Source organism: Vombatus ursinus, unplaced genomic scaffold (assembly GCF_900497805.2).
Source record: "Vombatus ursinus unplaced genomic scaffold, bare-nosed wombat genome assembly UNPS02001287.1, whole genome shotgun sequence".
NCBI lineage: Eukaryota > Metazoa > Chordata > Mammalia > Diprotodontia > Vombatidae > Vombatus > Vombatus ursinus.
In genome coordinates this window covers 186,107-474,464 of record NW_020941065.1, presented here as the reverse complement: position 1 = coordinate 474,464, position 288,358 = coordinate 186,107, and the positions used below count along the sequence as shown (strand labels likewise).

The following is a 288,358-nucleotide window of genomic DNA, read 5'->3' as shown; positions in this document are numbered from 1 at the left end:
AGAAGTCCTGTAAGGTCTTTTTCCAGATCTAAGTCTATGGTCCTATGGTCACAGTTTCAATTGTTCTCCTGGTTATCTTAACGTTGTTCTGCATGTGGTCATCCAAGCCGCCTCAAAATTCTTTGAACATTTTCCTGAATTCCAATGCTCGAGGTAGTGGGGGGGGGGGTTTGATTGGTTGACAGAAAAGGAAACTACATTTCCCATGATGCGCGGAAACCGGAAAGGACGTGCTCTCAGCGCCTCCCGCCCCTGCTTATAGACCGGAAGTCCGGATCTTAATTCTCTTTCCCTTCTCTCAAGGTAGGAATGGCTGGCGGGGGCTGGGCACTGTTCATTTTCACGTTTCGAATCCACTGCCATCCGGGCTCTTACGGCCGCGAGCCGGCATCGGCATCAGTCGCACGTTCTCGGGGCCTCTCCCGGGGCTCCCCGGGCACCGACGCTTCTCCAGCATTGGGAGCCGCCGGCCGGCTCGGCGGCGTTGGAGGCGCGGGCCGCTGAGAAGGCCCTGCCGCCGGGCCCGGAGCGGACACGTCGGCGCGGGGCGGGAGGGAGCCTTGCGGGCACCCGTAGCGCGTGTGGCTGGGAGCTTTCTGCGGGGTGGGGGCTGCGACGGCGACTCAGCGGGAGGTGTCGGCGAGACCAGGGACCAGGGGCCAACACCCTCCGAGGGTCGCGCGCCCCGGGAAGGGAAAGGGTACCGATCTGCACTGGAAACGGGGTTGAGGAAGGGCAGCGGCTTCCACCGTGGGAATTGTCCACGACCCCGAAGCCATAGGCCCCCACCCTTCTCACCCTCCCTCGTCCTTTTCCCCGGCCTCAAAACACTCCAAAGCAGAGGAGGAAGACCCGAGTTCCAATCCAGCCTCCAGACACCCAACCGCCTGAGTGACTCTGGACAAGTCAGCTTAACTTCCCTCCCCCTCAGTTTCCTCATCTGTAAAATGGGAATACTAAAAGCACCGACATCCTTCCTGAATTGTTGCAAAGATGAAATGAGATATTTGGAAACCCCTTTGCAAACTACATACAGCGGCCCTTAAGCACAGTTTATTGATTGATAAGTAATTGTTATATATAAAGAACAGCCTCTGCCTAAAATGAGCTTAGGGCCTGCTGAGTGGAACGGGTTCTGCATGTACCCAGGTAAGTTAATGCAGTGACTTAGGGAAAGGGCTAGAGCACTAAAAACTAGTGAATCAGAAAGGGCCTGCTAGGAAGAATCAGTTGAGATGAGCCATAAAGGAAGCCAGGGATCTCTGGAGGCAGCTTTTTAAAAAATTCCTTAAAGGCAGGGCTTTTTTAGGGGAGCTTTTTAACCCAACCCACCCCCCCCCCCAGTTACATTAAACATTCATAATGGGTGCTTAATAAATGATTGAATTGAAATAATTTTGTGAGTAGTCAGTAGCTGACTCTTGAAGCTGACTGAGGAGGTCTAGAGACTCCCCTGGCTTAAGCTTTAACACCAAATATTCCCACCCTGTGTGTTAGTGATGGAGCTCAGCTTTCAGTCTCTTTTACACCATTGGCTATTAGATTGTTAATGACAATAGCCAGCATTTATTTAGGACTTTAAGGCTTACAAAGTGCTTTGTTGTTTTGAATTGTTAAATGCCTACTCTGTAAGATACAGGGTTCAAAAATGGGAATGTTCACTCCTTTTTGATTCTTGGTTGCCCATCTTGGGGTTTCCCTTGGCAAAGATACTGGAGTGGTTTGCCATTTCCCTCTCCAGCTCATTTTTACAGTTGAGGAACTGAGGCGAACAGGGTTAAATGACTTGCCTAGGGTTACCCACTTACTAAATGTCTGAGGCCAGATTTGAACTTAATGAAGAAGAGTCTTCCTGATTCCAAGCCAACTGCTGTATCCACTGCCCCCAAACTGGGAATATAAAGGTGAAAAGGACCTTTGAAATGCTTGTCGGGCGGGCAGGCGGGGCACCGCTAATATGTATGACTGCAATGGATACCAGTCCTGATGGGGTAAAGAGGAAGCCTTCCGTAGGCTGAACCTTGAGGAGAAAGCCCAGTAAACTGGTTGTGTTCTGGGTGAATTTGTGTGTATGAGAAACAATGATGGGGAGGTTTATTGTAGTCAGATTCTGAAGACCTGTTTATGTGGCTGAGGGTTTGTGTTTTCTTCTATAAGCATTTGGAAGCCATGGGAGGTTTTCAAACAGAGAATGAACAAGTCACATCAGGGTATTTTGAATATGTATATAACATAAGGATATATGTGTGGAGGGGAAAGAGACTGCAGCCTAAGAAACCAGTTAGGTGGCTTTTGTACTAATCAAGACGAAAGCTGGTGAGAGCATGCTTGTCATTTGACTGATTGAATTAGGATGTTATTACAATTCATTTAACCAGTGTTTCTTTATTGACAGATGGCGGACAAAAAACCCCCAAAGGAACCAAAGGAAAAGAAGGTCCGAAAGGAAAAAAAGGAGAAAAATAAGAAGGAAGATGTGGCTGAAAAGGTGGTGAAAAAGCCCCGAAAGCACTGCAGTCGGAATCCAGTCCTGGCCCGAGGGATCGGTCGATACTCTCGGTCAGCAATGTATTCCAGGAGAGCCATGTACAAGCGGAAATACGCTGCGCCAAAAACCCGGATTGAAAGGAAAAAGAAAGAGAAGGTGCCTGCCACTATCTCAAAGCCAGTTGGTGGCGATAAGAATGGAGGAACTCGTGTGGTAAAGATTCGCAAGATGGTAAGATTTGGAGATGGTGAAAAACCAGTCAAGTGTCTTCTGATACAGTTCAGGAAAGGGGGTGGGGTTTATACTTGGAAAGCCTTCCTTGGCCTAAATGAGGGCCAGGGAGAAGTGGGAGCCCTGTTTGGATTTCAGGAAAGGCAAGCACCCCGCATTTACAGCAAAGTTTAAGACTACCCCAAGCTCAAAAAAATGGCCCACTCATTTTACAGGTCATTCTGAATCTGCTGTGGTACTTAATGCCTAAAAGAGATAGATGGATGCATGCATGCCTTTAAGTAGCTTTCATTATAGTTGGGAAACAAGACAGGTGTGTGAGAAGTTAATAACAGTTTGAAAGGGTTATAAAGCAGCATGGAGGGTCCAGCAAATAAGTTTGTCTAATTATCGTACTTGGCTCGGCAGCAGAGTTCCCTGGTTGCCTTTAGAGAGCTCTGAAGGGCCTTCTGCTTTTGTAACTTTCTGGTGTGTGTGTGGTTCTACTAGCCAAGGTATTACCCTACTGAGGATGTGCCTAGAAAGCTGCTAAGTCATGGCAAAAAGCCCTTCAGCCAGCACGTGAGGAGACTCCGATCTAGCATCACCCCGGGCACAGTTCTGATCATGCTCACTGGCCGCCACAGGGGCAAGGTAAGCTTACCAATTTTGTGTATGTTACTTAGTGGATTGAAAGCCCAGCCTCTGTTGGCTGCCCTGGTAAGCTGTGCTTGTAAGTTATTTTGCTTGTTTTTGGCTCCATTCCTGGGTAATTGTATTTCTTTATACACCCCTGTTTTAGTTACAGATCTGTTTTCTAGTAAAATAAAGATAATCCTAGGTACAAAAGCTTGATGGGTAACTTTTGTAAAACATTAAGATTTGACATTTCTGCTTCCTTTGCAGCGAGTGGTTTTCCTGAAGCAGCTGGCTAGTGGCTTGCTACTGGTGACTGGTAAGGAAACTTTACCCACTTTGAAATACCATTTCTATGTCTGTTTCTCTCACTGAAATAAACCGCATGTTTAAGACTCAGCCCTTCTGGTTTGTGCACAGTGGCCAGTTGATAGACACCTAGTAGATAGGAATAGTGCTGGCGTTCTTGAGTAAGAGCTTGAAAATCCTTTTCCAACTTTGCCAAGTGTTTAGCGGCATAGCTTCTGGGCATTGTAAAGTAATGGGGAAAGGGATGCTCCAAGGCTCTCTTTCTCTTACTTTAGACAGAATCTCCTTGGTTAGGCAAGCTTCTACTACACTAAGGGAATCCATGACTTTAAATGTAGAGACCTCAAGTAAGATTACAGATTTTTCTCAAGGTCACTTGCCTTCGATTAACCACCTTAAGTCTTCATATGGGACTCAGTGTTGCCTTTTACTAAAAAGTCTCTAGCTCTAATGCTTTTATACTAGTCTAGTAATGAACCCTGGGTTTGCTAGAAGGCCCTGTCATTAGCATACCTGTACTACTGATTGCCTTCTCTTTGATCCATCCTCCATATTGGCTGCAAATTGATATTCCCAAAACACAAGGCCCACCATGCAACCCTGCTGCTCAGAAAGCTTCAGGTTTATTGTCTCTAGGATAAAATGCAAAACCCTCTGTTGGCATTTAAATCCTTTCACCTATCCTTCCTTCATTGTTGTTGTTGCTTTTTGTTTTGTTTTTGGTGAGGCAGTTGGGGTTAAGTGACTTGCCCAGAGTCACACAACTAGTAAGTGTTACGTGTCTTAAGACCAGATTTGAACTCGAGTCATCCTGACTCTTAAGGTGATGCTCTATCCCACTACGCCATCTGACTGCCCCTCAGCTACCTTTCAAAACTGATTTCATTTTGCTCTTCCCCGTAGATTCCATTTCATATACTGATAATGGATGGAGTGAGAAAGCTTTCCCCATTATTATCGTACCCCCAGCAGCCAGCTCGGCACATTTTAGGGTCTTAATAAATCCCTATGACACTGAAAGGAGCACATCAGAGCTCAAAAGATTGTGAGTACAATCTTGGCAACATTTTCTGAGGACCAACCTAGCTAAGTGTCAGGAGGAATATAACCAGAAATTCGAGGACCCCTACCCCCAAATGAAATTTTCTGGACAATACAACTCTAATGACATTTTATATTTTAATTAGATCAAAAACCTCATGAACTGTTGCTCATTTTTCTAACCAGGACCTCTAACCATCAACCGTGTTCCTCTGAGAAGGACCCATCAGAAGTTTGTCATCGCCACCTCTACCAGGGTTAACCTTTCAAGTGTAAAAATTCCAAATCATCTTACTGATGCTTACTTCAAAAAGAAGAGGCTCCGTAAACCTAGACACCAAGAAGGAGAGATTTTTGACACAGAAAAGGAGGTGAGATTTCTGGCTTGTTTTTTTCCCAACATATTTCTGTAGCCCTTAAAATGGTCTTAAGGGTTGGGGGGGTGCTTTGGTAAGGGGACATGTCAGGATTCATTAGTTAAATTGGAATGCTGTTATGACCTACAGTTAACTCTAATCTCCAAGCAACTGGCTGTACTATGTGGCGACATAAATCTTGTTATATCGAATACCGATTTTCAAGGCCTTTAATAGGCAGTGCTTCTTACAGAGACACCATTTGCTGAACTGATTTGATGGTAGCTGTTGACCATGTTTTAGCCTCTGGCTGAATTTGTATACATTCTCTTCTCTTTAGAAATACGAGATTACAGAGCAGCGCAAGGCTGATCAGAAAACCGTGGACTCTCAGATCCTGCCCCAAATCAAGAAAATTCCTCAGCTCCGTGGCTACCTGCGCTCTGTGTTCTCTCTCTCCAACGGAGTTTATCCTCACAAACTGGTGTTTTAAATGCCTTGCACAGAACTCTGATTAAAATATTTGGAATAACTATGTCTTGTGCCATTTTTGTGTGTTCTAAAGGTCATTCATTCTCTGGGTCACCATGACTGTTTGCTGTGTCTTCACTCCCAAATCCTAATCATGCCAAACTGAAGCATTGAATCTCTTTGAATGCTTTGTTCTGGTGTAGTAATGAACCCGGACGTTTGGACTGTTGTTGGTAAAGCCTGCAGTCTTCTCATTTCTTCCCAGTGTTAGTACTTATAAATACTGCCTTGTCGTTATTTGGGTGACCCAGTCTCTCAGGGGCACTCCCCGGAAAAGGTTCCCTTTCCTGCCTTTCTCAGCAAGGCATCATCCTGCCTCTGGAAGCAGCCTTTTCCTTTTGAATACAGCTTTAATGGTTAAGCTTCCTAACAGTGGAGCTTCCACTTCTAACTGTTGCTCCCTTTTCTGCCTCCTGGGCCAAGCAGAGCATCTGATCCCTTCTGTGTGACAGCCTCAATCCTTGCAGGTAGTTGCCCTCCCCAAGTCTTCTCTAACTTAACATTCCCATTTGTTCAAATAATCCTCATAGGGCAAGATCGTGAAGCCCTAAATTCTTGATTCTTGTCATTTGAATGTTCTGTAACTTAAAAAATATCCTTCCTAAAATGTGTCCCAAACTGAACACTTCACTCCAAATATTTAAGGCAGGGGTCAGTGATGTTCATTCCCTAGATACTATGCTGTTAGTGCAAACCAGGAAGTATTAAGTAAGAATAGCCAGGAATGGGCATGTGTGGTGAATGGAGCACAAGGCCTGGAATCGGGAAGATTCAAGTTCAAATTGACTTTAGATAGTAGCTGTGAGATTGTGGGCCAGTCACTTCACGCTGTTTACCTCAGTTTGCTCATCTGTAAAATAAGTGGCAAACCATTCTGCCATGAAAACTCCAAATGAGGTCACAGTTGAAAACAGCTAAACGAAAGTGCCAGGAACCATGCAGGAAAAGCCTTAGCGCTTTTGTCTGCTATATCTTAAACATGGGTGATAATTCATGATTAGTTAAATGCTTGAGGCTAGACCAATAGCACTGTCAGCAATAAAACTAAATTTAGGCTGCAACCCTTAAGAAATAGCAACTTAGCCATGCACCGTCAGGCCTAGGTGTCTCAACTTCAATTGACATAATGATTATTGGCATTGATGTAATGATAAAAGCTGGTGTGCCACTAGGTGGGCAAGAGTGAACTAGAAGGCCCACTCCTTGGTCCAACAGGAGTCATTTTAGAGACATCCAGAGGGAGCACTAAAAATAAATGATATTAAATAAGTACATGTATGTGTGTGTGTTTATCAACCTCAAAGTTCTCTGCAAATGTCAGCTTCCATTATCATCTGGTGCTGGCATTTTCTGACACAGTGAACTTGTCACATTTTTTTAGTCTTTTAAGAGAGTCAAGTAGAGTTTGGAGATCTGGATTCCAAACTAAGAAGGGTTGGTTTCAGGTCTCACCTACGAACATATACTGGTTACATATGACTTTGCACAAGTGATAACTTCTCAGGGCTTTCATAAAACTTTCAGGAAAAGTGGGTGGTAATCTGCCTTGGTTGAAAGAATTCCTCATCTGAGAGTTTCCAATATTAATCAAATTATAGGGCCAGTCCCCCTTTTTTTTTGCCAAATAGGAAGTTTATCACTTTCTTCTTTCATGCATCCATAATACATTGGAAAGAGATCTAAATTGAGCTTTGAAAGACGACGTGGGTTTTAGTTCAAAAACTGCCCCTGAAACAAGCTATGAGATTGTGGGCAAATCTTTTGACCCCACTCTGGGCCTCATTAACTAGATGGTCTCCAACCTCCTTTTATTTTGAAGAGTCCTTAAGACTCACCAAATCAGAGGATCAGAAATTTAGAGCAGGCAGGGACCTTAGTGGCCAACCCCTCATTTGATTTGAGGAAGCTGGACTTCAGATATGTCTAGGGCAGAATTCGAACCTTAGTCTTTTCTGGTTGCAAGTCCAGTATTACAACATATAGTCTCAATTATAAATTGCGGTTACCAAAAACTTGCCTAGCTTCTAATAGTTTGACTAGAATACTAGATGGTGTTTCTAGAACAGAGAAATGTTGCATATCATAAAATTCTTTAATGTTTGATAGGGTCCAGTTCTGTGATTTTTTTATCCCTGTAGGAGATAGGGAACTTATATCATTCCTATATATAATCATGAATTTGATATTAGACTATATTAATATTGGACATATGGATATCATATATTCCTATGTATAATAAAAATTGTATGTATATATACATACATACATATATATATATATAATCATCTTTTCTGGTCTTCTGGAAGACCAGAAATTGTCTACTGGTGAAGACTGGCACCCTTGTCTATAATATGTAACCTTAGAGAATTCCTGGGGCACTGGAAGAGATTAATCATGACTAGTAAGTGCTAGCGGGGAGGACATGAACCTAGGTTTTTTTCTTGCTTATAAGACCTCTCTACTAGGCTTTACTGCCTCTCAAGAAAATGCATAAGGTAACTTTAAAAAGATATTTGGTAATTTTTCAAAAATTTTTGGAAAAGTTAAGTTGAAGGTCTGTTATTAGTGTGAACCTATTCAGAAAGTCGACACATGCTAAAATTCCTTTATTTTTCCATGTTTCTATAGTTTCAGAGCCTAAATCCGATGAGAGTTTGGCTATAATGAGTAGCTAATCACAGATTTTCCATCCTTTTCCAGAAAAAAGAGAAAACTCAGCCAGCCACCTCAACAGAGGTGTTAAAGATATTATATTCTTAAAATTCTTAAAAACAAATCCTTGGTCTTCATTAATGTCAAATATGCTCTCAGGCTCCATCTTCCTAAATTGATCAGGGCAATGCTCAGAGAGCAGGGTCCAGAGAGCCGACCCCATCATTCAACAGGTAAGAATGTTGACTCAAGAGTTAAGATTCCAGAATCCCATTTCTATTACTGATTTAATGCAGAAGATCAAATAAATAGTACCCCACATTTGCCTCATACTTTATCCTTTCCTTTTAGCGGTGACCATAAGCATCTCTAACAAATAGGCCATCTTTTTGTTTGTTTGTTTTTCAGACCTTGGCTAATGTGGAAATTTGTTTTGCATGACTTATTTGTAATGGGTTTTGTATTTCTTGCCTTCTCAGTGGGTGAGGGAGAGAGAGAATTTGGAATTGAAAATAAAATTGAATTTTAAAAAACATGCTATTGCTACAGAGAAGATTAGAAGAGACGATTATATATGAAATTGAACTGTTAATGTACAGTTTGTTTTTTATTGGATTGCTTGCCATCTGAAGGAGGGGAGAGGGGAGGGAGGGATAGAATTTGGAACTTAAAGCTCTAAAAAAAAGCTTAAAAAATTTTTTTGACATGTAATTGGGCAAAAATATATGAAATTTTTTAAAAAGAAAAAAGGGATAGAGAAGGAACTAGCTTTTTTTTTTAATAGGCAATGGGGTTAAGTGAGTTGCCCAGGGTCACACAGCTAGTAAGTGTTATGTGTCTGAGGTTGTGAACTAGCATTTTTTAAAAATATATTTTATTCCCCCCCCAACATTATACATGAAACATTTTTCAAATTTTGAGCTCCAAATTTTATCCCTCAATCCCTCTCTCTCCTTCCCCCTCCCTGAGATCGTAAGCAATCAGATATAGGTTATGCATGTGCAATCATGTAAAACATTTCCATATTAATAATTTTATACAAGAAGACTCAAATAAAAGAAAAAGAATGAAAGAAAGTGGAAAATAGCATGCTTCAGCCTGTATTCAAACAATTTCAGTTCTTCTGGAGGCGGATAATCATTAGTCCTTTGGGATTGTCTTGGATCGTTGTATTGCTGAGAATAACTGTCATTCACAGTGGTTCATCAAACAATATTTCTGTTACTGTGTACAACATTCTCATGGCTCTGTTCACTTCACTATGCATCAGTTCATGTAAGTCTTTCCAGGTTTTTCTGAAAACATCCTCTTGTCATTTCTTATAGCACAATAATATTCTATCACAATCATATACCACAGCTGGCTTAGCCATTCCCCAGTGGATGGGCATCCATTCAATTTCCAATTCTTAGCCACCACAAAAGGAGCTGCTATAAATATTTTTGCTATAAATATTTAAGTTCTTTAATTTTTTTTTTTATGTCTTTGGGATATAGGCCTAGCAGTGGTATTGCTGGATCAAAGGGTATGCACAGTTTTATAACCCTTTGGGCATGGTACTCCATTTATAAAGCACCTATTCTCCACCAGGCACTGTGCTAAACATTGTACAAATATTATCTCATATCAAATGACAACCCTGTGAGATAAGGTGCTATCATTATCTCCATTTTTTCAACAGTTGAGGAAATGGAGGCAAACAAAGGTGAAGTGATTTGCCCAGGGTCATATAATTAGTAAGTATCTGAGGCAGGATTTGAACTCAGGTCTTTCTAGCTTCAGGCTCTATTCACTGTGCCAGCTGCCTCTAATATAGGATAAGGACTTGACCCGTGATTTAACTGGAATAGAATTAGGGTTAGACATGGAATTAGAGTACTCCCTGCGTGGGAAACTCTCTGCACCAATGTAAGATGGTGCCATATCTGTAATTTACGCTATCGGAGAGTTCATACAACCTGCATGTCAGAGACAGGTCTTAAATCCAGGTCTTCTGGGTTCCAAGACCTCCTTTTTATCCACTTCATGATCTCTCTTGTTTGTAAGAAACACTTTGCATTTTCAATGCATTTTCACACTAAGTGACACGACTCAAGAACAACCCTATTTACCTAAGTCCTCATCCTTTCAGGCCCTCCTTTAGGTCCCACCTTACATATCTCTCAGATTTGGAAGGAATCTCAGAGGCTACTCAGTCCAACCCAGACCTGAACCAGTTTCTTTTCCTTTCTTCCTCCTCTCTGAACACCTCTTCTACAATCTCCTTACCAACAATCTCTGGGCTTACTCCAGACACCATGTCACCCAAGAGACCATTTCTTTGAAAAACTCCTGCTCTGGGTCTTTGATCTCCTAATTGGTGAGAACATCTCTGGGGACACTCTTTCAGGAAGCCCTGTTGAGGCCTCATTCCTCTCTTCCACACCACCTCTTCCACAGCCTTCTCACTAACCGCCTTCCTTTCCTCCCAAGTTCTGGACCTGAGAACTATGATCAAATCAACCGTGCCTGGAGCCAGGAACCATTGTTCAATCAACTATGATTCCATGGAGTATATTGACCTCCTTCCAATGGCCCCACTCACCATCCCTGTAAAGTGCCCCGTCCCTGGCCACCACTCCCCCTATGTATATTGTCTCCCCCATTAAAATGCAAACTACTGGAAGACAGGGTCTATCTTTTGCCTGTTTTCTACTCCTTTGAACAAGATGCCACTCTTAGGATAAGCTCATCACTTCCAAACTCACCACTCAAGCCTTGATTGACACCACTTCCCTCAGCCCCCTCTGGTTAGAGTGTTGGAGGGTGGGTACTAAGACATTCCCAATGCCTTCCTTTATAGAGGGCAGACACTGTACTCTCAGATACTTTTCATCTGCTGCCCCCACTTCAGGTCTTCCTTGGTCCGCCTTTTCCTGGCTCCTTTTGTGTGCCATCTCCTCTTATAAATTGTAAGCTCCCTGAGGATAGGGGCTGTTTCTTTTTATGGATTGTATCCCCAGCACTTAGCACAGTCCCTAGTATATTGTAAGTGTTTAATAAATATTTATTAGATATTGGATTGGATCCCTGGTTCTTAGGACAGTGCTTAATGAATGTCTATTCATTCGTTTGTTCATTGAGTATCCCTTTTAAGTGGTCATTTAGCCTCAGTTGAAAGACCTCCAGTGAGTGGAAACTCAACCTTCTGGAATCCATTTATTTCACTTTTGAATAGTTCCCTGACAGCAAACCTAAACTTGTCTCTGGGCAACTTCAAAAACACCACACAGGTTTGATGCTTGTTCAGTTCTCTAAATTCTTTCTGGTATGATACATCAACTTCTAGCATTTGTTAGCTTTGTTCATATTTATCTTTGGGGAGCATGGCCAGACTACCTGACTAGATTAAAACCTCCAGGGACAAAGACTGAACTGTGTCCCACTAGCACAACATAATCAGTAAACAATTCAAATCAACAAACATTAACTGCCACCTGTTTCCATACCCAGAGTTGGTATATATACGAGAAATACCTGGATATATGGAGACAAAAATGGAGACCCTGACCTCAAGAAATTTACTTTCTAATGCTGAGATGATATTCTCATATAAGAATACTAGGGAGAGACTTAGAGGCAGGCCATATAGTCCAACTCATGGGCAGCGAGGTGGCACAATGAGTAGAGCACTGTACTGGGAATTAGGAAGACTCATCTTCATAAGTTCAAATCCAACCTGGATACTTTCCCAGCTGTGTGACCCTGGGCAAGTCACTTAACCTTTGCCTCAGTTTCCTCTTCTGGAGAAGGAAGTGGCAAACCACTCCAGTATCTTTGCCAAGAAAACCCCATGGAGTCAGAAGGAATCAGACATGACTGAAACAACCCAACCACAACATAAGTCCAAGTCTTCCATTTTAAAGGTCTAAAGCAGGGTAATGACTTACCCAAGGTAGAGCAGAACTGGGACTCCAACCCAGGTCTTGTGACCCCCCAATCTATCATTCCTTCTGATGTGTTTTACACTCAGCTATAACCTAACCTCAGACACAGGTCACATAAATTCTTTTGGGGACACAGGAGTGTGGGAAGAGCAGACAGCCATGGATGGGTTGGAATCTATATTGCAGATACCACTACATTATATTTTCCCCCAAACCTCACCCTTTTTCTCATCTTTTCTCTTTCTTTCTGGGGCACCACCATCTTTCAAATTCCTCTAGGTTTTACCTTCCTCTTTCATTATCCTTGACTCTTCACTGAACTGAAACTACTCTTTCCAGTTACCAGTGACCTCAACTGCCAGTCTGAGCATAGTCTGTTCCTCATCTTCACCCTCCTTGACCTTGAACTCTGTTGACCACCCTCTTCTCCCAGATCCTTACTTCCTCCTTTTGGGGTTGCTGAAAATGAAATATGAAAAATTCTCCTATTAGCACACTTCAGAAACATAAAAAGAGAATTTTCTATCCTGTTCTAAAAATCTTCTCAATGAAGAATCTGTATGGGTTTTGACCTCCTTGTTAAAAATATAAAAACACAACAATCTTCTGATCATTCTTCAAGAGCAACTGTTTAGCATCGGGAACATGGACATTTATTAGGCGAATTTCAACAAAAACTTTTACTTAACCAATGAATGGGATTGAAGAAATGATAGCTGACATTTATACTACCCTTCTAGATTAGCAAAGTACTTTGTATGGGTAAACTTGTCTGAAAAATGAATATCCTGTTTTATGGAGTGAAGCCAGCAATACACTTTTTCCATTTGGCTCCATATACCTTTGTCAAGTATCTTTGACAGCTCTGACAGCCAAATATGGCAACCACATATTGAAATAAACTGAAGTTAGAACCAGATCTTTGGCTCACTGTATCACAAAGTGTTAAAATAAGATTTTTAAAAATGACATTCAATCACATTGCTCTCACTAAAAATATCATGGTTGATATTTTCAGTGAGAGCAAAAAGGTTGTTTGTCCTGTCAAATAAAATATTGCTTTCAAGATATTTCATCTTTATCACAGCCATTTTAAATGTCCACTTTCATGTATTTCAAAATGTACGTATTCATTAGAATAATAGTATATGTTTATAATTTATATATAAGTAAATGTATTGATGTACTCAAAAAGAATGGGAAGCTAGGTGGTGAAGTGGGTAGACTGCTGGGCCTGGAGCCAGAAAGACTCATCTTCTTGGGTTCAAATATGGCCTCAGAAACTAGCTAAGTGACCCTGAGAAAGTCATTAAACCCTGTTTACTTCAGTCTCCTCATCTGTAAAATGAGCTGGAGAAGGAAATGGCAAACCACTCCAGTACCTTTGCAAAAAAAAAACCCCAAATGGGGTCATGGAGAGTTAGACATGACTGAACAACACTAAAAAAGATTTTATAAAACTAGGAATATGTTTTTTAAAAGATTTACAGCAGGGGTGGGGAACCTGCCTTTGAGGCCACATGTAGCCCTCTAGGTCCTCAAGTATGGCCCTTTGACTGAATCCAAACTTCACAGAACAAACTTCACAGCCCCTGGACAGCGCAGAGTAATTTTTCCTTTTTTTAAAGGGAGGTAAGCCAAAAAAGTTTGAGAACTTGGGGCAGCTAGGTGGAGCTCTCTATCTCTCTCTGTCCGTCTCCCTCTGTCTTTCTCTCTGTCTCTGTCTCTCTCTGTCTGTCTGTCTGTCTCTGTCTCTGTCTGTCTGTCTCTCTCCCTTTCCCTCCCTCTCTCTCTCCCCTCTCTCCCTCCCTCCTCTCTCTCTGCCTCTCTGTCTTTGTCTCTCTGCCTCTCTGTCTTTGTCTCTCTCTGTCATTCCCTCCCTCTGTCTCTGTCTCTCTGTCTTCCCCCTCCTCCTTCCCTCTCTTCTCTCTCCCTCTCCCCCCCTTTTCTTTCTCTTCCCTCTCCCTTTTCCTTTCCCTCTCCTTCTCTCTCTCCCTCTCCCCCTCTTCACACACACACACACACACACACACACACGGAGACAGTTTCCTTTTCTTCTTGGAGTGCCCCGATACTATCCCCCCTCCCCGGCTCATACTAGACTCCCGAGGAGTGCTTGCTGAGCAGTGCTTGCGATTTGCTCGGGGGTCCGCAGCAACCTCAGCCCTGGCAGCAGCGTGCTCTGAGTCCGCCTCTCTGTGCCCGGGAGAGCGGCTAGTCTTGTTCTTATTCTGACCAGAAGACGACTCTACTCTTCGGGCTCTGGGCATTGCCCCTGCCAGCCTGGAGGTGGAGTTGGCATCCCGAGCTAAGAACGGAACCTAGGCTCTACCAGCGTCCGATGGCGCGGGCTGTCTGAAACCTCCCAAGTCTGTACAAATTAAAGGGGATTTTGTGTAGTCTGCCTGTGGAGATGCCAGCCAAAGAGTCACAGGACCCGAGTTCAAATGTCACCTCTCCCACTGCATGACCTTGAGCAAGCAATTTAACTAACTCCCTAGGCCTCGGTTTCCTCATTTATAAAATTAGAGAGTTCCGCTAGTCTTTAAGACCCCTTTTAAGTTCCAAATCTATGATCACACTACTTTAAATAGAGTCAGTACTGACATTTCAGGGCTCCGGTTATCCTAACCTTCTTTCAGTTCTGTTCTTGCCCTTTTGCAAGAAAACAAACAAACAAACAAACAAAAAAAAAAAAAACACAACCTCAAGAAAAATAAAGTAAAAAAAAAAAGTATGCTTCAATCTGCATTCAGAAAGTTCTTTGTCTGGGGGTGGAGAGCATTTTTCATCATCAGTCCTTCAGAGCTGTCTTGGATAGTTTTATTACTGAGAATAGCTAAGTCATTCACAGCTGATCATCCTACAGTATTGCTATTACTTTGTACACAGTACATTTCACTTTGCATCAGCTCATAAAAGTCTTTCCAGGTTTCTCTGAGAGTATCCTACTTATCATTTCCTATAGTACAATAGTATTCCATCATAATCACACACCACAATTTGTTCAGCATTCCCCAACTGATGGGCATCCCCTCAATTTCTAATTTTTTGCCCCCAGAAAAGAGGTGTTACAAATATTTTTGTACATATAGGTCCCTTTCCTTTTTTTTTTTTTTTTTTTGTAAATGTCTTTTGGGATACGGACAGTGGTATTGCTAGGTCAAAAGGTTTTATGATTTTATAGCCCTTTGGGCTATAAATTGCTCTACAGAAAGGTTGAATCAGTTCACAACTCTCCCAACAGTTCATTAATATCTCCTTTTCCCCACATCCTCTCCAATATTTGTTATTTACCTTTGCCGTCCTATTAGCCAGTCAAATAGGTATGAGGGAAGCTGTTTAATTTGCATTTGTTTTTAATTTGTATTTCTCTCATCAATAGTGAGTAAAATTTTTTTCATATGGCTATAGATAACTTTAATAATTTCATCTGAAAACTGATCATATCTTTTGATCATTTATCAATCAGGGAATGGCTCTCATTTTTACAAATTTGACTCAGTTCTCTATAAGTTTGAGAAATGAGGCCTTTATCAGAGAAACTTGCTTCAAAGTTTTTTTCACAGTTACTATTGCTGACTGTATTTTCCTCTACTCTATCCCCCCCCACTCTCTCCTTTCACCCTGTCCCTCTTCAAAAGTGTTTTGCTTCTGACTACCCCCTCCCCTAATCTGCCCTCCCTTTTATCATTCCCCCATTCTCTTATGTTGGACATTTTTAGTCTGGAGAAGATAAGACTCAGGAGGGGCTGAGAACTGGGTTCAAGTATTTGAAGGGTTGTCCTATGGATAGCCCTTTTGGTCCCAAAAGGCAGAACCAGGAACAGTGGAGAGGAAGATAGAAGGAGGCAAAATTCATCTTGATGGCAGGAAACCCTTGCAGAAAATGAGAGCCAACCCAAAATGGAATGGGCTGCCCTGAGAGGTCCTGGGACCATAGTATTGTCTATCTGGGGCTGGAAAGGTCATCGAGTCACCAGACCACGATACTAGCCCTTTGACTGCAGGCTTTTTCTCTCATTCCACTGCACCCTGCCAACTAGCTTGCAGGTGGCCCTCTCCAGATCTATTTTGTCTTTATATAATGATAACTCTGACAATCTCTTCTCAATAGAGCCTGCTGTTTGAATTGGTTTCCTCATCTTGGTAATGGGTTTACTGTCATTCCTTCATTTCTTTCTTGGCTCCCAGGAGACCAAGGGCTCACATCTTTGACATAGGTGGGGGTGGAAATGGTTCGAGTGAGCAAAAATGAAGTCTGTGTCCATGACATTGAAAGCAATCACTTAATCCTCCTAAGACTGGACCTCTGACCTTACTGAACCTAGGAATGTCAACAGCTCTGTGCTCTAACCCTATGAGGAGCGCTAGGCTCAGAGTTCAGCTTGCAGAGTAGATTATCCAGATCAAAGGGGCATTGCCAAATGAAGATATGTTCAAGTAAATGGGGATGATTAGCCTGGGGAACAGAAGACTTAGAGGGGATGTAAGACCAGTATTCTCCCCATTTCCCCAAGAGCTGCTCCTGGGGCCTGATTCCTCCCTGCCTCCCTTGATGCAGTTTCTTGGGCAGAGGGATGCCAGATCCATAGAAGGTAATTGCCACTGTGTCCTTGTTGCACATCTTTGCTATTTTGTGGCTAAGTAAACCTTTTGTCAACTATTCAATGACTTAGGAGTGCCTCATTTCATTCCACTATCAAACCTGAACTCACCCCATCCCAGTGTCAGGCTTGCCCCCAACATTTGGGATAGGTAATGATTAGGATGAGTTGAGATGGCCTTGAGGCTCACATTGTGACTGAGTAAGGGGAGAGGGCACTGCAAATATGGGGGAGGGGTTCGATGGCTGGACACCACATAGTGGTATCTGAAAACAAGAGCTCTTCTGGAAGTGAACAGGGAGTCCTCTCAATGGGACGGGAAGCAAGCTCCTGCTGATGACGGGCCATTAGTTCAGTGGGTGATGGAGGAGGCTGAATGGGAGGGCAAAGAAAGTGCCAAGTCCAGCATTCCCTGGTTATTGTTGACTATCCTGCAGAAGTTGAACCGCTGGCATAATCAGATTGAAAGTGAGCTGGTGCAATATATTCACCAACTGGAGACAGAGATCTTAGCTTCTGGGGACTGAGCAATGAAACAAGAGTGGCTAATGGACCTAGTGGCAGGGCAAGTAAAGGGATCTCGCCGGTTTTTAAAATTAGCTATTTTTAGCATTAAAATTTTAAAATATTTGGTTCCAGATATTTTCCTCCCCTTAGCCCCTTCCCCACCCATTGAGAAGGCAAACAGTGTGATCCTTGTTATATATGTGAAGCACATTTCCACATTAACTATATTGCAAAAGAAAGAAAGAAAGAAAGAAAGAAAGAAAGGAAGAAAAATAAAAAGAAAGAGAGAGAAAGCAAAAAATAAAAAGAATGTGAAAAAAGTATGCTTCAATCTACACTCAGAGTTCATCAGTTCTCTCTTTGGATAGCATTTTTCATCAAGAGTCCTTTGGAATTGTCTTGGATCATTGTATTAATCAGAATAGGTAAGTCTTACAGTTGATTGTTGTTACAATATTGCTGTTACTGTGTTCAGTGTCCTCCTAGTTCTACTTATTTTGTATCAGTTCATATAAATCTTCCCAGGTTTTTCTGAAACCATTCCCTTCATCATTTCTTATAACACAATAGTGTTCCATCACAGTCATATAAAAGGGATCTCTTCTGATGGGGGAGAAGGGAGGGTGAATGGGGATTGTCAGGCCAAAGCCAGGAACCTGTGGTATTCTCTCTGATCCAGAGAATCCACTTTCACTGTATCCCACTGAGATGAAAGCTGTGACACAGGAAAATCAGACTGGAAGTAAGAATTTGAATTAGGAATCCCCACCAGAGGTGAGCCTGCTACCAGTGGCCTACTATACCCTATGATGAGTCTGCCTTGGGGTCAATAAGGTCCTAGTTTCTGAGTGAAGTCCCACCAGATTTGCTTCAGACTTAAGCTATGAATCTCCCCCACCGTACAACTATACAGATATGGCCTGATCAACTGTCAAAATGGAGTGGAAAGCAGGGACTGCTGTGGCTTTAGCAAATACTGCCATCAGTGCAAATAGATGCTCTGGGAAAGGAAGGAGAGATCACAGTCTACTTCCCTACTAAGTAGATTAAGGGCAGTGACACCCTCTCTGGGCATGGCTTCTGAATCAGGGGGTTGACAAGAAAGCAATTGATGGCCAGCCTATGGTGGTGCTAGTAAAATCCACCTAGGTGAAATTCAGAACCCAGATGTAGGGGTCTTTCAGTTCTACCCAAACCTAAGGCATCTCCTAAAGCCCTTGTACCATTTGGATCTTTCAGAGGAAACCATGGAGGGCCCACCCCAGAGAGAAGGGGTGTAATGGACTCCTGGGAGTCAGCGTTTGTGTGTTCCCTTCCAGCAACCTCTGTGCAGCTTAGTGTGTATGGGTAGGGCCAAAATAAAATCTGTAGAATTACCCAAAGTATTCAATGTAGTGAATATCAAACAATTTTGGTGCCCTGGGCAGGGGGGAAGGTAAAAGAAATTTCTTTTCTAGTGTTGGAAAAGAAGGAAGCTGGAGTACTTCATAACGCTAGCCATCCTTGTATTGTCTTTGAGGAAGGCAGATGTCACCACACTGCTTATGGTGAACTATAGGGAGATAAGTAAAGTCATCGTGTCCATCACTGTCACTGTTCCTGACCTCATCAATGTTGCAGTACAGGGTGAGTGGTAAGGGGTTATCAACCTTGCCAATACTTTTTTTTTTCTCTATGCCTGTGGCTGAGACTAATAGAAGCAGTTTGCTTTACCCTGGAAAGGAGTACAACATACCTTCCCTGTTCTTCCCCAGTGCTACCTGAACTCTCTCCCATGCTACCACATCCTGGAGAGCAGAGACTTAAAAAAGGCTTCCCTTACTGAGAGCATTGATGAACACTAGAGTTATTAAACTCACAGCCAGCTGCTAAGTGGGGCCAAATTAGATTAAAAATATAATTGGTAAATGCTTAACAAAATAAATAAAAAACACAATATAATATAAGTACTGTTAATTGTATCAATATACTGCTGAAGGGAGGTTTCCGTTTGAGTTTGACAACGCTGATGTACACTGCATTGGTGACGTAATGTTGACAGGGCCAGATGAGACCATGGTGGCAGAGGCCTTAGATCAGGTGGTGGGCCTATGAGGGATAAGGCCTGGGAAATCAACTCTGAGAAAATTCGGGTTTCATCCCACTCACTTCAGGTTTTGTTGAATACAGTGTGTGGGGAAAACCCAGAGAATTTTAGGCACAATCTAGAATAAGCTGCTGACACTTGCTTTCCCATCAAGCAGGATGGAAGCCCAGGGACTTCAGATTTTGGAGAAACCATATTCCTCACCTGGCTATTCTGAGGGCCACCATTTACTAAGTCACCCACAAGTCTTCCTCTTTCAAGTGGGATTCAGAACAGGCTCGCAACCCTGGAAGATCGAAAGCACATGTCCAGCAGTCTCTCCCTTTGATCTCTTATGACCCTGCAAAGCCCATGTTTCTGGAAGTCTCTGTCCATAAAGACCAGGTTGAGTGGAACCTTTGGCAGGCACCAAGGAATGGCTAAAATAAGTAAGTGTTGAGTTTCTAGAGCTACAAAGTCCCCAAAGTGGCCACTCACTCTACCACTTCTGAAAAGCAATTGCTTGCCTGTTACTGGGCCTTGGTTGTTATTGAATAGATGAAACAGAGTTATAATATCATCCTTTGTTCAGAGTAGGGTGGTGCGAGATAGGTAGAATACAGGAGGCTTCTTTTGCTGGATGGAAATAGTATGTTCAAAATCACATTTGCCCAGGTCCCTCTGGTGTTGGAGCTCTTCGCAAATGTTTACTTATAGTATTGAAGGGGGAAGGGAATGAACATTTATATTGTACCTATTACGTGCCAGGCACTTTACAAATATTATATCATTTGATCCTCATGCCAATCCTGAGAGGAAATTGCTGTATTATCCCAATTTTACAGCTGAGGAAACTGAGGTGATTTGCTCAGGGCCACAGAGCTAGTAAATGTCTAGGTCACATTTGCACTCAGGTCTTCCCTGACTTCAGGTCCAGCACTCTATCCACTGCACCACCTAGCTGCCTAGGTGATTCTTCCCACAATGCCATGCAATGCAATACAATACAATACACATTTATTAAATGCCTACTATGTGCCAAGCACTGTGCTAGGGTTACAAATAAGAAGACAGTCCCTGCCCTCAAGGAACTTACAATCTAATGGAGGGAGACAATATGTAGAAGGAAGCAATGCAGTTGATGAGAAATGAAGAAGAAAAGGAGTTTCTGGATTCTCTTTAAAGGGAAGCTTTGGACAGAGTCTTATGCTCTGCTCTACAGGCCTCCAGTTACACCGATAGAGGCAACTAGGGGTGTATCTCAGTTGTCACTTTTCTTGCTTTCCTGGCTGCAGAACTCATGTCTATTTGATTCTGTCCATAGAGGGATGGGGAAGTGAGATGGGGAAGAAAGAGGCTATCTTTTCCCAAGCCTTACAGGAGTAGTGACTCCTCCCACAGAACAGCCAGAGCAAAAGCTTGGCTAGGTGAGCTGCCTCTTCTGCCATGTATTTCCTTTCCTGAGTAGAGGTGACTGAACAGTAATCCTGGAATGGAAGAATCTACTCTAGTCTTTTTTGTTTTTTAAGGCAGTTGGGGTTAAGTGACTTGCCCAGGGTCACACAGCTAGTAAGTGTCAAGTGTTCGGTCTGAGGTCAGATTTGAACTCAGGTCCTTCTGACTTAAGGGCTGGTGCTCTAGCCATTTTGCCACCTAGCTGCCCTAATATACTGTAGTCTTAAAGACAACCTTGTGAGTTCAAAATTGGGGATCCTGGAAGCAGAAGGAGTTTTTGCCTTGGAGAATATGCCACGGACAAAGAAAATGAGTCTAACTCCTGACCTGGCTGGATATGGACTTTGAGGGTACATTACAAAGCCAATGTGAAATTTATAAGTTACTGACTGTGTAAGCCTTGTCAGTGCTCACTATGAGAGCCTTTTATATTAAACATTTCTTTTGTGTATATGAAATAAATATTGGTTTACATTGCACTTTGAGTATTCTTTTACTCTCCCTTTGGGGGACCCTAAACATAAGCCAGACTGAGCTTTAAGAAAATTTCCCTCAGGGAACTGAGTGGGGGATATGAAGAGTCAGGGTTTGGGAAAGGGAGTCTTATCTTTCCTTTATTTAAAAAAAATATATAATATTTTACTTTTCCTCCAATTACATGTTAAAACAATTTTTAACATTTTTTTAAAATTGGAGTTCCAAATTCTATCCCTCCCTGAGACAGTAATTAGTTATAAGTCATACATGTGCAATTATGTAAAACATTTCCATATTAGTCATTTTGTACAAGAAGACTCAAATAAAAGAAAAAGAATGAAACAAAGAAAAAAAGTGAAAAATAGCATGTTCTGGGCTGTATTCAGACAATCGGTTCTTTCTCTGGAGGCAGATAGTATGCTTCCTCATTAGTCCTTTGGGATTGTCTTGAATTATTGTATTGCTGAGAATAGCTAAGTCATTCACAATTCATTGTACAATATTGCTGTTACTGTGTACGATTTCTCCTGGTTCTGCTCATTTCACTTTGCAATGGTTCATGTAAGTCTTTCCAGGTTTTTCTGAAATCATCCTGCTAGTCATTTCTTAGAGCACAATAATATTTCATCACAATCATATACCACAGCTTGTTTAGCCATTCCCCAACTAATAGGCATCCCTTCAATTTCTAGTTCTTAGCCAACACAAAAAAAAGAGCTGCTATGAATGTTTTTGTACTAATAGGTCCTTTCTTCCCCCTTTTTATACGTCTTTGAGATATAAATGTAGCAATGATATTGCTAGATCAAAGGGTAAGCACAGTTTTATAGACCTTTGAGCAAAGGTCCAAATTGCTCTCTAGAATGGTTGGATCAGTTCACAACTTCACCAACAATGAATCAGTGTCCCAGTTTTCCCAATCCCCTCCAACATTTATCATTTTCCTTTTTTGTCATATTAACCAATGTGATAGGTGTGAGTTGGTACCTCAGATTTGTTTTAATTAACATTTCTCTAATCAATAGTGATTTAGAGCATTTTTTCATATGACTATAGATAGCTTTGATTTCTTTTGTCCAGAACCTGCCTGTTCATATCCTTTGACCATTTATCAGTTGGGCAATGACTTGTATTTTCTTACAAATTTGACTTGGTTCTCTGCATATTTGAGAAATGAGGCCTTTATTAGAGATACTTGTTGCAAATCTTTCCCCCTAGTTTTCTGCTTTCCTTTCACTTTTGGTTGCATTGGTTTTGTTTGTGCAAAAAACTGACTTTTCCTTTAAAAAGAGTTAATTGACTAGCCTTTTCATTAGCAATGAAAATCTTAATTTGATTATGATTCTAGAGTTGGAAAGTGGCAGGTAGGGAGGGAAGGGCAGGAAAAAGAAAGTATTGTGAACACATGTGACAAGAAGGATAGAATGTGAAACATGGTTGGGGCCAGCTAAATATAGCAGGCCATGTGATACACTCATCAATCAGTATAGGCCCCCATGTTGGAATTCCAGGACTGAGAAGGTAAAATTATCCAGAGTCTGGTTTCTGGACAGGTCTGGTAGGTATAATTGCAAGGCAGATGATAAGGTCCAGCAGTTCGGAGAAAATCACAGCAAGAAGATGGATGGCAAAAAGACTCTCTGCATTAATATCTAAGGCCATTTGACTCTAAAAGAATATTAGGGCAGGAGAAGAAAAGCTCATATATATTGTATTTCTTTTTTATAATTAACTTAGCAATAACTACAAACATTTCAATATTTTTAAAAATTTAAATGATTGTAAATAAACCCACAAACTTCTGATATGTATAGTTGTGGTATTTTGCTTTTTTTTTTTAATATCAGATTGCCTTGCTTGAAAACTGGTCACATGCCCAACTCCAGAGTTATTAGGTGAAAAGAGGGTATTGATATCCCTATACTTCCATGTACTTTGGATCTCATTGATGTGGACATTCTCTTCAAATGCTATAAATCACATTTACTTTAGGTGTCTTGTCCTGTGAGACTCCTGTCTCCTTATAAACTCTCCCAACCTCTAAATGTCTCAGTATTATTACCTAGACACACATGGAACACGTGAATCTGCTCTCATTTAGCCCTTATTCTCTCTACTTAGCCACCCCACCTTTTTTTCCAGACCTACATTTCCCCAGTAACATTCTGCATGCCTCTTTTCCTGTGCAATTACTCAGTATATATTTTGACAGATTTTTATTGATTTTTAGACTCAGAATGGACTAAGAAGAAATTAGTTCTTAGTGAAAACCTGAGCCCTGATTCTGGGTTTCCCTTGCAACAGCTAACAACAGCATTAGCATTTCTAATAAAAAAGGAACCATCTGCTCTCATGTGACCAGTTTAAAGTCTGAGTTGTCTATTCAAGTACACTAAGAGTTAATCAGTGTTGGTCTCAGGTTGTGGTAAGAAAGGAAAGGAATGAGATATGCTCATCTTCAATTTCACAACCAAAATTGATCCATGGTCTTCTATGTATGGAAAAAAATCTATCTTAATAGTTGCTTTTTTTTTTTAATACTTCAACTAGTATTCTGTAAGAAATGGTGACAGGAAAGGTTTAAGAAAAACCTGGGAAGACCTGTATGAACTGATGTAAAATGAAGTGAGCAGAACCAGGAAAACAATTTACATCGTAACACCAATATTGCAAACATAATCAACTTTGAAAGACTTAGAAAATCTGATCAACACAATGACCAACCACAGTTTCAAAGAACTCTTGATAGAACATGTTATTCACTTCCACATAGCAAGGTGATGGATTCAGAGTGCAGACTGAAGCATATTTTTTTCTCTTTCTTGCTTTCTTTTTTGTGCTTTTTTTTGGTGGGGGAGGGGACAGAAATTCAGAATAATAATGGAACAATAATGCAGAAATTTGCTTTGCATGACTACACATATTTTTATAGATTTTGTTTTTCTTGCCTTCTCATTAGGTGGGGAAAGGGGTAAGCAGCAGGAAAGAATTTGGAACTAAAAAAAAAGGAATAATTCTGCCTTTAACAAACAAAACAAAACAACTCAGTCCAAATAAGGGAAGCTTGGTATAATAGAGAGCCTGCTTTGGAGTCAGGAAGACCTGCTTGTATTCAAGTCCAACCTGCTAATATATACTAGCTGCATGACCATGGGCAAAATCACTTAAACCCCTCCATGTTCCAAGCAAGTCTCTAAGAGTATAAATTAAGACAGTTTCTGATTTGCCCTGGTGGAGGGAGTTCCCACAGTAAAAGCTCACTATACAGATGAAATAATAAATCCCATTTTAAAAATTTCAATTCAATACACATTTATTAGGCACTTAATATGCATAAGACGCTGAACTGAAGTTTGGGATCTGAAAGAAAAAAAGAAGCCCAAATTGTCCTTGTCCTCAAAGAACTTGTATTCTACCAGGAAATACACTATGTACATAGGTAAGTAAGTTGTTGTCCTTCATTCTCAAAGAAGACCAAAATGACCCCACTATGTTAGAGTCAAGTTACAGTGTGTCCATGGTGGCTAATGAGACCAATATGAGCTCAGAAGGCTCTACCACAGAGTAAGCACAAATAGTCCATGTGAACATTTGGAGTGGATTCTTTAAATTTGTACATCTCCTGTTTCTTTTGAGCTACTTCAATTCTGCTTTGCTCATAAAGCACAGTGCTTTCTCTGACATGGGTACGCCATGCTGAACAGTCCTGTGCCAGCATCTCCCATGTCACACAATCAATTCCAAAGTTCTTGAGAGATCTTGAGAGTGACCTTGTATCTCTTTTTCTGACCACCATGTGAGCGCTTGCCCTGTGTGAGTTCTTCATAAAATAGTCTTTTAAAAATAGTCTTTACCAGGAAATACACTATGTACATAGGTAATTAAATACAAGATAATTTGAGGAGTGAGAGAACACTTCAAATTGGTGGAATCAGGAAAGGCTTCTCTAAGGATGTGGCACCTAAGCTGAACATTGAAGGAAAGTAAAGATGCTAAATGAGGAGAAAAGGCATTATGGACAAGGAGAACAGCCTATACAAAGGCACAGAGGTGGGAGATTGCATGATGAGTTCAGAAGACAGCAAGCAGACCAGTTTGGGAGGAACATTTTGTGTATAAAAGCAAATAATGGGAAATTAATCTGGAAAGGCAGGCTAGAGCCAGATTATGGAGGCCTTTGAATGCCATGGTGACAAATCTGAGTTTTATCTTAGAGATAATAGGGAATCACTGAAGATTTTTGAACAGAGAATTATACTGGTAAGACCTGTGGTTTAAGAAGTTATGTGGAGGATTGATTGGAGAGAGAAGAGGCTAGAGGCAGGGAGGACAGTTAGGAGACTGTTGTAATAGTCTGGATGATGAAAGAAATGATTATTTTTCTCTTGTACTAATAATTAATTATTGTATTGAGACCAAAGTTTTACCCCTTTTCTGCTTCCTCATCCAGAAATCAACCAGTATGGGAAATCTGTCTAAAAGATTTATCAAGTCAGGATGGCTGAGATCTAATCAAAGACAGTAAAAGAAATTCTAAGGTTAGGCTATTGGGTGCATTCCTACTCATTGTGTTTGCTCAGACAGGTCTGGAAAATGTGGATCCTCCCTTTTGTCAGACAGGTAATATGGAAATTGACAAGGCTCTTTGACTAAGATTTGAGTGATCCTAGTCACATATCCCAAGACCTTCATTGTAACATAGCCCACCCTATCTGTAAAATTCATTTCTTCATTAATTGTTAACCACTCAGAGTTGATTGCCACCCTCAGGAACATCTGCTCTTCCAAGAGCATATAAACTGTGAACCCACCGCCATGAGGGGTCTTTGGTCTGAGAGAGAGAGAGAGAGAGAGAGAGAGAGAGAGAGAGAGAGAATCATCCTTTTGTTAAAATGCTGGCGTTATTAATAAAATGATTAAATTACCCAGAAATTATCTCTTGAACCTTTTTAAAACACCACATTGAGAAGTGATGAATGAATGAAAAACTATTTATAAAGTACTTACATTTTTTTTCACGAACATCATGCTTCCCCTAGGATAAGCTTATCACTCAAAATCTCCGTCATGGAGATGGATTCAGCTTTGATACTCAGCTCCTCCTCCACACCCTCACTTGCCTCTCCCTCTTATTGGAGGACTGGAAGATAGAGCGATAAGTTTCTTTCAAAATCTCCCTTTACAGAAGGCTCAGAATTTTCCAGCTAACTTCATTTCCCATCAGCTGCTCTGCTTGTTTTTGACTCCATAAACATCACGTCCCCCATGTAAGGTACTCTCTGGAAACCCTGCCCCTTTTAGCTTCCTTTTGTGTTACTGTCCTCCCCTATCAGGTTGTATGTTCCTTGAAAACAGGGACTGTCTTTCTTTTCTCTATTTGTATCTCCAGCACTTAACATAGTGCCTGGCAAATAGGTGCTTAATAAATGTTTATTGACTGATCATTGACTTACTACGTGCCCAGCACTGGGCTAAGAACTAGGGATATAAATTTTAAAAGCTAAGACAGTCCCTGCTCTCAAGAAGCTCATATTCTAACATGAAAGACAACACAGATAGGAGGTTTCAGATGCAATTCTTAGAGAAAGGTCTCATAATACTTAGGGTGCAGAGGCAAAGCAAACGGTAATGCGTCTCCTTTAATGCCGTTTACAGTGACAACCATATTCATTTCTGACATTAAACTATTTTTTTTTTTGGCTAGGCAATGGGGTTAAGTGACTTGCCCAGGGTCACACAGCTAGTGCATGTTATGTGCCTGAAGCTGTATTTGAACTCAGGTCCTCCTGACTCCAGGGTCCATGCTCTATCCACTGTATCACCTAGCTGCCCCCTGACATTAAACTATTTGACAGTGCCAAGGGTCTGGGTGGTGAGAACTTTCTTTTCTGGATCTTTAGTACCTGTAGCTGATGAGGAGATGGGGCTGTGGCATCTGCCCATTGGTGGGCAGTTGATTAATAGTTGGATGGAAATGGTAGTCAAAGAGATGGTGGTGATTTGACCTGCCTGGCACATGCTACATCTTGTGATACAGGTTTGAAGGGGGTGGTGGCTGTATGGGTGTAGAGAATGAAATAGATGCAAGAAATATTGTGGGGGTTAAATTCAACATCTACTGGAAATGGAATGGATGTGAGAAATGAGTGAGAGGGGAAATGACTTGAGACTGTGAATCTGGGTAACTAGAAGGATCATTTGTCATCCCAGGCTACTTCTCAATATATTACATTGGTATTCTCTGCATTTTAAAAAGGTTAGCCATATGAACATCCCCAACTCCATATATATGACTATGCAGCATATATAAAGGACATATTTCACATCTTCTAATTTTTTTCAGTCTCTCTTCCTGAGCACATAAGAAGGTAAACCCATGTGATCAGGGCAACAACTCATGACTACAGGCCTGAATCCTATAGTCTCTTTAGGGAATGATCTGGACATCTGTCACTGGTCCTTCTTCTGAGCCTTTCCACTCTCCTGCTAGAAGAAGTTGCTTTTCTGCTACTCTCAGGCCACTAAAATTGTGTTAAGCTTTTTAAGTTAAAAGCAGCCTTATGCTCAGTGTCAGTAGAGCTTCTCAAGTATGTACTTTTCCAGTAAAAAGCAATTCCCTTTAATCCTGGGATGAACAAAGCTATTTGCATTTTGCTCTCTAAAGTGTTTGAGGAGTTGGCTCCTCTCAAGTCAAAAAAAAAAACAAAACAATGTAGATAAGTTTTTGAGGGGGTTTCCCTCTCTCAAACTATATTTAGTTCTAGAAAGAAAGGCAGCCTTTCCCTCAGACAGTTCTTCACCCACAGCAGAGGAGACTCCTTTCCTCCCATCAGCTCCTTCAAACAGCAAAGCTTTCCTCCAATCACATCGGCTCCCTGCATCAACAGTATAGCTTCTAGTCAGCTAATTTCAGCTTCTCTCAGCCTCTCAGTTCAGTAGGAGTCCGTACTTTCTGTATTCTGATGTCCTCAGTAAAGGGTATCCTCATTTCTAACTTGGGTTGAAAAACCTCAAATCTACATTTCTTCATATATGCCTCAAATAGTCATTATACAATAGATCTAAAACAGTTCTTTGATGCTGTTTCCAAGCAACAAACTCCCAAATCCCTAAAACAGTCATATTCAAGTTACTGGCTATAAAGAAAATCCCCTACAGCTATCCCTATAATTAGTCAGTACATTTACCTTTGAGGGGCATGTTTTCACTCTGGTCCTCTCAAAACTCTCTTGCTCTCTTCATGTACTTTTCTCCAAAGGGCTGTTCTCTGTGTTTCTTCAAATGGCTTTTCTCTATATTCCACACAAAATGTCCTTTTTCTGCTCTTTTCAGCAACTAAAAGGTCACCTAAGAAAGGGGCAGTAACTTACAATTGAATGAGTGAATGAATGAATTTTTAAAAAAGCACATACTAAGCACTTACTACATTCCGCCCACTGGAAATACAAATATAAAGGCAAGATGGTAATGACTCTCGATGAACTCACATTCTAACTGGGGAAAACAACACAGTGAGGAGGGTTCAGTGGCAATACTAATGGAAAGTCCTCAGTGAAGGGAAGAAAGTCAGTTTCAGTGGACCAAAGAGCGTATAGCCCAAGGCAGAAGACATTGGCACTAAGTAGCTTCATTTAATTTCCCAGCAATACTTAGAAAGGGTCCCACCAATATAGGGAGAATTGTACAGGCTCCTCTTCCATCCCCCATCCAGAATTAATCACGTGAGCAGACCAAAGATGATTTGAGCTCTTTTGAGTCCCAGGATCCAGCCTGTGTGACTGCTGCTTTCCTGGGTCTCTGTAGACCTGGTGATTTACAATTCACTCATCTTAATGACTTTGCTCTTTATTTATTCTTGGAGGTGTTGGGCCTCCCCACACCCTCCTGAGTTCCCAGCTCCTCTGGACATGAGGACACCTGTTGTCTTCCTTCAGGCCTTTCTCCCTTTGCGTGTGCTCTCTGTCCTGTAATGAAGCTGGTGATTAGGAGCAGATGCTCTGGCTGTTCTCAAATCACTGGGCTCTGAGGCATGGACATTTCAAGGAGTTACTTCTTCCTTTCCAAGACTGCTTCATAGAGGTGGGAAGAAAAAAACCTACAGTCTGCTAGGAGAGCTGGGAGCAATTATCGTTTCTATGGGGCTTTTGGGAATATAGGTAAGCTACCAAGCACCATCGATTATCAAAGAGAAAGGGCAGGAGTGAGGGGTAAAAGGAAATGAATCCACAGATCACTGAGGGAAGAGAAGCTTCAGCCTTCTAGTACTGCACCAGCAGCTCTGTGTGTGGAAGAGGGGGATAAGGGAGGGTGGAAGGTGTCATGGGAGGGGGTGGGGTCCAGAGGATTCAACCTTGACCTGGCTTTGAGTTCAGGTGCTAGCTGTGTGTCCCTGGGCCAGCCACTCAACCTTTGGCTCTTCACCTTTAACAAGGGGGTGATAAATAATCAATAAACATTTATTAAGCACCTACTGAGTACCAGTTGTTGACAGGACTAAATGAGGCATGTAAACCCCCTAGCCCTATAGAAATAACAACTTTGTGATGGCAAAATGGTAATTTCCAATTATAGAGTGATTTAGGTTACAAAGCATCTTCCTCACCATCCCATACTGCTTTGCAGAAAAGTGTGTGTGTGTGTGTGTGTGTGTGTGTGTGTGTGTGTGTGTGTGATGGTTATTACCTGTAGGATCTTGAGCAAACCACTTAAACTCCCTGGGCCTCAGTTTCCTCATCTGTAAAAATGAAAAAGTTGGACTAGATGCCTCTGAAGTTTCTTCTAGCCCTAGTCAACAGTTACAAGTAAATATGCATTTGTTAAGCACCTACTATGTACCAGGCACTGGGCTAAACACAAAAGATACAAAAACAGTCAAAAACCCAGTCTCTGCTCTCATGGAGCTCAGTCTAATGGAGGAGACAGTATGCTAACAACTGTACACAAACATGCCATATACAGGATAAATTTGACATCATTTACAAAGGGAGTTAGCATTTACCAGCATTTGGGGTTTGTTTGTTTTTTGTTTGTTTTTTGTGAGTCAATTAGGGTTAAGTGACTTGCCCAGGGTCACACAGCTACTAAGCATCAAGTGTCTGAGGCCGTATTTGAACTCAGGTCCTCCTGACTCCAAGGCTGGAGCTCTATCCACTGTGCCTGTTTTGTTTTTTGTTTTTTGTTTTTTGTTTTTTTGTTTATTTACCAGCATTTGGGAAGACTGCAAAAAGCTTTTTGCAGAAGGCGGAATTTTAGTTGAGACTTGAAGGAAATCTGGGAAGTCAGGAGGCAGAGATAAGGAGCATGATCATTCCAGGCATGGAGGAAAGCAGGAAAAAATGCCCAGGGCCTATAGATGGAGTGTCATGTTTGAGGAACAGGCTAGTATCACTGGATTATACAGTATATAGAGGGGAGTAAGGAAGGAGGAAAGGTAGGAGGGGTCCAGGTTATGAAAAGCTTTTATATTTGATACTGGAGATAATAAGGGAGCCATTGGAGTTCATTCAACTGGCATAGGGGCGGCTAAGTGATGCAGTGGATAGAGCACTGGGCCTGGAGTCAGGGAGATGTGAGTTCAAATTTAGCCTTAGGCACTTAATACCTGTGTGACCCCCAGCAAGTCACTTAACCCTATTTGCCTCAGTTTCCTCATCTATCAAAGAAGCTGGAGAAGGAATGGCAAACTACTTGAGTATCTTTGCCAAGAAAACCTCAAATGGGATCACATAGAATTGTGGTTGTATGGTTGTGATTTGTCCTTTGTTCTCGAAGAGGACCATGACATCAGGAAGGTGATGCCATGACTTGCAGGTGAATTTGATTACAGTGAAGGAGGGCTGGGCAAGGTCATCAGCCTCACTTTCTCCTCCAGAGCTATTGGTCCAGTGGCCAGGTATCAATCAAGATGACTGGAGATGGCCCAGGATGCAGTGGGAGACCTTGGCTTTTTTAAGCTAAGGTCTTTCCAAGTTCTCACTTTGACTGAGGCAACACCCATCTAGGGATTAGGGTTGTTTAAGAAATGAGCTAAGGTAGAAAAAATAATAAGATTCATTTGGAAGAACAAAAGGTCCAGAATATCAAGGGAACCAATGAAAAAAAAATGCTAAGGAAGGTGGCCTAGCTGTTTCGGATCTTAAATGGTATTGTAAAATAGCGATCATCAAAACTACTTGGTACTGGCTAAGAAATAGTGGTGGATCAGTAGGAATAGTTTAGGTAAGGAAGACACAGTAGCCAATGACTGTAATAATCTACTGATTGATAAACACAAAGACCCCAGCTTCTGGGATAAGAACTCACTATTTGACAAAAACTGCTGGGAAAATCGGAAAAGAGTATGGCAGAAACTAGGCATAGACCAAAATTTTATTCCATATACCAAAATAAAGTCAAAATGGGTTCACGATTTAGATATAAAAGCTGATATTATAAGCAAACTGGGAGAGCAAGAAATAGTTTACCTGTCAGATTTATGGAGAACAGAAGAATTTATGACTAAACAAGAGATAGACAACATTGTGAAATGCAAAATGGATAATTTTGATTACATTAAATTGAAAAGTTTTTTTTCACAAACAAAGCCAATGCAACCAAGATTAGGAGGGAAGCAGAAAACTGGGAAAGATTTTTTACAACCAATGTCTCTGATAAGGGCCTCATTTCTAAAATATATAGAGAACTAAGTCAAATTTATAAGAATACAATCATTCCACAATTGATAAATGGTCAAAGGATATGAACAGGCAGTTTTCAGATGAAGAAATTAAAGCTATCTATAGTCATATGAAAAAATGCTCTACATTACTATTGATTAGAGAAATGCAAATCAAAATGACTTTGAGGTACCACATCACACCTATCAGATTGGTCAATATGACAAAAGAGGAAAATGATAAATGTTGGAGAAGATGTGGGAAAATTGGAATACTAATACATTGTTGGTGGAGTTGTGAAATGATCCAACCATTCTGGAGAGCAATTTGGAACTATGCCCAAAAGGCTATAAAAATGTACATACCCTTTGACCCAGCAATAGCACTTCTAGGGCTGTATCCCAAAGTGATCATAAAAATGGGAAAAGGACCCACATGTACAAAAATCTTTATAGCAGTGCTTTCTGTGGTGGCAAAGAATTGGAAATTGAGAGGATGCTCATCAATTGGGGAATGGCTGAACAAGTTGTGGTATATGAATGTAATGGAATACTATTGTGCTATAAGAAATGATGAGCAGGCAGACTTCAGAAAAACCTGGAAAGACTTGTATGGGCTGATGCTGAGTGAAGTGAGCAGAACCAGGAGAACCTGGTACACAGTAACAGCCACGTCATGCGATGACTAACTTTATCAGACTTAGTTCTTCTCAGCAATGCAAGGATCTAAGACATCTCCAAAAGTCTCATGATGGAAAATGCTATCCACATCCAGAGAAAGAACTATGAAGTTTGAATGCAGATTGAAGCACACTATTTGCTTTTTTTTTCCTTCTATTTTATTTTGTTTCCTCTTTCTTGTGGTTCCTCCTATTGGTTCTAATTCCTCTTTACAACATGACTGATTTGAAAATATGTTTAATAGGAATGTATATGTAGAGCCTATAGCAGATTGCATGCTGTCTTGTGGAGGGGAAAGAAGAGGAGAGGAATGGGGAGAAAATTTAAAACTCAAAATCTTATGGAAGTGAATGTTGAAAACTAGAAATAAATTAATTAATTTAAAAAAAAAAAAACTATGTTCTTCCTTAGTAGATGATTTTTTTCCCAGGCTTCTAGAGGTCACATTCCTTAGAGTAATCCCCTCCCTTGATTCCCAATGAACATTTTGTAGAATGTCTCAATTTTTAAAAAAGTCCACCAGGGGCCAGTTAGGTGGTACAGTGGATAGAGCATCAGGCCTGGAGTAAGGAGGATCTGAGTTCAAATGTGATCTTAGACACTAGCTGTGTGACCCTGGGCAAGTCACTTAACCCCAATTGCCTCCAAAAAATAAAAAATAAAAAGACCTCCAGGACCGTGGCCAGTAAGCTTTGTCAGAAAGACAATGACTAAACTATCATCTACTTTCATCAATTTTGTAGTAGAATAGGATTAGGGATTATGATTTGTTATTTCATTTGTGCAGGGAGCTCTCAGAGGAGTAAACTCTCTACCAGTGCAGGCGGCACCTTCTTTACAGTTTAGAATCTTAGAGAGTCACGTAGAGCATTGAGAAACAAAGTGACTTGCTCCCAGTCATGTGATGAGTCTGTGTCAGAGGCTCCATTCCAGCCAATATCTCTACCTCTTCCCCACCAGAAAATTGGACGGTGCCCCTGGCACCACCCTAGGCTTTGATAAGCCTTATCTTGCCCAGACCCAGCACTTCCCACCCATGTCCATGTCCATGTTGCTGCTAACTGACGTACACCCTTTGCCTCTCCTTTATTTTTTTTTCAGCTCCCCTTTGTATATTTCATTCCTCCAATAAAATATCAGTTCCTCAATGGCAGGAATTGTCTTGCTTATGTGTATTTGTCTCTTCAGCACTTAGGAGAGTTGCTTGTCACATAGTAAGTTCTTAATAAGTGTTTTAATTATCTGTAAGTTTGTAGTGGACTGAATTAAGTCTTATTTGAAGTCCTTTACAGGTTTCATGGTTTTTTAAAATTGAAAGATAACGTTAAATTATTTTTTTAAGAGAGGAGGAAAGTAAGACAAAATTGACACACTTAAGTGCATGAAAGAAATTTGAGGGTTCTTGACAATTCAGACAAATGAGCTCCTTTAAAAAAAAACAACAAAGTTTTATTAATGCTTTTTGTCTTTGCATCATAATCATTTTCTAGGGTGAAAAAAAAGAAAAAACAAAACCCAAACCTTCCCCTCTGGACTGAACCTCTCTTATGATGAAAAATAATTGGCAATACTATCTAACACAGTGGACTCATTTGACAATATGTATAACATCCTGCCTCAGTGTACTCCTTCCTCTTTGCTATAAAGATTATAGGGTCATATTTATCATACCATATAGATAGCATACCATCTAGAGCAGGAACTGACTTTGAATTCACCTAGTCTAGGAATTCAGCACCTTTTTTGTGTCATGGACCCCTTTGCCATTGTAGTAAAGAGATCTCTATAGAACTCTTTTAAAGAAGGAATATTTTTCCCTTCCTCATAGTTTTTCCCTTTTGTTCTGATTCTTCTTTCACAATACAACTAATGTGGAAATATGTTTAATATGATTGTACATGTACAGCCTATATCAGATTGCATGCCATCTTGGGGAAGGGGGAAGGGAAGGAAGGGGGAAATTTTAGAATTTAAAATCTTATAAAATTAGATGTTGAAAACTAAAAATAAATAAATTTATTTTAAAAAGGCATTTAAAAAAAACAAGCAAATGAAACGCTAAATTTCAGTTAGAGGTTAGTGAAAATCAAAATGTCATTTTTTTTTTCTCATTCAAGTTCACAGACCACCTAAAATCTGTTTACACACCCAGAGTTTAGAATCTTTGGTTGAGTTTAATCTTTTCAATTTATAGATCAAGAATCAGAAAGGTTAAGTCATTTGCCCAGGGCCACATAATAAGTGTCTAAGATGGGATTTGAAGTCAGATCTTCCTGACTCCAAGTCCAACACTCAAATCACTATTGAAGGTATGTTTCATTACCTGTTCTCCAGACCTTTCACTAAGACCCTTCCTTTTTAAAGAATCTTGGAGCTAATTTTGCAATTGTAATTTTGCAATTCAAGAAGACTTGATTACAGTTTTCTGGACCCAGAGGGCAGCAGCTCCTTCAGTGACCAAAAGGTGGCATGGAAGCCCTTCTCTCCTTGAACTTGGGGTGCTAAATTCTTGAACAAGAAAAGTAGTAAGATGAGTGTTTTGGTAATTCTTGAGCTTTCAGACTCTGGGCAGGGCATCTTGCCGACTCTGTTATCTGCTGCTAGTTATGACTGTAGCCTAAACTTTTCCCTGTTATGCATTATCTCCTTTAAAAACTCCCCTTTCTTAAGGACCCGCCCACACAAAAATATTAACATTAATAATTACTGCAACTAATGTCAATTTATTAATTATTAATGAATAATATAAGTGGTTATTAATAACAGATCTTTTTGTAGTGGCAAAGAACCAGAAACTAAGAGGATACCTGTCAATTGAGGAATGGCTGTACAACTTGCGGTATATGAATGAATGGAATACTATTGTACCACAAGAAATGAGGAGTGGGCTGGTTTTAGGGAAACCTGGGAAGACTTGCATGAACTGATGCAAAGTAAAATGAGCAGAACCAGGAGAACAATTTATATAATTACAATACTGTAAAAATAAGCAATTTTGAAAGACTTGATCAAAGCAATGACCAGAGAATTCATGAAGAAGCATGCGAACCCACCACCTGACAGAGAGATGATAGACGGGGTGCAGAATGAGACATACATTTTTGGTCATGGCCAATGGAGGAATTTATTTTTTACTTTAATATGCCTATTTATTAAAAGTGTCCCCCCTCCACCTTTTAAAAAATGGTAGATGGTAGGAGGGAAAAATGAATTTTTATTAATTGGAAAAATAAAAGTTAATTATTCCCCTTCTTTTGGCTGCTTTTTACTATTTTCTTCTGCCTCCCTTCTCAACCTCCTCAACCAATATCAGGAATCATACGGTCATAATTTATAATTAGAATAGACATAAGAAATCAAATAGTCCAAAAATCTCATTTTACAGATGAAGAAACTGAGGCACAGAGAAATTAAGTAGTGGCAAAGCTGGTATTTGAACTCAGGTCTTTTGATTCTAAACCCAATATTCCCTCCCCCCCCCACTATATCACACTTGTCCTGGGGTTTAGAAGTCAGAAAACTTGAATTTTGAGCCCTGGCTTTGACATTTATTTATTTAAGATCACATTCAGAGTCAGGATTTTAATCCTGCTCCTCTAACAGCAATACCCAGTGCCCTTTCTCCTATCCCATATTAGTCCTACTCAGAAAGAATGATCAAAGAACACATGTGTGTGTCCACTTGTGTATATATATACATATACACATTCATATATACATATTCATACACATATATTAATATATATACATTCACACACAAATACATACACATTCATATCTATATCATATATGTATTCATGTGTATCACATGAAATCCTTAACATACATGTGTGTGTATATATAACCACATACCTATCTATACAGATATATACATATTCATATATATATATTCATGTATATACACATATACACATTCATTCACATATGCATATTCACATATACATACACACACACACATATATATCTTGAAAGAACTCCTGTGTGTGTGTGTGTGTGTGTGTGTGTGTGTGTGTGTGTGTGTGTGTGTGTGTTTAGTCCAAACCTTAGAGAGTTGCTGGGGCACTGAGAGGTGATTTGCCTAGGGTCACACAGCCATCTATGTCAGAGGAAGACTTTGAATTCAGGTCTGCATGCTCATAGGCAGAACTCTTAGTTACAATGTCTCTTCAAAGCCCATCCGGCCGCTTTGAAAGTAGAGGTTAGATGAAGTATGCATGCTTCTTCCTTAATGCTGATTATTAAGGACATAGAAATAATCTCCCTACTGGCTCTGTCATTTGGGCTATTGATCAGGTCTGGAGCTCTCCCTTCCTAGGTGTTTCAAAGGCAGTGAAATCAACACATGGTCGTCGCTGACCAGCACGGATGTCCCTGATGGCTCATCTCTTTCCCCTTATCTCTGCTTTCAGCTCCTATCTGTGGACCTCACTCAGATACCAGAACCATATTAGCCAATTAGCTCTTGCTGGGGAGCTAGAGGAAGGCAGGGAAAACATTGAGAAGCCCTGGGGGCTCAAGCCAAGCCACGTCAGCAGCTGCCATGGGCAGCTGCAGCAGCCTGGAGATGTCTCCATCAACAAGCCTGCTCTCTCTTGGGTAAAAGGCTCCCAGTGGCCACATGAACCCAAGCCACCTGTTAGATCATCTGCTTCTTCCCCTTCCTCAGGCTTCCTCTACACTCCTAGCCCTGCTCTGTTCAATTGGCTTCTTACTCTCTCACTTTCTCTTACTTATTCTCTCTTTGATCTCTTGCTCATCTTGAATAGCAAAGTCAGAGGGGAAATGACAAAGAAAATAAATTGTAAAAGCAGATAATTTTACCCTTTTCTTTGCATTAATAATTAATTCAATTCACAATTCAATTCAATTCAAAAAGCATTTATTAACTACCTACTATGTGTAAGGTATTGCACCTGGTGAAACAGTCTCTGCCCTCCAGAAGCTTACGCTTAACTTAGGGAAAACAATACATATGTAGATAAGCAAATAAAAATATACACGCCAAGTGATTTTGGGGGTGATACTAACAACTGGGGGAGATCAGGAAAGGCCTTTATTTAGAGGAGACATTTGATCTAGCTTTAAAAGGACCTAGGGATTCTAAGAAGCACATATGAAAAGGGCAAGTAGCTTAGCTTGGGTGGTAAATTTCTTTCAGGTAGGGATTTGTGTTTGGAAGTTTCTACCTTGGAAAAGCAGAGAGTGTGGTTCATAGGTGCTAACTCATTATCAGTTGTCTGAGGGTGATATTGCTCTGGTCACATTATATCATAAATAACAATTCAGCAAGCATTTCTTAAGTAGCTACTATCCCCAAGGCACTGTGTTTCATAGTCCCTGACCAACAAGGTGCTTCTATTTAATGGGAGAGACAACTCACATATATAGAAGTACATGCATGAGCTATGCACAAATGAATGTAAGGTAGTTTTAGAAGGGGACTTGCTAGTAGCACACCTATTTTGCCCTCATTTTATTCATATCTGAAATCTAATGAAATTAATTAATAGCAATAATCATTAGCATTTAAATTTTAATTAAATTTAATTAATTAAAATTAATTAAATTAAATTTTAATTTTTTACATTCACTTTTTATAAGATTATGAATTCCAAATTTTTCTCCCTCCCTCTTTCCCTCCCCCTTCACCAAAACAGTAAGTAATTTGATATAGGTTATATATGTGCAATCATGTAAAATGTATTTCCATATTAGTCATGCTGTGAAGAAAAAAACAAAACAAAAGGGAAAAAAACTATGAAAAAAATAAAGTGAAAATAGTATGCTTCAATATGCATTCAGACTCCATCAGTTCCTTCTTTGGATGTGGATAGCATTTTCCATCATAGCATTTTATTTAAAAAAATACTTTTCAAATGTTATCTCATTTAATCCTCACAGCACCCCTGGGAGATAGGTACTATTATTGTCTCCATTTTATAAATGATGAAACTGAGGTAGACAGAGGTAAGTGACTTGCACAAGGTTACACAGGGAGTAAGTATCTGAGGCTGGATTTTACCTCAGGTTCTCAAGGTCCAGGGCTCTAATCCACTTTTCCACCTAGCTATCTGCTTATACTGTGCTAGGTATTGTGTAAAGCCCTGGTCAAATAAAGAAAAGGGGGGGGGAAGTCCCTGCCCTCAAGGAGGTTACATTCTAATGCAGAGGTTCCCAAACTTATTTAGCCTACCGCTGCCTTTAAAAAAAAAAGTTACTCAGCACCCCCACCCCCCAAATCTACATTCTTTAACCCTTTAATGTTGTTTTAAATTTGTGTCATTTCAAAAATATATAAAATATATTTTTTAAAATGATGCATCTTAAATTTAATATTTTATTGTAAATTTGTGGGTTTTCTTTTTCCTGCATTGAAATTTTGATTACACAATATTGCATCATGTAATCAGATAGTATCATATTGTAAACAAGTCATTACATGCACACATTTCTGCTGATGCATGCTAGACTTCCTGACAATGCACGACATGCTTGCCTGCCAACACTTGCTTGTTAAGACCTATGTGCTGACTTGACCACTGATCTGTTATAACTTGCATTTTGTGTGTTTATTTGGAAAATAATGTAATCACTATGACTTTCACTCTGTTACACAACAGATGAAATGTATATGAATGGTTTTTCAAAGTTTTCTTATTTTCTCTTCTTTCCTTATGTTTCCACTGCCCCTTTATTTTTATTTGCCCCCCAATTACACCTGAGGCTACTACCACCCCTTCCTCCCATCATTCCAGGGCACATTATAGGGCATTATAGCCCACTTTGGAAACCTGTGTTAAATGGATGACTATTTTCCAGAATATGATATGCATTTGGGTAGACATCCCACTGAGACATATCTAAGTGCACAAATCTCTAAGGACTCTTATAGATTTCAAGACCACCATGACCACCACCACCACCAAGTCACATATCTATGACATTAGTTAGGTTTGCAAAGTCCTTTCCTCACAACACTTCTGGGTCATAGGTCACCCAAACATTTTAGTATTTTATATGTAGCACTTGGTTTCAATAATAGTTTATTTGCTGCATAGTCTCCATCTTAATCTATGCAGGGTAAGTGCAGGGATATCCAGAAGGACTGACAGCTTAGTTTTGAGTAGTCTTAGGGGATTAGTGTAAATGACATGCCTAAGGTAATTCTAATGTCTCACTATAAGGTGAACCTCTAAAAATCAAGAGAGTAACTTTGCTTTACCTAAAAGATGGAAGAGAGACTTGAGTTTATCAGGATCAAGGGTTTCAGTTTACAGTGGGAACTCAGGATATGGTCATACTTTTGGCTGTATTTGGATCTTCCTCCTTAATAAGACCCAGAAAAAGACTCTGGGAGAAGCCAGAGGAGGATACAAGAGGAGATATTGGGATGTAATTTGACTACAGACCCTCTGGTGAATAGCTCATCAAATATCCAAAGTTATGAAGGAGGTTGAATGATGATCATTACAGGTATAGCCAAACAATGGAAGATAAATGTTGTGAAGCTGTTGTGAGCTGAGACAAATTTGTAGATCTTTTGTCTTTGCCTTTGTAACCAAAAGACTTGAGTGATGATTCCCTACCAATATGATCTTTGGGTATGCCTACGAAACATGGAGAAGTCTGGATGGGGTGAACTGACATTTCAGACTTTACTAGGAACATCCTGTTGCTTGCTGTTGGAGAATTTAAAAACTGACATCAATATTGTTTCTCATGAGGGCATCCATTTAATGTGTATGAGAACCATTTTGAGATACATGAAGTTTGGAATAAGAATTAGAATCTCAATGGGGAGGGGGTCAAGGCATGAGGTAGGTGTGAGTTATATCATTCGTATCCCTAGACAGTAACTCCTGTCCCCAAACAACTATGGGGCAGGGATTGGATGTTGTCTGAGTATGCTCAGTTGGTATCAAACAAATTGGCCAAGATTGAACCTTGGGAGCTAATCATGCATGCTCATTGAAAATTAGTTGGAGTAGCTCAAACTCAAAAGGCCATCTTATGGCTTTCCCAGATTTTCTAATGCTGAGTTGATGCCCAAGTGGGCAGACTGGGAGGTGAGTTCAACAATACATTGGCAACATAAAGTCTCAATGGCACTCAAAAGTGTGTTTGCAACTCCTAAGAGGGATGCTCAGGCTTAGAAATTAAGTAATCTTAATTCATTTTTCAAAAGAGCATAAATCAGAGGGACCCACTGGTTCAAGGCTCTCAATCTGGCAGACAATCATAGTAGGAACTGCAGAATGCTTTGGGCTAGAATATGAAGTGGACCCTCACTTTAAACCTCAAGTCCACAGTTCTTAATAAAATGAAGGCATGGTATATTTTAGCCTTTAAGAAATTTGTCCTTGGTTTCACCACTGAGAAACTCGGTGGACAATCTGAGATAAGTAAACCCTACTTTTCTGGCTCTGATCCCCACATTAGAAAAAGTCAATAAACGGTGCAGCCAATGGAGCTGCTTCTGTCCTATGTAGCCAAATGGAGAACTTTTAGGTGATAATAACATAATGCCTCCAATAAGATAAAATAAAAAATCCTTTGCCTTTGTAATTAAAGCCCCATACCTTCTAACTTCAGTTACCTATCTGGTTTTATTTCACATTATTTTTTTTTTTATCCAGCACGCTCTCTATGATTCTAAATCTGTCATGGAACTATACTTATCACTGAGAGTGCTTTCTGAGAAATGGAAGATTATGTCAGATTTGGCAAAATGCATTCAGCAGCCAGTGGGTCTATGTGCATAGATGTTGTATGGTATTGTGGAAGGAATTCTGGCTCTCAGTCAGAAGACTTAGGTTCAATTCTGTCACTTAGTGCCTCAGCATTATTGATCCCTGAATTCTCAAAGGTAAAACTAAGGGAATGTAAACTCTGGCAGGTTCTATCAGGCCACAAAAGATTTGAGCATGACCCTAGCAGCAGCCTATAGCTGCATTTTATGTGCCAGTTTAGCTAAATATAGACAGGCTCATTCAGCAGATAGCTTGGCCACTTAGTTATGAATAGGTTAGCTGAGACAGTTCAGGAAACAAAGAAAAATACAAAAAGGCCCTCATTCTGTTTCTCTCATTCTGTTTTTGCAGTTATTGAGGCAGAGTGGTATAAACAGGAGCTAGTAAAGGACATTAAGGATCACAATTTTGAGACCTTCTATAAGCACTTACTTAGCTATCATTACTTTAAAGATGAGATCTTTGTCTGGTGACCAGGTATAGACATCCTACTGGATGAGCTGAATTTTATCAGTCTTGTCATCCAACTATAACTCTGATTGAAAGCAAAAGACACAAGGAAATGAAAATAAATGGGAGGGTAACTCTCATATCCTGCTAGGAGTAACATATAAAGGTGGTGGCTTTGTTCATGTAAAGGCAGCATGAGCAAATGGTGGCACCTACCAGTAGTGTCTGCTGCTGGGGAAGCTGGTAGACTGCTTGAGGTTGGGAGTTCTGCTGTGCAACAGGGCTACCATTGACTAAGTGTCTGCACTCTATCTGGCACCAATATAAATAAGAAAGGGAGGAAGGAAGGAAGGAAGGAAGGAAGGAAGGAACGAAGGAAGGAACGAAGGAAGGAAGGAAGGAAGGAAGTTGTGTCATTGTTTGGGCCCAGATTGACTCAGAATGAATGTAAATAGCATTCTGTTTTGGCAGAAACCCTGAGGGTCTTCCCCAACCAGATTGATTTTTTTTTTGACTAGGTAAAAAAGGCCATTCTCTGCCTCATTTCTTCCCTAGCCTTAATTACTGAGACCGACCAAAGACCTTAGCTTAAAAAGGCCAAGGTCTCCCACTGTATCCAAGGCCATCTCCAATCCTGATCTATATTTGTGCCACTGGACCCAGATGGCTCCAAAGGAGAGAGTGAGGCTGGTGACCCAGCACAGCCCTGCCTTGCTTAAATCCAATTCATGTTTAAGTCACGGCATCACCTCCCTGATATCATGGTCCTCTTCAAGAATGAAGGACAAACAACCATGGAACCAATTTGATGGGCACCTGGCAGTGGAGCACACCACCAGGCTACCTAAGGAGGGGCAAACTGACCAGGGTCACAGATTCAAGTTTCTGTGCCATTCGTTACTGGGATCGGGCTCAGGAGTGGCCCCTGCCCTTCCAGAATGCATGAAATAGGGAGATTCAATCTCCATAAAATAAAATTAAATAGAGGTAGTGTGAAAGATAATTTCATGGGACAACTGATCATGCAATGCTCATGATCAAAAAGACCACCATGAAAATAATTACAGCAACATCTGTTGCTGATAATTAGGTAGTATAAAGAGCTCAGTAAGAGCCTCCAAGTTAAATTGACATGTATTTCTTTTATAGGATGACTTCAAAGATGGACATAGAGGAAGACAGCTCAAAATAAATAGATGGTAGATAGATATATAAACACATTTTTTAAAGTGTTTGCTAGGCACCAGGAATTGTGTGAAGCACTGGGGATACAAAAACAAGAAAACAAGATGCTCCACATTCTGAAAAGGAGCTAACTTTTTTTTTTTACATTTTATTTTAATTTTTGTGTTTTTTTTTTACACTTAATAGTATTTTATTTTTTCCCAAATACATGTAAAGATAGTTTTCAACATTCACTTTTGTAAGATTTTGAGTTCCAGATTTTTCTCCCTCCCTCCCTTCCCTCTCCTCTCTCCAAGACACCAAGCAATCTGATCTAGGTTATACATATACAATCATATTAAACATATTTCCATATCAATCATGTTGTGAAAGAAGAATCAGAACAAAAAAGAAAAACCACAAGAAAGAAAAATAAGTGAAAATAGTATAAGGAGCTAACTTTCTAAGAGAGTAAGAAAACAGACAAAGGAGAAGTGGAAAGCAATGGGGGAAGGAGGGCAGTGAGGAGACTGAGATGGGAGGGAAGTGACAACCACGGTTGGAACCTTTGATGATATAGTGATTCCATATCATGGTGTGGGCAAGGACCACACATCTAAGAAATGTGAGAGTCTAAAGGTCAGTTCACAGTAACCTTAGATTTACATATAACAAAATGAAAATATTTTATTTAAGAACAGAGTTAGGAGGTACTGGACAGGGCAAGGACCAAATGACATCACAGAAAATGAAATAGATTATTTTTTACAGATAAGGAACAATTGGTTATCCCTGGTATAGGAGTCATTCTTTAAACAGTCGTCCATACTGTACATAGTCAGACCACTGACTTGTTGAAATAAAGATAAAGGAAAAAGGATAAAAATAAGAAGATGCAGCATATAACTGAAGTAACTCACATTTGACCTATTTAAACAAAACACCAAAAAATGGGAAATAGATAAAAGAACAGACTATTTAAAAATGTAAAAGTATTCTTAGCTGTACAAAAAGAAGTGGGAGGATCCAGATTTGTCCCTTGGGTCATAGTTTGCCAGCCCCTACTTTGGAATACTTTTATCTCATAAAGTAAGTGTCAATGAAGGAGAAAACAACTTTATAGAACACTGTGTAAGAGACTTTCTGAGTGCATTCAAGGATTATAGTAAAAAGAAAACAATACATGGATGAAAAATGGAGATCTGTAATGATTTTTATATCTCTTTTCATCATCAAGGAATAGCGAGCTACCATGTATGAACTTCATAGCTACAATTCTTGATGATTTCTACAAGGAAATGGAAATGGTACTGAAGAAGATCAACATGGAAAGGACAGCTGGACTAAAACAAGTATACACAGAGGAGATCTGTGCTTGAAGTGAAATAATTTGAGGGTGTTGAGTGAGTGATTCTCAAAATATCTGAATGAAGGGAGAATATTTAAGGCTGAGAAAAATTTTCAAACCTTATTATAAAAAAAAAAAGTAACTGAAATTACTAGTAACTAATGACCCACAGTCCTGTTTTCTCAGATATACATAATTTTTATGAGCATAATTGGCATATGCACAGAGGGCATCCTCAATAAAAGATTGAGAAGGGAAAAGGTAGATTTTCACAAATAATATTCCACAGCAGACAATATGTTTATAGTTACAAAACTGACTGAAAGGCATAGGGAATATAAGCTCCCACTATGTTTATTGTTTGTTGACTAGTTAAATTTTTTTTATTTGATAGAGCAATATGCCACATTAAGGACTCCTCCAAGAAAGATTCTCTCATGCGTATGACAAAATTATACAAGATTCTTTGAAAGATGTAACAATAGAAATGATTTTCTTCAAAGACTCTGACTATTAATAGAATAGCAAGCAAGGCCTAAAACAGGGTTTACTCTATAACAGTGTTCATCTCTATTAAGGAAGATGTCCATGGAAGAGTACAAAAAGAATAGTAATAACTAGCATTTACATAGCGCTTTAGTACTTGTAAAGCATTATACAAATATTATCTCATTTGATCTGCACAACAACTCTATGTGCTATTAATAATATGCTATAATTGTGCCTATTTTATAGATGAGGAAACTAAGGCTGAGAGAGGTTAGGGCAACTTCAAGTACAGCACTTCCTCCACTGTGCTGCCTGGCTGCCTCAGATACCAGCAATTTTCTAAAGATAATGTGACCCTCCAAATGCTGAATGATATTGTGCTAATTGCATCAAGTCCCACAAGACTGCAGAGCCTCACAAATGAGATTTGTTATCCTTTTAAAGAGTTCAATGGAATCATTCACATAGGAAAGACCAAATGGATGAAGAATGCTTATTGTTCAAGAAGTGATATGCAGATGTATGGACAGAGACAATATATCAATGCATGTATCTTGGGTAGCCCTTGAAAATAAACAATGGGCCCAGAGTTGAACAGGAGAAAGAGCAGGTTGGGTTCCTTTTGAGGACTAGCATAGGGATTTGGATTACTCTAAATGACTCCTGTTGCAAAGCCTCATCTTTTAAAAATATTAATGTTCTTCTACTGATATTGTGTGTCTTTGAGTCATGGCATTCTTTAAGAAGAGGGTAGTATGGTTACTTATCATGTATGTTCTAATTAGGATTCTGGCTGGGTATGGATTACATCAAATGGCTGCTGAGGTCTCTACCAACTCTTAAATTCAACGGTTTTTATAAAGACCAGAGTTCAAATCCATTCTCAGACACTAGCTGTGTGACCCTGGGCAAGTCACTTAACCCTGAGTGCCTCAGTTTCCTCATCTGTAAAATGAGCTGATGGAAATGGCAAACCACTCTAGTATCTTGGCCAAGAAAACCCCAAATGGGGCCAGAAAGAGTTGGACACAACCAAAACAAGACAATATTCTCGCAACAATCCTGTGAGATTGCTAGATTCTATTATTCATTCATTCATTCATTAATTCACTTACTTAATAATGCTCAACTTGTAAAAGTCAGAGTTAAGCTTCAAACCCAGATGTCCCCACTCTAAGCCTTGTGTTTTATTCCAGAATACCACTCTGCTTCTGTGGATGTATTAGGCATATTATGCTCAAGTTTAGAGGTCTCAGGATTTCCTTATACTCTTAAAAAATTATTGAGGACTTTCTAAAGACCTTTTGTTTATATTCATTAATTCATTTAAAATAGTAATAACAAACCTTCCATGTTAGCATAAATAACATATTTTTCATGGAAAAATAACTATATTTTCCAAACCAAAAAAAATCAGTGAGAAGTTTTACATTTTTTTTATTTTTGCAAATATCTTTATGTTTGGCTTAAGCTGTTGTGATGTGTTATTTTGGTTGAAATATATAAAGAAAATACAATCTCGCATAGATACGTAGCTGGAAAAGGGAAGAAAATTTTAATAGGCAAGTAATGCCTTAGTATTACTATGAAAATAACTTTAACCTCCTGGATCCCCTGAAAAGGTCTTGGAGAGCCCAGGGGTCTGCAGATCACACTCTGAGAACTGTTGTGCTGTCTTAGAACAATAAATGAATATGTGAAAATTACACACACATAATATCATGTTTGAGTCTATAGCTCAGCCACTCTTTTGTAATTTGAATTGAGAGCTAGAACAGCTACTTGGAAGCAGATTGTATTGGCTCTGGAGTCAGAGGACCACTCTAGTACTTGCTACCTATATGACCTGGAGCAAATAATTTAGCCTTGCTGGAGCTCATTTTTCCATCTGTGAAAAGAGAGGGTTGGAGTATATGGTCACTAAGCCTTTTATAGTTTAATACTGATGTGTCATAGCATTACTTAGGAATAATTGTGGTTGCCAACAAAAGTGAATTTGAGCATGATTTCAGAATAATTGGTAGTGGAAGAGCAGGAGCATTAATAAAAATAATAATAATAAGCATTTACGAATGCTTACTATGTCCTAGACACTATTGTGCTGATCATTTTACAAAATTATCTTTTTTGACCCTCACAACAATCCTGGAGGGTAAGTGGTATTGTTATTTCCATTTTACACTTGAGGAAACTGAGGCAGATAGAGGTAGTTAAAAGCCAGGAGGTAGGTGCTATCATTATTACCATTTTACAGCTGAAGTAGTTAAGGCAGACAGAGGTTAAGTGACTTGCCCAAGGTCTCACAGCTAGTAAGTGCCTGAAGTTAGATTTTAACTGGGGCCTTCCTGATTCCAGAGAGAGCACTCTATCCACCATGGTACCTTGCTGATTGGAGATGGAGTAACAGTCTGCATACATAACCCAAAAAGCAATGGAGAAATGTGTGGTGGATCAGGTACTGGGCTATATGTTTTGTGTACAAAGACAAAAGAGAAACAGTAGAGAGCTGCATATTATATAAGATGACTTGCCCCCAAGGAATGGCATAGAGAGGCAGATTTTGTTTGATGTCAGGAAAAACTCCCTACCAATTAGAGCCACCTCAAAATAGAATGGGCTGCCTCAGGAGGCTGAAGGCCTCCTTCCCCTAACCGGACATTATAAGCAATGGATATAAGCAGTGTTTTAGAGAGGACACCTGTTCAGGTCCAGGATGGACAAGATGGCATCTGATGTTCTTAATTAACTTGGAGAGTCTAAGATTCTGTGATATCATCCAGAAAAATAAAGGGGGCCAATTATGTATCCAGAAGTAGGGATAACAGATAGCCTGACTGGGGCACATGGGGAATGTTTGAAAAAAACCTCCAAGAACAGCACCTAGAACATTTGGCTAGATTCTCTATGGAGGGTTTATGGAAGAATATGAAGAGACATGGAAAAGATTGGCATGAAGGGATGCAGAGTCAGAATTTATACTATAACATCGACATTATAAAAAAACGAACCAATTTGAAGATTTGCATAAATAAATGAAGAATGAAACGAGCAGAACCAAGAGGAGAATTTTTTGCAGTAACAATATTGTAAAGGTAAACAACTCTGAAAGCTGTAAGAATTCTGATCAATGCAATGACCATCAATGATTCAGCTGGACTGATGATAAAGCAGGCTGTCCACCTCCCGACAAAGAACTGATGGGCTCAGGGTCTGGAATGAGTCACACAGTTTTTGGACATGGACAATGAGGGAATCTGTTTTGCTTGACTATGCATTTTTGTTACAAGGAATTTGTTTTCCTTTTCTTTCTTTTTCCCAATGGGGTGGGAGAGAAAATAGATTTCTGTTAGTTTAAGAATAAAATTTTAATTAAAAATGAAGGTTTAGTATAGTGCCTGGCACATAATAGATATTTAATCAATGTATTGACTGACTGATGGATTGATCAACTGGCTGTGAACAAGAATCATACAGAACAAAAAGGAATAAGTGTGTTGCTACGTGCAGTGCTGGAGGGAGTGCCCGCAAAAGATGACATCACAGATGCAGTGAGACATTGAGAGAAGGGTAATATCAACATTGGTCACTACACCTCATTTCATCAGATGCTTATTATATTCCCAGTGTGTGCAGATCACTGTGCCAAGTGCTGGGAGAAGATACAAAACTTAGAAGAAAACATGGCCCCTTCCTCATGGTGCTTCCAGGCTAGTACGGGGTTGAAACACCGACACAGTTAACAATAGTAGGAAGTGTGGTGTGATGGAAAGAATGCTAGAGAAAGAGGGTAGCAGAAAGACAGCTTTTAATGTCTTCATTTATTTAGTGGAGAGAATAATTCTTACACTACCTATCTCACAGGCTGTTGGAAAGAAAGTGCTTTTGGAACTTCTAAGGCCCCCAAACCCCTTCCTCTGCTGGACAGCTCCAAAGGGTGAAAACTTCTTCCTTAGGCTTTCCTAAGTGCTGCAGTAGAAAGCATGCTGGGAGAGGGGTTCAAATCCTACCTCAGACACCTGCTAGCTGTATGACCTTGGACAAGACACTAAACTTCTCTGAGCCTCTATTTCCTCATCTGTGAAATAGGGATAATAATAGCAACGACCTCACAAGGTTGTTGTGGGGACCAAACTAGATACCATATGTAAGCAACTGTGCTTTGCACATCTTAAAGTACTATATAAATGTTAGCCATTAGGGACTTTGACTTTTTACTGAAGTCCATAAGTCATCCACATCATATTCTTTGAGACTCTAGTCTGGAATACTTTCTCAAATTGATCAACTCAATTCGCTAGAAGCACTCTTCCTGGCCTTTTAACCATGGCTTGTCTTCTTTTCTTATACTGACCTAAAATTTGCCTTCTTGTAAATTCCATCTTAGTTCTGATGCAGAATAGAAATATAACAATGAGCATTCATACAGCATTTTAAGATTTGCAAAGCACTTTAATCTCGATTTGTTCTCATAGAAATCCTGGGAGGTTTCTCAGGAATTTCTCCACTACTATTATCCCCATTTTACAGATGAGAAAATAGAGGCAGATAGAGGTTGAGTTGCCCAGGGTCACACAGTTAGTGAGTTCTTGAAGTCAGATTTTAACTCAGGTCTTTCTGTGTGTGTGTGTGTGTACTTGAAAAGAAATTCTTTTGCACTTAGATTTACTAACCATGGAAGGCGCATCTGTGGCTTCCTAGAGCTAACAAACCAAAGCATTATTGTATTGGAAGAGACCTCAGGGAGGGAAGGCGCAGAGGGAAGCGAGATTCCAAAGGACTTCCAGACAATCCCAGCTGCCCCAGGGGAATGTGGGTTTCCTTCACGGTAATGAGCTCCCCATCGATGCGGGTTTCCAAGCAAAGGCTAGATTACCACCAGTCTGGGACGTTTCAGAGTGGAATGTCGTTCAGAGAAGGATTGGGCCAGATGGTCCTCGAGGCCCCTCCCCACTCTGAGATTCTGTGATTCTCCCTGTGCTGTCAGGCTGTCTAGTTCAGAGGTAAGAGGGATATTAATAGAACCTGCCTCACTAGGTTGTTGTGAGGCTCAAATGAGATAATGGTTTAGAGCGCTATGGAAACGTAACTCAGGAGTAAGTTGTTTCCACCCTGTGGAATGTCAATTCCCCGATGAAGGGACCTTTTTTTTCCTTCTTCTTCTTTATATCTTTAGCTCCTAGCACGGTGCTGGACACAGAATGGGCAGATTAGTAAACGCTTGTCGGCCACTGTGTTCCCCCAGTAGGTTATAAGCTCCTTGAAGGCAGGAACAATTTTTTTTTCCAAGTTGTCTTTGTATTTTCAGTGCCCAGTGCCCCACACCCAAGAGGGATGAACCTGCCATTTTATTGGTATGGGAAACTCCCTCTACCAATATCCGTGGCAATTTATAGTCTTAAAGAGTTGCTTGGGACACCGAGAGGTTAAATTCCGACCTTTCGGCGCCTCAGTTTCCTCATCTGTAAAATGAGAAAGGTTGGACTTGACGGCCTCTGGAACCCCTCCCATCGATGATCCTGAGGATTATATCATAGCGCGTTCCAGTCCGTCTGCTTTCCTCCCCCGGCAGAACCTAAGCTCCATTAGGGACAGGGGCTCTTTCATTTTTTATCTTTGCATTCCCAGGCTGTGAATCCCTTGGGAGCAGAGGCTGCCTCCTGCACAGGACGTGGCACATAGTAGGCGCTTAATACATGCTTGCTGCCTCGACTGTTTTGATTTGCCATCCCCCCTTCTGGATCCCCAGCGCTTAGCACAGAGCTCGGCACACAGCTGGTGGTTAATTAATGCTGATGGGCTGAATGACCATGCACGGTGCCTGGCCCACCACAGAGGCTTAAAGCAAGGTTCTGGGGATTGAATAGAATTATTGCTCCCTGTCGATAAAAGGGCATGGGAGGGGCGGTGATGCGGCCTGACTGACGGCTGACCAATGGTCGAGGCTGGGAGTGCAAGGCAGGTCACGTTCATGGCCACCTCCAGGAGGCCGGGAGCAGACCTTCAGGGATGCTGCCGAGGTGCGGGGGAGGAGCGGCGGGAAGGGGTGCCGGAGAGCAGGGTGGGGCCCGGGCGGGGCGGGAGGGGGCAGAGCGGCGCGGGGGGGGGCGGGAGGTGGGAAGAAGGGCGTCCGTCCCCGAACTCCCAGGCAGGGGCGGGGCCAGGCGGCGGCCGGGGGCGGGGCCCGTATTGTCCGCTCCGCGGGGCATGCCGGGAGCCTCCGCCCCCAACATGGCGTCTCACTGACAGTTGGCTGAGGAGCGGCGGAGGCGGATCGGGATCCTAAGGGCGGCGGCAGCGGCGGGAGCAGGCGCGGGAGCGGCGGCGGCGGCGGCGGCAGGGCCTCCAGGTCGGGGCTGGAGACATGGCGGCCGCGGCGGCAGCAGCGGCTCCTCGGGCTGCCTAAGGCGGCGGCGGCGGCGTGGGCGCGAGCGCGGATCCCCGGCCCCGGAGGCGGCCATGGAGCGCTAGCGGCTGCGGCTGCGGCTCCGGCTCCGGCTCCTCGTCAGGCGGCTCCGGCTCCGGCTCCGGCTCGCGGCTTCCCCAGCCCCGTTCGGGCCGCTCGGCCATGGGCTCCTCGGCGGCGGCGGCGGCGGCCGCGGCGGCGGCGGCGGCCGCAGACTCGGCGCAGTGGCTCTCGGTGAAGGAGGAGACCATCTTCCTGCACGACGGCCTCATCCGGGTCACCGACCTGGCCGAGCTACCCAGCGAGATCCTCGGTGCGGCCGAGACGGCCGACACGGACCTGGAGGTGAGCGCGGCCCCGCCCGGCCGGGCCGGCCCCGCGGCGCGGGGGAGGGGCGCGGGGGCGCGGGGTCGTGACTGCCGGAGCTCCGGCCGGGAGGTTACTCACCCCCAGTGCAGTAGGGCTGGAACGGGGGGCGGGGCCTGCGCTAGAGCATCATTGTTCTTCCTCGTCCCTGGAGGTGGCAGCCCAGCCGCGACCCTCCTCCCCCCGATCCGTGCCCCCCCATCCTTGCCCCCCCCTTTATCCGTGCTTCCTCCATCCCTGCTCCCCCCTTTATCCGTGCTGCTTCCATCCCTGCTCCCCCCTTTATCCGTGCTTCCTCTTTATCCGTGCTTCCTCCATCCCTGCTCCCCCCTTTATCCGTGCTTCCTCCATCCCTGTTCCCCCTCATTATCCCTACTCCCTCCATCCCTGTTCCCCCCCTTTGTCCCTACTCCCTCCATCCCTGTTGCCCCCCTTTATCCCTACTTCTTCCATCCCAATTCCACCATCCTTGCTCATCACACCTTTCTCCCTACTGCCCTGCACTTTTATCCCTACTCCCTCCATCCCTACTCTGCCCCCACACCTTAATCTCCACTCACCTTCATCCCTACCCCCATTCCTACTCTTCTTCACCTTTATCTCTATTTTTCCCACCTTTATACCTGTTCCTCCATCTTTTATCCTTACTCTTTCCATCCCTACCCCCTTCTCTTCCTCCTGCCCCCACCTTTATCTTTACTTTCCTCCATCCCTTCCCCCACCTTTATCCCTACTCTCTTCCATCTCTATTTCCCTGTCTTTATCTGTACTCTTCTCTATCCCTATATTCCCCCCCACCTTTATTCCTACTCTCCTTCATCTCTATGAGCCTCATCTTTATTCCTACTCCACCACCTTTATCTCTGTTCTCCTCCATCCTTCCCCCCTACTTATATTCTCTCCACTTTTATCAAAAAACCATCTCTTCTCTCCCCCACCTTTATTTCTACTCCCCTCATCCCTTTCTATCACTCTTAATCCTATTCCTTAACCCCTATTCCTGTCCTCCCTCCCTGTCCTTTCTCCCCATCATTTCATTACTTCCTTCACTCTCATCCCTAATATGTATTGCTACTTCCCCCCTTCCCCATACTAGACTCTCCCTGCCTTTATCTGTACCCCACCAGTACTCCTATCTTCAAGTCCTTATCCTCATTCTTCCATCCCTGTTTCTGACTCTAACACTCCCCTCCCCAGTCCCCACCTCTAACCCCGTTTCTGTGTGGGGTAATTTTTTTTCACCTTTAACTCTGTACCAGGTACTTTGAAGACCATATACCTCCCCTGCCCCAGCCCCAGGTTTTTTATAAGTTGAAGGAGGAGGAGGAGGAGGGTGACTCCAGATTCTGACAACTAATGTCCATAAAATTTCGGTTATCTTGCCACTTGCCTCCTCTCTGCTTCTGCCAGGGGGTGAAACTGAGCAACCTCTCCTTTCTTGATGATGGGTTTTGAAAATGACATGAGGTCTTTGTAATGGGAGCTGGCTGGTGTGAAGAAAGACAGAGAGAGACTGAGACTGGTTTAGCGTTATTACATCTATGTGTGTATTTTTAGGATACAGGCATTTTAGGATACAGAACCTTTTTATGAGCCCAGGGTTATAAATTGGGGTGTTATCAGAACTATGGCAGGTTCTTTAACCCTTGCAGTCTTGACATTATTATTATTATTTTGTCAACAGAAACTGGAATATGATTTATATGAACTTTCCCCCTACTTCTTTCTGTCAGCATTCTTTTTTAAAAAAAAAGTCAACCCATGATTCCTGTTGCCAGTACAGATATAGAAATACTTTTGTTACCAGCACATCAGGTCCCTCCTGCTGACTCTGCCTTCCAAGTTTTTCCCTTTCACTTGAGAGGTGACATTTTGGCTTGTAGGTAGCATTGGTTAGTTATCATGAAATTTTTATTCTCACTAGTAGGAAGGGCTCTGGGCAGAGCAAGGAAGAGATGTCTTCTAGCTATAAAAAGAAAGCAAGGAATCCTTTGTGTTTTATGGTTTGAATACATTGGCTTTCAGCACAAGGAACATTCAGAAATGGATTTAAAACCATGACTGGATGATTTTGGAAACTATAGTCACCTAATCTCATCTCAGACATAGATATGAGAACATTTCAGAACCAGAGACAGGATATTTCTTTCTGAAATTGGTCTCCTCAGCATTCCTTTTGTAAGCTCTTCGATTTCACATTTTACAGTTTATACACTTAAAAAAAAAAAAGCAAGTGTAACAATTGGTAGACAGTTCTTAACCTGGAACAGATCCTGTTTCATAACATCTCATTTTGGTTTATTCTCTAAAGACAGAGTCCTACATGGAAACTTAAGGTGTCTTGCTATGATAGTGAGATGCCTTTGGTTTGTTTACTGTGGCTCTGGTGGGATGTGGGTGAGTGATAATCTTGGGTATGTAGAGACTAGTCGACCTTAATAAAATAAAACAAAACAAAACAGGAGAATGAGAATTTGGATAGGGTATTTCTACTGAATACTGAATTAATGAGGCAAAGAACCTTTGTGGCTCTGTGGGAATGAAAACATTGTGGCTTCCTTCTTAGCTCTTGAGTTATAGTTTAACTTACCAGATAGCCATATGTACATTGTGAGTAAACATTTATTATGACTGGCAGTAGTGAAAAGTGTTTTCATTCCCCTCTCTCCCTGCTTATCCCGGCCCCTTCCCCCAAGCCCCCGGTTGCATAGGCCATATAGCATCAGAAATGAGTTGGTAAGAACGTGTTTTTGATCACTAGATTAAAAAAATTCACAAAGCATATATGATGTTTATATTTGTAATTACTGTTTTTTTAATAACTTGAGTGCAGATGTAATCATGAAAAAAGATGTATTTGTACCTGTTTCTAGTAACTTTTTTGTCTTACATATTTGAGAAAGATGGGCAGTTTTATGTCAGTTTTTCCTTTTACAAAAATTCCTTGAAATACTTCCACACTTATAAAGAATACTGCTACAAGGATATTTTCAAATTTAAAGGCCCTTCATCATAGGCTTTTATATATAATTGAGAATTTTGGATATACACACATATTTTGCTAAACTGACTAAAGACCTTAATGTCCTCAGAACTACCTTGGTCCCTGAAAAGACCCTTCATTATCATAGACTCAAAGAATTAGAACTGGAAGGAGCCCTTAGAGATCATCTAGTCCAAACCTTTCATTTTACAGAAAAGGAAACTGAGACCAGAAAGGTTAAAGAATTTGTCCAGGATCACGAAGGTAGTAAGTGGCAGAATCAGGCCTGGAACCTGGTTTCCTGAAGCTGAGGCTTCTCTCTTCTCTGCCTCACCATTTGATAAATGTCAAATTGAAGACATTTAGACAAATAAATCTACAGTGACATTTGAAAAAACATTACATTAAAATGAGTTGGTCATATTAAACTAGGTCACTATTTGTATAAACTGAAAACATTTCTTTCCAATAAATTCCAAATGGAAGAATAGTTTTTGTCTGGAGTTGTGTTAAATGGAAATTTTATCCTGAGACATTTTCCGGCCTTCTCAAATAATATATATTTTTAAATATTGAGAAGAGACAAGCTATTCTCAGAAAAAGAATACTTGACGGGGGAATATTTTTCTATGTTTTAAGGTAAATTAGAATTGAATGAAATAAAAATGATCATTTTTCTTATGTCCAAGATATGTCTGTGCAGTGTAGTGTAGCAGAAAGACCCTGAATTTGGAGTCAGAGGACCTACTTTCAATTTCAGGCTCACCTCTTCTCTACCTATATAGTTTTGGACAAGTCATTTACTGTCTCTTTGGCCTCAATTTTCTTATTTGTAAAATGAAGAGGTTGAATTATTTGATTGTTGAGACCTCTTTGGTGGCTAAACTTATAATCTGGTGATCTTAGTCAAAAGAATTTTTAAAAAGATTTTTGTGTATCATCTTATTTACCCTTTATTAGAAATATAATTGTTTGCAAAGGTTAAGTGATTTGACTGGAGTCATATGATTAAGGGCAGAGCTGTGACTTTATAGTTTAGATTGATTTTTAAAAAGCATTTAAACTCATGTTTCTCATTATTCATTGTTTCTATTTAAAAAAGAAAACATAGGAGATGAATAACTGTAGACCTTAACCTGGTTGGAGGGTAAAAGGGGAAGGTTCCTATGCTCATAAGTACTCATCAGTATTCCACTTTATCAGATGTTTATTAAATCCCTATTTCTTGTGTTTAGAGGAGTGCTAGGAGAGATACAAAGTTAGGGAAGACACAGGCTGTGCCCTTAGGGGCCTTACTGTCTTGGACTTAAGAAGCAAACATGGATAATGCTAATTTACATTACTTAATAAATGCTTTAGAGGGTTGCAAAACAAAGTGCCCTGTAAGATCCAAAGGCATATAGAACAGGGTTATTGGGGCTCTGTTTAATGGAAATATTCAGTGATTGGAACTGGGAGGTGGTGCTGTAGATGGGCCCTGGAGTCAGGGGGACCTGAGTTCAAATCCCACCTTACATACTTATTTGCTGTGTGACCCTGTGAAAGTCACTGAACCCTGACTGCCTCTTCTCCCCCCCCCCCCAAAAAAAGAGGAAGGAAAAAGAAAAGAAATAAGATTGTGTTGACCTGTTCAGCAGTATACCAACCTATTCTTTGTTTGGGTTTAGTCTTCTAGAAAGTTTTACTCTATGGTATATATGTTATTTGTGTTCATTTTTGGCAGCACTTGGATCTCTTTTACAATGTCAAATTGAGCTCATAGGAAGTTATTTCCCTAATTAAACACCCTTAGGGTTAGAAAATGGATTAAAGAAAATTGAACCAGAATGCCAGTGTAACCTTGTGTAAATAAATCACTACCTTTTTTTATTCTTATTTGCCTATTTGTAAAATCAAAATGTTAGCACCTCTTTTCTCCCAGATTCATGAGGTGATTGTGAGCAGCGTGAGTTAACAAGCTTTTATGAACTAAATGCACAGAGCTTCATAGAAAGTAGACCATATCTATGGCATAAGAAATTACTTCATTCATATCAGTATGTCATCTTTTTTGTAGGTAAAGATGACACGTATCCATTAACAGCTGGGTATGGAAGTTGAGTTGTTTTTTGAGAAGGGATGGATTTTTCCTCAACTCACTCTTGTTATCTCCCTTCTCAATAGCATTCGTTTGCAAAATGGCTGGCCAAGCAAGACAATAGAGAGAGTTGGAGAGAGGTGCTAAGGATTGTCACCATCTCAGCTTTCCTCCAGTTGCATGGCAGGAGCTCCTGCTGAATAGCAGTTTTGATTCATATCTGTGTTCTTGGCTTTATATTGATTGTAAAGAAATACACCCTGTTGGCCAGTGTTATCTAGTAGACTGTAAAGTATCTTATGAACTAGGAGTGGCACATATATGAAGATAATTATGAAAGATCAGTCATTTCTATTTTTAACCCCTGCATTTTTGGTAACACCTGGAAGGGCCCGTCCATTCCTTCTTTCACCTGTCCTTCCCATGACTCTGCCCATCATACAGGAGTAGTTATGGGATTCTTGATTGTTTGGTTACTTTATTTAAAGGTAAAGTTATGTATAAAATTGTTTCATAATGAAGAAAGGCTGTATAAACAACTTTATACAGTATCTTAGCACAATTTATGCTGAAGCCAGTTGTTGCCAGTCATTTGGGAGTTTTCACCTTATTTCTGTTTAATTTTGTTACACATCTCTTCTAATTTCTCCCTGCCTTCTTTTCCCCCCTCCAAAACTCCTCTTAATACGGTGTGGCATATTTAATGAATGTTACTGTATGTATTTTGAGAGTTTGGGGGAAACAAGACAATTGTAGCTGTCCATAGGTTATTGAAAACCTAAGATCCAGAATGTTTAACTTACAGAATTCTTTGTTTAAAGACATCATGTGTTTTTTATCTAGAAGATCCAAATGGGACTAATTGGGAACCTGAAAATGCACATGAGCAAAGCCTTTGTATGGCTGTAAAAGAAGCACACTGTCCTGTTATCTATAGATAGACTATAGAGAGAGGCCTTGTCACTTTGCCTCAGAGGACACTTTTTCCAAGGGGCCCATGTTTTTTTTCATGTGGTCAGTAATACATTAATTACAGAAGCAACTCCAGAAAGAGCTAGGGGAGAGCCATGGCTTGTTGCTCTATAATGGCATGGGGGTTATGCCAGAGGCCAAAGCCAGAGCTGTGTGGGGGCACAGCGAGGAGATCATGTTTGGCTTCTGGATTGTGCCCTCATGCACTGAAGTTGAAATGTAGATGCTCCAAGGTAAAATCTTGGTAATATCTCCTATCTTAAATATGCACATGAAATGAGCAATGCTAACTTTAGGAAAAAAGAAAATATTGTTAAATTTGAGCAGGTTCTAGAAACTGCTTATTTTAAAGGTAATTGCATTTGGGGGGGAAGCTTTCTTCAAATATTTCAGTGTTGGGAATGATATTTATCTGATTTTACGTTAGAAAACTGAAGCACAATGATGACTTTAGAAATTTCCAGATTTTTTTTTAATTAACCTTTTCCAGGTTTTGCATTTTCTTTTTCTTTCTTTCTTTTTTTAGTATATGGTTGAAAAGCATTTTAACAGTATGTGGTTCCTGACCTCTTCCTATCTCAACCAAGCATGTTTTTAGACTAACTGGTATAGAGAGCTATTTTATGGTGGGTCTGGAATCTATGAACCACTCTTCCTGTGGACATATTTGGAATCCTTCGTATGCTCCCTCAAACTGACAGTTGGCTGCTTTACTAGGTCATAACACAGTATGCACGAGGACAGTGGATGATAACAAGGTATATAGTGCTCACACTTCCTTGTGCCCTTATGTTGTAGTATTCTTTAAGTGTAAATAACTATTCGTGCAATAGCAAAGTTGTAGTGTGACATCCCTAAAATATGATCAGTCAACTTCTTTGTGTAAGTAATGGATCTTCTTTCAATTTATGGCAATGTGCATTGAACTTATTGTTCAAAGAGAAGAATTATGGATATCACAGGAGAATCTGTGGTTGACAGACTTTCTTCAAAACACTGGCAAATAATAGAAAAGTTGTCTACATTATTACTTGATACTTCTTTCCTGTTTTTATACTTGTACTGTACATGTCTGAAGTAACTACTAGCTTAGTCTAGAAAGAAGAAAGTTGGGGGGGGATTAGTAACATTCTATAAGCACTTATTAGGCACCTTCTTGGCCCTAGGATTGGAAGTAAATAACATTGGTAATACAGAGACAAAAATGAAATAGACGCTGCATTCTGTCGGGGAAATGACATGTATATATAAGTAAACAATACATATGTACAAAGTATAAAAATAATTTGTGGGAGATTAGGAAAGACCTCAAGTGGTGGGTGGCAGTTGAGGTGAGGTCTGAATGGAGTGAGTTATTTTAAGAGGTGGAGATGAGAAAGGAGTACTGTGCAGTCATGGGAGGTGACCTCTGCAAGGGCACCCAATAGGAGATGGAATGTTGTATGTGAGAACTTGCATAGAGACCAATTTGAACTGGAGAGTTCATGAAGAGGATAATGTGTAGTAAACCTGGGAAGATACTGTAGCTAGGTGGTGAAGAACTTTAAATATCAACGAGAAGAGTTTCTTTTGGATCCTAGGAGCAATAGAGAGCCACTGAAGCTTTTTGAGCAGTAGAATGAGGTAGTCAGCCCTGAGGTTCAGCAATATCACTTTGGTGGCTGTGGTATGGAGGATGGATTGGAGAAAACGATCATCTTCAGGTACATGGCATATGTATGTGTCTTTTTTCTATAGTTAGATTTTAAGGGCAGAATATTTGTTCCATTCAACAACTAATTCATTTCAACCAGCAATTATTAAGGGCTGAGTTTTTGGGAAGAGTGTGTAGGCTCTGAGGCCAGGTACCTGTCTTTTTCATTATTGTATCTTTCCCAGTACACATACAATATCTTGGAGGAAGTAATAATAGCTCTCAGCTCTATAATGTTTTAAGGTTTACAAAGTGTTTTATTTTCAACAACTTTGTGAGGTAAGTAATATTGTCCCCATTTTACACACAAAGAAAGTAAGGCCCAGAGCACAAATTTGGCCACAGTCACCTGATGGGTGATGGAGCTGAGTCTAGTGTTGTTTGTTATTAAGTACAGTAAGCACTTAAGGAAACATTTGCTAAATTAAATTTGTGATATGTGACTGATTATGGAGCAGTTTTTAAGAAAATTCCACCAAGTTGAAGAAAACTTCCACATCTACATGTGTAGCCCTTATCTATTTCCTGATTTCCAGTGCCTTGTCTCTTTCTGCTTGCACCCTACCTGGAAGTCCAATGGGGAACTCAGACTTAGCTGGTCCAAAGCAAAACTCATTACCTTTCCCATTAACCTCGCCTATTTCTGTTAAAGTTACCCCCATTCTTCAAGCCACTCAGCATGGCAGTCTAGGAGTTGTCTCCATCACCTGCCATTTTGAACTTGGGCATTGTCAAGTCTTCTTCATTCTCCTTCCTTAACATCTCTTGTATCTGACTTTTGAGAGAGGACAGTGTTATAGAAGAGAAGGACTGTAGAAGCCAGATTGCAGAAGACTGCTTGTGACAAAATGGAAGCTCATCTTTGTTCTTTATCGATGAAAGGAGGAATAGAATAGGGCAGTAACTTGAGGAGATGAGAGGATCAAGGGAAGGTGGTGTGTGTGTGTGTATGTGTGTGTGTGTATGTGTGTGGTGCCCCTCCTTAGAGGAAAACTGCATATTAAATTCAATTCAGTAAGCATCTATTAAGTACCCACAATATTTAGGTCCCAGACATTCCAAAGACAAAACCCAGACAATTCAAATCCTCTGGGATCCAGTGTTTTACTTTAGAGTCTGCAGAATACTTTGCATACCCTATCTCTTTTGAACTTCACAATAACTCTGAGGTAGGCATCATCTCCATTTTACAATGAGCAAATCAAGACTTAGAGAAGTTAAGTGACTTGTCCTTGGTCAATAGCTAGTAAGTATCAGAGATGGAATCCAGGTCTTCTGATGTGACATCTGCCTACTACCCCACAATACCTACCTCTAGCCTTTTTATGTATTACTCCCCTTTCTGCACCTGCAATGCAACCGTACTAGTGTGTTTACTTCCTGTCTTTGTGCCTGTGCCCTGGCTCTTCTTTGGCCCTTCAGAATTCTTCCTTCATGAGAGAGGGAATGGTCCCCCAAGTTGCTAGTGCCTTAAAGTTTACCCTGTATTTGCCTTGTATGTATTTTGTAAAAACTGTGTGTGTACATCTTGTCTTCTCTGTTAAATGCAGGCTCCATGAGGAGGGAGACTGTTTCACTTTTGTTTTTTGCACTCTTAGTACTTAGCACAGTGTCTGACACTTAGTAGGTATTATTGTCATTTTCAAAAGGTGCCATTCTTCTGAATAATTGATTCTTAGTTCCTTTGCCTGTGAAAGCCTTTTTTTTTTTAATCGAGATAATTGGGGTTAAGTGACTTACTCAGCATCACACAGTTAAGTGTCAAATGTCTGGTCTGAGACAGGATTTGAACTCAGTCCTTCTGACTCCAGGGCCGGTGCTCTATCCACTGTGCCACCTAGCTGCCCCTCCATTCTATCTAATCAAGTAGTGCTTGATAGATTGGCAAGACGTGACCACCCCTGTGGGTGGCTAAGATACAGTGGAGACAGACAGAGGAGGCCATGGGATTTGAGGTTGATGAACTGAGGGGCTGAGGTTCTCAAAGTGTTATCAGCATGAATATTGAAGTAATCAAGGATGGGGTGGGGGGAGAGTTTGGAGTGGAGAGACCCGAGGAGAGTTATGAATGTGAGAGTGGCACAGGGAGGGTTTAGAAGTTGCAGTGGGGGTTCAAGGAGGATACTGACTCCTTTTAGCTCTCTGTGTAGGGGAGAGAGGGTGGTGGTGAGGGAAGGGAGTTGTGGGCTTCAGTGGAGATGGTAGGAAAAAGGATGAATTCTGTTTAGAAGAAAATTAGATTGCAGTAATTGGTTTATTGGGCTAGATAATTCCTGAAGTCCCTTCTAGTGCCCACAGTTTATGTACCTATGAGTCTGTAAGTAGGTCAGCTGAAATTCTGGAAATAACTCCTTAATTTCTGTGTTTAGTATTAATGCACAAATGTTTTATACAGGTAGCCACCAGCAGTGATATTTGTTGTTGGGAGGGGTTTTAGTATGGGAGTCTGTCTTTGGTCAGAAATGAAATTTGCTTTCATTTTCAAAAGATATATATATATATATATATAATATATATATAAAAATTTATTTAACCTTTGTCATGTGAAAGTCCATCAATCTATCCATACCTTCTATTTATTTAAACAAATTATTGATAACTTTTGGCACCACAAACACTTACCAACAGAGCACCCAAACAAGCTCTCTACTAAGTACGCTCTCCCCTCTCTTCCCAGGCCCCATACAGTTTATTATTAAGAGAGAAGAAGGAGATAGGATATTTCCTTTACCTTTGCTACTATGACACCAATATTGACTATTGTCTTTGATTTGAATTTTGTTGTCCAAGTTAACTTAATTTATATCATTGTATACAGTTCTGTTACTGACAATAATGGACACGGAGGTCATCCATAGAAAATTTACATTCTAAGAGAATTGATCATTTTCATCCATTTTAAAATGGTTTTCTGATAATCACAATGATTATTAAGAAAGTTGGTACAGTATTATCTTATACTTGATGGTAAGGGCAGTAAGCTAGTAGGATACAGGAAAAGTAGCATTCCAGTTACCCCCAGGGAACCACATAGATTCTGGTTCTGATCCTGGCAGCATTTGAACTTTGTGAGCAGTAACTCTAAGATTGGTATCTGGGCATTTAGATCTGTTGAGGTTATGGAATTTAAAAAAAAATACCATGAATAAGGGGCAGACACCAGACACTCAGTGCAAATGGAGATGAAATATTAAATGGTCATTTTTGATGAAATGAAATGGTTGCTGTTGAAATAGAGTCCTGCAGTCACAATTACAGCTCTCATAATAAAGAGAGAAGATGCATTTTAGTTTAGACCAAGTGCGTCTCAACACTGTAGGTTTGTTAAGGTTGAAATGAGCCATGTAGAGGAGGAAAGGCCTTTAACTTTTGCTGAGAGAGTGTTGATATGCCTGTTAACAACTTGAATGAGTTGGAAGAACTTAAAATTGTTTCACATATCTCCAGTTCTTATTCTGAAATGTTGGCTATAATTTTTAAAGGTATCATGAATTTAAATGGACTTTTAGAAATTTAGACATTTTGGAACAAGGTGATAAGCTTGATCATATTTGAGTACTATTCATCCAGAGATTTCTTTAAAAAAAAAAAGCAGCTTCAAAAAGCCTATTTGTTTTTCTCTCTGTATCATCTTTTATAGAGTGTAAGTACCTTGAATATTGGAATTGTGGCTTTTGGTATTGGTATCAAGACAGTGCATTTGTGTGCTGTCTGCAACGATTGAAAATTATGCCCCATGTGTCCAGCTGTCTTCAAAGAGACTCTGAACCTCAGGGAGTATGATTTTCTGCCATGAAAAGTGTGTGTATTTGTGAAAAGTAATAGCCTTTCATTTTGCCCCTGCACATTGCCTCCTAGTTCTGCCCTCAAGTCTTGGCCCTGTTTATTGCAGTGAGTGTATTTTGGGCATTGAATAAGAATAAATGTCTCAATTTACTTGTGTGGGTGGAATCATTTTATTTAAATGAATAGAATCATTTTATTCCTGATTAAATTTGATAAGGTCAAACTTCTTAAGATTTGAAACATTGAGGAAATGTTTTTAGAAAAGGCAAAGTAAGGCTCTTCCATTTAAGAATGCAAAGTCAAATACACTGGAGTCATTTAAGTACAGTTGTCATAAATCAAAGAATGAGCGAGGCTTTGGAGCTGTGCAAATTGATAGTTTTTAGCTTTTCAGTTTGATAAGGGTAATTAAATTCACACTATCTAGTCATGTAAGAAGTTATAATACATGCATTCCTCTGTTCTTTTCAGTTAGCCTCAAGGTAGTAATTGGATGTACCTAATGGAGCTCTGCAGGGAATTTTAAAATGTGTACCCACTCAGGTCAAGATGGCCCACGTGCAATAGTCCTCATTATAGAAACTGGGGTGCATTCAGCAATGACCAGGGGATCAGGTAGGAAGGAAAGTCAAAGTGCCTACTAACTAGTATCTCTTATCATAAGCATAAGCAGATGCAAGCATCTTAATGTTCCTTGGGTCGTACTGTCTCCTGGAAATCTTTGACCACTTAATAGCTCTTATTTCTCTAGCACTTTAGTTTTGCTAAATGCTTTCCTTGCAGCAACCCTCCTGTTGTACAGCATAAGCCCCCATTACCATTTACTTAGAATATTGTGATAGCCTTCTTTCAGATCTTCTGTCCTAATAATGCAGCCTTTATATGCCTGCCAAAATAATCTTTATTTTCTTTATTAATCCTCTGTTCAAAAATCTTTTAGGATTCTTTGTTGCATAGTGAGTTCAGTTCAGTTTGCTAGACATTCAAGGTGCTCCATAATATGACACTTTCCTTCCTACCGTACCAGTTTATCTCACACTACTCTCTATGCAGTCTGTGCAGCAGGCACACTGGTTTAGTTTCTGTGTCTGAATGAGCCTTGTAATCCATTACTTTCATGCCTTTGCCAAAGCTGTTTTCTGGGTCTAGAATATGCCCTTCATCTCCACCTCAATATTTTTAACTTATTGAACTCCTGCCTCCTGCCCAATGTTTAAAATTTAATTTGTGACACCTCTTTTGGGAAGCCTTCCCTGACACTATGGGTTGGTAAAAATCTTCCTCAGATCTTATCTAGAACTTTATTTTGTGGTTCTCAAATGCACTTAACATAAAATATTATATGTTATAGCCCTCTCTGGGGTCATTTGCCATTTGACATATGGATGGGGGAACCATAAGGACAGGGATAATATTTCCTCTAAACATAGCATTTTCCAGTGCCTAGCCACAGTACTCTGCACACAGTAATGCTTAATACAGGTTTGTTACTGTTCTTGTATTATTCAGTCCATTTTGCAGATGAGGAAATTGAGGCTCAAAATTTGTTTGCTTGCCCATACTCACATGGTTGTTAAATGATGTAGTTATAGTCCAAACCCATATTTTACAACTGTGATCCAGTGGTCTATTATTTGAGTTTTTCAGGTGACTTACTGGCATTTTTAGGCATTTTCTAACCAATGCAGTTTTCTTGTCAACAAGAAGTCTTGATAATACCTCCTCACTATAGCAGGAATAATGTGTCCAAATGCACCACCTTGTTGGCTGCCAGAATTCCTGGGATTTTGTTGTATTTGGTGTCTGATTTAATGTGCAGGTCTTCCAAAGCTCTAGACTGTACCGTATAAACTAATAGATTTTTTTTTTTTTAATGCTGTTGGAAAAGGAGAGTACTAGCCATAAAACAATATTGACTCTGTCATAATTTTTATCTAGTGTATTGCTCCTCACCAAAGCATCAAGTGGACTAACAGGTTTGTTCCCTTGCACTTTAAGCCCCAAATAACTGCACTTGGAGATGAGATAGTGCTGGAGGGGTAGCATAAAAATAAGTCCTTGGGATTGTTCTGACTTCCCTCACCCTTCTTTGACCTCAGCCCCATGAGAAGTACAGCTTGAGAAGTGAGAGAAAGATCACCTAGCACTTTTTTTTTAAGTTCAAAAATCTTTTTAGAGAACTTACATCTCCTTTGTGATAACTGAAAGATTTTTAGACTTTTTTTTTTTTAAAACTCATAGTGGGCTGATATCAGTTGGAAAGGATTTACTGTTTCAGCTCATAGTGCTTTTCAGAACTGCTTGAGGGATTATACCTTAATGGACCTTGGGAGTAATCACTATTAATGGTGAAAAGTTTCCAAGCTTTCAGGACTTTTATTTTCTCAATTTAAAACCTTGACCATCTTCATTCTTCCTTTGCTAGTTCTCTCAGTGCAGCTTATTTGCAGTTGAGGGATCTTGGAGATCAACTGGCTGGTGAGAGTAGCTGGTGCCGGCCTGTAAGAGAGGCAAAGTGCCAGTGACCACTTGGTGCCTTGTAAGTGGGCCTGGCCCAGAGCCGCTCATTTTGTGGCCTTCTTGACTCTAAGGCTAGCTGGAAGACTTGATAAGTTCATGTGTAAAGTTCAATGGAATTTAGGAGTAAGCAGTTCTCAGGTGGGAAACAGAGCAAAGCAGCCTAATTCAGCTTGGAGTCCCTGTTTAGAGATAATTTTTTTTTTAGGCAGTTGGGGTTAAGTGACTTGCCCAGGGTCACACAGCTAGTAAGTGTCAAGTTTGGAGTCCATGTTTAAAGGCAAGAGAAGGATCCTGGCTGCTCTGATGAGATCTGGATCTGTGTAAAGTTTGTTTGGAATCTACTAACACTACTTTCTCGAGCTAATAGGTTGTGTTTGGCTTTCTCAGTCTAGTGGTTTGTTGATCTGGCTGCTGCTTTCAGAAAGTGACATTTTGATGTTACTTAGGTATATAATTGTAACAAGTTTTGAAACTTTAAGATGAAAAAAGTAATATTACAGAATAATAGTTACAAGTGATAAGAGTAATAGTTACAAGTGTAATTGTTGACCAAACTGCATCTTATCCCTTCACCTTTTTATACTTCTTGTGTGACTGATATTTACATTATATAAATGTTGAAGGAAAATTAAGTCAACAAGCATTTATTAAGATTCTGCTTTATGCCAGACATCATGAAGCTTTGGTATTATGTAAATTCTTTGAGGGCAGAAATCTTTACCTTTTTATTTTAGTATTCCCAGCTCCCAGTATAGTGCCTCATACATAGTAACTTACAAATCTTTGTTGATTGTCATTGAAACATCATCCATTAAGGCAAGCTTTTGATTTCTCTCAGTTTTTTTTACTTTTTTGGGGGGAGGGAGAGAATGGTGTGCATGAGAATCACATCTGTTTTTACAAAATACCTATTGGTGAATGGACATTTTCTGCCTTTTAAATTCTTTTTGACAGTATGACATCAAAATCACTGTCCCCAATCAAATATTTCAATTTTTTTATTCTTTATCTTCAGTGGTTGTTATATGGTGGAAGGTTTTCCTTGCTTGAGAATTACCAGGCTGGTTTGGTATAATTTATGTCATAAGATCATAGGATTTTAAAGTTGAAAGAGATCTTAAAATCCTCTACTCCAACCTTTTTATTTGACATTTGAGAAAACCAGGACCCAGAGAATTGTTAAGTTAGTTGCACAAGGTCACAAGGAAGTAGCAATAGTGCCAGGCCTGGAATGTGAGCCTTGTGGCTCTCATCAGTGCTCTTTCGATTGCACTTCAGTAGGGAATAAACGTGGCAGAATCTTACCAGGTTTCTAGTCACACACCTTTTATTCCTACAACACTCATCTCAATTTCCATTTCCTTCTTCAGGCATCATGAAGACAAGAAACTTTTAGTCAGTTGCCTCTCAGTGCAGGCATTGATGGCATGCACATCAATTTGCAGATACACAAAGTTGGAAGATGTAGCTAAGGTGCTGGGTAGCAGGCAGGATTCGAATAGAGAGATCTCAGTGGATTAGTCTTAAAAAGACAGACTATAGTAGGGATAAATAAAAATTCTTAGTATCGTATTCAAAAAATCACTGTCACAAGTACAAGATTCTATCTGTGTGTGATAGGCATCTTGATATATTGGCTAGAATTCTGGCTCTGGAGACAGGAAGTCCTGGGTTTGAGTCCTACCTCAGACACTCATTACCTCTGTGCTTCTAGATAAGTCACTGAAGCTTTCCTCACCTTAATTTTCTTCCCTGTAAAATCAGGATAATATCTGTTGTACATACCTCGTGAGATTATTGTGAGGATCAAATGAGGATAATAATATGATTTGCACCTTGAAAAATCTTAAAGCACTATGGAAATATCATCATCATCATCATTATTTGGCAATTTGAAAAAGATAGGAGGTTTTTTAAGTGGACTGCATGTTTAGTATTATTCATTAGTATTATATGGGAGCCAAAAGAGCAGCTGTCCTCTTAAACTGAATTAGGAGAGATCCAGGGGCCAGGTCTATAGAGGTGACAGCTCCTCTCCTCAGTTGCCTTTGTCAGACTGCACCTGGGCTGCTTTTGTGTGTGATCCATTTTAGGAAGAACATTGATAACCTTTGAACCTCAGCTTAAGAATCTCTTCTCTCATATAAAAACTTTCCCTGGCGTTGTGGTGTCTTAACATTCTAGAACATTAAGTTGGAGCAGTGCTACCTCTCATGCTGACCCCAGAGTTTGTCTTTAGTCTGTAGCATGACTTTAATGAATTTCCTGCTTTGTTCTTTCTCACAAGTGGGCAATGATATAAATGATTTCTTTTAAGTTTCTCTCTAAATAGCAATTTTCACTCTTGGATCTATAGTTCCTTCCTTGGCCCTTTATTAGCTTTACTGACATTATTTACAACTAACTCAGAGACTGGTGTCTCTGTAAGCTCTATTTACAGGTATATCAAATGAGCCTTTCTTGTGGCTATCCAATAATAACTGGAAACATTGAGATGATCTTTCTCTAGTGGTGACTTGCATTTCATTACTTCATTAATTCCCCCCGCCCCCATAACTTGGAAATGCAGTTGCTGGTCTTTTTGTGCTGTCCTTGAGTGAGGGCCTAGCCAACTTCTAAACTCTATTGTCTATACCAGTAAATCCCTAAGTTTTTAAACCTTGTGACTTATTTGATTTGATGACATTCCTTTAAATATGCTTAATGGCATGTCAGGATTGGTGTAATCAGCATTCTACCAGTGAGAAATCCAGCACTCTGGTAATAGGTGTTAATTATGAGTCTGACACACTTTAATTCCAAAGTGCTATTAAAGCCCTCAAAGAAAGATTAAAATTTAGAATTTTAGAGTTGGAGGGGACTAGATATTCCGGCCCTTATTTTACAAATGAACCTGAAGTCTGGAGAGGCCCAGTGAGTCAGCAAGCATCTATTAATCAGTTTCTTGGTGCCAGGCACATATACAAGAACTGAAGTGAAAAAGTTCCTGTCCTCACTTATCTTACCTTTTACTTGGGAGAAACAATGTGTGAGAAATATATGCCAATGCAAAATATACACCACACAATTGGGGAGGTCTAGCATTTGAAGGGGATAAACGAAGCCTTCCTATGGCGTTAGAGATACTGTTTGAATGGAAGTAGTTATTAGAGAAGGAAGAGGTGAGAAAGGAGTGCATTGAAGACATAGGAGACAGTCTCTGCAAAGGCCTTAGAGGTCTGAGGTGTATAGAGTAGAGATGTCAAACTTACCCACTATTTGCTGCAAAACTCCTTAGTGGAGTCTGAACTAGATTAAATGTAACAGGAAAATATTTAGCAAATAAAAATACAGTGCAACATAGATAATATTAATTTGTGTTTTTTTAAGTCAATATGCATACAGCAGGGATACAGTTCTTCTACTGCAAATAGTTTGGTTTGGCTAGACCACAGAGTTGGAGGTGGCATGTGGGGGCCTGCATCTGAAAAGGCAGGCTGGATCTCGAATGTGAAGGGCTATAAGTACCAAATAGGGATTTGTATGTGATCCTAGAAGCAAGAGGGGCCCACTGGAGCTTTGTGATGTGCGTGAAATGGTCATATCTGTACTTTCAAAATATCACTTTGGCGACAGGGTACCAAAGATTGGAGAGGGGGAGATCTGGGAGTGTAGAAACTAATAATAATAAGGAGGCTATTGCAATAGTCCAGGCATGAGATAATGAGTGCCTAAATTAGTGTAGTGACCACGTGAGTAGAGAGAACAGGAAATATATTAGAGGTGATGGAGATAAAATTCATAAGAGATTAGATGTGGTGGATGAGGGAAGAATGAAGAGTTAGAGGATCATTCCAAGATTGTCAGCCTGCATGACTTGCAGGAGGATGATGGTGAGCTCAACAGAAACAGGGAAGTAGAAGAAGGGTGCTCAGGGGGAAAGATAAAAGTTCTGTGTTGGCCGTGTTGAATTTGAAATGTTTACAGGCCATCCAGTAGGAAATGCCCAATAGGCAGTTGGTGATGAACACCAAGACACCAATCAGGTTAGAAGCTGAGTTGAATGAGAATGGAGTCCAGGTTTCTAGATTCTAGAACATCTAGTTTAGTGTTGTTTTTGCTTTTCCACACTATTTCTTATGAAAATTGCAGATCTGTATGATAATTCATTATTATTCTTTAGATGTTTAATTAACCTGAATGGCCCATTCTCTAACCATGTCAGATAACCATTTACTATAAAAGTGAATTATGAATGTTTTGATAATTATGTATCTATCTTTTTGCTTCTCAGAGGGCTTTAGTTGGCTTTCTTGGTCTTATATCCTTTTTTTTTCCTATCATTTCTCCTGGCTTTTGTGCTGGAAGAGTGAAGTTGACAGATATAAACAGTCAATTATAACTTTCTTTTCATTTCAGACATTTGTTAAGTTCCTGCTGCATACAAGGCTTTGTGGTAGGCATTGGGAAACACAAAATATTTATTCATTTCTCTCTTTTTTTTTTTTAAGTGACTTGCCCAGGGTCACCCAGCTAGTAAGTTGTCAAGAGTCTGAGGCCAGATTTGAACTCAGGTCCTCCTAACTTTAGGGCTGGTGCTCTATCCACTGCACCACCTAGCTGCCCCGAAACACAAAATATTTAGATAAGACATGGTTTAGTTTGTTAGAGGGATGACATATATAGATAACTATAAATTACAGTAACACATAATCATAGTAGAGAGATAGAAAACAAAGTACAATGTGGAGTGGGGGGGGAAAGGGAATCAGGGAAGGAAGGATATGATATTGGAGAGGCTTTTTAAAAAATAGTATTTGTTTCCAATTATATATAAAGACAGTTTTTAACATTCATTTTTATACGGTATTGAATTCCAAATTTTTCTCCCTTCCCTTCTCCCCTCTCCTCATCCTAAAATAGTAAGCAATTTGATATAGGATATTTATGTACAATCATGTAAAATATATATCCATATTAGTCATGTTGTGAAAGAAGAAACAGACCAAAAGAGAAAAACAAAAAGAATAAAGAAAGTGGAAAATAGTATGCTTTGATCTGCCGTTCAGAATTCTCTGGATGTGGATAGCATTTTCTACCGTGAGTCCTTTGGAATAGTCTTAGATCATTGTATTGTTGAGAAGAGCTAAGTCATTTGTAGTTAAACATCACAACATGCTGATGTTATTATGTACAATGTTCTCCTGGTTCTGCTCATTTCACTTTGTATCAGTTCGTGTAAGTCCTTACAGGTTTTTCTGAAATCTGCCTGCTCATCATTTCTTACAGCATGGTAGTATTCCATTACAATCCTGTATCACAACTTGTTCAGCCATTTCCTAATTGATGGGCGTTCCCTCAATTTCCAATTTTTTTGCCACTACAGAAGGAGCTTCTATAAATATTTTTTTGTGCATGCAGGTCCTTTTTCCTTTGGAGGGGCTTTAAAGAGTAGGTAAAAATTAAATAGTTGAAGGTGGGAAGAAGGACCTTGAATTCCAGGGAGCAGCATGAACAGATGCACAAATGTTCAAAAGGACAGAGTAAATTTGGAGGATGTAGAGTTTGTAGAGTGGTGTAGTTTTAGGTGACTGGAAATGTAGGGCCATAGGATTATAGATTTAGAGCAGGAAGGAACCTTTGTGTTCATCTTGGCCAACCCCATCTTGTACAGGGAGGAAGAAGCTGAAAGCCCAGAAATTTTATGTGACTAGCCCCAGAGTCACACAAAAGTACTAAGAGGCAGAGCTAGTATTTGATTCTAGGTGTCATAGGATTATAGGGTTATAAAGCTGTCAGGGAACCCAGCAGCCATCTGGTCCCAACCCTTCCTTTTACAGATAAAGAATCTTTGAAAGAGGGAGGTCAGGGGATTTAGTCAGGGTCACCCAGGTATAATAAGATCCCATTCAAAATCTAGGGATAGTCTACTATATCACAATGCCTCCTGATTCAGTCAACAAGCATTTATTAAGCACTGTGGAGATAAAAGGAAAAAAAAATAATCCCAGCTTTCAAGGAGCTCATAGTCTAGAGACTACATGCAAACATCTATGTGCAAATAAGGTATGTATAGAATACAGGTCAGTTTTAGTGGGGAGACAGTGAGATTAAGGAGGACTGGGAAAGGCTTCGTGCAGAAGGGAAGACTTTAGCTGAGACTTGAAGGAAGCCAAGGGAAACCAGGAAGCAGAGATGAGGAGGGAGAGAGTTCCAGGAATGGGGGGACTAGTCAGTGAAAATGCTAGTTAGGAGATGGAGTGTCCCGTGTTTGACGAACAGCGAGGAGGCCAGTGTAACTGGATCAGAGTATGTGGAGGGGAGAGTAATAAGGTGTAAAGAATACCGGAAAGGTTGGCAGGGCCTTAAAAACCAAACTGAGCATTATGTATTTAATCCTGGAGGTAATAGGGAGCCACTGGACTTTATTGAAGGAGGTGAGGGTGGGGTGACACGTACAGACCTATGCTTAAGGAAAATCAGTTTCACAGTAGGATAGAGGATAGGCTGAAGTAGGTAGAGACTTGTGATAGGCAAACCAACCAGAAGACTATTGCAATAGTATAGGCTTGAGGTCATGAGGGCCTGTATCAGGGTGGTGGCAGTGTCAGAGGAGAGAAGGGAAGGAGATGTATACAAGAGATGTTAAGGTAAAATAGACAGGCCTTGGCAATTGATTGGATATGGGGATGAGAGAGTGAGGAGTCAAAGATGACATTTAGCTTGAGAACCCTGGTGATTGGGAAGATGGTCAGTTTGGGACGTATTGAGTTTAAGACGTCTATGGGACATGCAGCTCAACATGTGTATAGGCAGTTGGAGATGCAAGACTGAAGGTCAGGAGGAAGGGTAGGGTGTACAAATAAATCCAGAACCATTTACACAGAGATGATAATTGAATTCATGGGAGCTGATGAGACCATCAAGTGAATTGTAATGGGAGAAGAGAAAAGAAGGTGGTCTAGGACAGAGCCTTGGGGGAACACCCACGGTTGGCAGGAGTGACCTGAATGAAGATCAGCCAAGGAGACTGAGGAGTGGTCAGACAGGGGAAGAGCCTAGAGAGAGTTGTGTCAGGAAAACCTACAGAGAAGAAACATCCAAGAGAAGAGGATGGTCAACAATGTCAAAGGCTACAGAGGGGTCAAGAAGCCTAAGGATTGAGAAAAGGCCATTCAGTCTGGCAATTAAGAGATCATTGGTAACTTTGGAGGGAGCCGTTCTGGTTTAATGATGAGACTGGAATCCAGACTGCAGAGAGTTAAGAAGAGAATGAAAATCAAGGAAGTGGAGGCATCTGTTTGTAAATGGCTTTCTCAACAAGTTTGGCCAGGAAAGAGAGGGGACGGGCAGACCAAGTGAGGGTCATTGGAGGATTTGTAGTCAGTAAGGAAGGAGCTAGTGGACAGGGTGAGACTGAAGATTAGTGCCACAGCAGGGATAGGAGGGGGCAGTTTGCTGGAGAAGACAGGGTGCAGTGGGATCATTTGGACGTCTAGTGGGGTTTGCCCTGGCAAGGAGAATGACTGGAGTGAAGGGGAGGAGATGGTAGTGGAAGGCATGTGAGTGAAGTGAGATGAGAACCGAGGAGAGGGGGCTCCCAGGGAGTGGCCTCGATTTTTTCAGTGAAATAGGAGGCAGTATCCTCAGCTGAGAGAGTGTAGGGCCTACACTGTAGGGAGAGGAAATCGTAGAAGGTTTGAGGAGGGATGACAAAGTTTGGAAAAGCTGTTCTGGTGAATGGTTGAACATGCTCTTGTGAATTGATTACGGAAGTGTAATGCTGCAGTCAGAGCCCATTTGACATTGGACCTTGAATGAGAGGTAGAGGAGTTTGAACTTTACTCATTGAGCAAATAGGGACCCACTAAAGGTTTTGTGGGCCAGCTAGGTGGCTCAGTGGATGGAGTGCTGGGCCTGGAGTTAGGAAGACTCGTCTTCCTGAATTCAGATCTGACTTCAGACACTTACTAGCTGTGTGACCCTGGGCAAATCACATAACCCTGTTTGCCTCAGTTCTTCATCTTTAAAATGATATGGAGAAGGAAATGGCAAACCACTGCACTATCTTTGCCAAAAAAAACCCCCAAAAAACAAAAAACCCAAATGGGGACACAAAGAGTCAGACATGACTGAAAACAACCGACCAACAGTAACAACAAAAATTTTTGAGGAGGATAACATGATCAGATTATCGTATGGTGTCTGTAAACCATGGATGACCCACCGCCCCAGTTTAGTAACCCTCATCATATTTTTTCCTAGACTATTACAATAAATTTCAGATTTGACTCTCAGCTTTCATTCTTTCCCCTCTCCAATCCATTCTCCACACAACTGCCAAAATAACCCTTGTAAAGCTCAGGTATGACCGTTATCACCCTGCTTGATCAAGAATCAATAGTTTCTCTCTACATTCTGCAGGATAAAATACAAACTTCTGAACCCAAGTTCATTTAAGGGGCTACAACCTGGCTCCAGTTTACTAGGAGTATTGATAAACTAGAGAGCTTCCAGAGTTTGACAACAAAAATGGTAATAGTCTTTGAGACTATTACACACATGAAGATTCTTTGGAAGAACTGGGTATGGTTTTCCTAGCTAAAAGAAGACATGGAAGGGAAGGGTGTGATAGTTGTTCTCCTGTATTTAAAGGCCTGTCATATGGAAAAGGGATTAGTGTTGTTTTGTTTGGACCCAGGCAACAGCTCCAGGAGCATTGAGTGAAAGCTGCAGAAACTCGGACCTAAGTAAGGAAAAATTTCTAAAAGATCTGAGTTACCCAAAATCATGATGGGGTGCCTAGGGAGGTTGTGGGTCCCCTCTTTGGAGGTTTGCCAGGTACAGTTTGAGGGAACCTTGTCCTTGTCAGGGAGGTGGCAAAGGGGATTTCTCTCCAGGGGTGGGCTAGATGCCTTTCCAATTAAACAATTCTGGGGTATTGGGATAATTTCCAACCTTACATGATGTTACTTCCTTTCAGATATTTGCTGTTACCATGTACTTGAAATGTACTCTCTCTTTACCTTTGTTCCATAGAATCCTTCATTTTCTTCAAGGCTCAGCTCCATTGCCATCTCCTATGAGAACCTTTTCCAGATCCTTCTAGTTCTTAGTCCTAGCATTCTTCTCAAGTTATCTTGCGTTTGTTTATCTTTGTTTTGGGTGGGGGAAGGTGGGAGGCAGCTATGTGGTATAGTGGGTAGAGCTCCAGATTTAAGAGTCAAGAAGACCGAAATTCAAATCCGGTCACCAGCACTTAACTACCTGTGTGACCCTGGTCAAGCCCCTTAACGTGTCTCTCAGCCTCAGTTTCCTCAACTATAAAATGGGAGTAATAATAGCACATACCTTCAAGGGTGGTTATGAGGATAAAATGAGATATTTGTAAAATGCTTTGTAAAGCTGGAAGAGCTATGTAAATGCTAGTTATTATTATTTTGTATCCCCTGGCAGAATGTCAGTTCCTTGAGAGAAAGTACTGTTTATTTGGGACTTTTTATTCCCAGTGCCCACTATGGTGTGTTGTACATAGTAGGTATTTAATGAACATGGTTGATAGGAGATTCTCTGGCAGGGACATGGTGCCTGGGAAGGAAGTAGGTAGAAAGTGGAGGTGAGATGGCATATTGGGATCCCATTCCCATTGATCAGACAGATGTTAATAGGCTTTGTACCAAGATGGATATGAGAGATGGAAGTGATAGAGCTGAAGACAATATCAGTATTTTGAACTTGGAAGATTATGTGGATGGTGGTGCCTTTAAAGAAACAATTAAGGGGCAGCTAGGTGGCGCAGTGGATAAAGCTCTGGCCTTGGAGTCAGGAGGACCCAAGTTCAAATTTGGCCTCAAACATTTGACACTCATTAGCTATGTGACCTTGGGCAAGTCACTTAACCTTGATTGCCTCACCGGAAAAGAAAAGAAACAATTCAGGCGGAGAACGGTCTTAGGGAGAAAGATCATCTTTGTTTTGGATATGTTGACTTTGAGGTGTCATTGACTTAGCTTGTTAGTGGCTTATTGACTAGAATCACTTCACACCAACAGCTCCTTGGCTGTTTTTGTCAATGCTAGTGCTCAGAGGTGTTTTTGTGTTCTTTGGGAGATGGGGCTCTCTTCTGCTTGAGGATGATGGATGTCTGAGTGATGAGGAAAGTGCTGCTATAGGTAACTGGAATGATTAAGATACTCAGTGATTTTCAAGTGAAAGGCATTGTATAATCAAAGCCCTTTTCCTTTCCTTTTTCTAACTGGAAGTGTGCTTAGGAGTTATAGACTTAGGCATGATAGACTCTCAGTATCTGTTTGTTTGGATAAATGATTGCTTTGTAATGAGGTAAACCTACATAGAACTTTTGATGCCTTATTGACCATATCCCTCCCTCCCCAGCTCAGCAAGTTTGAAGGAATATGGGTTTTTTTAAAAAGTCGATGTAAAGAATTGTAAATGTTTAAGGTTGTGACTGTCACACTTTTCAATATTATATGGCATAGTTTGGGATAAATGTTTAAAGGAAACGGGAATCGTCACTTCAGTGCTGACAATCTTTGTGAATTTTCTTACCTTATTTGCCCATTAGACTTAGTGTCTCAACGTGGGTTAGCCTTTTGGATGCCAATGTAGTGTCATCTACTGTGACTGTTTTTTGGGTTCTGCTGACTTTCACTGAAAGTATGGAAGCTTTTTCCTCTATGTTAAGTTAGTTTCTGTCAGTGATCTCTGAAAGGTTATGTAGAATTGAAGAGGCAGTGAAGGATTAGAGAAGGGTAATGTTCTAATTTTTTTTTTAAAGGAAGGAAATAGAATCTAAAATCTGTGATCCAGTAAGAGACTTTGGTAATTGAGAAAAGTCTAGAATGTGTTACTAAAGGTAGGGTTAGTGAACATTTTAATAGCAATAATCACCAAGGGTCAGTGTGGTTTCATCAACAACAGGTCATTCCAGAATAATCTTATTTCTTTTTTGGACAGGATTACTAGATTGATAGACCTGGGGCTTTGTTATAGACATAACAAAGTAAATATACTAAGATATATAAAGATACTAAGTAAACTTACTTAGTCTTAGCAAAACATTTGGTGAAGTCTCTCATTTTTCATGTGAAAAAGCAGCAGAAACATAACTACGCAAGAGTTTAATTATTTGTTTGTTTGATTTTTTTTTTTTTTTTTTTGGTGAGGCAATTGGGGTTAAGTGACTTGCCCAGAGTCACACAGCTAGTTAAGTGTTATGTGTCTGAGCCTGGATTTTAACTCAAGTTGTCCTGACTTCAGGGCCAGTGCTCTATCCACTGTGCCACCTAGCTACCCCCACAATAGTATAATTAGATGGATTAGGAACCAGTTGAAGTTGTGAACCCAAGACTAATTAATGGTTTGGTGTCATTTTGGAAGGAGAGCTTCAATGGAGTATCTCAAGTGTCTGTGCTTGCCCTGTGCTGTTCAATGTGTTTTTCATTGATTTGGAGAAAGGCTCAGGTGGCATGCTTATCAAATCTAACACACAGCTGGTAGGATTAAAGAACTGGCAGGATTAAAAGAGATCTGAACACTTTTGAGCATTTGACCAAATCTAATAAGATGAAGTTTAATAGGGGTAAATGTAAAGAGTTCTTGCTTGGGTTTAAAAAAATCAGCTTTATGAGGAGCCAGTAAGGGTAAAGGGCAGAATTTCATCTGAAAAAAGATCTTTGGGTTTTAGTGGATTACCCTGTAGTTAGGCAGTCAATAGAGTGAAAGGGGAAGCAAGAAATCTCAGGCACTCAACAGCTAATGGAGCCAGTTTAAGCTAAGAGGTGTCAATGTTGAGGACTAGCCCTAATATATTTTGCCATGGTCACACCACATCAGGAGTTTGGTACTCAGTTCTGGGGTCCACATTTTAAAGCTGGGGATTGATGAATTGGGTATAGACAGGAAGGGAAGCTTTCTAGGGAGGGAGGTGGTTGAGGGTATGATGACTTTCAGATGTTTGAATGGTTGTCATGAGGAAGAGAGATTAGATTTGCAGAGAATTAAATTTAGACTTAATTTGTATCAGAGCTGTTCAATCGTGGAATAGGCTGGCTGATTTGGGAAGAAGTTGGTTTCTCCTTAGCATAGGTCTTCAAGCCAAAGCTAGACGAACACTTGCCAAATGTAGCATAGAAGGGTTAGGTATGGGTTGGCATAGAGTGTTTTTGAGGTTCCTTTTAGTCCAGATTTTGTGGAAGCAAGTTGTTTTTTGAATTATATACTTACCTCCTCTAAGAGTCTATGATTTTGGCAGCATGGGAACTCCTCTCTACAAAGTAGTAGAAGTAATAATAATAGCTAACATTTATGTAATGCAAAACACTTTACATGTTATCTCATTTGATCCTCACAACAACCCTGGGAAGTAGGTGCTATTATAATTCCCATTTTATAGATGAGGAAACTGAGTCAGAGTGGTTAAATGACTTGCCCGGGGTCACACAGCTAGGCAGTGTCTTTTAAACTCAAGTCGTCTTGACAGTGAGTATAGCACTCTATCCACCGTACCACCCAGCTACCTCCTTGTTACTATGGTTAAACAATCCATCCCTAGTGATCAGCCTAAATGATGAGCCTCTTGAAACATCAGTAGGCTGGTTCTCAGAGGACAGATACACAGTCCATCTTTGTGATATAGTTGAAGCTTTTCTAGTTTGGTAGGATGTGTCAGGGTTTGTGGTCCTCAGAAATAGCCTTTGAGAACTCGAGAATATTGTTATTGCCATAGCATCAGACTTGGCAATCTGGTGAAGCCTATGATCCCCTTCTCAGGATACTGTTTTTTAGTACATAAAATAAAATCTATAGAATTACAAAAGAAACCAATTATATTGAAATACTCTTAAGAAAATATTTTTTAAGATCAAGTTCAGGGCTCCCAGATTAAAAATCATGACTTAAGTGGAAATTCAATGTATACAGATATCATATCGATCACTGTGAAGTGATCAAATTGTAAAGATTCTAAGCTTATCTATTTTTAAAGGTTTCTTAATTGGAATATTGTGGTAAATAATTTTAAGTGAAGTTCCATATTTTTGTTAAAGCCGTGGAAGAATGACAAGAGCCTCAATAACTGTCCTCCCTAATATATTCAGGATAATTTGTATCACAGGCTGTCCTGGTTGGTGAGGTCTATTCTCTAAAGGCCCCTATCAAACTGTAGGCCTTAGAAGACCTAGTGAAAAATCAAGAATACTTAGAAACTGGAGTAATTTTGACTAGACAGTAATACCTTTGGGCATTTAGTGATGTATCCATGGTATGTTTAATGATTTGATATTTAAGAAACATGAATTACTGTTGACATAATTTTTTTCTCACATTCATTTCTTAATGTCGTTGTACTCATTTTTCCCATATAATTGCCACATTTTTTTAATCCCATTTGGCAAATATGTAATTTTTCTGCTTAATTAGGTACATCATGAATCTTTGATCAAAAGGACATTCATTCTAAATGTTTAGCCTAATTATCATTACTTGATCTGAATTTAAGGGCAGGTAGGTTGTGAAGTGGATAGAATGCCAGGCCTGGAGTCAGGAAGACCCAAGTTCAAGTGTGGTCTCAGACACTTACTAGCTGTGTGACCTTGGGCAAGTTACTTAGCCATGTTTGCCTCAGTTTCTTCATCTGTAAAATGAGCTGGAGAAGGAAATGGCAAACCCACTCCAGCATCTCTGCCAGAAAATCTCAAATGGGGTCACAAAGAGCTGGTCACGACTGAAACAACTGCACAGTAACCCAAATTTTGAGCATTTGTGACATTTGAATTTGAAATAGGGTTGAGGTAAAAAAACCAAAAACCCCAAAAACCAAAGACCATAGGTCAGAATACAGGTTTTGTAGGAATTCACCCCCATCCCAACCCCACACACAGTAAGGCCTGAAAGCAAATTGAGTTTTAGTGGTCTTTTGTTTCATGGCTTGAATTTAGAGATTCAATACATAGCTCCTGAAGAATTCCAGATTAGTCAAGTGGAAAAAACACTATCCGTGGTGACAGGAACATAGCCTATTCTAGAAAATATCTCCTGATAATTGAAAATTACCCCTCACAGTTTACTTAAGTCATTATTATATCATTAGCAAAGAGGAAGAGACTATGGGAACCAGGAAGAAAGATACTTTTTAGCATGACTCTTTTTTAAGTTAAAAATTTGTTTTGAATTTTTATCCTGAAGCACGAGAAGGGGGTCTGGTTGTACTCACTCCTTAACTCTTTATCTCTTCCACTTGGAGTGTTGAACTGACTGCTGAGATCTTAAGTGTCATAAAATGGAGACAGTATATGTATGTGTGTGTATATGTTACATGTATTTTAAAGGAAGCTTAAAACTCTTGGCTTCCAGTGGTATTATATGATTTCTTTTAAAAAGTGGTGATTAAAACTAAGTAGCACTCAGCCATGGTGAAAACATCCTTTACTTTAGCACCTCTTCTCTCACATAATATATATTAAGATCATTTGGTCTTATTTCCAAGGGTTATTTAATTAAAATATTCAAATATTCAATTGTTTATGTTTCAAATGTCACATTATATTGCTTCAAGCTTTAGTACTTCTTGTGCTAAATTATGATCCTGGGGTATGTCTGGTAAATCTCTCAGTCAGAAAGGTAGCTTTCACAATATTCCTATTCCTATACAAAATCAATTACATAACTCTTCTCACCTATTTTTTAAAAGATATAATTTGGTTGTAGCTCAGATATAGAAGAGCCTTTCCTTCTTGCAAGTCTTTAAGGCTGTTCAGATGCCCTGGTTGGTGTAGATCAGGCAGATTTAACCAGGTGGCAGGATGTATTCTAGTCAGGTTCTCAATTCTTATAAAATCTCTCTGCTTATTGTGTCCATAGGGTTATCATCTGGGAAGAAGAGAAACCTGGCCCTTCCCTAATTCAGTTTTGGGCTGGGCCACGGCAAGGACTTAGTCCCTGTCATGGATGTCTGCTAACGTGAAAATGATGAGGCTTCCAGCCTTTTGGTGACTGTCTTGTAGGAATTCTGAAGTTTTCTTCATTACAAACAAGGCCTCCTTGAGACCCAGATACGAAGTTTCAGCTATTGAGTTTTCAAGAGTGGAATTGGATTTATGCTCTGTATATTTCAAACTAAAGCAAATTGATAGATGATTAAAAAAAACCAAAACACTACTTCTTTTTGCTTTCTTAATTTTCAAGTGTTTGATAAGTGCAGAGAGCTCTTTTATTACATATCTAGTAGTAATTCATGACTAAAATCCCCTGGGCCTTCATGTATTACGGTCCACTAGCCCGGAAATTCAGCTGTCCCTATTGAAAGATAATTGGCCCTTAGGCAGCCTTCACCCCATTCTCAAATCCTCTGCATATAGTAGGTGTTCAATAAATATTTAATTGATTTGCTGATAGCAATTAGAAAAGATTGTGTGATCCTAATTATTTTCAAAGCTGTCAAACTATTTCAACTGTCAAATTTGTTGGAGCAGCTAGGTGGTGCAGTGGATAGAGCACTTGGCTTGGAATAAGGAAGACTCATCTTCCTGAGTTCAAATCTGGCCTCAGACATTTATCAGCTGTGTGACCCTGGGCAAGTCACTTAACCCTATTTGTTTTAGTTTCCTTATATGTTAAAATGAGCTGGAGAAGGAAATAGCAAACCACTCCAGTATCTTTGGCATGAAAACCCCAAATGGGGTCATGAAGAGTCAGACATGACTGAAAAATGACTCAACAACAAATATCTAAGTTATAACTAGTTTCTTTCTTCATGCTACTTGAAAGGCCAAAAGTATTAGTAAAATAGTTAAAAAACTTTTCTGAAAATTCTTTGACTGTCCTGGTAGGGCTTTAGAGTGTGCTTTCTAGTCATTTCTAGTATAAATTCACTCACAAAGATCCACTTTATATAAAAATGAACTTTAAAAGTGAACATAAATGTTTATTATAGTTTTAGGCACATAGAACAACATATCATAGTTGTGGTTCCTAACCAGAAAGAGCTTTGTGGCTTGTGGTATTGTATTGAGCAATTTCTCACTGCCAAAAGATAAATGCAGTTTAAAAGTCTTCTGAAAAGATGAAGAAAACCAGCAGCTCAAATGATGAAACCAGTTGGATGTCATAAATAGACATATAAATCCTATTAAATGTGAGACTTTTTTTCTTTAATGCCTTAGTTTTGAAAGACCCATCATAAAAATTGGAAGTGTTCCTTTGAGCACTGGAGGGAAAGTCAAGTCCATATGATGAAAATTCTTTTAAAAAACCACCCCAAGTAAAACCCTAGAAAAGGTAGTTGAAATCAAAATGAAAGAAGAAGCAGGGTCCTCAGAGCCATGGTAAGAAATGAAGGAATACAACCTGTAGTGACCTCTTTGGGACGTTTTTTGTTTTACTATAAACTCTTAATTTTTGTCGTTGTACTCATGCATATTCTGGGTTACAAATGGGTGGGCTTATTAGAATCAACAGTTTGTGCTGTAGCAGCAAAAAATATTGAATGCCATTGCCTTAATACTCCTTTTTACTGTAGAGAGAACACTTCAAGAAGATCCTTTTTAATATTTAATTTCAATATGTTTGTGCTCTCTAAATATGTGCTTTCTATACTTTTTTGAGTTGACATTATATCATTGTTATGATTTACTTAACATCCTTACCACTTTCTCCTGAAAGTGCTATTTGGCACGATTTTGTTTTGTTTTGTTTTATTTTTGTTTGTTTTGTTTTTCATATTAAAATGACCTTAAATAAATTTTGTTTGGAGAATTTCTTTTCTTTTTTTTTTCTTTTTGGTGTGGCAGACGGGGTTAAGTGACTTTCCCAGGGTCACACAGCTAGTAAGTGCCAAGTGTCTGAGGGCAGATTTGAACTCAGGTCCTCCTGACTCCAAGGCTGGAGCTCTATCCACTGCACCAGCTAGCTGCTCCTAAGGGTAGGCATTTTTAGTATAATATACAACTTTTATTATAGATGGAGCATTATTATTCTATATAATGTCCAGAAACCAAAATTAGTCCAGATTATCCTTCCTTGTATCATTGTCACTGAAAAAAAAAGCATAATTACATACAAATTTATAAGCCTATGCTTTTCTACCTGATCCTAAATCATATAGTTCAATTTATTTAACCATAAGGAAAAGCTTTCTCGATGTTTCTGCCCTAGTTGTCCCAGGGCTTTCCTTTACCCTTGTAGGTGATAGGGAAACATCCTAGATGTCCAAGCTCAAATTGGGTACCAGTTCATTCCCCTCAGAGATAGACCTTGTTTCTGGATTTCTCCTCTCTTTCTTCATATCTTTTCAAGGCCTAGTATGCTGAATTGCTATCATAGCCATATTGTAAAATTCTGATGATTAAAATTATATTTTTTCCATCTCCAAGACCTCCTGCACCTATGTTCTGTACTCAGTTGATATTTTTTTACAGCTCTAGCCATTGTTTTAATAATTTCTTAGTGAGTTCTTGCCTGACTAATATATACTAATGTATATTATATATTAATAATATATAATATAATAATATAGACAACAAAAAATGACATGCATTTATGAATGACAGAGCCAAACTTTTCTCATTTCCACAATGCAAAGTGGACAGTAGGTTTGTTGGATACTTGATTATTTGAAACACCATGAAGTGAAAATAACACTCAAATTTCTGAGCAGAGAAACAGAAGTCAGAGTCGCTGTCTGGTCCTTTCTCTGTTAGGTTGTAGGCCATTATTGTGGTTCTGACCCCTTTTTCTTATGTGCTTATATAGCTTTTAAGTTCTTTCAAGCACATCAACAGTCACCAGGAATATGAAAAAGAAGAAATAGCCAATCATGATTCACCAGATTTTCATAGATTTATGAGGGGGGGACATCCTTTTCTTTACCCCATCCCCTGAAAAATAGATTATGAAAAGTAGTAGATTCAAAACCCGTCTACTGGGCTACTGTGAGTGATTTAGAAATGGAAGTTTCAACCATGGTCGCTTTATTGTAGCATATAGTATGAGGAGTTATGTGATCTGTTCCTCATGCCATAAATGTAGAACTTAGGTGATTTCAGTTCAGATTCTTTGTTTTACAGAAGAGGAAATGGAGGCCCAGACAAATTAAGTGCTTTGCCTAAAGTCATACAGTTAGGAGGTAGCAGAGCCAGTATTCCCACCCAGGGCCTCCGTCACCAAGTTCATTTTCTGCCCCACCAAGTGCTTTGTTATGGAGGCTCTTAACTTCAAGTCCACTGACCCCTGATAGGCCCATGGCTGGATTTCAGAGGGATCTGTGAACTTGGATGGAAAAAAAAATTATATCTTTATTTTTTACTAGCCTCTCACTGAAATTTAGCGCATCTTTTAATTATTTAAAACCATTATTCTGAGGAGTGGTCCATAGGCTTCACCAGACTCCCAAAAGCAACATGATGTACAAAAAGATTAGGACCTCTGCTCTATTATTTGATGCTGGCAAAAGCTAATGGGTTGACTTTAGAAAAGTATTTGAAATGGTAACATAGAAAAAAGAGAAAGCTTCTTACTACTGTTGTTTAACCATCATACTTTTAACAGATCTTCTTGCTTATCTCTGGTCTTACAGGCACTTTTGGGCTTAACTTAAATGTGCCCCACCCTGACAAGTCTAGTAGGAAAGTACAGTTTTGGAGTTCCAATTCTGAGCTTCATACTTGCTTTGTTACCATCATACATCAGTATGCCTTTGTCCTCTCCATGCTCTGTTACTGTTCATTTGGTGTGCCTTTTTGTGTGTGTGGCAATAAAATGAGTCATAAAAGGTGGCCTAGGGCTGTTTGAAGCATCCCTATGGAATACTGGGCACAGATAACTCAGGTGACTGATATAAAAATGAATAAACCATTTTAAAAAATGCACACCTACATATATGGAAATGAAACTCCTACTGAATCTCAGCACATATAGAGAGGTGGTAAAGATTTAGAATGCCATTTTCTCCTTTGGTCCTTTCTCCCCACCCCCAAAATATGTTGTTTTTATCATGAACAGTGTTTAAACTTCTAGAGTCTAGACAATAAGAGACTACTAGGTAGATTCAATTAGATTCCTCATTACTGTCCTTACTGTTGTGTGCAAATCAACAGCCAGTCTGTCCAGTCAAGAAAGCTAATCTCATCTTCTTATGGGAAGGGCTGGAAGCACTTAAGACAAAGGATGCTATGAGGATAGGTGGAGCAACCTGATTTTGTGTCTCACATCTCCCATGAGTAAATGACATTCACCATATTAGCCATGATTAGTGGAAGCATCACACCTGCTGACTGTCTTTGGCTGTATTTAATTAGGATATCATTTAGTATGAACAAATTCTTGTTTACGTGAAGTATATTTTGCAAGATGTTTGTAGGTACCGTTGGAGCCAAGAAAAACTCTCCATTAAAAGTGGTAAGTAACAGTTAAATTATTTCTTGTTAAGAGTTAGGAAGGGCCTGCCTTTAGATTATACTTCATTGGTTCTATGGGTGGCATTAGAGTATACCTTCAACTGTGAAAAAACATAGATAACTTAAGTTCTTAGAAATCAGATTCTTTTTTGAATGTTTATGTCAGGGGAAAAGGGTATGGGAAGGCTTATGAGAGCTTGGCAATATGAGTTCAGGTACTGCCAATGAACTCACGACGAGAATAATTATAAGAAAATGGACATTTTTTTTTATCCTAAGAATTTTTTTTTTAATTGTATGCTCATTAAAGCCTGCCATCTTCTTTCAGTGATGCTTTGAGAAGAAATTTGTTTTGGGTTTTTTGAGCCTTGAGAAGAAAAATACTACTAAAATACCGACATTGTTATTCACATTGCTGATAGTATTGATGTCTTTTTTAAACCAACAGTCATTTCCTACCCTCCCTGTCTAATACTCCCTTAAACAAACACAGTTAAGCAAAACCAACCAAGGAAACAACTATGTCTGATATCCTACATAATGTTCTTCATTCTTAGTTTTCCATCTTTTATCTTTAGTTCTTTGGAACCAAGATTGTTCATTGTGATTTACCTGAGTTTAACTACCTGTCAGTGTTGTTTTTGTTTACATTATCGAAGAATTTGTTGTCCTTATCATTTTCATGGTTCTGATTTCTTCACTGCATCAGTTGATACAAGTCTTCATATGTTTCTCTGAATTCCTCATATCCATTGGTTCTTGGAGTAGTAGTATTCAGTTACGTTCATATACCATAATTTGTTCAGCCATTCCCCAGTTGATGGGCATCTACTTTGTTTCCGATATTTTGCTACCCAAAGAATCCTTCCTTCTAGGAATCCTTTTTAATAGATGGAAGTTTTCTTTCCATAGTTGACCTTGGGGCTCATCGCATTTCTGATGCTTACTATGTGAACCTGAGACTCAGTTTCCGTATCTATAAATGAGAACAGTAATTGCACCTTCTTCACAGAGCTGTTGTAAGGATCAAGTGAGATCATGTTAGTAACGTGCTTTGCAAACATTAAAGCACTATATAAATATTAGTTATTATTACTGTTCATGGGATTGCTCAATCAACTAACAGACTTTTTGCGATTTAAAAATGACCAAGATATACCTAGCTCACACTAAAAAAAGATTATTCTTGTTTTTTTAAGAACTAAATAGGCTTCCTTAGTCTGAAAAGACAACAGGCACTCTGAAAGATTTATTTTTTACTAAAATTTTATGCTGTCATCTCCCTTCTCTTCCGAAAATAACAACCCCCTACACGTGCTTGTTCACTTTCAGTAACGCTCCAGGGGCTGTTTCCAGGAAAAGGTTAGAGTGAAGAAGTGTATTTCCTGCTGACCATCAGTGTTTCACTAAGACAGCTGAATCCTGTGCCCATACCTGTGCCAGTTTCTTTTGCCATCTGCTATCAGCATGGATTAGTTAAAAATCATACAGCAGGGGAAGGGAATGAAAATTAGGTGGTTGGACCTTTCCTACAAAGCTGATGCCTTCTCTGCCAGCCAGATAATACAAAATCTCAGATCTCTACCGGAGAACAATTGAACATGGAAATATGCAAATCCCATTTTAAACAAAGTCCCATTTGGTCCACTTTTGCCATTATAAAATCTGTTTGGATGAACAAGCTGAAGACCTGATTAATCAGATTTATTTTCCATAGACATAACCAGTTGGTGCCTTATAGCTCAGTGTTGTTGTTGAGTCTTTTTGTGGTTGTTTTTGCTTAACCATTTTTGTTACAAGGCAGGGTTCTGTGGTGAGGGGGAGATATATTAGTAGATGGTTGTGGCGTTAAAAAAAAAGGCTTTTTTTTTTTTTTTGGCTAGGCGGTGGGGTTAAGTGACTTGCCCGGGGTTAAGTGACTTGCCCAGGGTCACACAGCTAGTAAGTGTTATGTGTCTAAGGCAGGATTTGAACTCAGGTCCTCCTGAATTCAGGGCCAATGCTCTATCCACTGTGCCACCTACCTGCCCCGAAGGCATCAATTTTTAAGGTAAGTTCCCCAAAAGGAACTATGTAACATACCTGGAAAGAACCCCAGTGGCTGAGCCTATGTATACAAGTCTGGGCCTCCACCAGCAGATATTAGCATTAAACACGGAATCAAAAGATGGCAATTAAAAAAATGGTTCAAGGTCCACCCTTACTAAGCTCCAGCTCTTAGACATGTACAATGTAAGCTTTAACCCAAGAAGAGGAAAAACTTGGTTCTGACACCCACGCCTCAGACCTTACAGTCTGATGTCCATGGTGACATAGGTAATCACAGTGCTGGCAAGAGACAACCTTACCTGTTTGTGCCTCTCCTAATAGGCTAATTATATCTCCTAAACATAAAGTCTAATGCGGTCAAGGACTCTTGTGTCTCTGGCTCTTTGTGATCCCATTTGGAGGTTTGTTTTTTTTTAGCAAAGCAACTAGAGTGGTTTATCATTTCCTTCTCTGGCTTGTTTTACACATGAAGAAACCGAGGGAAACAGGGTTAAAATGGCTTTCCCAGGGTCACTCAGCTAGTAAGTGTCTGAGGCCAGATTTGAACTGAGGAAGATGAGTCTTCCCTGACTCCAGGCCTGGTGCTCTATCCACTGTGCCACCTAGCTGCTCTTGTATATAGGAAGAAAAATCCTAGGGTCATCCTGCCAATAAACATCTATATTCTTTCGTTGACCTGGTGCATCCTCATTGAGAATAGATCCTGCTGATTAGTCTGTCCTATTTAATGGTTCCAGGACAGTCATCAGCTGTTCTCTGTGAGCTCCTGTCATTTGAATAAATTACCATGATGTTCTCTCCACCAAAAGATAAGTCATCCACCTGTCTTTAGAAGATTTGGCATCCATGACTATCTACTACAAATCAGTGGTGCAGGAAGTCAGTTAGTTGGTACCTTGTCCTCTAATCATTTTATCATGGATTCCTCTGGTCTCTAATATGAAGTCTGAATGAAGAAATGAAATATTTCTCTTGAAGCCTGGCGCAAGGACATTGGCTCAGTTAATGAGGTGACAGACTAGAAACAGGCTCTAAATTCAATGCACTAATCATATTACATGTAATCCATATAAATGGGGTGCTTTATAATACACATGGCTGGCTGAGATTGTAGCAAGCCCAGCCTGAGCCAGCAGATCACCTTATGTGTTACATGGTTCAGTGTGTAACCATCCTGATGCAGCTGTTCTGTAGAGCTCTGGGGGGAGAACCCTGCAATTTTTCCCTGGGAAGTCAGTGACTGTTGAGTCCAATTATAGAAGGAAGAGGTGGTTCTCTTAATACCAATATGCATATTTCTACCTCCCTTAAGCTTTTTTGCTTAAAAAAAGAACATTAGACCAACCTTAGGTAATTGGTGGAGGAAATAGAGCTAAATGAACCACTGTTACAGTGCCTTTGTGTGTGTGTTGTGTTTTTTTTTCCGGGGGGGGGGGTGTCTTTTATTCTAGAAGCTTATTTTACCTGGAATAAAGAATCAGCAAAGGATTTTTATTTTATTTATTTATTTTTAATTTATTTTTGGGTTAAGTGACTTGCCCAGGGTCACACAGCTAATAAGTGTCAAGTGTTTGGTCTGAGGCTGGATTTGAACTCAGGTCCTCCTGACTTCAGGGCTGGCGTTCTATCCACTGTGCCACCTAGCTGCCCCTCAGCAAAGGATTTTTATGACACATTTGGCCCCTGTGAAATAATTTAGAGACAAGTGTTCCTTATTTTACTTTATAGAGAAACTGAGGTCTAGAGTTTAGATTATAGCTTAAGCAATCCAGTAGTCATTGATAGAACCATGCTGAGAAGCTTTTTAGTTAATGGCTATAATTTTTGTAATTTTAGGTCAGTATTTCATCTTTAAAATACTTTCATGATTTCTGTTACGTGTTTTTTTATAAGTAGATAGAACCAAACCCCCATGGTTAATAGCAAATTGTTTTCTCTTAGAAAAGATTATGCATGTTGCCGAAACTAGATCTCTAGGAAAGGCAGAGCTTCACTGCCTTCCACCACCTAGTTACAGTGACTCCTCCTTTATTTATTGGTCCAGAAAATTGGGACAAAGGCCACCAGTGTCTTCCCAGACAACTAAGACATTCCAGAAAAGAAGGACATGGATTAGGAGCTGGACAAAGGCCGGGTCTTCTTCCTTATTAAATATAAGATGGCCTTACTGAACACCCAACTAAGGCATCAAATTATGGATTGTTTAGTATGTAGGTAGAATATACTGTGTAGGCCAGTGGCGGGGAACCTGTGGTCTTGTGGCCTTCTAGGTCCTCAGGTGCAGCCTTTTGAATGAGTCCAAGTTTTACAGAACAGATCCTTTTATGAAGGAGATTTGTCAGTGAAGTTTGGATTCAATCAAAGGGTGGCACTTGAGGACCTAGAAGGCCACATGTTGCCTTGAGGCTGCAGGTTCCCCACCCCTAGTCTAGGCATTCAAGCTTAGGTCATACTAGTAAAATGAATTAATTGGTATGCAATGGTAGATTAACTTCTGAATAGCTCTACAGTTTCAGAAAGCACCAGGGGCTTCTGTGGGCTCACATTCAAAACCGAATCTCTATAGCCTGCAGGGAAAATTGGCATGTTATTTTAAAAATCAGTTCACTATCTGCTTTCCTTTCAGTGTTATTTACATGTGGAGTATTTATATTTTCTTTCATTTAAAGAAATTTGGGGGCATAGTAAGTAATTTTTTAGAGGATTAATTGTGGTTCTGGTTTTGTCCCAAAGACATTGCTATTTTTTTTCCCACTCATACCAAATTTTGTATAAAGAGGCACATGTGTGGAAAGGTTTAGCTATGGTGGCCTGTAGCAAACAAACCTCAAATCAAGCTGTTGAGTCTGCTTGTTTCTCCATGGTCTTGGGTTTTTATTCTCTGTCTTTTGCAGAGAAACATTGGTCATTGAGGGGTAGGGTGGTTTGTGGGATACTTGGTGGCCTCTGAGAACAATTGCTCTTAAGAAAAGATGTGTTGGTTGCTTGTTTGGTTTCTTACAGTATAGCTGTTAGTCCACATACTTTGGGCTCAACACGAATCAAAACTGTCAGATCAAGATGTGGAACAAATTGCAACTTGTCAGGATGTCTCCTGTAGTTCTTTATTACAGGGCTTTGCTTCTTTGAAATAGAAAGTTCTAAGGTTTCTAGTTATTTTTTCCTTTCCAGTCAGTAAAGTTAGAAGTGTTAGGACATTCACAGAATTTCAGTTGAAAGAGAGCTTAAAAGCCATCTCACTCAACCATTCCCCAGCAGTAATTCTCTTGACAATATCCCTGACAAGTGGTCATCAAATCTTTTGTAAAGACATCTAGTCTAGGGGAGCTGTTAGCCCCCACGGCAGCCTGCTTCTATATTGTAAAGCTTGAACACTGGCCCTGGAGTCACGAAGATGGGAGTTTTGAATCCTATTTCAGACACTTACTGGCTGAGTGACCCTGAGCAAGTCACTTAATCTTAGTGTTTCCTCATCTGTAAAATGGAGATAATAATAATAATAATAATGATAATGATAATAATAATAATAGCCCTTAACTCATAAGGTAGGTCGTTAGGAGGATCAAATGAGGTAATATATAGATAGAAAGAGCTTTTTAAATCCTAAAGCACTATAGAAATGTTAGCTATTATTAATTCCCTAATACTTTAAGATTCTATTTTCTTTAAAGTTTACCTAATCTGACAGCTGTTTCTATGTAATTAGAAATCAAGACTGAATCCTAAAGGTTGGATAAGTATCTAAAAAAATTTGCTTTAGAGTGTGTAGTGATAATAAAGTGTAACATCTCGTGTTTATTTATAGAAAAGAAGACGACTACCACCATGAGAGTGCAAATTATATTCTAGTTACATCTATTTGATTTTAGGTGTTTTTGTCCCAAAATAATTGTAGTTCCATTTTAAGAGAATTTGACTACAGCTGGTGTTGTGCCCTAGAATATTTAGTATGCAGGTCAAAACCCCATTACAACAACTTCTGTATCAATAGATTTTTATAACTTGACTGATTATAGTTTATTCCAAACACTCTTCAATATAGCAATTTTTCAGTATAGTAAAAGAATTTAAGTAGCCATTTATAATTTACTGTTTCAGGATTTGACCTGTATTGGAATTTCAAATATTTCTATTTTTGTACAATGCCAAACTACATAATTTTGAAAAGTGGTTGTTGATATAAATAAATATAGGTACATATGTGTGTGTGTGTGTGTGTGTATAAATTACAATTTTCATTTCTTAAATATCTTTGTGTACTACTGTGACTTATACATTTTCTAAATATATATCTGTGTGGTAGACTAAAGTGTTTGCAGAATATCTTCAGTAGATCCAGTATTTCTCAGATACAGATTACACCCTGTTATTTTGGCTTTCTGAGAAAGCTTTCCATGCCAGCTTTTGGAAAATCTTGGATGGGACATAAACTTAAGGTGTCTTGTTAGTTTAGAAGATGAGTATATCTAGTATAGTTTAGTGTGTTTAACTTTGACACAGATTTACTCTGTTTTATTCTTAAGAAACAATTTAGGAAGAACAGAAATCTCAGTGTGAAACTTGACAATTGTCATTTGCCATTGCTGGGCTTTTGTTTCAGCACTTTTGGATTTGAAAAAAAAATCATCCCAAAAGGGAAAATTTATGTATTTTGGCCTCAAGAATCCTGTTATTTTGAAGTAATATGATCCAGACATAGATCTGACATGTCAGTGTAACATATGCAGGCCCATGGGTTTGGAGGAGGAGATGGGGTTAGGACCAGCGGGTTAGCCTTTCTGAATATTTCAGGAACAGATAAATAAAGCTACATATCATGAGTGATCTAGGTGGCTTTCCGCTGTTCAGAGGACAGTAAAAGGAACAAGAGGAACTTGGGGCCTACCAGGAAGAGTTAGGTTGGTTGGTGGGTTTTAATTTATGGAAAACTGTCCTAGAAATCCAGAGTGGGATTAGAGATGATACAAAGTATAATCTATTATGTCTTAAACACCAGAAATTTGTGCCATCAGATTATGTAGATTGTATAGCTTTACAAAGATGCAACTCCATCAATAGCAGTCACAAGAGATTAGGGGTGTCATTTATATTGATACTAAGACAAGCACTCAAAAGAACATTTTGCAAGGGTCATGCTAAGTAGGTGAAAGTTGCAAAATGATAGATTTAATCATGGGAAAGGTAAACATTGTTTTAGCTAGCTGGTTAGTTTTCCTGAACACTTGGTATTTGCAACATGAGGGAGACAGATGGATTTGCATTCTAAAATGAAATTGTTTGGTTTATGTAGTAGAAGCTACGCACTAGACAAAGCTTCTGGGGGAGTTCGAATTAGTCAAGCACTGTTTCTTTTGAGTAGAGGTTGAGAGATAGGGAAAGATTGAGGTAAAGCAATCAATAATTTTTCACATTTCTTGGATGTAGTTGGCCAGCTAATATCGTTAGTTAACATTTTTTTGAGTTCTTCTTGGATAATACACAGGATTCTGGCCTTGGGCTTGCCTAACATGGTATGTATATATATATATATAGTAAAATATATCAGATGGTCATCTGAGATCATAGGCCTATAACTGTAGGAAGGTCATGTAACATAACACCCTCATTTTAATTTTTTTAAAAAAGTTTTTAAAAGTCTCATTGATTGATGTCCTTTACGTTACAGTCATTTCAACCCATCCCCTTATTGGGTTTTCCCTCATGACAAAGAAAAATTATTTAATAAAATAATAAATACAGCAATTATATATAATAATCTATTCTGTCTGTCTGAGTACTCCCCAGCCTCTGGGCTGTGAAGTGGGGAGCTTTATTTTATTATTTCTACTCTGAGTCCTTCATTGGTTTTTTCATTTACTCAGAGTTTGACTTCCTTTCAGTCATAAACATTTACTTGTTGTGATTGCATATATTGTCTTAGTTCCTTATTTTGCCCTGCATCAATTCATACAAAACTGCCCATGTTTTCCTCTTCCCAGAATTTTTCTGAATTCCTCATATTTGCACCTCCCCCCCCTTTTTTTTTATTATATAATACTAATCCATTACATCCTTCTCTTGTAGATTTTTCAGCTATTCTTCAAAAAATAGGCACCCACTACCCACTTCTTCAGTTTTTGCTACCACAAATAGCGTTGCTGTGAATATTTTGGTAGGTCTTTGTTTGTGTCTGTGACTTTCTTGGGTATGTGTCCAGTAGTAGGATCACTGGGTCAAATGGTGTGGACAATTTAGTCACTTTTCTTCCGTAATTCCAAATTGATTTCCAGAATGGGTGAACTTCTTCACAGACCCACCAGCTGTGCATCATGGTCCCTGTTTTCTTGAAGAATCTCACAGGTGATAATAGACAGAATTGAGATTCGTTCCCAGCTCCTCTTGCCTTCAAGTCCAGGGCTCTTTCCACTGTACATGCTGCATGCACTCTCTTACAGGGCCAAAGTTTAGAACTGATCTCCATGATGTTAGAATTAAAAGACTGATGAGAGTGATTACAAGAAATGCTTCAGGACTTGGAACTAGTCATCAACCTGTCTGGACCTCAGTTTCCTCACCTGTAAAACAAGGAATTTGGACTTGCTAATGATTTCCTTCCAGTTAAGGTCTAACATTGCATGAGCCTATTGCCTTGTCAGAGGTTTATAGCCCAAAAAGAGGAAGATTTAAGCCCAGATTCTAAAATGGAATTCCTAACTCAGGAATTTAGTCGTGGTGGCTCATTGCTCTTGTTTCTGTTTAACATCATATTCAAAACAAACCAACATAAAACATTTAAAATTTATAATTTACAAAAATTAAGTGACCATTTTTTCATTTTTCCCTCAAGGTCCCTTTTCTACTATCTGCCCATTTTTTCCATATACCTATATCTTTTTAAAAAAATTATCATAAATAATTATTATATAGTTCACTTGATTATGCCTTCTTCGTTTTATGAAGTTACACTTTCAGAGAATCACTAAATCTCCAAGCTGAAAGGAGACCATAGAGATTATCTAGTACATCCTGGCTTTAAATTGGAATCCTTTGTACAACACTCAAGACAAATGATCATCTAACTTCTGCTTAAAGACTTCAAGTGAAAGGGGACCTACCACCTCTAAAGGTGCCTTTTGGGACTTTGGACAGTTTGAATTGTTCAAGTTTTTCTGCACATCCCAGTGAGATGTGCTCTCTGGAAACTTCATCCAATTGTTTTTTATTCAGCCCTTGGGGGCCCAGCAGAACAAATTTCATCTTTTTTTCTACATGACAACCCTTTACATACTTGACCACAGTTATCATGTGCTGTTTAAGTTTTTTTTAGGCCAGGGTTGAGGAACCTGTGGCCTGGTGGCCACATGTGGCCCTCTAGGTCCTTAAGTGAGGCCCTTTGACTGAATCCAAACTTCATGAAACAAATCCCCTCAATAAAAGGATTTGTTCTGTAAAACTTGGACTCAGTCAAAAGGCCGCAACCGGGGCAGCTAGGTGGCTCAGTGGATAGAGCACCAGCTCAGGAGGACCTGAGTTCAAATCTGGCCTCAGACACATAACACTTACTAGGTATGTGACTCTGGGCAAGTCACTTAACCCCAATTGCCTTGCAAAAGCAAAAACAAACAAACTAAAAGAATATTTTAAAATAAAAGGCCACACCCAAGGACCTAGAAACCCACTTGTGCCTCCAAGCCGCAGGTTCCCCACCCCTGCTTTAGGCTAAACAGGTCTTATTGTGGTGTGATCTCCAGTTTACTTAGCATCTTGTTACCCTCCCCTGGAGGTGTTCTAACTGGTCAGCATATTCATCCTTAAAACTGTTGTTGAAGTATGCCTTTAGTACAAGCCATATTCAAAAGCCCTCTTGTACCTTGTTCTGAAGACTGGTATTACAAATGATAGCTAAGTGTACGTTAATAGAATTGAGCAAATTCTTAGATTGTTTACTATGTGCATTGAGTAAAATGGTTATTCTGGATTTTTTTCAACCAAGGTCATCAGCAGATTGTTCTGGAGGAGCATATAATTAGTTCAGTTGATTTTAGGGTATACTGAAAAGAGCAGTGGATTGGGAGTCAAGAGACTTGGGTTCTAGTCCATCCTCCACTGTTGATTAACTGTATGATCTCAGGCAGGTCACTTAATGTCTGCTTCAAAGGGGCTCTTAAGCTGTCACATACACCACGCCTTAGTATATCAAAAGTATTGGAATATGATGGTGGAGGGCCTTTGCTCCCTATGATTCAGAAGTCAGAAGCTGAGCATCACATGGAGGGTATCTTTTTGGTGTGCCTCATTTCCTTCCTTCTTCTTTTCCTTCTCACCTTCTCGTTCTCTAATCCTTTCCCTCCACCCCCACCCCCAGTCTTGGAGGAACTCCAGAATGAGTGGAGAGTGTGACTTTAGCCTTGCTTTCAGGCTTAATCATCTTCTTTTTTCTTCAAAAAACAAGACCTTAGAAATATAAGAGGTCATGGCTATAAGTAGAGTGGGCCAGTGTCATCACAGGCTCCAGATTGTGGAATTCTCTATCAATTGGTCATGCCTCATACTATGTAGAGCAAATCCCCTTTTCTCTTTAGCCCATATCTAGTTAGCATCGGCTGAGGCAAAAATCCATTCCGTCCATCTCTCCGGTACTCATGCAACAAGTGCTTTCTTCTGTGGCTATTCCCAACCTCTCTTTTCAAATCTCCAAACCACTTCCTTCTATCTTCCACCACAAAGAACTTCACCTCCTACTTTACTGAGGAAATAGAAGCTATTTATTATAAGTGCCCTCTTTTTCTCTACTCCACACCTTAAAACCCTGCTTCATCATCAACCCATTCTCTCTTCTTTTGCTTCACTCTCTATTGGAGAGGTGACCTTTCTTGTAAAGGCTAAGCCCTCCAGTTGTAGTCTTGATCCCCTCCTGTCTCCTAGGACCTTGCCCCCTTGATCATTCCTTCTCTTCCCATTATTTTTTGTCTCTCCATAGCCGCTGCTTCCTTCTTACCAATCTACAAACTTGTCCAGGTCTCCTCGTCTTTAAAAAATTTAACTTGACTCTGCCATCCGTTCAAATTATTGTCCTATGTCTCTTCTCCTTTTCAAATCCAAATTCCTAAAATGGGTCATCTACACTTATTCCTTCCAGTTAGGATCACTGTTTAGGGACTAAGAGGTCACCGAGACCAGCCCCCTCATTTTACAGATAAGAAGCTGAGGTTGATAGAGGTTAAGTGACTTACTCAGGGTCACATGTCTGAGTGGTACACATCCGAGGCAGGATGTGAACTCAGTTCTTCCTGATTCCAAGCCTAACACTCTATCCAGCGCGCCCTCTAGCTCCCTCCCGCTTCTCAGTCCACTTTCTCACTTCCGACACCTGCCTCATTGCTGTAGTGAAATTGCTCTTTTGAGGGTTGCCGATGCTAAATCGAGTGTCTTTTTCTTAGTCTTCACTTTTTTTCTTACTGTTTTATAGCTATTAACACTGTTGAATAGTTCCTACTTCCTGGACACCCTCTTGTCCCTTCACTTCTCAGATGTGCTGTTCTCTTGGTTCTGCTGCCTGTTTAAACATTTTTAAGAAGTTTGCTTTGCTGCAGCATTATCCTTCTCCCATCTACTTGGTGTGTCTGTCCCCGAAAGTTCTCCTGGGACCTCTTCTTTTCTGTCCTTTGGTGATGTCACATCTCTTGGATTCACTCATCTCCATTCAGATGACTTCTAACCCTGTTCCTAAACAGCTCACCTTTCTCTTGAACTTTATTGCCACAGTGCCAACTGACCACTGAGATGGTCCTGAAGGCATCTCAAACTCAGTTTGTCTAAAGCAGAATTTCTGTTTTTACTAAAACCCATCCTTTCTTTAAAAAAGCTTTCCTTTTTTTTTTAACAGCGTCATCCCTCCTCCCAGTCACTCAGTTTTGCAAACTTGGAGTCATCTTTTCCTTGTTTTTTATGTTTCTGCAACATCTTTAACATTCCTTTTTTCTATATCCACAATCTCTACCCTATTTCAGGCCCTCATCAAGTTTTGTGTAGGCTATTGAAATAATCTCCTAATTGGTTTCCTTTTCCCAATCCATCCTTTCTTTACCAAAATTTCTTTGCCAAAATTCATGTTCCTAAAACACAGATCTGACCTTGTCATTCCCCTCTTTATTTTTTATTTTTTTTAATTTTTGAGATTTTACAACTTTATTCAAGTGAAGTTCAATTTAGTTTTCATACACATTGAAGCTTTTGGAGGTGGTACAGGCACGTAAGTAACTTTTTTTTTAATTGATATCTTTTGTTAATGTGTTACCTACATTCTCTTTTTTTACATTTATCTTTTAAAAAATTTAAAAATTTTATTTTAAGTTCTGAATTCTCACCCTCCTTCTTCCTTTTGTCCTACCCATTGAGAAAGTAAGAAAAACATCCTATTACAAATATGTATGTATATAGTCAAGCAAAATAGATTTCCACATTAGCTATGCAGAAAGAAAGAGAGAAAGAAACAAAGAGTGCTTCACTTTGCATTCAAAGTCCCGTCAGCTCTTTATCTAGAGATAGCACATTTCACCATGAGTACTTCGGAATTGTCATTACGTTCATTCTCCATTTTGTCCCTTCTCTTACCCCCTCTGAGAGAGTTATCTCTTATAATAAAGAATAAAAGAGAGGAAGGAAAAACAAATCAGCAAAACTCACCAACATATCAGAAAAATCTGTTATATAGCAATCCTTTTCATCTCTGAGTGATTTTCTGTCAGACTTTCTGCAGTGATTTCCAATTTTTCTTTTCTGTTTTCCACATCCAACATCCCCTACTTCTATAAAGGAGAAGAAGCAGGTTCTCATATCTTTGGGGCCAATATGGGTCATCCTGATTTTTCATTAAGTCAGCAAGCATTTATTAAGCTCTGCTATATGTGAGGCACCATGCTAATTGGGGATACAAAGAAAGGTAAAAGATAACCCCTGCTCTCAAGGAGCTCTAAGTGTAACAGGGGAAACAACAGGTAAATAACTGCGTACAACAAGGTAGATGCAGGATAAATTGCAGATAATATGAGGGGAAAGGCACTAAAGTTAAGGGGGGTGGGAAAAGATCTTTCCCAGAAAGTGGATTTTAGCAAGACTTTGAAGCAAGTCAGAAGGCAGAGATGAGGAAGGAGAGCGTTCCGCACATGGGGGGCAGTCAGTGAAAATGTCCAGAGCAGAGGGATGGAGTGTTGTGTGCATGGAGCAGCTGGGAGGCTGCTTAGTGGAAAAAGATTAAGAAGACTGGATATTTAGGAAGGGGCCAATTTAAAAAAAAAATGCTTTAAAAGCCAGAGGATTTTCTGTTTGATCCTGGAGGTTGTTTCTATTGTTTTGCAATTCTATTCATTTACATTGTTTACCTTGTATAAATTACCTTCCTTCTGCTTGTTTTACTTTGTATCAGTTCATATAAGTTTTTCTGTGCTTCTGTATTCATCTCTTCTCCTAATTTTCAATGGCTCCCTGTTTCACCTAGGTTAAAATACAAAATCCTCAGCCTGGCATTTGGAACCTTCTTTTTTAATATAATTAATTTATTTATTTTTAGTTTTCAGCATTCATTTCCATAAGATTTTGAGTTTTAAATTTTTTCCCCCTCCCCAGGATGGCATGCAATCTGATATAGGTTCTACTTATACATTCGTATTAAACATATTTTCACATTAGTCATGATGTAAAGAAGAATTAGAACCAACAGGAGGAACTATGAGAAAGAAGAAACAAAACAAAACAACAAAAGAAAAGGAGAGTAAATAGTATGCTTCCATCTGCATTCAGCTTCCAGAGCTTTTTCTCTGAATGTGGATAGCATTTTCCATCATGAGACTTTTGGAGATGTCTTAGATCCTTGCATTCCCAAGAACTAAATCTGTCAAAGTCAGTCATCGCATAATATGGCTGTCACTGTGTGCAATGTTCTCCTGGTTCTGCTCACTTCACTCAGCATCAGACCATACAAGTCTTTCCAGGTTTTTCTGAAATCTGCCTGCTCATCATTTCTTACGGAACAATAGTATTCCATTGCATTCGTGTACCACAACTTGTTTAGCCATTCCCCAATTGATAGACATCCCCTCAATTTCTAGTTCTTTGCTACCACAAAAAGAGTGGCTATAAATATTTTTGTACATATGAGTCCTTTTCTCTTTCTTATGATTTCTTTAGGATACAACCGTAGAAGTGATATCCCTGTGTCAAAGGGTATACACAGTTTTATAGCCCTTTGGGCATAGTTCCAAATTGCTCCCCAGAATGACTGGATCAGTTCACAACTCTATCAACAATGCATTAGTGAGGGGAAGCTAGGTGGCTCAGTGGATAGAGTACCAGCCCTGGAGTCAGGAGGACCTGAGTTCAAATCCGGCCTCAGACACTTAACACTAACTAGCTGACTCTGGGCAAGTCACTTAACCCTGATCGCCTCATCAAAAAGCAAAAACAAACAAACAAACAAAAATAATGCATTTGTGTTCCAATTTTCCCACACCTTTCCAGCATTTATCATTTATCATTATCATGTTAGCCAATCTGATGGGTGTGATGGGGTACTTCAGAGCTGTTTTGATTTGCATTTCTCTAATCAGTAGTGATTTTAGAGCATTTTTTCATATGACTATAGATGGCTTTCATTTCTTCATCTGAGAACTGCCTGTTCATAGGCCATTTGATCATTGGCCCATGATCAAATAGGCCATTTATCAATTGGGGAATGACTTGTATTCTTAAAAATTCAACTCAGTTCTCTATATATTTTAGAACCGAGGCCTTTATCAGAGACACTGGTTGTAAAAGTAGTTTCCCAGCTTTCTGCTTCCCTTCTCATCTTGGTTGCATTGGCTTTGTTTGTGCAAAAACTTTTCAATTTAATGTAATCAAAATCATCCATTTTACATTTCATAATGTTCTCTATCTCTTGTTTGGTCACATTTAGAGCCTTCTACAGTTTGGTATATTATACCTTCCTAGAATTATTTAATATTATTCCTTTTGGCATCTTCTCTGTTCCAGTCAGACTCATCTTCTACCTGGTCCCTATACATGATATTCCATCTCCCCCTTCTGTGCCTTTAGACAATGTGTCCTCCACACCTAGAAAGTCTCCCCAGCCCAGCTTGGGGGCCCTCTCCTCTACCAGCTCTTGCTCTTTCTTGTTCCTTCTACAGGTTAGAGCTCTCTTCTTGAAATTATTCTCTATTACTTTGTTTTTTGTTTTTTGCTTTTTGGTGAGGCAGTTGGGGTTAGTTGACTTGCTCAGGGTGACACAACTAGTAAGTATCAGTTGTCTGAGGGTGGTTTTGAACTCAGATCCTCCTGACTCCAAGGCTGGAGCTCTATCCACTGTGCCACCTAGCTGCCCCTCTCCGTTACTTTGTAAGGACTTGGCTGTATACATGTTCTGTCGTCCTGGTAGAATGAAATGAAGACAGAGGCTGTTTGATTTTTGCTTGGCATCTCCAGTGCTTTGCACATAGCAGATGCTTAATGTTTTTTGGAATGTATTGAATTTGACCACATTTGTACAGGGCAAGAAATCAGTGACAACACTGTGTTTAGTGATGCCAATGTTTTAACTGGCCATCACTTTAAATTTAATGGCAGTCCAACTTTTAGGTGATTTCATGGAACAAAAAATTTTATCCATGCTGGAGAAATTCTCAAATGAGGCATTACAGGTTTATAATTTATTTGTTCTTTTTGGCATAGCATCCTGCTTATGGGTCTATGGACTGTCTATGCCATCTAGACTAGAAGTTTCCCAGAGAAATTTAATGAAGCCAGACCCATTGTATTCACTGTGTCTACAACCATATTGTATGTCTTACCTTCATTCTAATTTTTTGTCACTGCAGTCACCTGAAGAGGTAGGTTACATATATACATAATATACTAATAGTGTAATATATTAAGATATTGCATATCTGAGCTTCACAGTTGTTTTCCTATTCTTGTCATTCTGAAACCAGATTAGATGTGTAAGATGGGTGATATATACAATCCTTAAAATAGGACCAGGAAGTAGGTTATCAATAAGACTGTTTAGTTTAATGGAAAGAGGCCAGGACTCGGAGTCAGGACACTGGGAATCAATTCTAGTTAGGACTTTGCCAGTAACAATTAGACCTTAGTCAAATCACTTGACGTCTCTTGGTCTCAGTTTTGTTGTTTTTTTTTTTCCATTCATAAATTGAGGGCTTTGGAATAGGTGCTCCTATGAAAACATTGTATTTGGATTCAGAGAACCTAGGCTCAAAACCCAGCACTGCCACTTGTTAGCTGGGTGATCTTGGGCAAATCATTTAAAATCTCTGAACCTTAGTTTCCTCATCTGGACTACTAGACCCTTATTGTCTGTTCCAGTTTTAAATTTAAATACAATCTTATAATTTAATTCTCTGAGCCTCAGTTTTCTAAGTTGGTTAGACTAGAGCAGTTTTTTTTGACCTTTTTTATGCCCTGGACCCCTTTGTCAGTCTGGTGAAGCCTATAGATCCCTTTCTCAGAATAATTTTTAAAAAATACATAAAAGAAAATATGCAGGATTCCAAAGGATATCAATTATGTTGAAATATAGTTATCAAAACAGTTTTAAAAAACCAGTTTACAGACACCATGTTAAGAATCCCCCAGACTAGATAATAATCTTTAAAGTTTCTCTCATACCTTTAAAATTTGGTGATTCTACTTCATGAAATACTCATGCTCCCATTGTTGCCCATTTCTAATTGTTATGAAGTTTCCCCTTGTTCCAAAAACTACCTGTCTTTTATATATTTTCCGCTTTGATTTGAGTTCTGCTGCTTGGAGCAAGAAAGAATGTCTACTTTTTCTTCTACATGACAACTTTTTAAATAGCTCAGGTCAACTTTTATTCTCCCCTGTCTTCTCTGAGCTCAGCATTGCTTGTCCTTCCGCCTATTTATCATATTTCTGGTTTTCTAGATCTGCCATGTTGTCCATGGCAGACATGCCTTGGTTTGCCAATGCCTCTCATAAACTGCATTGCCTTGAAATGGCCACATATTCCCCATGTGACCTTCTCTGATTTGGATGCTGTTCTTCTATTAATACTATGATTGCATTAGGTTTTGGGGGGGGGGGTTTTAGCAAAGCCCTTTTCCCTTTTTGGCTTACATTGGGCTAAAGAGGCTGGCCAAGTGTTGTAGTGGGAAGAGGTCTGGACTTGAGAAGTCAGAAGGATTGGAGTAAAATCCCCCTTTGACATTTACTGCCCCTTTAATCTGAGCCAATCCTTTAACATTTCTTAGCCTCAGTTTCTTCATCTATAAAATGGTGCTTCTAGTTCTTACATCACTTGGTTGTTTTTATAAACTTTATAAAGCATTCTATACATGTCAGCTATTGTTATAGTTGTTAAACTAATAGTTAATACTGTTATAATCAACTAACATCAACTCACCTCCCCCGGATTGTATTTTATGAACTAGAGTCAGTCAGAGCCTCTTTCATTTTGGAGCTATTTACTTTTTTGCTCAAGTCCCCTCAAATTTCGCTCCACTTTGTTGGTGGTGATTAGAAATGCCACTTTTAATGCTTTAATTTGGTGGAAAGGCCACTGGATTTGGTCCTTTCTCTGCCACTTACTAACTGTGATCCTGAGCCACGTTGCTTTTGTCAAATTTAGAAAAATTTAACTCTGAATTTATTGCTTCAGCTGTTGTAGATTTCAACTTACAGATCTCATATCATGATATAATTTGACAATACAAAATTAATTCATTATTGTTAAAATGTATGTCATCTCATATATCAGTCACTGTGCTTTAATTTGGTAACATCTACTTTATTGTCAAAAATGACTTGATCCCAAGAAATGTCACAAAAGATATCAGGGTCACCTCTATTTGGAAAAAGTGAGAGCAGGGCAGAGCAGATGGACAACCCACCTGCTCCATGGGCGTTCATGAAATTTTAAAAGTCCCAGAGGAAGGAAAGTTTCCAGGATGTCAAGTAGAGCTTCCAGTGAGGATTTATATAAGACTCCCGCAGGCTCGAAGGTATGGACTTGGAATCTGCAGTGGTAGAGGGAGTGCTAACCAGAGCCTTGAAGGATCCCCCTTTTTTGTCCTGGGCTGTAAGAAACTGTCTCACCGGGGAGGGGAGGGGTAAAGGAAGAGAGGCATGCTGGGAGGAAGGAAGGCTTCTAACTGCATCCAGGTTTGTCCTCCTTCCTCCCTCTGGGGGTCCATCTCTGGGTCCTGCGGTATGGGTCCTTTTCTTTAGGTTGTTGCCTAGATATTTGATAGAGTGGAGGGAGTCTGGATTCAGATCCATAAATTATGAATTTGAATCTTGACCTTGTGATGTTGGGCAAGTTACTTCACCTCTAGGCCATGGTTTCCCCCTCTGTAAACCAGAGCAGCTAGAGTAGGTGATGTCAAGCACAGGGCAGGGCACTGGGCAGGTGCTCAGGATTGGTTGAATTGAATCCTATCCTATCGCGAATCCATTGAGATACAACAGAATGCTTTCTCATTTGCTGCTTGATTGCATTTTGTCAGACTCTTGGTAAGAGTGTGGGGGAGTTAAATCTTGTTTAGTTTTATCATTGCAGTGCCACACAGCTTCTCTGCTTTTTCATGTTACGTTTTCTTAAGCACAGGAAGTATAGACATATTTATAAAATCTCTTTACAAGATAAATTTGTTGCAATATAATCACATCCTTAGATTATCATGTCACAAAGTAACCTTGTTATTCCTCTCCTGGGATAATTCTTCTGAGACCTGAGAAAGAGCCATATTGCTACCTCAGCTGTGTTAAAAAGCTCTCTCCAGGAATTGTTCCTGTGGTGGACTAGGGAGATTTGAGCTGATTTCAGCCATCTTGTTGGCACTTTCTTTGGCTAGAGTGGCTTCCTCACACTCACCAGCTCTGTTGTGGGAAGTTGGACAGAAAGTACAATTTTAAAAATTTTGCAATGAGTTGGGATAGCTATGTAAATTAAAAGAGATCCCTGGATTGAAATATTAGGAAGACCTTTAAAGAAGTCAGGTTACTGTTGGTAGATTGCTAGTTAGGAAGACCCTAGTTCATATCTTACCTAAGACACTGCCTAGCTGTGTGACTGACCCTGGACAAGTCACTTGACCTCTGTCTACCTAAGTTTCCTTATTTGTAAAATGGGGATAATAATAGCACCTACTTTCCAGGGTCATTGGGAAGATCAAATGAGATCATAAATGTAAACACTTTGCAAACCTCAACGAGCTATTTAAATACAAGTTGTTGTTATCATTAAAAAGAAAAATTTAAGTATTATTTTTGTATTTCCTTTATTCATTAATTCAGCAAGTATTTATTGAATGCCTATTACATGCATAGTACTATGCTAGTTAGGATAGTGAACTGGGTGCTTCCAAAAAAGAAATGTAAGACATGGTTCTTGCCGTCTGGGCCCTTACAGTCTACTTCAGGAGACAAAATATAAACCAAAGAAACAGTTAACTTAATGCATGGCCTTATGATTAGGTGCCACAATGAGTGATACAGACAATAAGTGATATAGGAATTGAGAGATTGAGATCTTTGTGGGCCAGTCTGTTTGACCAAGGCCTTGTGAGGGAGGTGGTTTGATCTGGAATTGAAGGAGGAGTAAGATTTTACAGACAGTATCATTCTGGGCAGTGGAAGGAGGTGGCTCAAAGGAAGAGAAACAGTAAGAGCAGTATCTTGGTATTGGGGGTGATGATGCCTTGTTCTGGTGTGGTGGGAGGGAGGGCATGGGTCAGTAAGTTAATTCTGGCTATGAAGATAGTGAAGCAAAAATATATTTAGAATCATGAAACTGAAAGTAGTCATCTGGGCCAAACTTTTGACCCAAGCTGACAAATGAATGGCCAAAACAAGATTATCTAGTGTAACAAAGTCATTGAGAATCAGTGACTGAACACTGGTGAAAAGATATTTTGCAGAGAAAACTAGGAAGTGCTGATATCACCGCATATTCACACATTTCAATATCAACTCTACCTAGTTCCTCCACTGGAACATCATCAGGTAAGAATGGACTTTTCTTCTCCCTAAGTTGGCCAATCCATACTCCCTTTTCCATCAGTCTGAAACCCAACTTGATTGTGTGTGTCAGGAGACCTAGACCTTCTGATGTCCTAGTTGCCTTAGGAGCAGGGAGGACCTCAATTCATGGTGGTTGTGGTCATTGGCAGAGACCCAAGTCTGAAGGCCTCCCTTATATCTCCCATAGCTCTGTGGTGAGTACTGATGGCCCCAGCTCCCTGTCCTGGCATATCCTTCCTGCAACCCCCACATAAGCCACAATACTGGCAGTCTAGCAGCTATCTGTCATTCTGTGTAGGAAACTCACAGGAGGGAAGGAAATCTTCTCAGGACACAAATGTGTCTGCTCCTCTTTCATGTGGGAATTCTCCTAAAACTGAAAAGTATCGTTGGGGTGGTGCTGAGAGGTCTTGAAGCAGGCAGACCTGAAGTCAGATCCTACTTCTGACACTGGCTAATCCCAGACAAGCCTTTCTGAGCTTAGGTTTTCTCCTCTGTAAAATAGGGATAACCCTTGCTTTAGCAATTACCTAACTGATTGTGAGGGAAATTGTCTGAACTGTGTAGTGCTATATAAATGTGGTGTCTTCTGAGGTCTCTTTCTGCTCTTGATCTCCGATCCTATGTTCTTCTTAGTGTAGGCCCCAGCAGCTCTCTGCACCTAAATCCCCTGTTAGATGAACGCCCATGAAGCAGTCTTACCCTAAGGGAGGTACTTTCAGAGCTACCCAGATTCCTTTGCTCCCTGCCACCCCTCCACCTTAGCCACCCTCCCCCCTAAATGCTTTAATCTTCCTTTTCTACTGAGAGATGGCTGACAACTAAGAGTGATGTGAGCTCCAGGAAGGCTTCACCATGTCTGTGTCCTGGACCCTTTGGGCAGTGTCTGATGAAGCCTGTGGGCCCATTCTCAGAACGATGCTTCCAAATGCATAAAATAAAATATATGAGATTACTTAAGGAAACCAATTATTGAAAATTAAAATGAAAAATGAAAAAAAAAAAAGGTTCATGGACCTTAGGTTAGAAACCCTTGAGAACAAAGTTCTATACACTGAAATATTTTTAAAATTTGTTTCAAGGCAGGGTTCTTTCCCAAATTTTAACACAATATTCAAGGACTAAAACTTATGAATGAAAGCATATACATTATCACATTATTAGCAGTTAGGTTAATCTTCCTTTATAAAAGGTGTTGAAAGAAAGAAATTGAAGCCATTTATAGTTTAGACAGACATAATTTTAAAGATTCTATAAAGTAGTGTAGAGTCAGGGTCTAATTTATTTGAGACAACTAAGAAACCTGTAATGTGGCCTCGTTTCTACTTCTGAGTTTATACTCACTTTTAAAGTTGGAAAGTGTTCTATGATCCTTAAGACTGTAAACCAAAGAGAATCTCTTGTTGTTGTTAATATCAATAATAATATTAATTTTTCTCTCATTCCCCCAATCACAATTTGGTTTAAATTGAAGTCTTGCTGATTTTTGTTGTCTGTTATATTCAGTTCAGAGCTCCTGTGATTCAGCGTGTAAGAAATAGTAGAGGAAAATCTAGACAAGTTTAAAATCTGATCAAACATTTGAATGGGATTCAGACTTCTCTGCCATTTACTTAAAGGTTTTATTTTAGGTTTTCAAGTCTGTTCAGTGGATCAGTTTTGAAATAAGCCTTGGAATAAATTCAGATTATACTGACAGATTCACATAATGAATTGAATCAGTTAATGTACCCTACCGACTGTATAGTGTCATAATGTAATTCATCTATTTGAAACTTGAGTCATCTCAGGTTTGAAACACCCCTCTTTTGATGAGCCAACGCCATTATTGTTCATTGTTGGTTCCAAATATATGCAGTGGTTTGTCCATGGAACATAATCCAACATTGCTTGAGAAAGACAGATGCCAATGGTACAATGGCAGAGAGTAATCTGCATTAAAGAGAGTGTTTCTTATGATGCTTTTTCTCTCCATTGTTGCCTGAAGTTTTCCCACATTTTTCTAATATATTACATTTTGTAGAATCTGAGACAGAAGAGACCGCAGAGTCTTCCAGTTTCAGCCTATAACTGAGCAGGAGTCTCTTCTACAATGTCCCTCACAAATAGTTATTTACCTTAGAGGAATAGAAAGAAAATGGGAGGAGGACTTGGGAAGGAGGAGTTTTAAGGGAGATCTCTCGGGAAGAAGGGATGTATGTCACCATTTATTGATTTGACTACTGCTGATTAGATGGAATTGGCTTATGAAGATAAACAATTTTAATTGCTATTTATTATCTGTGCTCACTTACCTGTGACAAGTATAGTGAAAGTTTGGCTGAGAAGACATAAACTAACTAGGTAGCCTTTGAGTATTTAAAAGTGAAACTGGAAGGACAAAGACCTAAAGAAAAATGAGAAAGATCTGTTGAAATTCTATACCAAACTGTTTTCTCCATCACTTACAGTGGAGCCATATATTTATCTCAATAGCCTCATCCCCACGGTGATGCATAAGGAAGTGGAAATGGTACTAAAGCAAACAGAGATGAGAAAAGTAGTTGCACTAGACTAGAGTGACCTCTGTGCTGGAGGTCACAGAATTTTGAATCTATTGATATATGAAAGAAAGGACACTAAACCCTTAGCAAAAAATCATGAGCCTTGTTCTTAGACAAAAAAAAAAAAGAAATTCGATGATGACAGCTAAAAAAATATCAATAACAATGACCCCTTATGACTCCCTTTCCACCTCGTAAAATTTTTTTATGAGAGTAATCTACACATTTCAAGGGAACTCTTGATGAAAATATGAACAGACTTTCTTTTTTTTTGTTTTGTTGTGTTTATGATGAGGCAATTGGGGTTAAGTGACTTGCCCAGGGTCACACAGCTAGTAACTGTTAAGTGTCTGAGGCCGGATTTAAACTCAGGTCTTCCTGACTCTAGGGCCGGTCCTCCTGACTCTAGGGCCGGTGCTTCATCCACTGCGCCACCAACCTGCTGTTCAGGCTTTCTTTTGTAAATGATATTTTACAAGAGATTGCAATTGATTGCTTTTTTTTTTTTTTTTCGCCTTAGCACAGTGCCTGGCACATAGGTGATTAATAATAATAATACTAACTAGCATTTATATAGCACTTTGTACTTTATAAATACTATATCATTCAATTCTCACAGCAACTCTGTGATATATATACTATTATGATCCCCATTTTACAGATGATGAATCTGAGGCACACAGAAATTAGGTGATTTACCTAGGGTCCCTTAGCTAGTAAGTGTCTGAGTCAGTATTTAAACCCAGGTCTTCCTAACTCCAGATCAAACACTATTCACTATGCCTCCTGTGTCAGATTAATAATTGCTTAGTGAGTTGAATTTAATTGGGAGTATTAGATCCCTTTGAACTTACTTTTTGTTGGCTACAAAAAGCATTTCATATGGTAGACTAAGATGCCACCTTAAAGGCTCCCATGCATATCTTTAAGGTCATACAAAATTCCTTGAAAGAAGGAATAAATCATTTTGTTTGACAGACTTCTGATTAATAATATCAAGCAGGGTAAATTTGTCTTCAAAACTGTTTGTTGCTGTCGTGGAACGTGTCTAGTAGAGAGTCTGAATGGCAGATGGATTCTCAATAGAGGGTGAAATCCTTCAGATAAGCCTGTTTGTGGATGACCTTATGTTGACTGCATCAGGTGAACATTGCAGAGTCTTCTAAATGGTAACCACAGTCTCTCAAAAGAGTTTGTTGTAACTATCCACAGTTTGCAAACCAAGTGGATGAAAAATGCATTTTTGGCCGGAGTACAGTATACTGGTGGATGATCCATTGGTATGTATATTTTGAGCGGGTACTGTGGATGAAGCGCTTGGCACAATGCCTGGCACATAGTAAGTGTTTAATCAATGTTGATTGATTGATAAAGAATGAACTGAATCTAGAACCAAATAGGAGGATAAGTGCAAGTTTTGAGAAATTGCAGAGCACCTTTGAAGGTACCAATGAAACAGAGATTTCATTGTTTTATTAATATTCTTCCAGTGGTCAAATATTAATATTCTTCCAATGGTCAAATATCGCTGTAAGTCATGAAATACTTAAGTCTCCAGAGAATTCAAGTTGTGAGTCACCTAACTGTGGAGTGGCACATGATGGATGTGAGTAGGCTGTCACATATTACTAGTGAGGCTATCATTAGCTACCAGCCCAGTACCTGGTACACAGTAGGTGATTAGTAAATGCTTTGTTGATTGATCAGGGAAATATGTGACTAGAAAAGAGGTGATGCTGTCATAGGAGAACAAGGGATAATGGCTGAGCAGCTTGTATGCTCCTTTGGTCTCCACACATTGCCCATGTCAATGAGATCACAGATCCATTTAAGCGTAGATATTCCCTACAGCACTGAAATATTGGATTGAGCCAGATTGTATTATTCCTTAATGTTCCAAGAGTCTGTGCAGGTATTTTCTCTGTTGAGGTAGATCGCAAGCCCTCCGTGTCTTAGGAAGTGGTCTGCATGAGTTTCTGTGGTTTAAACTTTTCTGGGGGTGAGCTTTTCTGTACTTAGCTAGGCTGATTCTTAGATAGTCAGTAGTCAGTACATATTTATTAAATGTCTGCTGTGTGCCAGGCACTGTGCCAAGCGCTGGGTATATAAATGAGAAAAAGAAAGATAGTCCCTGCCCTTGTGGAGTTAAGCCCAAACAGAGCAGCTGGTGGGAAGTGAAGTTAGAAATTCTGAGCCCTCTGTAAAGGGTGACTTAGGGAGGAGTTTTTTGCTTCCCCCTCTAGCCCTCCAGAGGGGAGAGCCAACTGAGGGTACTGAGGAAGTGTTGAGTACCAAAGCTGAAGCAATTACCATAAGGATAGGATTTCTGGTGATGAGCTTATCCTGGGGGAAAGCATGAGGTATATGAAGTAGAAACCAAGCAGAACAGTTGGTAGGGGAGATAAAAGGTGATATACCAGCTTAATATTTGAATCCTTTCCAGCTTGGTAGTATCTACCAGAGGCTTGAACTCTGTTTTCGTAACCTTGAGAACCCAAGGTCATCTCACATCATGATAAGACGTTGGGTTAGAACTTAGATAGAAGTAGTTGTTAGAAGTAACTTCTAACTTAGTTAGAAGTAGATGTATTCTTATATATGGTCTTTGTCAAGGGTCAACTCTATATTTGCTCCAACTACTTCCTTGCATTCCCCTATGCAAATTTTAAATTTCTTTGTTAAGTATGGGCTTTTAAAGCATTTTCTATTATATTTTTCACATGAAGAAAAAAGCAAAAAATGTTAACAATGGCTTGACCCAATATTATATCCTTATGTTCTTTTGCTGGAATCTTGTTCAGAATCAGATTTGACCTCATGATGTGAACCTCATTTACCATACCCTTCCTCCGTCCCTTTCCCTCTTGCCTCAGAAGTTCCAGGATAATTGGTGTAGTCAACATGTGTGTCAGGTTTGATAGTACATTGCTCCAAGTCTGTAAGTGACTTTGAGGGTGCCACTCCTTTAATTAGAGAAGACCTGGGTGTTATCACCTATATGCAATTTCTGATCCTTTTGTTTAGAGATAGCAAAAGATCTACCCACATGTAGCTTTTTTCATTTTTTTTTCCTTAGGGAAAAGGTGGTGTTAATTTTCTGAGATGTTGATCTTTTGCCCTCTTGGCCAGGAGCAGATGTTGATAGAAGACTCATATGTTAAACTGTGACAAGTCACTTAATAAAGCACAGATCTACCCAAATGGCTCCTCCAGAGCAAGCTTACTAACCTAAAACTTTAGAGTGGTTTCACTAAAGGATTTCAGGCTGGCTGCACTTCAGACTTGAGTGTTCTAAAAACAGCAACAAAGTCTTATTAATAAATGGACGGCGCTCAGTGCTCATAATGTGCCATTGAAAATGGATAATGCTGAATAGTCTAATGGATTTTTAAAAGCATAGTAAGCCTTAGACACTGCTAAATCAATAAATGTAACAGCCACTTAAGTGTATGTATTATATAATATTTGGTTAATTATATTATAACAATTTTTTCAAAATAGTTCTTTTTAAAATGGAATGCTAAAAATATACAGAAGTACTTGATGTAAAAAAAGAAATTGACAGAAAAATACAGATTATATTATGTATTTTTCAACAGCAGATTGTGCAATTTGGCATTAGAAATAGCCAGCCACATACCTCATTTTATGAACCATCAAATATTATATTTCAGAAGCACTTATGTTTGAACATTGATCATAAAATTAAATATCTAGGTTTAATGTTACAGAATTGTTCATCTATTCTTGAATCTAATAAAAGCCCATTTTGCATTTTTTAGTAGTGGCTTCCTATAGCTGAGCTGATCCATGCCTGCTAAAGCGTGAAGTCATATATGTGCTGCACATATGGAGCTTACTCTTTTTAAAACCTTTTTTAAGCTGAAGAAATCACAGAGTCGATAATGGAAAAGCTTTGGAAGGAAATATTTAAATTGTCTAGATTTTCTTAGACTCAGGAAAATGATGAGATCAAAAGGCTCATAACTGCTGCAAAACTTTTGTTTTATGTTGTGTAGAAAAAAAAAACAGAAACTGGAATAATAAACTTTGGTGTGTTCTTAGTGATGATAGAAGCATCAGCATCTATAGGCCTTAGAAAGGAAATGCTAACTTGATTCCCAGAATAACAGTATCCTTAAATGTGGCTGTAAAGGCATTTAGGAACAAGCATTTATTAAGCACCTTCAATATGCAAGACATTATGCTAAGCACTTTTTTTTTTTAACAAATATTATCTCATTTGATCCTCACGACAACCCCTGGAGATAGTGCTATTATTATCATCACTGTACAGATGAGGAAACTAAGGCAGACAGGTGAAGTGACTTGCCCAGGGTCACACAACTAGTAAGTGTTATGTGTCTGAGGCAGGATTTGAACTCAGGTCCTCGTGACTTCAGGGTCGGTGCTCTACCACTGCGCCACCTAGCTGTCCCTCAGCTAGTGTTTGAGATCAAATTTGAACATAACTCTTTCTGACTCCAGGGCAAGTGTTCTATCCATTGTGCCACTTGGCCAGCTGGCATTTAGTCCAAGTGTACATGGCCAGAGATCCAGGTCATTGAGCAGTTAGTTTCTTCTTGTTTGCTAGAGATTTTCAAGGATTTGGGAAGACTCTGCTAGTTTCTCATATCTGATACCATTTTAAGAGAATAATTCAGGAACTGAGGTTTTTCTTTATTAATGCAGAAAATGTGGACTGGAAAAATGCAGGCTTGGCAAGCATGGAGAAGGGTATTTAATAACATTATTTACTATTAAAGCTTTTCTTTAACAGGGACTGAGTTTGCTATTGTATGAAAAGCCTTGTGATGTACTAAGAGTGAGACAAAGGTTGGACATTGGCAGTAACTAATGTGGTTTTTAGTGTAGCTGAACCTAATAGTAAATTTCTGAGTACATGTCTAGCCTGGTTGAAACTATCTACATTCAGTATTAGCTTTGACCATGAATAGCATTTCAAACTTTATAGGTAGTTATTTTATTTTGACTTGCTTTTTTGATTTTCCAAAATCAACATTTTTCAAATCTGTGGAGCAATGTACACACATTTTATAGCTTGTCCTTATAACTCCAATATTTACATTGTGTCCAGAAGAACTTGTTATTTTAGTAGACTAAATTTGAGATGAAAGGAAATTGGTTTTTGGTTATTAAGAAAAATAACGTGAACCATAGCCTGTATATTTTGTGATATCTCCACCAGTGATTTAACATAATATTTTTTACTTTCTATTTTCTGAGTGTCTGCATGCTTTGACCTTTTAGTATAATGAGAACCAGACTCCATCATACATTACTTCTGTTTTTATGTGTAGCTCTCCCAAATTGTTCTGTATTGTGTACTTTCTAACCTAGGAGAATTTTAGTGCATGAACTCCTTGAATCATAAATTTGGTTTGAATCTTTTTCTTAAGAGTTGGTTCATCTCTTAGTTGATTGAACAGTTAGTGTTTTTATTCCTGGCTGCTTAAAATCAAGGGGAGCTTCCAGATAATTGTATGTTTTGGTAAGAAGGTGGTGGAAGGAAGGCTTGGGTAAATCTGTATATTGTCTCAAAGTGAGAATGTGACCTAATTAAAAATTGAGATCTATCTAAAATTAAAATACCGTATTTTATGATAAATACCTAGAAGTAAACACTATGAATTTTTTTTTTAAATAAAGGTAATAGATTTTCTGGAGAAGTAAATCCTTTTTGCTTTTGTATAAAATTTTTGGCTTTGAAGTTTGATCATAATCTTTTTCTTCATTGCATTTAGGCAGTGATTAAGCCAATGTTCTCCCTCCTATTTTAGGGGGAGGCTTAGCAGAAATATTTAGGAAAAGCTCTTCCCAACAATAAATAACTGATCTCATGGTGCGTGTTTTTATATATTGTTAGAATCAAAATAGTTTTAGGTAATGGTATTAAGTTACGTTTTGCTTCTTTATTCTTAGTGATGACTGATGAAATGGACACATTCATTGTCGGATAGTAACGCTTTATTGCTTGCTTTTCTTAGATTTTAACATTTGAGACCAAAAATCCTACTGAACTCGCTGAACGTTTGCGGTCTGTGTGTGGGAATCAGAGCAATGCCTATGCCCGCCTGCTTGAATACCGTCTGAATGCCCTTCGAGGACTATGGAACGCTCAGCGCCAGCTGGCTTTGGAAGAGCAGCATGAAAGGGAAAATTCGGGTGATGAAGAAACTTTGGCTCTGCTCAAACGCCAGGGGTTGTTACAGCAGCCCGAGCAAGCGCCATTCACATCTCGAATGGGGCTCCTACTGGTTTTTCCTCTCCTTCAGTCCCAGAGTAGAACAGACCCGTCTCTCTGTAATATCACAGCTGAGGTGCTGTTGAATTGCCTTCGAGACTGCCAGCCCTTGAGTTTGACTAAGGAGCCAGCTGACTGTCTAAATGGAATCGAGGCTCTACTCTGCTCTTGGCTAGAGGAGACATCTGCCACCGGCCAGTATGTTCCACATAAGCAAAAGGAGAATGCTGCTGCTGCTCTTGTAGCCTTGGCTTGTGCAAGGTAAGGGGAAAATAATTATCATCCTGATGACTCCCATTTAGGCAGTGTTTTTCAGTTTACAATTCACTTACAGAACTCACTGCTTGCTTTAATTGCTTTAATGACTGCTAACTGGGTCAGGTTAGAGTGATGGTTGATAGGTCTTATAGCAAAAAATTTGTTTGCTTGTGTTTTGAGACAGTGCATCTAAGTGGGAAACCAGCACTTACCAATATTCACTCATTCTAAGTGAATTATATTTTATGCCAGATGATTGACAAAGTGATATTATTTACATATCTACCTGGTAGATGGTCAGACGTTTTTGAGTTCTCCTATAATTTTTATATTCATTTGCAAGAGTAAATTAGCAACATAGAGGTAGTTTGTTTGAACCCCCTTATTTGTTTGATCCTTATATGTGACATTCAAGGCTAGAACTTCATCCAGGTCATGCCCTAACTATTCATGCTTCTCAAGGCTGTCCCCTTCTGTCTTGTCCCCTTCCCTCCTCTCCTTCCCTCCTTTTATTCTGTTTTGTTTGGTGATATCATAAGCTGCCATGGATTCAATAATCGTCTCTATGCACGTGTTTCTAGAATCTATTTGCCCAGGCTTAACCTCTCTCCTGTCCTCCAGTCTCACATCTCCAACTGTCTATTGAACACTTGAACTGGATGTCTGATAGATGTCTTAAACTCAACATGTCAAAAATTGGACTCTTTCTTATCCCACAAACCCTCCTCTCTTCCTAACTTCCCTGTTACTTTTGAGAGTAGAACCATCCTCTTAGTCACCTATGCTCAAACCATTGGTCATATAGATGGCTCTTCACTCTCTCCCACCCCCCATATCCATATAGTTGCCAAATCTTGTCTATTCAGCTTCCTGTTATCTCTTGTATTGCCTTCTCTCCTTTTCCCCTGCCACCCTGGGCTAGGCCCTCATCTCCTTACACCTGAATTCTTGCAATAGCCTTTTGGTTGGTTCTTAATGCTTAAACAAAACCCTCATAAAAGCATATATATACTTTATATTTAAAGCCCTCTGATAAAGTGATTGCAAATAAAGTATTAGGGTTTTCAGAAAGCAGAATTTTAAAGTTTAAACTAATTTTTTTTATTTTGGAGTTCTTTACTTTGTACTACTTCATGTAACTCTTCCTTGGTTTCTCTGAATTCATCATCTTCAGTAATCTTTATAGTACAGTGACATTCTAATACATCCATATACCATAATTTGTTTAGCCATTCTCTCATCAAGTGATACGTAGTCTATTTCCAATAAATATTCCTGCTATTAATATCTTGCACACTCGGTCTCTTTGTGCTGTCCTCAACCTTGTTGATTACAAAGATGTGATTTCAAAACCCATGGTCTGAAATCACAGGGTCAAAGGGTATGAAAAATATAGTGACTTTTTAATAGCAAGATCCATGCTGATATTTCTGGAAGACTCTGATGTTCCCAGCTGAAGTTTCTTTTTCCATTTCTCACTCTCATGGAAAGAATCTTCTATTGATTATATCAATATCTGATTGCTTCTTACTATTTTCTAAGTCATTTTGGCCATTTCAAATTCAAAGTTGATTTTCAATGGCTGAAATTTATTTTTAAAGCAAAATCTGACCAGCAGTTATTTTCAGTTTTATCACTTTGAACAAACTGTCATACCTTAGTTTTAAGCCCTAAGAGAGTATATGCAATTGTAGGAACCTTGTAAATGGTTCATTGCAGAAGTCTGCTCAGGTGGTCTCTCTCTGTTGCTCCGTCTGTCTGTTGAGGCTATCAGATATAAGAGAGGGAACAGAAAGCTGGACAATGGGTCTGATCACATCTAGCATTTAATAATGCTATATTATGTAATGATGGTGCTTTTTTTTTTTTTACTTTTTGAAGTGCTTTTTATCTCATTTTATCTTCACAGAGCCTTACTGAGGGACATAGACCAGGAATGATTATTATCCATATTTGACAGGTGTAATGAACTAAAGTCAGGAAGGTGTATTCAACAAACATTTGTTGAGCACCACCTTGTGCTTAATTAACACTGTGCTGAAGTGCCAAAGATACAAAGACAAAAGTGAAAACAGTCCCTTCCCTGAAGGAGCTCCCATTCTAATGGGGGGACCACATTTACTTATGTAATTATGTACAGAATATCTACAAAGTGAATAAAAGATAGTTTTGGGTAGAGAATGTGCTAGTAACTGGGGCCGTAAGGAAAGACTTCTTTAGAAGGTGGTACTTGAGCTGACCAGGGATTCCAAGAGGTGGGGGTGAGAGGAGTGTTCAATGGTGGGGGGGGGGACATGGGGACAGCCAGTACAAAGGCCCAGAGATGGAACCATCCTATCTGTGGAACAGCAAATAGGCCAGTATTGGCTAGATCACAGACTGTACAAAGAGGAGTAGTGTTTAAAAAGATTGAAAAGGTAGGAAGGAGCCCAGTTGTGTGGAGTTTTAAGTGACAAACAGTTTCTATTTGGTCCTAGAGGTAATGGAGTCCCTGGAGTAGGAGGGGGTGACCTGGTCAAACCTATGTCAGCTTTGTAGAGGATGGATTGCAGTGGAGAGAGACTTGAGGCAGGCAAACAGTAATTACAGTTAGAGGTGATGAGGGCCTGAACTAGGATGATGGCACCATGAATGGAGAGAAAGAAATGTATGTGAGAGATAGTGTAGAGACAGAGACAAGACTTGGCAATTATGTTGTGTGTGGTGGGAGAGGAGCTGAGAATGATAGCAAGGCTACAGACGTGGGTACCTGGAAGGATGTTGGTGCCTTACAGTCATAACGGGGAAGTTTGGAAAAGGATTGGATTAAGGGGGAAAGATGATGAATTTTGTTTTGAGTTGAATTTGAGATGCCTACAACATGTCCTATTTCATGACTAAAATTAGTGACTAAAGGTCAAGGAGGGACTAGGGCTCTCTGTATCTGGTCATCTGAATAGACATGGTAATTGAGCCCTGGGGAGTTGACCAGGTACGCAAGTGAGGCAATGTAGGGAGAAGAGAGGCGCAGGACAGAGCTTGGGGGACATCTATAGTAGTGAGCATGATATAGATGATTAATCAGCAAAGGAGACAGAGAAGAGTCGGTCAACAAGTAGGAGAACCAGAAGAGAACCATGTCATGAAAATCTAGAGAGGAGAGAGTACCTAGGAAAAGAAGGTGATCAGGAGTGTATGTCAAAGATTGCAGAGAGCTCGAGAAGGATGAGGGTGCAAAAAAGGCTGTTAGTTTTATTGATTAAGGTATTATTGGAATTTTTGGAGAAAGATGTTTTAGTTGAATGATGAGGTTGGAAGCCAAATTGCAAGGAGTGAAGAACAAGGTAAAAGAAGTGGAGATGCTGAGTATAGTTTGACTGAGGAAGAGAGGATACAGGACAACAGTTGGCAGGGATAGTGGGTTCTAATGATGCTATTTTAAAGATAGGAGAAACTAGGCAGCACGGAAGAAAGCAGTAGGTAGTAAGTAACCGAGGTGATGATAGTGGGGATGGTGTGCTGGAGAAGATGAGAGAATTGGATCAAGGGTGTATGCAGAGGCATTGGCTTTGGTAAAGGAGAAGGGGCACCTCTTCATTAGAGACTTGTGGAAGGAAGCAATGGAAGACCATGTCAAGGGCTTGTGAGATGAAGACGGTGGGGAGAAAAGGGAGCCCTTGGCAATCGGCCTCATTTTTTTCAATAAAGTATGAAGTGATGATCATAGATGAAAGAGTATTTGAGGGAGACAACATGGGAGGCTTGAGAAGAGGGGAAAAAAAAGGTTTGGAACAATTGTTATGGAGAGTGGGGTAGAGAATCAATTAGGGAGGAGTGAAAGGATTATCTTGCTACAGTGAGGGTCCAAATCATCAGATTCTCACAGTGTCATAAGAACATAAATTTAGAGCTGACCTTGGAGACCAGTTCATTCAACTTTGTCCATTCGCAGAGGGGTAAACTGACACCCACAGAGTTGAAGTGACCTACTCAAAGTCACCCAGCTAAGTGAGGCAAGGCAACAGCACATGGGAAAACAGCTGAAACCTGTTCAGCTTTTAAGAGGCTACAAAACTTTGTAGTTATCAAGTCATCTTGCCTTATGTTTTGATGTATTTCTATTATTTTTTCAGGGGATCATTGAAAACATTTGTACATACAGTCCATCTATTACAGAAACAGACAGATCTGGGGTCTCTGCCTGTAGCTGATGTACTATACAGGTGAGCCTCTATTTGAAAATGGCCTATATGTTTAAGACTTCTTTAAAAGTGAGATTTTACCATCCTCAAAGACAAACATTAAGGTAAGAACTGTCCAGTTACATTCTGAAGAAATATCATGATCAAATTCTCATTGTGTCAAAATTTTGTTCATCACAAATTCTACTTTCTTTGAAAATTTTTTGTACTACTTTGGGGCAAATTTGAGAATGTTTAATCTTATATTCAAATGTCTTGAGTTGTTTTTTTTTCAGATGGCAGGCTTTTGTCTTCTTATTGGAATGAAGAACTTGAATGTCTTCCCTTTTTTATAGGTTGCTACTTTTGGAAGGAGGTCCCGGATCACCATCCTGTTTGCTTGGGGGCAAGCACATGGTTTCTTGGGGGTATGAAGATATGCTACCAGCACCAGATAGTAACACTGGTTCCAGTGCTGAAAGTAAAGGTACTTTGGGTTTGGGGGAGGTGAGAATGATTTTTACATGTACCTCTGTGTTTAGGGTCTCCATAATTTTCCAAGGTTCCCATAATTTTATATTGGTTACTTTTATTGTCAACAATATAAAACCTGATAGTGTAGAGAACAGAATGCAGGCAGTTTTATTGTTACAAAGCATATCTGAAAAACTTACATATTCCTTAAAAAATACTCATGGATATTTGAATCTGGTCTCAGGTGCCCAACGCAGTAAATGTTGGAGATGGGAAGAGATCATCAAGCCTTGTTTTCTTTTTTTGGTGCATGATGAAAGGCACCTAAGGCCTAAAAAGGCAGCCAATAAAGATGGGAGAGAAGGAGGAAAATTCTTGTGCATCCTGAATTAGAGTGCATTTGCCGAGTTACCCAGTGTGCTAGGTCATGGCATTGTGCATGCAGAATTTCTGACCCATTGAGCTAAAAGGTGCCCCTATCATTTTCTAGATGGAGAAACTGAAATTATCTTATTGAAGATTTGAAAAACAAAGTTTCTTCTGTGCTAGGAGGAAAATCCTAACAGTCTCTTTCCTAGTTACTTCAGGAGCACTCAGTTGGCCCAAACCTGGGTGTACCCAGGAATCTTTAGGGGGGTTTTGAACTCTTCCTACCTTTCTGGACTCTCCTCCATTGTTCCTATGATATCAAGTTGTATAACTATGAAGTAGTCCTCGAGCAAATGATTACATTGGGGGCAGAACTTAGGCTTGGAGAAAAGAACAGTGAGAGCTGTTTCAAAGTGGGATGGCTTCCTTGGAGGCAATGGGCTCCCCATCCCTGGGGGTCTGCAGACTCAGGCTGGAGGAGCCCTTAGCAAGGATGTTGTCACAGGTTCAGTCTTGAGTTGGATTAGAGAACCTTTCAGATCTCTTTCAGCTCCGATCTTCTGTGATTCTGTAGCCCATGAAAGCCTGCTTAGTAACTTGGGTGATGGGATGCTTGGGAGTATAGAATTATTATATTTAACACTTAAAAATCATTATTAAAGATAGCAAGACCTTGTATTCTGTAAGGTTTACAAAGTACTTTCTGTCCAGCCTGTGTAGTGCAGATATTATTATCACCATTTTACAGATGAGGACAGAGCCTCAGAGAGGTGAAGTGACTTGTCCAGAGTCATACACCTCCAAAATGTGAGTCCTAGAGTTAGAACTCAGGTGTCCAGGCTCAGTTCTCTTTCTGGCACAGCACACTGTCTACGCAACAGTCTTCCTCTAAATTCGTATGAAATTAAAGACCTTAAAGATGAGTTGACTATTCCTGTCCTGTAGTGTAAGGAAGTCAGACCCTGTAATCAGAAGACCTGGGTGTTGATGCTGCTGCTGACACATGCTGGCTGGGTGAGCGTGAGCAGGTCCCTTGACCTCTGTGTTCTTCAGGCAGCTCTCTGGAGCCTGAAGTCACAGATAAATTGCCTTTGGCCTTCATCAGTGGAGGGAGTTTCCACATCAGGAAGAGATTATGAGCAGGTGAGATTATGAGTTGAAATTAAACAGCAGCAGCAACAACAAAGCTCCTACACTAGTTATACCTTTGCAGGGCATTTTAATTTCTTTTTCAAAAAACTTCTGTGCCCTTATGGACAGTATGGTGAAATAAGAGACCGAATGATGTCGTGATGGGGGAGATCTGCACTGCCGATCCAAAGAATGGTGATGGTTGACTTGGTCTTCAGTGGACTGCTGACCCTATCCTAGTCAGCATCTTTTATGAATGACATGAATGGAGACATATTAGGGATGCCACCCAAGCCGGAAGAGAGATAGCCAGTGTAACACACCTGATCCGATCAATCATCTTAACTGTGGGCTGCATTATTGGGCCCAAGCTGGCTAGATGACTTTAAACAGAGATAAGCTCACTTAATTGGCTTAGGTGGGATGCGGTTGACCAGGCTTGCCAGTGTTTTGTGTGGGAAAATCCTGGGATATTTTGTTGACCAGAAGTTTTATATGCACTGACTGTACGATTAGGCTGACCAAAAAAAAAAAAAGGTTTCACAATTTTAGGACTCCGGTTAGATCAGAAGGATTGGGGGTCTGGGTGCCGTGTTTTATGAGGGACAATGAATGACAAACTAGAGTCTCATCAAGGACCTGGGCATTTTTAGCCTGGATAAAGACAAAAGGGAGAATCAGATAGGTATTGGCAGATATTGGAAGAGGGTTTAGATTTGTTCTGTGTTCTGAGCAATACAAATTAGAGAGGCAGATTTTTGGATCAGCACTAGGTTCTGAGAATCCTTCTAAGTATCAGAGCTGTCCAACAACAGAACGAGCTGCCTCATGGTATAGTGAGCTCTCTTTCCGGGAAGCTGTGTGCCCGAGGTGCTATGGGAAGCAGGCTCCAAGGCACATTTTTCTCTTGAGTTCTGGCTTCTTTTCTCTGCTTCTTCCTGTCCTCCTGACATCCAGTCTTTCAAGAGCCCTTGTCTTCTCTCTCCCCTTTCCCCAATCAGAACAATCTAGGAAACAATGTAATTGAGCATCTCTTCCCTTTCTGAGGGTCTTTTCTCTAGTCAGGAAGTGAAAGGCAGTGGGTTGGAGTGGGCCGAGAGGACAGGAGCTTGAACTATACTTCTGCTGCATGTTCCCTTTGGGAAAATAGCTTCCCCTGCACAGGCCTCGACTTCTCTTTCTGTAAGATGACAGGGTTGGATTGGGTGACTTCAAAGGTGCATTCCACTTCTAAAGTCTCAGATCCTCAGGACTTTTCCTCTGTGACAGTAATCATCAGCAGGACAGGGCAGGGTGGTATTGGCTATTTGGCAGCAGGGGCCCCTCTTAGGATCTCTGAAATCACATATTCCAGTTCTGGGTTTAAGACTGGACAAGTCTATCCCACTCCTATAAATTTCAGAAGTCAGGAGTGCTTCAGAAGAGATGGGGTTAGTACTGCATGTACACACATACTTAACCTCTCTCCATCCTCCAGTAACTAGCCAAATTTTCTGTGTTTGCTTTTTGGCTTATGGATGTCCTTCTTGGACAGCCATTCTGAAATACCATCAGTCGGTTAACAAGCATTTATTAACATTTACTATATGACAAGCACTGTGCAAAGTGTTGGATACAAAGACCGAACCAGTCCCTGCCCTCAAGAAGCTTGCATTCAAACAGGAGAGACACCGTGTAAATGACTGGGTATATATAAGATACATAAAGTAGAGGAAAGGTCATCTGAGAGGTGATAGCACTGAAGGGACCAGGAAGGTCTCCTGACCAGGGAATGTTTTATCTCTTAGTAGAAAACAATCTTTCACATAATCCCAGGATTGGAAGGGAACCCAGAAGCCATGGAGTTCAGGGGTCAGCAAACTATGGCCTTTGGCTCAAATCCCGCCCACCACCTGTTTTTGTATGGCTCTGGAGCAAAGAGTGTTTTTTAAAAATGTTTTTAAATAAAGTTTTACAGTATTAAAAAATGGTAAAACCATTTTTACATTTTACGCACAAAAACAGGCAGTAGCAGGATTTGGCCCTTGGGTAAGAATTCTGTCTACACCATCTCAAGAAAGGGGCATCCAGCCACTGCTCAAGCCAGTGACAGAAGGACTCATCCCTTTGACCTTTAGGCCATTCTGGTTATTAGGAGATTTTCTTCACATTAAGCCTAAATTTGCTCTTTGCATCTTCCACATCTCTTCCTTCAAGCCAAAGACAGTCAGTTTAATTCAATTTCTACATAATATCCCCTTCAATGCATGAAGACAGCTGTCATGGTGAACCTTCTTCCTGACCTTAGTTCACCCTTCCAAGTGTTCTCTCTTTCTAGGCAGATCAGCTCCAGTTCTGTCTATGGAGCCTCATGTTTCACATAAAGTGACTTTGTCTTTGGGAGCCCACAATTTAAAATCTCTTAATCTGTTAAGATACTTAAATTTTAGAAGATATGTGTGTGAAGATACATACATAATTGTAATAATTATAGATCTACACACAGACACACACACATTAATTAATTAATTAATTAATTAATTTATTTATTTCAGATGCTGATTTGGGGCGCTGCCTTACAGCGGATGGTCTTTACCTATATACTACTAACTCTGTTGGTAGAGGAGTAAGCAAATTGGGATCTGGATTACATGGTACTTTACGGTAAGCTGTGTCAAATTTGTTAGATGTTTTGGTTGGAATATTTCCTTTTTTATAAATCTCTGTGAAAGGGAATTTTGAGTAGTCAGACTGAAGAAACTTGCTTTATATTAATAACAAAATTGCCCTTCTAAATTGAGACCCAAATAATCCCCCTTTCACTGCCATTTTCTTTTTCATTTAATCTTTCCCTTGTCTTGAGTAGTTTTTAAAAGGTAGATTTTGACCTTTGACCTAGTATGGAAGCCACAGAATCTTGCGCTCCAGCCAGAAACTGCTTCAGGTTTATATTTCTGAAACTATGTCAGTAACTTCTTTGTTGCTAAATAAAAAAATTTTATGGTTAAATATTTACATACACTTAGCTTGGAGATTGAACAAGTAGTGTTTCTCCATTAACAGAGTCTATGAATTTTAATCCCTTCAATGGAAATAAAAAGTGAGATTCTATTACCGATTTCTCTAGATTTTTTAAAAGATATTTTTTCATCTGTTGTTAATTGTGCAGAATTTTTGTTTGCTATACAAGTTTTCAATCAAAAAATGAATATTATTTATTTCTCTTTACCTCAGAGGTTCTGCATACTTTAAGAGTCACTGCTGTTAGTATTAGTAAGTCAGAAATATTGTTTGTATTTGATAATTTTTTTAATCACAAGTTATTAAACACGCACGAACTCTTCTCTTGCAGAGGTTTTGTGTATTGCCGTAATGATGAGCTGGAGCCAGGATGGGTTGCTTTCGGCAATGGCAATCTTCTTCATCGACCTGTCTCTTTTGATAATAAACCTCATTCCCTTTTCCAGGTCATTGACCAGAATACTCTTCAGGTAAAATAAAATAATAGTGCTTTGGGGGATGTTTAAAAATTATTATAAAATATGTAACTTCTCATTATAAAGAATATCACTTGAACATATATTCAAATAAAAACCTAGCTGAACATACGAATAATACCTTCTCATTTTCTTCCTCTTTATTACCTTCTCATCTCTTTGCCCAGTTACATATATCTAAATGTATTTCTAATAGTCTTAGTCCATGTCAGTTACTTTTCTAGTTTTTCTTTCATTGCTTCCCATTATTTCATATGACTTTCCATATTTCTTTTTTTTTTAATTTTTAATTTTATTTTTAGGCGATTGGGGTTAAGTGACTTGCCCAGGGTCACACAGCTAGTAAGCGTCAAGTGTTTTGTCTGAGGCCGAATTTGAACTCAGGTCCTCCTGACTTCTGCGCCACCTAGCTGCCCCGACTTTCCATATTTCTCTGTAATTGTCACGTTTGTCACTTTTAAGGACAGCAGAGTATTGTACTGCATTGATGTGGCAGTTTGTTTAGCCAGTCCCTAACCATTAGACACTTAAGTGGTTTCCAATTATAGATATTATAGGTATAAATATCTCTGCATAGATAAGCTTCCTCCCCTTTAATAACATCCATAAGGTTTATTCCCAGTGATAGGATTATTGGATCAAAGAATATTTTGTTTTATCATTCTAAACTGAAATTGCCCTCTTCAAAGTTATTCATTGATCTCTTAATTGCCAAATCTAATGGCCTTTTCTCAATCCTCATCCTTCTTGACCTCTTTGCCTCCTTTGACCTTATGGATTACCTTCTTCTCCGAGCTACTCTGTCTCAGAGTTTTCATGATACTGCTCTTTCCTAGTTTTCCTCATACCCATCTCACTGCCCTTTCTCTTTCTCCTTTGCTTTTTCATCCTTCTCTCTCTCTCTCTCTCTCTATCTCTATCTATCTCTCTCTATCTCTCACACACACACACAATCGTAGGTATCCCCAAAAGCTTTGTCCTGAGCCACCTTCTCTCTTTGCTCTATCCTCTCTCACTTGGTGATCTCATCAGCTCCCATGGCTCAAGGGTTTTCCAGGCCTTTATCTCTGTGCTGCTGATTCCCAGATCTTTATATACAACCCTAGTCTTTCCTGACCTGCAGTCATGCATCTCTAACTGCCTCTTAGACACTAAGAATTAGATGTCCCACAGGTATGTCAAACTCAACATTTCCAAAACAAAGCTCATTATTTCCTCAAAACCTTACCCTTTTCAAACTTCCCTATTACTTTTTTAGGGTACCACTATTCCTTGTCACCCAGGTACATAATTTTAGTGTCATCTTGTCTCTTTACTCTTATCCCCCCACCTATCCAGTCCTTTGCCAGATCTTGTTTCTACCTTTACAACACTTCCTGTATACGTCTACCTCTCTCCACTTACATAACCACAATGCTATTTCAGCCCCTAATTTTTAGCTCTTGCCTGGATCATCACGATAGCCTCCTGACTGGTCTCCCTGCCTCAAATCTCTCTTTTCTCCCATTTTCCTTCCTCTCAGTGCCAAAGTGGTTTTCCTCAAGTGCAAGTCTAGCCATGTCACACTCCCCCATCCCCATCCACACACAGAGTTCTCCCCATTGGCTCTCTCTTACCTCCCAGATTAGATACAAAGTTCTCTATTTGGCCTTTATTACACTTTGCTCCCCTCCAGCCATACTTCCCTATCAACTTCCTTGAACACAGTACCCCCACTCATATCTGTGCCTTTGCGGTGACTCTTCCTCAGACCTGGAAAGCCATACCTCATCTTTACTTCCTGGTTTTCTTGACTTCTTTCAAGACCCAGCTCAAGTTCCACCTTCTTCAGGAGGCCTTTCCCAGCCCTCCCAGCTGCTGGTGCCTTCCCCTGTCATATTGCCTTCTATTTCCTCTGTGTCTTGTATGTTCCCAGCTATTCACATGTTGTTTCCCCAACCATGATGTAAGCTTCTAAGGCAGGGACTGTTTTTGCCTTACTTTGTATCCCCAGAACTTGGCACAGTGCCTGTCACATAGTAAATGCTTAATGGTCAAATGCTTATTAACTGACCAACAGAGTGCTTTCCATAATTATTGTGCCAAAAATACAAAAGACCTTGGCCCTATTAACTGATAAAACCAACAACCATTTTCTTTTTCTTTTTAATAACTGTAATTCAAAAATTAAGATAGGAAAGTTAGCTGAGGGACATAATATTTCACTGACTGTATTTTGGAATTGAAGTCATTTACCAATTCTGTTATTGTAAGCTATCTTTGTGGGATAAAACAGCATTAAGATGGAGCTCTGACCAAAAATAGTTTCTGTAGTTGCTAACCACACATGACCTTAAACTGCTGACACCTAGGAATTGAATTTGATGTTTCATCTGTTTCCAGTATTCTTCAGTCAAATTGTCTTTATTCTGAGTGTTATGGTAGCACTGATTTCCCCCCTGTGCTTTATTGGAGATAGAAGCAATTATAATGCAGATTGATTTTTCTAAGGAACAGCCCCCTGGTTCTCTAGTGTTTTAGGAAGTTTTTTTAAAGAATAAAGGGATAGGGCAGCTAGGTGGCACAGTGGATAGAGCACTGGCCCTGGAGTCAGGAAGACCTGAGTTCAAATGTGGCCTCAGACACATAACACTAACTGTGTGACCCTGGGCAAGTCACTTAACCCCATTGCCTAGCCAAAAAAAAAAAAAAAGGAATAAAGGGATAAGCCTATTTGGCCATTGTTTGCCTTACTGGCCTCTCTCCACATTCTCAAAGTGTATTTTCCCTTTTATGTTTTTCCCATCCCTGAATGCCAGTGTACTTTTAGCAATGGCCACTTGGAATTTTATCTTTATCTTGGCATCATGTAATGATGGTGTAAGTCTTTTGAAATTCTTGTTTGCATGAAAATGCCTCTTAATGAGGAGTTTTCTTATAGTGCTTTCATAGATATCACATGACTTTAGCTTTTAAGAACTAGCATTCTTATTCCAAAAAATTCCCTTTTTTATTTTATTGATTAAATTCTGGAAACTAGGGAGGTTCCTGTAAATGATTCCTTACCTTCTTAATTGGCACTTAAGGGGAAAGGTTAGCTTCCTCTGAATTTGATAGACTCAGATTTACCTCAGATTCTCTTTTACTGACTTTACCAGCTTTGCCCATTGCTGCTGCTGGAAAGACCATCTTCATTTTGTTTCTGAGACCTAAAGCAGCTAGGTGAGATTCACTATTATATTATAATATATATATTATATATTTTAGTTATTAGAAACAGAGTTCTGAAAGCTCCAAGGTAAAAAAAATGCTAAGCAGTCTTGGAGCATGCAGACATGGCATTTGTCTTGACATCTGAGTCAGTCAATAAACATCTATTAATTCCTACCATTTTAAATCCATACAGTTTCTGTAATCATTCAGTGAAGCAGAGCTATGAGATTCCTGAATACATAAATGCATTGAAAGCAAGTTTGTGAATTAGTTTAGCAAGGTAAGCTGTGACATCTGTCATAGCAACTTTTCCAAACTTCCTTTTTTTTTCTTTACTACCTAGTTCTTCACTAATAGGAGACCTCACTTCCTACTTCACTGGATAGATTGAGACTACCCACAACTTCCTCTCTCCTTGTCCACACCTTACAACCTATCTCTGTCTTTACCCATCTTCTCCCTCTTACTTTCATCTCAACTGATGAGATAGCTGTCCACTTTGCTAAGCCTAGGCTTTGATTTCAGACCCTGCAACTTTGAGAATCTATTATTCCTTCTCTCGGCCATATTCGGTCTTTTGTTTTCTCCTAGCACCTCCTCATTTACTTAAAGAAATACTGAAGAGATACTTAAAGAGATCCTAAAGAAACCTTCCCTTTGTTCTGATATCACCACCAACACCTCCTTCCCAACCCCTTACCCCTGCCTCCAAATGATTATTGGATCTTTCTCTCCCCTTTCACTGCTGAACTTCTAGAAAGAGTATTCTATTTTTGTAGTTTCTACTTCTTTACATTCCCCGCAGCATGTTGCAATCTGACCTCTCTTCCCTATGCTCAACTGCTCTCTTAATAAGGTTACCAGCTATCTCTTAATTGGCCAGTGCATTGGTGCTTTCTCAGGCCTCATCCTCCTTGACCTTTTTACGGCATTTGACATTGAATATCCTCTTCTTTTTGGTATTCTCTCTTCCCTTGGCTTCCATGATTCTACTCTTGCCTGGTTCTTTCTTTCTTCCTGATGAGTTTTTCTTCAGTAACTTCACAGAATTTAGCTATTTAACCTGTACCTAAGCAGGAATCCGATCCAAGAATATAATATCCCCAGCAAGTGACTATTCGATCTCAATTTGAAGATCTTCTAGTGGTGGAACCAATTTCCTCCTGAAGCAGCCTGTTCTACTTTTGCACAGCTCTTAATTGTTGGAAGATTATCTCCTTGTGTTAAATTTAATTTGAGATTAAATTTGTCTGACTATACCTTCTACACATTACTCCTCATTCTGTTCTCTGGGACCAACTAGGCCAAGTCTTATTTGTCTTCCACTCACAGCTATTCCCTTACTTGAAGACAGCTCATTTGTCCTCTCTAAATGTTCTTTTTTCCAAGCAATATACCCTAAGTTCTTTCATCTGGACTTCAGTTCCCACCCTATTCTAATCATCCATCCCAGGTACTCTTCACCTTCACTTATCGCAGCATTGATTCACAATGAACTTGCAGGTTATTAAAACCTTCATATTTTTCACATTAAGTTTTATTGATCTGTGCCTCTCCCATTTTTTGAGTCTGAGCAAAAAACTTTATATTTATTCCTATTAAATTTTATCTTACAGGTACAGCCCCATTTTTCTGGTTGTCATGATCTTTTGGGATCTTCCCTCTGTCATACCACATATTGGCTATTCCTCCTAGCTTCATATCATTCATTCAACTCCAACAGAATAAGCTCTTTGAGGAAAGTGATTGTTTCCTTTTTTAAAAAATTCTCCAGTGCTTGCTACACTACAAGCTGAGTAAATGCTTGTTGATTGGTCTGCATACTTAATAAGCATGCCATTTTTGTTTTCAGATCATTGATAAAAATGTTGAACAGCACAGATCCAAGGACAAATCCTTAGAGACCTGTCTCCAAGTTTATATCAACCCATTTAGATGATCCCTTAGATCTGGTTGTTTTTCCAGCCTTAAACCAATGTCACTGCTCTCTTTTCTAGTCTACATCTCTCTCTCTCTCTCTCTCTCGTCAACAAGCATAACATGAGATAACATGAGGTGTTTTATCAAATGTTTGTTAATACTGTAAGTATACCTTGTTCATGACCAACCAGTTTTCTGACCATGTCAAAAAAGAGGCTAGTGTGCTGTTACCTGTTTTTCATGAAACTATGCTGGCTCTTAATGATCCCTGATTTTTAAAAAATTACCTTCACATTGGATTTCTGTGTATTGGGTGCATGAGGGCATAATTAAAGTCCTATATTGAATGGGACCAAATCAGTAGAAGAAACATAGACAGAACCAAATTGACATGTTTTACACATCTTCGGGAGTTTAACCTTTAAATTTAGCCAAGAAGTTTTTGACAGCTTTTTTCAACAACTTCTCTGATTCGTCTGAGATCATTCCATCACCCTTGATCGTCTTCAAGAGGGCCTGGTGGTGCTCAGTTATATAAGTTAAGAAAGTACACTCAAACTTGGTGATATTAGTAGGATCTATTTTGTCAAGATACCCTTTTACACCAGCATAGATGACTGCCACCTGTTCTTCAATTGCCATGGGAGTGTATTGGCCTTGTTTTAGCAACTCAGTTAGACGTATCCCACGATTCAGCAATTGTTGAGTGGCAGGGTCTAGATCGGTACCAAACTGAGCAAAAGCCGCCACTTCCCGGTACTGAGCCAGCTCTAGCTTCATTGTACTTGCCACCTGCTTCATGGACTGGGTTTGAGCAGCAGACCCAAGCCGGGACACAGACAGGCCAACATTAATGGCAGGGCGGATACCTTTGTAGAACAGCTCTGTTTCCAAAAAGATCTGTCCATCAGTGATGGAGATGAAGTTGGTTGGAATGTAAGCAGATACATCGCCAGCTTGTGTTTCAATGACTGGTAAGGCAGTTAAGGAGCCACCACCAAAAACGTTGTTCATTTTGGCTGATCTCTCTAGCAGACGGGAGTGTAGGTAGAAGACATCATCAGGGTAAGCTTCACGACCAGGTGGGCGACGGAGTAGCAGAGACATCTGACGGTAGGCAACTGCCTGCTTGGATAAGTCATCATAGATTATTAGAGCATGTTTACCGCTGTCCCGGAAATATTCTCCCATCGAGCAGCCTGAATAAGGTGCCAGGTACTGAAGTGGGGCAGCATCAGAAGCAGTGGCTGAAACCATGATGGTGTACTTCATGGCACCTGCATCTGAAAGTCTTTTCACCAGTTGGGCAACAGTGGATCTTTTTTGACCAATAGCAACATAGATACAATATAACTTCTTCTTTTCATCAGTTTCATCATTAAAGTGTTTCTGGTTAATGATTGTTGCAATAGCGATCGAAGTTTTGCCAATCTGTCTATCGCCAATAATCAGCTCCTGCTGACCACGGCCAATTGGTACCAAACTGTCCACGGCCTTAATGCCGGTTTGCATAGGCTCAGACACGGAGATTCTAGGAATGATTCCAGGAGCTTTCAGACCCACTCTTCTATGTGTTTTGGCTTTAGTTGGACCCTTTCCATCAATGGGATTGCCCAGAGCATCTACTACGCGACCCAACAACTCCTTACCAACTGGAACATCTACAATGGCTCCTGTCCTCTTCACAATATCTCCTTCCTTAATGAGTTTGTCATTTCCAAATACAACAATACCAACATTGTCCAGTTCCAGATTGAGGGACATATCTTTTATACCTGAAGAAAATTCCACCATTTCTTCTGCTTGAACATTCCTTAGCCTGTGTACACGGGCAATACTATCACCAATAGTAAGGACACTCCCAGACTCTTTAAGGTCAACAGAGGTTTCACTTCCCAGAAGATGTGATTCAAGTTGAGAAACTAGCTTGGAAGTGCCTTCCTTAGAGGTATGAATGTTCCTTGTTGCAATAAAGGCTGCCGCCAGGGCATTTCTGGAGACTAGTCTGGCTTGGCAGAAAAAGGCACGGGCCAGACCCGTGGCTGCTCTTCTGGAGAGCATCTTTGCAGCTCCTCATCAGCATTCCTATATAGCCCCTGCCTCTGGGTTGACTGCACTTTCATTTCTAAGTGCTTACAGACCATTCCTTTAATAATACATTCTAGAATTTTGTCAGCAATTGAACTTTAGTTCACCAGCCTATAGTTCATAGACGCCCCTCTCTTCCCTTTTTTGAAAATTAGAGGAATATTTGCCTCTCTCCAGTACTGAAAGCATCTTTCCTGTTCTCCACAGTCTTTTAACAATCTTGTCAGAGATCCTTGACAGCAGCTTAATATTCACCATCTGCCATTTCTTCCAGTACCTGGGGATGCAGTTCAGGCAGATCACGTGACTTGAACTCATTTAGGGCAAAGAGATATTTTCTTACTATCTCCTGTTTTATGTTTGGCTTAAACTCCATGTCAGTCATTTTTGTTCTGTCCTTCCTAGTCCAAAGGTCATTGTACTTGGCAGAGAGAACAGCATCAAATTCTATTTCCTTCTGTCATAGGATCCCCAAATCACAGAATTACAGAGTTGAAAGGAAGCTCAGCAGCTCTCTGGTACAATCCCTCCCTGGAAAGGAACCTGCCCAACTAGAGGCCATCCAGGCCTTTGCTGGAAGGCCTTTTCCTTCCACCCCCCCAAGACAGATCCTTCTGTTTTTGTGTGGGTCTCATTAGGAAGTTTTTCCTTACATTAAGTCTAAATTTGCCTCTTTGCTACCTTGACCTTTTTTCCCTTCTGTGCTCTAGGTATGTCAGATTGTGCCAATGCCAGCGAACCACTTTCCTATTGGCAGCACTATGAGCACTGTGCATCTTTCTTCAGATGGTACTTACTTCTATTGGATTTGGTCTCCTGCAAGTTTAAATGAAAAAACACCAAAAGGACATTCTGTTTTTATGGATATTTTTGAACTCATAGTAAGTTTAACCTTTCCCATTGTAAAGAATTCTTCATTGGTATTCAATTTCAATTTGGTAACATAAATATTCTGAGACTTTAGAATGTGTGGGCTATGGTTGCTTTTCTGTGAATCTTTCTAATACTGCTAGCATCAGCCAAAGTTTAGAGTTTAGCTGGTGTGTGTGTGTGTGTGTGTGTGTGTGTGTGTGTGTAGGGGGGTGGTCAGCAAGCATTTATAAAGCACCTGCTGTAAAAAATTAATTATTTCTTTCATATTTAATAACTGTTGAATCAAGACCAAGGTTTTTCTTCTTTTCTACTTCCTCATCCAAAACCAGTGAGTGTAGGAAATCACTCTTAAAGATTTACTCAGGCCAAGATCTAAAAAGACAGTAAAAGAAATTCTGAATTTGGGCTAATGAGTGTATCCTGCTCATTGTGTTTGCTCAGACAGGTCTGGGAAAATATGGATCCTCCCTTTTGTCTGACAGGTGATATGGAAATTGATGTCTCTGACTAAGATTTGGGTGATCTAAGTCACATACCCCAAGACCTTCATTTTAATGTAGCCCACCTTCTGTTGTGTTAACCAGTCAGAGTTAATTGGTACTCCTCAGGAACACCTACTGTTCAAAGGGCATATAAACTGTGAGCGCACTGCCACTAGGGGGCTTTGGTCTAAGAGAGACAGCCACATGACCATCCTGTTATGCTGGCCTTATTAATAAAATGATTAAACCCAGAAACAGTGTCTTTTGAACCTTTTTAATCATCACATTGCTGTGTCAGGCATTGTACTAAGCACTGGAAATACAAAGAAAGGCAAAAAATAGCCAGTTTCTGCTCACAGTCTAATCTGCTAGATGGCTTGGAGACAACTATGTACAAACAAGGCCTATACAGGATAAATTGGGGATCACCTCAGGGGAGTTCCTTAGGTTAAGGAGGACAGAGAAAGAGTTCTTGCAGAAGGTGGAACATCAGCTAAGATCTGGAGAAAACCAGGAGGCAGAGATAAGGAGGAAGAGAGTTACAAACATGGAGGATACCCAGTGAAAATGCCAGGAGATAGAGCATGTAAGGAACAGCAGCAAGCAGGCCAGTGTCACTGGATTGCAGAGTACATGGAGGGGAGTAAGTGAGGTAGAAGAAGACTGGACACCAGGTCTGAAGGGGTCCATTGTAGTTCTGGATGTCTATGGGGGGAACTCTTGGTGCAAAAGCTCCCTCCATCAGTGCAGTTTTGCATCTGTTCTATAACTTTTGATCTTAGTTGCTTGGGGCACTGGGAAGTTAAATGATTTGTCTACAGTCACCTGGACATTATGCTCAGAGACAGGACTTAAACCCAGGTCTTTCTGACTCCAAGATATCCCTTTATCCTTTTATTTTTATATATGCTTAAGTCTGGGTAGATGGAGGGATGAATTGATGGATGTGAATGTGATCTATCTAATTGTGAAATCTCTTCACCCTGTTGATTGCCAGATTTCATTTGTCTGATCATGCTGGCTAATTCGGAACACCTAATCATAGGAGTTCCTGTCCTTCCCCACTGTTTCATGTATGTCCTTGAAGCTGTTCTGGCAGTTGAAGAGGACAGCCTTCATCCACAGACATGGCCCCTTCTCAGTGGCTATGTGTGGACCTCCTGAAGAGACAACATTTTTATGGTCACATTTAAGGAGCGATAGTTTTCCTCCTTCTTCCTACCAACCTATACAAGCATATGTATTTCATCTGTTGCTGCTTTTTATTTGTTCTGTTATTTATCTCCGAGACCTTTTAGTTGCTTTTTCTGGCGTTAGATTATTTCCATTAGGAGGCACTACTTATAGACACTTGGTGTAAAATTTTTATCGACAGCTTTCCAGTAGAACTGGTTGATCTTCACTTATTAAATGTGTAATCTAGAGTCACTTTGTATCAAAGTACAAAAGGAGAATTCTCAATGTTTCATGTCATGTTTCTTTTATTCTTAAAAGTTTATATTGAACCTTTAGGTTTTTCATGATGTTTTTTGTAAGATCAATATTTAAGTATTTTGAGTCTCGTGTTCAGAAATAACTGCTTTTGTGGCAACCAGACTGTACTGCAGTTATCAGATGGAAGAAGGTACCTTTATAAATAAATTGAAATGAGCTAAAAATGTTATTTTAAACATTATCTAAGGGCATTCTTCTTTTAAACAGGTTGAAAATGGTATGTTTGTAGCCAGCCCTCTCCAGGAGCGTATAATACTCATGAGGAAAGAGGGTGAGTCTGCCAAAAGCATTAATGAAATGCTTCTGAGTAGACTTTCACGGTACCGAGCCTCTCCATCAGCAACATTGGCAGCCCTCACTGGCTCTACCATTTCCAATACGTTGAAGGAGGACCAAGCAGGTATGATCTTCATTTTGCAAAGCAAATCAACTTATCCAGCATGATGCACTTTTGTTTATTCCATCAGTCTCCATTCAAATATATTTTCTTATAGCTCTAAATACCTAAACCAGCTTCTAGTAGAATGTAAGCTGCTTGAGGGCAGAAACTGACTCACTTTAAAAAAAATTTTTGTTGTTGTTGATGGCTTTTGTTTTTACATTTCCTATATTTTCAAATATGTTCCTTCCCTTCCCCCCTTCCACAGAACCAATCAGTCAACAAGCATTTATTAAGTTCCAACTTTGTTCCAGGCACATCCTAGTGAATGCCAGGGATACAAAAAAAGGCAAGAAAATGTCCCTGCTCTCAAGCAGCTCCCAGTCTGATGGGGGAGACAACATGGAGATGACCATGTACAAACAAGATACCGACAGGATACATTGGGGTAGACATAGAAGGAAGGCACTGAGACTAAGGAGGACTAACAGAAAGTGAGACCGTCGCAGAGCCCGGAAGGAAACCCGGGAAACCCGGAGATGGGGTGGGGGGACTTCCAGGCACTGGGGACAACCCATGACAGTGCTGTTCGGAGGTGGCGTGTGAGGAGCAGCAAGGAAGCCTGCGTCACTGGGTCAGAGAAGAAACAACTTAGCAGAACTAACCAACGTAGGGAAAAGATCTGACCTTCTCCTTTATGGAGGAGGTGGGCAGGTGCCTTTCCCTACCTGTCCTTGGGGGCTGAGCTTGGTCATAGTAATTTCACAGTGTCTGGCTTCATCTGTTTTGTTGTTATTGGTCCTTGGTTTACGTTGTTGTAGTCATGTGTGTGTTGTTTCCTGGCTCTGCTTACTCCGCTTGGCATTAGTTTATGGAAACCTTCCTCTGCCTCTCTGTCTTTATCATATTCATCACTTTTTATTGCATAGTCATAGTTTGTTACATTCATGTGCCAGACCTTATTTAGATATTCTTTTTTTTTTTTTTTGGCTAGGCAATGGGGTTAAGTGACTTGCCCAAGGTCACACGGCTAGTAAGTGTTATGTGTCTGAGGCCGGATTTGAACTCAGGTCCTCCTGAATCCAGGGCCGGTGCGCTATCCACTGAGCCACCTCTTATTTAGACATTCTTCAGGCAGTAGGATTCTACTTTGTTTCTAGTTCTTTCCTACTACAAAAGGCTTCTATAGATCTATTTTGGTGTGGTATACATAGGACTTGGGGCAGCTCGGTGGCACCATAGGGCATAGACTCATCTTCCTGAGTTCAGATTTGGCCTCAGACACTTACTAGCTGTGTGAAACCCTCAGTTTCCTCATCTGTACAATCAGCTGAAGAAGGAAGTGGCTAACCATTCCAGTATGCTTGCCATGAAAACCCCAAATGAGATCATGAAGGGTTGGACACAACTGAAAACAAATGAACAACAACAAAAATATGGGGCTTATCTCACAGTCAAAAGGTGTGGACATTTGAGTTGCTTTCCAGAAGAGTTGGACCAAGTCTCGGCTCTATCTTCATGGCATTAGTGGACTCAGTTTTGTACAACATTGGCTATTTCACTTGTGTCTTGTATCTCCAGCTCCTGGGACAGTGCCTGACCTGCTAGGTACCTGATAACATGCTTGTTGATCAATTAGTTGAATCTGATACTAATGACCATTGTGTTTGGCCAGAATTTTGTTGCCTTTCCATGTTGAACTTCATAATTTTGATTCTTCTCAAAATTGTGATATCTCATGATTGGTGATATAGCCTCATTGAGATTGGTGTTAAAGTATCAGGAAAGAGCTTGGGACTATTAAAAACAAAACCTAATTTTCCAAGGGCAATCCATCCCACTCTCTTATTCCAGTTAAATTCTGGACCGAGTCCAGTGTCCATTTGTAGTCCAAGATAAATGTATTGATGGAATGGCTCAATGGACTGTCCAGCCAGCTGTATGTCACAATGTGGACAATGGACATTCTTCATCCATTTCTTTTTTCCTCTGGAGATGTCAGGTGTGTATATTTTGAGTGGTTACAGATCTCATTGAGGAAGACCTGCAGTATCTGGTGGATTTGATGTAACCAGCACAATAAGTATATGGAGTACCTCACCAGTTTAAAAGGAATCTCGCCTTTGGACTTTATTTCTGATATTATCCATGACTGTGGTACACTCAAGCTTTGTTAAACATTTGTCTCCTACTTTTATGCCTTGGTTGATGTTGGTAACCCAAAGAACATTGAACAGAATTCTCTCTCTGGTTGGTTGAAGGAACTGGAACATTTAAAATGATGATGATAATAGCTAATAATAATAGTGTTTATAAAGTGATTAATATTTCCAAAGCTCTTGGAAATATTGTCTCATTTGATCCTCACCACTCCCCCCATGACAAAGATATGATAACTGCCTACGTGTCTTTGGCGGGAGGGCTGTCTTGTAAAAGCAGGGTTGACTTGTTTTTAACTGAAGATAAAATGAAGACAAACGGGTAGAATTGGAATGGCCTGTCTTAGAAAGTGGCCAGTCTCCCTTACTTGCTGGATGTCTTCAATCGGAGCACCGATGACTACTTGTCAGGCTGCTGTGGAGGGGGCTCTTGAAGGGACAAGTTTGGTTAGATGGCTTTTGAGCTCTCTGCTACCTCTGAGACGCTTTGGATTTCATACCACTTCTAACTTCATTGATCAGAGAGAGGAAAAAGACCTAAAAATATTAGAACTTCCCATTTCCTCCAGGCTAGGTCATCTTTGGGGGAAAGTTACAATATTGTCTTTCACTTTTTGTAACTATTTGCTATCTTTACTTCAAATATCTTGAGAATCAGTCCTTCAATGTTTTCAAAACCCTGTGTCTTCCCATGTCAGTTTTTTCTGCATGTGTTTGGTCTGATCAATTTTTTATTGGAATTTCTACTTATATATTGCATTGAAGTGTGAGAAATGAAATGTTCTGATTCCATGGTCATCCTTGATAAAAAGTGGATTATAGAAATACTAGCAGATGTGTTCCTTTTCCTTCCCTATTTCCCCTTCCTTCCAGATTTGTCTGTATATGCTCTTGGGATGATCCTGCTACATTGCAGATTATACCAAGCTTTGTGCATATTTCTTTTTACCTCCTCAGCCCTTTGCCATTTTATGAGGTAATAGTGATCATCATGTTTTACGCATGATTTTATATTTGAAAAGGGTGCTATCTTTTGTCATCATGTTTTACCATTTGGTGCATTGAGCATGTTCTGGCAGAGGTAGTTTCTGGTCCATTGTGAAGATTGTGATTCTTTTAAGCTAAGAGTCAAAAACCTTTTCCTTTAGCCAGTTTCCTATTTTTTAGATCAATAGCTTATTTTTTGTTTTTGTTTTAAATAAGTTTTTATTGATGTCTTTTATTTTTTTTTTACAATACAATAGTTTCCCCTAGTAGCCTTCCCCTTACAGAGAACCATCCCATATAACAAATAGTATTTTTTTGAGTCAAAAAAAGAGGAAGAAATCAGCATAACTGATTAAAAGTCTGAAAATATGTACATTGTACATTTGTGGATCTCCATCTCTGCAAAGCGGTGGGGTGGAAATGTCTTCTCTCATTCTTTCAAGCCATACTTGTTCTTGATAATTTTGCAGCATTCAGTTTTAATTTTTTTGGTGGCTCTTACCATTTATTTTAGTTGACAATGTAGTCATTGTGTATATTGTTTTCTTGGGTCTGCTTATTTCATTCTGTATCAGTTCATGTAGAGCTATCCGTGCTTCTCTGTATTCGTCATATTTATCATTTCTGACAGGGCAGCAACATTCTACTGCATCCATATACCACAGTGTATTTACCATTCCCCAATTGATGTGCATCTATTTTGTTTCCAATTCTTTGCTATCACAAAGAATGCTGCTATAAATATTTCATTGTATATAGGAACTTTATCAAAGGCCTCCTTGGAGGATAAACCTAGTAGTGAAATGTCTGGGTCGAAGGGTATGGACATTTTAGTTGCTTCATTTGCATAATTCCAAATTGTTTTCCAGAATGCATGTCCTGATTTATAGCTCCATCAGCAATACACCAGTGTGCCTACTTTCCCTACAACTCCCCCAACACTGACTGTTCCCATCTTTTGTCATCTTTGCTTATTTGCTGGATGTGAGATGAAACTTCTGCGTTATTTTGATTCATATTTCTCTTATTATTAATGATTTAGATCATTCTTGCATATGGTCATTACTATTTCTTATTATTATTGTTGTTGAATAGAATGGTGTGATTTTATTTTTTTCACTTATTTTATTTTTTCTCAGTTACATGTAAAAAAATTTTAACATGCTTTTTTAAAAATTTAAAGTCGCAAATTCTCTCCTTTCCCCCCCTTACTTGAAAAGGACAAATAATTTGGTATACATTATATGTGAAGTCATACAAAACATATTTCCATATTAGCCATTTTACAAAAGAAAACAAACTGAGAGAGAAAGTTAAAAAAAAGTATGCTTTGATCAGCATTTAGACTCTATCAGTTCTTTCTCTGGAGATTGATAGGATTTTTCATCATAAGCCCTTCAGAATTATGTTGGATCATTGTATTGCTCAGAATATCTACTTCATTTACAGTTGATCAGTGTACAGTATTGTTGTTAATGTACAATGTTCTCCTGGTTCTGCTCACTTTACTTTGCATCAGTTCATATAACCATCATGCCATAAGCAATTAGGGGTAGTTTTATCTCTTTTTTACCTGTCTTTATGCTTTTAATTTCTTTCTCTTATTGCTACTGCTAGCATTTCCAGAACTATATCAAATATAGCAAGAGGCTTGCTTTACTCTCATATTTATTGGAGAAGTTCTGGAGGACCTACATCGTCTATGGGTGCTTGAGTTTGATTTTAGATAGATACTTTTTATGTTGTTTATAAAAAGATCCCTCTTTGCCTATACTTTGAAGGATTTATAATATAAATGAGGTTACACTTTACCAAAGGTTTTTTCTGCATCTGTTTAGATAATCATGGGGTTTGAGCTGTTTTTATTTTTAATATGATTAATTATATTGATTACTTTTCCAATGTTGAACCATCCTTGCATTCCTGGTATGCCCAACTTGATTACAATGAATGATTTCTTGAATGAATTGGATGTGGTCTATTTGACAAAATTGTATTTAGAAGTTTTGAATTGACATTCAGTAATGATATTGGTTTATAATTCTGTGTTTCATCTTTCCCTAATTTAAGTATTGGACTATATTTATCTCATAAAAGGAATCTGGTAAGGGACCTTCTTTCTCATTTTTGAGAATAATTTGTGTAGTATTGATTTCTTTGAAAAATTGATAGAATTCTTCCTGTGAATCCATAAAGATTAGGAAGATTTTTTCCCTCTGGCAATTCCTTTGAATCTAGTTTCATTTCCTTTTCTGAGATTGGGTTTTTTAAAAGATCTCTATGTGGTATTCTGTTAGTTTGGGTATTTTATGTTTGTGGAAGTATTCCTCTCTTTCTTTTGTATTCTCAGTTTTACTAGTATAAAACGGTGCCGAGTAGGTTCTGATAATTCTTGTTCTGATCTTAATGTGATTTCACCTTATTTGTTTGCTATTTGATTTTATTTTCTTACCTTTTCTTTTTAATTAGATTGGCTGAAAGCTTTTAAATTTTATTAGTCTTTTCAAAGAATCACCTTTTAGTTTTAGTTCTCATTTCCAGGTTATCTCTAACTTTTGATATCTCCTCTTTTTGTGCTTATTTTAGGTTTATTTGTTGACTTTCTAATTTTTAAAATGCATATTCAGCTTATTAATCTTCTCTTTTTCTATTTTGTTAATGTATGTTTGTAGGGATATAATTTTTCCCCTGAGGACTGCTTTATCTGCATCCCAGAAATTTTGGTATGTTTTTTTCATCATTATTATTTTCTTCCACATAATTATTAATTGTTTCTATGTTCTTTTGCCTACTCGTTATTAAAGATTTCATTGTTAAGTCTTCATTTGGATCTGTCTTTTGTTTGTGTTCCCTGAACTGATTACTATTTTTATTGCATTGTCATCTGTAAAGGACATACTATTTCTGCCTTTTAAATTTTATTTTTATTTCTCCCCTTTTTGCAATATACATTGTGACCTAACATATGATTAGTTTTTGTAAAGGTTTCATGTTGTGCTGAGAAATACATATATTCCTTTGCAGTCCAACTTAAAAGATACAATAAATCTTTTAGCTCTAGGTTTTCCAACAATTTGTTCAGTTCTGCATTATTCCTTTTGTTTGTCTTTCTGTTAGATTTATCTAAATCTCCTGTCATTAAGTACTCTAAGGTACGTATTTTGGCCTCCCTTTTCTAAACAGCTTCTATATTAGTACGCTGTAGATCTTGTGCCCTGATCCCTTTTTTCTGTTGTGTATCACTCTTGAAAGTACCACTTGCTGCTTGTGATCAAGAGGATATTGCCTCATGGTTGGAATTTTCCTGTGTCCATGATTGTGAGGGTCATTATTAACCTTGACTCTTCCTATCACCATTTTTTTCCTATTTGTCTTGAAATGTCTCTGGGTCCATTTCCTGCCACTCCTCTGGGTGTCATTTGCCCAAAGGAGCTCTGATTTTCCTTCTCTTGAGGCAGGTTGGGTGGTCTCTCTAAAGCACCAAATTCCTACAGATTACACCCACTGTAAGGTCTGGATCTCCTGTTGTAAAATATCTTTCTTCTCCCATGGGAGCACGCATCAATAATACTGTCTCCTACCAGTGTAACAAGACTTCCCTCTTTCCTCTTGCTCAATCCCTCCCTATGCTTCCCCTTTCATTCTCCTCTAGGCTTCTTCTTGAGAGACTATAGGACTTCTTTTCATTTCATTGATTTGTTCAAGGTACATTACATATATTTCCTTTTATCTTCTTCCTTTCCACTTAGGGGAGTATACTCATTCTGTAATTTAGTCTCTCAAACACACGCAAATATTAATTGACTTCCAGGAGGGTACAGGCCTGTTTCTATATCATCATTCTATTTGACTTGCTTTTCCCTTGAATTCTTGTGTACTTTTAGAAAAAAACTCTTGGTTTTTCTGTTGTTATTTTGTTGTTATTGTTCTTGGTTTCTATGGATCTATCATCTTGGGTTTTTGAAAAGAAAAAAAAATTTTGTTCAGGTCTGAATTTCTTTCTAGGAATGCTTCAAATGCCTCTTTTTTTTTTTTTTTTAAATTGGAAGTCCCATCTTTTTTCATTAATGGTTAGGCTCAGATTTGCAAGAAAGGTATGTCTCCTTGGGTTCCATCATGAGCTCCTTTGCTCTTCAAAACACATTATTCCATTCACTCCTATGGTTTCAGGTATAATCTTGTGTTATTTTAATAACTTTTCCTTTATATTTGAAACTTTTTTCATGGTCACTTGGAGAATTTGTTGTTTATCAGTAGAATTGTTAAATTTAACTAATATGTGTCTTGGAGTTTGTAGCATAGGGTTTGGTTTGTTGTTGTTGTTTTGGAGGCAATCTGTGGATTTTTTCAATTGGTACTTTGCTTTTTGTGTTCAGAAATTTGGGGCAGTTTTCTTGTATTATTTCTTGCATTGTGGTGTCAAGGGTTTTTTACTTGTCATATAGGCTTGTAATCCTTAACTTGCCAGGTCCTGTCTTCAAGATCACTAATCAATCAATCATCTCGCATTTATTAAGCACCTACTATGTGTCAGGAACTTTGATAACCTCTGTGTATACAAAGAAAGACAAAAAAATAGTCCTGTCTTTTAAGAAGTACATAATCTGTTGGAGAAATAAAATACAAAACAACTGTGTACATGCAAGATATTTACGTAGGATACATTGGAGAAAATCAACAGAGGGAAGACACTCAGATTAAGCAGAGAAAGGCTTCTTGCCGAAGATTGGGATTTAGCTGACGCTTGAAGGAAGTCAGGGAATACAGGAGGTAGAGATGAGGAGGGAGAGAGTTGCAGCTATGGGGGACAGCCCAAAGTTGGGAGCGTTGTGTGTGAGGAACAGCAAGGAGGCCAATGTGATTGAGTGTCAAAAGCTACAGAGAGGTTAAAAAGAATGAGGGTGGGATTGATATGTTTTGCTTCTATGGAGATCTTGTTTTCTTTTTATATTATTACTTTTTGCTTCTCTTTTTCCAGAAAATCCATGTATTTGAATTCCCAATCATTTATTCCCTCTTTTGTTTCTTTGGTGACACTTCCCTTTGTGGCTTCAAGTTTTTTGTTTTGCTTATAATTTCTGTTGTGCAGGCCATATATTTTGCTTTCACAGTGCTTATTTTTCCTTTAAACCATTCAGGGACATCCTGCTGTGGTTCTACCTCCCTTGGGAGGCTAGATAGGCTCCTTTGCCTCATCAGATGTTGATTTGTTTTCCTTTGTCTTTTAATATCTATTCAGAGATGTTTGGACTTTTTTCTGATCTAGATGCCGTGTTCCCTCCCATTATTATCTTCTCTGTTGACTTATCTGCTTATGCTCAAGGACTTTAACTGATTTTTTTAAATTACTGAGGTCTTTGTTGACTTGAGTCTTTTTTCTTTATTTTCTCCTTTTGCTCTCTTTCTAACTCCTTCCCCTTTGATTCCAGTTTTCCTGGGGGATGGACCTCGCAGTGGTTTCTGATTCCTCTCATGCTGGGCAATTCACAATTCACTGGCCTCAGTCTCTCCTTGAAGTGATTTCTGAAGGGACAGAATTGGCTCCTGGTGGATGCTAAGTGCTTTCTCTCAGTTCTGGTGGAGTTCCACACGTGCTATTTTACTGTCTCAGTTCCCTTTGTTCCTCCCTCCACCCGAATCAAAATTCTTGGAGCTGTTGTTTACAGATTTCCAAGGCACTTCCCTTCTTTCCTCAATGAGTTTGGTACCTGGCTCACAATTTTTCTTTTATCTTGATCTGTTGGTGAACCAGTTTAATTTCATGTTGTCTTCTTTTCTTGAGTTCCTTAGCCTCCTTATCATATCACCAGTTGCTCCCTGCTAAGCCTTAGCCTTGAATCACTCCCACCATCTTCAGCCTTTGCTCCTGTACATGCCTCTGAAGAAAGGTAGAAAAAAATCATGTAGCCTTTCTGTTTGGGTCCAACACAAATTTGTTACACAACCTCAACTGGCCTCTTACTGCTGCAAGGCAATTGCACTGTACCTCATTTATCAACTCACTCTCCCACTCTCCACAGTGGTTCTTTCTTTCAGACCTTTTTATTTCTCCTCAAACCTCCCATGGCTCCTCCTTTCCCTCCACCCTCTCTGCTGAGAAGCTTGCCTCATATTTTACCAAAAAAATTGATGCCATTTACCATGAGCTCTCTCTTATCCCTTCTTCCTCGTCTATCACTCAGATGTATTCTGCTACCATCTTCTCCTTCACCCTTGTCTCACATGATGAAGTAGCCTAACTCATTACCAAGGCTAATCTCTCTACTTACACAAATGATCCTATTGTATCCTGCTTCCTCCAATGGATTGTCCCGTCTCTCATCCCCACTCTATTACTTATCTCCTCAGGCTTTTTCCCTACTGCCTGCAGACTTGCCCACGTCTCCCCCATCCTCCAAAAAACCTCACTTGATCCTTCTGTCCTTGCTGACTGTCATTATATATCTCTTCTACCCTTTGTAGCTAAACTCCTTGAAAAAGCTGTCTACAATAGGTGCTTCTGCTTTCTCTTCTTCTACTTTCTTCTTAACCCTTTACAGTCTGGCTTCTGACCTCATCATTCCATTAAAACTACTCTCTCCAAAATTACCAGCAATGTCTTAATTGCCAAATCCAATGGCCTTTTCTCAGTCCTCATTCTCCTTGGCCTTTCTTCAACCTTTGACACTTTTGATCACCTTCTCTTCTTTGATGCTCTTCTCTCTAGATTTTCAGGGCACCACTCTCTCCTAGTTCTCCTCCTACTTATCTGACCACTGTTTATCAGTCTACTTTGCTGGATCCTTATCCAGGTCATGTCCTCTAATTATAGTTATCCCACAGGATTCTCTCCTGAACCCTCTTCTCTTCTTTTTTCTTTTTTTTTCTTTTTGGTGAGGCAATCGGGGTTAAGTGACTTGCCCAGGACCACACACCCAATAAGTGTCAAGTGTCTGAGGCCGGATTTCACTTCTCTTTTCCTTCTGTACTACTTCATTTGGTGATCTCATCAGATATTATGGCTTTAATTACCATCCCTATACTGATAAATCTCAAATCTACTATCCTGCCTGAATCTCTCTGTTTTCCTCCAGTCTCATATCTCCAGCAGCCTTTCAGACATCTTGAACTAAACTTGTCCAAAATGGAACTTACTATCTTTCCCCCTAAACCCTTCCCCTCTCTTAACTTCCCTCTTACTTTCGAGGGCAACACCATCCTTCTAGTACTTCAGGCTCATAACCTCTATATCATTTTTGATTCCTGTCTATCTCACCCTCCCATATCTAATCTCTTGCCAAGGCGTGTTAATTTCACCTTAGCAATATCTCTCGAATATGCCCCCTTTTCTCCTCTGACCCTTCCACCACTCTAGTGCAAGCCCTCATCACCTCACACTTAGACTATTACAATAGCCTAATGGTGGGTCTGCCTGCCTCAGTCTCTCCCCACTCCAGTCCGTCCTCTATTCAGTCACTAAAGTGATTTTTCTAAGGCTCAGGTCCAATTTTGTCACCCACCCCCTACTCATTAAACTCCAGTAGCCTCCTATTGCCCCCACTATAAATGCAAAATCCTGTTTGGCATTCAAATACCTCCATAACCTTCCCTCCTCCTGTTTTCCCAGTCTTCTTAACATCTTACTTCTCAACACATACTCTTTGATTCAGTGACACTGGCCTCCTGGCTGTTCCAGAAGTAGGACACTCCCACCTCTTGGTTCCTAGCATTTCTCTGGCTTGCCCCAGTGCCTGAAATGGTCTCCTTCATCTCTGCCTACTGGCTTCCCTGGCTTCTTTTAAGTCCCATCTGAGGTCTCATCTTCTACAGGAAGCCTTTCCCAACCCCTCTTAATTCTAGTGCTTTCCCTCTTTTAATTATTTCCTGTGTATCCTATATATATAGCTTGTTTGTACATATTTGTTTACTTGTGTCTCCCTCATTAGAATGTGAACTCCTTGAAGACAGAAGACTGTCTTTTGCCTCTTTTTGTATCCCTAGCACTTAGCATAGTGCCTTGTACATAGTAGGTGTTTAATAAATGTTTACTGACTGACTGACTGACTGACTCAGTTCTCTAGCCGAGTTTGGGGTTTCCATGCTGTTGTCCTAGCCAGAATAAGCATCTGCCTTTTGGTTTTCTGCAGCATGGGGAGGAGTGGTATGGGCTAGCTCACAGGTGAGGAACTTGTGGCCTCGAGGCCATATGTGGCCCTTTAGGGCCTCAGGTGCATCCCTTGGAATCCAGACTTCACAGAAGAAATCCTTTGAGTAAGGGGATCCCCTTGGATTCAATCAAAGGGCTGCACTTGAGGCCCCACATGTGGCCCTGAGGCTGCAGGTTCCTCACTCCTGAGCTGGATGTTAATTCTGTTCTAAGCCGATGGGTAGGCTTATTTGGCCTTGTCATAGCAAGGTGGGAAATGGGGGAGACGCTAAGTGAGTACATTAGGGTTAGTAATTAGCCTTTTCTGCTTTTAGTTCATTAGATTTTTACCTTGTTAGGATTTTTGGTGTCTTAGACCATGAAGGTAGCTGAAATTGCTCTATCTCTTGTGCATAATTCCTATTTTAGAGATGTTTAAGAGGCCCTGAGGATTATAAAAAAATGTTCCTCACCTCTAATTTCTCAATCCAAAAGCATGTTTTCCAGTTTTTAGAAATTGGCATCCCTATGCCCAGTTCCACATTGAAGTGACCAGGTATTGATGTATAAGTTGATTTGGTTTTTAGGGTCTTGCCAGATTCATTAGATAATTGCATTCTCTTCTTCCTCTCCAACAAAGGTTGACTCACAATCCACATTTATTATCGTGGTCCCTAATCCACAGTCATCCTTATGGTGCTCAGTAAACTGATGACCTCTCCTCTTCATGAGGGCCCTTTGCTTCTGTGCATCACGAATACTATAAGGCAAGAAGACCAAGTATCTCAAGTAATGATGTTGCTTTTGGGCACACAACTAAACCAACTCTGCTGCATATTTAGGGAGAACCTGTTAGCCATCCTTCCATTTAGCTTCAGCAGCTGCAACTTCTTTGTCTAATGGTTTCATTTATAGAGAAACTATCAGTTTGGAAATAGTTGGGTTCCTCTAGTCAATGGTCATTGGATAAAAATCTGACATTTAGAGTACAAACAGTTAATTTAATGTTTATTGACAATCCAAAAATGAATTCTTAGCACCTTCTGCCTTCCTTTCTGCTACGCTGACTGCAGAAGCTTAGGACTAAGTGCTGGTTCTAATTTTTCTAATTTTCACGTTCAGAGGATTCGCCTGATATCGAGCCTCCCTAGTCTGGGAAAATAGACCCATGTTGTCCCTGGAACTTGAAGTAAAGACTTCTTAGCTAGGAAGAATCTGTCAGATCTTTAACTTCCCCAACCTAGCTGTTGAGAGTCAAGGGTCGCTTTCACACCCCAACGAGGAAATGGAGCAGGACTATCATGGAGGGTTCAGCTATGTCAGTTCCATTATTTTATGTTACCATTATTAGTATGATTTAGAAAATATCCCCATGGACTTGTTGCTTTGGTGATCAGGCATGCAAGAGCTAGGCCTTTTAGAGCTTGCAGTTAAGATTGACAAGCATGGAGGATGTACCAGTTTTTAGACCTGGACCACAGGAATTGGACACTTCTGTGAACTTCTCAGAGTAGTTATTTTCTCTATTGCAGATTGCAGCCTGTTCATGCCATCTTCTCTAGTATGGTGTTTGACCATGCCCTTTTCTAAATGTGCCACAGGCAATCTCTCAGACAGATTTGAAGCCTTCCTGTATGCCTTGTAATATTTTGTAGATACCAGTGCCACACACCATGGATGGCCATTGCTTGATCTTCTAGTCTTCCCAGACCACCTCCTTTGATAGTTGATCAACCAATGGCATCACCTCCCTAATGTCATGGTCTTCTTTGAGAACGAAGGACAAACAGTAACAGCTAATAAATTATAACAGAACCCAAGATCAGGAAAAACAGTTATGTACAGAAAGTATGGTATAAATTAAAATTACTCATTTGTACTTTTTTATTTCTACTGGGAAGAATGAGAAAAAAGGATCCATTGTTATTTAGCAGCAAAGTCTGTCGAATGAAATACTTGATTACTCTTCATTAATTTCAAATGTTAAAAGTTTCACTGCTCTCCATTATCATATAGAAGAGGGGAAGAAATACCTATTGTATTTGATTTGTTATGTGAATTTGAATTAGACGGGACAATTTAGTTTGCAGACATTTTTTTCCTTTACCTGTGATTTAATTGCTGTGGGTACTTCCTTGTATGGAAACTTCTCCCATTCAGACAGATTGTCATTTGATCTGTAGCTTTTTCATTTTTGAGAGTTGTCTGGGTGACTGAAAGGTTAAGTGACTTGCCTTCCGTCACACAGATAGGATGTGTTAGTGGCAGGATTTGGACCTAGGTTTTTCTTGCCAAGCCCAGCCTTCTAGCTACTGTGCCAGGAGTCCTCAACTATTTATAGGTGAAAAAATGTTTTCCTCCAAACAAGCCTGTGTCATTTATTTAAGTCTCCTTCTCCTCCACTTTGCAGATAAGGAGCCTTTGACTCTGAGGGTGAAACACCTCATCTGAAGTCATAGCCCAGGCCAGAGCCAGGAGACAGTGGAGCTCTAGACTAGAGCTTCGGGGGAAGAATTGAAGGAGGGTTTTTCAAATAGACTTCAAAGGGTCTCATCTTTTTTTTCCTTTTTTTGTCTAGTATTTTATTTTTCCCCAATTACATGTAAAAAGAATTTTAACATTTGTTTTTAAAACTTCAAGTTCTAAATTGTCTCCCTTCTTCCCTTCTTACCCCTCTCATTGAGAACGCAAGCAGTTTGATATAGGTTATACATGTGTCGTCATGCAAAACATATTTCCATATTAGTCATGTTGTGAAAGAAAACATAGACAAAAAAAACCTCGAGAAAAATAAAATTAAAAAAAAGTATGCTTCAATCTGCATTCAGAAACCATCAGTCCTTTTTCTGGGGATGGATAGCATTTTTCATCATAAGTCCTTCAGAGTTATCTTGGATCATTGTATTGCTGAGAATAGCTAAGTCATTTACAGCTGATCACCTCACAATATTGTTGTTACTTTACTATATATAGTACATGTCACTTTGCATCAGCTTCTCTAAATCTTTCCAGGTTTTTCGGAGAGCATCCTGCTCATCGTTTCTCATAGTACAATAATATTCCATCCCAATCACATGCCACAATTTGTTCAGCCATTCTCCAATTGATGGGCGTTTGCTCAATTTTCAATTCTTGGCCACCAGGAAAGAGCTGCTGTAAATATTTTTGTACATATAGATCCTTTTCTAAAGGATCTCATCTTAAAGCTCTGTGTTTATCAGAGAAGGAAGCTGATGCCATATTAATTGGAATATACATATTCAAAACGTCATGGAGGATGGTGTCATTGTGCCCACACAGTAACTAATTTCCCAGTGTTCCTAATGCACTCTTTTAATTAAAGTTTCTTAACCATAAGTAAGAGCCTATCTTCTGGATTTATGACTTGCAGAATTCATTTGTTGTGGCACAGGAGGAGAAAAAACAAGAAGAAGTGGCATTTGCCATGGGGTTGCTGCATTGGATGGAAGAAGTTGGGCTTTTTTCACTTTTCCAGTTTCAGACAAAGCACTAAAAAAAGTCTGTGCTAAACTATTAATGAGAAGTTATGATTTAAGCCCTGACAGGTTCCGAGCTGTAATGCTGTGAATAAGTTTCTCATTATTTCTCACCCGAGTAAGTATAGCAGATCCTAAATGAGCTCCAGTACTCTTCAGATCGTGGTGTTGCCAATATATGCAGGGAGATTAAATTAGAAAGCTCATCTTCTTCTTAATGATAGCTTGCGTCAATGACCCAAAAGAAGTTATCTAATGGAATTTCATAAATCTTGCAGGTACAAATTTATTCGGAGATATAGATGAGGAAATACTATGATAAAGATCTTTCTGGCTCATCTCATGTTCAGAACTCACTGGATTATATGGTGTACATAGAATCGCATAGTGATTAGGATGCTGGGCCTGGAATTCAAATCCTGCCTCAAAAACTCACTAGTTTTGTGATCATGGCCTGACAAAGCCAATGACATCATGTAGGTCAAGGGCTTCTGAAACCTTAAGGCACTGTACAAATGTCCATTACCACTACAACAAAATGGATGTCTGATAGTTTAACATGTATAAAATCCACTCAAGTCTGGTCCCAGTGATGTCACAGTATAGAGTGACTCAAAGTTATCAGCGGATATGCCATCAAAATGTGAGCTATGTCCAATGGCCAACCCAATTGCATTTAGGGAGCCTTATCTTTGGGTTTGTTCATTGCACTTCCTGAGGATACTCCATGAAGTAGTAATTGGCTTGGTCGTATACCTGGGTGGAGGGTGTACCTACACACAGAATCATGGTACGTTTCATACAATTCACCCAGCAACCTGACCATGCGTCAGACCAAGTGGCAGCATGACATAGTGGATGGAAGACTTGGGTTCACTTTTCTGATACCTACTGGCTATGTGACCCTGGGTAAGTCACTTAACCTCTCAATCACCCCTCAACTCACTAAGACTGTAGGTTACAGAACACTTGTTGATTCACATTGGTAGAGGAAATTCACTTGCGGGAATTTCTATGCTGATGAAATCATTGGTCCAGACCAAAAAAAAAAAATTAGAAATCATGATGCCTTCAAGCATCTTGAATTCTCCTGAAGAGAAACGTTGTATACCTTGACATTTAAAGACAGTGATTTCAGTGTTTGGGAGAGTACTAATACGTGGAGCGATCCGAAGGACCTCATGCCTCAGGTGGGCCTGCAGCTGAGTCCGGGGGGAGCTGGAGGCTCCAAGAGATTGGAGGAGGAAGGGAAACATTCCACATCTTGGGGGTAAAAAAAGAGGGTGGATCCTGAAGGGCTTTACGTGCCAGACAGAGGAGTGTGTATTTCATCTTGGCGACAAGAGGCTTCTGAAGCAGGAGGGGTAGCATGGTCAGCTTTTTGCTTTAGAAATATCAGTCTGCCAGCTATGTTGGGGGATGACTTGGAGGGGGAAACGATGGGTTTGGGGAGACCGATGAGAAGGCGAGAGCAGTAGTCTAGCAGAGATGTGCTCAAGGCCTGAGCTGGGCTGGTGGCTCTGCTAATGGAGACATTGTGAAGATCGAGTTGACAAGACTTGGCAGAGGATTGGATGTGGGAGAAAAGGGGGAGTGAAGAGGAATCTGAGATGACCCTGAGGATGCCAACCTGGGTGAATACAAGAATGAGGGTGTCCTCCAAAATCAGGAAGTTATTAAGACGGGGCTGGGTTGGGGGAGGGGGCGTGAGGAATGTATTCCATTTTGAATGGAGGGAATTTGAGATGCCTTGGTGATTTCCAGATGGAGACACGTTCAACAGGCACTTTGTAATACAGTGCTGCGGCTCAATAGAAAAATGAGGGATGGGCCGCATTTGAAGTCAAATAGAAAGACTGAGTGTATGTGTCAGTCTCTTAGTATTTTACCTAAAACCTCTTTGGTAACATGCAGCGTGTATTTTCTTTTTATTCTGTTAGATTTTAGTTTTGGCTACTTTTAAAATTCTTCTTTTAAAAAAACTATTGAAGGAACACAAAGAACTGTTTGGGATTTAGAATGGTAATAAGGAATATTTGAGTAAGGAAATTGAGCTAAAATTTAATTTTTTCCTCAGTTTTTTGTTTCTTTATCCTATATTTTTCCTAAGCTAATCATCTCTTTATTTTTGAGATGGGGCACTGTATTCCGTTTTAATCATCTGTTTTGTTAATTAAATTTCAGTTTCTTCTAAAGCATTTTAATTTTTTTCAGCAGCAAATACCAGTTGTGGGCTGCCTCTGAAAATGTTAAGGAAGACACCTATATACACGTGTGGCACATACCTGGTGATGCTGGTTCCCCCACCAGGGAGCTCAGGCAGCTCTGCAACCCGTTCACTCTTTGGTGGAACAAGTGGTCTGTCCTCTTTAAAAAGTGAGTTTCTTCTGTTTGTCTGGGGGGGGGTTCTTTTTGTCCTATCCTTGATAGCTGCTCCATTTGATTTTGGCAGGCTCCTGGCCCTTGTCCTAATCTCCTTGAAATGACTTTGAAAAATCTGAAACTTGATTACCTAACTTGGCCTATACTGATCCTAGGGAGGGGCTATGTCCTGTTACTGTCTGTTATTTAATACTTTATCTTCTTGAAATCATTCCAGCAAAGGAATCACCTACTCTTATAAATGATCAGCGTACTCTCTTGCTGTTTTTGAAACATGCAGATGTATTTTAAAATTTTATTTTCTTTTAATTGATACTTTTGATTTTATATCATGTTGGTCTCCAGATATATCTCTTGCCAACCCAGTGAGCTTGCCTTTGTACTTAACATTTTAAAGAAAATGGAAAAAAAGTGGTTCCGCAGACCTAACCCATCACTAAATAGTATCTGATAGTGTCTGCGGTATTCCACCCCCCAGGATGTAACGGAGGAGAGAAGTGGGAAGCCTGATGATCAGTTATGACAGCAGTGCATATATGAGAACATTCGGGCCCGCACTAGGGTGACAGGGAGTGGAGCAACACCAGTTCAAGCAACAGTGTGAAAGGATTTTGTCAGTGGATGGGAAGAAACAGTAGAGATAACTCACACCTTTTTCAGCCAGCTCGATATGCCTCTAGCAAACGTCGTGTCACTGTCTTTAGGACTTAATCATATTGATACAGGGTAATTTAAGTGCAGAGTGCTTTTCGAAATATGCTCATAACAAATGAAGATAATTTTTTTATAGTGAAAATGTACAGTTCCTCACTGTAAAGTATAGTTGAAAGTTTGAAGTTTAAAATTCGCTAATTGAACCACCAGCCTCCAAAAGTCCCGCTAAAGTAGGGTTCTTTTTTATTGTTTCTGAAGTTCTGGCATCTAGCTTGGTGTATAACATTTCGGATGGTCAGTTCACAAGCCGTGCAGATCTCATTGATGCCGCTGGGAGCTCACTTGGACGTGGTGCTCTTGTCCCAGGACTGGGTAAGAAATTAATGCATGAAATTCCTAGGAGAAACTCATTAGATTCATAAACTTCTCTTATAAGTTCTTGCCAGTTTCCATTGAAGTAATTTGTTACATAAATGAGATTTTGACTTCTCCATTTTCTCGTATGTATTTTAAAAGGAACCTTAGCAATAGGAATGAGGCAGTTAATACTATCTTCATCTTGAGGTGTTTATTGTTTATTCCAGGTTCGCATTGAGATTAAACTGTAGAACTAAGAGGGAAAGCCTTAGCCTTCTGATTCTCACCGCCTTTCATTAGTTAAACTCAAGGGCAGGTTCGATAGTACTTTACCTATGTAAGTCGTTGAATTCTGCTCATGTCATAGTCGGACTCAGTATAATATGCATTCGACAGAAACTTCTCTTTTATGTCCCCTTTAAAAATTCTTTCTGGTTATTCTAAAAATGAAGACCGTTGTTGAGGTGAATTTCTGCCATTCCTTAGGAAGAAACCTTGTCAAAAAATCCAGTACAAGTGAAATCTGAAGGACTGGGAACCTGTGATTTTCCTCTATAATTTAAAATTGCGTTATTATGTCATAGCTGGAACCAGCTTTAGATCTTAATTATCTGTATGCCTTGAAAAGCATGTAATGAGAACTTTTCATAAAAAACTCAGGTTGAAAGACAGGAATGATGCCATACCCAGTTGCTTAATATTCACCTTTGTATCCGTGAAAGATACGGATTAGCAGCATCAGACTTCTCCTTTTCAATATTTTTAGTTTTGAAATGTTTAGTAAGAGGAACCTCCTGAAAAATCCTGCTCTCTATCCCTCATTGTGGTATGGTGGTGACGCTAGGTTCTTGAATGCTCTGTATCAGTACAGCTCAAAATTTTTCATGGAAACCAACCTCGGAAGACATGGGGTCCAGTAGCTCCTCTGTTGTCTCTTGCCCGAGAATGAGACTATTGATGTGTGGAGAAACTCTTCACCAGAAGCTCGGCCACAGCAACTAATGATGTGGAGGTGAAGCCGTCTGTGTTGGTTGTAGGAGCGCCCAGCGCTAGTGAAGTCTTGGTTCTTAGGAAGTAATGAACTGGAATTAATAGGGCAAAAACTGAAAAACTATGCCGGGAAGGTGTCAAGGTGATTTAAATAGGTTTTCTTCTGCAGGTGCATGTTATGACACAGTGAATAATATGATATGGACATGTTCTAATGACTATATTGATCAGTGGTGCAATCCTGGGAATCAAGCTTTCCATTATGTGTGTCAAAGACTCGGAGTCAGCCATATCATTACTGAGCCAAAAGGTGAGCAAAAGTGATGCTGTATTAGCCTGAGGCTGTGCCAATGAAGTGTTAGAAATTGCAGAAACATCAGTGAATAGGTGGGAGATGAGCAATCTGGCTGAACTGATTCAACCAGTTAGCAAATCAGTGAACATTTATTAAATGTCTTTTGTGTGCCAGAACTGTAGGTTAGCACAGAGATTAAAAAAGCATTCTATTGGAAAAGACAACATGGACATGTAAGAGTATACACAGAATAAATACAAATAAATGCACGAAAGTTAAATATAAGGTGGTTGGGAAGGGAGGGTACTAGCTGGAGGGGAGGAGAAGGCACTAATTGGGGAGGGGAGGGAGGAATGGAAGGCACTGACTGGAGGGGATAAACAAAGACCTCAGATAGAGCTGCTTGAGTTGCTAACGCTGACTTGCTCGTGTTACTCTTTCCATTCACCCTGTACTCCAGCCAAAACGGTCACTACTCTGTTCCCTGAACATTCCCTGTGCCTTCTGTCTTCCCTACCAATACTCATGGTATTCTCAGTGCCTGGACTGTCTTCTAATTCCTACCCACCCTTTAAAGGTGGGTTTATCCTACCCCTCCTTAATGCAGTTATGAAATAGGATTATTTGTATTCCCTCTCCTATAAGCTTTGAGGGCAGAGACCATTTATCTCAATTTTGTGTCTCCCCCAGTGCCTAGCACAGTGCCCTGTGTACCCTCATCACTTAATCAGTGTTTGTTGATTGAATGAGGGTGGAGTGAACTCAAGAAAATCTTAAATTGATGGAATTCATTAGAAAGAATGAAAAATCCATAAAATGTCGAGAAAGATCTTTTTAGACAGTGGAGCCATCAGTAGAAGCAAGCTGGTACTGCTTGTGAGTCTGCCCCTTCACCCCATCCCCCATCTCACATCCCCCAATTCAGGCAGCTCTCTTGAGCCTTTCCTACTTTTCAAGCCTCTTTGCTTCTTCTATTCCTCTGATTTCAAAGGGAGGAACTCTTTATTAGCTCCCAAAAAAAATTTAAGGTCAATCATATACCAATAAGCAACTTTTGAGGGAGATAGAGAGAGGGGTGGAGGTTACAGTGGCTATTTGTTTGTATGTCATTTGTATCTCATGCCTTTGTATGTTGGCTGTCTCTTCCTACTCTGTTTTTAATTTTCTAGGAGAGGCTATAACCACAAATGAGGTTATAAACCAGTTACTGCACCATGTTGGTGCCATGTGCATCCATCAACTCAATCTTCTTGCAACCAATACCAGTCTGCCAATTACAAACTTTCTGGGCAAGCAGCATCCAATCGAAGCACACCATCTTAGCAGTATTTGTGACATTATGGAGAAAGCCATGGTCAATGGAGATACCTGCATTATACGCTGCATTCTTGTTGTCTTTCAGGTAAATACACAGGTTTCAGATAAACGCTGGGAATGGGATTCTGGAAATTCCCAACCAATAGAAAAGAACATTTAAGCCTCTACTGATTTTTGCCAGTTTTATAAGGTAGATTGAAGCATTCATTTGCTAGTTTTAAAATTTAGAGACTGAAACCATTGATTACCAAAAGATTCTTGTGTTTTATCATAAAGAAAAATAAAATAAAGCCTTCTGGTTCAGTGCTACATTCTAATCTTCCATTAGAATTCTTGTCCAGTTCAAAGCATTACAGTTACATGAGTGCTGCAATGTACATGATATTGCAAATATTTATTGAAATTGCATAGTTGTACAGAAGAAAAAAATGTTATTAAAAGTCCCCTGGGGATGCACTCACAAAACCACTTTCCATGCACTTTTAAAAATAAGATCATTTCAGTCTCTCCATGGCTTCAATGGAAAGAGTGTTTTTAGATTAAATTCTTATGTTTCTGTAGGTGGTGTTTAAATTTTTCTTCAGTCCACAAACTGAAAGGAACCGAGACATCATTCGACGGTCAGGACTTCTGCTGTGGCAGTTGTTGATGGCCCCAAAAGACCAGATTTGCCCTGAAATACAGAAGGAAGTCTGTCTTGCCATCAGGTAAACTGCAGTGGATTTTCTTAGTGCTCATCACAAGAAGATGGATTAGAATTCCCCCTGCCAGTCAGTCTAATAAGTATGTCTCTTCCCAAAATCCAGAGTTGTTGAAAGACACTTTGGGGCTTCCATTGTCTATATAAGACATGCCTCAATTTGGGAGGGCACTTATATTTGATTGTTCGTAATGGGGAGCTTGAAGCCTGCTTTTGGGGAGCCTGCGGAAAGGTTTCAGGTGTTTATCTCAGCTGTTCTAGCATGGGTGCTTTCCTGATTTGCTAAAATGTCTGTCAGGGAGTGGGGCAGAGGACAGAGCTTCATTTGCATGTGGCTTTTTGATTCTAAGGAATTTTCCCCATTTGTTTTGTAATTAATTAGTTGTACAATCAAAATCATACTTGATCTTATGGGTATTGGTGACACTTCACCTATAACTCACTCAGTACTCCCTCCTAATCTCCAATGATATTGTGTTCACATAAAAAACATAAATATTTTTTACATGATTCTAGTCCTTGTTCATATTTTTCTGGGTCCACTTTATAGGTCTTGCATATTTCCACATATTTCTTTTATTTGTCCTTCTTTATGGCAATATGGTACTCCAGTGCATTGAGGGACCACAATTTGCTTAGCTAATCCCCAGCAATGGGATATTTCAATTTTTTCCCGAATTTTCACCATTAGTTTACTCATATATTTTCTAGCTCAGATGGTGTGTGGATCCATAAAACTCACTACGCAGTGTTGTTGTGAAGAAAACCCTTGGCAAACCTTGCAATGCTATAGAAATATGAGATTTAATTGTTAGTTAATTTCTTTTGAGTCTGATCCCAATAATATACCCAGGGTATATTTCCAACAGTGTTCCACAAAGATACTTTGACTCTTATCTTATGACTCTTGTATATTGTCAGATTATTCTCTAGAAAGATCCTTCAAAGCCTTTATGAAATTTTATCTAGGCACTGTATAGATGACCAAATGCCTCAGTATGATGAGAGATCCTTTACACAAACTAGAAGTTGTTTGCTCTTTGGTGGGCGAGCAGGGAAGAAGAAAAGGGAGTCTCACAGAGTCTTAAGAGTTGGAAGGGACCTCTGATGTCATCCAATATAACCCACACCTAAACAGGAATCCCTTAATTCTATTTTAAGAAATGGGGGTAGGGATGGGAAGGAAAGATAACACATAGCATCTCCAAATATTACAAGATTCCAGTGAGCCTCTTCATGAATAGGAAGTGGTCCAAGACCAGAGACAAAACTGCTCCCTCTGTTCCTTTTTGTCATAGAATAGTGAAGCAGGGACAGGGAGTCCTGTAGGATCTAGTTTTTTTCCAACTCATCAGCAGTTCTTGTGATCATTAAAAAAAACTAGATAGATTTTTTTCTTCTACCTGGGTACTACGACATTAGATTTCCACTTTTTTGTCCCTTTCCCTCTAGAGTTATGTCCTTTAGTTGTTGGTTTTAGCCCCCTGACAATATAGCGGTTTAGATACTTGAGTGCCACTTTTGTTTTGATAAACTCACTGCCTGGTATTGCCTAGATAGGGTCAGACATGCCTTCTTTGCACTATTACTATGGTTCACTCACTTTGAAAACTAAAATGGAAAGGTTTCCACGCTAGAATTAGCCTAGAGTTCATAGTTCTTTAATTTATATAAGAAGTGTACAGACCTAACAGGTATCAGGAGAGAGTGGAGAGGGGAAGGCCTGGCGGGGCTGGCCCTGGAGTCACAAGGACCGGGGCTCTGATCCTGTTTGCTTGCTGTGTGACCAGTCACGATCAAGTGAGGTGACTTCTCAGAGCCTCAGGTAGTTGTCTCACACTCTGAGTTTTATACAGGCTGCAGTTTGCATCAGTGAGAGAATCCCTACACCAGTGAATTCTGAGTTCTTGATTTATTGCACTACATATCAGTGTATGTGTGCCTTTTGTCTCTAGAATGGGAGCTTCCAGGCCTTTTTTAGTTAATAACTGTGCTTACAGAGAGATGTACTTGGATAAAAGAAATTTTAAGAGAAAATAAGGCCTGATGTTCTTTGCCTTGTCATCATTTTCTATCTACCCGGTCACTGCCCTGATAGAGTAAGGAGAGAATTCAAGGAAGGTAAGTTCTTTGGAGACCTTCTTCCTCTAAAGGAAGAGCTGGTTTTCACAATGATGCTTTTGTCTTTTCTCTCCTTCAAGGATCTAGGGGGACAGGGAACGTTGCCATCTGGGGTTTCTCACAATCTGCTCTGCTCTCAGAGTTATTCTGATATTAATTTTGAAGGCTAAATCTTCCTTGATATTGAGAGAGAGGGCTATTTAATAGCCATGAGAGTGATGTGTTTGAATCAGAGCACGGACACTGACATTTGCAGCCTGTTCCATGATTGTAACGTGAGGGGTTTCACTAGATGATAATAGTAAGTGTCACATTTTTAAAAATGGAGCTTTCAGGTTTATCAAGTACTTTCCCTCACCAGCTCCATAAGGTAGAAGGTATTAAGGATTATCGTTCTGTTTTGCATATGAGCCAATAGAGGGTCAGAGAGGTTAAGCCAGTACAATCACATAGTTAATAGGGATCAGAATAGAGATTTAAATTCAGGTCTTCTGACTTTCATTAAGCACTCTTTGTTCCACACTACACTGCCTCTTAATGTGATAAAGTGGATAATCTCGAAGCTTTTTTCCTTTTCTAAATCCTGTGATCATATATTTAGTCTATCTATGCCAGCGTCTAAATGCACCATAAAATTGGCTTGAGGGCCATCCCTGTCCATTCAGTTAAACCAGTTATATGTGTCGGCACAAGCTAAATGTTGGAGAACTCACAAATAGGACAAAGAAAGGGATTGCTATTTGTGCAGTAAATACAGGTTCGTGTATTCAGGATGTGTGGGATAAGTTAACTAGCTTCTTTTGTAGAATTTCAGGTAGGATAAGAAATGAATATTTTTTAAAAGTGAAAATGAGTATTTAGAACTCTTCAGTTAGGAAGGAGTTGGTTTGTATTTGCCTAGAATGTGTTCAAAAACTAATTTTTTTGTTTTCTCTCATTTTAGCTCTGGTTTAACTATCCTGTATCCAGGAGAAGTTGAAATGAATAACTTACTTAAACTGGTCTTAACAGAAGGTGAGAATAATCTTCAGGTGACATTTTAAGAATTGACCTCAGATAGGAGATCCTTGAAGGCAGGAGCTTTTATCTGTATCCTCATTGTCAAGAAGAGTGCCATTCACAGAGGGGCTTCAGAAACATTTGTGGCATTGAATCGGATTGTGGGGGAGGGTTACAACTGGATAGTAATTAAAGATTCCTCTCTCTGCCTACCTCTATGAACCTGGAAGAAAATTAAGTGTTCAAGGTTAATTTGTTTCTTAGAATCTCAAAGACCCTTGATGAAATCCTGCCTCCCACACTTAGAATAGCCCCAGGACCCTGGACAAGTTGCTTAACCTTTCTCAGCCTCAGTTTTCTGTGTCAGTCGTATTTGTTATTATGTAAAATGCTTTGCAGATCTGAATGTGCTGTGTGAGTGTGTGCTGTCAGGAGTCTAAGCTGGCTTTTTCATGTTAGCATTCAGAGCTACGGAGCTGCCGTGCTGAACTAGAACTTGATATTTAAGTCATGGGAAGGTACGGACGGACAGAAGTCATGTGCCTCGTGGGGTCTTTGTAGTCAGGGAGCAGATAATCTGGAAGGCAGAATGAGTGACAATAGCAGCTGACGCTCTGGTCATTATACTTAGGACGTTGAAACTGTTGCTCCCGTGTTATTTCCCATTGAGTCAGGTTCCCCAGCACCATTGCTAGAGTGCATCATAAACCTTTGTACTATCACAGGAGAGAGAAACACTGGACTCTCCCAGCTTCGGGATGTGATCCTGACCAATCTGGCTGAACAACTTCAAAACAATCGTTTTGGTAGTGATGAAGACGATCATTACAGGTGATGCGATTACATTGTTCATTAGTCATCATGGGTCAGCCTTAGAATGTGTTTGCCCTTGGGAATATATTATAGCATTGACTAACACTGAGTGAATTTGGGGAGGGGGCAAACATTTGGGCATTGTTAATGCTTGTCCATATTCAGATTCTTTAATAAAGTTAGTTAAATTCGTGCCCTTTTCTGCCACGTGGGTTTGTGCAACCTGGAAAGAGCCCCGGGCTCAAAAGCAGGATAGTTCTAGGCCTGGCTATGCCAGAATGGGACTGGGTTACCTAGAGTAAGTCACTGCCCCTTATTGAGCCTCTTCCATTCTTTTCAACTGTAAAATGAGGGGTTTGGGTTGGATTCTAGTTTAATTTAAGGATCTGTACTTAACTTTATGCCACTGAGGTATGAAAAGAGCATTAGTCTCTTTTCTCATCAAATATAGTTAGTATGGTTGGAACTCTGATAACGAATGAATGGGAAAAGATCATTAATAAATCCCACTGCTTAAGTGTAACTCCATTTTATCGGAAGAGGAAGTCAGGCCCAGAATTAAAAAGATGAGTCTGTAATGATAAGGGACATTGTCTATTAAGAAGGCACAGATACCTGAGTTCAAATCTGGCCTCAGATACTTGACACTTACTAGCTGTGTGACTCTGGGCAAGTCACTTAACCCCGATTGCCTTACCAAAAAAAAAAAAAAGAAGAAGAAGAAGAAAAAGGCACCGATGCATACCTGGCCCCTTGGCCTTCACTTTATTGCTGGACTCTAGCATTTTCTGTCATTCACAGCACGGGTCAACAAAGTATGACCAGCAGAGCAAATGTGGCCCACAGCTGTGTTTGTACCGAAGGTCGTGCAAAAGGCACTCTTGGTGCCTTTGCCATGAATGTTGGTTTGACAAATGAGCATTATTTGGTTGTGAGGTCAGTTAGATGAGTCTCTTTTTATCTGCAGTGTGGTTTCTTAGGGCTTACCGATTGTGTGAAATGTGTCCTTTAACTGGTCAGCCATTGACATTTCACTGTTACATTTTTCCTACATTTTAAAGACTAAATGATGAACTCTTGCACTACATTCTGAAGATTGTCGTTCGAGAATCCCGTGTCTTAATCACCAAGTGCCAAACCGTCTCTAAAGATGATTTTCAAAGACTTCTTTCAACAGTGCCTGTAAGTCAGATTGCATTTCATGAAAGCAGGGTTCTCTTGAGCTGCCTTCTTTCAATTCTGCCAAGTTTAGGCACATTGTGCATAATGTGAGAGAGAAGTTAGAAGCAGGCCTCGACCGTCAGTGGGGTCAGAACCTTTTGGGTAGGCCATGGAGCACCCATTTTCTCCAAACTGCCTGTGTCTTCCCTGAATTCCCGGTGCAGTGGCCAACAGCTGGATCAGGAGGGGGTCTTCTTCCTCGCTGCTCACTAATGAGCTTTTCCTGCTTTCAGAGGCAGGTTTTTCATTTGGTGCCACCACACAAATGAACGCAGTCTGCTCAGTCAAAGGAAATAGGCACTAGAGAGCACATGTTAGAATTGGTGATGGGAGGAAGACAGGGAGAAGGACCAGGAGGACAGAAGGAAGAGGGGACATGTGACATGCAGCAGCATGATTTAGTGGCTGGGGAGCCAGAACACTTGTGTGGAAGGCTGGCTCTGTACAGCCTGGCTGGGAGAAGTGGGCAGCTCACTCAGCCCCTCTGTGCCAGGCGCCTTCTGGGTAATCTGCCGTCTAGAGCGTGGAGGGCATCTCCACACCATGCCTAAACTGATGAAATCAGTTAACTGTCCTGAGTGATTGGAGCAGGGACAGGGTGAGATGTCAGCAGTGGGTGAAGGAGGTTTGGCAGCTCAGTGACGTCAGCACATTGACTCATTTAATTGGGATGTGTGTTGTATGTTGCCCTTCTCTCCTTTGCTTTTCTGAACTTTTCTAAAGGATTTTGCATCTTCTGTGTTTTCAGTAGCATTTAGCTCATTCCAGTTGCCCTTATTTGTATTAAAGGCCGCTTCCTCCTGCCTGCGCTATCTGATGGCAGTACAGAACCACCTTCTCAGTAACACGGTTTTGATTAAGCCCGATGAAAACGATGACAGTGACAGTTCCTTGCAGGGAGAGACATTGAAGGTACAGGTAAACACCAAGCTTTATTCTAATGAGGTTTTCTCCAGTGTGTAGGGCGCTGCTTAACTGGCTACATCTCTGTGTGACTCAGTGGCCACTCTTGTCACGTTGGCGCATTCTTCGCAAGAGGATAATAGTGCCTCGAGCATCGCAGAGGTTTCCATGCTGTTGCTGTATTGCTAGTATATTTGTCACCCTGTTGTCATGTGGCATCCCACTTGGCCCCTTTGATGATTCCTACCTTCACCTTCCTGTTCAGGAGTATAGAAAGAAACAGAAAAATCCTGGGCTTTGTAGGTGATGCCCCATGCCCCAAAAAGTTATGTGCCTCAGTCAGGCTGGGAGTGAGACATTGTAGAAATCAGACATTCGGAGAAGTTTGTGTCCTGTCCTCTTGTAATGCAGGTGCCTTTGTTGCAAAGGATGCTTAGCTTCCTTTTCATAATCTCTCTGTTGAGTCATTTGGTTTTTTTTTTCTGAACTCATAATTCATCTCAACTTTTCTGTAATTATTTTTTGGAAATTGTGAACTAAAACAAATATCCAATAATTAATCCTACAATAGCGATTAGAATAAGCTAAAGATTGTTATTGCAGTAATTATATCATTTCAACAGAAGCTTGGACTTTTTGTTGCATCTTTATGTTGAGTTTTATCATTTGGGGAAGATTTAACTAGGTAACTGATCTGTTCAATCCTAAAAATTATTGACTTAAATAAATTCCCCCTCCCCTAAAAAATGCCCCACCCACAAACAACCCCTTGGAAAATTAAAGGTAAAAATCCTTTGCAGCATCTCTTTCCTTTATTTCTGCCGAATGCGTTCTGACATAAATTCCATGTAAATCATACATTTAGCATTGCTGTATCTGGATGCAACATTAATTTGGATATGGGGGATTTCCCCCTCCAAATAGAACGTATATAAAAATTGAAAGCAGCTATATTATGAATTGCAGCTTAGAATCTATTTTATTTTTCAATGTACATTTTTTTTCCTTTCGAAGGAAGCTCACTGTGGGAATGCAGCCAGCTTTCGGGGTAGCCTGTATCCAAGTCATTGTGACACTTGGGGACCAGGGAACTGGATATAACAAACTGCATTCAAAAGCTTCTGAAGCCAGTTTTGGTCAAATCTCCCAAACAACAAGAAGACCGAATGCAGTGATTGTTACCCAAAGCTATGATACAGTCATTAACATTACTTTTTCTTTTAAAAACTGAAGTTTTAAAGTTAATCTAATGAAAAGGGTCCCCAGAAAATTCCTAACATAAAAATAGTCTTCTCTTTGAGTTTCTAAAAAGAGTCAGAGTTGAACTGTTTTGTTACTTATACATTGAAAGAGTAATCATAAGGCCAGTGTGTTCCATCTCAACTAGGGCTTGTAATGTGGCATTTCTGAAGAAAAGTAGAGATTTCTATGTGGAGGGCAGGCTTAGCTATGTTTTTCTAGAGAAAATAGAAAAGAGCTAAATTTTTCCATGAGCTTTGAAATTGTATCCCTTTCTCCAGAATCTTCTCATAGTTCTTCCATAATCTCAAGAATAGCGTTTTTGACTTTTTAATAGCCTTTAACTGTGTGCTACTTCAGCTGAGTCTTTTGTCTGTTTTCAAAAGTGTATTGAGTGTAAGTCATTAAGTAAAAGCTAAATTGTATTGTTACAGAACTGTTGTGTATTTGTCTCATTTTATTCACCTTCTGTACCCTTTCCCTATACATAACACCTTTCACTGTTGTGTTTTTCTCTTTAGCTATCCTCATACCACCTAAGGCTGTCTTCCACCCGTGCAGTTCCTTGACTGGCCACCAGCAGCCCTCTTGTGCTGGATGGGATGGGGGCAGTGCCTTTCCTCTCTAGGGACTTTATGTACCCTTCTGTGGCATGTGGGGCATAGCATCCCAAATCCAATGGCCACTTGAAGTCCTAGTGGAGTTTTCTGCTTTGGGCTGCCCCTGTCCACCACATTATTTAATTTGGAAACATACGTTTTTCTTTTTCGTTTTCACTTGTCAGTATATTCATCAGAATGTTAAGTCTAACACTGTGACATTTTGTACCTAGGAGCTAAAGGCCAGTATTTTGACTCTTGCCACCCAAATCCTAACTGGATGTGATGAAGTTCTAGAAATGCTTCAGCAAGTCACGACTGCACTCCTGAACAGTGACATAACTGACCGGGACCAGAGGTGAGCAGTACTGAAGATCAGTAAGGCCAAGGAGGTGGAGGAACTGGCTTGGAAAGTGGAAGCCACCTGGACAGCAGTGTCATCTGTTTGTATAAGAGGCGGTCTTGGCAATGAACTCCCCGAACAGCAGGAACTTAAATCTAAAGACAGTAGAACCTAAGTTTTATTGATGCCTTTTGTTTCTCAGTGCCACCTGACGTGCCCCCTACCCAAGCTACCCTTTTAACCAAAGAAGCAGTTCAGCAGAATCACCTGATGTCATCTGGAAACACATTCTGTGTCCATGGTCAGAGCTATCAATAGAATAAGGCAAGAGGAACCTTGGTCCAGTGTGCAGGCATGATTGGGGGTGGGTGGAGCAGACAGGGGGGCCACAGTGCCACACCGTTAGGGGAACTTTTGCCCTTCCAGTCCCACATGTGATGCTACTCTTGAAGGGGAATTACACTGTCTCACTGTCCCTGCTGCCTGTCCTCTTACCCCTACTTTCAGCTCCCAGCCTGGGTTTCCTGCTGGTAGGTTCCTTTCTCTTATTCCCTTTAAAAAGTGTCCTGTTTCTTCATTAAAGCCCTTCTCTGTTGCCTCTTCCTGGGATAGACATTGCTGTGGAATCTCAGAATCGGAAGGGACTTCTGAGGCCATCTGGTTCAACCCACATCTTAACAAGAATCTCCTTTGTAGCCTCTCTGGCAATGACCATCTGGCCTCTGCTCAGAGGTCTCCAGTGGGCCTGTTATTCCACCTCAACACGCTTCTGGTGATCCAGGTCCTTCTCACTCCCAGCCCCCATCTGCCTTGGCACAGCTTCTGTCCACTTTTCCCAGTTCTTCCCTCTGGGGCCACATAGAACCAATCTAATCCCTCTCTCATATGGGCGCCCTTGAAACATGGCAGCTTTTCAGCCTTCCCTCAGTTTTCTTTTCTCTAGGGTAAGCATCCATTGTTTTGTCCAAAATTTGTCCTTTTTTTTTTTCTCAAACAAAAGAAGCCCCTAAATTAATCTCATTGTCGGATAGCTGAGTCAGGGTAATAATAGGAATCTTTTATTTTTGCCACATGGAATGTCATTTGTCACCTTCTTTATAATGATCTGACAACTGGGCCTTCCCTGAATTTCCTTCTTTTTAAATAGCACCTGGCACAGTACCCTTTGAAGTCAAGCTCCAAATAATATGTACTTCCTGATGAGAAAGAAGACAATATCAGTGGTGCAAATGGCTAATATTTCAAAAATTCAGAAGATTTCACTTTTCATTGCTGTGGGTGCTTGTTTGACCATCATAGATTTCAACTCTGCTACACCCTAGTAAACCATCTTTATTTGTTTCTTTGGCCAAAAAAATTCATCACCAGGTGGATGGCCTTCTGGGGATGAGCCTGTTTGAAGGTGACAGGTCTAGTCCTTTGATGACAACCATATGACCTGGTCTTTGCTGGAAATCTTTCAAATTTGTTAAAATAATAGTAATAACAATAACAATAATAGCAGCTAACATTTACATAGCATTTACTATGTGTCAGGCACTGTATCAAACTCTTAACAATTATTACCTCATTTGATCCTCAAAACAACCCTGGGAGGTAGTAACTATTATTATGCCTGTTTTAGAGCTAAGGAAACTGAGGCAGAAGTTAAGCGACTTGCCTAGAATCACATGAGGCAGGATTTGACCTCAAGTCTTCCAGATGCCAGGCCCAGTGTTCTATCCACTGTGCCAGCCAGCTACCAGTGTATGATCATTGAGAGTAGGGATCGTTTTCTTTGTAAATCTATCCCCATTGCCTAGCACAGTTCCTGGCACATATTAGGTAGCTTAGGAAATACAGACCTATCGATTGGTTGGTTGGTTGGTCCTGCCAGAGTGAGTGTTCCACTTGCAAAGGCTTGGAGAACTCTGGGCCTTCCAGCCTTGCCCAGCATAGGCATGACGAGGGGGTGGGGTGAGTGGGACCCTGGTGAAGAGAGTGTCTGCATAATCAAATCCTAGGAAAAGATGATTATTTGTGGTTCAGACTTGGCTTGGTACTCTGAAATAAATTCTAGTCTCTATTAAAAACAAGTAAAATTGAACAAATGATCTATGTATATTGTGTACTAAAAATATTTTTACAATCACGTATTGAAGAGATCTCTTAGTCCTCACTGTTAAGGTCACTGCCATGGTTTACCTTCCATTCATGCTCAACACCAAAGGATTCACTTGTTTTAAGGTTAAGTCTTTGGCCAGAGGACAAGTACAGTATCTCTTCACATGTTGCTATTTGCCACCATGTCTGGTCCTAAGACAATTCCAAGGATTGAGTCTCTAAAAAGAACATTATAGTTTTCACTTTATTTTTTTAGTGTTTTTTTCCTTTTGGTCTCTTACTTCTTTCACAACATGACTAATGTGGAGATAGTTTTATGTGATTGCACATATATAACCTATCTCATGTTACTTACCGTTTTAGGGAATGGGGAGGGGAGGGAGGAAGGGAGAAAATTTGGGAACTCAAAATTTTTTTTAAATGAATGTCAAAAATTGTCTTTCCATGTAACTAGAAAAAATAAAATACTGTTTTAAAAAACAAATAAAAACAACGGTATGCACAAGTCTCAGACTTGCAAGACACATACACACACACACGCACACTGGCCATGGCATACTCTTAACGCCCAGCTATGGAGGAGGTGTAATCTGATGTGCAAGACTGGGAACCTAAATTCTATTTCTAGTTCTGACATGGATATCGTTTTTAGGCTAGAAAAAAATTTATAGAACACCTCCCTCTTCTTTGAGACTCCCACACAAACTGGCCTCCATTCCTCTCTCTGGGTGTAGAGATTAAGAAAGGGGATCTTTCGAGTAACTTCATCTGCACGGTATCTGCCTGGATTGTCTGAGCGGTCAGGGGAGCCAAGGGACTTGGGTGGGAGTGGCAATGACTGAATCTCCACAAGTATTGGGTTTCTCCTTTCAAGAGCCGCAGAGCCCATGTAGGGTGGCCATGTACCTGTTGGAATTGATGTTTTGATATGTTTTTTGTGAATAAGGAAAAGAAAAACACCCAGTTAATTTCATTAGAAGGCAACTGAATTCACTCCTCACCTGTCTGATAAAGTCACTGAGCAAAGATGATACTTTCTACCTGGTGTGCTGTTCTCACCTTCCTTTGAGGAAGGTAGAAAATGTTCAATGTTGATTTAGATTGCTGGGTAAAACCATACCTAATTAATAGGTTCAGTAAGGTTCAGTTTAATAGACATTTTTCCAATAAATGCTGGATGACTTTCATTTATCTCCTCACTCCTGAAAATGACTTAGGCTTTGTGTTTTGTTTTATTTTTTGATATTTTGCAGATTAAAAGGCTTGGAACAAGTCACTAAGGCTACAATGCTTGGTCACCTTCTTCCTGTGTTACTGACCTCCCTGATGCACCCAAACTTACAGACTTTGACAATGGCTGACGCCCTCATGCCCCAGCTGGTGCAGCTGGTGCTTTACACTAGTCAGGTACGGCCTTTGATGCTGACTGAGGGGATTGGTTTTAGATTAACAGATGCATGTTTTCCACTGAAGGAAAAACCAGAGAGACAGAGGGCAGGGGTGGATGAAGGAAGTTTTCATGTCTTAAAAAATGAACTGGCATCTAAAATCATTAGATAGTTGAGTGATTCTTCCTCTCTTTGATCACTTAACTTATTTATGAGTTCTGCATTGGATGTGTGCGTGCTGAGTTCATGCTCTTTTGTACATGTAGGTCTACAAACTCAACATCCTCTCTGATCCCTTTAGGCACTTGCTAGCTGCTGGTGGCAGGGTATTCTCTGCATAGCATTGTAGACTTCAATTAAGGAAAATAATGTTAACAGGTTTGAGTAATATAGTATTATTTATTGACTGAAAACAAAATCAGGCTAGAAAGATCACTGGAGTGAGTCAGCAGGTTCTATTTCTAGGTTTGGCTTTTGGTGACCTTAAGTGATTCATTTAAATTCCCTATGCCTTCATCTCTTTGTTTATAAAATGGAGTTAATATCTTCTGCCCTTATTCAGGAAGACAAATGAGGTCATCTGTGTGACTCTGACCTCCTTGGAAAGAAACCTCTGTATCATTTCATGGCCTATTGTTATTATTATTGAGATTAGTATGTGTGATTTAAGATTATGGGTTGTGTGTTTCAGACGGCCTTGCTGCTTAAAACTCAGTCTCCAGTTTTTGCCGAAATGGGCTGTTCCCCATGTGGTACATCAGATCAGAAGGGCAAGCTGTTCCCAGATGAGAGGTGATTGATGCTGCTTTGTCAAATGAACCCCCTATGTTTTTATTTTTATTATTATTATTATTTAGTGAGAGCTTGTTATCCTTTCACAATGTTTCCTGGCAGGGGAAATGTAACTTGGAAAAGAAAAGAATTGGAGGGTCAAAATTTTACAGTTGTTTGTAAAATTGCTTTGTAGATTTATGGGAAAAGTTTTTTTTTTTAAAAAAGGCATTTGATTTCTGTAAAGAAATAATTTCCCAGAGAATTGAGAGATGAGTCCAACCACTGAACTAAGGTGAAGGTCAGTTCTGCTTTTCTCTGGAGCTCTTTAACAAAAGGATCGCCCAGATGAGAGAACACTAAAATTGGATCATTTTGAGCGATAAGGTCCTGTCAGTCTCTGCTCCATGATACAAGAATGAGTAAATTAAGTTAAAATAGTCAAGAGTGGACACCTGGGAATTTCTTACTGTCTCATGCAAATGAAAGTTAATGATTTCCATTTCTGTAGGACTTACATCCTGAAAGGAAGTCTTATACGACATTAATGCTTGTGATATGTGGAAAATAATGGGTTTGGGTAGGTCCTTTAGCACTTCAGGAAGTTTTTGGTTTTGCTTTTTTTGATAAGGTATTTTAAAAGAAAAGTTTGTTATGTTTCTCTCTTGGCAATCAGTACATCTATCTAACCTCTCCCTTGAGAAGAAAACGTATTCTAGAAGCCCTTATCTATAGGGATTTTTGATCCAATGACATGTACTTCCCATTGATTGCCATTGTTAGCTAGCATCCTTCCTAAATCACAAACAAAACCCAGTGTTATCACAATGCATGCTTTGTAAAATCTTTCAATGGGATCTTTCCACGTGGTCTCATGGGAGCATCTCATTAACCTTCTGTGTTAGGATGGATATGAGTTTGGGGGTTTTGTTGGAATCTTGGGTCCTTGCTGCTACACTATATCATGGTTTCTTTCTCTATTTTAAGAATGCTGGAAGAGAAAGAAGAGCCAGGTTTTCTCACTGGATTAAAGATTCCTGCCCCGTGGGCTGCGGGGAAAACTGTGGAAACAGTTCACCCAGTCAGAGACAATTATAAATTTAAAGAAACAGTCCACATCCCAGGAGCTCGCTGCCTCTATCTGAGATTTGATGGCAGATGTTCTTCACAGTATGACTATGACAAGGTAAGTCAGGACCAGTATGGAAACATTTCTAGGCAGAATGTGCTTATTGCCTATATGCGTCTTATTTATTTATTTCTCTGTTCGTTTGTTTATTATTTTTATTTTGGAGGGATTTTCTTTTTTGTTTTTTTTTTTTTGTTTGTTTTTTGTTTTTTCGTTTTTTTGGCTAGTGGTCATCATTCATGACACCTTATTTCTGTCCACAGATGTCTCTACAGAGATCCTTCCTAAAGTAATGTCAAGAAGGGTAGTGATTGAGGGAGTTAAAGAACCATTACTTCTGCAGACTAAAAACAGAGTTCTGAAATTAAATTAAGACTCTAAAGCCTTTCCTTTTTCTCTGCCATGTGGTGGAAATCATAGGCTTTTCAGGAGCAGCTATCCAATTTGCTATTAATTTTTTTTTTTTTTTATGGCAAGTTGCAAGTATACTGTGAAAACTCATCAAATGACCTCTCTGTGTGTGAGCCTTAAGACACAAAGAGGGAAGTTCTTCTTTGGTGATCCCAAAGTGGATCTTCTGGTCTCCTTCTTCTGAGCATGGACCTTCCTGACCTTCCTCTACAGAGAGACATATGAGGTTCCATTCCCATAAAATAGTCTCCCTATGTGCATCTGGAGAGAGAAGTATGCTGGTAATCCCTGTGGCTACCTAGCTATGGGTATTGTGCCTGACTTCATGGACCATCACTTTCAGCGCCACATAGATCTTTGAGAAGAAACATTTCTCCAAATTAAAGTTTATAGTCCTACCTAGACAAGAGTATAAACAGAGAGGAGAAAACTTAGGGGATAGAATAGGATCCTCATGAGAAGAGTCTAAAGAAATTGGGATTGTCAAGGCTATGGATGAAAAACTACCACTTCTTTTAACTGCTTTTAAGTACGTGAGAAAGGGAGGGTTGCTTAGCTAGTTGTTACCTCTATTTGCTGTGAACTGAACAAGAAAAAATGGCTTTAAATTATAGCAGAAGAAGGTTGTATTAATAAGAAGGAAGAATTTTAAACTGTGATCATTATGAGATGGTTCAGTACACATTTCAGTAATATTTGACACACACTTATTAAGTGCCTGCTGTGTGTGAGAAGACCGCTGACGAGGTGGCACAGTGGATAGAGCACCAGTCCTGGAGTCAGGAGAAGCTGAGTTCAAATTTGGCCTCAGACACATAATACTTCCTAGCTGTGTGACTCTGGGCAAGTCACTTAATCCCAATTGCCTCACTAAAAAAAAAAAGAAGAAGAAGAAGAAGACTGCCGAGGAAGTTGAAGAACCTCCTTTTAAATAGCATACAGCCCCATCTACCAGGAATGGGTTTGTGGTGGCAACCTAAAACCAACTTTGTCCGAAGACAGGGGCATGAGCTTGATGACCTTTAGAAGGTCCTTTCCAACAATTTCTCAATTCACTTGTCCAAATATCTGTTAAGCACCTATTAATATGCACGGCTTTATGCACATAATACAATCACAGAATGACAGAGTTAGAAGAGACCTCCATCTGGTTGTAATGGAAAGAGTGTTGGATTTAAAATCAGAGGACTCAGCTTCAAATCCCAGCTCTGCCATTTGTTACTTGTATGACATTGGACAAGTCACTCTACTTCCTTGGGCCTCGGTTTCCTCATCTGTAAAATGAAGGAGTTGGATCAGATGACCTCAGAGGTCCCTTGCAGCTCTAAGCCTTAAGTCATTTTCTGACCCTGATTCAACCTGTAAATGAATAAGAATCCCCTCTCTACCCTCTTCAACAAGTGGCCTTCAGTGTAGATGACCCTCCCATCTCCTGAGGCAGCCTGCAGTACTCTAGAGCTTGAATCCAGAGCAAGTTTTGCCTTGAATCCGGCCTAAATCTGGCACTTTGCTGCTTTGACCTGTTGTTCCTAGTTCTCCCTCCTGAAGCCAAACTGAACAAGTCAGCTCACTCTTGCCCATAGAAGCCCTTCGTATTCTCATAAACAGTTGTCTTATGCCCACTAAACCTTCTCTTCTTCAAGGTAAAGATCCCTGGCTCCTTTACTTTGTCATCATTTGGCACACTTGCACCATCCTGGTCTCGCCTCCTTGAATATTCTCCTACTTACCAATGCTCTTCTTAGAATGGGGGTCCTCCCCTCTCTCCCAATGAACAGTACTCTTAACACTTGCTGTCATGGAGCTTGTGGACTAGTCTTGGCAAGAGAAATCTTGGATAGAAATGTAGGATGACATAACATGGAAAAGTATTGGAAAGGGGTCCGAAGTTCCATATCATTTTCCTGGAGGACGGGAGCTCTTCCTGCTGTAATCCTGTCTTTTTTCCTGGTTTTTAGTGAGATGGCTCTTTAAAATTACACTTAGATTACCCTTTTAGTTTAATTAGTGTTATTCTGTTTATCCTTTTAAATATAGTCATCTTGTGATGATTCAGTAGTGAAGTCTTTTCTACAAGTTTGTGTTAAGAGACACAGTACAGAGACTGATTACCTAACTGACCATCTCATTGACTTTGCCATCAGTCTCTGGCTGTTGACAGCCAAAGATCTCAAAGCATAAGAAATGCTATGGCCCTCTTAAGCAACCAGAGCTAAATCCCACCTTCCACTGGGCACTTGACTCATGTTGAAGTCGGAGGAAATTATCAATGCTTAGTAGGAGACAGGATTTACTCTGTTCAAAAGTGTGAGAATCCTTTCTTAGAGAAATGCTTGAATGCCAAATAATCAGAACTTTGCTTAATAGAAACCCAGCTCTTATATGAGCATTGGAGAGAGAGAGAGAGAGAGAGCAAGCATTGGAAAGGGTTCACATCCCTACTCCTCCACTTCCTACACATCTCAATTTTGACAAATCAGTGAACATTCTTGGGCCTTCAGTTCTTCATTCAGGTCCCTTCTGGCCCAAAAGTGAAATGAAATGACCTGCTTTTAATAAAGAATATCATCAATGCATGATAGACAAAGAAAGATGCTTGCCTCTAGCTCAATGCCTAAGTCCAATTTATCAAGCCAAGCCCTGGGACACAAAGAGCTGAGACCCAGTGGTCACTGCTGGAGCAGGGGCTGGAGGCTGGAGAAAGGGGGTGGGAGGTGGGAGTGTTAAATCAACACAGATCAGTACAAGGAAATTGGAGGAGAGACAGAGAGCACTTCCTTTTTATACCATCCAACATGTGTTCCTCAACGCTATAGTTTATTTTCCAATTTGTTACGACTGTTTTTTTCCCTGCACTCATTTATTCTTTAATATTCGTTTTTTAGTTAAATGCTACCATGTTTCTATCTGTGTTTGCTTAGTTTGCTCATGTTGGGAAAAGTTTGAAGGGAAAATTGTGCCAGTTAAAAATAGTTTGTGTATGTGGAATAATAAGTAGAATTGAGCATGCCAATAGAAGATAGAGCTTATATGACTGGGAATATCTCATTTTTCAAGATGTGATTCTGTAGCCCCTCTAATGAGTTATACTTTAGTAACTGTTAAGATATTTGCTCAATAGCCAGTTTAATGGGTGTACCCCGCACTGGCTGCTTAATGTAAAATCATTGATGCTATGATCTAGAATGTTTGATATAGTGAAAGAATTAGACAGATTGTCTTGTTAAATTGACAGCAGTGCCTGGTTATTAACTGTTTGAGAAACAAATCTCTTGCGGCCTCTTTATTTGTAGATTTTGTTTTTGTTTTTCTTTTACAGTCTAACAGTATATTTTCTGTTTTGAAGTTGGTGATTTATGCTGGGCCTAACACTAACAGTAGGAAGGTTGCTGAATATGGAGGCAATACACTGGGATATGGCAGCCGTAGTGTCTTAGGAACTGGTTGGCCAAAAGACTTAGTGAAGGTACGGTATTACAGCTCAAATAATTTCATAGAACAGAAATATGAAGTCTTATTTTGTTAGCCCTGGGCCTGTATATCAAGAGTAACACTCTTTGGACGGAGGTTTGCCATGAGGATATATTGTGAAGTAGGAGTATTTAGTTAGGCTTACCTGATGAAGGTGTCTTCTCCAGCTGATCCTCCTTTTCCCCCGAAGTGCTAATCTCTCTTGTTATTTTCAGGAATGATCCCTCATGCCCTTTTTACAAAGTTAGATTATCACGATTCTCCCATTCCTGGTCAATCAAGGTCACATAGTCCACTGGATCCAGGGGTCTTCTTGACCCCTGTTTGATAGGGTCACAGCATTCTCTCCTCCCCTTCTAGGATAGCAGGGCAATTTCAGAGACCAGTGTGTGTAGAATGCAAAAAGCAGGGTCCTTGATGTCAGAAGCCCTGGGTTTGATTTCCATTCTGGGTACTTACTGTCCTTGGGGCCTGAGCCAGGGCACCTGACATCTCTGGGCCTTAGTCCCTCATCTGGGAAATGAGGGGTTTGGCCAGATGCCCTCTGAGGTCTCTTCCATATCAAAATCCTATTCAGTGGGCACATGGAACTTAGACATCTGTTAATTAGCAAGGCTTTAGAGAGCATTGCCAATGCTAATCCTCAATGTAGTGAGATTCAGACATAGCCATTAGTAGTATTAGGGCTCCTGAATCAACCAGCACTTACAGATAGGACTATGAGCTGAGCTGATCCCTTAAGCCTGGAAAGACTCTTAGAGTTTGTCCCTTGAGTTTTGTTGTGATAATGATGCATCCTGACCTCCGGGAACCTGAAACCAGCCATCCTCTGTGATGATGTTTGGATCGAGCTTCTGATTCATCCAACCCTTCCCACAGTTAGGTTGTTGACTGCATCTGATTTTGTGCTCATAGTAGTGAGTAAGAGACAGTGTAGCATGATGGATGGCAAACTGAAGACCCGGCCCTCACATATACTGGCTGTGTGCCCTGGGCAGATCACTGCCCCAGACAACTCGCCAAGGCTGTAAGTCGTGGAATAGATGCTATTTTGCATTAATAGAAAGAATTTCCTTCTTCAGACCTCCCTATGCCAGTGAATTCCCATCTAGGAAAGTAAAAGGACTGACTCCACGACACATTGCAGAGTCTTTGAGCAGCCTGCTCCCAGGTGTTTGATTAGTGTTGGCTGCACCAAGGGCTTCTGCTTGCCCTCTGGACCGCAGTAAAGTGCTGGCAAATCATCCCTGTAGCACAAGAAGAAAGGGACCAACAGTCTGCTGGCATTATTCGAATTTATTCTCATATAAATTCTGGCCATGCAGTTAGGCAGTTGTGGTCCATCATAGCTGTCAAGCACCAGGATCTGGTGGGGCAGGAGAGTCTCCCTAAAGGCCAGAGGCTCATGTGAAAAGGGATGAAAGTGACATGAAAATGACTTCTTGAAAAGAATTCAGCATGGCCTTTGGCCTTTTCCAAGAAGTGAGCCTGTGAAACACACTGATCTTTTGAAAACTGTTTTTGTCTTGTTTTAAAAGTGCCTTTTTCCCCGCTTAAATTTTAAGGTGGAAGGGGATACAGTCACCTTCTCCTTTGAAATGAGAAGTGGCCGAGAACACAACACTCCAGATAAAGCTATGTGGGGCTTTGCTTGCACGGTTCGAGCTCAGGTACTCTAATGTGACCACTGATGTTTGTCTGATGCATTTTCTCCTGTGCTCCTCGGTTGTTTCATCTGCATCTGCATTAGGAAGAATGGGCAGGGATGAGCCGTTATTTCATCTGTTACCTCCATTTGATGGCACTGAATCAATCAACCCTCTTGACTTGAGCAGGAGAGGTTGGATAAGTTGATAGGGATTAGGTCATGACTTCTGTAGAGAAGCTGACTCAGACTTTGTCGTCCAGTGATCGAGGGAATCTGCACATCTTGTGGATGGCGTGTCCTTGGTTACCAGATGGCAGAGCACCACTGTACAAGACACCAACTCTGGGGTCAAGGCCATATTATAGATCAGCTTGGAGGAGGTGATGTAGTTGAGGAAACCACAGAAGTCCTGTGAAATGGAACTGAATGGAGGTGGCCAAATGGAATTGTAGTTCATCCCTAAGTCGGGCTCCCAGAGAGCCTGGGCCTCTAAGTCTTTGCTAATATTTGCCAAAAATGAATATATAGTGTTATGTATATTGCTTCCCCAGAATGTGGCTGAGGCCTCACTCTTTGGTCATTGAAACTCTATCTATCATCCGTCCGTGTTGCTGCAGTAGACAGTTTGGCTTCTGCCACTGCAGGGCCTCACCAGCGATGCTCAGGGAGTGCCAGGGCCTGGGGATGCTGCTGTTGTAGGCAGCGTGACATAGCCTAGGTTAACAAGATGCATGGACGTGCATTGACCAGCACGCTTTGCTCCTGTCCACACTTGCAGGAGTCGTCGGAGGATGTATCAGGAGGATTACCCTTTTTGGTGGACCTGGCTTTAGGTCTATCTGTACTAGCTTGTTCCATGTTAAGGATCTTATACAATGGACCAGAAATTACCAAAGAAGAGGAAACCTGCCAAGAGCTGTTAAGATCGAAGCTTTTGCAAAGGTAAAAGACTTCAATTTGACTTCTTTTGTTTAGAAAGGATTTGGGATTTTTCAGTAAGAAAAAGAGTGTTTTGGGTTCATTTCTCAGCCATCATTGTGCCTTTCCTTTTATCATCCAACATATACTAGCACCTACTGTGTGTCAGGTGCTACCCTAGGCACTAGGATCAAGGGAAACTCCTGCCTAAGTAAATTAGGGTCACTCACTTGATTTGAGCAGTTTGAGCAGATTGAGTCTCCCATTTCAATTCCTTCACTTGCTGAAAAGTGCTTCTTCAAATGAGTACTTACTTGGTAACTGTAGAACCTCCCCATTAGACAGGGGAAAAGAACCCCACCCCAGACTTAGGTGTCCAGCAGAGAGTTATTGGATGGTGTCCTTCACAACCCACTGGAGATGGGACCTCCCAGTCTGCTTCTAGATTGATGATGGTGCCCAGGAGGGTGGCTTCTCTGCTTTCCGTTTTGGTATAGCCATGTGGGAGAGATACTCCCTCCTTTTTAAGAGTTCCAGGATGGTGATTGGTGGAGCAAAGGGTTATCTGCTCTATCTGCTGTGATGGAGCTGCATGAATGGAGTCTTTGAGATTAGTAATTGGTTGAGGGGCATGAATGTAGGGAGTGTAATGTGCCTTGATTTACCCAGAGAGTGCTAACAAGGGGGACGTGGGTGGTCTTCCCTATGATGCTGGGTGCTTTGGGACTATCTGAGCTGAGGTGGACACTTTACTATGAAGTTTTTATTTGGCGAATTGGGTGTTTTTAGAGCTAGAGGCAAAAAACAAGGGATGAATCATACTAAAGAATATACACCAATTGCTGGGCAAGTGCCAGGAAGATGTTCTTTATCTCCTCTCTCTAGCAAGAATCAAGGACTTTATCAGGGTCTCTGAGGGTTTCCCTTTAGGATCCTACATGTGAAATGCTATCTTGGATTCCATAAAAGAGTGGGGAATAAACCTTCAATACAACAAGATCCTAAGGGGAATAAAAGCCTTATTGATAATAGCTCTGTGTGCACGTGTGTGTGTCTGTAATTAATTTGCTTGCATTCCTCAGAATGAGTAATAGCACTTGCAATTACAAAATTCTAAGAAGCAAAATTATATCCTTGTACATGTGATAAGAAGTACAGAACCATTGAGACCAGACACCATAGAAATCATTGAAGAATTTAGAGTTTTGTTGGCCTTCTACACTGTCTGCCCTTTCACAATGGGGTTAACCGGTGGTATGTCTTAGAAGTTATGTTGAAGCTAGTCCTAAGGACTTCTGTGGCCCTTGCATTAGTAAATTTAGAATTGAAACCTTCAACTACAAAAGCTTTGCCAAGATGGGAGAATCATCTTCACAAATTCCCATGGTGCTCCTTGATTTTAAGCCTCCGGAGAAAGGTCCAGTACAGAAAAATTACAGCCTCAGTGCTCACTTGATCTTGTTAATGTCACCAACAAACTTTGTCCAAGCAGCCCTCCTAGAAGTGGGGGAGATGAGAAAACCGAGTGTGAGTGACCCCATCTTTGCCTTTTTAGATGTCAGTGGCAGGTGGAAGCCAATGGAGTGATCTCTCCTGCTCTGACCCCAAGCCCTTCTCCGCTGCCACTCACCATTGACGAAGACAGGGAGTTCACCTACCCCTCTGATGTCCTGCTGCCTCCTGTGGGGAATGACTTTGAACTGCCTCGGATCAGGCTGCCTCCGGGAATCATGATAAAACTCAGGGAAATTTCTGGGCGTGCGAGACCTCAGTTTAGACCAAGTATAAAGTATGTTATAGCATCTTATTTGTGTTTCTGGACAGATTGTATTGCATTTCTCATATTCTCCTTTAGAACAAAGATCAGTCCTAGTGGCACTTTTTGGCTTGCCAAACATATTCTTGTTCTGTCATTTATTTAGTGAGTGTTAACTGCCTTCCCCAGAAATCTTACCTTTGGATCCAGCCTTCTAGGTCTAGCGGCGTGGTGGGAATAACATCCCTGTGTTATCTGGGGGAGACATTTTACCTGCCGGCAGAGAGGGCCATTAAAAACCTCTCCTTTGGTTTGGGCAGAACAGAGTCCTGGCTCCAATATTGTTATAAAACCACAATGTTGTTAATGATTAAGAAATATAAAATTAGGCACCATCATTTGTGTTGGTGGGGGGGGGGGCAATGGGTGTTCAGCTTTGTGTCTTTAATTCTAGCTTAAAATGTCCAAACCTCAGCAAATAGAGCCACTTAAAATTTTTATTTAACTTCTCTGCTCTAATACATGTCTTTCCCCACCCCAGCCCCCAACCAACCCCAGCTGGTGTAGTTGTTAAGTGGTAGTAGTGATGGCCAGATGGATAGACAGACAGTGCTCTCATTTTCGTGCCTCTTATTCTCCTTGTAGACTAACAGTAGAAGTTGCAGTGACTGCTTCTCTGCTGTGCTGAAACCTGATCATGTGTGATCTCTCAGAAGCCTTAAGATTTCTGGGCAATTAATATGTGGAAATTAGGTATTGTAAAGTTGTTCATTTTAACTATAGGGAAGTGGTTCAGCCTGACGTCATGGAAGAAATGGTCGTGTCGTGTGTGATTAAACACCTAAACTTGGTTGATGCTCTGCAGTCTTTAATCAATTTCCAGTATCAAGAGGAACATGCTGAAGAGTATGATTTATTATGTAAAATCATGGGGGAGACCTTTAAGAAGCTCAATGCCATGGAGAGGCAGCTTCAGGTAATGAAGACCAAACTATTTGTTATTTCCTCATAAAGGATATAACGGATTTCTTAAGTGCTGGACATTAAGAAAGCTCAGAGTTTGTTCTTGATTTTTTAAAGAGTAGTGTAGCTTAAATTGCCTAATTCATATGTAAGCTAGGTATTCCTTGTTGAATCTCTTTACATTGATCATTACTTTAATGTGTTTATCAGAGTGTTGCAGAATTGGAACAGAAATGGCAAAACGAGGTTGATGATGCCATGCAAGGAAAACTGGAAAACAACACACCGTTCTTTTATGATTATCATTTTAATGAGGTGAGCATATCAACATAGCTTAAAACGCCCAAATCCCAGCCAACAGAGCTACTCCTTTTCCCTCCCTTCCCCCCAACATCCCCAACTAATGGGGTCAGGAAGTGATGGCGTATTGGTAGAGGCCTGTAGACTGACAATAGGAGGGGTGGTGACACTTCTTTACTGTGTCCATACCTAACCAGAAGCATGATCTCTCCGTCGTCTAAGATTTTTGGGTAGTTAATTTGGCCAGCCCATAGAACTATTTCAGAGACGTCCCTTTTCGTATAAGATGAGGCCATGCTATCTTCACAGAAGGAGGAAATAATTTCTATTGTATAACCTAAAATTGACCCGTTTGGTTTTTTCACAAGTAGTATATAATGATGCTAATTAGACCAGTCTGTTGACAATTCAGAACTACAAATGACCAGCTATTGAAGTTGTTTTTAACTTACCAGTTTATTTATAAAGATGCCGAGGAAACTTGAGTTGTGAGCAAATTTCACTCTGTCTACAAAAACTAAAAAGAAATAATCCCCAGAGAGGAGCAGCGCCATTTTTAGTCATCAAAATGACAGTTATCAACTGATTAACTCTTTCCGTTTCTCAGAAATATGTCCAAAAGATGCTATTTTCTCCCTTAAAGATCTGCTCATCTAATGCATTGTACCAAGGCCATTGGTGTTACAGGTTATGCATCAATTTTTTTTTTCTCAAATCATTCTTTAGAACAAAATAAAGGAACTGGAACTCTTGTGTTCGATGAAGGAGGTTTCCTTTGATGGAAGTGACCTTGAGAACCTGGTCTTGTCATTGAGGTTGGTGATGGTGAAACAAAAACGTGTTCAATTTACCACATGGATGTTTCTGCCAGAAAGAAATTGTAAACATCTTTATACCCTCTCAGCTCTGAAAAGGAATCCAGGTGTTTGCTAAGGATTTCAGATGTGGGACAGACTTCTGAAGTCCAAATATCATGGTTTTTTTGAACCACAGGAGACCTTTAAACTTGAGGGCAATACATAAAGTTGGTACAAGTTATAGTTTGGCTGTTTTTGAAAGTAGTGAGAGAAAAGCCCAGCTTGCTGAGGCTTCTTTTTCCCTCTCTCATCCTCTAGGCGAGCTCCTTGGTTATAAAAATTGGTTTTGCCAAATTAATGAAGGATTGATAGGACAGGGACTTGTCTTTTGCAGGGAGAAGTTTCTTCAGGAAGTGAATTCTCTTATTCAGAAACCCCCGCACCCTCTGGCTAAAACAAAAACGTTAGTCAAGAGCTTAATGAACAGAGCGGAATTGCTGCTGCACGTCACCATTGCTGCCCAGTCCGGCATCCCGAGAAGTGTGTCGGGGACGCCCGCAGAGACGCCAGGTACTGCTGGAAAAGGCCCTGAGGCCCCACAGGGATCTTAAAGCTCTCGGTGCTTTCTATTCTTCAAGCCTTAAAAAAGGGAATTCTATCATTTTCCCATCTGCCCTTTATTCTTCCCCTTTGAAAATAGGGCACATTGTTGTTTAGTCCTTAAGTTGTATTCAGTGAGCATGACTGTATTTCCTCCTGATGCAGCTGCTCCTCCATCAGTCCGGTGGGGTCCAGGGATGGGATTTCATTGTGGAAAGAACCCCTGAAATGGAACATCCCTCCATGGATGGAAATGGGCAGGTTAAGTGACTTACCGAGGGTCAAAGGCAAGACTTGAACCCAGCTCCTGGGAATGAAGCCAGCCCTTGGTCTGCTGGTCATGCTGCCTCTCCATGCCTCGTTAGCTTCAGAAATACAGCATTTGATTGTATGACAGCAACTATCATATGTCATGTGTTTTTTAGGATCCCATCTGTGCGTGTGATACAAAGCAACACCACAATGTAACAAGTATTGAAGTGTACCAAGTATTGTGCACTTGGGAATCATTAATCAATTAACATTTATTAAGTGACTAATTGCAATTATTATCTCATTTGATCCTCACAACAACCTTGGGAGGTAGGTACTATTATGATCCACATTTTACAGATGAAGAAACTGAGGCAGACAGGTTAAGTGACTTGCCCAGGGTCATACAGCTAGCATGCATCTGGATTTGAACCCAGGTCTTCCTGACTCTAGGCCTAGTGCTCTACCCATTGTACCACCCAACTGCCTCCAGACTAGTAGGCAGTCTTAGGCAGGTGGTTGTTGATACATAAGTTGAATTTAATTTTAACAACAAGAAGCATTTATATAATCCTTTAAATGCATCGCCTCATTTGATCCTCACAAGAGCCCTGTGAGGTAGGTATTAGTCTTCCTGTGAGGAAACTGAGACTGACTGAGGCTCTCATACAGAGGCATTCTTGTTAGAGGCAGGATTTGAACTCAGGCCTTCCTAGTTCTACTTGTACCACTTTTGCTGCTAGGCCACGTAGCTGCCTGCTGTGGTTAGTAGCTGGTTAACAGATAGAAGTCTTGGGAGCTCAGTCATTCAGTCAGCAAGCATTCACAAAGCCCCTGCTATGAGCTAACCACTTCTTCTCATGCTCTTTTAGACAAATTCGAGTCAAAAGCCACAGGGACTGATACTGATGGGCCCCTTGTTTCCTGTGCACACCTTTTACTGGGCAGGCTTGCCTGGCCCTCGCAGCAATATGACTGCCTGCCCCATACAGAGTATGACCCTCTTTTGCCAATGACGTCAATAGGGTAAAGTCTTGTGTCCATAGGGAGGCTTAGTCAGGCTCTCCTGCCTGTGAGCTCAGGTTCCAGACCAGACAGAGAAGCCACCAACAATGAAGCACAGATTTAAACAGTAACAAGAGGTGAGGAAGAAGTCGCCTTTGCAGAAAATGGTGCAGGGAAGAGGGCTGTGGCTTTGGAGCCCCAGGACCTGGGTTCAGATCCAGGCTCTGCTCCTTGCTACCTCTGTGACCTTGGGCAAGCTACCTAACCTCCCTAGGCCGCAGCTTCCTTACCTTGCCAGTCCCTGGCAATTCCGTATCTGGATTTGTTTTGTTTTAAATAAAGGGATTGGCTTAGGGCAGCAGGCCTCCAACTCTTTGGTCTCCAGACTCCTTTACCTTTTAAAAATAATGGAGAATCCTCACTCCAAAGGGCTTGTCTTAGTGTAAGTTATGTCAATCAATATTTACTATATTAGAAATGAAAACTGAAAAAAATTAATAATATATTAATAATATATAATGATAAATTTATTTTGCTAATATAGCACTTTTTGGGGGGGGGGGGGTGAGGTAGTTGGTTAAGTGACTTGCCCAGAGTCTCACAGCTAGTAAATGTTATGTGTTTGAGGCCAGATTTGAACTCAGGTTCTCCTGACTCCATGACCGGCGCCACCTAGCTACCCCAATATAGCACTTTTAAGTGAAAAAATAGCTACATTTTCCAAAAACAATAAAGCTTAATGAGAATGGCATTATTTTACATGTTTTTTCAAATCTCTTTAATGTCTTACTAGAAACTTACTAGAAGACGGAGATTTTCTCGGATGCTTCTGTGTTCAATCTGTTGATATGTTTAAATCCGACCTCCCACAGATGTGTAGTTGGAAAAGGGAGGAGTGTTTTAATAGACAAGTGATACCTCAGTACGATGATAAACATAATTTTATCCTTGTGGACCCTCTGGGCCTCCTGATAGAGTCTTAGGGGCCTGGGAACCCACTTGGAGAACCGCTGGCCTCGATGCCTTCCAAGAGTTCTCCACATCCCAGAGCTGTGACTCAGACGTCACTAATGTCATCATCACTCGCTCTCTTCCACCTTCTGCTCCATGAAATGCCTGTATCGAAATAAAAAGTGACCTTGCAGGAAGCTAAGGGGATTCTTCCAGACTTCTTAGAGAATCTCTTTATTAAATTAGTAAGAACTGTAACTTAGTTACCTGAGGTTAGAAAATGCTTTCAGACTTGAGGATCCTTGCTGGGCTTTTGGAGCTGTGAGCGTTGGCATCATCTTGGTGCGTGGTGGGGGAGCACCCAAGGAGGAAGAATGCAATGGGATGAGAGGTAGGGTACGGTATGGGCGGGACAGCCGTGACGATGGAGCCATTCTCTCACCTTGTGTTCCAGCCTGTAAATCGGCATCCGAGACCAAGGTGATCGCTCACGCTGTCCGGCAGCCTGTGTTTCTTCGTAGCATGTCTGCTCCATCTGACCTGGAAATGATTGGGAACGAAGACTTGGAATTCACTCGAGCAAGCCAGAGGTAAGCTGCCCGTGGCATGGCAGGGGCAGCAGCAGGGTCCAGTGTTTGACCAGGAGCTGGCAGCTGCGCCATCGCCTGATCCAGCGCTGTTCTCCACAGGCGTCGACACGTGCCCAGCCACCGGAGCAGCTCCTTCACACTCCTTCAGTCTCTGGCAATAGAGGACAGCAGGGACAAGCCTACATACAGTGTCTTGTTAGGACAGCTGTTTGCCTTCATTGGGACCACCCCAGACCAAGCAGTAGGTCACACCTTGCCCCCCCTCTCCTTCAAACCCGTCAAGTACGATGTGACAGCCCAGAGTGCTGGTCAGACCGGGGAGAGGCCCGGGTCATTCAGAGCATGCTTTGGTCTTTGATATTCCAGGTATCCAGTAGCAGCTTCCTCCTCGCCGCTCAGACCAGGTGGCGGCGTGGAAACACCCGGAAGCAGGCGCTTGTGCACATGCGGGAGCTGCTGACGGCGGCCGTTAGAGTCGGAGGGGTGACGCATCTTGTAGGGCCAGTCACGATGGTGCTTCAAGGTGGCCCCAGGTCTGCCACTGTTCTCTGTTGTCAGCTCCTGCACAGCAGGGAAGCCACGCTGGAGACTCTCTTACCGGGGGCCAGAACATGGGCAGTGGTTAAACAAACTCTAAATCATTGTTTGGTAACTTAGAAATTGTGCCTTTAACCTTGGCCACAGGCAGCTGAGCGTCCCCTAGTGCTCTTCACGTGTGTTCCCCACAGAGCTCCAGGGACCTTTAATCAGTAAGAGAAGACTGGGACCAAAGGCCATTTATGCAGCTTTAGCTCCCTCTACATCCCATGCCAACTGCTGGCAGTATTTTTGTTTTCTTTTTAATTATAAAATAAATAAAAATCTCCACAAATATAAGCGATCAAAATAAGGAATAAATCCTCAATTGAACCATATAATCAGAAGTATTTTAATAGAAAATCATACATAATTTATGGCTGTAATAATAGTAGTGTTTTTTCCTCTTATGAGCACCTTGTGATCTCTTTTCCCTTTGTATAATTTTAAGCTTTTGTTGTTTTTTAATATCTCATCACAGTTATTTCTCTAATCTCGTCCATTCCTTTGGAGACTGTAGTCAAGAGGTACCAGCTCAGGTGCAGGCTGGCCATGGGCATGTGTGCTCAGGAAGTCCTGAATAGAAATCAAGAGGCCCAGCCCATCCGGCATGCTTCTGCACCGCCTCAAGGCATGCCTTCTCAGCCAGTCAGAGAGCCCTTGAGACGTTTGGCTCCGTGGTCCGGTTTTCTCTTGGGGAACTGGGGAAGAATAAGTCCGTGTCTTTTATATCACTTGGGTTCTAGTCTCAGAAGTGCCATTTGCCAAGTGAATGACTTAAACAAGCCACTGTTCTTTGGGCCTTGGTTTCTTCATCGGGAAAATAAAGGGTGAGATCCTGGCCGTAGCTCTCATAGTCCACGGCTCTGGACCGTGTTGAGTTGCTGGCAGAAGTTCTTCAGGGATTTCTTAGTATCACCACCCTCTTTGCCTTGGTCTGAGAAACGTATGTTTTGATTTCTCTGTTCATAGAATTGAAGAACTCACCTGTGGAGGAATGGTCGAACAGGTGCAGGAAGCCTTTGGAGAGACCATGACCTCTGTGGTGTCCTTGTGTGCTCGTTATCCTATTGCTTGTGCCAATAGCATTGGTCTCTTATGCACCATACCTTACACCAGGTAAAAGACTATACCCAAGAACAGTTGAATTCTTGGAAAGCTGAGCATCTTATTAAAATATTCCCCTCATTTTGAGTGAGGGAGCAATGAATCAACAAGCTTTCATTAAGCATTTGCCGCATGCCCATCCCTAGAGATACAAAGACAAAAATAAAGAGGTCCCTGCCCTCGGAGAGCTTATATTCTACTGAGGGAGGCAAAATGTACACCTGCAATTATATGCAAAGTAACTTTGTTAGGGAGGCACTGGCAGTTGGGGGAAGGGGGTCGGGAGAGACCTCATCTGGCATTGGGGCCAAGCTTTGCAGTTATGTGGGAATTTTAAGAGCCTCTGGACTGGTGGGGAAGGAGAGCAGCCTTGGTTTTCCTATGAGAGAACATTCATGAGATGACTACTTTTATTCCATTGACCATTTTAAAAGTTTGAGCTCTGACTCTATTGGCTTTCAGTTGTATTGAGTTTGCAGGCTTTTGTGATTCAAAAGAAGTTGTCTTCCACCCTGACTTTGGATTTATTAAGTCTCTTACAACCTTTAAGACCCCATGTAAATTCCATAATGTTGATTCCTCTAGAGTCATAAACAGACATTGGTAATCACAATATTTTGTGAAAGTGGATGACCTGGAAAGAGGATGAAGATGATGTCAGGAAGAAGAAACAGCATGGTGAAAGACATTCTTAAACTTAGACATTGACTTTCCTCCTAAGACATGGTCACAGTCTAAACCTCAAAGAGCGCCTCTTTGATGGACAACTTGGCCATTCGGGCAAGCCCAGGCTGCCCTGATTAGCTTTCAGTGGGTGGCTTTGTTTAAGGAGAAAAAAGTACAGTGAATTGGTTGTTTCTTTTGAAGGCGTCATTACAAAGCATCTTGTAAGGTCATAATTGTGAGTGGTACTGGTCAGAGACCTCCCCCAGACGTTTTTCCCAGCCCCCTAGACAAGCTTAGTGTTGAGCCGTCACCCTCTGAGGAGCTTTCACTCTGACAACTTTTTCTTCCTATGTGTAGGAGTGAAGAAAAGTGCCTGGTCCGCAGCGGCCTCGTTCAGCTCATGGACAGACTCTGCAGCTTGAGCAGTCAGGCTGAAGCCGGCTCCAGCGAGAAGCAGACCAAGAAGCAGAAAGTGGCCGCCATGGCCTGGGCAGCCTTCCAGGTGCTTGCCAATCGCTGTGTAGAGTGGGAAAAAGAAGAAGGTGAGAAGAGGGGAGCTGCAGCCCCCAACACAGGTCTGCCTTGGTCCCCCCACCCCCAACTCCCAGCTCACGCAGCGAGAGGCTTTTCTTCTCCCTGATTCTGAGAAAACCATGAGCTAAAGCATAGGTTCCCAAAATGGGCGATACCACCCCCAAGAGCGCTGGAATGATCCAAGGGGGTGGTGGTAGCCTCAGGTGACACATATTTCAAAAAAATCATTAAAGTGTTAAAGAAAGTAGATTTCCAGGGGGACATTGAGTAAAAAAATTTTTTTAAAGGGTGCAGTCGGCCAAATAAGTTTGGGAATCTCTGAGCTAAAGGATGTCCTTAGGACTCAGGGGTGGGGAACCTGCGGCCTCAAGGACCCATGTGGCCCTCTAGGTCCTAGGGTGCAGCCCTTTGAGTCCAAGTTTTACAGAACAAATCCTTTTATTAAGGGGATTTGTTCTGTGAAGTTTGGATTCAGTCAAAAGGCTGCACTTTGAGGCCTTTCTTCTGACAGCAGAGGCCTGCAAAACTTGACATCATCATCAATATTCCCTTGTTTAAAGAGATCAAATAAGATAAATTTATAAAGCACTTAGCTCCTTTCACATAGTAGGTACATGGCCTCAAGGCCGCAGGTTCCCCACCCTGCTTTTAGGCCTTTTGGAAAGAGCTAATCAGTTCCACCTCCCCAAAGTGAAACGGCTTGCTTCTCGTTTCTTTCTACACTTAGGGTATGAAGTGATTCAGTGAAATGGTTTCATTGCTAATGGGTTAGCATTAAGACAGTGTTTACTAGTTTTATGTGTGTGTGTGTGTGTGTGTGTGTGTGTGTGTGTGTGTGTGTGTATTATATATTTATATTAGATAACATTCATTTTCAATTTAGTGCTTAAGATACAATCTTAAAAACATGCCAGAGAAAAATTCAGCATTCTAATGAAAAGGTATAAGGCATTAGTCAGAAGCAGCCTGTTTTCCTTAAGACTATATTCATAGAAAGACAAGGCTGGCCAGACAGAGGGAGGGCTCACTGGCGGCCTTCCTGCAGTATCCTGCTCGTGTACCCACCTCTCAGTGTCCCCCAAACTCCCCCCAAAACGGCAGAGGAGGTGCTGCTCTGCACTGTTGGAGGAAGCTTTCTCTACGAAGGGATCCCATGTGTGACTCAGATAACAAACTAACCCTATTTGCATTTTCCCTTTTCCTAATGGTTGCTGGTCGATGCTAATAAAAGAAAATGGCTTTTCCTGGTTATTTGTGCACTGGTGTTCCCTTGTTCTCGTGAACAGTATCCTCTAGGACTAGTCTACATGAAGCTGTTAAAATGTCTATGCAAGGCGAATGAGGAACAGCCTAAAGCAAAATTAAGGAAGCCCAGGCGCCAGTAAAGAGGCAGGTCTTGTCGGTCCTGTGGGGTCTTAGGTTTGCTGCCGTCTCACCATGTACACCCCATCTCTGCCTCTGACCCTAAAGGTGGCTCGACTGAAGCTGTGCACTCGGGCCTGGCACGGCAGGTATCTAGCCTGCTCACCAACCACCTCGCTCGAGCAACTGAATGCTGTGGCAACCAGGCTGCCGGAAATGATGCCCTTCAGGACGTTCTCAGCCTTCTGAATGACCTCTCCAGGTGTGGTGTGGGGCGAGCTGTGGGAGGGCCAGGAGCTGTGGGCCACACTGTCCTCAAAATCCTGAGCCTTGGGTGGTTTTTGGAACTCTCTCTCTCCCTCTGAAAAATCCCAATGATAGGGGCAGCTAGGTGGCGCAGTGGATAGAGCACCAGACCTGAAGTCAGGAGTACCTGAGTTCAAATCTGGCCTCAGACCAAACACTTGACACTTACTAGCTGTGTGACCCTGGGCAAGTCACTTAACCCCAACTGCCTAAAAAAAACAAAAACAAAAACAAAAAAAAAACCCCAATGATAGTCTCAAGAGCTCTCCACTTTTGTGCCCAAGTCTGACGATGTGCAGGTTTATTTCTGCATCATAAGATAATGTGATCATTTGTGTTACTCCCCGGGGGGCAGCAGCTGCTAGTCTACTAATAGTATTCAGTAACCAAAGACCAGATCCCCTTGCTGGCAAGATTAAAACATAACTTTCCATTGCCTTTAGTTAACTGTTCTTCTCATACCATGCTTTCAGAAGAAGAAATACTCCAGTGGCTTTATAGCATCCTTACTGAGCTATGAGGTTAACAGGGACATATAGTCCATCTAAAATCCCAGGGCCGACTGCTTGTATTTCTGGACCAATCTGGAGAAGTCATACAGCTCTAGTTGTAGCAGTTTCTGAAACCAGAGGCCTGCAAAACTTGACATAGTCATCAATATTTCCTTGTTTAAAGAGGTCAAATAAAATAATTTTATAAAGCACTTAGTTCCTCTTAGATAGTAGGCACTTAATAAATGCTTGTTTTGGGGCAGCTAGGTGGCGCAGTAGATAGAGCACTGGCCCTGAAGTCAGGAGGACCTGAGTTCAAATTCGGCCTCAGACCATGCACTTGACACTTACTAGCTGTGTGACCCTGGGCAAGTCGCTAAACCCCAAATGCCTTAAAAAATATAAAAATAAATGCCTGTTTTCTTCCCTTGTTCCCTTAAAATTAAACCTAATAGAAGAGCTGAGTGTTTTATACCAATCGCTGAACTTTTGTGCTTAGTGATGCCCTCTTTCATCAAATGTCATTGAGTTTCCAGAGCTGGAAAAAAGACACTGGAAATCTTGACTTACCTATTGATTTTAGGTAGTGGCATTTGCCCTTTGCCTCGAAAACTCACAATTTCATCGGGCATGAAATACTCAGAAATAATATTTTTAATTATCAGTCAGTAGTCAAAAAGCATTTATTAAGTTCTGGGGATATAAAAGGAGGAAAAAAAAAAAAACACAGACCCTGGCCTCAGGGGCTCACATTTGGATAGGGGAGGCAACATGTAAATAGCCAGGTACATACAAGACACACAAAATAAGAAGGAACTCTCTTTTTTTTTTTTTTTTTTTTTTTAAGAAGGAACTCTCCTAGGAAAGGTACTAACAGCTGGGTAGCTGGGAGGGCCTCCTGTCGAAAGTGAGATTTGAACTGAGTCTTCAGGGAAGCTAAGAAGCAGAGCATTCCCAGCTTGGGAGATGGCTACGGGCAAGGCAGAGTGCTGGGAGATGATGAGTGAGGTGAGGAGCAGCCCAGAGGCCAGTGTTGCTGGACCCCAGAGGGTGAGGAGAGTAAGAAAGCATCAGAAGGCTGTAGTGGCGGGAAAGGGCAGGTCTGCAATGGAAGCAGCAAGGGGTAACATGGTTAGACGTGTGTCTTTGGAAAATGACTGTCACTTGAGGGGAGGATGGTTTGAAATGATGAGAGACAAGACAGAGAAACCAATTAAAAGGCCAGTGCAATAGTCCAGACAGGAAGTGATGAGGGCCTGGTCCCGGTTGATGGCTGTGTGAGTGGAAAGAAGGGGACGTAGATAAGGCATGTTGTAAAAAGAGAAGCAACAGGCTTTGATGGCAGATTGGATATCTTGGGTGAGTACAGGTGCATGAAGGATGACACGGAGGTTGAGAACCTAAGTGATCGAGAGGGTAGTGGTATCCTTGACAACTTGCATTAAAGAAATTGGAAAGAGGAGGCTAAGTTTTTTGAGGAAAGATAACGAGTTCTTTTTTGGACGTGTTGAGTTTGAAGTGTCTGCAGGATATCCGGTTAGAGATGTACAAAAGTTGACTGGTGCTGTGGGACTAAAGCTCAGAGCGAGGTCAAGGCTAGAGAGAGAGATCTGGGAGTTATTTGTACAGACATGGTAATTAAACCCACGTTAGCCAGTGAGGGATCATTCCAGGAGATAGTGTAGAGACAGAAGAGAAGGGTTCCTGGGAGAGAGCCTTGGGGACCAAGTGCAGTTAATGGATGTGTCAACAGAGATGGCTGAGCAGGCATGGTGAGACGAGGAGGAGGAGGAGGAGGAGGAGGAGGGCCAGGAGAGGACAGTGTCCTGAAGGCACAGGGAGGAGAGAGTGTCTAGGAGAAGAGGGTGATTGATGGTGTCAGAGGCTGCAGAAAGGGCTGGAGGGTCAGGACGAAGAAAATGCCGCTGGAGTTGGTAACTTTGGAGAGAGCAACGATGTTCCAAATGTTTGTGTGTTCTCATAAAATTATGAAATATGTTTTCAAGAGCTTAATTGGTCTTACCTCAGAGAGGTTGGCTTCATCTCACATACTCTATTTTTCTCTCCAGGAGTCACATTGGGAAAGCGATCCTGAGCCAGCCAGCATGTGTGTCGAAGCTTCTTTCTCTGCTGCTTGACCAGCGCCCTTCTCCAAAGCTGGTGCTGATCATCCTTCAGCTGTGTCGGGCAGCACTGCCTCTGATGAGTGTGGAAGACTGTGGGAATGTGGAGCTCCCCCCGTGGAGCTATTCAGTGCCCTCCCTAAACAGTGAGCAGGATGATCCCAGCGATCCAGCTTCCAAGATTGCATCCCTGCTCTTGGCAAAATTGGCAGATTATGTGGTCCCAGGTAAAGAGGTTGGAAGGAAAGAAAGCCACCCTGAGGCATAGTCTTGTTCTAGCTTGTCATTCGGTGGTATTTAACGTGCCTCAAAGCACAGCAGGGCCGACGGTCCTGAAGAGGGAGACGAGACAGAGAGGCAACCTTTTGCCAGGGTAGGGGTGCTAGCTTGGAAGGGAATCGTGGGCATCTTCTAATGGGGCTTTGCCTTTTACTTGCAGGATGCCAGACCGTGCTTTCTCCTACTGCCTCTGAACCAGATACAGCCTTGGCAAAAGCTAGTCCAAAGAATTCCATCAAAGGAGACAAAGACCCTGGGGAGGAGAGCGAGGCAGTGGATGGCAAGCTTTCTATTTTTATTCACAAGAGGGAAGATCAGTCATCTCATGAGGTCCTGCAGCCACTGCTAAGGTAAATCAGATCTGGACAGTTGTCAAGATGGCAGCAGGTGGTGGGGATGATAGTGGAACTCTCCCTGCTCTGACACTAGCTTTGAGGCCTCCTCATGGTGTCAGGGGCCCTGGCTCTCAGAGCCTGAGCTAAAGCATGTGCCCCCAGCAGTCGTTTTACCAAGCCATGTAGCACTTGGTGAGAGCCTTTGTCATGGGGTGTCGGAGAGGCCAATCCTCAGTCTGGCCACAGGGTAATGGGGCTGGTCAGCTGCAGCTGCCCAGAAAGACCATTTACCAAAGCTCAAAGCCCTGGCATTCTGCATCAGTGGTGGGAGGTCCCATGCCACAGAAGTGTTGTGCCATGCACATGAAATGGGTGGATCATGGAAGCGTGTGCAAGTAAACATATCCTCAGTATCTAAATGTTACAAACCCATGAGGATCCTATTAGAAAATGAATGACGGAATAAACGGAAAACCTTTCTTAAGCCCTTAACCGGTGCCAAGCACTGTGGATACAAATACAAAAGCACATGGCCCCTCCCCTCAAGATTTTATTCTAATAAGGAGATCCATCACAGATAAAGGAGTGGGAGCCAAGGTGCAGGAGCTTTGATTTGGGAAGTCACAGGTGTGTAAGTCAAGGCACAGGAGAGTCAGTTGCTAGGTCCTTTCCAGCTCCTGTGGTAAGAGTGATTTCATAACTTTGCCCATAGCAGGAGGTGGAAAAGGAGGTGGCCTGCTGTATACCCGGCAGAGGGGAAGAGGGCAAGCAGATGACTGGGCTAGGTGGTCAGATGGGATATGAGGCATGGCCAGATATAGTGGGCCGTGTGCATTGCCGCCAGCTGGCTCACCAGTCAATGCAGCTCAGATCCACAGGGGGCACTGACTTTGGAGCCAGAAGACTTGGCTCTTTCCCTTACTAGCCTTATGACCTGGCACCCTTGTCCCAGGGAGACTGTGCAAGTGTTATCACTGTAAACGTGGCTGTGACTCAGTGACTCTACAGGCTAGTAAATGGCGGAGGCAGCTTCACACCCACGTCTGGTTCTTTCCGTAAGCTGTGCTGACAAACAGGAATGCTGCCCTGCAGCCTGAGGGAGTGTGGAAGGAGCGTTTGGATCTATAGGGCATATTCATCCTGCTGGACCACCGCCTACCATCCTCAGTGCCCCATCAGAGCCCTTGGCCGAGCGTTAACACTGCAGTGGAACAGAGTGGCCTTGGCGTGCTCGGGGCTCCTGCCCTGGAGCTGGGGCCGGCCAGCAGGCAGGAGGGAGGTACACTGTCAGTTCTTGGACATGAGTCTTCTTTGCTGTTTCACTTGTGGGCGGTGCTCATTTAAATTAATAAATCGCCTAGGTGTTACAAGTACAGTGCTAGTTGACTGCCTTCCTCAGGCCTCCCTCCTCTCCCATCCATCTTCCACTCGCCTGTCAAATCGGCCTTCCTAGAAACAGGCCTGACTTTGTCCTCACCTCCCCAAGTCCAGTCAGTAAAATCTGGTGGCTCCCTGTCACCTCCAGGGTCAGCCATAAAATCCTCTGTTTGGCTTTTCAGCCTGCACAGCCTGGGCCCCTCCCACCTTTCCAGTCCTCTTACGTCTTATCCTCTGCCATGTACTCAGCAGTGTTTGGTCCAGGGACACTGGCCCCCTTGTTCCACAAACAAGACTTTCACTTCTTCCCAGGCCTGGAACGCTCAGTCTCTTGGCTTCCCCGCTTCCTTCAAGTCCAGCAAAAACCCCACCTTCTACAGCCTAGGCTGTCCTTCTGGATTATTGCCGATTTATGCTCTGTCTGTATTGTTTGTCGCTTTAGACTGTGAGCTCTTCTAGGGCAGGGCCTGTCTTTTGCCTCTCTTTCTTCACACAATGCTGGGCACATAGTAGGTGCTTAATAATTGCTGACTTGACCTAACTGGGCTGCTTGTTACTCCTCTTATCCAACGTCCCACCTCCTGCTTCTGGGTGTTTTTACTGGCTGTTCACCGTGCCTGGAATTCTTTCTCCCTCCTCACATCTGCCTTTTGTAACCCCTCGTGCCTTTCAAGGCCTGGCTTAAGTGCCACCTCCTTTAAAGGCCTTTCCTGATCTCCCAGTTGTTGTTGGGGGGAGAGGGAAGGGAGCAGACATTATTGCTCATTGTATACACATGCTGTATTTATTTCTATGTAAACAGGTTTCTCTTAATAGATTGTAAGCTCCTTGAGGGCAGGGCCTGTTTTACTTTTATCATTGTATCATTGTATCTCTAGAGGTCCTAGGGGACACAGTAGGCACTTAAAGAATGCTTCCTGATTGAGTGATAACTGTGTCTTGTTCTACCCTGAAGCCTCTGTCCTTGAGTGTTAGGCAAACCACTGACCTCGTTTTTGTTGCCCACTCATCTCTTCTTTCCTGCTAACAGTCTGCCCCCGCTCCCTTTTCCTTTGCATTTGCAGCAGTTCTGAGGGGCGGCCATTCAGACTTGGCACAGGTGCTAACATGGAGAAAGTGGTGAAAATGGACCGAGACATGACGAAGGTGAGCCTGGCATGGAGGATCCTGCCCTCCTCAAGCCCATCGTGAGAAATTCCTGGATCTGGCAGCATCCTCCATTGTTCTACTCCGTTCATCACGATGGAGAAATAGAAAATTAATTCAGTTCCCCCAGCGCAGGACAGGGAGGCAGGACATTTTGAAATTTCTCACAAGCCAGCGTGTTAACTAAGGATATTTTAAAGTAAGCTGATCAAAGACAGTTGTCTGTGTTAAAATACAAATCCTGAAATATGAAGAGAAGATAGGTGTTAGAGATTTGGGCTCTGAAATGGTATCGTGGAATTTTTTTCCTCAACTCCATTCAGATAAGTACCACAGCTAAAAATAGATTGGCAGCATTTAGGTGGAAGAGGCTGTTAATGACTAGTATAGGAGCAGACAGGGCCAAGTATTCCAAACATTTCTCATAATGATTTCTCAGAGTGGCTGCTGTGAAGTGATCACGGAAGAGGCTGCAGCCGCCCTTCGGAAGGCGACTAAATGGGCCCAGTCAGGCCTCATTGTCAGTGTTGGGCCTCCGGTAGAAACTGTCAACCCAGAGACCATGAGTGGGCTGTCTACAGGTGACAAAAAGAAAACTGCTCAGACCTCCATTTGTCGAGAAAGGAATTCTGAACTTGCAAGGTAGAGACTTTCCAAACTGATCTAAAATTTATTCTTTTTTGGACTGACTTACAGGACTTAATTTGGTATCATTCCCTTTAACCTGTTTGAAACAAAGACATACAAATTTATGAGAATATAAATCATTTCCCTATTAATAAATGGTCAAAGGATATCAACAGGCATTTTTCAGACAAAGAAATCAAAGCTATCTATAGTCATGTGAAAAAATGTTCTAGATCACTATTGATTAGAGAAGTGCAAATTAAAACAACTCTGAGGTACCATCTCATGCCTATCAGATTGGCTATTGTGACATAGAAGGAAAATAATAAATGTTGAAAGGGATGTGGGAAAATTAAAGTGAGGGCGTAAGTCACAAAGCACTAACTTCCCATCTATTAGAATTGTGGTTTGCTTGGCCATCGACAAAGAATTCTCTCTGGTCCTTGATATCTGTGTAGGTTATAGGCTTTCCAAAGTGCAAGATTTGGAGGTGCTAGTGGAGGTCTAAAGAGCAACAGTCAGGTCAGGAAACTTATTCTAAAGGACTACTCTGGGAAACACCAAATATAACTTGAGAGAAATAAGTAGACTTTGTCATTCTTTCTCTCCAAAGCTCAAAGCCACCCACTCCCAGCCCTCATTACACATATGCGATGCTTTCCCTCCCAAAGTAGGATGGGTCAAAAACAGTTATTCTTGGGAAGGTCGTTTTATGCTGGAACCCCAGAGGTGAAGGTTAGGGCTTCCTTCACCTTGAGGAATTGTTCTGTGGACAGAAAATCTTTGAGGACCACCATTATCTAGATGCTCACTGAGAGAGGAAGAGCAGAAAAATGCCTATTGAAATTCTAAATTCCTGGGCTGCTAAGCCTCTCTACACTGATGATGTTTTATTCTCTCCATACATGTCATCTTGAAGTACCTTGACTTACTCTGCCAAACTGGATTGGTTTTATTGTGACAAACAGCTGTTCCAGGATAGTCATGATGCTGAAGGCCATGCCCTTTCCTTGGTAAACCTTCCTGGGCACCTCATCCCATTCTGTGTTTCCATCTCCAGAACTGACCCTGTGCGCCCATTCATCAGTGGCCACGTCGCAAACAGCATGGCAGCAGAGGTGATCGCCCTGCTTCATAGTTTGTTAATGGCACCAGAGTCAAATGCTGCTCAGATATGGACAACAACTGCCGAAAAGGTAAACAGTATAACTTGGCCACAGCTTAGGTGAAGTTAAAATAATAATTGTATTGATAATCACTAATTATTATAATTAATAATTAGTGTGTTATACAATTATATATTTATATCATGTATAATTATGTAATTAATAATAAATGTACCTCATTGAAAAGGAGATCAGTTGTGGCTCTCGGCATTTTATGGTACAATACTGAGGACACTGACCTTGGAGGCAGAGGAGCTGGGTTTAAATCGTGTCTCTGATGCTTGCCCTCCGTGTCACATTGATCTTCAGCGTCCTTCTCTGATGACCTCTGAGGCCCCTACACATAAATACATATATGCTTTTAGTAAAGGGAAGTTGGGTAACTAGTGTCAGTCTGTCATCCTTACCCAGCGTTTGTTTTTTTGTCACAACATTTCGTCCGTAACACCCCCTTTTCCCCGATCACAGTTCCCCTTTGGAATTCAGACCTTAAAATTTACTCTGTAAGACACTGTGCTTGGTGCTGGAGGATAGAAAAGTGTTAGCCTGTTCCTGCTTTCAAGGAGCTTACCTTCTGTTGGGCATAAATAAGACAGATACAAGGTAGACTGTGACAGGGACAAAGTAGAGATTCGTTTTCACTAGGGAGGTGGTGATCAGCAAAGGTTTGATAGAGAACTTGTCTGTTGTCTTCTATATACTGACATCTTAAGCTGTCTGTGTGTGGTTTAACTGCATTGAATGACATGATTGGTCCCTTATAAAGCATTAAGCAGCAGGGTTTTTTTGTTTTTTTAAACTAAAGCTCTGTAATCATTTCCCTCTTTGCTGCAGTAGTTTTTAAGGTGAATTCCTTGTACTGTGTCTTGAAATTAATTAGATATTGAAGAGACAGAGTAAATTAGATTTACTTGCTTTCATATAGACAGTTTTTGTTTTGCTTCCATAGCGATATAGTGTTCCATTTTCCCATATTTTGAAGGTTATGTTTGTCAGCTCTGTGATCGTGTAAGAGCCACAGACCCTGTGAAACTCACACCACTTGCCCTTGGAGCCCCTATGGGAACCCCATGGGATTGTTGTGTCTGTCATTTAGAATATAGAACTGAACTCATCTCATCAGTCTGTCATGTGGCCACTACGTTTCCTTTCTTTTCTAAGGAGAGTTCATGCAAAAAAAAATGATCCAGATCCCAGCCCTGTTCCCTCTCTTCCATTCACTTAGGTTCTGTCTCAAGCCCTGATGTACATACCCCAGCTGGGAAAATATGCTGAAAGCATCCTGGAGAATGGGAGCAGCAGTGGCCGGAAGCTCGCCAAGCTTCAGAAGATTGCCCGACAAGCCGTGGCTGCGCTGTGTGCACTTGGGGGTTTTAAAGAGACCATCAAGATAGGGTCTGAAGTCCAGGTAGTACACTCTGTCTGTCTTCTTCTTTTATGTGCCCCCCCCCCCCCCCGCCCAGCCTTCACTTTGGAATTTACAGCTATTTCTTGCCAGCTGAATATCTGTAGAACAAGCCTTCTAAGCCCAATGAGACAGTTAGAGCATTGTAGTTTAGAGGTTAAAGCTGAATTCTGAAAGGACTTGTTCAGTCCTGAAGCCTGTCACCAGCTCCTTATTCATAAAATGAGTAATCCACACAGCTGGGCCTGGACCCCCACAGCTCCTACCTCCAGTGGTGCACGTTTTAATCTCTCAGTGTCTGTGAGGTCTGGGGCCTGGAAGTATCTGGCTGACTTCCTGCACTTAGCTAAGCTGGTCTTTGGATGGAGAATCCAGAATCTGTCTGCAGGCCCCTACTACTGAAGTCTTTCCAGCTTGCTATGACCCACCAGAGGTCACCTTCAGCTGGTATAGCCTTGGAGAGCTCATGACCACCTCCATGCCATGAGAGAGCACTGGAGGAGGTTTGTAGTTGAGGCATCTGTGAAATAAATTTTATAAAATACAAACTCTGTCTCATGGAGTTTCACTAATTGTCTGTAGCATTTGAAGAAGGTCAGTTAAGACCATATTACACAAGTGTTACTTGTCACACTCAGCACCATCTTTTAAAGTTTAAGGGGTATCTTCTACCTTGACCACAACTAGGCCTCCGCTACAGAAGACTGGTAAGCCGTGAGCATTCTTGGGGCTAAGTCATTTCTCTCTCTAGGTATTGGGGAGAGGAATATCCGGGAGCATTGGAGTAGTGGCCTCAATCAATGAGCAGGAAGGTATAGCCACTGTCAAATTTCCACCCATAGACTGTAGAAAGACCTCGCAAGCGTCAGACACATTGACTATTCCATTATCTAGACTTTGTGTTCCAAGATCGGAGGTAAGGTCATTTTCAAATCCAATGTCACTCTAAATGGTCATTTGCACAGTCATGAGTAATATGTATATATATATATAGATATATATCTATATATCTATATCTATATCTATATATACACATATAGATTATCTATGGAAAACGTCTTTCAATTCAATGTGGCTTGTGATGTGCATGCATCTTGGTTGTGAGCATTTCAGAGCAATGTTTGTATGGAAGTCGCTATGTACGTGACGTGTGATGCGTTCCTTGGTATCGGAGATCTGCTGTGTTTTGCTGCTTTGTTTGTGGTTTTGTTTTCTGTGTGTGTGGCATTTTTTTTACTTGACTGTGCAAAATGAGAATTAACGACTCCAGATAATAACACCCTCATTTCTTAGAAACTAACTACTTGAATTTAACTTTTTGCCGTGCCCCCCCACCACCGCCATCAGGCATTGCCTCTTCATAAACTGTCCATTACTGAGAAGGTAGTACAGGCAGTCCAGTCCATGTTGCTTCCTCAGGAGGGAAGTCTATCTATTCATACCTCACTTCCTGCAACAGGAGATGGCTCAGCCCCAGTAATGGCAGTGGTTCGGCTCCTTGCTGAGATCAGAACGAGGTGAGTGCACCGTTCCTTCTCTCTGTGCACCTTCAGCATGCTGCTCATCTTAGATGTGGGGGGTGGGATGGAGAGCACGGTGACGGCTGACCGTGGACTGCCCAGCACAGCTGGTGCTTCTCTGAAACAGCTTGGGCTTTCCTCACCCTGACACTCTCCTGCTCCCGTGCTGAAAATGCGTCATTTTGTGTCTCTGTCATTGTGAGTGTAGATCATTCTCCCTTCAGAACCCATGCCACCAAGCACCAGTAAATTCTGTTCAGGAAGAAAGTGTCTTCATGGGCCCTGGACAGATCCGGCTTAGGGAGAGCCGGAGGCATCAGGGATTAGAGTCCAGGGGCAGCCTAAGGGGCAGGGGCAGACTGGTCTTAAAGCTTGTTTCTCAAGATGACTTCATTAAGATTTGACCGACAGTTTTGAAATCTTCTTAAATGTCTTTTACCATCAAGAGCATGCCTGGTCATGGCCCAGCTTTTAGAAGACAGTTTGTTTTGTGAAGAATTCCTACAGCAGTGTCCAGCAGCCATTGAAGTCCTCAACCTCGTAGCCCAGGAGTGCAGCCCTGGTAAGTGCCCCCCATCTTCCATCTTCGTCGTGATCATTTGGCACCATCTGCATTACTGGAGTCTGATGATGGGACTTAAGCACCTGTCATGTAGAACGCTCACAATGCAGGACTCTAGGCTGCGCCACTCAGCCCAGGCCCTGGCCCTGAATCTAAAGAGACACCTGCTGTAAATGCATAGTCCCTACTTTTAAAATGTTAACTTTAGGTCTGTTAGGATGTTTTATTTTTCAAACTTACACTGTTTCACCTATCTTTTTCTCACTAAAACTTAACAATCCTTAGGGATGTTTCATGCGCAATCTCACTATTGCTGTTTGCTAAATTTGAGTTGAAAACAAAGTTTAAGTGTTTATAGTAAGAGCTGTCCTTTAAATACATTCATATAAATGAACATCTGCCATTTGTTCCAGGGGCATAATTATGAAGTTATAAAGAATCATTTTGAAGTTCAGGATTAGATTATCATTTCCTTAATGTACCTGTACGGGAACTTTTACCATCTGGAGGGAAGAAATATGTATCTTTTGCTCTCTTTAAGGTTTTCCTTATTTTTTTCTTCTTTGGGAGGAAATGGATCGTGTTATTGTTTATATCACTGTAGATTCCCTTCTGCCCTTTGCCTTCCCCGTGCCTGTCCCTGCTTTGGGTCTCTGACCCCTCTTTAAATTCTTTCACCTTGTAATTTCTTGTTCTTTATCAGTTTTTATGGCTGAATCTCGTTGCCCTTTATTAATCAGAAGTCATAGCTGGAAAGTAGCAGATTGTAGAATTCAGACAGACAGATGAAAGCACAGGAGAAAATGAGAATGTTTGATCTGTAAAACGTAAAGGAACGGGGCAGCTGGGTGGCACAGTGGATAGAGTACCAGCCCTGAAGTCAGGAGTACCTGAGTTCAAATGCGGCCTCAGACCCAACACTTGACACTTACTAGCTGTGTGACCCTGGGCAAGTCACTTAACCCCAATTGCCTCAAAAAAAAAATCATTGTAAAAAAATAAAACGTAAAGGAAGTTTGTTCAGCTCCTAGACTTGAAGGAAGCGGGCCTAGATTTCCTCCAGAGCAGGCTTCATTTCTTGCTTGCGCTGCATCCCAATTTGACTGATTGCAAGTTCGTGGTTCTGGCTCAGGCTTCATTTCGAGACAGGTTTTGGTTGATTTTAAAGATCACGTAAATGATCAAAAACATCATTTGCCTCTTTAAAGTAATCTGCTTTCTAAGCTTAGCAGAATAAGGTTATCTTGAGCATCAGTTACATTCTATTAAATAATCACAATTTGTACATTGAAAAGTGACTTCACCACTGCAGAATTAGACAGCAGCTGACTCTTATATTTGCTGCTCATAGTAAGCATTTCTTTTTTGTTTACTATATCATCCACAGAAGGAAACTGCTATTAGTAAACTGGTCTAAGTCCATTCAGGATTCTTCTTATTTGATTAGGGGCAGGAAGCCCTGAAATTTCATGTCCGTTATGTTCCTGAGGCTCCAGGGAACTTACCCTCTTTTCTTTATTCTTCTCCTTTTTCTTTACTTGGTCTTCTGCTTTCCCAGGATTTCAGCTCTCACCTCTCTGAAGATAGATGCCAAATATTTGTCCACAGCTCCAATCCTAGTGTATTTCCAACTTCCTTCTGAATATCTCCATATGTATACTCTGCTAATACCTCTGAGTTAACATGCCCCAAACCAAAACTGTCCTGTTTTCTTCACTGCCATTCCCCAACCAAATTTCTTCAATGGCGCTGTCATCCTCTCGAGCTTAAAACCACAGAATTCTGTTTGCACAATTCCCCTGTCTTTGCCCCAACTCCATACCTAGTCAGCTTACAAGGACTGGTGGTCATCCAGCAGCTCATTTCCGCTCCTTTCATCATCACTACCCTCGTTTTGATTACTTATTAACTCGTCTCCCTGCCTCTGATCACCTCACCCTTCCCCCAAGTTAACCTTCTTTAGATCCTCTTTGCACATGTCATTCCCTTGCCTAGAATCCCCCATCTGGCCGTAAGCAGTTCAGAGGCCCTCTCTTACACTTTATGTGCTCCATAGTGTCTGGTACGTGTTAAGCCCTCAGTAAATGGTGAATGAATCAATTATAGTGGGGGTTTTTTTTTAAAATCTATCTCTTTTTAAAAATGTCCAAGAGACCCTACCCTGCAAATAGAATGTAAACCTCTTGAGGGCGGGAACTGTTGTGATTTTTGTCTTAGTATCCCAACTGGTTACCCTCATGCCTTGCACATCGTAGGTGCTTAAATGTTTGTGAAATGTGTTGGTTGTTGAAGCCAAGTTATGAGCAATTTCTTCCTGTTCTAAAAGATTGGGAATTGGAATTTGGAATTCTTGGAACGTGAGGAAAGCGATGCAGCAGAGTGCAGGGTGCCGGATGGGGAGTCAGGAGAACTGGGTTTAAATCCTTGCTCTGTATTCGCTAACTATCCAGAAAATGGGGATAATAACATTTATATTCCTTGCTTCATAGGATCGAGAAAAAAGCATTGGGAAACTTCAAGCTCTGTATAAAAATGTGTTGTATGCTGTTGCTGCTGTCTTGTGATGCATTCCCCAGTCTGATTTGTGATGTTGCAGGAGAGCGGCTTCTGGTTGTAGAAGTGCAATGTGAGAGGCTAAGGATGCTCTACCGAGACTGTGCTCGCCCCCCACCCCCGCCTCTCCAGGCAGATCGGAGACAGGTAAGCCTCAAGCAGTCCTCTGGGTCTGCTTTTTGTTCTTTTATGACATGGAGACCCAGCCCTTGGGCTAAAAGGACCTGAGTTCAAATCTGGCCTCAGACACTTAACTCTTACTAGCTGTGTGACTCTGGGCAAGTCACTTAACCCCGATTGCCTCACCAAAAAGCAAAGAACAAAACAAAACAAAACAAAAAAAACTACTCGGCAAAGCATCGGCAGAATCTACGAGAGGGGTTTGAGTTGCCACTTTGTTAAGGGGCATTTTGTTTGGCACTGTGCATTAGTTACTGCTGATCAGAATCAGAAATTCTGTTCTCGGATCTTCCATCTCTTCCTCTGCCTCATTCCTCCTCGTCTGGCCCATCATGACTCAGTAGTTAAAAGAACAACTTAACCATCTTCCTCACCTTTTGAATCCCTTTCCCCTATGTTCTTGCCAATTTTCAGGCCTGGGTCGGCCACCAGCTGCCATCTTTACTACTGGAGGAAGCCTGGGACCCACGAAGCCTGCTCCACTCCTGTGGCTGGAACTTAACTGGGCATTCACTTCTGACTGACCCTTTGTTGTTAGCTCCTCAGTGGCTCTTCAGAAGTCTTCCCTCCCTCCCTCTTCCAGGGTATCCCCGTGCCCTGTCTCAGCAGCTGGCTTCAGCTTCAGTTTTACTGGGAAAATCGAGACCCTCCATCTTGGTTCCCATATCTCAGATCCCCAGTACACTGTCTGTCACCTGTCCTCTCTTCCTTTGTCCTAGTCTCTGAGGAAACATCAGCCACTCTTCTTGTCCAGACCAGCTCTCCTGCTTTGTGCCCTTAATTCCAGCCCCTCCCATCTCCCCTGCCAGTAGGTTGCACAGTTCCTCTGCCTCTCCCCCTAGGCATGCCAGCTTCCCCAATACCTACAGACTTGCTTAGGTCTCCCCTGCCCTTGACAGATTTCACCTGACCCTGCCAGTCCCTGGAGCCAGTCTCAGCCCCCTACATTCTGGCTTCTGACCACTCGACTGAAGCCTTTCTCTCCAAAACTGCCAGTAATCTCTTTACTGCTAAATGGGATGGCTTTTCCTCAATCCTCATTCCCTTCCTGTAGCTCTTGACACTGGAGGGGTTCGGGGGGCTTGACTAACCCTGCTCTTGGATTCTCAGCTCCTGTGATAGCGACCACTCACTCCTGCTTCTGTGCCTCAGTTTCTTTGGCTGGTTCCTCATCCATTTCTCACCCACTGAGCATGAGTGTCCTCCAAGGCCTTCTCCTGGCCCCACTTCTTTCTCTGCTCTTTCTCCCTTGGTGATCTCATCTGTTCCCATGGGTTCAGTGATTATCCCCTTCATCTCTCTGCAGAACTCGAATCCCCCATCACCACCTGCCCACTAGAAGCTCTGCCTAGATGGCTCAGCAGCAGCCCAAGGGCTGCGGGTCCAAAACTGAGTTTCAGCACTGCCCCTCAACGACTGTTCTTGCTGCATTCTTTGCTCTCTGTTGAGGGCACAGCCATCCTTCTTGGCTCCCAGGTCCTGAACTTCATCAGCACTCCAGACTTTTTCTCATTCTCCACCTTTCCCTTGCTAAACCCTGTTGTCTCTCCCTTCACAACATCTCCATGCTTACAGTCTCCCCTTCTCTCCCAGCTGGCCTCCACATCTCATCTGCCAAAATCGGCTTCTTAGTCTGACCATGGTCTGACCGTGTCACTACTGCTCACAAGTCTTCAGGTGCTTCCTTTTTCTCTCTAGGATAAAATATAAACTCCTCAGACTCGTGTTCGAGGCTGTCCACAGTTTGTCTTTACCTGCCTTTCCAGCCTCATTTCACATTACTCCCTGCCATACATACACCACACTCCAGCAAAATGGGACTTCTTTGGCGTTCCTTCTACAACGTCCATACAGTCTTACAAACTGTTGGCTGTGTCTGGAATGTGCTCCTTCTTCTGCTCTGTTTCTCTGAATCTCATCCTTCCCTCCCACGCGCCGAACATTTTCCCTAGTAGAATATGATCTCCTTGAGGGCAGGAGCCATTTTATTTTTTTGTCCATTTTTGCTTTTTCTTTGTTTCCCTGGTGATTAGCACAGTGTTTGGCTGTCTAGTAAGGGCTTAAATGTTTATTGGTGGATTGATTTGTATTTCCAGTGCCTTGCACATAGTAGGCACTTACTAAATGTTTGCTAAATTGTATGGAATGTTGCTGAATTTGGAGAACAAGAGAGCATAGTGATTTGAAAAAAATGTTCCAGGGACCATAATAGATCGCTGGTAGAGGGATCAAGCTCTTAAATCTCTGAATGAGCTTGATTCTTTTTGTTGTTGCAGAGGAATTATGAAAAGATGACTTTGTTTACAGTCATACTCTTCCCCCTTAATCTACTTGTATACACAATTATGGTGGTTCACAAACTCATGGTGGATTCTAACATTTCCATTTGGGACCACTGAAGAAGATACAGTTCTCAGAATGCCTGGTAGATTTCCACAAAGGGGTGTTTGTGTAAGAGGCTAGGTTGTTAGCACCTGCCTTCACTGGGGTGCTGTCCCAAATTAACCAGTAGTTCATTAAGCAGGCCCCTAATATGTTACTGTACCACAGTGTATGTGCAGTATGCTCATTAGCTGTATGATCCTGGGCAATTCACTTCACCTGTATGAGCTCTAGTCTCCTCCTGGGTAAGCTGAGGAACAGAATGCCTATGGTGCTCACTGCATAGGTTAGTGGTGATGCTTAAATGACATAACAGATATAAAGTGCTTTGCAAAATCTTAGTTTTTCTGTAAAGGTCAGATGATGATGATGATGATGATGATGATGATGATGATGATGATGATGATGATGATGATGATGATGATGATGATGATATAAAGGTATTTTCCTCCACTGGTCAATACCAGGATTCACAGCAGTAGACCTATTGAAAGGGTTTCTGTTCTTCTTGCCATAGCCCAAGGAGATCACCTGGAGTCCTTCTCGGGTGTTTCCACCTGTTCGAGCCTGCATGTTCTCATCTCACCTGACCTCTGTGACCTTCCTGGCTGATCCGAGTGCTGGTGGAGGTCTCCCACGGGGCACATTTATCTATGCGACCTCTCCACTTCCCATTCAGGTGAGACAAAAGAGATCATCTTTCATCTTCAAGTTCAAAAGAGAAGGCTAGAGAAAGGGTGTCTGATTGTCCCTGACTTTTCTCTAGGCTCCATCCTTCTACTGGGAAATTGAAATTGTTTCCTATGGAGATACAGATGATGACACTGGACCAATAGTTTCCTTCGGCTTTGCTACTGAAGCAGAAAAACGAGATGGTGCCTGGACCAATCCTGTGGGGACTTGCCTTTTCCACAAGTAAGTGACTACTGCTTATCTCAAGGAGATAAGGAAGAATCCTAAGGGTTTGGGGGTTTGGGGCTTTTGTTATTTAAAAACCATTCCTCTACCAACAGCCCTTCAGGCTTTAATTTAAGAAAATGTTCCTTCTCAAAGCCATATTACAATTATCCTTTTCCTTTCATTTCAGCAGAGATGACTTTTTGACTAGGTTTTACTGTTCTTTGCCTTACATTTGTTTTCGTTGCTAGCAATGGCCGTGCTGTGCACTATAATGGCTCCAGCCTCTTACAGTGGAAGAGCGTGCGGCTGGATGTGACTCTCTCCCCTGGTAGGTGGGCTGACGGCAGCTCTCAGAAAAGCCAACTCTCCTTTCTCTCGCCTCCCTGGTTGTCTTCCAGGTGGTGTAACTGAATGAACAGAACATGCCGTAGCTCAAATATTGAGTTGTCTGGGGCACAGCCTCAGGATCTCATTTAGGAACCAAGGATTGATCATTTATGAGTCATCTTTATTTTTATCTCTGGGTCCTCTTAGAAAATTCTGAGGTTTTGCCTCTTGTCTGCCGTCATAAATGATGTCAAGCAGATACCCCCTCCTGGCCCCCCACCACCACACACACGTACACACACACTCCGACATCCCATTTCCTGGCCCAGACCTCTGTCCTGCTCTCGGTTCTCCCTTTAGAGGCCCCACCCCCACCCCAGTGCTGCCCCAGTATGATCCCCTTCCTAATTTCCCTTAGTTGATGCTGCCACCCCAGCCCCTCTGAAATTACTTTATCCATATTTCATAGTTACTAAACTTCATATATGTGTTTTCAGGTTAGCTTCTGGAGGCCGGGGACTGTTTTCATTTTATCTCTGTGTCCTCCATGCCTGGCACAGAGATATTTAATAAATACTTGTTAAGTAAGGGAACTAACAAGACATTATGGCAGAGCAAATAGAGAGCTGAACTGGGAATCAGGCAGACCTGGATTCAGATCCTACCACTGACAGTGATTAGCTGTGTGGCCAGGAGCAGTTTAGTTAAATTCTCTGAGCCTCAGGCAACTCCCTAAGACTGATGTATCTGCAGTCACTAACAGAATCTCAGGTCCTTGACGTCCTGAATATCAACATCAGACATTTACTGGGAGCTGGCAGGCATTTTTAGCAAAGAGGCCCCTAAAAGAGCCAACACCAGGACCTTAGAGTGAATTATAAGCTCCTCTATTTGTTTTCCTTTAAGTAACCTAAATGCAAAGGCAGCCTGTACGTCCACCCTGTCCAACCCCTTCTGTTGGTGGTGCCAGTCGAAGAGCTAGCCCATTTCACCTTCACAGCATGAGACAAGCTAATCACAAATCAGAAATGATCTTCATAATGGCTGACCTCGACCGTACAAATGGCCCTGATGTTCTCCTTCCTCTGTTCTGTAGGAGATGGGGCAGGAATCGGCTGGGAAAGAACAGAGGGCACCCCGCCCCCTCCAGGACAGCCCCCCAAGGGCCGGGTCTATTTCACGTACTGTGGGCAGCGCCTGTCCCCGTGTCTGGAAGATGTTTCAGGAGGCATGTGGCCTGTCGTTCACATACAGAAAAAGGCAGGTCCTCTCCTTTAGAAACCTTGGGATTGGGGGGGTTGGCTCCTATCAGCAATACAGAAATCTAACATAGAGGACTCGATGACAGCTCCCAGTGAAAAGGAAATGCAGAATTAACCTGGTTAGGGAAGGACTTGATGCTTTTCATCTGTAAGGCTATAGGCTTTGATAGCAAAGGGTCCTGTGCTCAGCATGTCATACTTTTGTGAGAAAGGAGGGAGGGAGAGAAGGAAGGAAGAAAGGCCGGCAAGGAAGGAGGGAGGGAGGGATGAGCAGCACTTTATAAAGTGAGTGATGCAGGCCTCTGAGGCTTTATGTCTGCACTAGCATCTTTCAGGCCCTTCCAGGGAATAAAATCAAGCAGCAGCTTCTCATCTTCCTCCCATGATCTTCCTTTCAGAACACCAAGATCCGGGCTAATTTTGGATCTCGCCAGTTTGCCTACGCCGAAGGGCAGGCCCACCGGAATGCCGCTGACCTGTGCATTGACCTGGCTGAGGAGATCAGCGCCAACTTTGAAGCCCTTCCTTTTGCCATGGCTTCTGACAGTGACAATGATGCCGGCACCAGCATAGCTTCTGACCCAGGGACACACGGGCCTCCCTGTCGCATCGCCGCCGTGGCCACAGCTCAGCAACGTAAATAGCCATGGGTGTTTCATTACTCTATGGAAAATGGAATTCTCCCATACCAACATTACCAGAATGTTCATTTAGGATTATAGTATCGTAAGATGGGGAGCTGGAAGAGTGTTTAGAACATATCTACTCTCGCTCCCTCATTTTGTAAATGAGGAAACTGAGGTACAGAGCGATTAACTACCTTAGGATCCTATCTCTAAACCTCCAAGGGACCTCAGATGTCAGCTAGTCTGACTCCCTCCTTTTACAGATGAGGAATCTGACTTGGATGCCTCATTACAAAAATCATTCTCTTTTTCATCTTGAAGAATTATCCAAATTGCTCCCTGTTGAAGTAATTGTGCCCTGAAAAAACTTTTGGGATTCATTATAATTATAGGTAATATTTTATTCACTTGACTGTTTGCTTGAAGTTCCTCAGAATTCCAGAGCCCTTTCCCTCAGGGGAATGGGGGATGTTGTTGCTGGTTTTTTCAGGGTGCCATTAGTTAAAGGCCTTCCTGTCTCCTTGTACATGAAATGTATAGTTTGATTATCCTCTGTTACAGAATATGACAGTGACAGCTCTTGTCACTACAAAGTGGAGCTCAGCTATGAAAATTTCATCACCTCAGGCCCAGACCCCCACCCACCTCCCATTGCAGATGACGAGAGCGATGATGATGACGATGACGACATCCCCCAGGTAAGGGCGATGCAGCCACAGGGAGAGGGTAGGAAGGGCATGACCGGAGCGGGTGTGAAACTTGTGAAAAGGGAAGAGACTGGGAAGGAGTTACTTGGATGAGAGGGATGGAAGATGGAGAATGGGAGACAGTGGCCAAGCCAGGTCTGGAGGCAGAAGGGTTTTTAGTCATATAATCTGACTCTGAAAAGCATCTCTGATTTATTTATTTAAAAAACAAACAGATTACAAAGCAGTTGCAAGATTCTGACTTGCTTAAGTCAAGAGGCTCTTTTGCCTGTACAGATCCAGGGTGTCCAAAAAAGGATGTGTTTTGGCAGGGTCTTGGTAAAGGTGGGCTGACGTGAAATTGCCCTCATGCTCTCTGAAGCAAATCGGAAAACTGGCCTTAATCCAGCTGTTTCCTGCCCCAGCATCTTGGGGCTATATTCTCCACTGGTAGCCTGCATGGCCTGATGGCCTGGCAGTGGAGAAGAGTGGTTGTCAGTAAAGAAGGAAGGACGGGAAATTGCCCCCTGCCCGCTGACCCTGGCTCATCCTCTCCTGGTCTGTTTGCTTTCTCTTTCCAGGAGGACCACTATGCCCTGCTCGTGAAAGCCTGGGAAACCAAAGTTTTTCCTACCATTAGAAGACGCTTCCGTAATGAAGCTGAGCGAAAGTCAGGCCTGGACCAGATTAAGGGGGCTCTTCAACTAGGTCTGGTGGCCCCTTTATTCGCTTTGTTTTCTTTTGGGGTAGCTCGGGAAGGGGAGATGCAGAGACATGAACTTCCCTTAAGAGAAGCGGGGCAAGGCCTCAGCTTGCTCCTCCCACCTTCGCATCCTTCACCTGAGGAAGCTTTTGTTCTGAGTTTCTGGTTCTCACTTGCTGGTCTCTATAAAGCCATGTTTTAAAAAGATGTAGCTCAGGGTATAAGTCCTGGAAGCTTATAGAATTGGCCTTTCTTCTCAGGCACCTCTTAAGATCAGAGACATCTTGCTAGCCCAAAAACAGTGCAAGTTTTGCTCTCAGATGGCAGATTAGCAGTGAATGTTCAGTGTTCTGGGTCCTGAAAATTGCTGCAGACAGCTTATTCCATTTTTAGTCCCTTCTCTTTCTCTTCTTATGTTTCCTCTTCTTGGTAAACATCTGCTTTAGAGGAGAAGAAATGCCCTTTTACAAATAGTGCTGGAGCTCTTTTTACAGGGCTAAAATCGAAACTTCAGGCTTGATTCAGGTCCCAGCAAGGGAAGCTAGGATTTAATCTGGGAGCCTTTACCCTCCTTCCTCTTCCATGTAGGCTGAGAGTTACAGCCTTCTGGAAGCCTTGCATTTCCATTTAATGCAAATTCACCCAGTTCTATCCATGAGTGGCACTCACATATTCAGTGTCTCTGTTCTCCACCTGGATTTCAGGAGTAATCCACTTGACTTTGCTACCACCATTCCCAAATGGCAGGATGGCGATAGCAATAGCTGGGCATGCCAGCACGTTGATAACTTCTTTGCTGTTACCCAGTGTTTTAAGATGTTGATCGTTATGATAAATGAAAGATTTTAACAAACCATTCAACAGGCATGTATTAAATGCCTTTTAAGAGCCAGGCACTGTGTTGGGTACCAGGGGTGCCAAGGCAGAAACAAAATAGCCTCTGTCCTCAAGGACCTTCCCTCCTACTAGATGGGCATAAGCACAGTTTTAGAGCAATGTATAATCTTTATAATCTTTCATAAGTACAACATTTATATAATAATCTATAATATTTATATAATCTTTTGATCCCTAAAAGATTATAGGAAATAGAGATAGAAAAGACCATTATTATCGCACAAAGTTTCTCCCTCTGCCAGGATCAGAAAGAAGGTCTGCTATTCCCTCTGATTTCCAGTTTATTTTTTAACCACTTATCCCAATACAGTTCATTGAATCATAGGTCTGGAATTAGAAGGGACCTTAAAAGCCATCTGGTCCAACCTGTCCATGTTACACTTGAGGTCCAGAGAGCTGCCGTGACTTGCCCAAGGTCACATAGCTGGTAAATGGCAGGGCCTGGCTCTGAATCCATCTGCTTAGACTCCAAATCCAGCCCTGTTTTCATCATGCCACATTGTTTCCCCATCCACTCTGAGGCAACAATGGGGCCGATGCCCTGAGCTAAGAAGGCATGAAAATGATCAGACGTGGAATGCGTTTCACGGTCTCCTGCCATGAATCTCTGAGGCTGGATCATTTATTCTCAGCGTCAGGAGATTGTCAGGTCAAGTAGCGAATGAAGTCACGAGGTGGCGAGGTCCCAAGACTGATCATTTGTAGGAGTCATCCCAGCAGCCGGGATTGTGTCAGGGGGCTTCCAGTCCGAGGCTTGTGGGGAGGGACCCCCTGAAGTAAGACAGGTTCTCAGGGGCTCATTGTGATTCAGACTGGCTGAGTGTTCTCTTTCAGTATCAGTCCCTGGATGTTTCCTCCTTTTTTAAAAGGTGTATGTATTCACCGTAATTGCTCTGTGGTATAGAGGAATGAAGGAAGTTCTTGCTTGGGATTTCTCAGGTTGGTCAGGAGGCATTTTCTTTGAGAGAGAACTAGACTTCAGAGACTCATGATCCCGTGAAGGAAAATAGAACTAGTCCTCATGGTTCCCTGGCTTAATGTACAGGTGCACGGTTTCCTGCGTGTTACATGGTAGGCGTGGTTTTTTAAAAGTCCTTTGGAAAATGGTGTGAGATATTTTATAGAATCCTTGAAACTAAAGTGCTTTAGAGGAGGGGGTGATTCTGAGCCCGTGCTCTCTCCTCTTGTTTCATTTGGCACTGATTTCTCTCTGTAAGCATCCTTCTCTAATTACAACCTCCTTCGCAATTGTGCACTGCAAATTGCTATCCTTGCTAATTGTTGTATGGACAGTTAATGAGTAGAGTAGTAAATGAGGAGTGGTAGAGATAGCCTTTATTTAAAAGCAAATCCTGTCCAACATTTCCCTTAGCATCATGGGAAAAAATCTGGCATCGGTAGGCAGATGTGATGAATATATGTCACACACACACACACCCCGCCCCCACAACTCCATACTGCCGACCTGGAGGCCGGCCTGCCTGTTTTTCCTGAGGAAGTACAACATGGCCTTCGTTAGTTTCATCGTGAGGCTAGTGACTGCTGATCCTGGGGGAGCAGGGGACAGCCCAGCTCCTAGGCTTAGCCTGTGAATGGGAATGTGCCCTCTCTTCATGGCAAATGGATGTGCGTGTGGCCCTGAAGAGGCTACCAGACTGGGCTAGTGAGGGAGGATGGGCAGGGGCCAGTGACAGGCTTCACCAAAAGGCATCTTCTTCTTTTAGGCATGGTGGATATCGCCCGGCAGACTGTAGAATTTCTCTATGAGGAGAATGGTGGCATCCCTAGAGATCTTTATCTTCCCACAATTGAAGACATCAAAGATGAAGCAAATAAATTCACAATTGATAAAGTTCGCAAAGGTTTCTTTTTCCTTCTTGCTTTGCTAAAAATTTGGAATTGAGAGTAGGCTTTTTTGAAAGCCATGAGCTTGAGAAACACAGCATAGGGCCAGGGATGGGATTGCTCAGGGAAGCAGCAATGAGGCTCCGGGCTTCTCTTACACCCACTCTTCCTGGGCGCCTCTGCTCGAGCTCTCAGCCAACCCTGAAGACTTCTAGTAAGGTTATAGGCATCCTCGGGATCCCTCTCCTCTCAGCTGCACACAAAGCACAGACAGAAAATTGCAGTTGTCAGGGGAATCACCCTAGGAGGACGGGCGGGGGCGAGAAGGGGAAGGAGGTTGCCAGTCTTTTCCAGCCAGTGTGTGTCAGTTTGGCCCCATCGCCTGAGGTGATGATCTGCAGCCCCTCTGAGGGCACATTCAGATGCTGCCCACACCCCTCTTCCCATCCTGGAACAGGCTTAGAGATGATGCTAGATCACAGGGATCCAGGCTCTTGAATGAATCTCTCCCTCCCTTGGCCCCCAGGGCTCACGGTGGTCACACGCTCTCCAGACAGTAACAATGTGGCCAGCAGTACCGTGGGGACTGCGCTCCCCAAATTTGCCATCCGGGGGATGCTGAAAACGTTTGGCCTCCATGGAGTTGTTCTGGACGTGGATTCGGTAAGTAAGACTTTCAGACATGCCTTTGCTGTGCTCAAGGCGTCCGTCTCTTTTCTCACATCGAGCCCGTGGTGGCACCTGACCCTCTCTGGCCCCTGGGGCCGTGGCAGAGGAGGGGGAACAGGTGCACTGTTGTCCGCCCTGGCTGTGATGGCCACGGCCAGTGGCCAGGCCAAACAGCCCAATTATTGAAGAGACACTTGCCCATCTTCTCCCTAAACTTCCCAGTCACCCATTCCAGGTGGGTGATGACTTCATTTCATAACTGAGGTAAATGAGAGGTCAATTGTTTAAAAATCAAAAAAAGAAACTTACAGCGTACATCAAGTGCCTGCCATGCTCAGTTTTGTGCTTTATGCCTAGATTCTGGGATTCTGGATCCTATAAAGGTTGACTAAGACAAGGCCCTTCCTTATGACACACTGCCTCGCCATTGGAGAATTCAGTGCAATGTGATGGGAAGGAGCCTGGAACAAGATCCATAAGAACAAGATCCTGGGCTCTGCTTCTGACTCTCCCCCACAAGCCTTAGGGCTGTCGCAAGTCTCTCCACATTCCCAGACCTCAGTTTCATGTTTGGTAAAATGATGAGGTTGGAGTAAATGATCTTTGAGGAGCACTCCTGCTCTAAAGTTCTGTGAGCTCTGAGCCAAGTATTCAGATGCAGACCTTAAGAAGAAAGTCTAGACCGGCCTTCAGGCTCTGCTGAGCAAGCCAGGCCGCTTAATGGGCCGTGGCCTCTAAGACACCCTCGTAAGAAGTCAGCTCTCAGAGCTCCGTGGAGTTTGATGCAGCATATCTTTCAAGCGAAATGTCAGGACTGGCAGTGATGAACTCCGTCTTAAACACAGAATTAGGCCAACTCGTAATTTCATCTTGCAACTTTAAATCATTCTGATCCAATATAACTCATACTTCTGACACTGGGACTAATATATGGTACTAACATGTTTTCCTAGCAGTGGAAATTCATGACAAATAGAAATCACTTATAAATAGAAAATCACGAAAATAGCATTGCATGAGAAGCAATAATTGATTATTATTTCTTGAGAGGCTTGGCTTCCTGTGTTAGATTGATTTCTAAGTATAGTTGTATTTATTATTTTACTCCCTCGCTTTTGAATCCCAAGTACATCTGTATGGTTTTATCCTGTGCCTCAATGACCCCCAAATAGAGATGAGTCATCAGACAGGTACCCAGTTTGGGGAGCATCAGCAATGTTAGGAACTTGCAACTTGGCCTTATTGTAAATCAATAAACTCCACGGGCTCCCAGTTCTCTCTGGTGAACGGGCTGCTCTGTCTGGCATTGAAAGCCTGCTACCCCCTGGCTCCAGGCTTTTACCCTCCTCGAGCTCAGCTGGCCTCCCAGCTGTTTCCACCCATGATGTCCCCTAGGCCATCTCAGGCCCACCCTATACCTGGACTGTGCCTCCTCTTCCTTCCCTCTGCTTCTCAGAGTCACTGGTTTCCTTCAGATTCTACCTACTCTGTGAGACCTTTCCTGATCCCCGAGCTGTTGGGTCTCCCTGACAAAATGATCTTGTGTCCATCTGGTGTCTCTCTTGTATGGAACTTCTGTGTGTACATACTGTTTCCCTTGATAGAACACCAGCTTCTCGAGGGAGGGACTTTCATCTGTTTTTGTATGCTTGGCGCATAGTAGGCACTTAATAAATGCCTGTGAATTGAGTCCATCTGTAAGCAATAACACATAATTGGGGCTTTTTAAAAAGTTTAATATAGTTTGTGAAGAGACATCTTAACAATTTAAATTTACCTCCATTGCCTGACCAGATCTGTTTAGATTTTTAGACTATCCATTGTAATATAACCAACACATATTTAAATTTCCTCTAATCATTATGCTCTTTTTTTTCCATTTCTATTTTAAATATTTACAACTAGTATTTCAACCATATTTCATATAAAAGACTAAAACACTTCATTGTTTTTTAGTTTCTACAGTGTCAGTGTTTGTTGTGTTGTGTCCTTTAACAAAAAAAAAGCAAACATCTAAAAGTATTATGTGTGGCATTTTTCACAAGGGTAATGTACTGTTACCTTCCCTGTCAATCATTTATCTGATAGTAAAATAGCTCTGAACCAGCAATGGGCTACCACATAGAAGAGGACTGGAAAGCCTGGAGGGGAAAATAAACGTGCATATTTTCAAACTTTGCAAATAAAAAAAAAACCAACAAACTTTCATATTATTATTGTAGGTAAATGAACTGGTGCAGGTGGAAACTTACCTCCGCAGTGAAGGGGTGTTGGTACGTTACTGGTATCCTATCGACATGTTAGAAAGGCCGCCTGCAGGCTACCGCAGGACTGCAACTAACGGCCTGGTTACACTGGACAACACCAACATTCAGATTCACAGGTAACTGAAACTCTCTGTCTGGGTCACAGGGGTGGGGTACTTGTGTCCTTGAGGACATATGTGACCCTCTAGGTTCTCAAATGCGGCCCTTTGACTGAATCCAAACTTCACAGAACAGATCCCCTTAATAAAAGGATTTGTTCTGTAAAACTCAATCAAAGGGCCACACCCAAAGACCTAGAAGACCACAGGTTCCCCACTCCTGATAGATGGTCTATACAGGAAGAACCCTCCTGGCAGGTTCTCTTCCAGATGCTGTTTAGTTCCTAAATCAATCCAGTACTTACTGAACACCTGCTGTGTGCCCAGCACTGTGCCAGGCACCTTCGGGGGGGATACAGAAGAATTAGGAGGGGAGGCCTGACTCAGGCACAAGGGGCATGGTAGCCTAGGAGCACATCCAACCAAATGTGCCGCACATGCCATTTGTCTTTTACCAATGGCAACTTTTCATTGTGTGCTAGATTCATAACTGTTCATTACTTTTAATAGAAAAATATCCCCCAGATGTATCTCTGAATCTCAGCATGTTCCTTCACAAGGTGCTGAAAGCTTTTCTACTAGTAGATCTTTTGGGTTTATTATTAGCAGATATCCAGTATGCAAGAAAACAGCTGGCTCTTGATAGGCAAAGTGGGCCATAGATCTGAAGGGGATTCAGAAAGTTTGAGGTAACATCCAAACGTAGGTGTTGTTCTTGTCATCGATAACATGCGTTCAGCAGCAGAGGCACATGACACGTCCAGTACAAACGTATTCAGTGACTGAGTACTGTCCAATGGGCAGTTTCATTGAAAGCCTGACCAGTGATAAGGGTGTATGTTTCCATGCTTTCCAAAGAGGCCTTTCCTATTCAAATAAACATGAAGGACTTCATCACCAAAAGAGGCTTCTGGAACTCCTGTCCTAGGCAGAAAATACTCCATTTGTTAGATGAAACTTAAACCAGGAAAAGATGAAAATTCCCTTGTTTGCCCTGTGTCTCTATGCTTAACAGTTTCACTTCTTTGAAACTGGAGATGAAAGGATTTCAGGGTGGTAAGCATTTTGATTAAAGACCTAGTATGTAGCATGCTTGTGCTGCTTTCCTCCATCCATGATACATTTATGTTTATGAACAACTATACCCAGAGGGAAGGGAAAGACAGAGGAGGGAGATACATCGGTTATTTGACCTGTCTTCCTAACACATCTTCTAAGTCTACTTGGATTTTGTTCATGTAGTTCTTGCATATTCATAGTCAGTGCCATCCTGTGTGGTGTTTTCTTGGCTACCAGTCCCTAACAGAGTCCAAATGTTCTTGCAATAAATATAACTTAGGCCACTCCAGAAATATGAATAAATAATGACCTGATCCTTCATGACCTCCAGAGGGACTTTTGGAGACTTGAGAACTTGTGCACATTTTAAAGCTGCCTCTAAAAGACTTTTTGTATAGTTTTCATCTCTCAAAGGTTCCCTCTTTGCAGGTTAATAAATAAAGCACAGGTGCAGTCTAGCCAAAAGCCTGGGTGCTGGCAAGGCAGCAAGTGCGTTAGGGAGGGAGACACAATCCAGACAATGCCTAGCTGGGCATTAATGAGTGATTTTCCAAAGCCCCTGCTCTCTGCTTCCTTTGATGGCATTAAAGCCACTGTCCTGGGGAATTAAAGTCTGGGGACCTTCGGGCCCCACTTGGCCCATTTGTTTTTCTAGTCAGCTCTGACCAGGAGGTGCAGAGAGCAGCCAGGCCCAGGCACAGGGCACACCCTGATGGGCCCAATGTTCTTTGACCAGAGTGAGAAATAAAATGGCTGCCTTAGCGACGCTAAGTCATCGGGGCGGATTGAGAGGGATGGCAGTCATGGGGGTCTTGGGTTGAGGAGGGGAGCAGGAGTCTTCCATTCCCCTCATCCCATGTTTCTTCTTTCCAGGGAGCTGCTGAGATGTGAGGCCTCCCTGGCCAGGCTTTACTGTCGCATGGCCCTCCTCAACATCTTTGCCCCAAAACTGCCTCACCTGTTTACCCGTCTGTTTCACATCCCTGCGATTCGGGACATCACCCTGGATCACCTGCAGCTCCTATCCAGTCAGCTCCTCGCTCCACCCCTTCCTGGTAAAATATCACTTTGATTACCCAGTCTCCTCAGTCACTGTCACACGCAGTAGGCCTACTGCTGTGCCCTGGTCAACAAGTGCCTCTTCAGACTTGCCCTGGTCACAGGATGATGCCATGTCCTTCACCTTGCTCCCTTTGAGAGGACGAGCAAAGCTTGAGCATGCGTTGGGAAGCTCAGGTGGAGAGGCTGTGCTGAGGAATTAATCTTTCCAAATTGTTGTTCTTTTTTTTCATTCATGTAAAGTTGGCCCTAACTCTTTAGACTTCTCTCATTGCTAGGGCCCTGGTGAGCTTCTTAAAGTTCTTGTGGCTCAGAGGGAGGCTAGGACGTATCACTTATGCAAATGATGACTGGCCACAGACACGCTCTTCCATATTATGGGAATCAGAGAGTAAAACATTCTCACTGTGAAGAGCTCATTCGAGGCAGGCCTTTTCACCCTGTGACTTCAGGTAGAGCTGCATTTAGGGAGGCCATCCAGATGTCCTTTTTGGGGGGGGAAATGCCATGATTCCTGCTTGAGTGCTTGGAGTAAAGACCTTCTAAGATAGCAGTGAGACAGAATATCTTTGGCCACCCTGGCAAATGCTGCTTTATTCTGCTCTCTGGCCCCAGGGCAAAATCCAAGAACTGCAACCATCCCTCTCTCCTTCCTTTCACCCCCCAGCTACCCAACCTGACCTGTGCAATCTGCCTTCTGATCCCTGCCCCTGCTTTACCAGAAACTTGGAAGAAGATCTGGGAGGAGGTTGGAGGAGGTGCTGGGGAGGGAGGCACACTCAGTAGAACCTTTGGTTGACTGGATGCGCACGTCCATGCTCCATTCGGGGCTGCACCCGGGGTAGTTGCCTCCTCCATCCCCTGCCCACAGTAACGACGTCCACCACAGATGCATGTGCGATGTCCCCAGTGGCACCAGGCCTCGTTTGGGATTCTCGAGGGCTGAGGTTTCCTTGACCTTTCCCTGCCCTTGGGCTTTGAGGCGTTAAGTTGTGCTTGCAGATCTTCTGAACTCCTCTCAGAATCCTCTGGTTGGGGGAGGGAAGCCAAGCCTCTTGGTGCCTTCCAGGTGTTGCTGGTTTGGGCGTGCTTTCAGAGTCAGCCTCCCCAGTGAGTGAGTGAGGGTCCTATGGCTGCATCCCCTGCCCTGGGCCCTGCAGTCAGGCCCTGTTTGATTTCCTGTTTGCAGATGGCACCATCAGCTCCAGCGCCATCCTTTTGGCCCAGTCTCTGCAGCACTGTATCCATGCCCAGAACTGTTCTGCTGCAGACCTCTTCTACCAAGGCAGCTCGCAGACAGTCAGAGACTGGCTCAATGTGGCCATCACACGCACCCTCCAGCAAGGAGAAGAGAGCCTTATGGAACTAACGAGACAGATCTGTTCTTTCCTGCAGGTAAAAAAAAAATCTTTGACGTAACTTTAGTGTGGTCACAATTTTAAAATAGAAGACATCGCTTTGCTAAAAACTGTGCTCATTTTATTCTTCATCGACTTCCTTTCCTCCTCTCTAGGTGCCTTTGTACCTTATTACCTTGTTACCCTGTTCCTGTAGGGCCCTCCCGTCCTACCCCACCTGCTGCCGAGAGACTTCTTACCCTTCATTTTTACACCTAGCATGAGAGGATGATGTGCTCCCCTTTCTGTTGGTAGCCTGTGGTTTTCATGATTAAATGTCTCTCTGCAGACAGCCCCGGAACAGTTTCCCTCAGAAGAATTCCCAGTTTCCGAGTCCAAAGTCAATATGGATGTTAACTTCCCTGGGGCCGCCTTTGTTGTGGTGTCTTGTAAAGAAAGTCAGGCTGGCTTCCGCAAAGAGTAAGTGGCCCTCGGTCAGGTGGAAGGCTGTGGAGAGGGAGGGGGAGGTGGAGCTTGACGAAGGTAGCAAAGAAACGTGCCAGCTGTCTCTGGTACGCTCGCTCTTCCACATCCTCTCCATTTCCCGGTTGGTCACTCCCTTTTCTCCCCACTCCCTGGTTAGCCCAGAGTGCTGTCTCGTATGACAGAGAAGGAAAAAAGCAATTCAACAATAGAGCCCCCCGAAAAGAGGAGGTCTTAACATTCTGTGCCACAGCCGAGAAGCAGAGCCAGGCACCTCCTCTGCTCTGGCGCTCGTGCTTTCACAACTCTCAGGCCTCCGTCCTTAGATTCCTTTGAGGTGGCTGTGGTTTGTTTTCTGCTCTTGGAGAGCCTTGTTTACCAGGTCCTCTTAGTTCACTGGGCCCCAGTTCACACGAACCTCCCTCTGCTTCCCTCTATTCATCATATTCATTGTGTCTCACATCTCAGTAATATTCCATTATGTTCATGTACCAGAACTTGGTTGGTCTTTTTCCAGTTTACAGATCCAGGACATTTGCTTTGGGAAACATCTCTTTCTGACAAAGAAATAGTCATTAATAATAATAATAATAATAATAATAATAATAATAATAACTACAGACATTTATACAATACTGTAATTTACAAAGTATCTGCCAAAATGCTATTTGGTCCTCACAACAGCCCTGGGAAATAGATCATTAAAGATCCTTCTCTTTACAAATGAAGAAAAAGAGGGGCAGCTAGAGCTGTGGCACAGTGGATAAAGCACCAGCCCTGGAATCAGGAGGACCTGAGTTCAAATTTGGCCTCAGATGCTTGACACTTAATAACTGTGTGACCCTGAGCAAGTCATTTAACCCCATTACCTAGCCCCACCCCATCCCCCCAAAAAATGAAGAAACAGGCTTTTGGAGGTTAAAGGTATATCATTAGTAGATAGCAGTTAGGACTCAAATCTGGGTCTTCTGACATAGCGTCTGGTGCTCTTTCAACTGGTCCACTTTCACTAAAGATGGTGGAAACATGTAGGCATGATTCCATTAGCCTACCTTCCTCTTATCATCATCTCCATTAGAAACACCTCTGTCATTAGTGTCGACTGTATATGTGGCCAACTCCTCCACCACTGCGCGTTCTTTCTTTCACAGCTCCTCCCTGTACAAGGCTCCGTGGGCCCGAGTGCTCTTATATGGGCTAGGCCACAAAGTGAAGCGAAATGGCCAGCTCAACCTCATCGAAGCCGTCTGCTATCCACGGGACGCTTCTCCAACCAACACGGGGCTCACCCCACCTCCAACCACCAACCAGTATCCTTCCGTGATCATAGCGACCGACAAAGTCCACATCAAACTGGGTAAATCTCTTGATTAGCTTATGGTGATGAAAGATTGGAAAGCATTCCTCTGCTTTTCCTTTTCTAAAATGGAAGGGATCTTCTGCCTTGCTGAGTCCAAGAGAAGTTCTGTTCAGTAGGGTACACTTCGGAGACCTGTGTAATTGTGCAAAGGTCTGACAGGTGATGCGCTGTTTGGTGGTAACAGGGATGGTTACTTGTGGTTGGAATGACTTCTCCTTAGTATGATTGGACCAGAGCATAAATCATTTAGATTTCACCATCCAGACTAGGTTTCATCCAGTTCTCATCCCTCAGACCTGCCGTGATTAAATTGGGCCCCCAGGGTACTGGGCAATGAAAGCCACAGAAACACACTCAGGTCCTAAGGAGGAAACAGCACTTGGGATGTTTTCATTGGAAAAAATGATGCGTCTTGTCTCTCCCAACATCTTGATTAAAGCTGCCATAGGTTCAGTGCTTGAATCCAGTTTTAGGTGACAAAGAAGTCTGTTTAAATCTGGAGGGTGCTGCTTGCTGCTTGTCTCTCTGCACAGGGTGCTGTTTCTAGGCAGACGATGGAGGAGGAGGGGCCTTTGGTACCAGGTGCTCCAGCACCAGGTGTCCCCTCCAAGAAGAAAGAGACAGGCAGGCTCACGGTTTTCCAGTGGAATTGCATACTGAGCTGAAGAGTACTTAATTCTGTGATCATTTGGAAGTCATTTTAAATCTGCTAGTTTAACTTTAAATGTTTAGGTTCTAGGCGGAGGACCCCTGGTCCAGCATGGTACTCCTGTTCTTCAGTTCTTCATGAGAACAGTCAGCTAGAAATGCAGGCCTGTTCACAGAGCTGCCCCATCACTGTTCTCCTGTTGAACAGTAATAATAACTCAATGTTTTTTAGACAAATAGATCTTCAGAGCCAAAACAGGACCTTTGAGGTCAGAAAGTCCAAAATAGAGCCTCTGTCCCCCATTTGAGGAAGCTCAGGCTCGAGATGTTGTGTGGCTGGTGCAGTACCCTTAGCTGTGCAGCTAACAAGTGGCCTTGCCAGGACCAGCCTTGGGCACTGGGGACCTGCAGTGCCCGTTGGCAGAGCATTTGCCTCATCACACGCTTGGAAGGAAGGAGTACAAATATTATCATTGCCACTCAGGAGAAAACTGAGGCGGACAGAGCTCAGGTGACCCGGCCATAATGTCACAGCTTGTTAATGGCAGAGCCAGGCTTCAGTCACCCCTGGCTGCTGGGTTCTAGCTCAAAGTTCCTTCAACAGCACTTCTCTGGGTGGCTCCCATCAGTGCAGTAACTGGCAGCCATTTGGAAAAACCTTGGGAATGGCTTGTGCCCATGTATCAGTAGGAAGTTGGGATAGCCTTTCAGAAGAGAAAAAAGTGGCCTTAGCTTCCAGAAATCATTTTTGCAAGTACAAGTTAGGGTACGTTTGATCATATAGCAGTTATCTGAAGGTCTGGGGTGGTGGGGCCTGCAAACTCAGTATGGGTTGCCAGGTGATAGGACAGCCAAAAGGCCTGGTGCCATCTTGGGCTGCAGGAGAGAGGCCTGGTGTCCAGACTACGGAGATGAGAGTGCGGTCATCCTCGGCTCTGGGCAGACCAGCACTGGAATCCTGTGTCCATTTGGTCCACCACACTCAGAAAGTGCCTTGGTGAGCCGCAGAGCTTCAAGAGGTTGGTGGCCAGCAAGGAGCCACTTGAAGGGGACAAAAGGCAGAGTAGTATGGCAGAGAGAGCCTGGATTTGGAGTCACAGGACCCCCAATTCAAGCTCTGCCACTAATTAGCTTTCAAGGCTTGGAGGAGAAGACCTGTAAGTTCCCTTCCAGCCCTAACTCATATTCTCACCCTAGGACATAGGGAGGGATAGAAGAGCAGCCTTTAAGTGTTTGGGAGACCATCACGTGGCAGGAAAAGTCAGCCAGCCCTTTTGGGTCCCAGAGAGCAGAGCTCAGAGCAGTGAGTGGAAGGGCGAAGAAGATTTATTTTCAATGTAAAAAGCTTCCTAAGAATGATACCTGTCCCAAAATGGAACAGTGGCTTGACTTTCCCTTCATCAGAGGCCTTCCAGAAGATTCTTGATATAGACGTTGTATTCCTGCTTCAGTACTGCTTGGATGATACAGCCTCGGAGGCTCCTTCCCGCTCAGAAGTCCTGCGAGCCTGTGGCAACAGTGGTGTGTGGTTCATTCCATGCAGGCCATAGCCCTCCCAGCTGGCCAGCTCTCTGCCCGCACCAGCTCCCTAGTGTGTTAGTACAGTCCCAGAGCATTCATTTCAGGAGGGGGAGTATTCTAGGCATTATCTCATTAAAGCACAAGATAGAGCTCGTGTTCAGTTCACTGAGACAAGTTTGTTTCTCGGTGGTTTAAGAAAGTTATCTCTTCCTCATTTTTACTCTGCTACTATTGCCCCATTTGAAAGGAAATTGTGTTGGCCTCCTCTGTTTTCTCCCATTAGTAAAATGCTCACCTTTGTTGCCATCCTCTCCAGCTTAGCCTCCACCAACCAGTTTCATACATTTATTGAAGTCAGGCGCTAATCAGTGACCTTCCTTCCTGGGGGGTGTCCTAGGGGTCTCTCCACCTCCGGGAGCTGTGCTGCTGTTGCATTCTCTGCCCCTGGAATTCCCATTGGCCATGGCTTTTGCAGAGCAGCTCTTGTCTTGGAGATCCGAAGATGGTGAAGTGAAATCTGAAGATGAGCCTGACACCATCATCCCGACTTCAGTTCTGCTGCAAGTGGTGGAGCTCCTAGGTGAGATACAGAGCAACGATGATGCCAAGAACACTGTTGTCTGAAAGTGCAGCCGAGCAGGATTTCATTTGGGTCTCACAACAGTCCTGAGAAGCCAGAGCTTTTACTTTTCCCTTTTCATCCATGAGGAAACCAATGCTCTGGGTAGCAAAGGTAGTAAGTGTCTGAGCTCAAATCTGATCAAAGGTCCAAATGCCCCCAAGCCCTGTGCAGGCTTCAGCTCATGCTAGGCCAGGAGCCACTCTCTTAGATAATACGCCCTCCTCTCTGGTGCAAATGTCAGACTGGGTAGAGGGGAGCCATGAAAAGCCCCCAAATCATTCCTTCTTTAGAAAGGGCCTCACAGTTGCCCCAGGCCACTTGCTGTGTAACAGGTTGTGTTCTAAGATTGGAAGAAAAAAAAAGGTCCATGTGAATTTCGAATTAGAATTACTATTTTAGAAGCAGAAGGAATCTTAGAGACTACCAAGTCCAAGCCCCCTCATTTCACACTTGAGTAAACTCAGGTCCAAAGGTGAAGGGACCCAGCAGAAGCTGCAGAGGGTAGAGTGAGGACGACACCTGAGCTCAGCTCTCTTTCCCTCTCACCCAGCCCTGACCTGGACAAAGCCCGTCTTTTGGGGCATCTAAGGCTTTGGGTGCCCCTTAGCTAGCGTTAACATTTTTTCCTATGTATAGTCTTTTCGATCTTCCTGAGCTGCAGGTTTGATCTTAATGATTTAGAGAAGCTGGAGAGAGAAGTGAAAGGTGCCATGGGCAGGGGGAGAAGACTGGCACAGTAATGTGACCCATCTGGTTGAACCCAGCTGATGGATAGCCACCTGCTTAGCGGCAGAATGTGAACACCAGTTTCATGTGCTTGGATTGCAAAAGCACCTGATATGGACTTTTTTTTCTTTAATAGGAAACTTCCTCTGGACAACTGATATGGCTGCATGTGTGAAGGAGATGATCTTCCATCTCTTGGCAGAGCTCCTGCGCAAAGTGCACAGCTTGGAGCAAAGGAAGAAGCCATCAGGCCTGTCTTCCTCCATTGCCCTCCAGCTCAACCCTTGCCTGGCCATGCTCATGGCCCTGCAGTCAGAGCTGCACAAGCTCTATGATGAAGAGACCCAGAACTGGGTCACCAGCAGCGCCTGCGGAGGCTCGGGGGCCCCCGGGGCTGACCAGGGCAGGTTCTCCACCTACTTCCACGCTCTGATGGAAGCCTGCCTGGCCGTAGCCGAGGTGACTCTGCCCATCAACATGAGTGTGACCTCGACCGTTATGGCCTCAACCAACACACCCAATCTTAGTGACTCCTCATCCTCGTCCTCATCTTCCCCGGGGCAGACCCCACAGAGCCCCAGCCTCCTGTCCAAGAGGAAGAAGGTCAAAATGAAACGGGAGAAGGCCTCCGCTTCGGGTAAACGGGCTTCCTCTCGAACGGTGGAAACGGATGCGTCCATGCTGAGCATTGGTGGCAGCAAACCAGAAGACATGTTGTGGTTTCACAGGGCCTTGACCTTGCTCGCTATTCTTCGGCACCTCATCAAGAAAGATCCCCAAGGCCTGGGAGTGACCAATGACGCCGTGGCCGATGCTTGCCAGGCCCTCGTGGGCCCCACGGCCCACAGCCGCCTGCTGGTCATTTCGGGCATCCCCACGCATTTGGACGAGGGCATCGTGAGAAGTGCCATCCGGAAGGCTTGCAACGCCCACGGTGGGGTCTTTAAAGACGAGATCTATATTCCTCTGCAGGAAGAGGACCCCAAAAAGCCCAAGGACAAAGCAGAAGGAGGGGAGAGTAGAGCAGAGCTGGAGAAGCCTGTGGGTTTCCCCAGTGCCGATAGTCTGGATGTCAGCAGCTCCAGCAGCGTCACCCCCGCCATGAGCGTCAGCGCGTCCGCCTCCACCAGCCAAGCCTCCATCTGCAGCTCCCAGGGGCTCTCACAGACGGTCAGCGAGGTCTCAGTGGAGCCATTTCCTCCTGCTCTGGAGCTGGCTCTTCCTCCTGGTTTGCTGGAGCCCCATGTTGTCTCCAGCCAGGAGAGTCTAGACATTTCCCTCTGTAGCACTGGAAGCTTGGGCAGTCTGGGGAGCCTGGGAGAACCCATTGATAATGCAGAAACAGCCTCAGTCTCTGATGTGGGGTCCATGTACGCGGTCACATCGCTGGAAAACCAGCCCCTCTTGTCTCGTCCCATTAAAGGCTTCGCCGTCGTGGAGGTAATGGCCTCTGGGCCCTGTGGTGTCACTGGGGTCACTGTTCCTTCCAGCTCTCTCTTGTCCCCAAGCCACACACAGTTCTTTTCCGGGGGCTAATTAGTGAGAGAGAGAGACAGAACAGCAGCAGCAGTGACAGTGACTGCTAGCATTCTGTGTGGCACTTTATAGATTTTATCTCATTTCATTCTCACAACAACCCTCGGAGGGAAGTGCCTTTTACAGATGAGGAAACTAAGGCAGGCAGAGGTGAAGTGACTTGTGCAGGATCACACAGCTAGGAAGTGTCTGAGGCAGGATTTGAGCTCAGATCTTCCCGCGAAGGCAGCAGCTAGATGATACAGTGGACGGAGTGCTGATCCTGGGGACAGGGAGGCCTAAATTCAGATCTGACCTTAGACACTAGCTCAGTGACCCTGGACAAGTCACTTCACCTCTGTCTACCTCAGTTTCCTCATCTGTAAAATAGGGCTTATAACAGCATGTGCACACACCCACAACCACCAATCACCACCACCCCCGCTATTGTGAGGATCAAACAAGATAATAATTATGAAGCACTCAGCACAGTTCCTGGCACATAGCACATTAGCTGTTGGTGGTGGTTGTTGCTATTATTGTTTTTATCATTATTATTATTAATTATCATTCCTGACTCCAAGTCCAGTACTGTATCCACTTAGCCACTGTGTTGAGGGGATAGTTTTTCCGACAGCGCTGACTCAAGTTGAGCTGAATGTCCTCTATTAAAACGCAATAGAATAATACAGTCAACCATCATTAAGTGCCTGCTGTGTACAGATCACATCGTCCAGTAGGTACTGGGGGAGCAATCCAAAATGTAGATGAGAAACAGCCCTTTGTCCTTAGGAAAGCTCACAGCATCACACCCTAAGTGCATTCCAGAGCTACCAGATGAAGTGCTACATGAGTACTAGGGATGGCCGGGTTGAGGTTCCTGCTGATTGGAGGAGGAAGGGAAGGCACCCTGGAGGAAGTGGTCTTGAAGTTGTGTTTTAAAGGGTGGGTCATGAATCCGGATGGTATTCAGAGTGGGAGGAAGACCCAAGGCCATGCGGACGCTCATAGAGAGCTGCTGCAGGCCAGGCAGAACGTGTAGGTTACTCCAGATAAGAGCTTTGTCTTATTTGAACAGCTGAGCCAGTGCGCTCCCAGACAGCGTTCGGCCCTCTTAAGGAGGAAGGCGGTCTGTGTCACTCCTTTGTGAATTGGCCGGCCTGATACCATGGGAGTCACTGGCTAGAAACCACCTTCAGTAAGGGAAAAGAGAAGTAGCCAGGTCAAAGAGAGGGGAGGAAAAAACGGATCTCTGTGGCATCGAATGATTGTTTTCCTACTAAAGCTCCAAGTGACCTTCTTCATTATTCACACAGATACGCTCCCGGGCCAAAATTGAGAAGATCCGAGCAAGTCTGTTTAACAATAATGATCTGATTGGTTTGTCAAGCCTGGATGGTGAAGATGAATTAATGGAAATGTCAACTGAAGAAATTTTAACCGTGTCAACCGTAAACCAGAGTTTATTTGATACCCAAGGAAGCCCAGGGCTAGAAGACTATTTCAATGACAAATCCATTAAAGGTATGTTAACTCTTTAGAAATGCTTTCTTGGAGCTGCTTTTTAGCATTTAGTGGTCTGAGGTCAAGGTGTGGTGTTGGAATTACTTTTTTTCCAAAGTATAATAACCCTTCCAGAGATTGGGGCCATTTTTTGCATGTCAGGAGGAGCATGTGAATTTTTTTTTTCTTTTTGCATATCTGCTTTGCTGCAGAGAGAAATTCCTTTCTCAGCCAGGCCTCCATCCAAACCAACACAACTCAGGGAATTAATCACCCAACCAAGAATAGAGATCCTGCAGGCTCCTTTAATGGGTCATTACAATATCTCATCTTACTTTTGGTCAAGGAGTTGTAACCAGGTGGTCTTTTACTAACTCTTAAGCCCATTAATTTTGTTCTATTCTCTGGAGCCAAAGAATAGGATCTTTGAAATATTTTCCTTGCCATAACTCTGTTCATGTGCTTGAGGATACTGATTCCTGAGCCTTCTCTTCCAGTGAAACATTCCCACCTCCATTGGCTTTCTGGCAGGGTACTGTTTTTTTGTCTCTTTATACTCTCCTGCCATCTTCCTCACCTGTCCCAAACTGCAGAGTTTAGACTGGACCCAGTACTGATGACGTTGCTGGCAGTACTGGCTCCAGCAGAAATTCTGCCGTGAGGATGACGCATCCTGCTGTGCCAGCAGGAATGTGCTGACTTTTTTCATCACGGCCACATATTGACTACTCACCATCTACCAGTGGTCTCTTTTGACCCTCTGCTTGTCTTCTTTCACATTTCTCTGTGGCTGGTCTTTCTCTGCCTTGCATTTATATCAATTGATTTTATTTCCTATATGAGAAACCTCATATAACATGTATTAATTCATAGCGTTTTTACAGTCTAACAAGTCTGTGCTTTAGTTGATGTATATTCAGTATTTTTTTTTTTTTTTTTTTTGCAATTGGGGTTAAGTGACTTGGCCGGGTCACCCAGCTAGTAAGTGTCAAGTGTTTGGTCTGAGGCCGCATTTGAACTCAGGTCCTCTTGACTTCAGGGCTGGTGCTCTATCCACTGCACCACCTAGCTGCCCCTTATAGACAGTATTTTTTAAAAGTATAGGCCATACAGACCTGGACATAACTCCTCATTGCCATTGAACACTCCTGTGTGTTGTTCATGCTACATTCTGGCCAGGATTAGGATTTTACATCATTATCAGCCCGTCTTAGGGGACACATCCATCGTGTCCCTTAAGAGAAGTAACAGTGCTTAAGAAAATAACGAGAGGAAGGAAGGGAGATGATGAATTTTGCTGAGAAACCATAAGACTGCCTTCTGGGGCCACGCAGGACGGTGCCAGAGAATCGTTTGCACCATTAGGAAAATGAAGAAAGCAAGAACACAGGCTCAAAGGCCAAAATAAGCATGTTCTTTAATGATCGCGTCAGGTTGTTGTGTCTTAGAACAGTAACATCATGTAAGTTATGACTTCTGTATTGGCTCCACCTTCTCCCATCCCCCACAGCTCACTGGTCCTGCTCCCCATTGCTGTTTCCAGGTTCTCCCTTTCTTCCATCACTTCCTTTGAGGGTCTTGCTGTTCACATCTACCACCCGATCAAAATCCCAGTAGCTGTTGTCTATAGACCCCCTCTCCCCTCCCACCCCTCCCCTGTTTCCCCAGGTCACTCCCCTGCCTTCCTCAATGCGTCTGGTACCTACTTCAGTATATTCAGTATAGATAATAGATAGATAGATAGATAGATAGATTGATTGATTCTCCCTCAAACCCCCTAATCTCTTAGGTCCTCACCCTACTTTCCTTCCAGGCACTGCTCCTCCACCCAACCCCAGCCACACACAAAGATGGTTATACCCCCAGTCCTGCCATTACCCACAATACGAAATACCTCCATGTTCAAGAATTCTGAAATCCCCTTATCTGACCATAATCCATTGACCATAATCCTCTCCCTCTGCCTTTTCTTATATAACCTTATTCTCTATAACATCTTCATTGTGCCATCCAATTCCTTGGCCCCTCATCTCTGCCCCAGGCCATTTTCCCTACACTTGCCAGTCTCCTCTTTTCACCACCTTTGACCCCTCGGTGACCATTTCAGTTCTACACTGTCCTCCTCTCTCGAACACCTCAGCCCTCTTCTCACATCACCAGTTACTCCCAGCTAAGCCTCAGATTGCTCCCACCTTTCGTCACCTTCATGCCCAGACACCTGCCCAATGAAGGTGGAGGAAATCATGAAGTTGTTCTCCCGGGGTCCGCTGTAGATTTATGTTCCATGAGCTCAGCTGGGCCCTCACTGCTGCTCGGCAACCTGTTCTGCCTCCCTTATCCGTTCACTCTCCCACTCTCCACAGCAGCTCTTCCACACCTTCTCAACCTCCTCCCTCAGGATACTCCCATGGCTCTCCCAACCCCCAGTTTCTCAGCAGAGGACGTGGTTCGTGTTTGACAGAAAAAAATTGAGACAAATTGCTGTGAGCTCCTTCTTCTCTCCCTCATCTTCTATCACTCAGGTGCCTTCTACCACTCTCTCCTTCACCCTTGTTTTACGTGATAAATTGTCCTTAGCAAGGCTAACCCCTCTACCAGCACAGGGGATCCTGTTCTATCCCATCTCCTCCAACAGATTGCCCCAATCTGTTGCCACGGCCTCTCAATTTCAGCAGCATGTCTCAAATGTGTTCCCCTTCTCTCCTGTGACACTGCCCTCATCACCTGACGCCTGCATCAGCACAGTAGCAGTGGGTGGGTCTGCCTACCTCCAGTCTCTCACCACTCTGGTCCATCCTCCATCCAGCCACTAACATGATTTTCCTAAAGCACAAGTGCAACCGTGTCACTCCCCTTCTCAGTAAACTCTAGTGACTCCCTGTTAACTTCCAGGATCAAATTCATAATGCTCTGTCTGACATTCAGAGCCCTTCATAACCTGCCCCTCCTACCTTTCCAGTCTCCTTACACCTTAATTCCCAACACATACTCTTGGATGCAGTGACACTGGCCTCGTGTCTGTTCCACAAACAAGATTCACCATCTCTTGGCTCTGAGCATTTTCTCTGGCTGTCCCCCATGTCTGGAACGTTCTCCCTCCTGACCTCCCTGGCTTCCTGTAAGTGCCAACTAAAATCCCTTTTAATGGAAGCCTTTCCTAACCCCTTGTCATTCAAGTGCCTTCCCTCTGTTGTTTCATATTCATGCTGTATGTAGCTTGCTTTCTGTATATGTGTTTGCATGTTGTCTCAGAGATTGCCTTTTGCCTCTTTTTGTATCCTCAGTGCTTAGCACGGTGCCTGGCATATGTTAGGCATTTAATAAATGTTGATTAATTGATTATAATTGAATTTTCCACAAATGTAACTACAGCTTTCTATAAAATTTTACTGTTCCTGCCATTTGTCTGTACTGAATCTCTCCTAAATAGTTAAATACTTTTCTGTTGTATTCAGAAGTACTTGAGAGCAAACTGCCTGTCTTTTCCTGCAGACATCATGTTTATCCTACAGTTTTGTTCCTCTCTCTCAATACCAGGAGAGAAACTGGTGCCTGGAGCTCGAGAGGTCCTCACAGATATATTTAAAAGCTGTGTCCACTCAGAGCAGATGCTCAGCCTGACGCCGGCCAAGCCCATTAAAGTCTCTGACCTCTATCTCAGTAAGGAGCAAATCAACTCCCAGACTCCCGGAAACCTGCTCCATGTGTTTTTCACCAACGTGCGCCCCCCGAAGAAGGTGCTGGAGGACCAGCTGACCCAGGTAAGCTCACCCTCCCCTGGGTAAACCCCGCTTGTGGGCTCTGTGTCCCAGGGAGTGGGTGGGGGAGCAGGAGCTGTCACCCCGGAACTAACCACTCCTTTCTATGGGAAGATTCTGAGGAAATATGGTGTGCCCAAGCCCAAGTTTGACAAGAGCAAATACAACAAAGCGGGCAAGGAACAGCATCCCGTGAAGGTGGTGAGCACCAAGCGGTCAATGACAAAGCCTCCCGCCAAGGAGAAGGCTGTGCTCAACAGTGTCAGGTGAGCATCCAGGGGCCCCCTCCCACCCTCCAAGGGACATTCAAGTCTCCTTCAACTGCAGTACCTACAACCGAAAGGTTCCTTTGCATTCAGACGCACACCCAAGGCTTCTCTTAATCGTGCTGAGATTGTGCCTGTGACTTCTCTGCTTTCTAGCAGGGTGATTGATGCTTGGCTCAGCTGAGACATACAGTAAAAACGCATCCATCAGGAGTAGCTAGAGTTGAGTCAGCACGCATTTCTGAAGTTCCTGCTGTGAGTCAGGCATTGTGCTAAATCCTGGGAATACAAAGAAAGGCAAAAGATAGTCCTTGGTCCCAGGGAGTTTACAAGTCTAATGGAAGAAACACCATGCTGACAGTTATGAACAGACTGGATGTAGACAGAGTCAACTGGAGATAATTAAAAGGGAAGGCACTAAGATTAAAAGGAATCAGAAAGGATTCTTATTGGAGGATAGCTTAGAATGTTCTAGAATAGTTTTAGAATAACACAGGCTTTGATTTATGTAGTACTTTGTAAACACTATCTCATTTAGTCCTCTGAACCGCCCTCGAGTGAAGTAGGCAGAGACAAGTATTATTGCCCTCGTTTTACAGATGATGAAACTGAGGCTCAGAGAATCTGGACTTGTCTGTGCTGAGGCTTGAACCAAGGCCTCGACATTCTGATGTTCTGTCCATTGTAGGAGCTTCTTCTCCACATGTTGTCACTGTAAAGCACATGTAGCTACAGTCCTCAGTGAACTAAGATAGCAAAGTGTTAGCTGGCTAGCCAAGGGTCCCTGCATAAACTTAGGTGCGTGGCATTTGTTGAAATGAATTGAATTGTCTGAATGATCATATAAAAGGGCCTTCTTATGAGATAGTGGATCAACCGGTGATTCTGTGTGTGTCTGAAAACATTTCATTCTCAAGTTCTTCAAAAAGACTTAAATCAACTCTGTCTACGTTATTAATTTTCTTAATAAATTCTCTTCCCGGAGAGTACAAAGGGAAACCAGAAAGCTGGCTTTTTGTATTTGCCCCAGGCAGAAACAGTTTCATTCAAACATTTGGTTTTATAGCAGGACAGCTTTAAGTGAGAAGAAGCCAATTGTGAAGCCCAAGTCTCCAGAGAAGAGTAAACCTGATGAAAAGGACCCTGAAAAATCACCCACCAAAAAACCAGAAGGTGAGGAAGGGGCTTCAGAGCACGTCCCCATGCCAGAGGGCCACCTGAGCCCTGGCCCAAATAAGGCCATTGTTCCTTGCAGAAGCAGCACTGTGAATACTGACTGATGTGTTAAGCACATGAGGCTGTCCCTGAAAGGGACCAGGGACACAGAGCCTCCAGGCCATGGCAAGGGGCGGATTGATCCCTTCCCATTGGGAGACCCTCTAGGCGCCCCCTTGTCAGTGATGTTGAAAAGGGGGTTTGTGATTCTGGTAGACTGTAAGCTCATTGAGGGTCAGGAATGTGGCTTGTCATCTTTGAATCCCCAGCATCTATCAGAGCACCTGGCATCGAATAAGTGAGCAGTTGTTGAGTGGAATTTTACTGGATGGTCTCTGAGATCCCCTCCAATCTTGAGATTCCCTGACTTAGCAGCTTGGAAGTTTTCTTCTCAAATTTCAAGAATTAGGAGGAAGAGGAGGATGCAGCATTTTCCTAGACCCCATTCATTGCTTTGGGGCAACAGAGAATGTGGCTTTGTCCCTCCCCCAGCACAGTTCTCTGCACATAGTAGGTGCAGCACAAAGGTGGCAGATGAATTGATTGAATATTCATAAAAATCAGTGCAAACCGTGTTAAGAAAATGTTTTGGGAGTTTAGGCATGGCTCCATAGGGGAGAGAGAAAATCTGAAGAGGTAAGAAGAAACTGGGAAAATTAGACATTAGACCTGTTGTCCCTTTTCATCAGTGGGTATTGATCGGGTAGCGCTAACAACTTCTGAATGCTCCCAAAGTTGGGGGGACGTCTTAGTAAACCTTGGGTCATCCCAACCCGGGAGTTAGGAATAGTAGATAAAGGAGAGTGTGAGCATGGATTTACCGTGACTCCAAGCTGAAAAGACACAGAAAACACTCCAATCTTCTGCTCTCCACGTGCTTAAGATCTAAAAGGGGAGAAGACAGGGACTCAGATGGCCCATAATACTGCAGTATGTGGAGGTAGAATGGGGAGTGAATTGAGAGCCAGCCTTGGAGCCAGGAAGATGAGGGAAAGCTCCCCGTCTGAACCTCTGGGTGCTCTGGGCCCTGAGTGTCTGTGAAAGTGCCATTCAGCACTGATGGACGGAGTCTCCTCATTCTGGAGTTCTCTCTCCCAGTGAAATAGCAGCTCTAGTCCCTCTCTGTGTTTGGTCAGTGCCATGAGAGAAGGAACTATCAGGTTCATTAAGCGTTTAGAGATGAGACAATCAGGGCAGGCTTCACATTTGAGAGATGGGCAGAGATGGAGCAGGGGCCTTCCCCCAGAATCTCATTGGCAAGAACAAGAGGGGCCATTGAGGCCAGCCTGTACGTGGACAGGAATTCCCTGTGCGATGTTTCAGACAAATTGTCTTCTAGGCTGCTTTCAGAGATTCCCAGTCAAGGGGAGCTTAGGAATACCAGAAGTGTGGCAGGAGTGTGACGGTGGGAAATGACGGGGTGTGTTCAGGAACCCCATCTAGCTGGAGCAAAGCAGTGTTCTTACAGGGGAGGAGTGGGCAGTGATGATGGAAGGGAGGGACAGGAGGGTAGGGTGCTGAGAGTCTCCAGTGCTTGACTCAGGATGCTCTGATTCTCCCCAGTCCCTGAGGAAAAGTATCTGACCCTGGAAGGATTTCACAAATTTGTGGTTGATCGAGCCAAACAAGACATTCGCAGCGTCTGGAGGGCTATTCTGTCCTGTGGCTATGACCTTCATTTTGAAAGGTAGGTGAGTCACTCCTGGCATTCCTGGACCAAGTTTTCATATAACTGAGCTATTAAACTTGGGTGGCATTTTTTCAGATTCCATATTGCACCCCAGGTGAATTACTGACAGGAAATCATAACCTGTGGAGGCTCTCATGGCATTTAAAATGAACCTCCTTTGGCCTTTGGAAGGTTTCTTGTGGTCCCTCTGAGAGGATAAACATTGATTAAGTGCCTGCTATGTGCCAGGCATTGTGCGAAGTGCTCGGAGACTCTCTCTCTCTCTCCCTTCCTTTTTCCTTAGCCAGCCAGTCAGTGAGGCATTCACTGATCCATGTTAGCCCCTTTCTGTCCCCCTCCCATAGAGAGCCAGAGTCACAGAGTCAAATAGAGACCCCAAGCATGCTAGAAGTCACCGAGTGTTCCAGTCCAGCAGAGTAGCTGTTCCTCAGGAGTAGCACAGATGTGGCAGCACCACCTTCGGGCCCCCAGTGGGCATTAGAGCCCACATTTACTCTTCCTCTGTCGTCATGATCCTCCTCCCCCATGGTCCCGTGGAGTCAGTCTCGGGGGTGGGGCTGCTGTCATTCTCCAGGTCCGGCCCTTATCATCCAGTCGTTGCTTCAGTCCATCAGCGCACCCCTGCCTCTGTCTCTTGTCCACGTTGGCTTCACACTGTTCATCTTCGCTTCCCTTCCAGGTCCTGTTGACTTTTATCTTTGGCTAAGTTGGTGAATTCTCCCTCCTCATCGTCTTTTTCCTCTTCCGTTCTCTAGTCTCCCATTTCCTAGAAAACTGGCCATCAGTCGTTACAATGAGGCCACATCTCCTACCAAACAAGGGACAGATAGGCAGAGAGGAGCTGTCCATTAGCAGACTTGTACTAGGATCTGAGCTGATCTTGCCCGCTCCTGCCTTGCTGACCAGTTGAACCTTGTCGCTACCCTAATAGCTGGATCTCCAGGGCCCATTCAGTAGTATCTCTCCTTTCCAGTTGGATGCATATTTCAAGCAGAAAAACTGCCAAAGCAAAAGAAATTCTCCCTTCCCCACCCCCAGCCACCCTCCCACAAACAGAGTTTTCCAAAATGAAAGATTACCATTGGCTTAGTTTGGAGCTCTTGGCCAAGCTCCCCCAGAAGCCTGTGCATTGTCCTCCAAAAGAAGGTGAGATTTCTCTCCTGTTTCCAGCATGTTTTCTCCTTAATCAAAGACTCAGACTGGAGCCACAATGGGTAGAGCTGATTGGCTTCTCCCACATTGCTTCAAAAAGAGACAAGTAGTTTGAATTTATTTGTGCATTTAAAGGAGCAATTGTGTTTCTTTTGACTGAAGACCATGTTTAAGTGGGACAGAACTCAAACCGTGGAATGCCCCAGAAAGTGACTGATTGTACCTCACTAAAACAGTCTGTCAATTAGCAGAGCTTTGGGGCCTTCCGTGCACTAAGGGTGTCCTTGGGAAGGCCTCAGATGACTCAGTATACTGCAAGTCAGAGCTATCTGCCCAAGGACCTATAAAGCAGGGGTGTTTCCTACAGAGACACAGGACAGAACCTGCCCTCCAGAGAGGATCCCACTGCAGGAAGGGGGCCAGGGCTCAGCCTTCGAGCTGCTTTTGCCTGGGACCGCCATAGCCTGGCAGTGGCCACGGGGCAGAGTGAGCCAGCATCAGCATGGCAAGGTGCCCCTCTCTGGCCTAACACTCACAAAGCTCTAGCGCTCCAGCGCCTGTTGCGCTCAGCTTGTTGCCTTCTCTGCTTCCAGTGCTTTATGTCCTGTGTTTAGCACCGTGCTCTGGCGGGCCCCCATGTTCAGCTGCTGGAGACCCTGAGGCCGGGAAACTTTGGCTGGACTCATTTCTCTAGAAAAGGAGGGTTTCCTGTGAAGCCCACAGCCCCTACATTGTGTGCAGGAACAGAGGTGCCTCCACACTTCACAGAGTTCATTTTTAAACTGGATTGAAAATTGGTGAAGGGAGTCGTGTAGACCTAAATCACAGTCCAGTTTCTAACGTTGTTGCTCTTTAGGTGTGCCTGCATCGATTCCAGACACGCACAGAAAACATCCAGGAAGTGGACCCTGGAGATGGATGTCGCACTCGTCCAGTACATCAACCGCCTGTGTCGTCACCTTGCCATCACTCCCGCACGGCTCCACCCCCACGAAGTGTACTTAGATCCTGCAGATGCTGCTGACCCCAGAGTCGCCTGTCTCCTGAGTACGTACACCTGGGAAGGGGCTCACACTGAGACCGGTGCCTGTGGTACCCAGTGGCGCTGCTCTGGGAGCCTTAGAGTGCACAAGACCAGAGAGCCCACGGGCTCAGCTGGGGGCCTTCCGCTGAGGAGCAAAGGCCAGGAGAGGGAAGAATTGGAAATCAGTAACCAGATTAAAGTGTAAATGCTTGACAAGAGCATTGGCTGCTTTGTGGCACTGTTGTTTCATTTGATCCTCACCCAGTAGTGTGGTGAGGGGGGCAGCACCAGGCTCATCCCCTCGGGATAAGACCCAAGGCCCTGAGGCTGCCTGCAGGGGCAGCGTCCTTTCCCCTGAGTATACCCTGTCCCCTCCCAGACCTGATTCCAGTCATGTTTTTCCAGCTTCAGAGAGTGTGAAATAGCAGCAATCACCCAGGCTGCCTGATTGTGTCCTAACTCTCTTCATTATTGCTACCTTAGATGTTCCCATCGAAAGCTTACGTCTGCGCTTTGCTCTGCTCCAGTCCCTGAACACCACCCTGGAGACATTCTTCCTGCCCCTGGTGGAGCTGCGGCAGACTAATGTGTTCTCCAACAGCATCGCCGCCTTACTGCAAGAGGCCAAAGGTCAGAGATTCCTGGGGCACAGGGCTGGAGGCTTAGGCTAAATAGAGATGCTAACAATGAGGCCAGCGGCCATGTGTCATCTGTTCGCCCTCCTTGGGTAACCGGAGTTAACACAGACACGTGCTATCTTCCTGCCAGAGCGGTGGAATTTGGGCTAGAAAGGCCTCGAGATCACCAAGGTCCCTGGGGGAAGCATTGCCCAACAACTGTCACCTGCCCAACCTCAGTTCTAACACGTAAATGCCTCTTGGATGAGCCTGTTGCCAAGCTAAAAGCCTGTATTTCTGTAGCCTCGTGTCGAGAGAAGGGCTCGGGCCTAGCATGACGGCGCACACCTGTGGCCCTAGTGCTGATGGGTTGCTTGGGCTCGAGCACTGAGCTGAGCGGGTGTCCAAACTAAGTCCTGGAACAGTATAGTGGTCCCAGGAGCCAGTGAGGGGAGTGCAGATGAGGTTGTGTGAGGAAGAGCAAAGCAGCCCCAGCTGGGAAAACAGAACAGATGAAAGCTCCCATTCCAGTCTATAATGGAATTGGGCCTGTGAGTGGCCACCATCCTTCCAGGCGGGTGAGATAGCGAGACCTAATCTCAAAACAAAGGAAGAGAGTGCAAGCAGGTGATGGCTCCAGGAAATGGTGGAGGCACTCTGACCCGGCATCTCTGCCTCCCTTATGTAGGGCTAATCTTCTACGACACAAAGGTGACCGTGATGAATGGAGTGCTCAATGCTACTGTGCAGAGGACAGCAGACCACGCTGCCCCAGAAATCACCCTGGACCCTCTGGAAATCGTTGGAGGTAGGGCATGGATCATCTCCTGTGGAGAGGCAGCCTCACCCTAAGGGTTCCCCCCTCATGAAACAAATGCCCTTCTCTCTGCACAGGAGAGGTTCGCTCTTCAGAAAACTCCTACTTCTGTCAGGCCGCGCGGCAGCTGGCCTCTGTCCCATCATCCCAGCTCTGTGTCAAACTGGCCAGTGGAGGAGACCCCACCTATGCGTTCAACATCCGCTTCACAGGAGAAGAAGTCCATGGGACCAGTGAGTAGTGGTTATCCTCGACTGGCTTGCCTGGCAGCCTGGTCATCCCAAGCCTTGTGGGAGGTCAGAGATAAGAACCTGGCACCGTGTTTTTTTCTTCCCCCAGAAGTCTCTTTTTAGCCCACATTACCAGAGGGTGCTTGATTAGCCAGGCCAGACCACATTCTCCGTGTCCATGCGCCACCCTTTGGGATTTTATTTACTTACCTCTTTTCCTAAAAGCAGACCTGTATTCCTTTTTTAAAACTGATTTTTATTGATAGCTAGGTGGCATAGCAGATAGAGCACTGGGTCTGGAGTCAGGAAAACCTGAGTTCAAATTCTGCCTCAGATATTTACTAACTATAGGCAAGTAGCTTAACCTATACCAGTCTGCCTTAGTTTCCTCATCTATAAAATTGGGTAATAATAGCATCTACCTCCCAGGGTCTGTTGGGAGGATCAGATGAGATATTTGTCAAGCACTGTGCAAACCTAAAAGTGTCATATTAATGCTAGATATTATTGTTATCATTATTTTTATATTGCCTAGATTTCCCCCTGTGCCTCTCCCTGTCTTGTCTTCCAGTGAGCCACTCCTTATTAAAAAAAAAAAAAAGGCATTTTTAAACAGAACTACTTCTGATCAACTTAGTTCTCCTTCAGGGACCCTTGGGTTCTCTTTGAAAAGATTAAATTGGGGCCTGGCCAGGAATGGCAGGCTGCGTGCCCCATGTTGTCTGAAGAGCTAACACTCTTTTCGAAGCAAGTTCTGAAGAAACTGGCTCAGGTGCACCAGGAAAAAACAAGCCCCAACCGACAGGCTTCGAGTGAATCTCCTTGCCCCCTTAAAGGGAGAAGCCCTGAATGAAGGGACACTTGCCTCACTTTAGCTCTCTGCTAAAGCTGGAGAATTGTTTTAGGGGGGCTGCAGCCCCTGGCTTCTTGGCCATCAACCTAGCAGATTCAGAGTACGTGGGGGGGCAAAAAGAGAACCCGCCACGCGGAGATGAGCCCAAATTCTCCTCTGCTCTGTGTGCTGGGGTTAAGGGCAGGCTCCTTCAGGAGCAAAGGGAAAGGCAGAGAAGGGCCCCGAGACTGAGGGAAGACACAGAACAGAAAGCTTAGCATTGCCCCTCCACTTAGCCACTTGGTAGGATGGAGCCTCTTCATTAGACCTCAACATTAGCAAGTGGTTGTTCCCAGAGGACGTCTGAATAATCCTGGGGAGCAGGCTCTTTGATGGGTCCCCTGAAACCACAGCAGCATTTATTTGGGTCCAGAGTGGATCAGTAAAAACTCCTTGCTTCTCAGCAAAATCTGTAGAGATGAAGGGCAGCAGATCCTTCTAGGGAAAGGCTTCACTGTGGCTCTGACTGCGGACGGAAGCCGCCTGCGTGGCCGGCAGCTCCCTTAGGTTTCCTGCCTCCACTGGGAGAGCTTTTGTTGTCTAATGAGGCTCAGATTGCCCATGACAGTTGCCAGTTGCGCCTCTATAGACCACGAGCTTTGGCAAGAAAGGAAGGAGTCAGCTTCCCAAGGGTCAGCCTCCCTGTGAGCTCAGGAGAAAGAGGGACTGCCCATGCCCCATTCCTCTAGCCTCGCAGACCCCGAATTGCTGCCCCTCCCTGGAGGCGGGAGGTTCTCTTCTCAAGGCAGATGCTCAGAAATGGCCCCTCCCCGCCCAAGGTTCTTAGAGAACGTAGATCACCTCAGGAGGGGAGGTTGGGGGGTCTGCTGAGGGTTGAAGCTTCTTGGTCTGTGTCTTGCAGGTGGTTCCTTCCGCCATTTTTTATGGCAGGTGTGTAAAGAACTCCAGAGCTCTTCCTTGTCCCTCCTCTTGTTGTGTCCCAGTTCTGCTGTCAACAAAAATAAGGTAGGACATCCCAGGAGAGGCAAGGTATCGAGTGACCCTTGTGATGAGAGACATACGGTGGAGTAGGAGGCGCTCTGCCTGGATTTGGAGCCCAGGACCTGGGTTCGGATGCCCGTTTTGCTCCTTACCAGTGTGTGACTTTGGGCAGAGGCATTTAACTTCTCTGAGACTCAGTTTCTTTACCTGTAAAACGAGAGGATTGGACTTGATGCAGACTAAAGGTTCTTAGACCCTGTGGTCTCATTCCCCAAGCTGTTTTCCCCAGTGTCAGATCCTGGGACGGTGATCAGAGTGGTCCATTTCTCACCCGCCTTTGGGTTTGTCTTCCAGGGCAAGTACATCCTGACTCCTAGTCCCATCACCTACGGAGAAGAACAGCTGCTTCATTTCTTTGGCCAGCTGCTGGGCATCGCCATCCGTGCTGACGTGCCCCTGCCCTTGGACCTCTTACCCTCCTTCTGGAAGACCTTGGTCGGGGAGCCCCTAGATCCTGATTTGGATCTCCAGGAAGCAGATGTACTCACCTACAATTATGTCAAAAAGTTTGAAAATGTAAGTAATGACAGAGGACCCTCTTTGCCCCTTCGTGCCCTTGACCTGAAGGGACAGCTGCCACTGGGCCTGGGGAGAAGTCACCCTCCCAGTGACTGGCCCCTGCAACTTCGGTCCTGCCCACAGCCCACCTGAAGCATGATTTAAGAAAACCAGCACCTTCCTCAGTGAGAAGCCTCCCCCTGTCTTTTCATGCACTGACACCCTGACATAACACACACACACACACACACACACACTCTCTCTCTCTCTCTCTCTCCCCCTCCCTCTCTCCCTCCCTTCCTCCCTGTCTCCTCATCTTCACTTGACAGTTGTTGACTTGCCTGAAGAATCTGCCAGCTCCCTTCGCCTTCCTCTCTCCCTGCAGAGACTTGGCCCTGAAAGGCTCAGTGAGGCAAAGGATGGGCCCAGGTAGTGAGGCCATGATGGGGAATCATAGGAGTTGGTTCCTTTAGATGGGCTTGAATGGACAGACAGGAAGGCGCAGAGATTGGAACCATAAAACACATAATGAGGAAGAGGGCCTCTTGTCCTACTCTGAGGGACATGCACAGAAACTCAAGAAGAAGGTGTTCTCCCCCATTTCTTGGGCCATCTGTCCCACTTAGTGGTTTAGCATCTCCCCTTCAGCCTTCTGACAAGGTGAAGCTAGCAGGGAGGGATGGACCCAGTGACCGAGATTTCTTCAGCTGTGAGACTTTCTGGCAATGCCCAAGCCAGCCCAGGGCAAGAGAGGCCTTCTCCATCCCCTCCCCTGCAGCGTTGGTCTCAGCTCTTTCCCAATATGGTGGTAGAGAAATGCAAGTCAGGCGTTGATTCCTCTGGGTCACCCTTAAACATAGAAGCAAATGGCTGTCCCCCTGCTGGCAGAAAGCTTGTGTTGCACCTCCATGGAAACGTCTTCTCTGCCCACATTGTTGATGGTGTAGAGCCCACTCACTGCACCCGCATCATCTCCTTTGATCCTGGGAGAGCACAGGAGCCTGAAGACCTGGTCTTTAGAGAAAGGCGCGCTTGCCTCTGAGGGCCCAAGGGTTCTCAGGCAGTCCCAGCCTCAGAAACCCAGCCAAGGTTCCAACAGACCCTCCACCTCTTCACGGCCTGGACGTTCTTCTTTTCCTTCTTTCTTCCCTGGCCCCCCTGAGCGGCAGTCTGCCGAAGCCCAGAGACCTCTTCTCAGAATCAGGCTTTTACATGTGTGAGATAAAGTACCGGGATTACAAAGGAAACCCTTTCCATTAAAATGCAGGGGGCAGAAAATTGTTTAGAGGTTCGTGAACTCCTCGCCAAGAGTTCCCCCAGACCTTTGTTCAGTTACTTGGGGGAACAAAAGAACAAGTCTGGGTTCTCCTGTCTTGCTGCTCTTCTAGTCGGGATGGTGATGCAGACAGGAGATAACTGCATCGTTCATCTTGGAAGAAGCAGCAGAGAGATGGGGAAGTCCCTTTCTACTCCAGGTCTCTGATTCTCTGTAAAATGAGGATGTTGGACTAGATGAGCTCTGAAATTCTTCTAGCTCTGCCATTTGCTGTTCTCAGGCCCCTCCCAGCTCTGACGTCCTTGATCTCAGGCCCCTCCCAGCCCTGACATTCCTTGATCTCAGGCCCCTGCCAGCCCTGACATTCCCTGTTCTCAGGCCCCTGCCAGCCCTGACATCCCCTGTTCTCAGGGCCCTCCCAGCCCTTTACTCTGTCTTCTTATGTCCCTCCTTGCTCTAACTAGGGCTCCTGGAGGATGCAGGGACTTCCTAATTAGTCTCTGGCTGCGCTACTCTGTGAGAAGCTGGTTTTGAGCGAATGCACGATTCACTGCATCACCAAGTGTGTCCTCACTCTCACCAGCTCCTGTGGATGAGCTCACAGAAGCCACATCCAGTCCATCGCTTCCTCCATTTCCAAAGTGCCCCCGTAGTTGTCTCTTTCTCGAGGATGGAAAGCCCACGGTGCAGGGCTTGCCTTGGCCTCTGCTGGTGGCGTTCTCTTCCTGGGGTGGTAACAGCCACGGTGGGACTGGGCCAGAGGTTACTTGTTTCCTGGCACCTTGGCCGCCTGTCAGGAGTCTCCTGCGGCCACGTTCCCACCCGCTGTCCTCCTCCCACCCCAGATTAATGACGAGACAGAACTGGAGGCCCTTTGTGCCGAGATCGCCTCCCAACATCTGGCCACCGAGAGCCCTGACTCCCCCAGCAAACCGTGCTGCAAGTTTACCTATCCGACCATGACTGGCGAAGAGGTGGAACTGTGCTCCCGAGGAAGGCACATACCAGTTGGGTGAGGCCCCTGTTCTCCCCATTTGGGCTTTTGCCCACTGACAGGGCATAGTGCTAGGGCCCCAGGCTGGTGGGGAGGTCAGGACCACATGTGGAGAGTGTAGGGGTGAAATGAGGAAGCCTTGTTAAGCTGGGCAATTAGAGCGTGAAAGATGGGACTGGAGATAAGGTCAGATAGCAGGAGGAAGGTCCTTGAAAGGGAGGGTGACAGCCCTGGAACAGGGCCAAGAAGGCCTTCCAAAACAGGAGATTGACTTTCAGCTCCTGGGGAGCCTGGGAGGGGAGGCCCTTGAGGCTTAGGGCAGAAGGCCTGGATATCCTCCTAAGCCCAGCAGACCTCTCCAGAGGGAATTGATTGGCATCCTCAGCTTCTTCCCTCTCTCCGTTATCACACACATGCCACCAGGTGGGAGAACAAAGACGTCTATGCCATGGCCATCCGAAGCCTGCGGCTTCGCGAGCTGCAGAACCATGACTGTGTGATGGCCGTCCGGGCAGGCCTGGGCTCCATCATTCCCCTGCAGCTGCTCACCACCCTCACGCCTTTGGAGATGGAGCTACGTACCTGCGGCCTCCCTTATATCAACCTGGAGTTCCTGAAGGTAGAAGGCCCAAAAGTCAGAGTGGGGGCAGTGGGACAGTGGCCACTAGGGATTGTCCTCCCAGAAAAGAAGGCCCAACCAGGAGTGACGTGCTCACTGTGTGTCCAGTGCCGGGCTGAGTGCCAGGGACACAAAGAAAGGCACCGTGGTCCTGCCCTCAGCGGAGGAGGCAGCACATCATCACTGAGTACACACAGGATCCATAGCGGTTGCAGGGTCATCTCAGAGGGAAGGCCCTAGTAGTTGAGGAGGGGGAAAGGGCCGCAGCAAAGGCCTGGAATGGGGGTGGGGCGGGGGAGAGACAGAGGTGAGGAGGGAGTCTCCCAGCACCCGAACAGAGTCACAGACAAGCCCCAGAGTCACAGAATAATGGAAGGTCATCGTTGGTTTGTAGAAAGGCAGGAAGGGGCAATGTAAAGTGTTTTAAATACCAAAAAAAGGGGTTTGATATTTGATCCTGGGAGTCATCGGGAGCCAGTGGAGTTTATTGAGTAAGAGAGTGACGTGGATAGACTTGCACTGAAAGCAGGGTGGAGGATGGCTCAGAGTGGGGAGAGGCTGGAGGCAGGGAGACCAGCTAGACGTACCAGGAGACGATGGCCTGTTCCGGGGCGGGGGGCAGGGGGGAGCGCACTGTGGGAGTGGAGAGCAAGGGACAGTGACCATAGGCAAGGAGTCGTGGAGGACACAGGTCAGGAACCTGGAAGACTGGGGGGCGGGGGGCTTGAGGCAGTAATCAGGACGTTCCAAAGAGGGGAGAGTTGGGGGAGAAAGATGATGGGTTTTGCTTTGGCCATGCTGAGTTTGAGAGGTCTGTGGGACATCCAAGTCTGAAAGGCAGTTGGTGACGTGGGAACTCAGGAAAGAGCCTGGGGCTGGGGAGACGGCTGAGAATCACCTGCCGGAGCAGATAAAGTCATCAAGTAAGAGAGTAGAGGGAAAAGAGATGACCCCAGACAGGCCCTGCGCCTCAGTTTATCTTCTGTGGAGGCCAACAAAGGCATTGCTCTTCAATTAGGTAAATGTCCATCGAGTGCCTGTGGCACAGAGATGGGAAATGCTGCCGTCCCTGCATCGGCAGAGTTCAGTGCCTAATGCAGTTGTGGTGGTGGGGCTGCTGTGACTCTCTGTGACCCCATTGGAGGTTTTCTTGGCAGATACTGCAATGGTTTGCTGTTTCCTTCTCCAGCTCATTTTACAGGGTTAAGTGTCTGAGGCCATATTGGAACTCGGATGAGGAGTCTCCCTGCTCCAGGCCTGGCGCTCTGTGCACTGTGGCGCCCCCTAGCGCCCACACAGGGACTTGCATACATGATTACTGAGGGGAGGCAGGGCCAGAGTCTGGAGAGAGGCTTATTGGTCAGGGAGATGGGGGAGAAGAGGGAAGGGCAACGTTCCCGGATGCACCAGGAGCAGAGCTATCAAGGCAGGAAACCAGGGCTGTACTTCAGTCATGTCCTGGGGCCGGGGGTGGGTCTTGCCTAGCCTCTTGGGGGCTGCTTCCCTGGACATCATCAGCCAAGGCATCTCCTCCCTCTGCCCGTTTTCAGGACCTCCTAGATTGTGCAGAAAACACTAAGACCAGGCGCGGGGGTTGGCAGCGGCCCACTTGGGGGTCACGGCAGGAGGGCGGACCCCTCTTCCCAGACAATCCCCTGCCTCTCGATCGCCCGCCTCAACATCACAGGGTGACTGACTCTCTCTCTCCCTATCAGGCTCATACCATGTACCAAGTGGGGCTGATGGAGACTGACCAGCACATTGAGTTTTTCTGGGGTGCATTGGAGACGTTTGCTCAGGAGGAACTCTGCAAATTCATCAAGTTTGCCTGCAACCAGGAACGGATCCCTTTCACCTGTCCCTGCAAAGATGGGGGTCCTGACACTGCCCATGTCCCCCCATATCCCATGAAGATTGCACCCCCAGATGGCACTGCAGGTACCCTCCTTCCCCTGGGGCACTCCAGTGAAGGCATTGGAGCCAGAATGCATGTGTCCTATTCCAGGCAGGGAAGCTGGGCCCTGGGCTAATCCAGCTGAATGATCCAGCCTGCTCCCATCATCCCCCAGCTTGGCCCCTAGGAAGGGGGTTTTCCAAGCCCAGTCACTGTCACTGCTCTCTCCTTCCTCTTGTGCCTCAGTGACCGTGGGCCACTCAGGGACTGGGTTGGGGCGGGGCGGGAGGCTGGTGGGCCGAGCTTCTGTGCCCGCCCAGCAGGCCGTCCTCCTCCCGTTCTGGGGAGCTGATAAGGGTCTGTGGCCGGTTATTTCACAGGTTCCCCGGACTCTCGGTACATCCGCGTAGAAACCTGCATGTTCATGATCAAGCTGCCCCAGTACTCGTCGCTGGAGACCATGCTGGAGAAACTGCGCTGTGCCATTCACTACCGGGAGGACCCCCTGAGTGGCTGAGCGGTGGCGGGGGAGAGCCCGCCTCAGGGCATGTGGAGGCGCGAGGAGCGGCCGCGGGGAAGCCCGCCAGCCCGGGAAGCCCACCTGGGGGGCAGTGCCTGGGAGGAGCTGGGACACGGGGCTTCTCTGCGGCCTGCCGTGTCCTCTCCTTCCAGAAGACCGCCTTTTGTACTTGTCAGTTTTGTGCTGGAGTGGTTCTTTGGCTGCCTCACTCATTTGTGGAATATTTGTAGGGTAGTTTAGTACCAAACAGTTTGATGTGTGATTTGATCTCCCCAGACAAGGAGTCCGGATCTGGGTATCCAGCTACTTGAGCCCAGGAGCCTCAGCCAGACAGAGGCCACTGGTGAGGGGCGCAGTCCCCAGCACTGCCTCCAGCCAGCCCAGACTCCTCCTGCCCCAGCCCCGCCCCCGGCCTCCCTCAGTGGACCCACGGGGCCTGTGCCGAACAAACCATTCCACTCTGCAACTTGCATCCCCTGCAAACTGCTGAGGCCAGCTAGCCAGTAACTGAGCTGGTCTGAGAGGCTGGAGAAGCGAGAGGACGTGTGGATTTCCTTGGCTCTTCCGGAGTCCTCTATCTGCCCTTGAAAAAGCAGCCACAGTGCAGTCAGTCATTGGTAGGGGCCTTCCCCACCCCCCGCCTCCCCCCAAGTCAGCAGAGGTCAGCCCAAGTGTGGACAGGCTGCCGTGGAACTCTGGGGGCGGAAGCCTCAGCAGCCGGCCGGGTCGAGTGGCCACCGTCCCCTCTCGACGGAAGGGCCTCTTCCCGAGGGCAACAACCAAGCACACAATTCCGATTCCGGCTCCCTGTTCTTGTGCTCCAGGATGGCCCTTCTCCCCCACACCTGTCCTGAAAGGAGGACACTTGGAACAGGAAGAAGCAGGCCACACATCCATCACCTTGAAAAAGGTGATTTGAGGTACCAAATCGGGAGTTTGTAGTCAGGCCACCGACCCCTGGGGCTGTGACCGGGGACCCGCTGGCCCCCAGAGGCAGGTCCCATAGTGGGACAGAACCTCGGTGCACCAAAGTGGGCACGGGACACTAGGGAAGAGTCTCCGCTACCCACTGGACATTTGTCATCTGCCATCAGATCCACGCTGCCTCCCCCTCCCACGGGGAGCTTGGCCTCCGTGGTCGTGGGGTAGAGTGCTCTCAGCTCCCCCTGGATACTCGACTCTGGGCCTTGCCGGTTCTCACCGAATTGCAAAGCTGTATTTAGTGTATATTCTTGTGAATAGCGGGAGCTCTGAGTGCGAGGTCTCGAGGGCTTCGGCACATACACGTGTGCCTGAGAGGAGAAGCCCCTTCTTTCCCTGTGTGGGCTAGGTCTGTGCTCCCCTCCGAGTGAACGGAGACAGGTTAGAGCTGTCGGCTACGTCACCACCCTGTTATTCTTCACAAACGTATTAATGACCATTTTATACATCCATATATATATGCATATATAGACCCCCTTTTCTCCAGTCTTCTAAAATAAAGTCTAGGACTAATCTCTACTACTGAAGTGAATGCGTTGTCAGGTCGCTGGAGCCTCCTGGAGGGGAGGGAGGCGGGGCGCCATCCACCCCCCCCACCCCTCTGGCTACGACCTCAGCTGGGGAACCACAGCAGGACCGAGCTGCTGCCCCTCAGCGCCCTGTCTGTCTGCTCCCACTGTGGCTTGTTAAATACGGCTCCCGAGTAAGTTGTCATCGCTGCTCTTCGTGGTCCCCCTTTCCATCCACTCCTTGAGCGGACTTGAAATTCTGTAGCTACCTCCCCTGTTGGGGTTTGGGAAGCTCCTGCCAATCCCATGGCCCCACCTGAATGACAGCTGTGAGTAAGTCAGATTCCTGCTGCTAACGTCCTGCTCCCCCTCCCAGAGGCCTGTGGACATCCCCAGCCTGGGCCAGACGTTACACGGCGTGTATTTATTATCCTTATTTATGGTTCCTTTGACCCAGTGCTCTTTACACGCTGGCGCTGTGTGAAGGGCCCGTGCTATGTCCCGGGTATCCAAGTCCACAATAAATAACCTTCATCTGATTTTGATTTCTCTGAAGTCATGTTATTGTCGATTCTGGCTGAGAACAAGTTCCAAGAATGTTACTGACAGAGAATGATGTATTTTGGTGGCTTTGACACGATTTAACTGCCTCCAGATGGCTTGGAATTAAAAATTTTTTGAATCATCATGGTTTCTTTGCACTTCAACTGTATTTACTCCCCAGGGGGTCCCGGGGTAGGCCTCCATCTGTGGGCCCTGGCAGGACCAGCATCACCTAAGGGGCAGCCCCATTGGTCGTTAGGCAGAATCAGACCACCTCTGGGCGTGCACCCAGGAGGCTTGGTCATAACCACTCTGCTGCATTTCTACCTACTTGCACACAAAGTGTAAATATTTTGTACAAAAGGGAAAAAAGCTAGTTGAGCCCCGCCTCTGCATGAGCCCTTTGGCCTGCAACCTCAGATCGCTTTCACTCACTCCCCAACCCCTACTCGGTACAGAGAACATTCGAACAGCAGGCCCCCAGCTCCCTGTGTGAAGATCCCCCCCCAGGCCCTGCCCCATCAGGCACAGGGCCACTTGTTTTAAATCTCTTTAATCTGCATTTCTTGTATTTAATAAATGCCTACTTTGGTGGATGTGTCCTTAAAATGTCGTTATTTGAGGCCTCGTAGCCATCAGCTCGGACCACTGCCTAGAAGAGCTACCCCCTTACTCCTCTCCTTCTGATGTGCCCCCAGGCCTAAATGTGCTCAATGTCTCAGACTCCTAGGAGGAGACTCAAGTGTGGAGTAAGGAAGACCCGGGTTCAAGCCCAGCCTCGTTAGCTGTGTGACACAGTCACTTTACCATTTGCCTCAGTGTCCCCAATTGTAACGAGGACTGATGAGACAGTAAAGTGCTTATGCCTGACACATAGTACTTCTTATGGGGGGGGGGGTGTGCAGCTGACCCATTTACTAACTTACACTGCTTGGCAAGAACACGTATGAGAAAGGGGTTTTCTCAGAATGGGACGGCATCAACGAGGGCACGGTAGGCCCCACCAGGATTGTGCTGAAGTCATGTGCACAGCCCCTAGTTAGCAAAAGAGGAAGCCCAAGCTTGAACGTTGTATTCAAAGGTCACCCCATGCTGTCGTGGGGGAGGGGCACAAAAGTGGTCCTTCATCCCTCCCTCTTTGAGGAAAACTCAACAGCATTCACTTGACCCCACAATACACCAAAGACAGGAAACATCACAGGTAGGCTGTGCTCCAAGTACAAATTTTATTTCTATTATAGGGAACTTTAAAAAATTAAAATTAAAAAGGAAAAAAATAAAATAAAAAAAAACAAGGGACTCTGAAATTAAAATATTTTCAGAGCCAACCTGCAGAACTGCTTGGGGGCGGGGGGGGGGGGTGAGAACACCACTCTGCAGGGGGCCCAGGTCCACCCTGCGGCTCCAGTGAGATAGGCTATTTTCACAGACAAGCAGCCCTATCAGGGAACCAATGACAAGGTTTCCTGAACGGCCACCCCCGAACGCCCCTGGGGCAATGCTCTTCAAGTCCCAGGAAGGAGCTGCGCTGGTGGGCCTAACACCAGTCCCCGAGGTCCAGCACCTCGAAGTGAAAACATCAAGGTTGGTGGTTGGTTCCCCCTTTTGGCCAAAACCCAACATCCCCCTCACTGGAGTTCCCTGACCCAAGGGAAGTCTACTGTTCAGGACATGAATTTCAAAGCTAGCACAGAGAACAGGAGCATATAGGTCAGCTGGCTACAGGAAAGCCCCAAAAAACACTGAGCAAGCTCCCCTCAGGCAACAGGAGAATGACTTCACAGACAGCACAGAAGGCAGGAAGGAGATGACTGGCCAGGGCCACTACCCACCCTCCACCCCCACAACACTGCAAGGAGACGGGGCCTCGTGGGACAGGGAAGCCTTTCACCGAGGGGCTTCTCGACCTCGACAAGGCCCCAGCCCACAGGCAGACATGGAAGTCTGACTAGGCCGGCCTCCCTGGGCTCTGAACGATCCTCCCCACTCTGACCGCTTCCCAGTGTAAAAAGTTAGAAAATGAAGGCTGCCTAGAAAAATTAAAATCCATACGAGGTTCTCTGTTGGAACAATCAGAGAGCCAGCATCTTGCACCAGGGCAGGCGCTGCTGTGCATAGAAGGGTCAAACCAAGCTAACATCTCCAGCCCTGAGGCTATTCCTCCTCTTCCTCAGCATCACCAGCCGCTGGTTTAGGAGATTTTGTCTGCGGAAACACCACACAGCAGATGCGATCACCTTTCGTTCCTGAGTGGCCCCTCCCTTCTGCCTCTTCCCAATCCTCCTGGTACCCACAGGGCTGCCCTCCCCTGGAATGCTGGTGGGAAAGCAGAGCCCACAGGAGAAGGTGCTCACCAGCCCAAAGAGGGGCCCGGACCCTCCCCACCAACCTTGAGGGGAAGGTTTGCCAAGCCAGCACTGCTTGGTCACGGGGCAGGTACCCCCTGGGGGAGAGGCCTGCCCAGTGCTGGATCCCAGGTTACCTTAGTGGTCCTGTTTCGGAAGTTGGCGGCAGCAGGGGTAATCCGTGAGTTCCTTCCAACCTCATTCTTTACACTGAAAGGCCAGGAAAAGGAATTGGAAACCACCTCCCTGAGTATCTTAAGGTCTCGGGGACTAGTGCGGGCAGAAAGGGACGAAGGAGTAGCTGGGAGAGACTAAAAAGCCTCGTTCTGGGGGAAAGCCCTGTGGAAGCTGTCCACCTGCCTGCAGGCTACGAAAAAAGGAAGCCTACTTTCCAGCAGGGCTCCTTACTGCTCTAGGTGAGTGGTCATTTGTACAACTGGAGAGGTGGAGAGGTGACCAGAGGTCCATTACCAGAGGCAGGTCAGCTCTCCTAGGGGGTCTCCTACAGAGGACCCCCAGCTAACACTGTCTCTTTACTACCTACCTTGATCCATGTCTCACTGGAGGTACCCGGGAGAAACTGGGCACATAATTCTCAGGGTATAAACTTCGAGTAGGCCGAATGGCGGGGATGGGCCCCATGGCGGGGCTGTGATTCCTGCGACTCTGGCCTCTTGTCTCCAAGCTATCCAAGTTGCTGGCCTTCAGCACGCGGGGAGGGCTGGACAGCACCCCGGGCCGAGGGTCCAATGCAGCTTTAGGCAGTCTGTTTCGGGTAAGCCCTATGCTGCTCGTGGACCTGCTGGGGGGCAGGGGGTACTTTGGTTTGCCGGCTGCTTCCTGCCGTATGTCGTCCATATAGCAAGAAGACAAGTCTCCTGAAAGGGGAGAGGAAGACCATCAGTGATGTAAGAAGACCCATGCTGCTGGGAGTCAGAGCCAGAACCAGCAAGGGAACCTGGGACCATTCTCCAAGGGAAATTTAGGTGATACAAAAACAGAAGACACTAATTTTTTTTTTAAATCTCTCCAGTGCTCAGCTGAGATAATGCCCGTTAAGAGGTCAACGTCTCAGCCTGAAAGGCTGCTTAGATCCCCCTCTGCCCCGGGCCTCCTTACTCCTAAGCCAGCCAGCTCTATGGATTTGTTCAGAAAGCAGAATTAACTCTCACATATTAACACAAGAGCTGCAGTGATGCCCGACACAAAGCCCATTGTATTTTCCTCTAAAATTTATTTCTAAAGCAGTTTTACCTCCTCATTCATGGATTAGTACAAAATCATTAAAAATGAATTGACAGGGGCAGCTAGGTGGTGCAGAGGATAGAGCACCGGCCCTGAAGTCAGGAGGACCTGAGTTCAAATCTGACCTCAGACCAAATACTTGACACTTACTTACTAGCTATGTGACCCTGGGCAAGTCACTTAACCCTAATTGACTAAAAAATTTTGAAAAAAGAAAAAAAAGAATTGATGTTCTTAGTCCAAATAGGCTGGCATGGTCTTCCAAGCCCAGAGAATTCCTCAAGAAGTTAATATACACAGGAAGAAGTGAAGGTCCATCGTGGGCTCAAAGCCTGCAGGCAGGACCCTCTACCCCTCAATCTAAGATGAAGGGTCACGAGGCCCATGTGTGCCATGTCGGAGGTCCTGGTCGCTCTTTCCTCTGGAGCAGAAAGTGAGAAGGGAGGAACCAGGCTGATACCTTGGTGTCTGATCCGCCGCCTGGGCGCCTGCGGGGGCTTCTCCAGCCGCAACTTGTCTTGTTTGGGAAGTGGTTCACAGTCGGGAAGCAGCCATTCTACGGGGACGCCAGTGCCCGGGCGGAGGTCACACTGGTCCTAAGAACAGAAACCCAAAGGAGGCCTTTTTAGACAAGGGAACTCTCTCCTGCTCACAAAAAGCCTCTTTCTGGGGTAGAAGCTGGAGAATGGGCCCAAGGCAGTGTAAGGAGTCAACACAAAAGAGAATCGCCCCATCCAGGGCAGGAATGCCAACCGCCCCACACTGAGCAGGTCTTACCATCCTCCTGAGAGACGTAGCAAGCCAAGTTCCAGCTCTTCCCTTACAGAACTCCCCACCTGCCTCGGACCAGGGCCAGGGAATTTGGGAAAGAAGCTAACTGCATTTTCTATCTCTGCCGGAGGATGTCTATCTGCGAATTTCATCCTCTGCCACAAGGACGCAGCAACAAGCAAACAGCCTTAGAATGTCCCTGAGTGGGTCTTTGGCCAAAAGCAAACGCCTCCACTAAGAAGATAAAACTGATGCATATTGCATAGACGCATTTTCCTATGGAATGGGCTAGGGTCCATTCACTAAAGTACTCTGAGCAGCACTGTTACTGCTAGTTCTCAGAACAAAATCAGTCCGGACAGGAAGCCCATTTGCTACACTAGAAGGTTAGAACCAAAGAACGTCAGAACCAGCAGGCTGTCAAAGGGCCATGGAGAGGCCCAAGGCTCTCCTCCTTCATCATGGTTCACAAAGAGGGCAAAGGGCTGGCCCAAAGCCACACAGCTGGTGAGTGGAGAGATCCCCTGTACCGGCTTCTCTCCTGGAGGGAGACCTCTGAGATTAAACACGCTGACCTCCAAGCTCAGCCCCACAGCGCCACCATCCAAAATCGCCATCCTGAAGCCCTCACCCGATCCCGGCTACGGTCACAGCTAGCCAATCTGTGGGCTCACTGAGCATCAGCCCAGTAGCGCTGGCTCAATGAGCCAGAAAAAAAGGACCAGGACTTCTAACCGGGGAGCTAACCAACGGCCCAGAGTCCAGGAAGACTTCCCTTCCCATTAACCCTCAAGTCCAGTCTCCACATGACTGCAACCGGCAAAGCCCCATACCTGGTGGTGGAAAAGGACTTCCTCTTCTAACTGAATGCCACAGAATTCACAGGGAATAATGACGCTCTCCCTGGAGGGCGCAGCTGGCAGACCCAACAGGGAGCGGAACCTGCTGCTGACAGCCCGTGTGGCTGGCAGGTCCAGGAACCTCTGAAGCGGGTCCTCACGGTCCTCGCGGTCCCCTTGGTCCTGGGACAGGCGTGGGGGAGAGCTTCTCTTACTGAAGGAAGCCAGGGCACTTGCAGGGTTACAGCCCGTCTGCCATTTGGAAGGTTACGATCAGTCACCCCAGGGAATGCAAGATAATTTGGTGATTAGAGACCCACCCCACTGCAAGGCTGGCTCCCACCAAGGCTTTTTTTTGCCCCACCCCCCGCTGGACGTGCTTTGGAACGTCACTGTGCCAAGGTGGGGCCGCTGCATCCCTAACATCCACCCCACAACCTATGGCTGGAATGTCATCCTTCGACTTTCTCTCCTCAAACCAGCCTCCAATCTGGCTCCTGACCATCTCACTGCCCAGACACAGCGCTCTAGAGCTACCACTCATCCTCCCAATCGCCAGAGGGGAGGCCTCTTTTCCAGTCCTCCCCCTCTGACCTCCCACTAACTACTTCCTCCTCCAGAATGCTCTGAGTTCTCCCTCCTGGGTTGTCATGATAGGCCCATCACCGTAGCCCAGCCCTTGTGGGTTCTGTCGTGGAGCCTTCTCTTTTCTCTCTAGACCCTCTCAGTCACCTCATCAGCTGTCTCTATAGAGAGGATTCTCAGATCTATGCATGAGCCCTAGTCTGGAAAGAAGGGCTCAGCTCCCAGGGCTGCCCAGAGCTTTGGTCTCCCATCACCAACTACCTGGGAAACATATCAAACGGGATGTCCCAGAGACATCTCAAATCCAGCATGTCCAAAATAGCATTCATCTTTCTTCCAAGCTCATTCCTCTCTAAGCTTCCCTATTTCTGTCAGAAACACCCATCTTCTCTGCCTCCCAGAATCCCCTCAAGTTCTACTTTCTACAAGACGCCCTTCCTTCTCTGCTACCCAAATGCTAGCGCTTTCCCCTTTCCCAAGGACCTATGATCTTGAGCTGAATGTGTACACACAAAAACATGTACATTACAATGTCTCTCCTAATAGAAAGCAAGCATCCTAAGAGCAAGACTTGTTTCCTGTCTCTGTCCCTTCGCCCCAGCACCTGGCATACAGTAGGTCCCTAATGCTTGCTCATTACTAACCACTGAAGGCAATCCAACCTCCTCCCCATCAGGAATGACCTAACTCAACTCTCACACCCAGCACTTTCTTTGGAATGCTTACCTTTCTAACACTGTGGACGAGTCATGTCTTACCTGCCCCGCCCCCTTTGGGTAGGACCCCCATGCAGTCCTCAGGGGACACCCACAGCATACATAACGCTCTTGTAAGCAGTAGGCATTTAATAAGTGTTGGCAAGCCACCAATGACATCCAGTGCTGAGCCACAGAGAATGGGCTCCCTGCCCCACCGCCCAGGCAGGAGCCCCTTTCCGTGCCAGTGACTGGTGCTGCCCCTCACAACGTACCTGATGAAGAATCAGGTCTTCCTCAGGATAAAGCTCCTCACAAAACTCACAAGGCAGCATGGTCTCATCACCTGCAGAAAGGCCGAGCATGCCTGTCTCCACCTGGCCCCCATCCCACTAGGTGTTCTAATGCCCTCTTTACCAAAGACCCCCTGGGTCTCACACCACTGGCCCATCACCACAACCATTCTCACGCCCAAACTGTTTCTACATGGCCAGGCCCCCCCATTTATCATCCTCTCAACTGTCCCTCTGGCCGGTAGGGATGAGGCAGTAAGACTATCCATTCCAATGGCCTCAGTCTGAGAGGTTTCTTTTCATGACACTAAGAAGGAATCAGCAATTTAGAAGATTCTCCTTTTTCTAGGATGTGGAAAAAGGCAGTCAAAAGAAGGTGGTCAGAACACCCAAAGAGACACAAGGAAATGAGAAATTAATTTGTCCTCAGTCTTGATAACGCCTTCGGGATCGGCAAAAGCAAACCCCAAAGTCAAAGGCCAGTGGACCCCTTCCCGTGCACACACAGGACAATTCACTGAGTCAGCAACGTGCCCCAGCCCACCCTCTCTCCCTCTAGTTCTTGACAATTCTCATCAGGGGAGAGGGGGGAGGTCCCGAAGCACTGGCCACTGCCCCAGAGCTCCGTTGGGCTCTACCTGCCACAAAGTGCCTCACCAACTGCTGTTCTTTCAACAGGTTACCCCTAAGTGGGTCCCCTGCTCGTGTCCAAGTTTTATCTTTCTTAAACTTACTCTTTGACTCCTTTGGACCCTCCGTGGCTAGGAAAGGCTCAGCGTAGAGCAGGTCAGTGTCCTGGGCCTGGCCCAGACACGCAGCTGGGCCGAGGTCTTCAGAACACACGGCTCTCCAGAAGTCCTCGAGGTGGGCGGCTGTGCTGCTGGGGGTACCGCTCTCGCTCTGCAGGCTCAGGGCCAGCATGTAGTCCAAATGGGCATCTTCCTCACCAGACACTGGGGGGGACAGCTGGCTTTTATTCCCCATGTGCCTCTCCTGTTTTTCCGCTTGAGCAAAAACCAGCAGAGAAAGACACATTAGAGATAGGCAGGCACTCCCGTGGGGTCAGCTCCCTACCTGTGACCAGCCATTTCCTATTTCACATCAAAGGAGAACCGCTACCAGGCCTGCCTGGGAAACTTCCTTCACCACATGAGAGAAGAGTGGGAAGGAGGCCAGGATGCCCCATGTGTCATCACCCCCCACCCCCACCCCCCCCTTCAGGAAACACCAAAGCCCTTGGTTCCTCCCGAGATCCTCTGCCCTGCTGCAGTGATGCCCATGAGCACACCCTCCTCTTGCCCCCACCAGTGCCCAGGATGGCTCACCTCGATTCTGGTCTAGCTGCATGGCAGGCCCAGCCCCTTGGTTTGGATTTCTTGCCCTCTGGTCGGCTATGAGACGGCTAAAAAAGGGATCCTCCAAGGACCTCGAAAGCCTCTGCAGAGGTCTGGTGGGGTTTTCGGGACCCAGCATGTTTTGAACAGTCTGTGCTATGAACCACGCTCCATCCTCCTCCTCCTCGTCATCGTCATCATCCTCATCCTCGTCCTCCTCACTCTCATAGCCATGAGGAGGCCTGGTTCTCGCCTCTCTCTTTTCTTCCACCTCTCTCCCACACACTTCAGGGTGAGCCTTGAGGTCTTTCACCATAACATTCCGGCCACACTTGCCACAGAGCTCAGTGCGGGCCCCACAGTAATCTTCATGGTCCTTCAGTTTGAGGAAGGCAAGCTCCAACTCACAATGCTGGCAGACAGCAAGCCTCAAGGGGCATTCCAGGGCCTGCAAACAGAGAGGCAGAGGCTTGCTTCAGTGGCCCAGGCCACAGAGCTCTTAGAGGTCCCATTCAAGGACCTGGCCACCCACCAGAACTGAGCTAGGCCTCAGCTCCCACCAACTGCTTCTGCTCTGGGCTTGAGTTAGGAAGCTGGGAGATTTTGCTGACTAGAAAACCATTTCACAATCTTTACGGACTTGTGCACAGCTCTACCAACATTAAAAGGCTCCTCCTCCAAGCACTTAACATATACAGGTGAATAAGAACAAACTGAATTTTATGCTTAACTGGAAGCGGTCATTAAAATTAGAAAATACACATGAAGGACTTTGTGATGAGAATGTACCCATTGCTTGCCTCTGAAGCTTAAGGCTCTAATTTTAATGCAATACTATTTCTAAAGCTTATGTAATCCGTAATCACAATGCTGAGAGAGAACCAAAGAACGCTCCAAATTCACAAACCTTCCGTACCTTTAGTACTAATGCCAGTGAGGGAACTGAGGGTATTAAGTGGTGGTGGGAACTGACTGAACCACACCGATTCCACCTTGTGACTCACTTCTGGAGCAAGCTCAGCTCCCTTTCTACTCAATTAGGGGTCTATCCAATTTCTGTCTTGTGAGAAAACTTTATCAATTATGGGAATTGTGAGAAAACTCTACTGCACTGTTTGAACCCAGCCCCGTGTGGCCGGGAAGCTGCACCACCTTTCCCTGCTGCCTACAGTCCCTTAACCAAGGACTGAGGTTATGATGAGAAGCCCAATCAAATCCAAAGATCAGTGCAAGGAGTTTCCTCACAATTATACATCTCAAGCAACCCATAAGTCTTATTTGAGAACTGGCACTATGCTGGTTAATCAGTTATTATTTCCATGTTCCTTTTTTTTTTTTTCTTTGCAACTGGGGTTAAGTGACTTGCCCAGGGTCACATAGCTAGTAAGTGTCAAGTATTTGGTCTGAGGCCGGATTTGAACTCAGGTCCTCCTGACTTCAGGGCCGGTGCTCTGTCCACTGCGCCACCTAGCTGCTCCTCCATGTTCCTTTGATTGTTTACAGGCACTTGAGGTGGGCAGTGGGACACTTCTTTTTTTGATTTCAGAGAATTGCACCTGTTTGCTCTCCCCCTTCCAACTTGGAAAGTCCCTAATTTTTCCTCCAACTAGAAATCAGACCACCTAATTTTGTATCCTGGTTAGCCTGTTAATTGTTTTCTTTTGATGCCTAACAATCCGGTCTCCCCCTGCATTTGGGGTCCTCTGCCAAAGCTGAGGGGCCTGGTCCCGATCTGTTAGGTAATTGGCACACAATGCTTAATAAATCAGTATGCTCCGAAGCTGAAACCTCTGTTTCCTCGGTCATTTCAACTTTCACCCGTTATCTCCCCTCGCTGAATGAAGTGGCTTACGAGCTTGCTAATAAAGTCCTGTAAGTCACTGCTAAACCCCCTAGAAGAGCAGATACACGATACACCATGAAAAGGTGCTTCAGAATCTCAGCATGACAAGACTCTTCGGGACAGGCCAGCCCTTACTAGCTTCTCCCTTCTCTGATCCAAGTGGGAGGTCCACTAACCAACTCCTTCCCCTGCAGTTCTGAACCTACTGGGATCTGGGATCTCTCACCAAATGCTCTTTGAGAGTCTGTATAGGCGTAAGTAACATGTGAGAAACCAGTAGGTCAGAATGAAGTGATGAGATATTAGCCAGGCCTTGTGCCAAAGAGTAGTCCATGCAAAACTGTCCACCACCAGCCCGGATGAGCACAGGGGCCAGCCAAGTGAGCAAATGAGAGCCCTGGAGTTCTGAAGGCAGACTCAGAGCCCTGGCCATCTGCTCCTAGCAGGGCCAACTGAACCAAAGCTGAACCAACCGTCCCCTGACAGCAGAGGAGGCCTGGCAAGGTGGAAGAGGCCACGGGAGCAGGGGCTGCTTTGCAAGTGCAAGTAACATTGTGTGACCAAGTGAGGCCCAAAGCACCAGACTCCCCCTGGAAGGCAAGGGTACCAACCTCGTGGTTCGTTAACTGCCGTCTTTCCATCTTCATGTTACATTTACAGGTCACCTAGGGTGAGAATGAAGAATGATTAAGTCTATTTTCTGAAGATAAGCCCACAGCAATGTTGGGTTGTGAATATGGAAGAGGATTAAGCTACCTGGCTGTGCTCCAGCTCCACGTGGGCCTTCATTTCCGATTTCGGGACTGGCTCCTTGCAGAGGTGGCACATGCCGATGTTTCGTCGACAGTGAATTTCATGGATGGTAAAGTTGGGCATGGGAATTTCTCTTTTGCTACAGAAACAAACAAAATAAAAGTGTCTTTATTTCCTGACAGCTACATCTCTTTCTCCCACCTTCCAACTGCAAGACGAAACATTTCAAGCTCCAAGGCCGGTTCCTGGGGCCCTTCACGCCAGGTTCCTGGGCAGGCAGGCCTGGTGCTCTGGCTCCACCCTTCTTCCAGAATGTCTCTTTCTCCTTTACTCTACTCATTTCTCTCCTGCTTTAAAAAATGAAACCCTCTACGTTTTGAGTTAACACTCTGAGTCTTCATTCAGCCCTCCACATAATGAGTAATCTACAATTATCCCACCATTTGGAGGTGACTAATTGAAGGGAACACATGAGAAACACATTCAGGCTTCAAATCCAGGAAAAGATAAAACTTGAAGTGGTGGAGTTCAAAACTCTGAATTCAACGAAGACGCAGAAGAGCCCCTAGGGCCTGCTCTTTGCAGCAGCTCCTCCTCGCAGGCCCAGCCGGCAGGCTGCCCCGCACCGCCATGGTACCTTGTAGAGTGACCTCCCTGCACCAGAGAAGGAAAACTCCCTGAGGCCAGATGGGCCTAGCACAGGGCTCACCACTGATTAATGGACTCTCCAAAGTAAAAGTGCAAGCTACTTATTGGCAACCAGAGAAGAGACTGTTTCCAGTCACTCATCAGAAAAATACAAGTTAAAACTAAAGGTTTCACCTCAAACCCTGCAATGTGGTAGGCAGCAAAAGCTGGGACATGTCATGAAAGGGCTATAGGAAGACAAGGACATGAATGCAAAGCGGGGGAGCTGGGAAGCGGGCCAAGCATTCTGGTAAGCAATTTATAATTATGCTAAGAAAATGACTAACCAACCCAAACCCTCCGACCCAGAGATCCAAGGGCATGGGGAGGTGCATACCAGCCAGAGGAAATCAAGAAGAGGAAACTTTCTATAGATGCTGGCGGCTATTCTTATTAACAATAATGCCACAACATTTTTAACAGCAGCAGCAGCAAAGAACTGGAAACTAGGAGGGCCCCTCACCCGGGGTCTAGGCAGACAAAGGCCAGGGAATAGCACTGCTCTATAAAACAAACGAGCAAGAATTCAGAGAAGCCTGGCGAGCAAGTATAGCAGGGACTGAGGCGGAAGAAAGCAGAAATACCAAAGCCACCCTCGCCAGCCCTGGCCACCTCACTTTGGGGGAGCGGGTGGTTTGGGGTTTGTCTTTGTATTCATACTCCCCACACACAGGTGGCACTTCATCGATGCTCCATGACTGACTGGCTGCCAGTGCTACCAGCTGAGGTCAAGGGTCAGACAAAGTCTTGCTCTCCTGGGGTTTTGCTTTTAATTGTTTTTCACTGTCACAAGGGGAGGTTTGAATTCAGAAATGACTATCAATAAAACTTAAAAGAAAAACGCAGATTACTTCATGGGACACAAGGAAAGAAAGCATGAGCCCAATTAGCCTTTCCTTATCATGAGCGCGAAGCCTGGAATCAGAAAGACCTGAATAGCTGGGTGACCCTGGGCAGGCCACTTGACCTGTCTCCTCCTCCTTAAAATGGGGATACGAGTAGCCCCAGCACCCCAGGGCTGCTGTGAGGATCCAACGAGACAGCACCTAGCACATGGTAAGTGCTATCGGGGCTTGGTATCAGTACCGTACTATGATGCAGCCCAATACCCCGCACTGCTCATGGCACAAGACCGCTTGATTCGGGTCTTGCTTTCACTGCCCCCACCAAAATTGGGAAGTCAATCCTGCCTCTCACCTCCGCTTTTACTTTCCTCATATGGAAGGTCATCTCCCTTCTAATTCACTCATCAAAAAACTTTTCCAAGGCCCAGCTCAGGTCCCATTTTCCCATCTTCTCATCAGACTTGGAACTGCAAAGTGCCTTACACCTAATCTAATCCAACCCCATAGGATCCAGTTGACCTCATTTCCAGTCCTGTGCTGTTCCCATGCTATTGTTCAGTCATTTCAGTTGTGTCCACTCTCGGTGACCCCATTTGGGGTTTTCCTGGCAAAGATACTGGGAGTGGTTTGCCTTTTCCTTCTCTAGCTCATTTTATAGATGAGGAAACTGAGGTAAACAGGGAGAAGTGACTTGCCCAGGGTCACACAGCTAGTACGTGTCTGAGGCCAAATTTGAACTCAAACCCAATGCTCTGTTCACTGCGCCACCATAAAAATCTCCTAAAATTACTCTGAAAATAAGCCCCACCCCACAAGACCAAGGAAACAGCTGAGTGCTTTGTAAAGGGTCAGAGTAATTCCTTCCCAAAGAGCCCTGCCTTCACAAGCTTAAAATAAACCTAAAAACAGCGACTCCCCACTCCCATCGAAAAAATCCTCCACGAAGAGTTTGGGGCCTCAGAAGTGACTCAGTTATTCAAACAAATTACCCATGAGGCACCTGGAACACTAGCTCCCATGCTGCAGGGCCCTCTAGGCCTCCTATAACAGGCCACTCTAGAAAAAGGCAGCCTTTTCCCCCGTTGCTCTTCTGATTAAAACTTAAAAAAAAAGAAAAAGAAAGAAAAGAAAAAATCCCTCCTGTAGCACTTTTCTGGCACAAACAAATTTCACGTCTGTCTGTGCACTGACCCCACAATGTATTGTGAAGGTACGGGCTGATCTGAACTCCATTTGGTCCAATCCTAAAAGGTGGGAAGGCAGACCTCTGCAGTGGATCAGGAGGCTCTGGGTTCTGGCCCAGGGTCTGCTACTCAGTCACTCAGCCATTGGGGGCCAGCTCCCTCATCAATTAAATAAAGGGAACCTTTGACTATGTGTTCTAGAACAGGGGTTCTTGACCTAGGGAACTTTTTTTTTAATAATACATTTTGAAAATTATGTTTCAATATCACCGATTTCCTTTGAAACCCTATGTATTTTATTTTATGGATTTAATATCATCGCTCTGAGAAGGGGTCCCTGAGCTTCCCCAGACTGCCCAAGGAGGCCAGCACACAAAAAAAAGGTGAAGTCCTGTTCTCAAAGGTCCCTTCCAGTTCTAAATCCTCTGATCTCCAAGCTCATTCCCTCACTCTCAGTCTTCTCCAGGTTCTGTCCACCTCCCTCACCAGCCAGAGTTAATTACACACCAATAATAATCAAGTTGGCTGCCAAGAAGTCTGGACCAAGTTTGGTTTTTCCAAGTCTGGCCCTGCCCAAAAGCACAACACACCCAACTCATATAACAAAGAACCGATTCAATTCAATTAACATTGATTGAGCCTCTACTGTTACACAGGAGAGAAAAAGATAAATTAGACTTTTTGGTCTCAGGACCCCTTTACGCTCTTAAAAATGGAAGACCCCCAAAAGCTTGTTCATTTGGGTTATCTATATTGATATTTACCATATTAGAAATCAAAATTAATACATTTTCTAATTTTAAAATTCCTTTAAAAATAATGAAAAGAACACAAAAAAATAACAATTTTTCCAAAACAAAAAATAATTTATGATAAGAATGGCATTGTTTTACATATTTTTGCAAATCTCTTTAAGGCAGAATTCTCAAAAATGCTTCTGTATTCAATTTGCTGTGATACATGTGTGGTTGGAAAAGGGAGGAATATTTTAATAGGCAATTAACATCTTAGAATGATGAAAATAGTTTTGCACTTGAAGACCCCCTAAAAGGGTTTCAAGGACCCCCAGTTCTCAAACCATACTTTAAGAACAACTGAATTAGACATAAGCCCTCCAGGAGAGTATATTCTAGTAGAAGAGATAAAGATAAGCCATGAACACAACTAAATGTGGTATAAGGTAAAAGGGAATAAACAATAAATAGCAGATTTGTATAGCAACTTACTACTTACAAAAACACTTAACATAAATTTGTTATCTGATGCTTACCACGGTGGACAGCTCACCTGGGAGTCAGGAGACACCATGATCACCTTCCAACCTTGACTCTAGCTAGTGGCCATAGGTTAGCCACAGAATTTCTAAGCTGGCAAGTACCTCAAAGGCCAAGACCTGAACAAGTTCTCTCCGCGACATCCCTGATGACAGGTCGGCCAGCCTTGGCTGGCAGAGCTCCAACCGTGGTGAGCTTACCACTTCTTGAAGCCACCGAGACCACTTATGAATAGTTCCATTACTGGGCAGTTTAAAGCCTCAGTTTCTCCTTAGTCCACTCATTTCTTCTAGTTCCAGCCTCAGGGCGCTAAGTCTCATGCCTATTCTATAAGACAGCCCGTCAAAACATTTGGCAGAGTTCACATTTCCCCCTCTCTCCTAACTCCAAATTTTTTTCCCTCTTCAGGCTAAATATCCAACTCATTCCCTCAAATGATACACGCATATGTTCAGTCTGTGACCATTCTGGACCCCTTCCTCAGCACCCTTCAGCTTATCAATGTCCTTCCTCAAAGAAAATACCCAGAATTCAAGATAACACTCCAGTACCACAGGGCTATCAACCTCCTGACTCCTGGACACTACACAAGTTTGGAAGGCAGTCAAAGATGGCAAGAGATGTTGTGGCTGCCACATCTCACCACACACTCCTACTGAACCTGCCCTCCACTAAAAATAACAACTTCTCTGAGCCTCTGTGTGATTGGCATCAAAGGAGCGCGACACTGTACCTGCCTCCATACTGCTGAATGGATCAAATCGGACAATGCATGGAAAAGACTTTGTTAAGTCAGCCCTTAAAGCAACAGATTAACGTCAGTTCTTGGAACTCAGTCTAGCACAGAAAAGACCTACAAGATAATGAACAAATCTCTCATGTTGGTAACAGCCTCTCAATCCTTACACGTAATTACCACTTGGTCCTACAAAACAATGTTACAAAGGAATCTCTCATCGACTCCCAAAGGTTCACTTTATTGCCGCTGTATACAGTACATAGGTGTTTCTCTCCTAAGCACCATCAGTTGCCACTAGATATCCTCCTGGATATATCCCATAGTTATCTTAAGCTCATTTCTCAAAGGGCAAATAAATCCCCTCACAAAAACTTTACTATAATATGAGGATAACTGACTGGGGTAAAGAGACAAAAGACTACCAAATATCTGATTGACTTAGATCCCTTCTTCTCCAAGCCTTGGCTTTCAAAAAAAGCTGCAGAAACTTTTAACTAAAAGTGATTTAGTTAAGACTTAGGGATATACAGGGGCCGCTAGGTGGCACAGCAAATAGAGCACTGGCCCTGGAGTCAGGAGGACCTGAGTTCAAATCCGGCCTCAGACCAGACACTTGACACTTACTAGCTGTGTGACCCTGGGCAAGTCACTTAACCCCAATTGCCTTGCCAAAGGGAAAAAAAAAAAAAAGACTTAGGGATATGCAATTTTTTTAAATTACTTTTTTAGATTTTTAAAACTGTATTTTACATGCTTTTTATCATCTCTCTCCCACTAAACAAAAAACAAACCAAAAAAAAAAAACCCAACAAATAATAAAACCTTTATCAGAAATATGACTTTAGGCAAAACAAATTCCTATACTGGGCCATGCCCACATCCACGCCCCAAAATGTGTGTCTGCATTTTAAGTTCGCCACTTCTCTGGCAGAAGGCTAAGTAAGCAGTGTCTCACTCTTCCAGAATCGTGGTTCGCTTATCCCAGCTCTGAAGTCGTTTTTCTCCATACTTGTGATAATCCCTATATCATTACCTGTTCTGGTACTGCTCACTTCATAAAAGGTCTTCCCAGGTTGCTCTGAAACTGTCCATTTCACCATATTATGGCACAACAATATTCTACTGGATTCAGAAACCAAAATTTGATTGGCCAATTTGCCTATTGGAGTACTGTCCCTTAGTTTCCAATTTTTGGCCCCTAGAGCTGCTATAAATATTTCTGTACCAATACAAGCTCCTACCCACTTTCTTTGATCTCTCTGGAGGACAGGCCTCATAGTGGTACAGCTGAGTCCAAGGGAATGGATGGTTAGTCATTTGGGAAGCATAACAAATTACAAATTGCTTTCTAGAACTTGTGGATCAATTTACAGATTTACCAAGGGTGCAACAGGGTCCTACTTTCCAACACATTTGATATCTTCTTCTTATCATCCCCACCAGTCTAATGGGTATAAGTTTGCTTTTGTCTGCATTTCTCAAATTATTTTTGATTTAGAACATTTTATATGGTTGTCGACAGCTTGCATTTCTTCCTTTTCAAACTGCCTATTCCTATCCCTTGGTCATTTATCTACTGAGGAATGGCTTAGTTTTATCACCTGAATTCTGTATCTTAGAAATGAGATCTTTGTCAGAGAAGCTAGTCACAAAGATATTCCTTCCCCTATTTACATGTGGACCCTCTTATTTCCCTTTTACATTTAATCTACTCCCATATGGCAGGGACTGGAGCGTGTGTTCAATCCTCCTTTATCAAATTTGGATGAAAGTGAAGTTTGTGGGATGCCTGCCTGCCCTCCCCTGTCCTCTATGATTATATGCTCTTCATCTTATGTACCTTTATGTCATGTGTCATGTCTTTTGATGTTAACTCATAATCCTTTTCTTCCCCAATACTGTACTCTGGCCCTCCCATTTTTGTCTTCTAAAATCATCAAAACAAAACAAAACCATCCACGGGCCCTCTGTCATTTTTACCTTTTTTTCCTATGACCCTTAACTGGGCACCTAGATGGCACAGGGGATAGAGGACTGGGCCTGGAGGGAGGAAGACCAGAGCTCAAATGTGACCTCATTCACCTACTAGCCATATGATCCCGGGCAAGTGACTTAACCCTGTTTGCCTCAGTTTCCTCATCTGTAAAACGAGCTGGAAAAGGAAATGGCAAACACTCCAGTATCTCTGTGAAGAAAACCCCATGAACTATAGGTCGGATTTTGCCCAAAGGGCTATAAAACTGCATACCCTGGTCATAAAAACAAGAAAAGGACCCACATGTACAAAAATATTTATAGCAGCTCTTTTTGTGGTGGCAAAGAATTGGAAATGAAGGGAATGCTCATCAGTTGGAGAATGGCTGAACAACTGTGGTATAGGAATGTAATGGAATACTATTGTTCGATAAGAAATGATGAGCAGACTTCAGAAAAACCTGGAAAGACAATGAACTGATGCTGAGTGAAGTGAATAGAACCAGGAGAACATTGTACACAGTAATAGCCACACTGTGCAGTGACTTACCTTGACAGACTTAGCTCTTCTCAGCAATGCAAGGATCTAAGATCACTCCCAAAAGACTCATGATGGAAAACACTACCCACATCAAGAGAAAGAACTCTGGAGTCTGAATGAAGATGGAAGCGTACTATTTGCTCTCCTTTTCTTTTGCTTCTTCTTTCTCGTGGTTCCTCCCATTGGTTCTAATTCTTCTATACATCGTGATTAATGTGAAAACATGCTTAATATGAATGTATAAGTAGAGCCTATATAAGACTGCATGCCATCTTGGGGAGAGGAAAGGAGAGGAAAGGGGAGAAAATTCAAAACTCAGATTCTTAATGGAAGTGAATGTTGAAAACAAAAAATAAATTAATTATTAAAAAAAAATAATGACAGTACACAGGTAATTCGAAAATAGTATTTTTATGACAATGAGACCAGAAAACATAAATATGCAACTACGTTACTGTCGGTCACACAGTTCTGAGAGTCAATGATAGTCAACTTAACTCAAAATAATGTAACATACAAGTATATCAACAAACTGAAGCAATTTCTCAGAATAAATAACTAAATCCACGAGAACAGATAATTGTTTGTTCACGATTTAGTAAAGTTTGGTCAATTCTGAGCCCTGTGGATTCAGAAAACCAAAAGGCATCGTTTTGATTGTACACCTATAATCTATATCAGATTGTTTGCTGTCTTGGGGAGGGAGAAATTTTACAAAGATGAATGTTGAAAACTATCTTTACATGTAATTGATAAAAAAAAATTAAAATACTACTAAGGAAAAAAAAAGAGTAGGATTTTGAGAAGCTCCTTTTTTAATCTCCCTATTAACATGCAAAAAACTAATCCCCCACATTCCCTTTCAATTCAGCAAATATGTGTTCCTTTCTGTTTCTCTTGGTGCCTGAGTTTCCATTTCAAAGTGTCTACTCAGTTTTATCTGAAATGCTTGGAAATCTTCTATCACATTAAAAATCTATTTTTTCCCTTGAAGGATTATACTTAAGTTTTAGATGATATGCTATCCTTGCTTATACACCTTTATCACTTGCCTTTTGAAATACTGTATTACAAGCTCTCCTCTTCTTTACAGCAGCAGCAGCAAAGTCTTATGTGACTCTTATTGTAGCTCTAGTCTGGTCGGTCTTTGTCTGTGGCTGTCAGTGCCACAAAGATCACCTCTCTGCTTTCCACCAATCTACCCCAGAAGGTCACTATCTGGGTCTCTGGAGGATTCTGGAAGCTTTCTGTGGATCCCAGGGAAAGGTAGAGAAGTCTACTAAAGATACTTATTTCTTTTTAAATTAGTGGATTTCTAAGCCCCAGAGTGGTATTTTCAAGACGTCTGGGCTCATCAGACCTAGCACACCAACACCGTCTCATAATCCTAAGAATTTTTTAAAATTACAGATTGAGACTGACAATACTACCTAAATTAATTCACAAATTTGATGATATACCAAACTATCAAGAGGTCACTTCACACAGCCAGACAAAATGATAACATTCATTTGGAAGAACAAAGGTCTAGAATTTCAAAGGAAATTGTGGGGAGGGGATGTAAAAATGAGGAGACAGTAGCACTTCTAGACCTCAAATCACACTATAAAGCAGTACTATAAAAAGTTTGATACTGATTAAAATATAGACTAGTATGGTCATTAGGAGATAGATAAGGAAAAAGCAGAAGCTATCAAACTCAACCCAGTGTTTGATTAACATGAGAATATAAATTATTTAGGAAAGAACCTCCTACTTAACAAGAACTGCTGGGAATATTCAAAAAATAGTTTGGCAAAAAAAAAAAAGGTTTCAAAAGCATACAACATGTGCCACATTAAGCTCATATTAAACACATAACCCAGGAGATACTCAGAAAAAAAAATCAGAAATCCTAAATTAAAAAAAAAAGAACCACTTCATATACCTTTCACACTAAGGTTTAAGGAACAATTTACAAAGCATAGAGGCAATCACAAAAAAGTAAAATAGATCTTGATTACATGCAATTGAAACACTTTTGCATGAATAAAATCATTGCAACTAGGATAAGAAGGAATTCTGTCAAAAAAATTCAGTCAAAAAAAAAAAAAAGTTCCTGGAGTCAGGAGGATGAGTTCAAATCAGACCTCAGACACTTGACACTTACTAGCTGTGTGACCCTGGGCAAATCACTTAACCCTGACTGCACCACCAAAAAGAAAAAAAAAAAGTTCCTGGCATCAAATGTCTACAATAAGGACATGATATCCCAAGATACTGGAGGGTAGTGGGGAAGAGGACAGGGGTCACACATATAAGACCAAGATCCATTCTATGAAGGATATGAACAATTCTCAAAAGAACTGCAAACTAGAAACAATCATATGAAAACCAGCTCCAAGTCACTAATAAGAGAAATGCAAGCCAAAATAACTGAGTCTTTACTTCCTAACCATTAGACGGGCAAGATGATACAAAATGGTGAGTCAGTTTTGAAGGAGCTACTGACTGATCTAACCATACTGGAAAGCAATTTGGAATTATGCTACGAAAATGACTAAAATGCCCAAACCCTCTGACCTAGAAATCCTGCAGTTAGGTATACACTCCACTCCACCTCACCCCCACCCAAGGATGTTAAAAACAGAAAGGTCCCAAGGACACCAAAGTATTTACAACTGCATTTTTTGTAGTAACAAAGAACTGGAGTAGATGCCTATTGTTTGGGAAACAGCTAAACAAATTGTGGCTCCTGAATGTAATGGAATATTACTGTGCCATCAGAAATAATGACTATCTGTAATACAAAGAAGCCTGGCAAGCTTGATAGGAACTAAGGCAAAGTGAAGTAGAATCAGAAAAATATGGACAATGACGATTATTAAGAGGAAACAAAGGAAGAAATGAAACATCTGATTGTTATGACCAGGCTTGATCAGAGGGCATATAGGCACCTCCCTGCCCCTTACAGATGTGGGCATGGAAGAGGCAGGTAACGTCTCTGGGAGCTATGGGTTGTATGTGCTCAACCCTTCGCCACACTCATTTTCCTTTGTTATAAGAGCAGGCTCTTTGGGGGAGGGGTGGAGGGGAAGAACAGGATTTGGAAATGAAAGTGACAGAAAAACAAAACATCAAAATATTTTTTTTTAAATTACAGATAGAGGCAAGACGTGTTCAGTGTGCTTTTGCTGGATTTTTCCAATTCGTATAAAATTTCTCTGGAATTTAATAATTAAAATTAGACTCATTCAAGAAGTCAGATCTACACTAACCACTTTGATGAAATAATCACTACAAGGTTGTCAGTTAAGTTCTGCTGAAAACCCAACCATCCATAAGGTATTTATTGATTTATAAGTCTTAGGTGAGGGAAGTGAAAAGGATGGAAGATATTCAGAACATAACACACAACTACCTGAGGTGGTAAAATTTTTAAAGGTGTAATCATCAAGAAAATCCTTTCCCCCTCCCCAAAATGTGCCACTAGAAATTAATAAAATTAGTAGCACTTGATAAATGTATGTGTCTATTATATGTGTGTAAGTATGTGTGTATACACACATGTATATATTATACATGCATGCACAGACACACAGACACACAGACACACAGACACAGACACACACACAGACACACACACACACACACACACACACACACACACACACACATATATCTCGGTGTTTATTCTGTCCCTACAGCCAGCGCCAGGTAGTGCTGCTGTTAAGAACACACTGCCTTTCTATATCTAGACACAAGTGCACAAACCCCAGAGGAAGAACTGATGAATGATGAAATCTTGCCTTAGACAGAAATCAGTGTTTAGACAAATAGAAGACAATAATACCTGGATCTCCAGTAAAATCAACTGTTCACCTCACCCCCACCCCCCAGGCCAAAATCTGAGACCAGAAGCAAAGGAAGAGCTTCAATCTCGGTCCCTGGCCACATCTAGGCTCTAGGCAAAGCCGAGGATTACAAGCCATCAATCATAATGAATCAATCCTTGCCTCTGTGTTGCCCAGCTCGGGCCTCCAAGCCTGATTACAGCTCAAATTGTGCACAACCAAAAAAAAAAAATTACCTTAACCTTTTGCTAAATAGGAATGATGGGAAAAACAACAATTTCAAAGGTTTAGAAGCCTGGACTTGATCTGTTTGTTTGAGGGAGGATGCACTGGAGGGTGCTCAGTCACATTTCTAGCTGCCAGAGCTTTTTCTTTAAATAAATGGCTTTGCTTTAAGTCGCCCTGTTTTCATTGGCTCTGCTGTAAGGTAGCAACAACCCAGCCTCTGTGACTCTCTGCACAGCTATTTATACATTGTCATGGGCCCGAAGGCTGCTTCCTGGGGTGGTAGTGGTTTTCTCACTTGGGAAAAAGTCCTTTCCAAGACTGAATTCATGATGAAATAACATCATTCTGACACCAGAAGCAGCACTAATGTTTTCCAATAAAAGAGGCGACGAGCAATCGTTAAGTGTTATTGTTGTTACTGTGTGCTATGTGCCAGGTACTGTGCTATGCGCACTGAAGACACCCCAGGAAAGCAAGCAGTCCCTGCACTCTGGCAGCCCACAATCCACTGGAGGAGTGAGGAATGTTCTCGGGGATCACACAGCACATATACAAAAATCAAAAACACAGGGGTTGGAGGGAAGGCCCTGACATCCTGCGTAGGAGGGAAAATACGGGGTTCCAAGAGGCAGAGGTGAGGAGGAACTGGGGCAGCCTGAGCTAAGGCACAGAGGCAGAAGCAAGGCTGTGAATGGAGACGAGAGTGTGAAAGTCCGTTCGCCTGGAGTGGCGGAGTGCGTGGAGGGGAATGATGGTCAATGAGCCCAGGAAGACAGGCTAGCCTGGGACAGTGAGAAGCTTTCTGAGCCAAAGGTCACGGTGGAAATTCGGAGACAAGCTCCTCGAGCAGAGAAGTGCCCTGGTCTCAATCTAACCTTGAGGACAATCACTTCAGAAATAGATTGAGGGAAGGGAAGCTGGAGGCAGGAAGACCAACTAGAAAACCACTGCAATAGTAAGAAGTGATGAGATTACAACAATCTTTCTCAATGACCATCTCATGCCATAGACGACAGAGGAAGGAAGAACAGCAAGAAAGAGAAAGGACAGGAAGGAGGGAGGGAGGGCAAAGCTCACTTAATCCATTTCCTCAATTCGATTCAACAAGTATCTGTTAAGGCCTGCCACTATGTGGCAGGCACCGAGTTAGGAGCTGAAGGCACAAGCCCACCCCTCCCCAAGCATCAAACCAAAGCCTCTGCCTTCACACTACCCACGTCTCTCACAAAGCACTCCAAAGCAGTTTTCAGAGTACAGACACAGCAGTCACATCGTATAAACACCGATTCTGAAAAATCCCTAGCAACTCATGTCAATTATATCGCACTTTTTTGTGCTGGGGGAAGAGTACAGAGAGAGGGGAGGAAGGCCTCCCAATGTGGAAAGTCCTTCCGCTGATATAGAAAACTGCAAGGCCTCTCTAAATCGTAGTTTTCAGAAGCGCTTCTGGCCTCCTGAGACAGGGTCATAAAGCTAACGGGTCAGAGACAGGACTGAAATCCAGTTCTTCCTGATTCTAAGGTCAGCCCCCTCCTTGTTACTTGGGCTTGTTGGGCTCCTTCAACTCGTTTACCATGTCGATAACTACATTTCAATATATTGGTTTCTCTGGTAATTCTGGGTATTTATTTTATGCATTTAAAAACATCTTTCTGAAAAGGCTCCAGACAGCCAAGGAGGTTCCTGACCCAGTAAAGGTTATGTCCCCCATGGCCCATCATGCTGTCACATGGGTTACTGATATTAAAATTCCAGTCAGATTTATGGTTAATCCATTAATGTGACCTTTGAGTCAATCACCAAACCTCTCAGGCTCTCAGTTTTCCCCTCTATAAAATGGGGAAGTTGGACAGTAAGGAAATTTATTTTGCTTGAATACCTGTTTGTAACAAGTTTTGTTTTCCTTGATTTCTCAGCTGGGGGCGGGGGGTGGATGAGAGGACACACACCTGAAAATAAAACTGGCTTTCACAAACAAAAATAAAACTGCAATTGGACTAGATGACCACTAAGGTGCACTCCAGCTCTGGGATCTGTATGTCTACCAAGTATCCTGAGACAGAATCACTGACTGTTAGACCTGGGAGAAGTCTTGGAGTGACCAGCCTCACCCTCCCACCCCTTTCCCCCATTTATTTCACAGAGAAGCAAATAAACCCCAAGAGGGGAAGGGCCCACAGCAAAGAGCAACAGCACCAGTCTCCTGCCCTGCCTCCAAACACCCCAGAAAGAAAAGACTCCAACGATCAAGATGAGCCCCTTACCCAAATCTGGCCACTTCCAGACTCACCTCAAGCTCCCACTCTGGCCCCACAGCCTCATTTTCCAATCCTTCTTCAAAGACCACCACAAATTTCCATGAAAAGTGAATTTCAACAACTAGATCCCGTGTGCTGCAGCTGACACTGACCAAGCATGGACTTGGGAGGCCCTGAGGACAGACAACCCAAAAGGAAGCAGTCCCTGCCCTCAGAGAGCATTCTCACCTTACTGGCTGTTGGAATGCCAGACACACATTTGCCTAAAAGACCATTTTAAAGAGAACTCACACAAGACAAGAGCTCACATGGAAGTCAGATGAAGCAATACAAGGACCCTCTCCAGGTCCTTCAGGAAGATTCTGGAATCGATTGCAGGAGTACCCAGCACGGTGTTGCCCACATCAAAGAAGGTGCCGTGCTCTAAGAGCAAAGCAGAATTGCAGTAGCTCACAAGAAACATGGAGATGGGCAAATTTTGAGCCATCTCCATTCCAAATGTTCATATGGACTACTGTGACCCCCACATAGTGATGTCACTTCGGTCCACAATGAACAGAAGAACAACAACCATTACTCTTACTACCACATCTTACTCTGGGGTGCAAGTGTGGGGAGAAGGGCTGGGGAGGGAAACAAGACATACCAGATCACAAGGTAAATACAAAGACAGTTTAACTAAAAACATCAGAATGAGGACTTATCGCACATTAATTTTCTTACCAGTTGTCACACAGTTGAGTTTCCTGTTCTATCACTTCAGCCATCTTCAACTTTCGAAAGACTAGAGGAAAGAAAAAGAAAGGTTGGAACTTTCACTTTCAATTCTCAGAAGACACCAACAAAAAAGAAACTGATTTTGTAAACTACTGCACCAGAGAACTTCCTCAAGCAAAATCACTGCTCTGAAAGCATGTCATAGAATTGTCAACAGGTCTGATTTCTTCTTTATAAAAAGTTTACAACACTCTTCCATAAAGGAAATATTTTATGCTACGAAAAGAAATAGTTGGCAACTTTACTGAGGATCAAAAGACCACAGATTGAGGCCTGGAAGGGAACTTCTAAGACATCCGACACATTTTAGAGATGAGGAATCTGAGCCTCAGAGAGAAGGGTCACATCACACATGTGCTGGGTGGTGGGATTTGAACCCATCTCCCCTGCTGCCAAATCAGGTGTTCTTTCCACTTTGTGGTGCTCGTAATAAAGACAGCATCCTGAATCACAGACACTCAACTAATTCTGCTCAAGAAGAGATTCATTGGGAAGGTACAGGGCCAACGGTCACTGCCCAAAATTCCCTTCAGCTCATTATCCTGGCTTGAGCCCTCTCCCCGGGTCATGGAGCCCGGGGACAGGCTAGAAAGGAAATCACATCTCACAGGGTAGGAATAAGTATGTGTCTGCACGAGTTCTGCTTTACTCAGGATCACTAGAAATGGAAAGGATTGTATCCCAACCCCCTCATTTTACAGATTACAGATCCTTGATTTTTTTTTTTCCAGAGCCATGATCTCACCAGGACTCTCTCCACCCCCCAGGGGCACCCTTTTGCAGACCTTAGGTGAGGGCTACACTAACTGGATAAATGGATTTTTCCCTAGTGAAAAAACAGACCAGAAAATGAGGCCTGGACCATTAGACCAGATGGGAGAAGGAAGCCGCCCCAACCCCGCTGCCCACCGAGCCCACCTGCTCGGCCTGCCCCTCCCCCCGCGTCCCCAAGCCCACCCTAGGCCGGACCGGTCAGCGCCGGCCAGCACGGCAGCAGGGCCCGAGGCGCGGCTCCCTGGGCGGGGGGCCAGACAGCCGGACCGCAGGGACGGCAGGCGCCCCGCCCGGCCGCGTCGGGTCCTGCCGGAGCCGCCCAGCGCCGCTCCCGGGAGGACGCCGCGGCCCCCGAGCGGGCCGGCAGGACGCGTCAGGCCGGGGGCCCTCGGGGCCGGACCCGCCCCCTCCCCCAGCCCCGTTACCTCGGAGCTCGAGGGCGGCCGCCCCCACCGGACAGCCCGAGGAAACCCCCTCCCCACCCCCCGAGGGTCCGCGGCCGCCCCGGCCCACCTGGGAGGGAGGAAGGAAAGAACCCGGCGGCGGCAAGAAGCAGCAACGGCGGCGGCAAAAAGGAGCAACGGCGGCGGCGGGGGCAGCGGCAGCCACAGCAACAGCGCTCCCGCTCAGCCCCCGCACTCAACAACCGCCCCTGAACCGCCGCCGCTTCCGGCCACTGCAAGCAGCCGCGCCCCGATTGGTCCCGCCTCAGAGCCGGCCTGACGCTCATTGGCTGCCCTCCCCCGTCGCTCAGACAGCCCTTTGGGAGCCGCCCCCTAGTCTATGATTGGCTCGCCAAGCCTTTGAGGCGTGTCCGTTTCCTGGCAGCCCCGCCTCCTGCGCTTCTGAAGCTCTGCTGTTTAACCTCCCAGGTGTTTACAGAGGCTTGGGGGAACTCTGATTAATGCTAATGACGTTGGTGATGGACGGTGGAAGTTGTTAACTAATACTGTTGCTAATGGACCATGAAAGTTTTATTGTTTTTATTATTAGCTAATGCAGTTGCTAATCCGTTTCCCTCAATTTCCTCACCTGTAGAATGAGGAAGAGAAGGAGATGGCAAACTGCTCCAGTATCTTTGCCAAGAAAACCCCAAATGGGGTCACGGAGAGTCGGACACGACGGAAACAGGACTGAACAACAACAAAATGTTGCTGTGGACCGTTTTATTATTGTTATTTACTAATGTTACTGATGGACTGTGGAAGTTATTATTGCTATCTTGAGAAATTGAATTGTTCGATTCAACAAACATTGATTAAAGGCATCTGACCATATGACTACCCAATGTAGTATAATACTTCACTGGTTTCTTGTTACCTTAGGATAAATTGTAAACCCCTCTTTAAATTATTACATATAGATAGATAGAGTGATAAAGTGGATGCATAGAGGTAGAGGGATGAGTGGATAGATAGATAGATAGATAGTGGGTAGATGGATAGGTGAATGGATGTAGAGAGAGGAGAGACATGGATATGATGCGGTTTAGGGTTGCTGGGAACCCCAAAATGTAAGGGTTGGGGAGGTCCGCCAGGAAAGAATTCATGCATTCAAATCTTATTTCAGTGAAGGTGGCAAGATTTATTGTAACACCAACTGTGAGGGCTAGATTCCTAATGAATCTGCAACTTAATGAGGGTAAGAGGGATACTTATATCAAAAAAGGGACAGTGAAAAGATCTGGATGGGATTAAGGAGAGGTAAATAGCCTGGGGTGAGTCAGGTGAAATAGTCAAAGGAGTATTTATTAAGTAGTCTGGGGTGGGCTAGATGCCTTGGGCAAGAGGCCAGTGAACTGGGCTGCAGAAATATGTGGGAAAATTCAGGGACTGGGTCGCTTTCAAAGACTTGGTCTTTTCCTTTTTGGGGGCCAGGTCCCATCACTGGATCAGATACATGGGTAGATATGAGAGAGACAGACAGACAGACAGACATAGAGAGAGAGAGAGACAGAGAGAGACAGAGAGATAGAGAAAGGAAGGAAGGAAGGAAGGAAGGAAGGAAGGAAGGATCATTGTCTGACCTTAATAAACTCCACTGGCTCCTTATTACCTCTAGGATCAAATAATATCCTCTTTAGCTTTTAAAGCCTTTCACAACCTGACCCCCTCCTACCTTTCCATTTTTCTTAAACATTACTCACACACTCCGTGATTCAACTGTTCTTCCTCCCTCACAGAACTCTATCTCCCAACTCTGGGCATTTCCCTGGGCTGCAGGAGTGAGGAACCTTCAGCCTTGAGGCCACACGTGGCCTTCTAGGTCCTCAGGTGCGGCCTTTTGACTGAGACCAAGTTTTACCGAACAAATCCTTTTCTTAAAGAGATTTGTACTGTAATGTGTGGATTCAAAGGGCTGCACTTGAGAACCTAGAGGACCACATGGGTTTTCCAGGCCAAAGGTTCCCCACCTCTGGATCCCCTTTCCCTGGAATGCTGTCTCTTCTCATCTCCCCCTCCTGGCTCCCAGGCTCTCTTCAAGTCTCAGCTAACATCCCAGCTTCTGTAAGAAGCCCTTCCTGGTTCTCTTAAATCTCCCCCTGAGTTTACCTCTAGTTTATCCCTTACATATCTTGTTTGCACATAGTTTATTTGCATATAGTCTGCTCTGTTAGCCTGAACTCCTTGAGAGCAGGGCTGGTTTTTGCCTTTCTTTGTAGCCTCAATGCTGAGCACATAATCTGGCACATAGTAAATACTTAATAAATGCTTGTTGACTTGATTTGGCTTGCTGACTTTATGCCAGGCACTGTGGTTACTGGGGGATACAAATCAATCAATAAACATTTATTGCAAGTGCCTACTACATGCTAAGTGGGGGATGCAAATAATTCATTACCAAAACTTTCAAAAATCCAAGAGTGTTCTGCTGAGAAATCTTGGTGGTCATGGGACCAGTTAGCAGCTTGATGGAAAGCCATTCCATTCTCTCAGGATCACAACTAGCATTTATATGGCATCTTAAACTTGGCAAAGCAGGTTAGATTTGGCCCTCCCAACAACCCTGGGAGGTAAGTATGACAGAAGAATTTTAAATGTTGTCCAAACTAGACCAGTCTCTAACCTGTGGATGGCCAGAGCTGAACAAATCAGTCCAGAGGCAAGAGAGTCAGGAATCAAATAGCAGTTTAATTTCAAAGTGAAGAAGTGGAAGTCCACCTTCCTGAGAAGAAGGGCTTACTTGCATGTGGCAGGGGTGGGGTTTTTAAGCATGAAAACCACAAAAAGGCAGGATCCAACACCACCGTTCTTAGGTCTTGAGGAAACAGATCCCAGGAATGCAGGCATTTTGGGGACAATACAGGAGTTCTTGGGGCCTGTGGGAATGATGCAGTTTGGGGTTTCTGGGAACTCTGAAATGTCAGGGTACAGGGTGAGTCTACCTGGAAAGAATACAACCACTCAAGCCTTCTTTCAGTCAAAGTAGCAAGGTTTATTGCCTGGTCCATCATCTTCTTTGTTTATACATTTCTTTGAAGAAGAACATTATCTCAGAGCTTTATGATAAACCTTTAAGGGCTACATCAAAGAACATTCCTACTATTCTGTACCTTCTGAGATATAGATGAACCCAGGCCCTGGGATTTCAAATTAAACTCACTTTCCACTGTACCTCACTACCTCTGTCTCGTCAAGTAGACTGTAAGTTAATTGAGTGACTTAGAATCATGGGAGCATAAATTTAGAGCTGGGAAAGACTTTAGATGTTATCTAAACCAAAGCCCTCACTTAATAGAAAGAGGAAATGAAAGTAATTTGCACAAAGTCACACAAAGCCCAAATTGGAACTCAGCTTCTCAGAATCCAAATCTAGAACATTTTCCACTCCACTATTCCTTTCTCTTTTTTTCTTTTTTCTTTCTTTTTTTTCTTCCTTCCTTCCTTACCTTTTTTCCTTCCTTTCTCTTTCTTTTTTCTTCCTTCCTTCCTTCTTTCCTTCCTTTTTTTGTGTCCCTGGCTGTCTCTGCCCATAGTTGGTTCTCAGAACAGACTGTCCCCACCTTATGAGTGAGCCATGTTCCAAAAATGTATCTGGAACTAGCTTGTGTGAAATTTGAAAAGCATTTTTCCCACGTAAACAATGTTATAAATATTAGTTCCCTGAACAACCTTCAAAGCCTGATCAACCCCTAGTGTTATTTGAAATCCAGTACATTTATGTAGGAAACGAAACTGTGAACTAAGTTACAGGAGTGGGAAAGCATGAAATGATGTTTAGACTAATAGTATCTAAAGGCAGCAGTTAGGTAGCTACAACGCAATAATAATATGACCCCAGCTGACAATTGGAGGTAGCATGGCATAATGGAAAGGGGTTTGGGGCTGGAGCTGGAAAGACCAGATGCAAAATCCAGCCTCTGACACTGTGATCATGACAAGCCCCTTCTGCAGCTTGGTAGGTAGCCCGTGGATCGTACTCTAGACCTGGAGTCAGGAAGAACAGAGTATAAATCCCCTCTCTCCATCTCAGACCTTTACTAGCTATGGGACCCTGACCGAGTTCACTTAACCTCTTTTAGCCTCAGTTTCCTCATCTGTAAAATCAGAATAATAGCGATACCTTCCTTATAGGTTGTGCTGCAAGGATCAAGTGAAAAAATGGCAGGTGTCCCAAAAGTCTAATTTCAATTTTAAGCAATTAAAGCTCAAAACTACACTAACTGTGTGACCCTGGGCAAGTCCCTTAACCCCAATTGCCTAAAAATAACCCCCCCCCCAAAAAAAACTACACTAAGATGTTTGGGACACTGTGCATGTAAGGACATTTGCAAACCTTAAAACCCTATATAAATGCTGGCTATTATTATTAACCTCTTTGAGCACGCATTTTTATCATTTGCAAAGCAGGGATATTAATACTTATAGTGACGGGGCATTGGGATGTGCTAAGGAGGGAGGGAATAAGCATTTATATAACACCTACTATGGGCCAGGCACTGTTCCAAGCATTTTACAATTTTATCTCATTTAATCCTCACAACAACACTGGGAGGTAGATGCTGTTACTCTCCTCATTTTACAAATGAAGAAACTGAAAGGCTAAGTGACTTGCCTAGGGTCATGTAGCTAGTGTCTGAGGACAAATTTGAACTTACAATGCCTATCTCTCAGGGTTGTTGTATGAATTAAACAAGATAATAATTGTAAAGTGCTTAGCACAGCCCCTGGCAAATAGTGGGTGCTATATAAATGTTAGCTATTATCATTATGATTATGATTGTTATGGCAGCTAGGTGGCACAGTAGACAAGAGGACTAGGCCTAGAGTCAGGTAGACTCATCTTCATGAGTTCAAATCTGGCCTCAGACACTTACTAGCTGTGTGACCCTGGGCCAGTCACTTAACCCTGTTGGCCTCAGTTTTGTCATCTGTAAAACAAGATGGAGAAAGAAATGGTAAATTGCTCTAGAATCTTTGCCAAGAAAACCCCAAAACGCAGGCACAAAGAGTCAGACACAACTGAAAAGAACTAAACAACAAATATTGCTATTATCATCATCATCATCATCATCATCATCATCATCATCATCGTGCCATCTCACTACCTTTAAGGTCTGACCTTAGAGTCAGGAAGTCCCAGGTTCAAGTTCTCCACATACTAGCTGAGTGACCATGGACACATTACTTGACCTTCCAGTGCCATTGGCAACTCTCTAGAAAGGATAAATCCAGGTCAAAAAAAATTCCGGTAGTATTTACCTCTCAAGGTTGTTTTGAGAGTCATAGGATAATGGCTCAATGGAGAAAGCATTTATTTTTTGGTTTTTTAATTTTTTTTGAGAAAGCATTTATTAAGTGCTTACCATGTGCCAGGCACTGGAAAAATCAACATAAGAAGAAAGACAGCCCCTACCTTAATGGAGGAAGATAGAGTTGAGGATGAGGGTATAAAGTCTTGTAAGAGCTATGTCAGGAAAGAAATGAGACACCTGCCTTAGGGGCCATTGATTCCAATCCCCATGGTTTTACAGAGGAGGAAACTGAGGCTAAGAGGTTAAGTGACTTGTCCAAGGTCCCACAGCTCAGCGTGGGATTTGAAATATAACTTATGTAAAGCTCCATGAAAACATTACAATCCCGTAAAAAAGACAGTTATGATTGATTTGTCTTGTTAGGTTTACAAAGTGTTTCACATGTTCTTTTAGAGATTAATAGGCTGCTTCAGAAGGTCAGCCAATAAACATTAAGTGCCTACTATGTGCCAGTCACTGTGCTAAGCACTGAGAGGTACAAAAGGAGGCAAAAGACAGTCCTTGCCCTCAAGGAGCTTACAATCTAATAGGGGAGACAACAGGCAAACAAGTAGGTAGGTAGCTTTAACTTCAGAAAACATTGTAAATAAATGATGTCCTTTAAACCTGCCAGGTAGGTGATTAATATCCCCATTTTACAAATAAGTAAATTGAGATTAGAGAAGTACTAAGATATTACCCTGGGTCACATGGCTAGTATAAGAGATGGTATTTGAACTCAGTTATTCCTGACCGGGAGTGTTGTGGTCTGAGAGGTGGGCCCGCTCATGTGTCACTGCCAGAGACAGGGTCTTTGGGGTGGAGGGAAACTGTCAAGGATAGTGTTTCTGACGTTAGGGAGAAATATGATCTTGGACGTAGAGTCCAACTACAAAAACCCAAGCACCCCATCAGGAGTGAATTCTGAATAAACAGCTGTTGATTCACTTTAAATAGATAATAAAAAAAGTTTGTTGACTAAATAAATGAATAAAAAGCATTTATTAAGCACTTACTATGTGCTAGGCTCTGTGAATACAACTACAAAAGCAAAATAGCTCCTGTCTTCAAAGTACTTACATTCTAGCAGAGGGAAAAGACACATATAAGAAATGGTAGCCAGGGAGGGATATTTTGGTTTGGAGTGTGACGTGAGTGGGGACATCCTTCCAGGAGCAATGGTAATAGATTCAGTCAGCTTTGGTCCCCTGGCCAGTAACATTTCAGAGCCTGGCCAGTGACATTTCTTCCTATAGGTTCTAGGCCACTTACATGTCTTTCTCAGGGTTCTAGGCTACCCTGACGGGTGTTGGTGTCTTTGTTTACTGACACCATCTTGAGCTCCCATCCACTGTATTCCCCTCACTGTTAGGAACCAATAAGCAAAACTCATTTAACATCAATTAGCTTTTACAAAAGGGCAGCTAGGTGACAGTTTATAGAGCACAGAGCTTGGAATCAGAAGACTCATCTTCCTGAGTTCAAATCTGGCCTCAGACTCTTACTAGCTGTGTGACTCTGGGGTAGAAACTTAACCCTGTTTGCCTCAGTTTCCTCATCTGTAAAATGAGCTGGAGAAGGAAATGGCAAACCACTCCAATATCTTTGCAAAGAAAATCCCAAATGGGGTCACAAAGAGTCTGAAATGACTGAACAACAAATTTATTTTGCAGATGTAACGACAAAAGTACCATACTTGCCAAAATTATAGTGTCTCCTGTACCTAAACAAACAGCAAGGCAGACAACTGAGATCTGTTTTCCATGGGACAGGGAGGAGTGTTGGCCTCAGATAGAGGAAGACCTAAGCCCTCTACCCCTGCAGCATTGTCTCTCATGAGACTCCAGTAGCAAAGGAGTCAAAACAAAAGAAAAAAGAGAATACAGTTAAAGAGAAACGATTCATTTATTAGTCTCTAACCATGTGGTTAGTAGACCAGAGTGTCTGTATCTCCCCAAGTCTTTCCAAGATACTTCCATTACATATAATCGGGAGTCTCTTGAAAACAGGATGTTTCCAAATGGGAACATGCCAAAAGAGGAACTTTATGCATATATAAGAACCCCATCACACACACACATATACACACAGAGCAGTAAAATACAAGACAGAGTTTGGAAAGAGAACATTAGCTGTTGGGGAGATCAGAAAAGGTTTCATGTAGAAGATGGCGTCTGAGTTTCATCTTAAAGGAAGGGAGAGACTCTGTGAGACAGTGTGTTCCAGGTATAGGGGATGGCCAGCACAAAGGTAGAGATGGGAGATGAGCATCATGAGTGAGGAACAGATAAAAGGCCAGATTAAAGGGACTGCAGAGTGTGGGAGAGGGAATAACATCCAACAAGGCTAGAAAGGTAGGTTGGGGTCAAGTTGTTGGGTAGGTTTTAAAAAATTAACAGGAGTTTATGTTTGATTCTAGAGGCAATAGGCAGCCACTGGTGTTGGTTGAATAGGGAAATGATACGGTCAGATCCATGTTTAAGGAAAAGTACTTTGACAGCAGTGTGTAGAATGGACTGGAGGGAGGAGAGTCTGGAAGCAGGGAGACCAATTAGGAGGTCATTACAAATCTAGACAAATGCCAACAAAGGTCTGTAGAGTCAAAGCTATGGTCTTTCCAGTAGTGATGTACGGCTGTGAGAGTTGGACTATAAGGAAAGCCAAGCAGAATTGATGCCTTCACATTATGGTGCTGGAGAAGACTTTTGAAAGTTCCTTGGACAGCAAGGAGGTCAAATAAGTCAATGTTTCATGAAATTCATTCAGGCTGTTCACTGGAAGGACAAATACTAAAGCTGAAGTTTAAATACTTTGGACTTATTGGGAAAGACCCTGGTGTTGGGGAAAAATGAAGGCAAAAGGAGAAGGGGACAGCAAAGGGTAAGATGGATAGAGAGTGTCATGGAAGCAGCAAACATGGACTTGAACAGACTTTGGAAGATAGGGGAGGATAGAAGAGCCTGGCATGTTATGGTCCATGGGGTCACGAAGAGTCAGATACAACTGAATGACTGAATGATAACCACAAATCTAGGCAAAGGTGATGAGGGCCAGAACCAAGGTAGCAGCTGTGAGAGTAGAGAGAAGGGGTCAAATATGAGAGATGGCAAAACAGAAATGACAAAATTTGGCAACTGAATGGATGTAGGAAAGGAGGCAGAGTGAGGAGTTAAGGATAATGCTAGAAATTACAAAGGTGGGAGACTGGAAGTTTGGTGGTGCCTTCAACAGAAATAGAGAAATTTGGTCCATTCATTTTTTTAGGATTAGATTATTTAGTTTCCAATTTTTCTTTAGTCTATCTTTCCATGGCCTTTTATTATATATAATTTTTATTGCATCATGATCTGAAAAAGATGCATTTAGTATTTCTGCCTTTCTGCATTGGATTGTGAGATTTTTATGCCCTAGTACTTGGTCAATTTTTGTGTATGTGCCATGTACCGCTGAGAAAAATGTGTATTCCTTTCTATCCCCATTCAATTTTCTCCAGAGGTCTACCATACCTAACTTTTCTAAAATTCAATTCGCCTCTTTAACTTCTTTTTTGTTTGTGGTTAGATTTATCTAGTTCAGAGAGGGGGAGGTTGAGGTCCCCCACTAGTATAGTTTTGCTGTCTATTTCTTCCTGTAACTCCCTAAACTTCTCCTCTAAGAATTTGGATGCTATACCATTTGCTGCATATATGTTTAGTAATGATATTACTTCATTGTCTACGGTGCCTTTTAGCAGGATGTAGTTTCCTTCCTTATCTCTTTTGATAAGATCTATTTTTGCTTTTGCTTTGTCTAAGATCAGGATTGCTACTCCTGTTTTTTTTACTTCAGCTGAAGCATAATATATTCTACTACAGCATTTTACCTTTACCCTGTGAGTGTTCCTCTGTTTCAAATGTGTTTCCTGTAAACAACATATTGTAGGATTGTGGTTTTTAATCCATTCTGCTATCTGCTTCTGTTTTATGGGAGAGTTCATCCCATTCACATTCACTTATGATTACTATCTGTGTCTTTCTCTCCATCCTATTTCCCTCGTTTATGCTTTTCTTTATCCTTTGTACCTTTCCCTCCTCACTAGTGTTTTGTTTTTGACCACCATCTCCCTCAGTCCCGCCTCCCTTCTATTAGCCCTCTCCCTTTTCTTCCCCTTTACCCTTACTACTTCTTCTCTCCCTTCTATTCCCCTCCCTTTTCTTTCCCCTTTTCCCTCCTCTGCCTATAGGGCAAGTTATATTTCTATACCTAACTGATTATGTCATTCCCTCCTTGAGCCTGAATCTGATGAGAGTAAGGTTCAAACAATGCTCATCTCTCTCCCTTCTTTCCCTCTATGTAATGGGTTTTTGTGCCTTTTCCTGTAACATAATTTACCCTTATCTGCCTCCTCCTTTCCTTTTCTCCAATACATTCCCTCAGTTAGATCAGGTTAATCCACATACTTAGATCCATTTAACCCACTTGATTAGACTTTCTTTTATCATTACATCAAAGTCAACTTATACCCACCCCCTCTATGTATACTCCTTTAAAGTAGAGTAATAACAATACAGTTCTCAAGAGTTACAAGTGTCATTTTCCCTTGTAGGGATGTAAACAGTTTGCCCTTATTAATAACATATTAGTTTTTTCCTGTCCCATCTACCTTTTTATGTCTCTCTTGAGTCTTGTATTTGAAGATCAAATTTTCTGTTGAGCTCTGGTCTTTTTATCAGGAAGGTTTGGAAGTCCCCTATTTTGTTGAATGTCCATCTCCTCCCCTGAAAGATTATGCTCATTTTCACTGGGTAGTTGATCCTTGGTCGCAATCCAAGCTCCTTTGCCTTACAGAATGTCATATTCCATACCCTACGATCTTTTAATGTAGAAGTTGCAAGGTCCTGTATAATCCTGACTGTGGTTCCATGACATTTAAATTGTTCTTTCTGGCTGCTTGCAGTATTTTCTCTTTGACCTGGTAATGTTGGAATTTGGCTACTATATTCCTTGGTGTTTTCAATTTGGGATCTCTTTCAGGAGGTGATCAGTGGATTCTTTCTATGGCTATTTTACCCTCCAGTTCTAGGACCTCTGGGAAGTTTTCCTTGATTTCCTGAAAGATGCTGTCCAGGCTCTTTTTTTCATCGTGATTTTCAGGTAGACCAATAATTTTTAAATTGTCTGTCCTGGATCTATTTTCCAAGTCAGTTGTTTTACCAATGAGGTATTTTACATTTTCATCTATTTTTTCATTCTTTTGTTTCTGTTTAACTAGAGTCATTAGCTTCCATTTGCCCAATTCTAATTTTTAACAAATTGTTTTCTTCTATTACATTTTGTACCTCCTTCTCCATTTGGGCAATTATGCTTTTTAAGGAGTTGTTTTCTTCAGTGTACTTTTTTCCAGTTGGCCAATTGTACTTTTTAAGGACTTGTTTTCGACACTTAATTTTTGTCCTTCCTTTTCCAAGGTATTGACTCTCTCTTGCATACTTCTCATTTCTTTTCCCAATTTTTCTTCTACCCCTCTTATTTGACTTTTAAAATCCTTCTTAAGCTCTTCCAAGAAGGCTTTTTGGGCTTCAGACCAGTTCAAATTCCCTTTTGAGGTTCCACATGTGGGTTTGTTGACAATGTCGTCCTCTTCAGAATTTCTGCCTTGATCTTCACTGTTCTCATAATAACAATCTATAGTACATTTCTTTTTGCTCATGGTGTTTGCTTATTTCCTGGCCTTTAAAAAAACTGAGTTTTCCTGCTGGGGAGCAAGGGACACTGACCCAAGCTTCTTTGTGCTGGGAGCCCGGGGCCTGGTCACTGGCTTTGTGTGCTGGGGCCTCCAATGCTGGCAGTTGGAGGCCGTAGGGTTCTAGCAGCTTACCTGGTGTTGGGCTGGAATCAGTAATACTGGAACTCTAGGGGCAGAATTGGGTAATCTGGCCCCTGGAGGTTGCCTGCTCACCTGGACCTCTCCTTCCTTTTGCTTTCTTCGGCTCCTTTCAGATGGATGTTTCACTAGGGATGTTTCTCTGCCTGGGGGAACCCTTGGAGCACTTCCCAAAGTTTTGCTGAGGCACTGGGAGACTTGGCTGCCATAGAATACCGAGGCACATGGTGGTTTTTTGAGTGGGTTTCCATTGGTTCCCCTGTACTTACTGAAGCACTCGGGGGTCCTAGTGTTGGTGTTTGCCTGTTCCACCACTTGGGGTTCAGGATCTCCCCCTGGTATGCTGAGGTGGGACTTTCTGCTAGCTTGCTGGGAAGCCTCCCATTCTGTACTGCTTCCCCTTCCCCCAGGGCAAAAGGGCCCTTTCCAGTTAATCCCTCAAGCTTCCTGGGTTACCAGACTGCTGCACCCTGTCTTTCTGCTGATTCAGTTGTTCCAGGGTTTTTCCTGGGTCAATATTTTCTGGGCTTTCAGATGTTAATAAGGTATGGAGAGAGACTTCTTACTCTGCCATTTTGGCTCCCGGAAGAAGAACTCAAGAAATTTGGAAGAAAAGATGGTTAAGGGGAAAGATATTGAGTTCAGTTTCAGACTTGCTGAGTTTGAGATATCTCCAGGACATCCACTTTGAATTGTCCAATAGGCAATTGGTGAAATGCGACTTAGTCTCTAGGGAGAGATCTAAGAGTCTTATGCACAGAGATAATAGTTAAAACCATAGGAGTTGATGAAGTTATCAAAAAAGAGAAGAGAAGAGGGGAAGAGGAGGAGGAGAGGAGAGGAAGAAGAGAGAAAAGAGAAGAAAGGAGAGAAGAGAAAGGAGAGAGGAGGAAAGGGGAGGAGAAGAAGAGAGGAGAGAAAGAAAAAAGAGGGAAGGAGAGAGGAGAGGAGGAGAAAGGAGATAAAAGTCAGAACCTTATGAAATGCAAACAATTAGAGGGCCTGATAGGGATAAGATGGTAAATGAAACTGAGAAGACGCAGCCCAACAGATAGGAGAGAGTGTCACAAAAACCCAGAGAAGAAAGAGTAGTCTGCTGTGTCAAATGCAGCAGAGAGGTTGAGAAGGGTTAGGCCTGAGAAAAGACTTCAGATTTGCCAATGAAGAGATCATGGGGGCAGCTAGGTTGCACAGTAGATAGAGCACTGGCCTTGAAGTCGGGAGGACCTGAGTTCAAATCCAGCCTCAGACCAAACACTTGATACTTACTAGCTATGTGACCCTGGGCAGGTCACTAAACCCCAATTGCCTAAAAAAAAAAAGAGAGAGAGAGAGAGAGAGGTCGTGGTCGGGGCAGCTAAGTGGCAAAGTAGATAGAGCTCTGGCCTTGGAGTCAGGAGGCCCTGAGTTCAAATCCTGCCTCAGACCAAACACTTGACACTTACTAGCTGTGTGACCCTGGGCAAGTCACTTAACTCCAATTGCCTCACCAAAAAAAAAAAAAGCCAAAAAAAAAAAAAAGAGGTCATGGTCTTTGAAGAGATCTAAGATGGCCAAGGGTGGTCAGGCGGGTTAACAGTGATTCATTCATTAGCTATGTTGAATTCAGAAGTGAACCTGGTGGTCCAAATGTTATATAGAAAACTGCTTTAAGTCTGAGCTCCCTTTTCCTAGAGAGGGAGGTGGTAAAAGGGAGAGTATGCCACCAGACATTGGGGGAAATGTCTATATTCCTGTTCTTACTATATTTTCACAGTTAATATTAATTTGTAAAAAATGAATTGATATTAATTGGCTAGGTGAAATTATTCATATTAAATGTTAATATTAATAAATAGTAATTGCTTAAGTGAAACTGAGGTACTAATCTGAGGCAGTTAACATTGGGGAAAACATTTCAGAATAGGGGCTGACACCCCTAGAAGGAAAGAATCAAGCACTCACAGAATCTACTATATGCCAGGCGCTGCGCTAAGAACTTTATCAAGTTTATTTCATTTGATCCTCACAACAATTATGGGAGGTAGGTGCTGTTATGATCTCCATTTTACAGATGAGGAAACTGAGGCCAGACAGATGTGAAGTGAGTTGCCAATGGTCATACAGTCAGATGTGGACTCGAGTCTTTCTATCTCCAGGCCCAGCACTCTATCCACTGTGCCACTTAGCTGTCCCATAGCAACCTCTTAGGAATACCCTTAGAATCAAGGGAGATAGAGCTAACCTTGTTCTGGGGTACCTGACTCATCAGTGTGTGAATGAGTCAGGATGAGAATCCTTAGCATTTATAAAAACCACAGTCTGTATCTACTACACCATCCTCTCTCCATCGTGTATTGTAGAGGGATTTCTTATCCAAATATTGCTTAATTCAGTGGCCTCTGAGATCCCTCCCATCTCCAACGACTGGGAGAAAATGTTTCAAGTTCCAGTTGAGAATGGAGCTCAACAATTTAGGCACTTAATATGTGCATGGTTGTGTACTTACAATCCACTTGTGGTGATACGAAAAAATTCCTATTGTGCTGTGATCTCCTAGATGTAAGGAGAGGAATGAATGAATGAATGAGTGAGTTGAGTGAATGAATGAGTGAGTGAATGAATGAGTGAGTGAATGAATGAGTGAATAAAAAAATATTAAGCACTAATTTTATGTCAGGTACTGTGCTGAGCTCTAGAGATACAAATATTTTTTAAATAAGTTCTTGTCCTCAAAAAGTTCATGTTCTAATGGGGGAAGACAATCCACATAGGGCAGTGGTGAGCAGGGAGGTCCATTTTGTTCCCAGATGATAGAAAGGGGAAGCAAGAGAAGGTGGCAGGAAGATGATGAGATGGCTTGGGTAGATGGCCAGATCTCTTGTGAAACTAAGGCAGATTCTGACTCAAGGTCTAGAGCAGGCTAAGTCAGCTAATTCAGAAGTATTATTAAGCAATTATTATGTGTTAAGTTCAGGGTATGAAAGAAGATACTTTTATATTTAAAAAATCATCACCAATCAAGTGGTTTAGGCCCTGGAGTTAGAGCTCCAAAGAGGAATAGATTATTTTCCACAGGAACTAGGAGCTTGAGACCTGGGTCTGGAAGTCTAGGTGTCAGGTCAGGAGTGGAGGGCTCTGGTCCAACTCCAACACATCCATGCCTGCCCTTCCTAGGTTACATTTGTCCATCTCCTCTTGTAAGTTCATCCTAGGGGTTCCTCCCAAATGGAAGCCTTCCTCAATTTCTCTTGACATCACAAAACTATCAGTGGAGCCCACGGGCTTTTCTTTACTCATCTCTCGTTCTTACCGTGGGACCAAGTCATCTTCTTTGCTCATACATGTCTTTGATGACACCCTTTATGCCAGATCACCTTCATAATTTCCTGTTTGCTACAGTCTACTCACATCCACCATGTGTATCCTCCTTGCTTTCTGGACAGTATATATTTTCCATTCTTAGAAGACTTACCACCAAGCAATAACAGCAGTAGCTCTTTAAGCTTTAAACACAACGCTTTAAGGTTTGCAAAGCACTTTACAGATGCCTTCTTATTTGAATCCTCACATTAACTCTGGGAGGTTGGTGCTATTATTATCCCCATTTTGCAGATGAAGAAACTGATGCAGACAGAGGTTAAGTGACTTACCCAGGGTCACACAGCTAGTAAATATCTAAGGCTAGATTTGAATGCAGGTCTTCCTGACCCCAGGTCCTGCACTCTATCCACTGGGCCTCCTAGCTTTTGAACAATCAAAAATGAAACAGTCTCTGCCCTTGTGGAGGTTAAATTCAACTGAGGGTGGGGGGGGAGATAGGAGGAAGGTTTCCAACATGTATACGAGTAAATGTGACATGTGATAGCTCTGGCAGAAAGAATGACCATTGCCATAGTTATTTCTTCAAGAAGTGATTCTATCTTCTTTGCACTGTTAAGGAGGGTTCAGACTAATCCTATCACCTGAGGATTATTCCGCCTCCTCATTAAAATGTCTACCAATTGTGACTGCCATGATGTAATGTCAGGCCAATCAGAAGAAGACACTTATAGAGCTGAAGATTTTGCTCTCTTATCTTGCTGATTGCTATAAAAGACCCTGTCAGCCCTCACTCAGAGCCTTTGGTCATTGAGAGAGGCCATTGACCTGATTTATTGATTACTGCTTTTCTGTTTCTGTCATGTCCGACTCCTTTTTTCCCCATTTGGGGTTTTCTTGGCAGAGATACTGGTGTGGTTTGCCATTTCGTTTTCCAGCTCATTTTACAGATGGGGAAACTGAACTGGTACCATAAAAGTTCTTATGAAGGAAGCACCCCTCCTGGTGCCCTAACTTGACGAAGAGAAAATGGCACCACTCAGGACCAGCTCTGACTCTTCCTGAAGGGCTCGTTACAGCTGTTCTTTGTCTCTTAGGCTTTTTACTTCATCTAGTGGCAAAAGGATGGTAAGGCTCCTATTAAAATTTATTTCATAGGGATGGGACACAATTGCATCAGGAATTCAATTCAACTGAATTCAATTAAAAAAGAATTATTTTAAGCACCTATACATCTACCAAACACTATGTTAGACTCTGGACATGCAATAAATGTTAAAAATGAAACCATTACAGATCATATTCTACTGAAGGATATACTTTGGAGAGTGTGTTGTTAAATTTTCAGTGTGAGCATTTATACTTCAGCAATGGGCAAATGCTACAAATCAGGGATTGATTTATGGT

General features: G+C 42.6%; 3 protein-coding genes and 1 pseudogene across 6 annotated transcripts; 2 read left to right on the top strand and 2 right to left on the bottom strand.

The window, feature by feature from the left end:
• Positions 1-2,395: 2,395 nt before the first annotated feature.
• RPL6 (ribosomal protein L6) lies at positions 2,396-5,575 on the top strand. Its single transcript, XM_027864871.1, has 5 exons — positions 2,396-2,719; positions 3,209-3,352; positions 3,605-3,653; positions 4,871-5,055; positions 5,381-5,575. The coding sequence occupies exons 1-5, from the start codon at positions 2,396-2,398 to the stop codon at positions 5,531-5,533; spliced, it is 855 nt and encodes a 284-aa protein (XP_027720672.1). The 3' UTR covers positions 5,534-5,575.
• Positions 5,576-51,361: 45,786 nt separating this feature from the next.
• Positions 51,362-246,380, top strand: HECTD4 (HECT domain E3 ubiquitin protein ligase 4). Of its 4 annotated transcripts, none has more exons than XM_027862558.1 (76): positions 51,362-51,544; positions 113,624-114,141; positions 118,251-118,340; positions 118,655-118,785; positions 122,807-122,915; positions 123,604-123,742; positions 131,659-131,829; positions 134,005-134,197; positions 151,162-151,320; positions 152,239-152,352; positions 153,497-153,637; positions 154,792-155,024; positions 155,501-155,646; positions 158,704-158,774; positions 159,485-159,590; positions 160,634-160,754; positions 161,583-161,705; positions 163,768-163,892; positions 167,234-167,387; positions 168,060-168,160; positions 169,127-169,325; positions 173,026-173,145; positions 174,716-174,820; positions 175,577-175,740; positions 177,272-177,505; positions 178,256-178,448; positions 178,646-178,750; positions 179,462-179,550; positions 179,927-180,102; positions 182,795-182,930; positions 183,030-183,171; positions 183,297-183,463; positions 184,479-184,625; positions 185,637-185,821; positions 187,284-187,437; positions 190,042-190,322; positions 190,535-190,724; positions 193,151-193,232; positions 193,672-193,874; positions 194,920-195,055; positions 196,251-196,433; positions 197,182-197,346; positions 197,778-197,947; positions 198,397-198,512; positions 201,109-201,212; positions 204,145-204,306; positions 204,394-204,542; positions 204,776-204,855; positions 205,951-206,114; positions 206,515-206,752; positions 207,304-207,440; positions 208,010-208,136; positions 210,753-210,890; positions 211,400-211,536; positions 213,765-213,925; positions 215,840-216,021; positions 217,215-217,420; positions 217,712-217,842; positions 218,997-219,202; positions 221,772-221,954; positions 222,859-224,162; positions 225,554-225,761; positions 229,278-229,501; positions 229,613-229,764; positions 230,831-230,937; positions 232,543-232,666; positions 234,678-234,868; positions 235,329-235,475; positions 236,151-236,270; positions 236,357-236,512; positions 238,264-238,367; positions 238,698-238,919; positions 241,023-241,189; positions 241,595-241,790; positions 243,506-243,728; positions 244,065-246,380. In XM_027862558.1, exons 1-76 carry the CDS (start codon positions 51,362-51,364, stop codon positions 244,199-244,201), a joined length of 13,257 nt encoding a protein of 4,418 aa, XP_027718359.1. In that variant the 3' UTR covers positions 244,202-246,380. The 4 variants fall into 4 exon arrangements, with proteins under 4 accessions (XP_027718359.1, XP_027718349.1, XP_027718341.1 ...); XM_027862548.1 differs by having other exon boundaries at positions 161,583-161,711; positions 230,834-230,937; XM_027862540.1 differs by having other exon boundaries at positions 161,583-161,711.
• On the bottom strand, positions 129,275-130,921 carry LOC114044763 (annotated as a pseudogene).
• Positions 246,381-247,561: 1,181 nt separating the features above from the next.
• TRAFD1 (TRAF-type zinc finger domain containing 1) lies at positions 247,562-272,698 on the bottom strand. The gene is made up of 12 exons (XM_027864475.1): positions 272,568-272,698; positions 271,227-271,287; positions 256,944-257,079; positions 256,799-256,852; positions 254,336-254,792; positions 253,745-254,014; positions 252,993-253,063; positions 251,432-251,689; positions 250,288-250,423; positions 249,127-249,460; positions 248,720-248,792; positions 247,562-248,442 (listed from the first exon to the last, which is right to left on the bottom strand). Exons 2-12 carry the CDS (start codon positions 271,268-271,270, stop codon positions 248,392-248,394), a joined length of 1,884 nt encoding a protein of 627 aa, XP_027720276.1. The 5' UTR covers positions 271,271-271,287; positions 272,568-272,698; the 3' UTR covers positions 247,562-248,391.
• Between the last annotated feature and the right edge of the window lie 15,660 nt (positions 272,699-288,358).

Excerpts from the sequence above, each read along its gene's own strand:
- RPL6 (XM_027864871.1), top strand. The coding sequence starts at position 2,396 with ATGGCGGACAAAAAACCCCCAAAGGAACCAAAGGAAAAGAAGGTCCGA. Across the intron at positions 3,353-3,604 it reads CTGGCCGCCACAGGGGCAAG|CGAGTGGTTTTCCTGAAGCA; the intron begins GTAAGCTTACCA and ends CTTCCTTTGCAG. Across the intron at positions 5,056-5,380 it reads TTTTTGACACAGAAAAGGAG|AAATACGAGATTACAGAGCA; the intron begins GTGAGATTTCTG and ends TCTTCTCTTTAG.
- HECTD4 (XM_027862532.1), top strand. The coding sequence starts at position 51,362 with ATGGGCTCCTCGGCGGCGGCGGCGGCGGCCGCGGCGGCGGCGGCGGCC. Across the intron at positions 204,307-204,393 it reads CCTCTCCACTTCCCATTCAG|GCTCCATCCTTCTACTGGGA; the intron begins GTGAGACAAAAG and ends ACTTTTCTCTAG. Across the intron at positions 210,891-211,399 it reads AATTGATAAAGTTCGCAAAG|GGCTCACGGTGGTCACACGC; the intron begins GTTTCTTTTTCC and ends CTTGGCCCCCAG.
- TRAFD1 (XM_027864475.1), bottom strand. The coding sequence starts at position 271,270 with ATGGCTGAAGTGATAGAACAGGAAACTCAACTGTGTGACAACTG. Across the intron at positions 256,853-256,943 it reads TGGAGCTGGAGCACAGCCAG|GTGACCTGTAAATGTAACAT; the intron begins GTAGCTTAATCC and ends TTCTCACCCTAG. Across the intron at positions 251,690-252,992 it reads AAGACCTGATTCTTCATCAG|ACGGGCTGTAACCCTGCAAG; the intron begins GTACGTTGTGAG and ends TCCAAATGGCAG.